The sequence below is a fragment of the Apodemus sylvaticus genome, chromosome 2 (assembly GCF_947179515.1).
Source record: "Apodemus sylvaticus chromosome 2, mApoSyl1.1, whole genome shotgun sequence".
Taxonomy (NCBI): domain Eukaryota; kingdom Metazoa; phylum Chordata; class Mammalia; order Rodentia; family Muridae; genus Apodemus; species Apodemus sylvaticus.
This window is the reverse complement of record NC_067473.1, coordinates 75,024,189-75,267,981: the sequence shown is the minus strand read 5'-3', so window position 1 is coordinate 75,267,981 and position 243,793 is coordinate 75,024,189. Positions and strand designations below refer to the sequence as shown.

General features: G+C 42.0%; 3 protein-coding genes and 1 pseudogene across 11 annotated transcripts; 2 read left to right on the top strand and 2 right to left on the bottom strand.

Annotated features, from left to right (window-relative positions):
- Positions 1-1,839: 1,839 nt before the first annotated feature.
- Positions 1,840-59,962, top strand: Gsdme (gasdermin E). Its single transcript, XM_052173706.1, has 10 exons — positions 1,840-2,192; positions 13,188-13,417; positions 21,395-21,587; positions 37,579-37,750; positions 39,628-39,748; positions 42,183-42,347; positions 43,908-44,035; positions 45,567-45,768; positions 48,498-48,571; positions 56,692-59,962. Exons 2-10 carry the CDS (start codon positions 13,207-13,209, stop codon positions 56,968-56,970), a joined length of 1,545 nt encoding a protein of 514 aa, XP_052029666.1. The 5' UTR covers positions 1,840-2,192; positions 13,188-13,206; the 3' UTR covers positions 56,971-59,962.
- LOC127678606 (SUMO-conjugating enzyme UBC9-like) lies at positions 27,065-27,617 on the top strand (annotated as a pseudogene).
- Positions 56,831-156,084, bottom strand: Pals2 (protein associated with LIN7 2, MAGUK p55 family member). 9 transcript variants are annotated; one of them, XM_052173700.1, is made up of 15 exons: positions 155,819-156,084; positions 144,092-144,260; positions 142,366-142,411; positions 114,520-114,638; positions 102,120-102,272; positions 98,003-98,155; positions 97,108-97,335; positions 85,947-85,988; positions 84,343-84,474; positions 82,575-82,674; positions 81,988-82,056; positions 79,366-79,527; positions 68,800-69,002; positions 67,066-67,194; positions 64,837-65,829 (listed from the first exon to the last, which is right to left on the bottom strand). In XM_052173700.1, exons 4-15 carry the CDS (start codon positions 114,634-114,636, stop codon positions 65,653-65,655), a joined length of 1,665 nt encoding a protein of 554 aa, XP_052029660.1. In that variant the 5' UTR covers positions 114,637-114,638; positions 142,366-142,411; positions 144,092-144,260; positions 155,819-156,084; the 3' UTR covers positions 64,837-65,652. The 9 variants fall into 9 exon arrangements, with proteins under 9 accessions (XP_052029659.1, XP_052029660.1, XP_052029658.1 ...); XM_052173699.1 differs by lacking the exons at positions 142,366-142,411; positions 144,092-144,260 and adding an exon at positions 56,831-56,904 and having other exon boundaries at positions 65,646-65,829; XM_052173698.1 differs by lacking the exon at positions 142,366-142,411.
- An 86,821-nt stretch (positions 156,085-242,905) lies between these two features.
- Positions 242,906-243,376, bottom strand: LOC127677448 (translationally-controlled tumor protein-like). Its single transcript, XM_052172528.1, is given in 2 exon segments — positions 242,906-243,166; positions 243,168-243,376. Coding segments are annotated over 2 exon segments (420 nt in total). The 5' UTR covers positions 243,327-243,376.
- Positions 243,377-243,793: the final 417 nt, after the last annotated feature.

Genomic DNA, 243,793 nt, shown 5'->3' with positions numbered 1-243,793 from the left:
CCAACCCACTCTCTTGTCAACAATGTCCCCGAGGGCGCGGCCTTCGTGGAATAACCCTCTTTTATCATTGCCCCTCTCAGCACGCTGATGGACTTGGACTCTGGGGAGCCATTTAACCAGCGCACCAGCCAAAAAACAGACTAGATAGATCTTAAAACTCTCGACCAGGTTAAAACACTGATTTTTCTTTTCTGCTGGCTTGGGTCTGCTTCTGCCAGGCAGCTGGGTGGGTAGGTTTATCCAGAGATGGTTTTCAGTGAAACATGGCTCCTTTATTGGGGGTAAAAAGGGCCACACTCCTTGGGGAGTGCGTAGGGGATTTCAATGAGTGTATGTCATTGGCTGGGGCTGAGGTGCTGGGAATGCCTCATTTGCATGAAGAAGAATTCCAGGTGCTGGCTGGACATGTCCTTATAGGGATTGAGGAAGTTAAGCCTGTAATTTGGCCCCCAGGCTTCCTCAAGGGCAGTGGAGGTGGGGATCAGAAGCCCTACATGCAGCATTGGGACATGCAGACCCAGGGCAAGGAGAAAGCAGGAAACTCCTGCTGGTCTCAGAATGAGATTCTAGAGGCTTGGATGAGCCTTGGCCTCACTCAAGCACACAGGCAAAGCAGGGGACAGAGGAGCAACTTTGCAATTTCTATTTACTCCCCCATCCAGTATTCCCTCCTGTGCCTTCCTCGTGCATATCAATTACAAGTGAAGAGTGGCAGAACAGAACTGGGGTCTTCAGGATGGGCATCACTTGGACCAGCTTTGAGGGTGATCTCAAGCTAACTGCAGGTCAGAAGACAATGGACTCCAAAACCAGCCTTCACCCCTTACACAGGTTAAGTTGCTAGAAAAGAGATCTTGAAACGGGATAACTTATGAAGACCACCAACAATCCCCATCTGCCCTGTTTGAGGAACAAAAAAGACAGTTCATTTCTTTAAAAGGAATATTTTTTTTATTATATACATATGTAGGCCCATGTGCACTGGTAAGGGAGGATAACTCGGGATAACCGTGAGTCAGTTCTTCCACTGGGTGGGTTCTGGGACCCAGCTCAGCTGGCCAGACTTGAAGGCAGGCACCTTTACATGCTGGCCATCTCAGTTAATCCAAGCAGAATTTACTGAAAATCTACTATGGAGTAAATTTCAAGTTTGGAGCTGGATACAGTCAACAACCAAGCAGACAGACTGTTACTGTCCTCTGTGAGACGGAGATCTAGGGAAGAAGTTTGTATTATACATATAGTACAGTGATGGCTGTTGAGCACAGGAGAATCATAAAGTATGGAAGGGACTGCAGAGGGTCCCTGTGGGCCCTAGTAAAGTGAATACTTAGGAGAGGTTTGGGGTGAGGTGACGGAAAGAGACTCCACCCCTGTAGCAGCCTGCCAGGCTCCTCCCTATGGGAGCAGCCACAAAATGCTCTATTCTCTGTAAATGTAAGTTGGGGAACTGGGGGGCAGAATCCTATAAAAATGTATAGGCAGAACCCTATAAAGATTGACTCAAAGGGTGCAACGTTCCGCTTCAATTTACCCTCAATTTACCTCGCCGCGATCATTTCCCTCTCCCTCAATTTACCAAGCGCCTGCAGGTGATAGGCTTGGTTCTGCCTTCAGAGAGAGCTTACCCCTCCCATTTAGGTACTCAACCCCAAGCTCCAAGCCCTAAGCAAGTGCAAGGGTTTCCAAGGCCAAGGCGGGAAAGCCACCCCAACAGCTCACACCGTATTAGTGGCTGGAAGCCTCTGGAGAACCAGGGGTGTGGAGAAGGGGAGGTGGGTGGGATGAGGGATCTGTGGCCAGTAGGCCACGAACTCATCCCCATCTTCCTCCTCTGAAGGAGATGGAGAGCCAGAGTCCGACCCGGGCGGTTGGCAACTTCCCGGGTGGTTGGCAACCTCCCTGGTGTCCCCGGAAGGAAGACAGGCAGTGTCCGGTCAGAAGTAGCCTCTGGTGCTGCCTGGATCTCCTAGACCAGCTCCCTTGATTCTGCTACCAGGCTCCCTGGCTCCCGGGTTCAGCCCCGCCTCCGGGGCCATCCCGCAGTTTGTGGAGCGGCTGAAGCTTCCAGGGGCAGGACGGAGCAAAGGTCCAGACCCTCCCTCCTCTTCTCCCTGGGTGTCCCGGGAGCGCGCGCGCGTGCCCGCGCGTTAAGGAACGAAGCGTGCAGGAGCGGGAGCGGCAACACGCGGGTAAGTGGCGGCAGGCGCGAGCTGCAGGCTCCGATTGTGCTCCTCTCCCCTCCGCCCGCTTGGGGTCCTGGCCTGGGGCAAATTCTCAGCTCCTTTTTTGCCCCGGGAGATCCCCTTATATCCCCCAGCGGCCGGCGATTGGGGGTAATAATCTCCTTTTTCTCCTCACCGTCCAATTGGGCAGCTGCTTCGTCCTACCCATAGTCCCATTCTCGCCCGTCTCCATTTCATCCTTGTCCTCCCCCCCCCCACCCCCCCAGCGTGATCACGGCCATTCCCGTGGTCCTGGGTTGTGGCAAGTGCAGCTGGTGCTCTCTGGCACGCCCTCTCACCGTGCCTCCACCATATCCCATGCATCCTTCCTTTGTCTTTTAATCTCTCCGGTGTCTGGTGTCTGGAAGGATCCAGTCCTGTGCTTGTGCAGGAAGAAAGGTCAGAGACAGACACGGGCTGACGTGGGTCCAGCCTGACCTGGAGTAACTGACTGAACCTCCTCAAGGTGAGGCCTTTTGCCTCAACCTGGAATGGCCGTTCGGGGAGGGGCCTTCCCCCTACACCCCTCAGGGAAAGACAACAGGCAGCTCCCAGGTTTTGCTGAAGCCAGCCAGCCAATCACCTACTCACTGGAAGTCTGAATGGGACTTGGAGAGAGGAGTTGGGAAGGATGCTTCAGGACAGCTGGGCCCAGGGGACTGTCAACCCCCCGGGAGGACTGGGAGTGGAAGGAAAACCCTAGCAGTTGGAGGAACAACATCAAGATACGCAATACAAATGAACCCTCTTAACGTGCATCGCCTAGGCGTGCTTCTTACAAGGAAGCCCGGACCCCTGACTAGATCTGAGGCCGCCTGCCCACATCCCTAGCCTCCGGGATGGCCTGCTTCCTGAGGAAGCTGTACATTGACCGCAGGGTGTTCTTCTTTTTGAACTCTGGGGACGTTGGAGAGGTCTCCTCTTTAGGTGTATGACTCTTCTTGTTTATTTCTGAGGTAGAGTCCTGGGGGCCTGGCCTGCCCTTGAACAGTCTGATCCTGGGGCTTCTCCCACAGCCAAGTGGTGGGATTACAGGAAAGCCAATCCCCATAACTGTGTTTACCTTTGAAAATTAATAAATTAAAACATTTAAAAAAGATATTATCTCCCTGTGAGGGCCAGTCTGGTCTTGGATTTGTAATTCTCCTGCCTCTGCCTTTCTAGCCCTGAGTACCCAGATTACAAGCTGTGCCACCATACCTGCCTCCCTCTGATCCTAACCTCTGTTCCACACTCCTCCTCTCCACTCCTCCTCCTAGAGGCCTTGGCTGCCTGCTTAGGCCTGCCTGCTTCGGCCTCCTATCCTCTGACCACCTTTTGCTCCTTTCCCTCACTATTGGTGGAAAGATAAGTTTTCCAAGGCAATGGCTTTGTCTCCACCATAACTGAAATTGGCCTGTCCAGACACATTGTCATCACCAAATGAATCATATGGAGGTAAGCTAAAGAAGAAAACATTGACCAGGCGTCAGCAGAGCAGGGTGGTCAGAGGCACCAGCTCTGGAGTCCAGGCGGTCTTCTGGGCTCAGTACGAAGTCTGTTAGTGGACATTCAAGGTCCCCAAATCAAAACTGCTGGAATATGGACCTCCTGGGTTTTCTAGCTCCTTGCAGCAAGGGGGTTGTGGCTTGTGGGTGATTTCAGAGGGAGGCCTTTGCTCTGGAGTAGAGGCTGGCTGTAAGTGGGAAACAATTCTGATTGCAACTCTTCACCATTCATGGAAAGCCTGGCCGAGTGAGTCTGGAGCTGGGGTTGGCCAAGAGCTGTCAGTCACCGGCCAGGACGTGCCGGCCCTGCATGGCCTGGAGAGCATTAGTCTGTAGTTGAGCATGGTGACAGAGTGGTCTTGTTTTTTGCCATTGTTTGTGACCACAGTGCCCTTACTTCATGTGGATGTCCTATGTCCCTGCTCATGTTCCGGAGGGGAATTTGAGTCCAGCTCAAAGCAATACCAGGCTGGCCTCTGAGGTGTCTGTTTCTCAAGATCTTGGGAACATTACTTAATGGTTTTGAACTTCAGTTTCCACATCTGCAACATGTTGAAAATGTTTGCTTCAGAGAGTTGTTCTGGAGAGTAACTGAGGGAACACATACAAGTGCCCCACTCATCGCCTGGCAGAGAGCAGGAACCCGATATGTGTTGCTCCTGCTCTTTATTTGGTGTGTTTGGTGTTTGGCGGGCTCTCCCCTAGAGTCTGGGGCTGGTCGTGGCAAGGCCAGAGCTCTGAAGAAGTCTTTCCTACCTTTGGGAAGCGGAGATGGGAGGTTATAGAGTTCAGGGCTGGTCTCAAACTGTCAATGAAAAAAGAGAAATGAGGAAGAGGAGGAGGAGGAATCTTAAGTAGAAAGAGAGAAAGAATAGGGTGCCTCAAAACTCAAAGTCAAATGAGTCGCTGAGCGGATTATACCCACCCACGTGCGAGTGACGGCAGTCTCTCATGCGGCCATCACTGTAGCCTCTCTCTCCCTTTAAGATTCCCTGCTCTCAGTGGCCCCAGGTGTTCTCCACTAACTCTGGATGCTTCCTTGCTTTCTTTTCCAAGGACTCTCTGCCCCTGCCCTTAACCACATCCACACAGACTGTTTATGCTCGAGTCTGCTTGGTCTGGGGAGCCAGCCAACCAGGCAGGTGAATAAAAGCTTGCCAGGATAGCTCTTAAGCTCTGGGCGAGCACACAGGAGCTGCCCTGCCCCAGCCACGAAGCTCAGCGACTTCTTCAGTGCATAACCCTAAGTCTACTGTCATGTGTTTCCAAGCTGGAACACTATGGAGACTTGAATTTAAAATCTGTTTAGTTGAGACTTACCTGTGTTTCTGTGCATTGGTCAATGTGGGTTCTAGATCCTTGTATCGAGATCCTTCTAGAACAATTGTTCTCCACCTTCCTAATGCTGTGGTCCTTTAATACAGTTCCTCATGTTGTGGTAAATTTCAACTATAAAATTATTTAACTGCTACTTCATAACTGTAATCTTGCTACTGTGAAGAATTGTAATACAAATATCTGATATGCAGAACATCTGATATTCAGCCCCCAGGTTGAGAACCCCAGTTTTAGTGCCTTTACTCGTGTACAACTGGGTGTGCTGGGTCATTGTTGACTTGTCTGTTACCTGGGGTGATTGACATGATGGTGGCAATGTGGTGCCTCCTCATGGCACAAGGTAAACTTGATTGTGTTAAGTTTCTAGCCTGGGCTTTGACTGATCCCTCTGTTTATAGCAAGAGTTTCCAGGCTAGGCATAATAACACACACATCTGCAACGTCAACATTTGGGAGGCCTAGGCAGGAGGATGAGGCCAGTTTGAATATATGGAGACCCTGTCTCAAACCCATTAAGAATAAAAACAAAACTTCCATGGCTAGGTGTGGTAGCTGATGCCGGTAATGTCAGCCCTGGAGAGGCAAAGACAAGAGTATTGCTGTGAGTTTGAGACATGTTCCGAGCTGCCTTGGACTCAGTGTGAGACCCTGTTTCACAAAACAAGCAGGCAGTGGTTAAAAGTGCGCAGTGCTCTTCCAGAGGGGTTTGCTCCCCAGGCCCACATCTGGTGACTCAGCTGCCTGAGGCTGCAGCTCCAGGGGAGTCAAAGGCCTATGTAGCCTCCAAGGACTCCTGTACTCACATGGTACACACACACACACACACACACACACACACACACACCATTAAAAATAGAATAATATTTAAAAAACAAGCAAAAAATTCCAGACATATACAAAACATCAGGGGCTGGAAAGATAACTTAGCAGAAAAAAAGCATTGGCTGTTCTTCTGAAGGCCTTGGGTTCAACTCCCAGTATCCACATAGCTACTCACAGCCTTCTGTAACTACAGTTCTAGGGGACACAATGTCCTCTCCTGGCCTTCCTGGGTACACAAGGTGCACAGTCAGGCATGCAGGCAAGACACCCATATGGATAAACTAACAGCAACAGCAACAGCAACATCAACAACACAATAGAAAAGCCAAGAACTTTTTTTTAAGACAGAGAAATGTCCCCCAGCCTCCCCCAAGGCTTGTAACAAATAACAAATGTTTGTTTTTATTTGTATTGAGATAATACAACCTATATCTTTTACTGTGATTCAGTTTCTCACCCATGAGACTGGCAAAGATTGTAAAAGTTGAGGCCTATCATTGCTAATCCAGATACTGTACATTTTAAGAGATACCTGTAAGAGCAGATACATTGTTACTTGGACTGAAGAAGACAAGATGCTTTGGAGTAACAAATGTACCTACCCATTTATCAGGAATCTTTTCTAGGGCTCTGGCATCTAAATTCAATTGCCCATCTATGAAAGAATATTTAGTGTTATTTTGTGTGTTTGTTTGCTTGTTCAATGTAGTTTTTTTACAGTCTAGACTGGCCTGGAACTCACTGTTAGCCCAGGCTAGCCTCAAACTCATGACGGTCCTCCAGTTTTAGCCTTCATAATTCTGGGATTACAGGATTTAGCCACCACATCTGAATGATGGTATTTTTAAAATAGCATGAATTAAAGGATTAAATCAAGTGATGCGCTATATACGACATGGTCCTTAGGCAGAAATACATCCAGGGAAGGAATAGTATGCAACTGTAAATAAGAAAGTACTCATATGGCATAATCTATGGGTTATATTACTATATAAGAAAAACAAGGCTGAAGGGGTGTGCAGACTTTGTATTTATATAAGAAAACATAAAGATAATTATAGTAAAAGAGGCATAAAGGGCAAATAGGATGAGAGCATGGCCAGGGATGAGTTTCATGTTTTTGGAGTATAGATTTTGGTGCCATGTAAATTATACCCACACATGGGAGAAAAGAAAGTGATGGCCTTAATTTCTCCAGGAGACCATCTTCTTAAAGTCCTGTGATGGTCTAACAGGATCCTAAGAGCAGTAGGTGCCCAGTAACTCCCTAAAGCAACTTACTCTGTCAAGAGGCAATTGGCTAGGTTTGATGCTAGATGAAATGAAAAAAGGATTGGTACGATATCAGGCAAGTGGATCAATGGAATAGGATTGAAGACCCAGAAATGAACCAACACACCTATGGTCACTTGGTCTTCGACAAAGGGGCTGAAAGCATCCAGTGGAAAAAAGATAGTCTTTTCAACAAATGGTGCTGGTTCAATTGGAGGTCAGCATGCAGAAGAATGTGCATCGATCCATTCTTATCTCCTTGTACCAAGCTCAACTCCAATGGATCAAGGACCTCCACATAAAACCTGACACACTGAAACTAATTGAAAAAAAAAACTGGGGAAGACCCTGGAGGACATGAGCACAGGGGAAAAGTTCCTGAATAGAACACCAATAGCTTATGCTCTAAGATCAAGAATTGACAAATGGGACCTCATAAAACTACAAAGTTTCTATAAGGCAAAGGACACCGTCAAAAGGACAAAACGTCAACCAACAGACTGGGAAAGAATCTTCACCAGCCCTAAATCTGACAGAGGGCAAATATCTAATATATACAAAGAACTCAAGAAAGTAGAACCCAGAGATCCAAATAACCCCATTAAAAAGTGGGGTACAGAGCTAAACAAAGAATTTTCACATGAAGAACTTCGGAGAGCTGAGAAACACCTTAAGAAATGTTCAACATCATTAATCATTAGGGAAATGCAAATCAAAACAACCCTGAGATTTCACCTCACACCAGTCAGAATGTCTAAGGTCAAAAACTCAGGAGACAGCAGGTGTTGGCGAGGATGTGGAGAAAGAGGAACACTCCTCCACTGCTGGTGGGATTGCAAGATGGTACAACCACTTTGGAAATTAGTCTGGCAGTTCCTCAGAAAACTGGGAATGTCACTTCCTGAGGACCCTGTTATACCACTACTGGGCATATATCCAGAGGATTCTTCAGCATGCAATAAGGACACATGCTCCACTATGTTCATCGCAGCCCTATTTGTAGTAGCCAGAAGCTGGAAAGAACCTAGATGTCCTTCAACGGAGGAATGGATAAAAAAAAAATGTGGTATATTTACACAATGGAGTACTATTCAGCCATTAGAAACAATGAATTCATGAAATTCTTAGACAAATGGATGGAGCTGGAGAACATCATACTAAGTGAGGTAACCCAGTCTCAAAAGATCAATTATGGTATGCACTCACTGATAAGTGGATATTAGCCTAGAAACTTTGAATACCCAGGACATAATCCACAAATTAAATGATGTCCAAAAAGAATGGAGGAGTGGGCTCTGGTTCTGGAAAGACTCAGTGCAAGAGTATAGGGGAATTCCAGAACAGGGAAGTGGGAAGGGATGGATGGAAGAATAGGGGGACGGAAGAGGGCTTATGGGACTTGCGGGGAGTGGGGACCCAGAAAAGGGGAAATCATTTGCAATGTAAATAAAAAAAAGTGAAATTGAGGGGCTGGAGAGATGGCTTAGCAGTTAAGAGCGCTGACTGCTCTTCCAAAGGTCCTGAGTTCAATTTCCCAGCAACCACATGGTGGCTCACAACCATCTGTAATGGGATCCCCAATGCCCTTTTCTGCTGTGTTTAACAATATATATACAACAACAATGTACTAACAACATATATAAAATAAATGAATCTTAAACAAAAAAAAAAAGTGAAATTGAAGCGGCCCCTTTTAAGCTGCTGATCTCCCTGGGAGAACTGGTGCTGTTACCAGGGCTGCCTTCACAGCAGCTGGGTTCCCTTGGTTTTTAACAACAAGTCTGCCAATCACCTCTGTAGAAACACTTTGGGTGTAAAGATGGGTTTGTGAACTCCCAAACATTTAGCTTGTTTCAGGAAAGAATCTAGAAACTATAAAATAGTGATTGAAGCATCCAGGGCAGACTGAATCAGACCAGTCTGTTAGCCACATGATTTCACATGCCAAAGGGGAAACTCAGTTTTGTTCAAAGTTCTTTGGTTTAACACAACAAATCCTGCACCTTGTCCCTCAGATAGCTGCGGCAGTCACCAACCACCCCAGTCTCCTGAGCCCATCTCTTGGTAACTGGCCAAGCTATTTTGTTACAGGCCACCTGCCTGGACTGTCTACAAGACGTCCTAGAGTCTCCTACCATGATCACTGGCCACCCAACCAGCGTTCTAGTGAATCCACAAAGCATGCATCTTCGCCCCTGAGGATACTGACACCGTTCAGAGCATCACAGGTTGCCAGCCATTTCTTGTCTGTTTCTCTCCTACCCACTCTGCTTACATTTAGACATTTATATATTTGTTTATGTGCATGTGTGTGCACAGCTGTGGAGGTGAGAGAAAAACTCAAAGGTGTCAGTTTCCTTCTCCTTTCTCTGTGTAGGTCTTGGGATCGAACTCGGGTCACTGGACTTAGCATCAGGAACCTTTACCGGTGCCCACATCACTTTGCTTTTCTGAAGACCTAAGTGACTGTGCTTAATCGCCTTTGTTCTCTGGTCAGACCCTTCCATAGATTTAGTTCATCTGACTTTCCCACAGGGGTGCACGGCCTTCAGGCTCTGGTTCAAACCTCCCAGCCTGTTCCTGTCATCTGCTCCTTCTGGAGTCCACCCCAGAGCTTGCTAAGCATCCCGAGTCTGCCAGTGAAGTGGCAGCAGAGCACCAGCATAGACACCGGAAAGCCTTGCTGTCCTGGGCTCCCTTACACCCTGGCCCCCTGCTTCTGTAAATGTTCCTTTGCCACAAAAGCCCTAGTGGATTCTTCTTCCCATTGGCTACAAAGTGCAGCCTGGACACCGTGGACTCTGCTGCACACAGGGGCCCATGGCTTCTCTCCAAGGGGAGGATGACATTTACTGCCATCCATGCTACATCATGATCCGCCAATAGCTACCATAAAGCTGTGTGTGTGTGATGTGTGTGTGTGTGTGTGTGTGTGAGAGAGAGAGAGAGAGAGAGAGAGAGAGAGAGAGAGCCCTTACTCTCTAACTTAAAACTCTCAACTCTCTTCCTGGCTTGAGTGTTTAGATTACAAGCATGAGCAACCAAGCCCTGCATAAACCCAGTGTTGTTGTTGTGTTTTTGAAGTGCTTCAACTCAGAACCTAGCGTGTACGCAAGAGTTCTTAATGATGACTCAGTTGACAGTTGGCCAGTGACTCAGTGAGTGCTCACTGAAGGGAAAATCCTTAGTCACAGGGTTGGCAGCCTGTTGCTTCTGAGAGGAACTTCGCTTCTCCTCAAGTGCTTATTTTTACTCGGAATATGTAAGAAGAGGCTGAAGCAGCTACTGCTTTGCAGGACCCGAGGAAAAGGTACTTTGGGGAAATAGGGAAGGCAGATGTTTCTGAAACCCCAGAGAAGATGAAGACTGTGAACTAAACCAAGTCCAAGACTCCTCCTAGCTCCTAAGCTCTGGCGTGCTGTGTGATCACGTGTTTGGCCAGCTTCCAGAGCAAGAATGCAAACACTCGCTCTTGGCCATTCAACAGTTTTTTACTTGATCATAGATAATCTTAAAATGCCATTTCAGCCAGGCATGGTGTCACACAATTATAATCTCAATACTGAGGAGGCTGAGGCAGGAGGATTATGAGTTTGAGGCTAGCCTAGGCTGTTGCATACCCAGCTTAAAAATAAAGCCTAAACAAAAGCAAAGAAACAAAACAAAATCCCCAAGCCAATAAAAGTGTTATTTCAACATGATTTTTGTGTAATATTAAGTATGTGACTTGAAATCTGTGTGTACATGTATATATTTGACTTTGTTTAATAATCTGTTGTAAACGTTTAAGATCTTTGTGTTTATATTCAAGAATCTGATTTATAAAAGTTTGGTTTTAGTAATTTTTTTAATTTTATATAAGGGGCTATCCGATCCCCTCAATCTGGAGTTTTGGACAGGTGTAAGCCTTCATGTGGGTGATAAAAATGTAACAAGTGCTTTTAACCGGGAGCCATCTCTTCAGCCTCTAAAAGTTGTTTTAAAAATAATTCTCTTGTCATAAATATTGCAAATACTTACTTAGGTTGCCATCTGTCTGTCTGAATAAAGGTCCTTTTATCCTATGATTGCAAAAATATTTCTCTGTGCATTTCCTACCATTTTTATGGTTTTATTTTCTTCAAAGAAATTCTGATTTATTGCTAATTTTCTCCTGTGTTGGTGTGAGGAAGGAGTACCACTTCCCTTGGGACCGTTAACCCACTCACTAGCCCTTGCTTCGCCTACTAAATGTTTCTGTTTTCTCTTTATGTCTTCATGGACTTTCTTTCTCCTTCTAGCTGCAGTGCCACTATTATTTCTGGGTTAAAAATTCACAGCTAGCTACCATTCATTTCCGAGTAGGAAAGATCATACAATGTAGAAGAAGTCTGTCTTTGACCTGTCACAGATCTGCGGTGGTCCCGAGGTACCACCGAAGGGTTGGATAGTGTGGGAAGTGGAGGGAGTCCTGGGCGTGTAGATGAGGTCCTGAGTGTATTTGTTGGCTTGTATTGTATTTGGATTGTTGGCTTGGCACAACCATGCCAAGGACCCTGATGCCTCCAACGTATGGGCGGGCTCAGAGGGAGATGGCAAAGCCCTCCTCTGCCAAGTGCAAATGCTGACACTGTGTGCAAAAGCTATCAACCACAGCTTCCTCCTCCCAGATGACAATAGCCAGAGATTGCGTCTCCACAGAACCCTCCTGTCACAATTGGCCAAAACCGTTTTCTTATACAGCTGTGTACTATAAGCCTGCCTCCGTACTCAGCTGCACACAATAAACCAGCCTCCTCAATTCAGAGTTCACATGTATAAAATAAATACTCTGAGTTTCCAAGTTGCTGCCACCAGAGAGGGCATAGCCCACCTGATGCCAGATTCCCTGTACACATGACTGTCTGTCTGTCCTCCTACACGCCCTTGTTGATCAAGGCAGGTCTCCAGGACCAAGCAGTGTTGGGCTTGACAACATGGGCCACCTACCTTAGCCAACCCTCCTCCCACAAAATGGTGTGACGTTTTCATTCATTCTACACATAGCACCTGGTACATTTAAATCACTTGCACATTGTTTATACAATTAGCCTTCTGCTTATTACAGCATTGTTTTAAGGGGAGTCTGCACATGTTCAATCCAGATGCAATTGTTTTTTAATATTTCCAAATACCCCAAGGTCTCTGCCTTCAGGTTCTTAGGAGGATTGTATTTTTGACTCTCATGGTTGGTTAAATCAAGGTCTTGACAAGTCCTAAGTAATATGCCATCAATATATCTTGTGCCAGGATGTTTAATTACTAATGTAAGGCCTTCTAGAATTCTCTTTTATGTTGTATAATGATTGATACTATTCAAGATGGTGGTTTCTACTTTGGTCTTTTGAATGGCCACAATAAATAAAGCTCTCAGCTGGGTGCCAGTTGACTTACTCCTGTAACACGAATGTTTGGGAGGCTGAGGCATGAAGATTGTTTAGAGTTTGATGCCAGCCTGAACTATATAACAATGAGTTCCTAGCCAGCATGGGCTAAAGAATAAGATCCTGTCTAAAAAGAAAACAGAAAAAAAATAAAAAGAAAATACTTCCAAAAATAAAAATTAAAAACCGGACCATTCCTGTTACATCTGTATTGACATGCAGTGTAAGCAACAAACAGGGTTCTTTTGAGACAGGGTCTAGTTGACCTAGAATCTACTCTATAGACCAGGGTGGCCTTGGCTAACTCTCACCTCTGCTTTATGGGGTCACAGAGGTGCACATCAAACCAACTCAACAAATACACTTTTATTGCTGTAAGCCACTGGCCTCTCAGGGCTGCTTGTTTCTGAAGTACAACTTAGCCCACCCCACCTGAAACCTATCCTCTTTCAAAGTCTCAGTTTGATCTTTCCCTTTCTTCAATCTTATTTCACTGTCGTCAAGTGGCCTCACACTCCTTGGTTGTTTGGAGTGGACACTGTCTTTCACACCAACTGTAGTAACAACAGGAAAATATAATTTTTGAAAAAAAGATGAAAAGTGACTCCATGTTTACTCTATGGTAACCTTATTTTTTTCAGGTAATCTCAACCCGACAAAATGTTTGCCAAAGCAACTCGGAATTTTCTTAAAGAAGTTGATGCTGGAGGAGACCTGATTTCTGTCTCACACTTGAACGACTCTGACAAGCTGCAACTTCTAAGTCTGGTGACCAAAAAGAAGAGATACTGGTGCTGGCAGAGACCCAAGTACCAGATTTTATCTGCCACCCTGGGAGATGTTCTCACAGAAGGGCACCCTCTCAGTCCAGGTACGTTTCCTTATGGAGTTCAGTGGCTAGTCCAAGACCGAACATGACTCTTCTAGGCATCTGGAATGGAAGGGTGCCTTATACGGATTCTTCTCTGGTAAAGGGGGTATCCTTCCTTAACGAGCACAGACGTGCACACCTGAATGGCAAATGACTGAAATGCCATGCCTTAGTGTATTAAAGGTGATAGTCAGTTCAGGTATCAAAGATCATTGTGCTGCTCTTAAATGTTAGTGCCGCCCGGCAGAAGTGGGGTGGGTGATTCCCCTATACAAAATTTGGGTTTGTATTAAGACTAAAACTGCTGCACACTGATCATAATGCCATGCAGTGTTGATGCTTTCTGAGGGGAACAGGGCAAGCTCCCAAGTCCAAAAGTAGCTGTAGAGGGCTTGCTAAAAAGATTGGTTTGGTGTTTATTTGTAGTGAGCATTCTGAAATTTTGGTTTCTTTAAAAAACACTGAGATATTATAAGAATATGTTTCCATTTTAATCCCTGGTGTGAGGGATATGGGGCTGTTTTGCAGCAGCTGACTTTGATTTACCTCATGCTCTAGCAGAGGCAAGGTTTTGACAGCTGAAGATCTTTTCTGTTATTGCGTGATGTTTGGAATTCTGGGAACTTTGCAGAGAACATATAAATGGCCCACGAAGCAGGGTTGGTGGTTGATGGTCATTCAGGAGGGTTGGTTGCAATTTGTTAGTAGTTGTGCTCAAAGAAGAAACAAGATGAAAGAAATTAGATTCAAGGATCTCTCTCTCTCTCTCTCTCTCTCTCTCTCTCTCTCTCTCTCTCTCTCTTCCTTTCTCTACTATCTAGTGATAGGGAGCAAAATGGGCAGGGGGGAAATAAATCATAAAAAAAAGAACCCACCTGGGCTGCTACTCTCTGTCTTTCCTCTCTCTCTCTCTCTCTCTCTCTCTCTCTCTCTCTCTGTGTGTGTGTGTGTGTGTGTGTATGAGAGAGAGAGAGAGCGCACATGCACCAGGCCATAGCACCAGTGAAGGTCGGAGGACAACCTTAGGTGTTAGCCTTCACTACATTGTATGAGTCCAGGTTTCTAGCTGTTCTCCCACTGTGTTGCCAGTGTGATGTAGTGTATGGACCAAGAACTTCTGGGGATTCATCCTCCTGTTCCATCTCACTGCAAGCGCACTATATCTAGCTCTGTAGGTTCTGTTGATTGGATCTCAGGTCCTCCTGTTTATGTGGTGAGTCCCTTTACCCACTGAGCCTTGTTTTCAGCCACATCTGGGTTTCTAATCAGTTTGTACAGATATGCAATAGAGAAATAGCACATCCAATGATGTGCTGGACGGCCGTGGCTTGTCCTTAGAGAGCTCATAGATTGTCTATGCGATCCTCATCCAGTCTGTGCCACAGAACTTTTGGTCAATGACAGGCTTCGTGTAGTTTGGGATTCCTTAAGATTACATTGGCTAGTTACTGATGTCTGAACCATCTTGGCTTGTATAAGAGCACCCTACAATGTCTTAGCAATGATGAAGTCACTTAAGAATGCATTTTTGACACCTTGATCCTATTGCTAAGTAGCACATGGCTGTTATTGTAAAGCATACAAAAAAGATGGAAGAAAAAAAACCTTCATAACCAACAAAAAATACCATCATGTGTAAATATCCATTAATACATAATGTGGTCATTTTTAGCTGCATCTAATAAAAAACATTGTGTATATATATATATATATATATATATATATATGTGTGTGTGTGTGTGTGTGTGTGTGTGTGTGTGTATGCACATACATTCACATGTGACAGCTAGTAAACATTAGGTGTCTTATCATTCACCATATTGTTTTGAGACGGGGTCTCACTGAACCTGGGCTATACCACCAAACCATGTCTATGTGTGTGCTGCACCCCATGGTCCTGTAGCAAGTACTTGACACCCATCTCCCCAGCCCGACAGCTAAGTATTTAAAAAAAAAAAACAGGAGTAGAAACATTCTGTATACAATTTTAATATACTCTGCATTTATTGTTTATTTAATATTTGTATGTATTTTTAATTCTAGTTAAAACGTAGATATTTTTAATTCTAGTTCAGCAACACACACTATCCCTTTGTGCATAATTTGATTAACCATTTTAATTAACCCTAATTTGATTAACTATTACAATTTTGGGCTTAATAAGTAAGGCTGGGATGAACATTTTTGTCTGTGATTTTTAACTTTATTTTTTAAAATGGTTGCATGAGCATGCTTTCCCAGGCTTCCTGGGCTCGAGGTTGGAAACTTTCTGAAACCCGATACTCCTTGCTCTTTGTGGAACACGGTGGTGTGTGACGGTGGTGTGTGACGGTATCGACAGCTCATAATTATTGGATGAAACCATGTCTAATTCCTTCTTCTGCAGTAAACGTTCAGTGTTTTTTTAATTTTTTTTATTCGATATAATTTATTTACATTTCAAATGATTTCCCCTTTTCTAGCCCCCCACTCCCCGAAAGTCCCGTAAGCCCCCTTCTCTTCCCCTGTCCTCCCACCCACCCTTCCCACTTCCCCCGTTCTGGTTTTGCCGAATACTGCTTCACTGAGTCTTTCCAGAATTAGGGGCCACTCCTCCTTTCTTCTTGTACCTCATTTGATGTGTGGATTATGTTTTGGGTATTCCAGTTTTCTAGGTTAATATCCACTTATTAGTGAGTGCATACCATGATTCACCTTTTGAGTCTGGGTTACCTCACTTAGTATGATGTTCTCTAGCTCCATCCATTTGCCTAAGAATTTCATGAATTCATTGTTTCTAATGGCTGAATAGTACTCCATTGTGCAGATATACCACATTTTTTGCATCCACTCTTCTGTTGAGGGATACCTGGGTTCTTTCCAACATCTGGCAATTATAAATAGGGCTGCTATGAACATAGTAGAGCATGTATCCTTATTACATGGTGGGGAATCCTCTGGGTATATGCCCAGGAGTGGTATAGCAGGATCTTCTGGAAGTGAGGTGCCCATTTTCGGAGGAACCGCCAGACTGATTTCCAGAGTGGTTGTACCAATTTGCAACCCCACCAGCAGTGGAGGAGTGTTCCTCTTTCTCCACACCCTCTCCAACACCTGCTGTCTCCTGAATTTTTAATCTTAGCCATTCTGACTGGTGTAAGATGAAATCTCAGGGTTGTTTTGATTTGCATTTTCCTAATGACTAATGAAGTTGAGCATTTTTTAAGATGCTTCTCCGCCATCCGAAGTTCTTCAGGTGAGAATTCTTTGTTTAACTCTGTACCCCATTTTTTAATAGGGTTGTTCGGTTTTCTGGAGTCTAACTTCTTGAGTTCTTTATATATATTGGATATTAGCCCTCTATCTGATGAAGATCTTTTCCCAATTTGTTGGTTGCTGATTTGTCCTCTTGATGGTGTCCTTTGCCTTACAGAAACTTTGTAATTTTATGAGGTCCCATTTGTCAATTCTTGCTCTTAGAGCATATGCTATTGGTGTTCTGTTCAGAAACTTTCTCCCTGTACCGATGTTCTCAAGGGTCTTCCCCAGTTTCTTTTCTATTAGCTTCAGAGTGTCTGGCTTTATGTGGAGGTCCTTGATCCATTTGGATTTGAGCTTAGTACAAGGAGACAAGGATGGATCAATTCACATTCTTCTGCATGTTGACCTCCAGAGACTGTACTCAACACAACTGGAGAATCTGGAGGAAATGGACAATTTCCTTGACAGATACCAAATACCAAAATTAAATCAGGACCAACTAGACCATCTAAACAGTCCCATAATGCCTAAGGAAATAGAAGGAGTCATAGAAAGTCTTCCAACCAAAAAAAGCACAGGACCAGATGGTTTCAGTGCAGAATTCTATCAGACCTTCAAAGAAGAGTTAGCACTAATACTCTTCAAACTATTCCACAAAATAGAAACAGAAGGAACACTATCCAGTTCCTTCTACGAAGCCACAATTATGCTGATACCAAAGCCACACAAAGATCCAACAAAGAAAGAGAACTTCAGACCAATTTCCCTTATGAACATCAATGCAAAAATACTCAATAAAATTCTTGCCAACCGAATCCAAGAACACATCAAAACGATCATCCACCATGATCAAGTAGGCTTTATCCCGGGAATGCAGGGTTGGTTCAATATATGGAAATCCATCAATGCAATCCACTACATAAACAAACTCAAAGAACAAAACCACATGGTCATTTCATTGGATGCTGAAAAAGCATTTGACAAAATTCAGCATCCTTTCATGCTTAAAGTCTTGGAGAGAACAGGAATTCAAGGCCCATACCTAAACATAGTAAAAGCAATATACAGCAAACCGGTAGCCAGCATCAAACTAAATGGAGAGAAACTTGAAGCACTCCCACTGAAATCAGGGACCAGACAAGGCTGCCCCCTTTCTCCTTATCTTTTCAATATTGTACTTGAGGTACTAGCTCGGGCAATTCGACAACATAAGGAGGTCAAAGGGATACAAATTGGAAAGGAAGAAGTCAAACTATCATTATTTGCAGACGACATGATAGTCTACCTAAGTGACCCAAAAAACTCCACTAGAGAGCTCCTACAGCTGATAACAACTTCAGCAAAGTGGCAGGTTATAAAATCAACACAAGCAAATCAGTGGCCTTCCTATACTCAAAGGATAAGCAGGCTGAGAAAGAAATTAGGGAAATGACACACTTCACAATAGCCACAAACAGTATAAAGTATCTTGGGGTGACTCTTACCAAACATGTGAAAGATCTGTATGACAAGAACTTCAAGACTCTGAAGAAGGAAATGGAAGAAGACCTCAAAAAATGGGAAAACCTCCCATGCTCATGGATCGGTAGAATCAATATAGTTAAAATGGCCATTTTGCCAAAAGCAATATACAGATTCAATGCAATACCCATCAAAATCCCAACTCAATTCTTCACAGAGTTAGAAAGAGCAATTATCAAATTCATCTGGAACAACAAAAAACCCAGGATAGCTAAAACTATTCTCAGCAACAAAAGAAAGTCTGGGGGAATCAGTATCCCTGACCTCAAGCAATACTACAGAGCAATAGTGTTAAAAACTGCATGGTATTGGTACAGTGACAGGCAGGATGATCAATGGAACAGGATTGAAGATCCAGAAATGAACCCACACACCTATGGTCACTTGATCCTCGACAAAGAGGCTGAAAACATCCAATGGAAAAAAGATAGCCTTTTCAACAAATGGTGCTGGTTCAACTGGAGGGCAGCATGCAGAAGAATGCGAATTGATCCATCCTTGTCTCCTTGTACGTTCAGTGTTTTTGATTGTGTATCTACTAAAGGGAAAGGGAGCTAGAGTAGGTCACTTGGGTCTGTAGCCTCCACACTTGCTTTTGGATGAAACTCTGCCCCCTCTGCCACGCCACCTATAAACACTGCCTTCAGCCAATGAAGCTGCCACGGAATGGTTGAGTTGATCTGAATTTCACATCATCCCTGTTCATTCGCTGCTTTTCACATTTCTGTGACAAACTACCTGACAGGAAGCAACTTAGGAAAGAAATGATTTATTTAGCTCACAGCTGTATGAAACACTAGGTGCGGAGGTCACAGTTGCAGGAGCTTGAGATACTGCTGGCCGCACTGCAGTCACAGCCAGGAACCAGGGAGCCGCAGATTCCAGTGTTTGGCCGGCTTTCTCCCTAGTTTTCAGTCCAGACCCTGTCCCTTAGAATGTGCCACCACATTTAGGGTGGGCCTTTCCACTTCATTTGGCCTAACCTTGACCACAGCTTTCGGGCTTGCTTGAAGGCTTGTCTTCTAGGTGATTCTAGAGCCTGTCAAGTGGACAGTATCCACCATCACACCCCCTCTACCCATAGGCTTATGTACTTGAGGGCAAAGCCCCCTTTTGAGGAGTAAAATAACTAAGTATAATTTGGAACAAGGGGAAGAATATAAAATACACCAAGGGCTGACTAGTAATTGGAGTTTCTCTCTGTGGTGTTAAAATGATAACTTGGTGGTACCCAGAAAGATCACACAGAGTTAAGTTAGGCTTGCAGTGTCACTGGACACCATAGGGATTCCCAAATAAGACCATCATTTGAGGTCAGAGCTCAGGCCGGGAGGAACAGATTCAAAAGGTTTCATCCTTGGTGCTTTTTACCCCCTGCTTGCCCCAACTCTAGTGTGAGTATTGCCAAGGACAAGGAGGAGGGAGGGGAAGATTGGATTGTTGGTGGATTACTGATAGTCCAGGGCTCCCCTTTCAGCAGGCGGTGACTTGATAAAGAATCATGTAGAAGTGAGATCATTTCTGGCAGGTGTGGGGGTGACATTTCATGTATATACTCTTGATTTCTTCATATCTGCTGTGTGACCAGTTTTGGGAACTGTTATATTTTGAATCTCAACATGTTACCCCATAGTCTAATGTTTTGTATGATTGGTCCCAGCTTATGGTGTTTTTCTGAGGGCAGTGAACCCATGGGAGAAGGGACTGGCTGACTGATGTAGTCACTAGGCAGGGGCCTCTGAAGGTTGCACCTGGCCTCTGCTTCCTGCCACACATCCCCTGCTTCTGGTAGTGAGTGAGCAGAAGGAAGTCTGCCAGGCTCAGTGGTTTAGAGTCCCTTCCGAAGGTTAGTCAGGAGCCTCGGGAGAGACTTGGGTGGAGCACATGAGAAAGAGTACGATGCCCACACGGGCTCTTAACACATCCTTACCAATGATGGCTGAGGCCATATTTTTATAGTTGTATCTTGACAGATTAAAATGGGGACAGTGGCTTGGGGCATATATTTGTAGTAGAATATTTGACTATGTGTGAAACCTTGGATTCAATACTGAGTGCCAAAGAAAGAAAAGAGACAGTGAAGGAAAGAAAAGAAAAGGAAGGAAGGAAGGAAGGAAGGAAGGAAGGAAGGAAGGAAGGAAGGAAGGAAGGAAGACCACCAAGGCTGGTAGTTCACATGTGAGCTCATCAGGTATTGTTCTTAAGGGTTCAGAGCAGAGAATGGACCCAAAGGCACCCTGGTAGTCCTCACCTGCATGTGCTCAGCTGGAGAATGAGGGGATAGCTTGGCAGCAGAACATTTGAGTGTCGGTGAGGAGCCAGGCCATTCCCAGATGACTTGATTGACACTGGAACACCTGGCAGCACTGCTGTGTTCCTTAGAGTCTGGAAATCCAGATGGAAAGTGATAGAGTCTGGGGGGTTGTGTGCTTTGGGAAGGGGCTGAGGGGGCTGGGCATATCTACTGATATCTGGCTAGGGGTCAGATATAATGTAAGCATTATATTTGCTTGGAGATGTTAAGGGAAACCAGAGAATTGTTCTTCATGACTGGTGGTGGGAAGGAAGGATGTCCAAGGACTGTCCTGGAGATTCTGCCATGCTAAGTGTCTCCCCTGGGTTTTGTAGCAGCAGTGTGGGCACAGGTGTCACTGCTGTCCTCCATGAGTCCCCTCCCAGCCTTCGCCTCAGATAGTGGCCATCTTGGTTACCTTTGATTCTTGCTGTGATAAAATACCTGACCAAAACAACTTAAGTAGGGGTTAGTTTGGCTCACACTTTGGGTAGGAAAGGCCGGGAAGAGGAAACTGGTCACATCATGTCCCCGTCAGCTCACTGTGTCCTGTTCTAGGACAGCCCACAGAATGGTGCCTCTCATACTAAGTGGGGCTTTCCCACCTCATTCAGTCCAGTGGAGAAACTCCCTTCTAGGCAAGGCAGAGGTCTGTCTCCTAGGTGATTCTAGACCCTTTCAGGTTGACAGTCAATATTAACCATAACAGTGGCTAAAGAGGGGCTAAGCACTAGACTCTGGCCAGTCCAGGACTGCACTCTGTCAGCATATAGGGGTGCACACTGCATTTTACTAACCCCAGCTGTCCACTTTCCAGTTGGATGCTGGTATGGGTTTCCCAAGAGGCTTCTGGGAAGCTGGGCTGCCCACAACAGATGAGGTGGCCCATCTGCCTTCAGATTCGTCTGCTGTCTTCTTCCCAGTGGTTGTGGAATCAGACTTCGTGAAATACGAAAGCAAGTGTGAGAACCATAAGAGTGGGACGCTCGGGACCGTCGTGGGGAAGGTCAAGCTGAACATTGGCGGCAGGGGTATGGTGGAGAGCCACTCTTCGTTTGGAACCCTGAGGAAGCAGGAGGTGGACGTGCACCAGCTCATCCAGGATGCCATCGGGAGGTAAGGGAAATTCTGTTCTGCATGCTTGGCCTTTACACGTCTTATGGCTAAAGGTCATTTGATTGGACCTCTCCCAAAAGGCTAGTGGATGTGTGGATGTAGACTTTACCCAAAAATCATGTACTGAAGCCAGGAGTCCCAGATGTCCCATCTCTATTTTCCACCTAAGCCATAGGCCATAGGCTTTTTAATTGATTGGCGATATATCCATACAATACATAAAATATTCTTTCTCTAGTGGCCAGTTTTAGTCCAAGCTGGACAACATTAGACTTCAGAGCTAGGCCCCTGTAACTGCCCTGCTTAATGGTTGTGTGTTTGACCCTCCCCGGGCCTTCCCAGGACTCCCCCAGGACCTCGCTATTGTGAGTCTCGTTGGTGGTACTGGGTGGGAGGCTCAGACACTCTGTGGCTGATCTTAGTTTCTTTCCTCTGTTGCTCTTTGCCACAGGGACACCCTTTTTCTCCCTGCAATGAACACTGGGGGTGAGGGGCTATGTGTTTATCAGCAATCAAAATGTAACTGGGCAATGTTCATTTTCTTTGCTAAATCATGGATGCTGTTCATGGAGGCCAGAGGACAGGAAGCTGGGGAGGCCCTGGGCCTCTTACTTTTGACCATCGGGAATCCTCTTTGCTCTCTTACTCTTCCTTCCCCTTCTTAGCTTCGATGTGCAGTTTTGTCATTTCTATTTCAGGAACCAAGAGTTAGGCAATGCTCTGCAGTCACATCTCCTGCGAGAGGATTTTAAAGAAGTCTTCAGGATTCAGGTGTAAAAGCTACTCTGAACAGGAAACGCAGTGTGGGTGGTGGAGTGGGGAGGGATACCCGTGACTAGCTGTTTGAGAAAAAGCTGTAAGTGGGAACAGAGAGGGAGAAGGGGAGGACCATCAGGCACCTACTATGTGTCAGGCAGTGGGTATTTATCACCTCGTTTTCTCTGCACAGTTGACTGCTCTAGTGATGAGGGAATCTCGGCCCAGGAAAGTGGAATCATTTGTTCCCAGTGAGCTCAAGCTGGGCGCTGCAGCTGGCATTCAGTTTCCTGGTTCCAAGCCTCCTTTTCTTTCCTGGAAATCTTGCTTGAATTGGTTGAAATAAAAGTGGTTTAGGTGTGATGCGGCTTACCCTGAGGGTGTTGCTAGTCAAAGCATGGGATCAGGCCCTGTCTTCAGCAGGAAGAGTCAGGCCTGCTGCCTTGGGCAAGCCTGGACAGGCTGAGATCGCCAGGGCAGACAGTTCACCCATCAACTGCAGGTGTCATGGAGACAGGATGGTCTGGGCAGTAGTAGCCGAGACATGAGGAGCATGCTAAGGAATAGATGTCAGGATACAGCCAGAGTGGACTGCATAATCAGCATGTGAGGGCCCTCCTTCCACCCCCAATACTGCAAAACTGAAAAAGAGCTACAGTACCTGGAACCCCAGGAGGTGCCTTATCCTGAGTCCCCCCTACAGTGCTGCTCTTTGCTGAGAGCTAATGGTGAGCTACATGGGAAGGATGGAAAGGTACAGATACCGTTCAAGCTACCATTCCCGTGACTTCATATTAGGGTAATAAATCCTTATTGTGTGGTCTGCCTGGCTGTCCTTGGACTCCTGGAACATCATCAGGATAGATAAGTTTCTGTGGATGCAGCTGTGGCCTTGGGCGCAGTAAGGAGTGAAGCCTCATACTGCACGTTCTCAAGCGCAGATTTGCAGCCACCCACTTTTATTTCAGTTGTATAGATAAGCTATCATCTGTATACAAGTCTTGTAGGCTCTAAATACCCTAAGTATGGTATGGAGTTTGTGATGAAGTTCACTTGCTGAGTTTGCTTGAGGCCCCCGGGGTTGATCTAGGCAGCACCAGAAGAAAAAGACCTCTAAGTATTCATTGTGTTGTCTGCCAGATACATCCAGATCTCAAACTCCATTCTCTCGTTAAAACTATACCCATATATTTAAAAGATTCATTTGGAATTTGGGCAATCATGCTTATAGTCACTGGGAGCTGAGTGCTTTTAATGAGCCCTGGGTTTAGCTTTAAAATTCTTGATGGATGCTCTCCTGACCTATATGACCTTGCCTCCAATGTCTTTAAATGGAGCCTAACAAATGCATCGAGAATTCTCCTAACAACTCAGACATGTGTTTTAGTCTTGGTATCTAGTGTTATTCCAGAACAGCTCTCTATACAGGCTTCGCAGTGTCTTCTGTCAGCCAGCTGCCCCTTGTCACCGTCTCAGCACAACAGCTTTACCTCACACCCCCTCCGCCAGCAAGCTCATTACTGCCTCAAGCCCCCCAGAATCTGGAGAGCCTCATTCTTGATAAATAACTTGGACGGACTCGGTAAGCCATGCCACCCTCCAGCCTCAGTCTTCCCAGGCTCCGTGGTCTTTGGGAGTCCCTCTTAACCGTCTGGATGCGAGCGGACACACTCCAGATCTTTTCTTTTGAGGTTGTGCCTTCCTCTCTCCTGGGCTCACTTCCCTGCAGCTCGCAGAGCATGTGCTAGCCATGCCTTTGTCTCGCGCACTCTTCAGCTCACACACGCACACACCCTTCATTCTCCTTTGTCTCTGCTCCTCCTTCAGGGATAGCAGGGTGGCCATGATGAGCTAGGGAAGGAGGATTCTGAGGTCTGGGGTGGGTGTGGTCAGCAGAGACACCTTATGCCTGTTTCTTAGGGTTAGCAGCTATTTTTAGACCCATGATTGGGTGATAAACTAGGTTCAGTGTGTGTGTGTGTGTGTGTGTGTGTGTGTGAGTGAGAGAGAGAGAGAGAGAGAGAGAGTGAGAGAGAGAGAGAGAGAGCAAGCGAGTGCTAAGGTTTTACTCTGTAGCCCCACTGCCTGCCTCCTACATGCTCACGTTAGAGATGCGCACCTTCAGGTTTATTTTTTTAAATGAAAAAAATCATGGAAATTAAGGAATAATGTAATAAATAGATGCCAGTTGTGGGTCTTCTGAGACCAAGTCAAATCTCAGGAGCCAGCCAGTATGGAGTAACATCTTCTACAGCCATTGGCCAGACATTTTGATTGTCTCCTAGACTGGTGGTTACTCTCTACAACCCAGCTGTAAGGCCCGTTGCTAAATGCTAAATACTTGCTTTATTCCATTTAACATAGTGAAGTGACCTCGTTCCCAAGTAGTTGCTTCATCGTTCCTTACTAATGCCATTGTGGTAGAAGACACTCAATAAAACATCCCTCCCCTCCTCTCCCTTCCCCTTCCTCTCTCCCCCCCTCCCCGTTCCTCTTCCCCTCCCATCTGGTGTGGTGACAATGCCCACCTTTGTACTTCCTGTGTCTTCTCCAGTCCCTCCACAGAGCTTCATGGAGAGCAGCGTCCAGATGCTTCCACCAGAAGCTGGGATGGGGTGCGGCCCCCTCCTCACTTACTCTTTCCCACCGTCTCTCAGTTGCCTCACACTCTTAGTATCCGTTTTGTGTGTTCTCACCGTCCCAGCTTCCTGACCCTTTCTTTCAAGCTCTTGCCGGCCACCTCTACCCCTTTCCATCTTGGGCTCTCCATGGACAGCCCATCAGATCTTCTCACTGGTCTTGCCAGCTCATACTCCTGTGTGGGCTCCCTCCCCAGGGAGTGCTCTACATTTCCTCTGGGCCACACAGTTCCACATTTTCTCTGTAGCACCATGTCTCCATGTCCCCTCAGCCTTTGGGCCTGTCGCCTGACTTCCAGTCCTCCTTGTCAAACTCTAGGCAGTCTCCCACCTGGAGGCTCCTTCACTCCTCCTCCCACACAGCCTCCTCGTCCTGTCACACCCTGCCAGTTCCTACTATTCCTCACATCCTAGCCTAGACCCAATGTCTCCCTTAAAGGCTTCATGCTCACCCTCCTGTTGGGGTGCTGGACATGCTGAGAGCTCATCTGCCCTGAGCTCCTCAGTCTCCCTGTGTCCACCCTGCCATGCACCTGCTGTTCATGCGGGCTCTGGCAGCATGATGAGCATTGCTCAGTTGAAAGAATCATTGGTTTATCTTCATTTTACATAGGAGGACTTGAATTCAGAAATTAATTAGTTTGCCTGGACTCAGGTTTTAAGGCCAGATTCACAAACCATATGATTTTTCCAATCCAGCTGCTATGTGCAGAGCTGGAAAGGGAAGAAATTGCCCAGGGATGATTGGGGCGCTCACCTCTGCTTAGCATCTTTCTCCTCTTCTTGGCGCGCTGTTCTGCAGCACCTGGTGGCAGTTAATTAATTACACAGCCTGAAAGCTTGAGCATCTGTAATTGCTTGGTCATTTTGCCCCTTCAGTCTCTCTGGGTTGCTCTGTGTGCCGGAGATAAGATGCCAGAGATGGATGCGTTAGAGCAGGCACGGAGAATCATGTCCAGTTAGCATCATGCCACAACTCTTATTCTAATTGCAATTTACAAACATGGAGCCATCTTCATCTTCACAAATGAGAGAGAGAGACAGAGACAGAGAGACAGAGAGAGACAGAGACAGAGACAGGTTTTCACCACAGTCATCGTCTTTTCACTTCAGGGGCTATGATCTAAGGTTTCTAATATATGATAAAGCAGCATAGCATCAACCCCCTGTTGACCATTCTTTTGTCATGCACACATGTGTGTACGTATGCACAAACAGTAAAGCTTGATCTATAGACCAGGCTTAGTAAAAGATAAAGGACTAATAGAACAATATGCTGCAATCATATAACAGTCTGTTAGGAAGCACTGTAATTAAATTGTGACTCACTGCAAAGTTATGCGAATGGCTCCCCTGTGTGCTGCACCCATCCTTCTTAGGGTGATGTCCTTGATAGCAGCCTGTGTCATCGGAGGAAGTGAGATAACAGCCGAGGACTTATCCTTACCATGAACACAACTTGGTAGTTCCATTCTGACAAAGAGTAGCACTGTTTCTCCTTCACCGTTTCCAGGTGGATTTACCTTCCTATTGGTCTTAGCACATGCTCTATGCTTTCCTTATTGAGAGCTCCCACTTCCCCACCAAAGGAAGCATGTTAGAGCATCTTTTTGGTAGATCCAACGTGTCATCATCAGCCTCCTTGGGAGGTCACTGTTAATTAAAATGGAAGTTACTTGAACACAACCACTGGGGCATCAAGCGTTGATTTGGTAACTGAGGTTGTGTCTTGGAGCAAGAAGCTTCTACAAGGTGGCAACATTGTGCAAAGGATGATTCATAGCCCAGCTATGTTTGCACACACAGCTGGATAGCGCGCATTCCTCAGAACAGTGTCAATTTCGTATTTTTGGGCTGTGGTTGACTTCAGGTAACTGAAACCATGGAAAGCAGGGAGGAGATGACTGTATGTTGGAAATGAGTGTCCCAGGTCACAGTAGCTGAGGTTTCTAGAATTTTCTGTCCCTTGCTCCAGGTTGCTGTAGCTTGGGTCTAAGTTGATGCATTAAAGGTAGTTTCCGAGACAAAGGAGCACCGTGGCCTCTGCCACTGCCTCTGCCACTGTTGCAAAGGTCAGTCTGGGCCGCGGTAGCCCAGGGACTTTGAATATGTCGGGGATTGCCCTCAGCCGACCTGACCTACACAGGAAAGGAGAGCGTGGAGGAAGGACCACCCTTTTGGCTTTATCGCTGTCCCAACAAAGAACCCTGATGGCGCTATGAACCTGATGAACTGGGAGTGCACGATTCCTGGGAAGAAGGGGAATCCGTGGGTAGGAGGCTTGTTCAAGCTACGGATGCTTTACAAAGATGACGAGCCGTCCTCACCACCAAAATGTAAATTTGAGCCGCCACATGTATCCTTCCAGCACAGTGTGCCTGTCCATCCTGGAGGAGGACAAGGACTGGAGGTCAGCTATCACGATCAAACAGATCTTATTAGAAATACAAGAACTTCTAAATGAACCAAATATTCAAGCCCCAGCTCAAGCAGAGGCCTACACAATTTACCGCCAAAACAGAGTGGAATATGAGAAAAGGGTTCGAGCACAAGCGAAGAAGTTTGCCCCCTCATAAGCAGCGGCCCTGGGCTCCATGACAAGGAGGGGATTGACTTGGCAAGAACTTGTTTACAACCTTTTCCAGATCTAAGTCACTCATACAGTTACTAGTCTCCTGGGAGGATTGACCGGGCACCATTTTCCATTTCTGCCACTAGCATATTCAGTCTTTTTGTACTTTTGATTATTAAGTAAAACTTGCTTTTATTGAAAAAAAGAAAAAAAGATAGTTTCCAGACTGATGCCGCTAAGGATGATGGGAGTTAGGTTGTTGGAAACATGTCCTCAGGGGCACTTTTGGGGACCTCTGTTCCTCCCTTTCTCACCTAACTTTCTGGATCCCAGGAGAGGACAGCATTCATCTACCACATATGGACAATCACCCACGGAGGGAAGGGGAAGAAGTCCTGAGCTGAAGTTCTACCCTCGTCAGAATGTCCCTCCCTTTCCTCTTGCATGGCCGCTGATCTATTGCAGCTGTCTGTCATGGCTGACTGGAGGAAGGCTAACTGATGCCAGGTTCCAATGGCGACCATCCGTGTGTCTGTCCTCAGTGTCCAGTGGGTAGCTGCCTCAGGAGGGGCCACTGCCGGTGGTCAGGAGCTCTCACAGGGAGCGGAGCAGAAAGATGATTGGTTAAGGAGCAAAGCTGTACGTAGTCCAGCTCGGGAGGGAGAGGGAAGGGGAGGGCAGAGTTTCAAATTGGGCAACGCTAAGTTGTTGAGCTGAGATCTTATCTATCCCAGTGACTTGGGTCCCTTGGGTCCTTGACCTGTGAGTTCGCTGCCCTGTACCTCTCTGAGAAATAAGGATGACAGTAACTTCATGAATAGTTAGGGTGTCTTGTTGCAAAGAACATTTACTACCCCAGATAAGGAACCATTCTGAGGAAGGAGTCCTGGTTATCTGAATGGTTAGCTCAGTGTTTGAACCTGGTGGCATCTCCACCTGATGTTGTCTCAATAGCCCGAGTTTTCTCAGTTGTAAATGTCAGCTTACATTATAGACAACAAGGCTGAGGCATAGACAAATGACCTGATACTTGTGACTCTTTTTGAGAGGGAGGAAAAGTCTCCCAGATATAGTGTTTCCTGGGTTTCAATACCCAGAATTGGTATTGAAAACAAAGCTCATGGCAGGACTGGACCTAGGCTACCTCTCTGCATCCCACATCTCTTCAGCACCTATACAAAGCTGGGGTATCCTAAGGGGGTAGAGGGTCCTAGTTTGCCATGCATAGTTGGGAATAGAGGCCTAGGACCTCCTCCCTCCCTGGACATCCTGGAGCTCACAGACTTTAGGAAGTAGAAAGCAAGGTCCCCAGGGAGGGGTAGGCAGGCAGATGAAAGGCAGCAGCAGGGCATTATGGGACTGAGGGAGGAAGTTTCTGAAATAAAAGCTTGGTCATGAGCTTGGCGAGCCCAGAAGAGATTGGGTATCAGAAAATCAGCAGGCTCCCCGCTTGTAAAGTGTCAGGAGGCAGCCCCGGGGAGCTTAGAAGCGCTGTTCACGGAGTTAACTTCCCACCTGGTGTGCACCCACATATTGGCCTCTCTTTAACTGTAGCTGTAGCTAATAAATCAGAGCCCGTCAGGAGGAACACCCCAACCACCATAGCTTAGATCATCAGTACGAGTCTGCATTTCTCTTTGTTTTGTTGAATAACTTTTTTCCTTCAGTTTGTTTTTTTAATTTAAATTAATTTTGAGAATTTGCTACGTGTAACTGTGTTTACATAGTTTCTTCTCCCCTTCCCCAACTCCTCCCAAGACCTCTGTAATTATTGTTGCTACATATGTACGTGTGTGTATACATAAATCCAGGCCATTGAATCCATTCAGTGTTGTTCATGTGTATATATGTTCAAAGCTGACCACTTAGTAGACTCATTTGAATGTCCCCACCTTATTTCTGGGACAATGTCAAACATTAATTCAGTCCCTTAGCATTTCTACACAATGAATTTGCCCCGTTGTCGCTTTCTGGTTTTTAGAATTCTGTCAACTCAGTGGCCTTTAAAACTGTGTCAGAAGATTGGTGACTGATAGTATTGCTGTTACTGCTGTCCCAGACAATCGGGGGTCTGTTAGCCTGCCTGGGTACGTTCTATGAACAGATATCACATTGCATCTGGCTGCTCATGATTGTACCCATTCGTGCCCATGCAGACATTACCAGTTGATCTCAGCCGTCCCTTCACTGCCCCTAGCCTACAATCAGTTTTAGAATCTTTACTCCTATGCCTAGGCACTAGTAGATGCTGGATTAACTAGGGTAGGTTGTCAACCTTACCTAGGGTTTCATGTATATATGTGCTCAAACTCACAAGGATACATGTGTGTGTGTGTGTCCTGGATTTTATAAGAAAACAAGCTAAGGAAGTCCGTAAATAACACCCCTCCATGGCCTCTGCATCAGCTCCTGCTTCCTGACCCGCTTGAGTTCCTTTGGTGATGAACAGCTGTGTGGAAGTGTAAGCGGAATAAACCCTTTCCTCCCCAACTTGCTTCTTGGTCATGATGTTTGTGCAGGAATAGAAACCCTGACTAAGACACAGTGTTTCAATAGTCAACCACACGCTGAAGAAGGTCTAGAAGTAATTCCTCTTAGTGTGTGTGTCACATGTATGTACACTATGGTGGGTGTCCCCGGATGCCAGGAGAGGTTGTCAGAACCCCTGGAGCTTGAACTGCAGGAAGCTGTGAGGGCCCAGCGTGGATGCTAGGAACAGAATTCAAATCCTCCACAAGGGCAATATGCTGAGCCAGCTCTCCGGCCCTTGGATTTCTTTCTATCCCCACCTCCCTTCCCAGCCCCCAGTGACTATGACTATTTTATTCTGATGAGGGTGACTTAGATTCACCAAATGAATGAGAATGTGTAGCATTAGTCTTTCTGGGTCGGGCTAATAATTAATGAATTATCCTCTAGCTAACATCTATGCTGGTACAAACGACATGGTTTCATTTTTATAACCAAATACTATTCCATGTCTTCCATTCATGGATAGATCTCGGGTGCTGTTAATAGTGATCTGGGCTGGTTTGCTTTAGTTGCCATATATACTATATACTACGGTAATAAGCAAGGGGATACAAGCACCTTCCCTTCCTTGGATACCAGCAGAGCTGTTGGATACTCTAACAGTTTTATTTTTAGTTTTCCTTAGTGTCTGTGATAACTCATATCCCCTCAGCTGTGCATGAGTCCCTTCTCCATCTCAACTGTATTGCTATTTTTTGCCTGATAATGGCCATTTCACTAGGGATAATGACATCCCCTGGTGGCTTCACTTGTGTTTCCCTGGATGAGGGAGACTGCACATTTGTTCATAGGTTTGTTGTCTTTCTCTCAGGTTGGCTCTACAGACCATTTTAAAATTACACTGTTTTGTGGAATCAGCTTTCTGAGCTCTACATATTCTGGAGGTGGCTCCCATTAGAAGAACAGCTGACAGACTCTTCGCTGTAGGCTGCTTGTCTCCTTGGCCTTAGAGATGCTTCTTAGCCTGATAGAGACCTGAATGTCTCCTTTTCCATTTGTCTGGGCTTTTGGAGTCTTGTTTAAAACCAGCCACTGTCTTTACTGGCTAATGTCTTGACGGGTTTCCCTGTCTTCTTGCTGTCATAGTTTCAGGCTTACTACTATCAGGACTTGGTCCATTTTTAGTTGACTTAAAAGGGAAAGAAGAGGATTGAATTTCTTTTCTTTTCTTTCTTTTTTTTTATTATTTTTTTCCGAGAGAGCGTTTCTCTGTGTAGCCCTGGCTGTCCTGGAACTCACTCTGTAGACCAGGCTGGCCTCGAACTCAGAAATCCGCCTGCCTCTGCCTCCCAGAGTGCTGGGATTACAGGCATGCGCCACCACCGCCCGGCGAGGATTGAATTTCTTTTGCACATGTATAACTAACTTTACCAGCAGGTTATCAAAGACACTGTCTTCTCTCTATTACATATATTCTTGGCACCTTTGTTGAAAATCAGGTGGCTGTTTGATCATAAATTAATTTCTGCACTCTCTGGTCTATTCCATGGGTCTTTATATTGGGTTTTCAGCAAACACGATGCTGTTAAAATCACTATAGCTTTACAGTCAGTGCATTAGACGCTAGTTCATGCATCTGCCCATCCTGGGTCTCAGAGGCCAGGCTAGATGAAATGTATTATGAAGCTCAGGTGGGACTCGAACTCACAGTCCGCCTGCCTCAGCTTCCCAAGTGATGGGGTTTTCAGGTGTGCACACCCTCAGCTTTGTAGTGTGGTTTGGATGGAGGTATTCAAGATTGCTCTGATTACTCTTAGACTTATACAAATATTAGTCTTTTTTCCTCTTTCTGTGAAGAAGGGTCCTATGTATTCTGGTGTTTTGACATGCTGACTTAGAACTCACTCTGTAGCTCAGGCTGACCTTGAATTTGTGACTTTTTTTCTGTCCTGACTTCCCATGAGTTGGTGCAAGCCTTGGCTATATGGGACTGCCTTCTTAATTTCTGGGCTAGAACGCTCATTACTGTAGTATAAAGATGGTGCTAGCTTGTGTATCTTGACTTTTATGTCTTGTCACTTTACTGGATTTGTTTGTAAGTTCTAACTGTTTTTTTAAATTGATATTTCAGTTCAGTATACAAAGTGATGGCTTCATCTGGTGGCTGCTTGGCAGCTCGGTTTATCTCCACATAAAATCGCACCATCTGCACAAGTGCCTAATTTCTTCTCTTCCTCTTGCTCAGTTGCTCCTGTCAAGACTTCAATACCACGTTAGACAGGAGTGAAGCACGGGCTTCCCTACCTTGCTCCTTATCTCAGAGAAAATGCAGGGAGCTTCTCCCTACCCAGTGTGACATGGCCGTGGGCTTGGCACCTAGCACTTTTACTGTCTTGAGGTGTGCTCCATCTTTTCCAGTCTGTAGAGTTTCTCTTTGCATAAGGGATGTTGAAGAAGCTTTCGTAGGGACAGTTTTATTTTTTTAAGGCATGGGAAATGACAAGTTCCACTGGCTTGGTGTTTTTGCATTGGCTGGAGTGAGAGCCTTTGCGATTTTGCTGGTTTTGACTGATGTCAGCATGCCTATGGGGCTCTAGTAGTAGAGCCTGTAGGGCTCATGAAGGCCCTTCTATGTGTCTGTGGGGGACACGAGGTCTCATAAACACACAAGGACACAGATCTGTATCTTCAGGCTCCACAGAGTCAAGTCCCAGTGGCACCAGGACTGTGATGGTGGCTGCCAGGGTGGAGGTATATGATTCAATTCTCTCCAGATCCTTCAGAGTAAGTGCATGTGGATGACACCGATGGCAGTGATACCTGTAGCCATGACCCCTGCAGGTGACATGGGAGTCTCAGGACAGACATGGGAAATGCCTCCGTCTGCGGCACTAGCAGTCACATGGTAGTGTGGGAACACTTTCAGCTCTGTAAGGTGGGCACTGGTGCTGCTGTATATATGTGGTATATATCGGTGAGTCTGCTATATTGGAAACTATGGTTTGAGGTTTTGGAACATAAAGGGGGCCTTCCTAAGGTCCAGTGGGGTGACTGCAGTTGGGGCTCATGCTTGTGGCACTGGTAGCCATGTTCATGGAGTTTAGGGGCTAGACCCCAGCAGCGGCAATGGCCTTGGCAATGGCCTTGGCAATGGCATTGTCCCAGTTCTTTTTTGTGAGAAGGCCAGGGATTACGGTGAGCTGTCCTGAGCTGTTGGTCCCTGTGCAGGTTACATATGTGCAAAGACCTTCCCTGGGCTCCTTGGATTGAGCAGGCATGGTCCTGGAACTCATGATTTTAGTATTCGAAACTCATTTGGTATTTGAAGGCTATTTAGCATATCTATAGGCCACACAGAGCAAGCTCTGGTCGACACACAGCTTACCACACTGGTAGAGGCTATGGACGACAAGGAATGATGATGGGCTGTCCCCCAGTTCCAGGAGAGAAGCTGGCTAACGCCAGAGCTTTTTGCACCAGCAGGTCCTGCCCTGTGATGAGCACCTTCCTAGTTCCCACCAGGCAGGTACAGTGTGGCCAGGTAGTGGCAGGGCCTAGGGTCACTAGAACTCATGTTTTAGAACCACAGGAAAAAGCTGGGACCCTTTTCAGCTCCCAGTGCAGTCCCAAAGTTGTACCATGTGGTGAAGGCACCAGGTATAGTTCCTGTGTAGAAAGTAGAAGTGGATGTCAACTTGTTGCTATGACAGCTGCTCTCCCAAGGACTGGACTTCTAAGAGGCTGGACTCCAAGCTGTCTACACATCTAGCATGACAGTTGCAACTTGGATTCTGGAGGCTTTAGGAACACACAGTAGGCTCTTTTACTCTTAGACGCCCAGATCCTCACACTAGATACAAAGCTCCTGAAGTACTGTGAGGGGGTCCGCCGCAGTGGGAGGCTACTGTACTCACTGTCGACCAGCACTATTACTCCTCTCCCTCCCGTCCCCTATCCTCCTCAGTCTCCTTCCCATTCTCTTTAGCTTTCTTCCGTTTGTCTTACTCTATAACTAAGGCTATCCTAAAACTCACTATGAGCACAGGCTGGCCTTAAACTTATAATAATCCTTCTGCCTCAGCTTCCTGGGTGCTGGGATTACAGGCATTTGCGAGTCGGTGTGCGTTCATGTGCACTGTGTGTGGGGTTGCTTGCAGGGGCCAATGGTGGCATTGCATGCTCCAGACCTGGAGTTCCAGGTGTTGTGAGCTGCCATGTGGATGCTTCTGGGACTGAAGCGAGGTCGTCTGTGGGAGAAGCCAGTGCTCCTTTGTACTGAGCCATCTCTCTAGCCCGTTCTTTTTAAGTTATATGAGTTGACTTCATTTCTACATCTTCTCTGGTGTTTATCTCCTTTTTTTCCCTACTTGACAGAATTTGGCTTTCGTTTATGCATCTTTTTGCTGACATTGTCCAGTCCTTGTGCACTGATAGTGAATGTCCACAGAGACAGCTATCCCACTGGCCTTTCCCATGCACTCGGTCAGTAGAGTTGATGTACTTCTTCCTTTAAGTTTGTACTGCTGTGCCAATTTGCTGACCTTGGTAGGATCCTAAAGCACCTGGACTTGGTCATCTCTCTGGTGGGCATGGCCAGAACATTGAACTTCCCTCAGCTCTTGGGAAAGTAGGCATCATCTTCCTGAAAATGTGGGAAGGGACTGGAAAATGTCTTTACCAGCCCTTGTTTCAGTCAGAAGTCACAAAGAGACCTGACTTCATGTTAACCACCCAGTATCTGCAAAAGGGGAGAGTCAACTGTCCACCCTCCACCAAACCAAACACCGTATTCCATTCCCTTTTTGTTTTCAATATGTTCTCTTTCCTCTCTCCCCCTTCTTCCTACTCTTTTTCCCTCTCTATCCTCCCTCCCTCTGTCCTTCTTTTTTTCTGACACACATACACACACACACACACACACACACACACACACACACACACACACACACATCCCTGGGCACTCATATATTAAAGCAAATAGACAAGGAAGAAACAGACTGAATTTACATATTCATTTATGTAAATGAACGTTCAAGTGCTGATCCAGCCCTGAGATCAGCAGAACATGGTAGCCTGGTCCTCAACACCATGGAGCGTGGAGTTTCTGTTCTACACTGCTGGTGCTGGCAATGGACGGAGAAAAGAAAGAGCCAGAGGAACTGTAGAAGTAAGCTCTCCGGCTCAGCTGTGCTGTGGGGACAGAGAACTGCTCTCAAAGAGTATGGAGCTCAGCTCCCTGAGGAGGTGACGAAGATGTCTAAGACATGGCAGGCAGGAATGAAGTGCCAGGGCTTTGACTGGGCATATCATGGCTTCTTGAAGGCATAGAGAAAAGGCTTGAGGGTGAAGTTGGTAGAATAGGAGGCAAGGATATGGTCATGGGGTTGTAGAACCTGGGTGAGCAGTTGAGGAAGAGCCCTTGAAGGCTTTTAAGCAAGTGAGTAACGTAGCTACCCTGACCCAGTTAAATGGTCCACAGGTTCCAGGAACTGCACATATAGAGGCTTTGTTCTGTAGATCTTATTGGGAAATTGGTTGGAATGTCTTATGGCACACCCTTGGTGTAGCATAAGCTGACTGCTCACTATCCCTTCAAACAACCCATGCTAAGGGCATCATTACCAACAGCTATTCATAAGAAAGCCACCACGTGAATTCAGGTGACCTAATTCCCTGCAGATCAGTCAGGAGTGGGAGGGCAGCGCCCAGCTCCCTGTCCATACTTCTCCCTGGAATTAGCCCAACAGTTAATTCGTCAGTCAATCAATCTAGCCACTTCTGTAACTATGTGATGTGTACACATGCACACATTTGTATATGCATACGTGTGCACAGATACTCAGACAAAGTGGGTGTGCGTGCATATAGATGGAGAGCGGAGGTCCACATCGGGTGTCTTCCATGATCACCTCACGCTGTTTTTGGACGCAGTCTCTCAGTGAACTTGCAGCTCACTGATTTGGCTAAACCGGCTAGCCAGCTCGCTGCGAGGTTCTCCTGTCTCTGCTTCTTCAGACCTGAGGTCACAGACATGCACCACCGGGGACATTTCACATTGGTACTGGGGCTCCGACTCAGTCATGCTTGCCCAGTACAGCCATTCCCTAGTGCCCTGGCCAGCATTTTTGTTCATGGTCCACTTTGCCTCCACGTGGATATTACAGTGCTTTTGCACTGCCCTGCCTAGTGGAGGACTTACCAGTGTTCTGAATGTTTCTTTTTACTGTGGAAAACTACAAAATTTGCAAGTCTGCCATTTAAGTGTATGATCCGTTGGCATTAAATACACTCTCTCTGTTGTGTAACCATCAGCTCTATCCGTCTCTGGAATTTTCCACCTCCTCCAAGTGGAACTCTGAGCCATTGAGTAATTAATATTTCCCGATTCTCCCACCTCCCAGCCTCAGTACTCCAGCCTTCAGTATCATTGTGAATTTGTCTATTCTAGATCATCCCTAAATATGGACTCTAATAGCGTTTGTCCCTTTTTGGTGGCTGATTTTGAGGGCTAAAGTTTTTTTCATGTTGTAGAATGTGTTAGCGCTGACTCCTTCCACGGTGACCAGTCCCATGTTATGGATAAGTCACTATGCACATGTGTTTCATGGGCTGGTTAGTGCCCTGGCCAGTTATGTTGTGCACTTCGGTGTTGCTTCCAAAACCCTGGGCACCCTACGCATACTTGGGATGCACCCTGCCCCCTTGTGGCTAGGGATGGAGGCTGAGCCTGCAGGTGACTAACCTCAGATGCCTTGGAAGCACGGGATGAGCCTTTTCTTCCCATGCCGACTGCAGCTGGGATCTGCTGCTTTTCCTGCCCTCCCGTAGCCACTGGAGGTTATGTTCTGTTAACTGCGGTCTCTAGGGAGCTTATCTCAGCATTGGATTAAGCATCCATGCATAGCTGGAACTGTGGCTTGACCTTGAAACTATACAGAATTTTAAGTGGCTCAGGATCAGTTTTTCACATGGGGACCCATGTGGTCTCAGGTGGGTGGCCGAGGGCAGCCTAGACCAAATGGCTTCTGTCTCTGTGATAGGAACCCCGCAGAGGTTGTATATTCTTCCTGTAGTCCCATCAGGTTTCCAGTCTGATCTTCTGCCACAGCCTATACATTAACCTGTGCCTCTCCCCTGTGTGAAGCTGCCTGCCTCTCATCAGAATGACCCTGTGCTTCAGAAGAGGTCAGACATCCGCCATGATGTCCGCCACCCTTTTCCTCACCCCAGCCTCACCCGGAAGACTGGGTGGCAGCTGTCCTGCAGCGTAGCTTCCCACTGTTCTTCCCTGAAGCCAGCGAGAATGTCAGGGACTTCATGATTAGAGTATAATTCCTTGGCACTTCTTCCAGTGTCCATCCTGTCCCTCAGCTGGTCTGAGTGGCCTCAGGAGAACTTGGCAGAAGCCATTTTAAGAAACCTGCCTCTGCTCTCCTCACCAGGAAATTAGTGAAATCTTCTGTTCCCTCTTCTAGCTGCAAGAGGATGTTCTGGTCCCTGCCTTGGTCTCCCTGGAGGCACAGGGTTACTCATGACCAATTTTCTTTTTCAGAACAGTTAATATGGACAATCTGGTGCTCCAGCAGGTGCTAGAGAGCAGGAATGAGGTCCTGTGTGTGCTGACACAGAAGATCGTGACCACGCAGAAGTGTGTGATTTCTGAGCATGTGCAGTCGGAGGAGACGTGCGGAGGCATGGTGGGGATCCAGACCAAGACTATACAGGTGCCACACCTCAGCATGGAGAACTTTCCCCACGGGCCCCTTTTCTGACTGTCTTCTTCAGTCAGAACTCTTTCTGTAGAGGGTTAGGAATGAGACAGACTCAGGCTGCTCTAGTAAACAAGACATTCCGGGATCACATAACTAAGCTCTCTGAGGCACCTGGCCTCAGGCACTGTGGGGCTTGAAGATATTGTGAGCCGCCCTCCTTCCTAGAAAGTCGAGGCGGCTTCCTCTTGGAGCTGAGGGCTCCGGGCATTCTTCAGGCTTATTAGAACGCAGGGAGAGAGTGCTCCTGGTCTGGAGCTCACCAGATCATGTGGGTTGTGTCTGTTTCTCGATCTGTGGCAACAGAATTCTAGTGGCTAGCTAGGCATAGGCCTAACACTGCTCTGCTTATGGAAAGTAGAATGCTTCCTTTAAGGAAGTTTAGCCAGGCCAGGAACACGTGAATTTGTCTGTCTGTCTGTCTGTCTGTCTGTCTGTCTGTCTGTCAGTCATTTACCATTTCTTCCAGATCTAAGCTGATCCTGGGGTGTTCTAAAATGAGAGAGGTAGGCAGCCATCTGCTTAAACTGCTCCCTTAGCTGGCCACGGGGCTTATAATCTTCTTGGTAGTTTCCTTCTTGGTGGCACTGGCTTTTTCTAGAAGGCGCAGAAGGGCTATATTTGGCAGTGGGCTGGGTGAGGCATGGCTGTAAGTCTATAGCTGGGACTGCTGGGTAGACAGGTGAGCAGGCTCGGCAGCAGAGGGGAAAAGGGGACCTGATGGAGGTGACTTCAGCTGGCCCTGCTGACACTCCTGCCCATGGTCACCACCTGCTGAAGGTCTGATCCTGTGAGCTGGAGCCCAGCTGCTGCTGCTTCTTGATTCAAAGAAAATGCTTGGTCCAGGCGCAGATGGCTAAGCTGTGTTGTCTGTCTCCAGTGTTTGGCCAACAAAGATCTCCAGCTTCCTGTCCCTGGGGTACTGCAGGAAGGGCTCTTTCCTGCTTGACAGCCCAGCCCTGCCCATCCATCTTCCTCCTGTCTGTTTCCCAGAGCCTTTCCTATGGCCTTGTTATCCTGGCTTTGGCTGTGCCCAGAGCACCATTCACGATTGTGTGAACGGCTCAGTGAGGGCTTCCCAGACCAGCTTTATCCTGTTGGCATTTTCACTGAGATTTCAAAGTTGTTACTTGAACCCAGAGAAGGAATTAGAAACAGATCTTACTTATCACTTAGCTGTGCTCTGAGTTACATAGCACTTGGTGATGTTGGTGGTGGTCATGTGATGCTGGAGAATCAATCACCTGATGCCTACCCAGGCCTGGATGTCTGCAGAGATTCACGGTGCACCTGAGGGATGCAGTGAACCTGAGGTGCACGAGGCTGCTGCCAGCCTAACTCAGAGCAGTTTCCTTCCTTCCTTCTTATAAAAACTATAATTTAAAAACTGTAAAATGTAATACTAAAGATGTAGTCTAGTGTGCATGAGACGATGGCATTGTCATTTATAATGATCTGGTATTCCATGCGGACAGTGACTGTCGGTGCACAGGGGCCTGCTAACAGTGTCACCACAGGTGTGACTGATGCCTTCTGCAGTGATGGCAGACTGCTCACAATGGCACTAGGAGATAGGAATATTAATCACAGTGTTGTGGGACCACAGTGGTGTAATGTGGAATGCTGTCGCCGAAGCATCAATCTGGTATGTAGCTTCCGAGCTCATGCTCTGGCATCTGACCCATGCCACCCGATGCCAGTGCCAGGTGTCTCCTCCTCCTCCTTTAGCTCTGTGGATATTTCCCAGCATTCCTAGGAGGCTGGATATAGGTGTGACAGGAAGAAGCTAGGGGTGCCTGAGTATATAAGCAGGAACATGCTCTTGCCCACAGGTGTCAGCAATGGAGGATGGGACGGTCACCACGGACACCAATGTAGTGCTGGAGATCCCCGCTGCTACCACCATTGCCTACGGCATCATGGAGCTGTTTGTGAAACAGGACGGCCAGTTTGGTGAGTCCTCATGAGGCATGCCCTGGTAGAGAGGGGACAGGGGAGCAGAGTGTCTAGGATCTGACTCTGGGCAGTAGGAGGCACTGGGGAATTGGGGGAGGGGAGCCAGGGGCTTCATGTACCTCTCACTCCTCAGGGTCACTGAGCCAGGGAGGAACATTGGCTCTGCAGCCATCCAGACCTCCTGTAAAGCTGTTGAGTCCTGGGTAGTTCCTAGTCTCAGCTGGCTTAACCCCACACAGGACCCATCAGGGATTCTCATTCATCTTCTGAGCAGGTGTCCTGTGGTGCTTTATATGAAAAATGTCCTCCATAGTTTTGAACATTTGTTCCGCAATTGGTGATGTTGTGGGGGAAGGTTTAAAGGGTGTGGCCTGTGTGGAAGTATATGCAGTACCTGTGTGCCTGGTATCTGAGGACTGCAGAGGAGAGCGCATCACAGCCCTGCAACTAGAGTTAAGGATGGTTGAGAGCAATCCATGTAGGTACTGGGGAGCCAACCCAGGTTCTGCGGAAGAACAGCACTGTTCCTAAATGCCGAGCCAGCTCTCCAGTCCCATCAGTGTTGTCTTGAAGGAGTGAATTCAGTCAAGAAGCAGACTGAGCAGATGCTCACTTAAAGCAATAGACAAGCAGAGCAAAGCAAACCCTGCAGGGGTAGGGGTTGGTGCCCCTGGGCAGGGAGCCTGTCCAGGGCGTTGCGGGTGGGCTTTACACAAGGTTTTATGAATATTTATTGAGTGGTGTATTTATGAGGTCCCAAATCACAGTGGAACAAACCTTTCTCCCAAGGTATTTCTTCCCATTATTCCTACAAAAGGGGGGGGGGCTGCTGTCAAAACCCTAATACCAGTGATGTTGTTGTGACCTTGAGTCTTGAGGATGCTGAGCCTGACAGAGATGAATGTCCTCTTACCTCCCTTCTGATGACAAAGGAAGGACCTACTGACCTACTTCAGCTTCAAGGATGTTTATGAACAAAGGGCCTTCCAGCTGTGGGGGTGGGGTGGGGGACATGGCTACTGAGATATGGGCACATTCTCCTAGGTGACCTCACATCTAAGTCCTTCTCTCCGGTGATCTGGGGTGGTCGCCATCCAGGACTAGGTGATAGCTCTTTAGAAGCTGTCTTTTTCTCAGTTTAGTCTGTTGCAGTTAGACACAGACTATGCCAAAGGACTGCAGCGCCTTGCGTGCAGTTCAGGAGGGACAGGGCTGCTTGTTAGGATCTATGCAGAGCCTGCTAAGACCTGCTTTGTGGTTCCTCTCCGAGCCCCGTCCTTTCTCTCCCTGGCCAGGCTGTATCTGGTGCTCAGCTGCAGTCCTTTTCCTTCTCATCACCAGGACTCCCATCCCCATGGTTTGATCCTTGCATCCATGTTTAACCCTGGCTGCCTCTGACCCCAGGAGCTTTGCCCTGCAGGCGTCCCCAGCTTGCTCTCTCATCACCTATACCACTGTCACCTGGTTCCCAAAGTTAATCCACTGGGAAACACCTGCCATGCCTGAGCCCTGTGCCCCACTGCCCCTCTACTCTAGGATGTCTCGCTCCTGGCCCAGAGAACTGCTGTAAGGTGGCTGTTTGAGCTTCAGTCAGGAATCAGTCTTTGGTTCTTCTTTTTCACCGTAGTAATGACATTAGCACATGAAACCCAACATGTTTTACAGGGATTTGAGGAAATGGAAGACAAAATCTAGGGTTTCCTGGCCCACCTCTGAAGGGGTAGCAACCCCTAGGGGGAGGTGTTTTCCCTGTGCTCAACAAAAGGTGCCTTCTCCTCTCAGAAGACAAGGACACAGAGGGAACCGACAGGCGCTCCTAAGCTTGCTATAGTACAGGACAAGTCTGTCTGCCACTCTATGCCTGATCAGACCTAGTGTAAAAGCCCTCAAGTGAGCAGACATGGTGGCACATGTCTGTAATCCTAGCACTTGTGAGGCTGAGGCAGGGGGATCTAGAGATCAGCCTGGGCGACATAGTAAGACTCTTTATTTTTCTGTCGCTGTGCCAAAGCACTGTGACCAAAGGCAACTCAAGGAAGAGTGTAATTTGGCTTATGGTTTCAAGGAGAGAAGAGTCCAGCATGGAGGGGTAGAAGCATGTCAGCAAGCGGCAGGCGTGTGACCAGGAACAGGGAGCTGAGATCACAGAGGTGACAGTAGCTCAAAGGCTGTAACTCAGAGCCCTTGCCCGGTGACCTACTTCCTCTAGCAGGACTGCACCTTCTTCCAAACAGTGCCACCAAACACTTAAATGCCGAGTTCCACAGAAGATATCTCTCATTCAAACCACCAGACTTGGTCTCAAACACAGATGCAAAGAAGCAAAAGCCTTTTTGTGTCTTCTGCCGCAGTCTGAGTAGGTGACGGTGAGTCTGAGGAGCCAATGAGCTGTGCTGACCCTGCCTGGCTTGGGCTTTTCTCCCCACTACAGAATTCTGCCTCCTCCAAGGGAAACATGGTGGCTTCGAGCATGAGAGGAAAGCAGACTCCATCTACTTGGACCCCCTGGCCTACAGAGAGTTTGCCTTCCTGGACATGCCGGATGGGGGTCAAGGGATCTCTTCCCAGGATGGGCCACTGCGTGTTTTAAAACAAGGTATTGCCTGTGGTTGTGCCAGATGGAGAAGTGGACTTTCTCTCCCAAGCGGTGATTCCCCTTGAGCCTTCAAGATCCCCTTGGATCTTTGGGTGGGCCCAGTCTTGGGTGCTGTGTTTTGGAGAATGGAGACCCTAGGAGTCAAGGTGGGAGGCCAAGGAGTGCAGTGGTCAGGAACCTGACTACCGAGAATGGCCAGTAATGAGCAGGGCTGGAGAGCCCAGGATGTTATCAGCTTTGATACAGTCCAGGCTCCACGGCACGGCAGGCTGCTGTGCATCAGCGTGGTGACAGCCACTGAGGCTCCCCACCTACGTGGCAGAGGGCTGCACCTCTAAACTGCCAAAGGAAATTCGCTTTGCTCATCATAGCTTGTTACTTTAGGGTTGGTTTGCTTTGCTGTGCAGGAGAGCAGTGTGCAGGAGGGGAACCGGGCTAGAAAAGGGGAGGAGCTCAGGAGAACCCAGGGCTGGCTCAAAATACACTGTGCCATGTAAAGCAATTGCTCCCTGGGAGTCTAACTCTCTAACCAGAGGATGCTAGCCCTGGCACAGTGTTAGAGGGCAGGGTGATGGAGACCCAGGACTAGGGTAGATCCCTCCTGGGATAAGAGTTAACTAAACGTGGGGCCTCCACTTGCAGCTGGAGTTGTGCTGCAGAAATGTGAGGCTGCAGGTCCTTTTCTCACTGCCCCAAGCTGAGTCAGCCATCCTCATTGGCTAGAGTTCCCTGGGCAGCTGAGGTGGCTGCAGGTGGAGTGGGCCGACTGGGCAGGTCTCTGAGCCCTCAGGTTCTAGGCTAACCAGCACAGCTTCTCTCTCAGGCAAGGACTGATGGAGATTGAACTGCATTCCACAGGCGGTTTTGAAGATGTGGCCCAGAAGTTTTGTGTCCACCCTGTAGGGTGTTCAGCAGTTGTTTCCTAGACCTCCATCAGCAAGGCTGTGCATTTAGTGTCAGTGCACGGCCTTCACTGGGGAAGCACCATTTCAGCCCATCTTTTTTGGCTTAATTTACTAGGAACTTTTGACTGTCCTCAGCAAAGAGAAGATTAGAGGGGACAGGCTCCCAGGGCCCCTGCAGAGGATGTGAGTGGCATAGCAAAGTGCACCCTGAGCTCATCTTGTACAGGAGTTAAAGGCACAGGGAGGGAAGTGGAAGCCATGTTTGCCATGACTGTAGAGTGCTGGCCCTTTGAACATGCATTGAAAACAAAAGCATGCTAAATTGCAGTGCATGGCTGGATAGTGCTGGCAAGGCTGAGTTTGGAGATTAGTATGGCTTATGCTTAGTGATTCAGCCTTGAGCACGCACATTTATAGACAGTGTGCCAAAGAAGAACCCAAGTGGCTTCCCGGTCAAGTCTAGCACTGCACAGGCAGAAAGAAGGGTGAGGTCTGGGATGTCAGAGTGGCCTTCCCTGTCCTTTCCTTCCCTGTAGATTCCCTGGTTGTTGAATATCACTCAGGGTGCCGTGTATCTCCAAGACCCTTTGGAAGGAACTGGTTGTGAGAGGCAGGTTGTGTGTGTGTCCTGACTACATCTGCTCTGCTTTCACAGCAACCCTGCACCTAGACAGGAGCTTCCATCCCTTTGCGGTGTTACCTGCCCAGCAGCAGATGGCGCTGTTCTGCATCCTGCAGAAAATCCTGTTTGATGAAGAACTCCTTAGGGCCTTGGAGCAAGTGGTAGGTGGGTGGGGGGAGTTATGGATTTGGGTTTGTACGTGGTTGCTCTAAAATATGCACAGGCTAGACCTCTCAGGACAGCTTTGGGATAATTTGGAATTAAGTTTCACCACTACCCTTTAACCCTAAAACTTGAAGCTTGTCATCAGGCGGGAAGGGCTGAGTGACTTTCTTAGAGCTATAAAGATGTCCACAGGCGTGGTGCTTCAGAATATCAAAAAATAACCTCTTACAGATCTAGAGGGAAGAGTCCAGAGTTCCAGTGGCAGCAGGGATATACCCCTCTGAGAGCTCTAGAGGAGAATCCTTGTTGCCTACAGTTTCTGGTGGCTCCTGGCATTCCGTGCCTGGTGGCATATCTCTGTCCTGTGTGCCGTGTCTTGTGTGTTGGGGTCTTTCCTAGACACAGAACTCATTACAGATCACCATTACTGGATATAGAGTTCTCTTCCTTGAGACTCTCACCTTAATTACACCTGCAAAGACTCATTGCAAATAAGGCTTCATTCTGAGACTGCAGGTGGGCATGCATCATCTCACGGAGAAGGGGCTGTGTGGCAGAGCCTGTCAACCTGTCCCACAAGGTGTTTATCGCTTTGTTTTGCAACAGCCATACTTTGAGGGACACGCCAGCTGCTCACCCTTCATCAGCTCAGATTTTTTTTTTTTTGTACTTAATGAGGCTGATACTTTGACAATTTTCTTTTCATTGTGACTTTGTTTTTAGTTTTCCTTCTTTCTATACTGCTCAAATGCTTTAGGTGTCCAGAAAACTACTCATTTCATGTTCCCACTTGAAATGAAATTGTGCTGGAGAGCCTAGCAACCAGGGACAGAATTGCAGTTGCCCTCTGGAGGATGCAGGGCTTAACCCTAGGAAGAACACAAATGTTTCAGAATCCCATGACTTTTACTTCCTAAATTAGCTCTTTCCTAAAGAGAAATGGCAGATTAGTCCCCTATGGAGAGAGTAGCAGCTGCCCTGTCAGATGTTGGCAAAGCATCTGCCTGCTGGTGAGTGTCAGGGAGGACATAGGGTACCTAGGGTGTGGAACTAGTCCAGGGGCTCAGAACTAGCTCATGGGCAGTGCCGTGCCACCCCTGAGCTAACTTGTGATGGATAAAGCTTCCTCGGGAAGGCTGGGGACATATTAGGCTAAGTGCTGCTTTTAGAGTACGGGAACCAGGAAGGAACGCTGCTCTTATGACCCCTTTGACAATCTGATATGTAGCCAATTGTTCCTGGTGTCTGATAAAACTCAATATCCTGGCATAGCTGACACTTCTTGCATGACTCTTCCCCTTTCCCTGTGGGAAGGACAGTACTTGGGCACGGCTCATCTGTGTCCTTAGGAGGAAGGTTAGGTTCACAGATAGTATCAAAGTTTAGAAAATGGCTCAGTGCTTGCTTTACCTGGAGAGGGTAGAGTACATGGAGAGTGCTGGGAAGGCGGGTGGGGCAGAGGCTCAGTTGGTTTGCACTTCAGTGAGTTCTGGCTTCATCAGTCTTTCTTCTCTTTCTACACTGTAGTGTGATGACATGGCTGGCGGCCTCTGGTCCTCACAGGCTATATTGGCAATGGAGGAGCTGACAGGCAGTCAGCAGCAGGACCTCACAGCCTTCCTGCAGCTGGTGGGATACAGGGTTCACGGAGAGCTCCCTGGCCCACGAGATGAGGTCATCAACCAGAAGCTCTTTGCAACAGCCCACTTCCTGGTCAGTGCACTAGCAGGTATGGAAACCAAATTGGAGCAGAGCAATGTTTGCCAGGGCTGGGAAATGGTGTCGCTTTCTATCTGCTTCTGGACAGAGCAACAGTGATGACTGAGGATGGTTTGGGACAGTTCTCTCCTTTTCAGTCCCGGGGGTAAGATGTGGAAGGCTAATAAAGAATCCTGTCACACACTGCGCCTCCACTTTAAGGGTATGTCAGTCTTAACTCTGGGAGGACTACCTTCTGATCCTTCACTGGAAGTCACGTTCAAAGTACAGCCAGTAATCCACAGCAGGGTCCAGACGGTGCCGTGTGGGGGACACTGTCCTCTGGCAGCTGTTTGTCCTGATCCTCTCCTCCCTCCTTGCACTCATGGCCCACTCCATGGTCCTCTCGGGGCTTCATGTGCTGTGTGATGCACATGTCCAGGGGGCAGGCTATGGCTGGGCTTCTGCATGGGTCTTGAATGGCTTCCAAGCGGGAGTGGACTTCAGTTACTGTCACGAGGAGCCTGCCATGCAGAGGCCTGGTGGTGTCCCATGGGAGGCAGTGGTAGCTACAGCTTATCTCTGTAGACCCAGCTTCCCTCCAACACAAGCTACTAGGCACTGGGTTCCTGATACAGTGGCTTTCTCTCAACTACAGAGATAAAGGGCCAGGGAGTCTTCAGTGTTTAAAGACTATTTCAGCTTGAGATTCTGATGGATATACCTGTGTCTTGCTCTAAATCACAGATAAAGGCTTTGAATAGTTGAACAGAACCAGATACAAGACATAGACTGTGAAATTCTACCTAGGTACTAGGACCAACATTAACAGAGAGCATGCTTGAGTATAGACTTTCTGTCGGGCTGTAGGCTGGCAAGAAGTCTTCTCATATAGTCTATACTACTCAAACATTTCTATGTAGAATAGGGCATGGCTGACACTGACTACACCACAGTCCCATTCTTCCTGACCTAGACACAGCTCTGCAGCTGAGCATAGGTGGCCCCACAAGGCGCTCTAACATAAAACTTATTCTGTTTGGAAGCTGGATGCAGGGGAAGCTTTAGGTGTAGGCAGTGTCTACGTCAACCTAGCCCTTTCCTTCTAAGCTTTGGTCTCATTACGGCAGCTGCAGCAGATGGTGGCTCATTTAAAGCTCTTTGGGTAGTATCTTGGTGAATCCTAGGGAAAGTGCTGGAATAGAAAGTGGTCCTCTTGGGCCTCGACAGTGGCTTTATCCTGGTTAGCTGCTTTCAGCCCTGCAGTCTGATCTCCTGGGACGCGTCCTCTGCCTGTGTGATGGCAAGCAAACCCAGCTCTCACCATAGAAGCTTACTTGTAATTGAACAGACTCACTGGGCAGACTTACACCATCTTCAGGCAGTTAGCAGAGGGCACAGCATGTCTGGCCTGTGACAAACACCAGGGTGAGAGCTACCTTTGTGCTATGCTCACAGTTTTGGGCAAGCATCTCTAGGGATAAGGGATGCGGGAGTAATTGCATGAGGCAAGAGGCACTCTGAAAGGCGAAGGGGTGGAACTGTGGGTGTGACATTGCTTGGCTGACACGATGTAACCTTCTCAGCCCTGTGCTTTATGTTCTCATCTTCTTGGAGTAGGGTGAGGGCCTTCTTCGGAACACAGGAAACTCAAAGTTTTGGAAGAGGCAGGTGCATGACTGCACTGGAGTCTGTGTTGGTGTTCTCTGGTGGGATTACCTACAGGCCTGCCTCTTCCCTCATGTCCTTTTGTCTTCTCTGGGTCACAGCCTCAGTGACATGTCATTTATAAGACAACTAGTAGATGCAGGTGGTCATGAGTTCCTGAATGGCCACTATGCTGTGTGACTTAGCTCTGAGGGGAATTGTGTCTTACACTGGGAGATATTTAACAGAGGCTTGCAGGCATGGATGCCCATTTCCTCTGACAGGGCCCTCTTGTGTAGCTCTAGCCTCGCACGATGCTGCCCCAGCTTTGTTGTGTCACCGACTACTCCTCTCAGAGCTTTCTCTTCCAATGGGACTGGTGGCATGAAGGGACCCATCATGTTTGCGCAGTGGCCTGACATGTACTCCTAAGTATTCTGTAGTGGGCCAAATGAACAGAACAAACAGGATCCAGGGGTACACCTAGAGTATTTTGTGTGTTAGCACACATGCCTATAAATCCAAATACAGGGGAGAAGCAGAATAATTGCACATTGAAGGTTATTCTGGCTTTCATAGCAAGAATAGGCCCTAGAAAATCAGAAACAAAACATTCCAGCCTGGTTACCTAGAAGGGTTCTAACCACTCCATCAGAGATTTTTTGAGCCAATTATCCTTTCCCAGAATCCATGCCCTTCTTTCTGACTAGCAAATTCAATGTCAACGAACATCCTCTAGTGACTGGATTCCCAGGAGATCCCACAGAGAACCAGCACTGCCTTCCAATGTGACTACACTCTTGTTTTTGAGACAGTCTTGTGTAGCTCTGGCCTCCCAAGTGCTGGGACTAAGGGGTGCCGCCACACCTGGCCTGACTACACATTTACTTCTAACTGCTGGTCGCAAGCTACTGAAATAGAAACTAGGCTTCACCTAGGTAGGGCTGGCTGCAATGCTTTCCTTGTAACACTAGGGTTCACTGCATAGCTAGCTCGGCCTGGTCCTTTTGCCTAACCTCTCAAATGATGAGATTACAAGCATGCATCACTGTGTCTGGCTTCTGCAAGCTTGTTTTTGACAGCGAAAATGACCAGAATGCATGTCTTCTACAGAAATGCCTGATAATGCCACAGTTTTCCTGGGGACTTGCTGCAAACTCCATGTTGTTTCTTCACTGTGCCATCTGGTAAGGAACCTTCAGGTGGGACAGTGGGGTGGAAAGGAATGGGGATGAGGGCGAGGTGCTATCCAGCTGGTCTCTCAGCGTGAGACAGTGTGAGCAGGTGTCATCACTAACATGGGTGCTGTGGAGGTCTGAGGTCCAAAGCAGGGTTTGGTCAAGGAACTGATTAGCAAAGAGGCCTGGTCTACAGATTCCAAATGATGGGCTTTTCCCGGTTTGGACTTTGGGCATAGCTTGGCACGGCCAGGCCCAGCAACTTATTGTTAATCACTGTAGTTCTGTGGAATGATTTGGAGCTGCTTTGTGTCACATGTGCCAGAACTCAGGGCTGCTTCGTCTGGAGGAGACATAGTTTCTTCCATTCTCTCAGAATATCAGGATAGCTTGGTGCTCTCTGGAAATGTCACTGCAAGAGCAAGTGATCAGTAATCTGTTTAGCCCCAGAGTGGAGCTAAGTTCTCAATTAGAGAGAGGGAAGTTAGTAAAGGAACCGGCAACAGGCTATCCCACCACCCAGCTACTCTCACACAACCTGTGTCTGGGGAAAGGAAAACCTGGGTCACTTAATTTAAGTTCTGGTATAGGGCCAGGGCCCACTGCTATCCCATAGAACTAAGCTGGCCGTGCACGGACCGCCTAGACAGCACCTACTTATGTTCTGTATTCCTCTGGGAAAACCAAACCATAGAGGTTGTCTTGGATGTTGTTCTATATGGAGGACATATCAGAAGCTGAGACTACTAGGTACTGACCACACAGCTGGCCAGATGCCAGATGAACTGACCACAGACTCTGTCCTAAGGGACACTAAACTATTTGGAAGCATGCCAGCCTATCTGAGAGCAGCTGAGGCCGATGGCTGCTAGTGTGACTACAGAAATGATGTAATTGTCCCAATTGTATGCAGTGATGAGCAAAACAGCTCTGTTCTCTCAAGCAGCAGTGAGTGCTCCGCACTTCCAGTCTGTTTCTTAAGTATTTAGGGAACAATTAAAGCTATTCAGGAAGTATATAAAGAAGAAACTTGTGCTAAAGGAACCAGGCCCTAATGAGCTCACACTACAGTCAGCTCTGGTTCCGACCTTGGCGGCTGTACTGTGACCAGTCGGGAGCCAGACTTGGAGTTCCAAAATGGATAGACATAGCCTCCAAAATGGATGTGCCTTTGCACTGTCTGCCTCCAGATGCACAGCCTGTCTTTGGAGGCTGCGCAACAAAGACAAATCACGTTCTCTCAAAGCTCTTCCTAGGTGCCCTTAGACAGTCCAGGCAATGCCTGCTGTTCTTTTAAGAGCCAGGCTCCTGCAGGCATGGAGTGTTATATACTTCTTCGAGTGACGGACTTAAAAGAGGATATCCAATCTATCTGCACTTCTGTTTGAAAGCCCAGGGTCAGATATGCTAACCATTTACTGTGAACTGGTAGAAAAATCAGTAGAAAAATTTAGAAAATATTCCAAGTCAGGAACTGCAATGGTAAAGGTTTTTGGAGCTGGAAACACAATTAACAAATGGCAGTATCTACACTTGAGTTCCTTCAAATATTCAAGAAATTCTAATATTGCTGTTCACATTAAAAAGCAAAAACCAGAGGATGTATGTGTGCCTGGCCGCCACAGAGAGAAGGAAAAAAACCCTTATATTTTGCAGAAATCTTGAAATTAGAAAAATAAAAAAGTGACTGGAACTCTAAACAATGAGGGAAGCACCTATTATATGTACCGTCACCAAGCCTGACACTCCCTGGGAAAAAGAAGAGAAGACGGCAGCATGTGTCCTCATCTTGTAAGCCTGCAACTGTAACTGCAGAAGCCAGAGTACTCATATGTTATGACTACTCTAAAGAACTAGCTTGTGTAAACAGGACTCTAAAGAGAGTGGAGACCTGAGGTGGGCCTCCCATAATCAGCAGGATTATATGGCCTATGCCCACATTAGGGGGAAGCAGTGCCGTCAGAATTCTGCCGCTTCCGGCTCAGAAGTACCACAGCCATATGCATGGGAGCACATCTCCTGCTCACCTTACAATCTTCTGGCTGTGGGATTGTAGCTGCACTCTAAAACCACAGCCTCACTTGCACCTGCCTTCCAGGAGCTCACCAAGCTCCCAGCCAGGTCTTACAATTTAGGATCAGGGACCCTACTGCCAGTGTCTTCTGTACCCGCCCACAGTGGGAACTAGAGAACTTTTCCTGTCTACATTCTCAGCCCCACTCAGGCTTGTAGTTCAGATCACAGCCTCAGACCACAGTGTTCTTTCATGTTTCAGTTCCTTAACATGTTTGAACCAACTTCCTATGGTTGTCAGAAGTGTTTATCTGGCAAGACCTGGGGAATGGGTCTGGTTTTATCCCGTGGCTCAAGAATTGTGGGTATTAGCTGGGCAGTGGTGGCACATGTCTTTAGTCCCAGCCCTTGGGAGGCAAAGGCAGGCGGATTTCTGAGTTCGAGACCAGCCTGGTCTACAGAGTGAGTTCCAGGACAGCCAGGGCTACACAGAGAAACCCTGTCTCAAAAACAAAACAAACAAACAAACAAACAAACAAACAAAAAACCAACAAGAAAAAAAGAATTGTGGGTATTGGTGCTATAGACCCAAGCATCTCCCACAACTCTGAGTATGATCTATGCTTAACCTGCACAGACCTAGGGATAACTCTTTCTGCACCTCATACCAACGACTCCATAGCAGCTGAATACACCCTCGGAAGCCACTGCTTACTGCAAAGCCCTAACTCAAGGAAACCACTGTAGACAGGATAATTGATGTTCTTGTAGACCCTCAAGATAGGATCCAAATAAGGTACCTCAGAGGGCTACTCCTTTGAGCTCACGTGTAACTTAAACCTAAACATCTTTCCTAATTGACATTCAAACAAACAAAAATTCCTACAGAAAATGCCTCAAAATATTGGATGTTCCAAAGATGCACAGGACACACAGAACAAGCCAGCTCCAAAGAGAATAGCTGTTCTCTAAAAATAATCTCTGAGAAGGAAATTTGAAGAGCTCAGAGTAACGATCCCAAGGAAATGTAATGGGTCCAAGAGAATAGAAACAAAATAATACAAAGAGGCAAGAAAAACAATTCAGGATATGAGAAATTCAGAGTTAGAAATCTTAGTTAAAAAAATCAAAAACTCAAATTCTGGAGCTCACATATCCAGTCAAGGAAATAACATATACAAGGCTCTGACATATGGCTACAAGCAGCCCAAGGACAGCAGAACTTAAGGATAACGTGTCCTGTTACCCCAGGAAGACAAGGGGGCTGGTTAGTTTCACGAAATAATAGCTGAAAAATTCACAAATCTTTAAAGACCCACAGACCTCTACACACAAGAAACTTAAACCCCTAACTAAACTAATAAGTGGAGTGTGCCCTTACCAGACATATTATAGTCAATACATACAATTACAAAGAATCGGAGAAAAGGAAAAGCAAAACAAGTCCCTCAGGAATCCATAGACTCGAGGAGACAGCATGGTACACTCTAAATACTGAAGAAGTAACTGTCAACCAGGACACCTCAACCTTTAAAAGTGAAGAGGACAAAGATGATCTCATACAAGCAGAAACCCAGGGACTTCACGACCACTGGTCCAGCCCTTTAAGAAATACTAACGGGAGCAGACACCACTCTAGAAAGATTAGTTGCCATTACCAAAGTATGTGACTATATAAAACCCACTAGCAATACAGAAACACAAAAGGAAGGAGTAATTCTCAAATCTCTGCATGACAGGGCATTACCAAACCATGAAAATAAGTGACGGGTGAACAAAACCTGTACAAAACAAGGAAAATACAATGACCTGGAATGAATTAAACCAATACACAGACTGGCTGAATAAATTAAAAAGAAAAAGAAAAACCAGTAAAAAAGAGCTTGGCATGGTGAAATCCTAGAAACTGGGAAGAGGAGGCATCTTGAACCACACAGAATGCTTCAAAGGCAAGCTGGGCTGCATGAGATTCTACCTTAAAAAACAACCGACCAACCTACCTCCTATACTTCCTATACTCAATATGCTGCCCACGGACCCACGGTATCTGTTACTAATGTATGTGTATTAAAAGAAGGGCTGTAAAAAAAACCCACACTCAAATGGAAACCAAAAGCAAGCTGAAAAGTGGACTTTAAATAAACACAAACTCCAGAGAGAATATAGCCACTATTGATTCACAAATAGATCAGTTCAGCGGCAGACACAGAAGGGAGAATATATACAGATCCAACATTGCCATTTCAACAGCTAAAACAACTATAGACATGAAAGTAGAGGGTGAAGACAGTTACAGTTTGGGACTCCCTGCGTCCACTACGACCAGCAACAGCTGGACACAATAAAGAAATACCCGAGTCTCAATACCTGCATGTATCAGTCCCAGGCAGCTTCACCACCACCAGCAGCAGCAAACTCATTCTTACTAGAGCATGTTAGGCCATAAGGAAGTCTCAGTGCTTTTTCTTTTTTTCTTTTCCTTTCTTTTCTTTCTGTCTGTCTTTCTTCCTTTCTTTTTCTTTTTGAACTCTAATGATTATAAGGGTTTAGTATAAAAAGAAATCAATAAAAACCACTTTTCCACATTTCATCCACTCTAGCCAAGACACATTAAATCCTATTACATCAAGAATAAGAGAGGGCATACGACAGACTACACAGAGGCTGTGAATTAAAGTCAGTATAAGGTGCTTAGGTTTCTTACTGTGGTGCAAAGGATCTGATGAAGACAAGGCTGTCAGGCTCCACAGGGCTGCCAGATATTGAGGCATAACTAAAGAAGCAATTCTGAGGCACAAATAAGATGTTCCTATTCTGTGGGTGAGGTTTTAGCAACGACTGACTTGAAGAGAAGGAAGTTTGAGGAAGTCTTTCTATCAAGGCCCCACTAGGTCGTCTTCATAACCTGTCCCATCCTCCTCTAAGGTAAAAGTAGTCTGCTCACAGGCAGCACACAATCTTCACAGGTGACGTGCAGGCGCTCTTCAGGAGCCTCACTGTCTGTGCACTAACCTCGTGCTGCACCACCCGTCTGCTCATTTTTAATTCCAGTAGGCCTTCATTATTTTTCTAAATTCTGTATTACCCAATTCAAGGGTGAAAATTTCTGCTAGTTTTTCTTTCCTTTTTTTCTTTTTTATGTGACTGAGTGTGCTGTCTGTCTGTCTGTCTGTCTTGCATATACCTGACTTCCTTGGCAGTCATATCCTTTGGATGTGTATACTGGGAACCACATCTGGTCCTCTTCAAAAACAAAGTGTGCTTAACTGCAGAGCTATTTTTCCAGCCCCATGGGCTAATTTCTGAAAAAAGCTCTTAAAGTCAATGACGTCACTGTATATAAGACACTAATAACTGGATCTTTTTGAGTACCTATGTTCTAAATAGAGCCTTTGTAATTCCACTTTTAGCCCTACATTAAATCAAAGGGCCAAAATACTTAATTTCTAACTGAAAGAAGAAATTGATGTTCCTACACTGAAAATCTTATTTTTACAGCAGTTTGGCCTGGAAGAGATTGTTCTGTCTGTCATAAAAACTTGAAAATGGCCGGGCGGTGGTGGCGCACGCCTGTAATCCCAGCACTCTGGGAGGCAGAGGCAGGCAGATCTCTGAGTTCGAGGCCAGCCTGGTCTACAGAGTGAGTTCCAGGACAGCCAGGGGTACACAGAGAAACCTTGTCTCGAAAAAGCCAAATCCAAAAAACAAAAAAACCAAAAACAAAAACTTGAAAATGATGGAGGTGTTGGCCACTGCCACAATAACTCATGGCTATTACTTTATTGGTTCTACTGAAGAGTTAATTCATGCATATTTTGTTCCTTTAAAAATTACTCATTGGAAATCATTATTACTCCTGAAGACAGACACTCTAGCACTCTCTCTTGTAAAAACTGAAGCAATGGCCATGCTCATCTTCCCTTCTTTGCTAACCCACCTATCCACACGCTCACCCATCACTTCACCAGCTAGCCCATGACCTCACAGTACTTCCACACACTACCACAAAGTCAATTTTAGAACAGAAAGAATGAATACTATGTATTCATTCTGGGAATATCTTTTTAGCTCACAAGGAGTAAAACTTCACAAAGAACCCAGAAATTATAAAAATCCATGTTCCTAGTGATTAAGAGGTAACTGGAGAAACCCTAGAAACAAAGGAAAGAAACACAACAAAGCACAATACAGCAAAAGGAAGCTCAGAACAGTGAACACACACCAGACAAGAGGATGAGCCAACTGCCTGCTGTACCTCAAGGACGTAGATTTAAAAAGCAAGGATCACGGCAGAAAACCATGTGCCTTTAATCATGGCACTTGGGAAGCAGAAGTAGCTCTGTGCTCTCCAGGCTAGCCTAGTCTGTATACTGACTTCCACTACAGTCAGTGCTATATAATGAGAGGTCTTTTCTCAGCAAAACAAAATTGTCAAGAAAATTATCCTCAGGGTAGACTGTGTGTGTGTGTGGGTGGTGGTGGTTAGGTAAAGACTTAGAACCAGAGAGGAAAGACGACATTACCTACACCACAGAAACTGGATCACAAGGAATGTCTGCAATAACCACAGTGCTACCAAAGTAGAAAACCTACAACAGAAGAGACACATTTACCTCAGCTGACTGAACCAAGAGAAATAAGAAATACAAATAGGCCAATAATGAGTTGGGAATAATGATAAAGAAAATTCCCATCTAAAGATATTTCAGGACTATAGAGGCTTTACTACAAAAACAATGAACAAAGAACTAATTCCAATGCTGCTTCCACTGTTTAGAAGTTAAAATGGAAGGAACACCACCAAATGCATTATCTGGATACCCAGAGGAGAAACAAAAGACAACAGCAGAGTCACATACAAAATTCTCAATAAAATAGTACCAATTGGACTCAGTAACATATCAAAATATATAATATACCACGAGTGTTTCCAAGTAACCTTCAGACAAGGGGTTTATCTGGAAAATGGTAAACTCAAAGGCTATATACCATAAAAACAATGTAAAAACGAGCTAAATCTAAATGGATACTTCTACGGCAGGCAAGGACATGACAAGTCTCCTTCCCTCACCACCCCCTCTCGGATCAACATGGAAACTCAAAGTTGCAGTGAAGTAGCAAGTCACCCTCATTAAAATAACTATCATCAAGATGATGTAAGAAATGCTAAGAGGGTGTAGAAAAAGGAAAGTCTCACACACTACTGGAGAGCATGTAATGACTGCAGCCATTAGAGAAAGCAGAATGGAGGGGTCCTCCAGGCACTAAAAACTGGTGAAACTGCTGAAGGTTACTACATCAGAGGAAGTCACTACATCAAGAATAGATGCACACTCCGCTGTTTGTTGAGCCTATTCGCAAAGCTAAAATGTGACAGTTACCCAGATGCGCCACAGTGGATGAGCGGCAAACAGCTTGCAAATAAATGCACAGTATATACTTGTGAGGAATGAAACCCTGTTATTTATTGGCAGCAACATGGCCAGAGCTAGAGTTCATTATTAAATGTAACAGGCCAGAAACAGGACAAATGCTCTCCTGCCGCTATGGAGATATTAAGTCAGTGTCTTGGAAAAGCAGAGTAGAATCATGACCCACCAAACTCGACAAGCAGCGGGAGGGAGATGGTGCTCACTAATGTGCTTCGACACAGGGGGAGGGACACGCTGGGTCTCCTTAACACAGTGGTGCCAGTTAAACCACCTGCATTTCAAAATAACTAAAGGCGTATAGAAAGCTCAACACAAAATGGTATGTGAAGACAAAAATCCTCATTGCCATGATTTATTATTATAGATTCTATACATGTACTGAATTACCATAGTGTATCCCATAAAAGTATACACATTATCAGTGGAGTCAGATCAACCCTTACATGTGGTAAAGTCACATGCTGATCTTTCTAACTTACTGGGCTAATGGATCTGGGCATACGTGTATGGATTCAGGACTACAGGTAAGGAAGAGAAAAACAGGCCTAAAAACTTGACACGATGGAACATGTATCTTCAAGTTCCATCTAATGGTTTTCCTGTTCCATTTCGGATTTTCTTTAGATGATACTTAACTTCGGGTTTTCTGGGTCATTTTTGAAGGGAATTTGTTTGTCATTTCAGCTCCATGCTCTTTCTGATGACAGTGTGTGTGATTTTCAAGACCCCACCTTGGCTCCTCTGAGAGACGCAGAGAGGTTTGGCATCGTGCAGCGTTTGTTTGCCTCTGCCGACATTGCCCTGGAGAGGATGCAGTTTTCTGCGAAAGCCACCATCCTGAAGGACTCTTGCGTCTTCCCGCTAATTCTTCTTATCACTCTAAGTGGGCTCTGCACTCTAAGCAAAGAGCACGGGGAACAACATCTCTGTCAGTCAGAAGGACATGCTACTGGCCAAGACTAGCTGATTTCAGGATTAAGAGAATACTTTGGGGTTTTGGGTCCAAGCAGGTTAAGTCTGTCAGTGAATCCCAGTGCACATCAGGGGTGGAGTCCTTCCTTACTGTGAATGGCTGCAAGCACTGTAAATGGGTTATTTTCAATCAGAGGCCTACTGTGCCGACACCTGAGTTATTGAAGGAAAAATTACTTGTCACTTTATTTTCTACTCATGTCTTATATACAACACCAGATGAGTCTCAGATTTTACTGCAAAGTTCATCTTAAGCTGTGACTGCTACAGGGAAGCAATTTCCTTCCCATCCTTCAGACATGGTGTACCCTGCTGGGTGACTGGGAAACTAGAAATGCTACTTGAGTATATAAAATAATTACAGTAAGAACATCTAATTTGATCCACCTCAACATGAGAATTTAAATATATTTCTCTTATTTGACTTTGTTATGCTTGGATGAACATACTATGTCTGGGGCAATTCCAGTGCATTCTGGGAATTTGTCACATGTTGCAATTTCTATCATAAGCAATTCTGAACTATGTGTAGTTGGCCGTTCATTAAGTTTTTGATGTCCTTCTGCTTTAGTAGCTTGGACAGTGTCCTCAAGCCTCCTGATTCCCGAGAGCATCTGTTACTACTGATCAAACCCAATGTCCCTGGGCAGCAGCAGCAGTGGGATGCATGTTAGCATATAGTTTTCACCTCCACTTCAATAGTGTGGCATCTTCAGATTATAAGGAAGAGTAATAATGATAAAGTAAATCATCTCTATTAAAAATGAGATTCATCCTTATGCACCTGCCGATTACAGGCTTACAAAGTTACAAACCAGCAACACTGCTCATGAACCATGAATTAGGAAGGAAACACAACACATATACTGTGCTGTGTTGGTGGTGCCTTATCCTTTGCCTATTTTTAACATCAGGCATGAAGAGCAAGCTATGAACAGAACATGTAATATGAATCTAGAGGTGGAAAAACATGTGTATGGGGATACATGCCAAGATTCAGAAGGAACCCAGCAGTGGCTCAACACAATGCCCAGACCTGGAGACTGGTACGAAAGACAGAGAGCGCATGTTCTGTCTCCAGCTTTGCATTCTAGCTAGAATTTTGTATTACCTTCTCATTAAGGAAGAAAAGAACCCTGAAAATGGATCATGAGATAGAAAACGAATAGAAAAGGGACTGGGGAGCCTGTTTAGTGGATGTGCTTGTTGTGCAAGCATGAAAACCTACGCTGGGTCTCCAGCATCCATGGAGAGAGCGAAGTGTCAGGATCACATCTGCACGACCAGCAAACACAGGGCAATGTGTGGGTTTGCTGGTTTACTAGAGAGCTTCAGCTGTAGTCAGAAAACCTGTCTGGAAAAATAAAAAACCTGGAAAGCACAGAGGAAGATACCTCTAGCCTCTATGTGCGTATGTGGACACACACAAATAATAAAAATAAACCATGCTCCTGGAAACATCAGAAAGATTCTAAAGTCTTTCTTTAGTAGCATGTTCTTGAATGTGAGGTATGGAATCCTAAAAACCAGCATGGGAGAATTACAAAGGGCTTCCAGAAAGGTTTTCGGCACACAAGGCCACATTTTAATGAGTCCCTGCCTTCTTCCTGCAGGCCCAGTGTCAAATGCAAGCAACAGGTATGCCTGATGAAACACATGGTTTCTCTTTCCGGGACACATGGGAAGTGGCTACAGTGACTCATGCTGTCTAAACAGTCTCTGTTTCTTGACTCTGTATTTTAATCTTCCCAATTCTGAGAACCTTTGGCAGGACAGAAACAAAAGCAGAGGGAAGCCCTGCTGAAAAGCAGAGACTGGTGAAAATTTATTTAGGTGGAATAAAACTACATCAGGGACTTAAAAAAAATCATTTAAACCAAAGTTACTGTGATATCCTGCAGTTTTATCTCTCTTAGCTCTACCTATAAACAAAACACTTCAAATTTCTCAACAGCAAATAAATATTTCTTTATATACACAAAAGTATTTTGCCAGGAATGTGCAATTTTACAAATTGAACACTGCAATAATTTTAAGCTATATCTGGAAATATGGTCTAAGATTTATATGAATTTCTGAAAAACCAGCCCCTACTGTATTATAGGAAATTAAGAGACACAAGGACAGCATTGACAGGTCAGTCTCTTTGCAGACACTAGGAATACTGATACTTTGAAAGCAGGGATGGTTAATTTTTTACTTTGAAACCTTTTCATCAAAAAGTTACTTGGCCAATAAAGCAGCTTGGCCAATTTTGACTTCTGTAAGCACATGTCTTCTATTGAAAACTCCTTACAGTCACTTCAGAGGGTGCTGTTTAAAGCTGAAGTATGTGTTTCTGTTAGATCCTAACAGGAGAGAAGATGCGCAACAATGAACTGGGTGGGTGGTGACATTTCCCACAGCAAGTCATTCACATCAAATGCTACTGTGGACAGTTTAAAGTAACTTGCAGAAATTTTCACTTGATGCTGAACATTGTACTGACTAGCATTATGTCAACTTGACATAGGCATCTGAGGAGGTAACTCCAATTAAGAAAATGCCTCCATAACCGTAAGCCTGTAGAGCATTATCTTACTGACTGACTGATGGCGGAGGATCCAGCCCTTTATGGGCAGTTATCCCCAGGCCTGTGGTCCAGGTTTCTAAAAGAAGGTAGGTTGAGCAAGTCATGTAATCAAGTTAGTGAGCAGCAGTCCTCCTCGGCCTCTGCATCAGTTCCCGCCTCCAGGTTCCTGCCCTGTGTGAGTTCTTACCCTAACTAATGATGAACTGTGACATGGCAATGTAAGTCAAACTCTTCAGTACCAAGTTGCTTTGGTCATGGTTGTTTCATCACAGAAATAGCAACTATTGCTCATTCTTTTGTAAATCAGTGTTATGGAAGAAACAGGAACCAGCATCAGTTCTTTTAAGATGATATACAGTGAAATTTGCATTTCATGTTCAGATGTGTATGAAGTAATGAACCATGAAATAACAACATTAATGTTATAAAGGATTTAGTAATGAACTTGCTTAGAAGATATTAAGTTACACAAAGCAGCACTTAGCTAAGGGAGCAATGCCTCCACAGAACTCAAAAATGAGCAGTGTGCTAACAAGGCTTGTCAGGAACAACAGGGAAAAGTTTGTTCCTCAAACAGTACTTAAGTTTAAAACTGTTGAGTCTGTTTACCAAGACTGAGTAGCCTGTTAAGCCTATTCCCATATCAGAACACTTGTCTCTAAGGTGGCTCAAGGTCGTGGAGTGATTTCTCACTGGAAAGTCATGTCTGCTCTCTAACAGGACAGCACCAAAGTCTAGGGCCTTGTGTACAGCAGGTTTAAGTGCTCCACCTCTAGGTCCTGCCCTCCTCAGTTGAACAGTTTCTTTCCTCTCACTAGTTTTAAGTTTCCTCCAAGTTCTCAGCCCCATTGACTAGTACTGGATGAAAGCCAGATGTGAGGTATGGTCTAGCACATTTATATATTGCCTATCTGTGGTTTGCCTTGGGCTCAATTACAATAAGGACAAGTACTTGTGGCTTGAAATGAAAGCTGGGACTACTGCTCAGTAATGGGGCGTGCTCAGCATATACAGAGCCCTGGGTTTAAGCCCAGGAACATCTTTGCTCCATGGTAGTAAGAATATTTATTTCAGGAGACTTAAAAAGCAATAGTTTTATATATAAGAAATAAAGCTTCCAAGTTATAAGTGGCATTTACCTTAACTACTGATGTGTTAATTCAGTTTATGTGATTAAAAACACAAGGTATGGAAACAATGGCCATGCTGACCTGTGTCCCAAGGCTGCTTGTTATCCCAGAACAAATTACTAGCCACAAGCCAGTAAGCAATCAAAAAGAGAAAGAGGTATTTTCTAGATTTTAGGATGCACTAATTGGATCTAACTGTAGTTTTTTTCTAATGAAGATACAGGTGCTTATTAAGTTTCACATTATGGGGAAAATCCAGATTGTAGTGTCAATTTTAGGTACAAGGATAAAAAAGGAAGCTTCAGAGTGCTAAGATCAGTCTACTCTGATGTAAGTATGCCAGGGGATTTCAATTGCCTTTGATTAGTGAATGGCCTGATTAGCAAGGGACTTGGAACAGGGTTCTAATAGGGCTCCTAGATCAGGCCCCTGAAAGGCAGACCAGACTGCCTTCCAGAGTGCAGCTATATCACAGAGCTCTTCACCCTGGGGATGGATTCCTGAACAGTTCACCATCTGCTAATTCACCTCAGCATGAGGTGACTTTACAGGGACTTAAGGAGAAACAACCTTAGGTAGAGAACACATTTAATAGTCTCAAAGCCTTATTACCCACAGCACAGTTACTCCTCAGAGTTTAAGATGAAGACAAGTATTGCCTTAGCCCTACTTAACATGTGGAAGGAAGAGGGCGAGTAAATGTTATCAAAATCACAGTCAGCAGTAGGACCCTACAGTCATCAGAAGCAGGGCAACTACTTTTACTTTTATCACAAAAGATGACTTTTAAGACATTCTTGTAGTGTTTCCCCAAGTGGTACAAACCAATTATGCTATCTCAGAAAACAGATCATCAAGCTCTCACTTTTTTCTCCAAAGAGAGTTTCACTGTGTAGACCTCTGTAGACCAGGATGGCCTTGAATTCAGAGCTCCACCTTCTCTGCCTATCATGTGTTGGGACTAAAGGCGTGCATCACTTGCACCTGGCCATTCTCTCATTTTTTAGTCCACTAAGGATGTGTGATTCTTTGAGATTTTCAAAAGTCACTCCAGGATTCAAAGTAATGAGTTGGAAATATGATAAGTATTTTTAAAAGAATATAACTTTGAAAGCTAAAACAAAAATACAATTTAAAAATAACCTTACCTTAAAAAACTATCATCTTTAGGTATATCACATATACTTACAAAAAGATCAATATGATGCTGAATTTTTCATCAAATGTATTCTTAAAAAATCTGTGTATATTCAGTTATTTACAATAATCTCATTATTTAAAATACTAAATTTCTCCCAAGAACTCCAAATACATTACAGATGTTATAAGATTTCTCACGGCAAATCCCTTGGAACAAGAAGAGGGCAGGTACTGTAATCTTTAAGTCTAAATCATGCCCAAATTTTTCACTGGAAAGATTAAGGAAATAGTTCCCAAGAGGCCTCCATGCAAAAATCTGTTTTTTAAAATTAAATTAAATTCTAATAGTAAGTGACAATTTTCTGAGCTTAGTTTCTCTAATCATTACAATATTAAGAAAGGGGATTAGGGTCAGCTCCAAGGTGGAACCAAAGCTTCTAAGAGAAGCTCAGATAGGGCCAGAATGTCTACGAATCTGAAAGTAAGTCAAGATCTTAGAACACTATTTGCAATACGTGGGCAAATATATTTAGCTTTTTTATTCATGAATTTTGGAAGAATATTATATATTAAACACATAGCTTTGTGTGTGTACATATATATGAAAATATATACACACACACATTTTTACAAAATGAACTATTTATGTACACAAACTTCAGAACTGCCTTTTCCTTATTTAGTATAAAGATTGGTTACTATGGAGGTAGGCCCCTCAACCCTGTAATTCTGTATAATGGAGAACTGTTTCAAACTTTTTATATTTTCAATTTACCCATTTAAAATAATTGTAACTAATATATATAAAAATAAGGACTGTTTTGGAGTTAGGTTCCATTCTTATGCTGCTGGGATCTCATATGTGTCAGGCACACACTCTGCCCGGGTCTGGTTATGTTACCCAGGCTGGATTCCAGTCTGCACTCCCCTACTTCAGCCTCCTAGGTGCTTGTACTACTAGGCCTGGCATGACCACTGCTTTGGCCAGAGTAGTACCTGGGCAAAATCAATGTCCTGCTACTGGATTTACTGCTATCTTGAGCTATTTTCTAAATAACTTTTAATAATCAATCTGTCACTTTGTTTTACAACTTACTATAAATTGCCAGACTCTAGAATCTAGGGTTTAGTCGTATTTGGTTTATGATTTCTATTTCAGAAAGCTATGGTCAGCAATTGTATCAAGTCAGACAAAACAAACCCTTTTGCTGTATTTGACATTGGATATTAACTAAAAATCAGAAAAGGAGACTGTACAGTAAAAGCACTATAATATTTAAGGTGAAAATTCTACTGTAGGGCATTAAATATACTCCACTGGCTAAGGTTAAATGACTTGTTCAGAGACATCATTTCTACAGGCATTTGCACATTTAAAAATGAAATAGTACATGTAACTGTTAGTTATGAGGAGACAACCACACCCTGAAAGCTGAACACGGACACTCATCTTTAGTACACTCATGGGTACACATCTTCGCAAAGCTCATGCATATGTGTGCGTATTTTTTTTTACATATTACCAATTATTGGACACAACTGCATGTCCTTTCATCTTCAGTAAAGCTATTATAAATAAGTCTGTTATGTTAGACCTCTCCCATGAGAGAAGTATAAATTTCCTTGATCACATTACCTAGGAAGAACCTTTGTGTGAGGCCTGATAGTTTCTATAGACCCAGATGGGAACTTGAGTTTCAAATCTGGTGATTTCTCACTGAGAAACAGTTGTATTTCTTTAATATTGACATCTATATTATAGTGAACAAAACCATCATTTCATTAGGAGAAATCTAATGTGGCTATGTTGATGAATCATGAGTACCATTTATAAAAAAATGTTAAGTACAGATGATACTCCAGACATTATACATTTTTATATTTAACATGAGAAAGATATGTAACTATTGTCTCTATTGGACCCAGATGGTAGAAATATTGTGTAGATAGACTGTTCTACTGATATATGAGAAAGCATGAAGGTACACTGGGGAATATGGCACATTTCCTGTGAGTACAGAACTGAACTTTCTTTCCAAACTTATATTACAGTGTGTTGAAACACTAAGTTACAAGGTGTCATGCAAATATTGTGCTCTGACTCATGTTGCTATGGGAATCTATTTAGCAAATACATGTAGTTTATAAAGTTATTAAGTGTATGACCCATTCTGTTAACAATTTCCTGCCCCTCTCCAAAAAAAAAAAAAAAAAAAAGGGGAAAGAATTTTGGCTATGAAATTCTAGAATTAAAATTGAAAAGCCCGCAAATTACCATTATTAACAATATGGTAACTTAGGTGTTTTATTATGAAAGCAATTTAAAACAATGTATATTGCTTCTTACCATATGTAAGTACCTTTGTATGCATGTCTGTATATAGCTACATCAATCTTTATATAGATGGATATATAATTCTGATGAGAGAAAAGCCAAAATCAGAAGTCAGGTATCCAAAGCCTGTCACCAAAGACACTCATCAGTATTTAAGCACCAAACCCTTTAAAGTGTGACTCTTGTGACTGGGAGAAGCTAGCAGCAATATAAACTAAGGTTAACTAATTTCAGTGATGAGCTGCATCACTAAGGGTCAGTTTATGGAAGAACACGTACCGGTCAGGAATCCTAGAGGAGGGTATCAACCATGGTGAAAGTGGAAATCAGTATGCTGTGCCAATGCAACTAAAGGACTTGGTTCCTAATCTTAACAACAACAAAAAAGTGTACTTAACAGAAATCTTAAGAGTATAGAACATTATTTAGTATATATCACATGATGAATGCTAGGTATGTATATATGACTCTCTGGCAATTATTTCCAAATCTTGTAAACTGTTCAATGGATTTGGTTTTTGACAAAACAGAGAACAAATACCCTAACAAATCACTTCCTGTTTCAGAAATCACATGGGATGATTAACAAACAGCTTGCAGCTTAGAGACATCTTTAAATACCACAACATTTGCACAGGCATATTTTTGCTGACTATTCTTAAAAAACCAAACTGCAGTAATAGGTTTGAAATTTTATATTTGAAAATAAGTAAGTGCTCTCTGAGTTAGGTCCTGCAGGACAAGGCACGCTCTGGGTGCGTGACCGTGCTTCCACCCCAGCTCCCATAGCTAATGTGCAACATCAGTCGGCATCAGCACAGCACGGCGACAAATCAAAGAATAATCCCATAGAGAGTGCACGCTACTGCTCTTCACTGTATTCACTAGAGAGATGGGGAAGGGGGGGTGCTGACTGTACAAACAAGAATCAACAGCCATACTCTGGAATAAGAGGTGGCACTGAACAGATTAAGATAGTAATGGACTAGCTGTAGCACTGATATTTAAATTCTGCTTCTGTAAGGAGTTTGATGAAGGTCAATAACTACATTTTTTTTTCTAGTAAGAGAATAATTGATCCTTCACTAACTACTTACGAGAATGACAGCATTACAAAACTATTTCAAGTATTCATTATCACAGTGAAAATGCAAGATCAATGTTGGAGAGAATGATCTGAAAACTCCTTTGATGAAAAAGGTAAGGGTACTAAATTAAAACTTACAAAATGCTTAAACGCATTTCTTTATGTGGTATGAATAGAAAGGTTTTATCCATAAAAAGTTAGAAAAATTAAGAGAAATTATATATTAGTACACCTTCCCAACCACAAATATATAAAAATTCCACCTAGTGCACTGTTATTTCAATCTACACAATAAAAATGCCTAGATGCGGCGGGTGCCTTCCACCTGTGCATGTGCTCTCTCGGCACAAGGTCGACTTGCTGAGTCACTGTTTTAAAGTTTTATTTAACTGATAACCTTACTGAATCATCAGTACACCCAGCTGATTGGGACCCACTGTGGCTCCATCCTCAGTTTCTCAATGGCAGTTTGTAGTTTCTCAAAGGCTTTGTCTAGATTGTCATTTACGATGATCAAATCAAAGTAGTGGTTGTATGCTCTTTGAATTCGGGCACTTTCATCCACCGTTTTCTTCAAGTCAGAGTCCTGTGAAGGTTTTAAAAGAAGAAGTTTTCATGGTAATAAATACTGATTTGTTCAGCTCTAAAGTGAGTTAAGAAATAAGGGGGTTGAATATTTGTTGGAATTCAGATACTAGTTCTTAAAATCTATCCTATACGGTGCTGACGGAGGCATCACCAGATACCTGCTCCTGCTGCAATCTTTCCATCTACTTCCATGGCTTATGAGTATTTTGCACATTGTTTTGCTGGCAGTAGAGTGAAATTCCTAACACTATTAAGGTGAGTCTAAGACAAGACAGGTACTTGATGTCCAGCTCATTTCTATACAATCCTTCCAAAAGAGTGTTATCTTATATGGCTTGTTTAAATCCCGGATCCCCCCTTGTATTGGCTGTCCAACTCAAAGCCAATTTGCCCCCTGTCACTTAGAAAGACAGAGAATCTTAACAGTGTGATTTGAAACTCTAAGTTGTGGCAAACACACCCAGTGTCTTTAGCTTTATTTCTGAGACACTGTTGTTTGCATCCCGTCAAGTTCTACTAAATGGTTTGAACAGGACAGATCCCAAGTGATGGATTCTGCACGAGCAAGGAGAGCTTTCCACACACTCCCACTAGACCTTCGCATGCAATTCTACAAGCATGAATTAGGATCCTATTGATGTTTGCAAAGGTTCAGAATCAGTAGAAAACAATAAAACAGAAAGGGATCCTGCTTTTTGGTAGAAAAGACAGATGAATAACAAATAGAACATTTGCAACTTATAGGTAGGTACTTTAGAAGAGAACATATGTAGGTACAAAAACTTTTAAAAAATCTACTTCAGACAGAGTGATTAGAAGACTGAGCAAATGACCGTTAAATTAAGAAACAAGGAAGCAAGAAAGTCCCAGGAATACATACGGATGTATGTAGACGGAAAGACTACAATGTACATATTCCAGCACTGAATCTTTTCATTTATATACTCATATACATATACTCATATATACATATACTCATATATACATATACTCATATATATATATATATATATATATATATATATATATATATATGTGTTCTGTTTTAAATTAGGGAAATAAGGATTACAAAAAACAATATTGTTTAAAATCCTAAACTTACATCTAGTAAGTTAATTTTCATTCTGTAGTACTTTTACATAGAGCAGTGACTTCCTAAATATAATTAGATGGGAGTAAGCACTCTCAAAAGAAAAGGGAAAATAAAAGGTGGTAACATGGAAAGAGCCCCTACCGTCAAAAGCTTGGTGGTGATTCCTGCATCCACCACAGCCTTGTGCATGGCACGCAAGGTTTCTAGCTCTGGAGCAGCAATAAATACCACATAAGGCATGAATTCAGATGTCCTCAATACTTTCAATGCCTGTGCAAAGAGTAATTATAAACCAGTTTATATAATGTTAGAATGTAGAGTGTGCGGCTCATTAGTATAAACTGAAGTCTATCTGTCTCTTCCTAAGGTTACAGACATAATTTACAGCCTGAACTCCCTGTCTTAATTCCACACAGTACTTCTCTAAAACGCCAACCCATTTATTTTGTTGTAAATTCAAGTGTTATTGCTCTTTTTTCCTCTTAAAGGAAGGTAGAAAATTTAGTGAGCTAAATAGATAATTTGAGCCAAATACATAATTGGTTAATTGTAGAATTCTCTTAGTACTGAATACTCATTCATACTACAAAATTCATATTGTGCAACACCTACAAATAAAAAAATAACTCCACAGAAAAAAGATTTTAAGAAACATAAATATAAAAGAAAAACTGACACAGTATAAAATTGCCTTTTGAATACGTATGTTTCTACCAATAGATAAATGCTGTTCTTGGCCTTAATCGAGAAGCATCTTTTCTAGTGAACAGTGGGGAATACGGATGGACGCATGGCTGTACCAGGTGCTGAGTGTGACGGATGAATGGGTGAATGCTCAGGCTTAAACAGGAGATTTATAAACTGTCCTCTCTGAGAATCAGGGGACATTGCCGAAGAAAGGAACAGAATGTAAGGGCCAGAGGATAGCAGAAAGGGCTTTGAGATGCCATCTTCTGAGCAGGACACGGAGACTGCAGTCACAAAAACAATGGCTGTAGATAGCCCGACTGGGTCTGCACAAGAGTGAGCTCACCTATGGTCAGGGTGGTGGGAGGGCTCACTACTATATTATTTTCTACTGATAGAGTCAAGGAGTAGGGGAGTCATTGCTTTTAGTTGTGATCCCACAGAGCTCTAGTGAATAGTTCTACTCCAATGTTCACACAGATGGCTCTAGTTAAACTAAAGGAGTCGTAAAACTAAGCCACAGGTCAGGAGTCTGGGAATGCTACTACTGGTAGGAGGTGGGAAAGCTGATGGCTATGGGAGAGAGATAGAGAGGGTATAGGAGAGAGGCAGTCAGAATACTTTATTCACATGTAAGAAATTGTCAAAGAACAAAATTAATAGAAGTTCAAGAATCTACCTAACTGTTCCATCTATGTAAAAAACAACAAAAATAGAAACTTATGTTATACATACTTAAGGTGTACCGAAATGACTAAAAGGCTATGTACCTATCTCTGAGTAGGAAAGTGCAGCCGGGCTGGGTGTACAGACGGGAACCTGAGTAGGGCAGCCATGAGTGAGGTAAAATGGACGCTCTGTTGTGTGTGTCTGGGAAGTAAAGGGAATGGCTTGTGCTCTAATCCTGAACCCCTGAGTTAAGTTTAACATTTCCCAACATAACACTTCCATGCTACTTGATGAGGTAAATACTGCACTTCTGCAGGTTCCAGCACATGGTTTCACCCGAGCCTCGGTTGTCTGACTGACATTTATTTATATATCTAGCTATGCACTCATAATGAAGCTGAGAAAGAGCCACATTTCTTCCTTGATAAAGCACACTTCCCACAGTCAACACACACAACACAGACAAAACTCCCTGGGATACTAAAAAGTAATAACAGCTTTGAAATCCATGCAACTCACTTGTGGATTGACGTCCAAAATGCAAGTCCTTCCGGTTTGGACAACTTCAAGAATAGAGTCGATCTTGGTTCCATACAGGTTTCCTTCGTATTCCCCATGTTCTAAATATTTTCCAGCTTTAATATCTGCTTCCATCTCTGATCGAGACACAAATTTATACGCTTGTCCATCCTTTTCGTCTTCTCTTGGCTTTCGTGAAGTAACTAGAATGAAATAAGGTTGAGAACTTGCATATGACAATTGTAAATAGTAAAATATAGTCTGAATATACAGGGATAGCTTGGCGCATTTCACTTAGTTCATGGCCTGCCTCCTGGTTTTGAAAATGAAGTTTTGGGCCACAGCCATGCATGTTTGTTTATCCATTGTCCAAGTTTTCTTTTCCATTAAGATAGTAGCTACATTACAAATTGTATAGCCCTTGAATAGGAATGCTTGTTGATTTCTAATTTAAAACAATGTTTTAAGAGATGGTTTTCAACATAAACTTTATATCAAAAATGTGATTTTTAATTCACCTTGGGTCTTTAAGCATCTTCATCTAGACGTCTTCATGCTGTCTTTTCCCTTGCATGGCAGTCTCCTTTTTCTTGAAGATTCTATTATATCCCTCCTTTCTGGTTAAGCATCTCTTTCTTTTCTGTTTTGACATTTTGAGATGGGTTTCTCTGTATAGCCCTGGCTGTCATGGAACTCACTCTGTAGACCAGGCTGGCTCGAACTCAGGAATCTGCCTGCCTCTGTTTCCCAAGTGCTGGGATTACATAGAGGCGTGTGCTATCACTCTCTGGGATTACATAAAGGCTTGTGCTATCACTCTCTGGGATTACATAAAGGCGTGTGCTATCACTCTCTGGGATTACATAAAGGCGTGTGCTATCACTCTCTGGGATTACATAAAGGCGTGTGCTACCACTCTCTGGGATTACATAAAGGCGTGTGCTATCACTCTCTGGGATTACATAAAGGCTTGTGCTATCACTCTCTGGGATTACATAAAGGTGTGTGCTATCACTCTCTGGGATTACATAAAGGTGTGTGCTATCACTCTCTGGGATTACATAAAGGTGTGTGCTATCACTCTCTGGCCAGTTAAGCAGTTCTTCATTGATTACCCAGAGCTGCGCCAAGTTCACCCATTCTTAGTCGGATAAGAACTGTTCTCTGAAGTGCAATTCTACCCACAAATGAGGACATCTAGTCTTTTTTACTTCTCCTCAAGCCCTAAACCTCCTGTAGGTCTCCTGCTTTCTGATGGTCCCAAATGTGAAATATCTGATTTTATAAGCATCATTTATTACCTTCTCTACTCTGATCTATGGTTTCTAAATTAGAGTGAATCCTCAAATTCCAAATCCAGTGGTAGGTAATCCTTTTATGTGGTAGTTAAAACTATGAATGCTTTCAGGCATGTCACACCGACAATTTGGTCCATGCTAGGAATGAATTATTCCTACCCGTTACATCTTTGTAAAGATGTAGTCTGCCAAATTTAACAGTAGCTTTGAGGAAGAAAAATAATTTTTGTACTATTTTAGGGTTATAGCCTGAATCTAAGTTGACTGAACTCTACTTTTTTTAAGTAAATAGAAAAAAATCTGAGTAATCATTAAGCATGTGAAGTTTAAATAAGTGATATAAATAAAAAAATCAGCAGACTTTTAAATTATTATAAGATACCAAGACAACTTTTGGACAAAAAGAACTTTAAACTCAAGGTAAAAGTAAAAGTCTAATTTGTAATGAGACCATTATGTACAACATGGTGTCCTCTGCTAATCTAATTTCAAGAATCCTCAAGACAATCTGATGGGTTTTTACACTCAAAAAAAAAAAAAAAAAAAAAGTCCTGAAACTTGCCTGTTTGTGGAATTTCAAAGGTCATACAACAAAATGTCCGTGAGAGTTCTAAGTCTTCCAAGAAAATACACATAAGGACTTGGGTCACTATCTGCAACTTAATTTAAAAGTCCTATCTTCTGGTGAAGCCCTGATTTGAAACCATCAATGTAGTACTTGAAATGAACATGTAAATGCACACATCACTTCCAGTACATTTATAGAATCCTAGTTCAAGCAAAATGTATACAAGTGATTTTTAACTCTAACTCCACTCTCTACTGGATACATCATAAAGGAGGGAGAGAGTGAAGGAGGGAGACAGACAGACAGAGAACAGAAAGCCACTGCTACATACGTTTCTGTTCATTTTCAGAAGAGAGCAGAATGGCTTATTGCAGAACAATTTCACTTCCTACAAGTGAAATTTTAAAACTGGCAAGATTCTAAATTTCAGTAGTAAAGAGTCAACAAAGAAACACTTCATGTGTTAACCAAGCCCAAGGTCTGGACACTAAAAGCAAAACAAAACAAACAAAACAGGGTTTACAGCTTATTTTCCTGAGACAACACTTTCTCTTTCTTTTCTTTAATATACTTGAAAAGGCTCATGATGGTAATTCATTTATCATCAAATACTTATAGGCATCCTGTTACTACAAAAACCTGTTTTAGGTAGCAGGTCAAAGAGAAACATACAGATCTGTTTTCTTGTAACTTGTACTCTAGTAAGCAGACAGTAAGAGCTGAAGAATCTTACTCCAAATGAGAAGCAGAACTGAGGTGCTGCCCCACGACCTCTAGGTAACTGAAGCCACTGCAGTAGGTTCAGTGGTTATATGGGGCTTCTGAGAAGGTTCTCCTTGAATAGAAAGTACACCCCAAGCATGGGAAAGTACAAGAGGTGAGTATTTCAGGCAGCCAGCAAAGCTGAGTAATGACCCACAGGGAAGACTAGAATGTCAAGTGGGGAGTAGTATGCAGAGTTGATCTTAACAAGACGACTGTGATTCTTTAAGCACAAGATCAGCATTAGAAACTTTTGAATGTTTTCCTTAAGTGTGTTAACAAAATATTTAACTGAATTTTAACTTTATTCTCTGACTTTACTTGAATCCTAAACAGAGGCTAGCATATAAAGAAGTAGTCTATCTTTTGCAGTTTACCAGAACAGAGTCCTCCTGGTCCTGGGTCATCTCCTAAACACTACTGCCTTATATATATCTAAAAATGAACCAAATGAGTTGTGAAACATAGGTCAGGGAGGAATGAACTGTTTTCCTTTCCCACATAGTAAATTTATTTTCCCAGAAGAATGCTTAAGTGAAGTGTCAGCTTCTAGTTCTTTGGAAAGTTAATTATGTCAAATCATGTTTTGCTGGTGCACACAGGTGAGAAGATGTCTTGCTAAAGCAGACACGTGAAAGACTGTTTTCCTGAAGCAGACACAGGTGAAAGGATGTTTGGATATAGCAAACATGTGAAAGGAAGCTTGATGAAGGAGTATAAATATGAGCCCACAGGCAGTGGGAGACGAGCACTGAGCCTTGGTTTGCTCTGTCCTGCTATTCTTCGCTCTATGACAAACATGTATTGGTTCACCTTACACAGCATTGTTGAGCTTAACTTCTTATAACTGACACTGAGAGAAAGTTGCCAAAGAACTGCTCAGTGAGGTTCCTGTGGCAGCTTGCTGCTTCTGCGGCTTTGCTGCAGACTGGTTGAATTACAGCTGCCTGGTGTCTGCTAGCTGAAAGGACTGGACTGGAGCTGTTGGTTTGTGCCTGGTGTCTACCTGCCTAGAGGACTGGTCTGCAGCTGCTGAGTCATAGTTGGTATTTGCTATGGGACTGAACTGCTGCCCAAAAAGATCAAGCTCAGCCCCAAAGAACTACTGCTGAACAGGTCCATTTCCCCATATCCTAATAACTTTCTCTTCTACTACCTCTGCTGGATGGTGGGCTAGAGGAGAGGTTGAACCCTCATTAAAAGTAGGTTGCAAAAATGGTATGCCTATACTTAAGGCCTATAGTGACATGACATAGCAGTGGTTTGTACCCCCAGTGCGGGTAAAACAAATGACGCCTTTCTTCTAGGCTAATGCATGTGCGTATACTCATGTTGAAAAGCCAGCATGACTCCCAGGACTAAGGCACTTTGCACAGAAAGACAGTAGGAGGAAATTCATTATCTTCCCCTCTGCATCTATGAGTTCTATATCTCTTGTCAGCTAACTATGGATGGGAAAATTCAGGGAAAACAAAATCTATCTGCACTGACTATGAACAGATTTTTATCCCTTCTTACTGTTCCTTAGCTTAACAGCTATTTATAAATCAGTTAACATTATATATAGGCAACATAAATAATTCACATGACTTAAACTTCCACAGAAGGCTTTGCATGGGTTATATGCAAAATTCTATGGAACTTTAAGTATTCCTGGATTTTAGTATTTTGGGGAGTAGATGGGTATGTGAGTGTGGGTTCCTGGAACCAGTTAAGGAATGCTTAGAGAAGCTATGGTATAAAAGCTTGGGGTACCATTCCAAGAGAATAATTAGAAATTCTAATGTCCTTGGCCAGAAAAATTTGTAGTATGGAAATCTCCAATGATTCTTTAAAAAGAAAAAAGAAAGAAAGGCATTGAAGAGATACTATTTGGACATTCAAGACAAAGAACTTCAGCAAGCAAGATCTTATGCAACACCCCTCTTTCCTTTTGGCACTCACTTCTTACAGCACAGCTTATAAGAAATTAAAGCAGCAGCGAAGGACATAAACTAGGTAGTAAAATAAGCTATACCCCACCCGTCCCAATGCCACTACTCTGCTGTAGATCAAGACGAGCTGGGGGGAAGGTGGAAATTGTGAACTAGAATAAAGGCTTCAGTTTTGATAGGGACTAGCCTATTTTTGTTTTTAATGCCTAAAAATGAGATTTGCTTAACAAAGGAAAAATTATAAAAATGAAAGTAACTAGAAAGTTACTCTTCTAGATGCCTGAAAGCAAGGAAGGAAAAGGAGCACAAAGAACCAGTAGCTGATAGAGACCTAGTTCTTCCCTTCCTGAGCTGCCAGAAATAGCATGGGTCAGAACACTAGGAGATGAATCTCATCTGTGTACTCAAGTAAAGTGAGAGTAGACAGATACATTCCTCCAAAACTTTTATATTGTCCAGTTAATGTCAGAAGCATAAATCACTGGATCAAAAGTTTGCTGAAAACAGCTGCATGTTTGAAAGTATCTCTGAACAGCTTGCTTAAGTGTAAACTACAGATTTGTAGGGGAAGAAAAACCTACCAAATGCCATAGTCAATGACCAACATTAGTATCAATAATAGGACACGAAGACAAGATGTAATTCTCCTGATACATATTTGAAGTATAAGAAACTGATTTATATATTTGCAATAATGCAGAGCTGAATTTAAAGAGGAAACAGTCAGGCAAATTCAAAGTGAATGGCACAATAGATTGGAAAAACTGATCAACTCCATGCTGTTTATGACAGAAATCTTACACTTAAAGATGTGGGAAGTGAAGACGGAAAGACATACATGTAAGCCGTGACCAGAGACAGCTGCATGCTCACATTGACCAGACAAACAGGGAGATGGAAGCTATTGCTAGAGGCAATGACGAATAATCACAATGACAAAAGGGTCAATTCATCCTGAAGTAAGATGCTCACAAACATATAAGCACCTAAGAGAAGAATCTCCAAACACATGAAACAAAATAGAAATGAAGCAAAAGAGCAGAAGACCTCAAGGCTTGTGGCGATGGAGAGAACAGAGGTTACAGAGGAATTGAAGACCTGAGCAGCTACACAGAACCTATCAATGCAGCAGTCCAGGCAATAAGAAGAGAATACATCTTCCCCAAGTGTACAAGGAAAACAAACATTTTACAGCTGAGGCTATAAAAAATTCCTAAGCAGTTAATGTGGCATATGTTCTCTGGACATAGTTAATGGAATTATCATGAGTAACAGGAAAATCTGGAAAAATAAAACATGTGTGAAACGAAATAATATACTATAAAATGGGCCAAGTAAAAAATAAAATCAAAAGTAAGATTAGTAAATACTTTTGAGAGTGACCATTACTGACGGAGCTGCCAAGAGTCCTCCTGGGTGCTGAGTGCCGGGTACTGGGTGCTAGGTGCTGGGTACTGGGCAGCATAGTCTTTGTCTCTATTTTGACAGAGTACAGTTCAGCCATCACACTTGTGAAGGGCTCTGAAGCTTTAGAAAAGTGTCTTAGCATAGAAAAATTATCAGCACTGTGGTAAGCTTCAAGACGAAACTAGATAGCTAACTGAAGCCTACTGATCGCATACATGGAAAGACTTAACAAAACTGCACAGGAGTATGTGCAGAGAGGACAGCAAAACTGGAGGACTGCTAGTTTTCCTTTCACTTTTACTTCTGACTAAAGGATCCGTTTGTAGCTCACCTCAGAAACTATTTTCTTATATATGGTTAGGAAGGAAGAAAGCAGCAACCAGTCCGCCTGGAAGAAGCCAGATTTAGCTCCAGCTAACTGACGCGTGTTGGACAACTGTCTTATTCTCAGATTACATTTTAAACCTCTGTGGCATCGCTGTGAAGAAAATGTGTTTCATTACATTTATCTATTTCTAGAATTAAAAATGACTCTGAGATGAATGCAAACAAAAACATAAAACGCAACAAAATTACAAGATGTAAAAAAGCAATATCTACTGAGAAATTTGTAACATAAATGTATCTGTCTGTTAAAGGAACTCTCTGGTGGATAGCCTAACTTTCTATTAGTATAGCTGGAGAGAGAAGGTCATCCTAATCCCAAGGAGCAAACAAACAAAAGATAATCAGATTAAATTGAAATTAGTAAAATGTATGCTATGAAGAAGCAGAAAAATCAATAAAATTACAAAAAGAAAACATGAAAAGAGCAAAATTGACAAATATTACAGAAGACTAAGAAAAAATTTACTAAATTCAGGAATGAGAGGGGGCTGTTGCTAATGACCTTGTAGAAATCCTGCAACAATAGAAATACTTGCACAACTATGTGAACATGCTAAAAACAATTCAAAGTAGGCAAATTGTATGAAGAAAATACTATGTGGATTTCATCTGAATGAAGATTTTAAGGAAAAAATAAACATAAATTTATAATTAAGTAAAAAGAGATAGAGATATGGAGTAGACAGAGGAAGAAATGTTGACTACCTCTGGATAGTTGTGCAAATGAAATCATATTAATGCTATCCTGTTTTCTGAGAATATATTTATTACTGTTACTGTTGAACCAGCTTTCTTAATATGACATATATGAACTTTGAAAAGAGTAAATAGTTCAAAGGAGAAAAAATCCATTAAAACCAAAATGAACGAAAGAATTGAAGGCGCTAGACTGCTCCTGGGCAGTGAAGCAGCCCTGTGAAAATGGTTACAAACCGGAAGGAATACACAGTCAGTGCAACCCCAGAAGAGTCTGATGACATTCTTCATAGAACTAGAAAACTCAGTTCACAGAGACGCAGAAGACTCTACAGATGTCCAGAACAATTCTAAGTAGAAAGAACCCAGCAGGAGGAAACATGGATTGCTTGACTTTAAACTATAATAGACAATTCTATGAAGACACTATGGTACTGGCATAACAGGCTTTAAAAGAGTATATTCCACTGTCCCAGAAATAAGCCCCCTAGAGCTGTGAACACCTAACTTTTGATAAAGGTGGTAAAATATACACTGAAAAAGAGACAATAGATGGTGCTTGTAAAAGAGTATTTAGCTGCAGAAGAATGAACAATAATTCAAAGTAGACCAAAGACCTTAACTTCAAACATGAAATGGTGAAATTGCTAGGGAACACATAATGAGCACAGTTTGAGATATAGGCATATTCTAGAATGTTCAGAAGGAAAAATTCTACAGTATAGTAAATAGGTCCAAAAATTTAAAAGTGGTTGAAAATTATCTTTTTTTTTAAAAAAAACTTCATAACAAAGGAAACTGTCAGAAAAAAAATGGGATAGAAATCATTGCCAGATAAACTTAAATTAAATATATAAAGAACTGTGAATTTAAATACCAAAAACCCAACCCAAACTGCCAACCAATAAATATAATAATGAGGTAGACAATTCTCAAAAGAAATACAAGTGACCAATAAATATTTTCACAAGTGTTCAATATTCTCAGTCATCAGAATAATGCAAAATAGAACTATTTTGAGATTCTATCTCAGACAAGTTTGAGTGACTGCCATCAAGAGCAACGGCAGCAAACGCTGGTGAGGATGTGGAGGAGGAGGAAACCTTATTCACTGTTATGGGAATGCAAACTGGTGTAATCATATGGCCATCAGTGCAAGAAACATAAAATGGGCAGGGAGATGCTTCAGCTCACAAGGTGCTTGTCAGATGAGTCTGACTACTCAGCATCCACCAAAGCTGGGCACAGTGCATGGAGAGATGGCTCTGTGATTCAGGGTGTTAGCCTCTCTTATAGAATTCAATTCCCAGTACCATATCATGGCTCAAAACCACCCAGTTCTAGGGAATCTGATACCCTCTTCTGGCTTCTGTGGACATCAGGCAAGCATGTGGTACACAGTCATAGATGAAGGAAAATATCCATAAACAAACAAACAAAAAGGTGGGGCTTGTCTAGGAGGTGTGGTGGGGACAGTCTGCTAACCAGCTGGATCCTGAGCGCTCCCTGGCCTTCAGCCTATTCCAAACAACGAGCTCCAGGTGCAAAGAACAACTGTCTCAGAAGACGGGGGACGGAGGCAGTGGAGATCTGCACGTGAACCTCTGGCCTCTGCATGCACATACACTACACAAGGAATATGCTTACCCACACAGCACCACTCTAAAAGCACAATTAGCATTCATAGGTGTGTACCCAAAGGACTCTATCATCAATCCTTATTGTTGTTCTATTCACAATGACAAGGGGATGAAACCAAACTAGATGTCTAGCAACTGATGAATGGGTAATGAAAACATACACACACTAGAATTTTATTTGGTTCTAATGAAATTGTGAAATTTCCAAGAAAATGGACAGAGTTGAAAAAGATAATAAATGGAGTAGCTCAAGCTAAGAAAGCTAAATATGGCAAGTTCCTCATTTGCAGACCCTAGTTGTGGTGTGTGTGTATGTGTGTGTGTGTGTTTTGTGGGTGTGAAGACAGAGGCCATGAAACTAGAAAAGGGACATAGAACCTCCATAAAGAAGGATGTGGAGAAGGGAACAGAACACACGGCGAGAGTGTGGCAACAGAACACTGGGGCAGAGGGTATGGGCACCGGGCAGGGAGAAGAGATGGACCAGTGGCAACCCAAACCAGACAAAACATGGAAACACCAAAGGAAGTCGCCTACTGAGTAAAAAATAAAATATTTTAAAAATTAAAGATGGCTTGGCAGTTAGTAGCACTTGCTGATCTTCTGCAGGGTCAGGGTTCAGCTCCCAGCACTCAGGCCAGGCAGCTCACAACTGTCTATCAAGTTCAAATGGGGCTGTTAGGGGGTGACCTATGCCTCTGGTCTCTATGGCAACTACACTCACATGCACATACACAATATACAACACACAGTTATACCTAGTTAAAAATAACAGGAAAAAAAATCTCTTAAAAAACAGAGCCAAAATAAAACTAATATAAACAAGAACAAATACTAAGACATTCTATGTCATAGTACATTGAAATTAGCTTTGGGCAGTTTTGTAGGACGAAGGAGTCTATAAGTGTAAGCTGTATGGTCTGAATGTGAACTGCCCCAACATGGTGCTATACTGAAGGCTGGAACAGGGCGATGCCTAGGAAGGCAATTTCTTACCCTGGGTCTCTTGTTCTCTTCTTCCTGTCTACCATGAGTGAAGAGCCTCCTGTTCCACAAGCTTCTGCTACCATACTGCTCCATCCTACCATGAGTTCAAATACAAATGAGTGGATACTAGTTACAGAAGAAAATAGCAGAAGAGCCAAGGAAAACCATGAATGAAAACAAATCCTTCTCTGAAGAGAGAGGCCTGTGAGGCCATTTCCTCAGGCTTCTTCAAGAGGTCAAATGTATAGCAGGTATCACAACATAACCTGAATGCTCCACTTACTCCGATTCTGCCATCACTAAGTTTTGTATTTGAACATGCAAAAGCAAGGGGAAACAAAGATTACAAAGTGAAAAGTTGGAGTCGGAGTCTACCCAGGTCTCCTCCTCCTCAGCATTATTTTATACAGTCTTAAGTAAGTCTGATAAACGCTGTCTCCTGAAGAACCTGCTTGCAGACAATCAGGCTTAGAATCCTTCCAGGCTGAGGACTGGAATTTAAACCAGATCACCTAAATTCACATAGCTACTGTTGTACTGAGTATTTGAGCATCTAGTAGGCTTTCTTCTTTTAAGTATACTACACTGGATGAAAAATACAAATACAAATGAATGGATAATAATTACATAAAAACAAAACAAAACAAATGAGTATAAATTGCCACAACTCTTAAATGTCTGCACTGCCTCTAGCACTGTTGCCACGGCCAAGCATCAGTCGGGCAGCACTACCTAAGATGGAGACGACCCTGTGGACTCAGAACCATCTACTCTTCCATGCTCATTAGCATAACCAAATCTCATCTGGAATTAGCATAATTAATAATAATCCTTTTCTCCATATACCCATTCTCTTTCTGAGCAGCAAATGGAACCTGAAGACTTACATGGCACTGTTGTTCCAAATCTAGCAGGATTCAGTACTATGAACCTGTTTTTCAAGCTCCTTCTGCCCACACCTTGAGCTCCAATCAACACTAATGTTTTCCGTTGGAAGGGTGGCATTTTTGCTACTTCCTCATAGATCTGAATTTCATGACGATCAAACTCTAAATGTGAAAGTAAAAGGACATTATATTCAGTTATACTTTGTATATATAAAAACATTCCTTGGTATTCTGTATGCTAATGGTCTTCTTGCCTTGATATTAATTAATCACTGCAATGGTGCATGTCTGACATAGGCTTGTTTTTACAAATTTTGTAAGAACAGAAATTATTTTATATCTTGATTTAATGCTTGCCCCCACTTGTTTACTCTCATTTACTGTGCTACAAAATCCCAGAGTTTTATGCACATTTATCAATACTCTCTACATTAAAGCAGTGGTACTCAACCTTCCTAATTCTGTGAACCCTTTAATACAGTTCCTCATGTTGTGGTGACCCTCAACCATAAAGGTATTTTCATTACTATTTCATAACTGTGTTTTTGCTACTGATGTAACTCTTAATGTAAATATCTGTGTTTTCCAATGTTCTTGGTAATCTCTTTGTACTGGCTTGTTTTGTGTGTCAACTTGACACAGGCTGGAGTTATCACAGAGAAAGGAGCTTCAGGAGCTCATGAGAAGCTTCAGGAGCTTCACAGAGAAAGTGGCTTCATGAGACCCAGCTGGGGGGCATTTTCTCAATTAGTGATCAAGAGTAGGAGGGCCCTTGTGGGTGGTGCCATCCTGGGCTGGTAGTCTTGGGTTCGATAAGAAAGCAGGCTGAGCAAGCCAGGGGAAGCAAACACCCCTCCATGGCCTCTGCATCAGCTCCTGCGCTTCCTGACTTGCTTGAGTTCCAGTCCTGACTTTCTTTAGTGATGAACAGAAGTGTGGAAGTATAAGCTGAATAAACCCTTTCCTCTTCAAGAAAGTCAAGAAAAATAAACCTGATAGTTTCCACATTTAGCTTCCTTTTTAAATGTTTTTATTACACCAGGTCACACAAGGCCGCTTTCCTGCAGATAAACATCGTGCTGGCTACCCTTCCCCTTTCATCTCTTGCCTTCCTCTTCTTTCTTCCCTACACGATTTCCCTTCTCCTTTAATGTAAACTGTATATATATAATTTTGTCTATCTCTAAAAAATCTAGGGTCCACAAGTGGGCAAAACATGTTTGTGTCTCAAAGATTGGTTTAGTTTGTTAAACATGATTATCCCTTTTTCTGCAAAAGATATAACTTCATTCTGTGGTGCACATATACCATATTTTATTTCTCCTGTTGATAGTCAGAGTAATTACAGAACTTTGCTCTCCTGAACTGTGGTGCAGTGATAAAGACATGTAGTATTCCTGTGGTATGCTCCAGGAGTGGGGATAGTGGTGTAATGTGGGTAACTTAGGCTGACTTGTGCAATGGCAAGACTAGTTTACTACCTACTGTCAAGGCAAAAGAATTCTTTTTTGTTCAGGATTCTGACAGAATATTATTTTTCTTAATGAAGGCCATTCTGTATGGGGGTAAGATAGCATCTCAATGTAGCTTTAATCTACATTTCTCTCATAGCTAGTTAGGCTAAAGGTTTTGTTTATTTATTTATTTGTTTGTTTATTTAAAAGTGTTATTTATTTATTTGGTTTAAATTTGTAATGCACTCAATTAGTCTGATGGTGTTTTAATTGCATTTTCCTTTCTAGTTCTGGGGATTGAACCCAGCACCTTATTCATATTAGGCAATGGCTACACCCCCAGGCCTTTGACTTGATTTTTATTTTTAATTTTTTTCAGCTTTTAAAACATAAATGATGAATAAGAATTGTATGTTCTTAAAGTATACATCTTGATGATTTAATGTGTTTAACTGTAAAACGAGACTCTAATGAAGCTAATAAACACATCTATGACTTCTCCTGATTACTATTACTTTTTCTTTAAAAGATATTCCTTTCTTTAAGATGAAAGATTTTGGGAGAGGCAGAAGATTTAGAGTTTGAGGAAAGGCTGGGCTACTAAGGAAAGAATAGCATAAGATAATGAAGTGTCTGAGGCCAACCTGTATTAACTGGTGAATTCCAGGTCAACTTAAACATATGATAAGAATTTCAATACCTCTCTCTCTTCTTCTCTCTGTCCCCCTCTCTCCCTTCTTTACCCCCACCCCAAAGTCAACCCCTAAAAGAGTTGAGAAAGACTCTTAATTCAGGGAGCTACCTGGCTCAGCGTCATTTCCTCACAACGAACCTGCCATTATGGCAGCATCTAGCTCTCCGTCATCCTCACGCTGACATCTCCACAAAGGCACTCTGCCCTAGAACCATGGTACTATGTCAGGGTCCTCTAAGTAAGGACTGTCCACACATTCCTCCTGCATTAGTACAAGCACAATTCCTAACAACTTCTTCCTGCTGTAAATTACATTGACAAACTGCAACTTATATTTTATCATGTGTCCACATGAGATCTAGTAATTGGCACTAATATAAATTAAATGTACTTTAAATTTCATGTTCAGAGATTAAAACATGTTAACTAATGATAAAGCTATTTATTTAGATCTTCCAAAGGGATTAAACGTACCTGCATTCCTGGTTGTGAGGTACATCATCTTTTTCTTTTTTTTGTTGCTTATAGTTCCACAAAAGGGTCCTGGAGGACGACAAGACTTAATTTGGGTGATACATTGAGACAAGACCTTAAAATGCCCAGTTATGTTTTATGAGGAGGTAAGAGAATTACCCTTCCTAGGAAGGGATGAATTTGTCATTGAATTTTTTTTTTTGTTTTGTTTTGTTTTTTTTTTTTTTTTTGGTTTTTTGGATTTAGTTTTTTTTCGAGACAGGGTTTCTCTGTGTAGCCCTGGCTGTCCTGGAACTCACTCTGTAGACCAGGCTGTCCTCAAACTCAGAGATCCGCCTGCCTCTGCCTCCCAGAGTGCTTGGATTACAGGCGTGCGCCACCACCGCCCGGCTGTCATTGAATTTTGATACACTACCAGTAGGTGGTAGAAAAGAATAAAAATTTACTTTAGAGAGGAAAAAGGAGGTGAGCAGGAAAAATTGATTCTCCATGTATTTCAAATAAATTCATTTGTGATTTTAGAAAAACAGAGGGAAAAGAAGGTGAGCCCAGCCCCTCCCTGCCTATTTCTGTGAGAAGCACTTCACCTGAACTGTCCCAGTCTCTGCGAACAAATGCTTTTCTCTTCTCTTCCAGGAACTGGCTTGGAATCAGGCCAGCACTTCCTCCCTCTTTCACATGGCTAGCCTAGAATCAAATTAATATATCAGTGACCAGTGATCAAAATTTTAGACAATATTTTAGTAAGTACAAGTGCTGGTCAGTTAAAGTTAGTTTCCTATGGAAAACACTCTTTCAATCTATGGAATTGTGTTAAAGGATTTAGACAAAGAAAGCCATTTGTATCTAAGACTCATGTATGTCAACTGGTAATGACATGTTGAAACTCCCATAAACAACAATGTACAGGCTCCTCAAATACTACAATGTTTTATTTAGGGGGTGGAAGGGGCATAAAATGTGTGTGTGATAAAGTCAAAGAAAGGAAAGAAGAATACTATTTTATATAAAGAAGTATTAAGGAACGACTTATCCAGTATCCTTTATAAGCCATTTCTACTGACCTCAATTCTAGAATGTTATTTCCTGAGTCTAAATCAATAGAAAGAATTTCCAATACTGGGAATACAAAGCATAAATTTGAATTTATGCAAACAAGAATCTGAATATCCAAAGGTGATAAGTTTAAAATAGGTGAAACTTTATCTAGTATAAAGAAATAGAAACCTTAAAATTAAAGTAAGTAGTTAAAAAAATATTTTATTCAAATGTTTTTGGGTCTGTGTATGTGTGTGCATGTGGGTGAAGGTGCCCAGGGCCAGAAGAGGAGCTGGAGTCCCAGAGAGTGGGAGCAGCCCAACAGGAGTGCTGGTCATGTGGGTCCACAGGAGCAGCGAGGGCTCCTAGCCAGCTGAGCCATCTCTAGCCCCAGAACGAGGGGTGATGTTAAATGATAATGATTGATACCACAATTAGTTTCTTTCTTCTTTTAACTAGAATAAAGAAATCCTGTTTATCAGTTTTTCATAATCCTAAAAACTGGAATTAAATAAGATTATCAAAATGAAGAAAGAGACTCAAATGACAGTGAGAGTATTAAAGAACTGAGAGAGAACATTTATAGAAAATACAACAGAAAACCTGGAAGGTCTGTGTTCAACCATGGGAAGGGATCAGACATGTTTAGAGCCTCCAAGTGTTTCACTGAAGACCTCTTGCGATCATGAACTGTTTACTGAACTCATTTCCTAGTTATCTCACCATGGTTTACTTATTGATAAAAATGTCTTCATTTACAGTCAGGCACTGTGCCATGGCTGTTCTTAGCCTCTAGACCATCTCTCTGTAGAAGTCATTTAATTCATCACTGTTAACACCAGTCACCAATAACAGCTAAGTTTATGCTTGGTATTGGGTCCAGGAGGCTTTCTTCTTCTACCCTGTTCTCTCATGAGGCCAGAATCAGCTTTAAGAGTTGAAAAGTGTCTAGGTTTCTTGTCATTTTCTTCAACTCTGAATACTGTATCAACTCATGTAAAGGTCAAGAAACATTGACAATGATTACAAAGTTCTTCTTGCCCTACAACATATGTGAAGGTGACTACCTACGAGAAAGTACTGTTTCACCTAATCCTTACACCAGGTGCCAGACAGCCATAGGCAGGTTATGCCTGCTTCACACTCACAATTCTCTCTCAGTCTGGTCTTCTGTCTACAAGCTGGCAGACACAAAGCAGGACCTGTTCATGCAAGAAAGATCATGGGAACAAATGCTTCCTGCACTTTTAGATACTGAGCAGATCAAAGATTGAAAACAGAAAAGCATTTGAGGAATTTTTTGAGAATCATACTAACCTGCCACCAATTTGGGTCTTCTCTGTTTACAATCTGAAGAATTTCTCCTTTGGAAAATTTCAGTCCTGCTTCTTTGCAGGGTATCAGGTTATCATTGAATGGATTATAATCAAAATGACACTTGACAAATACCTAAAAACATAGCACAATGAAAAAGACTGTATGTATACACTAAGCACTAGATGTTGAAACCAAACCACTGTGATTTAATTGTAAATGACACTAAGCATTTCAGATAAGAAACTTATTCTTCTAAATAAAAACCAATTTATTAGAATATTAATATAATGATTTGGTATAGCAGAAAAATAAACATTTTGCTTCATTAAAATTTTGTTCATTTTTAAAACTCTATTTCTTTCTTTTGTTGGTGTGAGGGTTTATATCCAAGGCTTTGGATGCGAATAGGTTGCATGCACTGAGCTGTATTATCCACTCCCCTTAATAGCTAATCTTAAGTCAGGAAGTGTATCATAATCACTGCATTCTACCCTTCTCCTCTCTCAAGCTTTTCACTTGATTTTCCAACAAACCCTGCATAATTTTTAATTTAAATAAATGTCATTTTGCAGTTAAAATCCTGAAATAATGTATGCAGTTAGTTTGAGGCATATATTTTCAATATATCAGAACTGACATTGTTCAGACACCTTGAAAGCAAAATTAAACAATGGTCTTCTTGAAGTAAGACCTAAAATATATCTGGCAACCTTAAAACATTAAGAACTTAACCTCTAGTAGAATATTTTAATCAGAGAGTTACATTGGCTAAAACAAATAAGGAAAATACTTTCTTGATAATCTTACCTTGATTTATATGTTTAAGTTTAAATTAGCATTAAATTATGTATGAGACAAAACACTAGAAAGTTCCTGTTCTCCAATTAAATTCAAACATACAGATTTGTCTTAAATTTGCTTTCCTAATAAAAGTATGCCAGTTAGGCTTTTAAGATCTCCAGTGCTTGCAACATATTGTTTATTTACTTTAATTTGAATTCTAATTAATCATTTTTAATATTTGATGGCAAGTTTAGATCAACTGTTTTCTTAAAATAGACATACTTCATACATATTTATAGAAATTCAAATTTATCTTCTACAGAAAAGCCTTAGTATTAATCAGCAGATAAACTTTAATAAGCAGAAAAGCACACAATTAGTCAAATTAACAATGTTATTTTTCTATGTGTATCACACTTCAACTAGAAACAAATAAAACTTTCAAACAGTATAAGTACATACACTATATTATTAGCATGCTTAAAAAACTACCCAGTGTGAATGACGCATAGGAAGATATTTTTAAACACTGGGTGCATGTGATCTTGATAGAAAGCTGTAGACCATTTGCAATAACTTTGCAAAGTCTGAGAATCAATGCTAAACAAACCAGGAAGCCACTTTTTCATGATATACAAATGTAGAAGCATGTAAACAGCAAGCATGCACACAGTATTGAGACTGCTACGCTGTGGCAGGCGACTGTCTTAAGTTTGGCACGCAGCTTAAGGCTCGGGCAATGCACAATTCAAGGTAAATTTAGTTGACTGCTAAGACAGAACAACAGGAATACCAGAGAATGCTTTCACAGGATATCATACCTGACGGACGTGGGCTGGATGCCTCTCCATATTGACGTAACTCTAAAAATATATTTTTTAATTGCATAAATAAAGCCAGAGTTTAAACTAATAACTTAACAAAATATAAGTAAGCTACTGGCTCATTTTATTACTTCACTCATTGGTAAAGCAACTTAACTTCCTCCCTAATTAATTGTTCACAGGTTATAATACCTGTAAACTATAAATAATACAAGCAAAAAGTTGCAGGCATCTGAGAGACTGTGAGTAGTTATAAAACTAGCAGTATATTCCCTACTTCTGGAGAAAGGCCCACTGAACAAAAAGCCTCATGCCACCTATGCAAGGGTGTTTGTCATTCTTGATTGTGGAAGAATACTTTGTGAAGTTACAAGTGTTTTCCAAATTTCAAACTTTAGTTACCCTGTTTGGAGATACCAACATCTAATGCAGATGTAAAAGGATTACTAAAAGGAATAATTCTTTGTCTCATTAAACTACTTTTGGAACATTACCCTCATGCTCAAAAACTCGGATTAAACTTTGGTAAAATTTGTCTGAAAAATCAACTAGTCTAGTCTTTGACCTAGGAGTTTTATAAAATCTTTAAAATCATGGAAGAGTTGACTTGCTGTATTTTATGAACTGCACTACAAAATAGTTTATGAATGCCAATTTATCAATCTTAAATTACTAAACAACACTTAAAACTATATTCTCACCATTAGAGAAATACTGATTGACCAATGGTTTAAAATAGACAGTAGACAAAGTGAAGTGCAAATAGCTTTTAAATAGGGGTTCAACGTATTCTGAGTAGAAATGAAAATTAAAACACTACTAGGATAACACCTTCATATGAACTAAGTAACTAATTAACTAACTAACCAACTAACAGAAACACAAATATTTGACATTCTGCAAACAGGATATTGGCTAATAGGGATTTTCCTAATAGGCTTGTGGAAGACAATTTGTCTTCCCAACCTCTTGGGAGAACACTTTGGCAATAATTACCAATATCACAAACACATAAACCTTCTGACCTAGTAATCCTCTTCTCAGAATGGATTCAGCAGTTATATTACTCAAGTACATGTAAAGTGATTCATATACAATACTACTAACTACTGAACTACTAGTAACTAAAAAGATTAGGAGCAGTCTGTTTACCAATGATGAGTCGCCTAAACAAGACCTGCATAATGATGACATACAGTCCATAGGTCAATGACAAGAAGGGAATTTCGAGGACCCACCCTTATATAAAAAACTACAGAAAATGAATGAAAGTAAGACAAGCAAGCAGTCATCTCCAGGGTAGGGTCAAGAGCCCTGATGTGTTACTGAATCCCAAATGGTCAGCTCTAAACATATGTACATAAAAGCTATACTACACGGGCTCAGTAAGCCATGTGTGTTGTTTAATAGTAATGATCACAGACAAGGAAATCATATATTTGAGTGTCTATATAGGGAAGAACATAGGAGGTTGTGGAATGATAAGGGCAAAAATAATACAAAATATATTTTCATAAATTCTCAAAAAAACCCAGACAAAACAAAAAACAACAAATCATGAGCAGGTATGCAAATAAGTAAAACAGATAACCTGGAACAGGAAGAAAATCAATTAAGAAGAGTCCAGAACACCCAGATGTATTGATATGCACTGTAATCCCAGCATTTTAGAAACAGTTCAAAGTTATTCTTCACTACATAGTGAATAGTAAATGGGAGGCCAGTTTGGACTACAGGATGATGTGGCTCAAAAATGAAACCAACTAACCAAGTCAAAGGCTATAAAAGTGTGTGTGTGTGTGAGAGAGAAATAGAAAATATGAAACAACTTAGTAAATAAGACATAGTACAACCAATTGTGGTAACCTGCACCTATAATCCTAACACTTAAGAGATTAAGGTAGGAGGATTACCCATGACTTCAAGGCCAGCCTGGGCTACACAGTGAGAACCTGTATCAGCAATACCAATAAAATATTTAAATTTTACATTTTATATTTTTTATTGAATATTTTTATTTTCTATATTATTTGTTTACATTCCAAATGATTTCCCCTTTCCCAGATCCCCCCTCCCCATATGTACATTTTATATTCTTATTTTCAATTTCTTATTTCTTTCTTATAGGAAGAATTGAAATTGTTAAGTAGACCACAGAACATATAAAAAGGACTCAATTCCATAGCTGGGCACAGATATACAAGACTGTAACCCCAACACTCAGGAGACTAAGAAAGGATAATCACAAATTTGAAAACTGGATGAAAATCTTTGCAATTCACAGTTTTGATGAAACACTTGTATCCAGGTGTCTTGGGTTAACATTGCTGTGAGGAAACTGCATAACCAAGCATCTTGCGGAGGACAAATGGCCTTCAGAGACTCCACTGAGGGAAGCCACGCTCTGGGCAGAAGCCACAGAGGAGTGAGTGTGGCTTACTGGCTGGCTCCACCTACTTCGAGAACCCAGGGAGGCACCAGCTCAGGAGTAACTCCACTTACAATGGGCTTCCTTTTAACCCTAGTCAATCACTAATTAAGGAAATGCCCTACAGGCTTGCATGCCTACAGCCTGATCTATTTCTCAACTGGGGTTCCCTCCTCTTAGATGATTTTAGCTTGTATCAAGTTGACATAAAACTAACCAGCATACCAGAATGCTAAAACCAAGTAAGAAAACAGCACAAAGTAGACAAAGACATGTGAACTTCACTGAGTGGGTAAAATCATGGGAAATAAGCACATGAAAATGTCTATTATTATCATATAATATATTATATAATTCTAATATTATTAGTGATATGCAAATTAAATTGCAATAAGCTATTATCATATACTATTATATTGACAGAAACTAAAGACTGGTCATACAAAATATAGCAAGGACACTGAATAAAATGAACTCAGGCAATGCTGGTGGGACTGTAAACTGCTACAATCACTTCTGAAAAGCTTTTTCTCTAAAATTTCAACATATACCTGCCACATGATCAACTCTCAATACATAGGTATTTATATCCCTAGCTGTTTTAATCTGTAATAGCCCAAATTGGTAATAACAAAAATGTTTACCAGCCAGCTTATACATATACAAATTGGTATGCTCATACAATGAAATTCGAGATCAATAAAAAGGTATGGACTTAATCAACACAAGTAAGCAAAATGGATAAATCATGCATATTTGTGCTGAAAGAGGCCAGGTAAAAACTGAAATTCATCTAGTTTCCTAAATTCTAGAGGACCTTCAATTTAGACACACAAATGAAAAATCTGACTATAGGGTTCATATATAAATGAGAACATGAAACCTCTGTTATTCTGGGTCTGCGTTAACTCTGAGATAACTCAAATTTAGTATATGGCTGGGGAACACATCTAAATGAATATAGTATCAAAATGGCTAATAACGTCAAATTTCTATCACTACAAGTTAGTACAGCTCTCAGACTCAATCAGAGAAGTTTGTGTGGGGGCACAGTGGTTAAAGGAGACACTCATAATAGGTCAAAATATAAAAATTAAGTGTTTATAGAGTGTTCAGCAACAGATGGGACAGCTGTATTATATCCCTTCCCTGTAAGTCTCAGGGACCACCAAGGATGAGAGGCAGAAGACTAAGAGCTAGAGGTTAGGGAGGAGCAGAACTTATCAGTGTCTTCTGGACGTGGCAGAACTGCTGTACTCATAGCAGCTGGGCTAGCCTGCACAAGCCCTGCACACGATCAAGCCAGTCAGCATTGCAGCATGGAGGGAAGGCCTCAGGAACCTCTCTGAGCCTCTGACAGCTGAAGCTTTCTGAGAGAGGCAGAGGCCAGGCCCAACACTATGAGTAAATGTACTCAGAGAACACAAAATCAGGAGAGAGTGAGGCAGATCTGGGAGAAGTTAGGAGTAGTATGGGGTGCACATAATAAAACTACACTATATGCACATATGAAATCCTCAAAGAATAAAAATGTATTAAAAATCTGAAATCCAAATAAGTATAATTCTGCTTATATGACAATATGGGAACACAGACTGTGACAGAATGCAGATGGGCAGTTGCCTGGAGTGAGGGAGAAAACCGTAGAGACAGGAGGGAGGGACCAATAGTCTCACAGAAGTCAGGAGTGACAGCTAAGTTTATCTTAACTGTGTTAATACCCACGTCTACAAAATTGTAAACTTAAAAATTACAACTTGAAAATTTTCAATTTAAACCACATTTGAGTTTGAGTTACTCACACACACACACACACACACACACACACACTACATTTATTAAGCTACATACAAAAACCATGGGCTTGCCACCCAGTACATAAGCTCAAAACCTGGTCCTCCTGCTCTCATTTCATCCTATCCCTAACCCTGCCTTCCCCAACAAGATGGCCTTTACGTTAGATCTTGTATTCAACCCCCTGCTTTGCCTTCTGGGTATAGATTTAATTCTATGTAAATTAAAACATTTTAAATCATTTAAAAATAAAAATAGTACCATAAAATGTGCACTAATGCTTTAGGATTTACATGCTTGTTAATGAATTTCTGACTGCATATATGTAAGAATTTTTCTAGGAAACAACTGAGTTTTAGACCACATGAAGATTCGACTCTAAGAGACATTACTAAACTTCCTTCCCATCTATCCATTCCTATGCAGACACCATAATATGTAAATCTGCACATTAATAGTTGTGATGGTTATGGTCAGGGTGTATTTTATGAGAGAAAAAAAAATAACTGTGATCCCAACTTTCAATTTAATGAAATCTTGAATCACCTAAGAGATAGGACCCTGGTTTTGCAATTGGGGGATTATCTTAGTTTAATTGAGATATGAAGACCCACCTACCGTGGGTGGCACCATTTTCTGGGCTGGAGTCCTGGATTGTAAAAATAGAAGGAAGCTGGAAACAAGGTGTTATTGCTCTCTGCTTCCTGACTGGATTCAAGATGGCCGACCAGCTGCTTCAGGCTCCTGTTCCTTTACAACCTCTGTACTATGGTGTACCCTTGAACAGGGAACCAGAATAACATCTCCCCCCTTAAAGCTGTACAACAAAAGGGAAAGGAACTAAGATGCCACCACTCCTGCTTCCTGCTTTTGTGCCTTGAGTGTTCTGGCCTGTCTTCTCATCAAGATGGAGAAAAATCTTGCTGGAATTTTCACTGACAAACCTCTGAGTCTGAAAGTTAATGTGAAGAAAATGGACATTTCCATAATACTCTATTAATTGAGAACATCTTCATAATTCTTTTGTGTGGAGGACTTGAACTAGTTTGTTAGATTTATTCACAGGCATTAAGGCAACTCTATTGTAAATGATGTCTTATTTACATTTTTAGTTGCTTGATATGAAAAAAACTGAATCTGATTAAGTACTCTATTATTTCTATATTTGTAGTTTCCTGGGGTGGGATCCAAGGATAAAAATTATATTAATTGTAAATTTATAGTTTTACTTCTTCCTCTGCAGCAATTTTGTCTCTATATTTTTGTCACATTGAATCTTCAAGAAGACACTGGTGGGGGGTAATGCTAGTCAGCACCTTTCTCTCCTTCCATTTTTTTTTGTTTAACTTCAATGAGGCAAAAACTTTATTTATCTTTATTTTAGACTTTACTTCTTGGCTTCTTTGGATTAATCAATAGCAAACAAATAACTGAACATAGACAATAATTAACTGAAAGTTTCAGTCCGAGAATCTTGAAATTTAAAATATTAAGAACTGATGTTTCATTCTACCCCAAATGAGTTTTTAAAGCAATCAAATCATTGTTCTTTTGTTCCTGAAGTTGAGTCAGTTCAGTCTGCTTTATTGTTTGCAGCTTCATCAAAATTCTGAACAAGCTCCCCCTGTTCCTCCAGCAACAAGCTGCTTTTCCATTGCATTTGCCAGGGTCCTGTAGTTTGTCAGTGCCAAGCTGGGTTAAGATCCTGGGTGGCATTTCTGTCAGCGGCTGTCCCACAGTGGCTGGGAATGCTAAGTGTGTGTGTTGCCAGAAATGTCTGAATGTTAGCAGATTTCTATTCCCCAGTTTGCAAACATATGAAACATTAACACCAGATACTGCTTACTCGTCTTTAAGGAGAACTAGAACTTGAAAGTATTTGCTCTAACAGGGCCATGTGAAAGCACTTCTTTCACCAGTGCACGGCTGTGTATGATGTGGTTAGTCTCTTGGGTTTACCATGGGCTCTTTTACTTTGATGGAAATGACACCTCTTAAGGGACTAGAGTTGGTTGTGGTGAGGTGTCAGGTAGACTAGCTCAGAGTCCAGCTTCTGCTGTTGAAGTTAGTAGCTCCAAAAGAAACTCAGGACAGCTATCTGTCCCTGGTGCCTCTCCCCATACCAAACCCATGCTGGACTCCAGGAGCGCTCAGTACCTGGAGTTCCTCTGGGCTCTTCGCATCCTGCCTCCCTACCCTACACTTCTCCGGCTCTTAGACTTTCTTCCCCCAGCTTTTCATTTCCATATAACCCTGCCATTTCAGCCATATGTTCTCTTGGTCCCTGCTCTCCTGGTCCTCTCTTTTGTCTTCCCATCATGATGTTTCCCGCACTCTGGTCCACTGTACTGGGCATGTTCTGTCTACTACGTTCTCTCCCTCTCTGGACTCTTCCAGATGCCTCTGGCTGTACTATATCCCCCATCCCTACAATAAAAAACCTTCATCCCAACCATACTTCAGAGCAGCCATGCTCTTGCTTTATACAGCAGTCAGACTTTCAACTTCCTCTTCCTACTTTATAAAAAGACACGTGGAAAAGAAAAGAAACTATCAACTGTCTTCCAAAAGGGCCTTTCATTTCATGTTTGTGCAAGCAAGCGATCTGTCTGTTCCTGTTGCTCTGGGTCCTCACTTGGGCGTTTCCCTGCTGGTTTTGGCCACTGAATATAGATGCAGCACACTACATCTTTTCAGTTTACCTAGTAGTACATCACCTTGAGTATCTCTTCAGTCACTTGTTTGCTAGGTTTGTTTTCCTTAATCAGTTCCCGCCCATCTCTCCACATTTTAAGTAGAATCTCTTCTTATCCTACAGCCGAGTTAAACTAGCCACGTTTAGCGGCACTCATTGCTCAGACATGGTTGTTTTGTAGAGATTTCCTTGAAGTATGTAGCTTTCCTCAGTCTCTTAACATCGTCTTTCACAAGTAGGAACTTTTATTCATAATGGTATCAGTTATAGCTTTCATGGATTATGTCTTTGGTTTGTATTTAAAAACAATACCATGCCTAAAATTATTTAGCTGTTATTTATTGTGGTTTTTTTTTTTTTGTAAATCCCTAATCTCTACACTTTGATAAAAACCTACTACAATGTCATTCTTTATTTTATTTAAATCATTATATAGTGTACATGTGTCCACTTTCACACAAATAACAATAAATTATAATAAATGGATGTTTCTTTAAGATGAATTCAAGTGGAAGTCTCCTCCATTGGTAGAAGTTATTTGTCGTGGTTTGAGAGTTACCCCCACAGGCTCTTGTATTTATTTCCACGCTGAGTTCCCAATTGACCTGTTTGAAAGGGGGTGTGTCCTTGTTGAAAGAGGCATGTTACTGAGGGTAGGCTTTGAACCTTCAAATGTCCATCTGTCTGTCTGTCTGTCTACTTATCTATATTTCTATCTCTTTTTTTCTCCCTCATTCCTCCCTCTCTCCCTGTCTGTCTACTTGCCTATGCCTGCCTGTAGATCAGGGATATAAAGTGCTCAGCTCCACTCCTCCTCATTATCATCCGTGGAGCTATGCCTTCTTTCCTGATAATGGACAAACCCTTTGCAACTATAAGCAAGGTCTCAATGCTTTCTTTGTTAAAAAAAAAAAAGACACATGAATCTGAGCAAAATTTAATCACACCTCTATTGATATTATTCTCTTAATTTGTTAATATGATCAGTTATATGGATTTTCTTATAAGAAACTATACTAGCACTTTGTTAACTTTATTTTTATGGTATAGAATAGAGTTTATTCAGGGCAGAGGATGGGAGTTAGAGAGGCAGAGAGAGAGAGAGGAGAGAGGAGAGAAGAGAGAAGAGAGAAGAGGAGAGGAGAGGAGAGGAGGAGAGGAAGAGAGGAGAGGAGGAGAGGAAGGGAGGAGGAAGAGAGGAGAGGAGGAGAGGAAGAGAAGAGAGGAAGAGAGGAGAGGAGAGGAGAGGAGAGGAGAGGAGAGGAGAGGGGAGAGAAGTGGAGGCCGACCATGACCACACGGAGAGAAGGGGTAGGGGAGGAGAACCCAAGAGGGGCAGAGAGGTGAGAGTGCCAAGAGGCGAGAGTCATAAGAGGATCAACTTTATTTTTTACAGAAAATTAACTTTGATTTGCTATTATTTTGTTGAATGAAGTAAAGTTATTATTTATTTCCCTATAGAATTCTTGGTGTCCAGGTCATATGGGTCTTAAAGATTAAGCAAAGGAGAACTGCTATCAGCTTGTCCATGTTAAGATGTATATATAGTCTCCTTAGCATCTCATGTGTTGAGTTCTTAGACCCCAGATGGTGGATCATTGAGGCAGGTTCACTACAGAGGTACTAGCTTCATTAATGGGTCTTTACAACCTACTATTAACTATACACTTAACACACACTGTGGCAAAAATTTGCTGCCCCAGACCACTCAGTCAACTAGCGTTATTTCTTTTCTTTTACAGTTTTGTGGGGAGATCTGTTGTTAGTCTTTTTTTTCTTTACAGAAGTCCCCCATGGCTTCTGAGTCGGCATCTGAGTTGGCAGTGCATATGTTTTACGGTTGTGAAGCATGGCAGGAGCTACTTGAATACAAGCTGATACTCCAGCATAGGTGCTCTGCTAACTGAGAAAGCTTCCGGGGAGTGGGTACTACATACAGTACTCTGAACAAGGGGATGACTCAGGTTCTGGGAGGAACTAAAGCATGAAGAACAAGTTCCTCACCATGCACAGAATAATGCACATTTAAAGTATGAGTCATCTCAGGAATTCTCTCAGTATTTTTAGACTTTCCTTGATCATGGGTAACAGACTACAGAAAGACCACAGTAGTTGGGGATGAGGTAGGGTGGAGCTGGTGCATTAGATGATGTTGCTCCTCAGTGAGAAAGTCAGCTGTAAGGGCAAATGCCCTTCCTCATTCACAGCAGCTCTCAGATGCCCAAGATTTGGCCACAACATTCTTGGGCTATGCTTACTATTTCAAAATAATCATTTTATGTTCATAAAAAAAAAATCCCAGTCTGAATACAGTTAAGAGGCTTCCCACAATGTCGCCTCTACTTTTTCATAGTTAGATGTGCCAGAGACCACTGTGCAAGCCCATATGACTTCTTTCCACTTCACATTTGAATACTCTTCTCTAGTAAAGGCTAGATAAAACCCAGGAACCCCATTAGAGAATGGGGAAAATTTATTCTTGAACCAAAGTTAAATATCCATATACTGAATTAAGCTTTTCGGTTCACCAAATTTACACAGGAATCAAAGAGGGTTTTCCCTGCAAAGTCCACTATACACACATACACAGTATGATTATCGTCAATGAGACAGGATTAAAATCACCATGGAAATACACCTGTGGGAATATCTAGGAGGATATTTCTAGAAAGGTTTAACTGAGTAGAGAAGACCTAAATGTGAATGGCATTATCCCACTGGCTGGGGTCCTGGATTGAAACAAAAAGGAAACCAGCATCTGCCTCTACCTGCTTCCTGACTGTGGACACACTGTGACCAGCTGCCCGAAGCTCTTGCTGCCAAGATCTTCCCAGCACCATGAACTGTTCTGACAAACTGTGAGCCAAAGTAACTAGTACACATTGGTGACTTAATTATAAGACCTCTGGTTGGGACATCAGGAATATTTCCATTCCTAATTAATAGTTAATAAAATAACAAATATTCTTCCAACACAATCAGGTTCAAACAGGTTTCATTTTGTCACAAATGGAAATACACAAGTGAGGTGATGGCAGCCCCAGAAGAACAAGGATAGTCTAAATTCTGTCTGTTTTTGTATTAATAATTGTTGTCTTTGTAAAGTAAGATAATATGGTTAGTTTTAATAGTCATAGCAATAGGGATGGAACTAAAACAGGTATCTACCTTTACTTCAAACAACATTCATTATTTTCATAAATCTAATTTATCTGTAGAAGAGGATCATGATTAAGTAGTATGTCTTATTTTCTAAGGAACAGCTCAAAACCAGAATACTACCCATGTCCATCTTTTCTTTTTGGGGGGAGGGGTCTCAGTATGCATCCCAGGCTAAGGTTCAATGAGGGGGGAGGGGGATCTCAATATGCATCCCAGACTAAGGTTCAATGAAGGGGAGGGGTCTCAGTATGTATCCCAGGCTAGGTTCAATGAGGGGGGAGAGGTCTCAGTCTATATCCCAGGCTAAGGTTCAATGAGGGGGGAGAGGGGAGTCTCAGTCTATATCCCAGGCTAAGGTTCAATGAGGGGGGAGGAGTCACAGTATGCATCCCAGGCTAAGGTTCAATGAGGGGGGAGGGGTCACAGTATGCATCCCAGGCTAAGGTTCAATGAGGGGGGAGGAGTCACAGTATGCATCCCAGGCTAAGGTTCAATGAGGGGGGAGGGGGGTCTCAGTATATATCCCAGGCTAAGGTTCAAACTTGGGTCCTTCTGTTTCAATCTCCCAAGAACTAGGATTATGTCATGATCATTACATGAAATCAAAAATTCTCTATCATTAGCTCACTCTCTTGTTCACTTATTCATTTTATCTAAAATATAAGTGAAACGGGTGAAAACATCCAAGCTCATCTTTAATCTACCGTATAGGACACTGTCATTTAACATATTTCAAAGCATTAACCTGGAGATAATCTAGACGACACCATCTCCAAGGCCCTATCATAATGTTCGAAAAACAAGGGATGTCAAAAAATATTTTCAACAACAGTAAGTTTTTAAAAGGGCATTATTATTCTGACACCTGCCTGTAGACTGCCCAAATACCAGGGTTCATAATGTTCAAAAATAAACATCTTATTGTTTCCTTTATAGTATTAAGATAGTATTATATAAAAATTCAAAACTTTACCAAGATAAACTCTCTTCAGCAAAACAGTAACAATTATGCACCTATCTAATAGAGCGACTAAAAAAAATAAAGTATTCTTAATATTATCTAGGAAATTATCACTTACCTGTTGAGGAGTAATAGTATCTCTATAACTTGGTAAAATTTTTAGGGTGACACTTCCACTAATATTTTTCAATAATTCTTGTAATTCCTTTGGATTGTTTCCAACCTCGTGGCCATTGACTTCCTTGATGATATCTCCCACATGAAGCAGACCTTGTCGATCGATCATTCCTCCATGAAGGATTCGGGCGATTACCAGATCATTATTTTCGACCCTAAATGTTACACCCTATAAAAAATACCAAGTAAACATCAATGAGTACAAACAAAATAATTCTAAAACAAGGTTGGTGAATTCTGTTCTCATGTTTTTTCCCGTCCAATCCCAATAAAGTACAATTGTGATATCAGAGACTGGCCATGCAATTGGGTTTCCCCTTAAACTCTAGTTGTATTCCACAGACAAAGGAAGCAAGTGATTGCTGACTTGTTCTGTTCACCACACCACTCTTTAGGAACCACAAGTAAAAAGTTTAAGAGGAAGTGATTACCTTCACTACTTATACTTTTTAATACTTCAGTATAATTTACTTAAATATATACTTCATATTTTATAATTTAAATACTTAAGTTTATTAAATTTATATACTTTAAACTTTAAAAACAAATTTCTTGTTCTGGTGTTATCATTACTAAGCAAACAATTTCTAAAGGGCTAGGAAGAAACGAAACCGTTTTCCTGCTTCCCACTGGGCTATTTATAGCTTCTAAGTCAGTTTAAGGTTTCATTTTGATTAAGTCTCATAGGCTACATGACTGACAGATCGTCTGCTGTGTATTTCTATGAAGGCCAAGGAGACTGACAAAATGAGCATGGGTGGTTCCCCCTGTGCGTCCGGAGCAGCCTGGGCAGCACTAGAATTCAGACTTAACACAGCAGTGGCGGGTCTACTCACCAACGGCTCTCTAGCTCTTTTGTGAATACCAAGAATACGGATGGCATCGACTGGCAGTAACTGATTATTGAGAGAAGGAATGTTCATTTCTGGGCTTGAAGGAGGCGAGTCATAACACTTAGATGCCACAATATCATGGGCCTCCAGGAGCGACTGTGAGGAGTCAAAACAGCCTGTGGTTATTAGTTACTGATGGAACAAGTTGCTAAAAATAATTTATTAGTTCATTATCACCATGGAGTACTAAAAGTTTCTAAGGACACATTATTAAATTCCCAACATGAATTATGTCAAATACATATATAATCTTTTTTAAAAATGTAAAACAAGATAATTTTATTATCATAAGCAATATCACATTCAGATTTTCAGATTTGAAGAGACTGGTAGGATTTAGTCATATATTTTTATTTTAAACTGTCATGTTCACTGGAAACCAAGCCTGGGTTTCCAAGCCTGACAAATTTCCTATCAGCAGGGTCAGCATCCTCCTCAGTCTTTACCACTAATCCCTATCTATAAGGTACAAAAGAAGTTGAGTAATAAAAACTCTAATTTTTATTATGCTGATATATTAGTGCTTTGATATACTTTGGACATGTACAAAAGGTATGCTAAAAATACCTACGAGAAAATAAATATCAGTAAGTTCCATCACTAGGAGGAATTGGCATATTACCAATTAAGGTTTTAGTCTATAAAAGATAGACTAAAGGAAGGAAAAAAGAATCAGAAATGGTTCTGGATATAATGTCCACTTTGCATTCTGTGTTTATTATGTGTATGCTATTATAGACGACTTTGAATCCTAGCATGCACATAAGAAGTTGGGCAGAGTGGTGCACATCTGGGTCCCAGCTCTGAGAAGTGGCACAAGAGAATATCCCTGGGCCTTGCTGGCCAACCGGTGATAAACTGTCTCAAAAAAGAAACAAAGAGAAGAAGGGAAGATAGGAGGGAGAGAGGGAGGAAGGGAGGGGGCGAGGGAGGGAGGGGAGTAACTGAGGAAAACATACATCACTCTTTGCCCATTAGACTTTGCATATATGAACACAGTGAAACACACATGGAAGCATACATACACACATCAAAAAATTAAAAAAGGAAAAGAACTTAGAAATCTCTATGAGAGGCTTTCCTAAAAATGTGGGAAGCTAGTCAAAGCTCTAACCTGGGCTTCTATTTTGAGGCAGGCTTTTTGCTCCTGTGACTACATGAAACACTATTAATATAATTTTATCTCTCTGGTCAAAAATTTTCAGGGGATCCATATCAGTATACAAAAAAGGCTGCTTACCCCTGGCAAAAGTCAGGATAATTTGAATGCCAAAAGGAATAACTATCATAGAGAACTGAAACTCCACACTTAGAAGAAAAATAAGCCAACCAACTAACCCAGGTGCAAAGAGCTCTTTAGCAAAGGAAAGGACTAAAATGTTCATTTGTTACCAATTGAGATGATGTTTTAAACAACTCTTACTTTAACAATTGGTAAAGACTAGTTTTCATCATTTTGCTTCCTTTTCCAGTAGGAAATATTACAGGTAGAAGGCCAGCTGAAGATAAATTCTGGGTTCACAGAGCAATGCCAGCTCACGTATACAAAATGAGACAATTTGGAAAATGCTACTTTGCAATCTCTAATGAAAATAGTGATTTAGGCAAGGATTATTATTTTGTGTTTATGTACAGCAGTAGTTCTCAACTTTCCTAATGCTGTGAGCCTTTAATACAGTTTCTCATGCTGTGGTGACTCCAACCATAGAATTATTTTTGTTGATACTTCATAACTGTAACTTTGTTAGTGTTATGAATCATATCATAAATACATTTTTTTTCTGGTGGTCATAGGAGAACCCTGAAAAGTCACTAAACCTCTAAGCGGTTGAGACCCAAAGGTTGAGAACCATTGATCTAGAGGTAACTGGTTGTAAGAAAGTTAACACGAGTATAATGTTGGCCTGCTATGGTGACACATGCTTATAATGCTTGCATTCTGGAGGCTGAGGTAGGAGAAAAGAATGGTGAAAGAGGCTTGCACTATGCAACCATACCTGTCCCAACAAAAAAGACAAGTACCACCCCCCCATAAGAAAGCAACAAAACAAAACAATACACTAGAATACCTCCCAGTGGAGAGGATTTCAAAGAAAGGATAGGATGTCACAGCCTGTAATCAAGGTACCAACTTCAGCACCAACACTGTAGAGAATCAGGTATTCTACATCTTCTGATACTCATTTTGCATCATCATTTAAGATACATTAAAGTTCAAAGTAAGCTGGGCGGTGGCGGCACATACCTGTAATCCCAGCACTTGGGAGGCAGAGGCAGGTAGATTTTCGGGGGTGGGGGGGGGGAGTTCACAGTAGTGTGTTTGAGAACCTGGTCGTTAACCGTTTAATAAGAACTTGTAAAAGTAAACAACACATCAGAAAATGGAAAATGGACCGGACAGAGCCAGGAAGCGGGGCACTGAACTTAGTCTCCTCAACTAAGCACTACACTCAGGCGGCAATGAAAACCCCACATGGACTGTTAATTCGGATGTACAGTATTCTGGCCCCAAGGTTTCCCAGTGCACTCAAAAGTCAAATACTTTACACTGCCTTACATAAACTCAATTACTTAGGCTCTCATAAAGTGATTTAAAAAAGCAAAGGAGTGATACTATCTGATTTTGAGGACAAAGACTGAAGGAAAAACAGTGTCACATCTATGATGGCAGATCTTTTTCTGCTAAGATGCAATATCTCTGTCATACAGTGAGCGAGCACACACGGTTGGATGTATTTCTGAGGATTCTATTCTCTTGTTACTTCCCTTCTCTTCTCTACTACCACATACTCTTATTACAGGCTTAAAATAAAAACTCCCCATTTTCTGTTCTGAAGTGAATTTTTCTTTGTGAAACTGCTTAACTTACACTCAGGACAGTTGTTTTTTTTTAATCTATAGAATGACGTACACTATGTAACAGTCCCTATCCCTTTCCTGTCATCTTTTCATCATGGGTATCATTAAATTCACCCTGATCCTGAAAGAATTTTAAAAATGTTCCATACTAGGCCACAGGAGAAATGAGAAACTGTTGTATATGGGTCTGGTGCTGTTTGTATGTTGATGCTAATTCTGCTCTCCTGGAGGGGTAGGGAGGCTGCAGACAAGGAGTGAGTCATACTCAAGTGACTTCTTGGAACCAATCACTGGGCAAGTAGGCGGGACTTCTGGGTTGGAAAGGAGAGAGAGGAAGCAGGAGGGAGTTAGGTCCTTTTGGACAGGGATAGTGCAAGGACAAGATGTAGCTACAAGTGTCTCCTGGTTTCAATAGCAGATCTGTCAGGATTGGCCACTGGAGGATTTAGATTTAATAAGGTTTACAAGATTAGGATTAGTTGCTACACCCAACAACTGAGTTACCGATTGAGTTACCATCGATTCTGAAAAGTTTGTGTTGTGTTTTTCTTCAAACGAGAGCACCTAGTGAGCTGGGTGAAGATGTTTAGGGAGCTCCTGGCCAGAGAGTCTCCATGAAATAAGAACAGGCCAGCCAGACCTCCAGGACTGAGAGTAGCAGGATCAAACACAGGAACATACCAGTTCTCATTTTTATTATTCCCCCCTACACAACAAGAAACAGTGATATTAATGAAAAATAGTCATCAAGATGATTCAGAGGGTAAAGGCTCCTGCCACAAATTCTGATGACCTGAGTTCAGTCTCAGGGTCCACATCGTAAAAGGAGAGAACAGACTCCCAAGTGTCTTTGACTTCCATACATCTGCCATGTTGTATGTCACTCATCCGGTAATTTTTTTAAAAAAAGCTAAACAAACGCAGGCAGTGGCAGTGACACTCCAGGGTGAGGAGAACTTCCCTAGGATATGGTCTGAGGGGGAGTCAGTTAGGCACAAAGGAAAAGTCAAGGTTATTTCTTTCAGATGCAAATACTATATATTTTGTGCTGTATATAGCCATGTGTGTGTGTTTACATTCCTTTCACCTCAAGATATCAGAATACCTAAGCTAGAACTTCTGGATTTCTAAAACAGGGACTTTAGTGTAGAAATTAGCTCCTCAAGGAGAATGCTGTGGGAAGAGGGCATGGACAGGTTACCTGGAAGTGAGGCTCCTTGAGTATCCCAACTAGTTCTGCCACATTTTCATCCACACTTATCAGAGGACTGATATCTTCAAGAATTTCATTCACTAATTCCAAGTTATTGTCACTGACAGCTTCTAATTTTGAATCTTCAAGTCTCTCGTGAGCCTGAAAAGACAAGAGAGGATTAAAATGATATTGCCGAAGTGTTTTGTTCTAGCTGATATTACACTGGTTTATAATTTCTTAGTTTTAAAAGATATTTCTTAGAGGGTAGGAAAGGGAGTTAATTGGGGTAAAAGTACTGATTGACAAGCCTGACAACCTAAGGTTTATCACTGAGACCAACATAGCAGGAGAGAACTGACTCCTGAAAGGTATCCTCTGACTTCCACACAACACTAGGGCATGTCTACATGTACACACAAATATAAGAAAAAATTAGAGGTTTAATATACTAAAGCCATATTTAATATTCTGATCACAGGCAATAGATGGATTTTATAAATAAACCATAAAATATGACAATTTTGGTCTCTAAACATTGTGAAATACTCATCTTTATAATTACTGCTTAAAAAATGAAAAGACAGATGCTATATAAAGATCATGTGATATCCTCTATTCACCAACTAGGTGTCTAATAAAGGCTTGAACTCTGCATATTGTTATGTTTTATTAAAGCAAATGATTAAGTATAAAAAAATAAAAATATAATCATTATGCATGTAAATATGATTTAAAGGAGGAAGTAAATCAGATATATGTCTTTGATCCCAGCCCTGGGCAATCTGGGAAGCAGGTTGGTAGTTTGAAGCCAGTGCCTGCGCTACAAAGGGGTTCCATCATGAAAACAAAATCTAGACATACAGATGGACACACACACACACCCATACACACGCACCAAACAAAAACAAAAACCATGATCTGGAAATTATAGAGCCCTGAAGCTACTATTTTTCATGTTTAAGAATCTAGGCTAGGGATATAGCACAGTGGTAATATCCTTTCTTAATGCATATTGGGTTTAATACCTAGCAATGAAAAATTAAACATCAATTCAGAGGAGGTAGCTCTTGAGCAGGTCTGAAATCTCATACTTTGATTAGGAGGATAGCTCCCTCAATGTATATACCTTAACAAAATAAAACAAAGGAAAACCAAGTCCATAGTCTTTCCTGTCTCTGGTGCCCACACTATTTCTGACTAGAACATTTTAGAATACTGGGCATTTTAGGACTAAGGCAGAATTCTAATTCAAACCCAGGAGTGTTACACAGCCTCCATCCTTTACATTTTCCTTTGACAAATAGTTGCTCACTAATTCTAAAGGCTAATTACTAAGACTTAATTCATAAAACCATGTAGGATGACTGTTCACACTGATATTTTATAAACCATTTCTGTAACTGCTGAATAGAAAGGCCCATGTCCAGTGTCATGCTACCGTTATGTTTTTCATGTTGTATGTATGTCAAGCAGTACAGATCCCTGAGAATCCAAATATAACATCTGTAACTTGTAAATGATGGTCATTTTGTTTACATTATGCTTTTTTTTTATCAAGGTAATTTACCAGAGTGTTTTTTTTTTCTCCAAGAGAGACAAGTAAACTCCCCTTTCCCCTCTTTATGTTGCCCAGACTGACCTTGAACTCTGGGCTCAAGAAATCTTTCTGCCTCGGGATCTTGAGTAGTGGGGACACCAGTGTGAACCACCACACCCAGCAAAGTAAGCTCTTAAATGGAAGAGATTTTAAGAAAGACTTCGGAAGAAAACATTTTGAAAGTTATCAAACACTGATAAAGCAGCAGATTTGACTAAACATAAGGAGGAACGTCAAAAGACCTAATGTGATTTAAGTAGACAATTCTATTTGAATCTGGTTAAGAAAAAAATTTACAAAGACTAGAAAACTGCAACAATGTGTGGCGGTGGCGACTGGGGACCTCATGAGTGTTCTGGAGCTTAGGAGCATCTGCTGACTGCTGCGTTAAGGAGCCTGCTCGGGTAGGACGGCCACGCCATTTGTTCAGGCCATCCCTTCCCATGGTGTCTGCTACTCCAGGGTTTCAGAACTCCACCTTGGCCCTGAGACTTAAATGTTTGTTCCTTCTTAGAACAGCTGTAAAGATCCCATTTCTCGAGGACACAGGTGCCTGTGGTACTACATTCACGCATCAAGTCAACAGGTTTTAAGTGTTCACCTGTGTATGTCACACGATTAACACATCTAAGGCTGTGTGTAGGCTGCTTCAATTCAGGCCTCTAGTACAGAAAAGATTGCTTACTTGACTATTCATAATATATTTCCCTTCCTCTTCCGCTTTACCACAACTTAGGTGACGCTAAGTGGGAATGTGATAAAATCTAAAGGCAGACAAGGGATTGTCTCCAGGGTCGGGTGGAACTAGAAGACAGCCCAAACATACCAAAAGCTCCTTCCTATCACAGACTGGGCTTGTGGAAATAAAGACTCTCAGTACGTAAATTCTCAAAGGTTTTAGTGAAATTATGGCTAATCACTTTAATATGATCTTCTAAAATATATTCAAGATCAATTTCACAGCCAGGCATGGTGGCACATCTGTAATAGAAACACTTGTGAGGCAGAAGCAAGAGGACAGGAGTCCAAGCCTTTCTTAGTTATACAGTGAGTGATAAGAGAGTCCATCAAACATTTTTAAAAGATTAATTTTATTTCTCCTAGAACAGAAACAGAGGCCCATTGTTATAACAGAGATATTGAAGTTCTGAGGCACTGTAAGAAACATGAGACCTCTAAATTACTTTAACATCAAAATTTATTCAGTAATTTTCAGAAGCTATGTGCCAAGTTGAACTTAATTCATCAAACTAACATGGTCACAGGAAACCTGAAAACCAGGTGGTAAAAGCAGGTGACAGTGGAGCACATCCCCATGGATCTCTGAGTTGAGGCCAGCCTTGTCTGCCCAGCAAATTCCAGGTAAGCAACAAGGGCCATAATAGTGTGTAGGCCCTGTATTAAGAAAAGAAAAAAAATTAAAGGGGCAAATGAGACACATGTTTTTTCAAATGACTCTTTTCCTTTCAGAAAAGGTAGTACTGAAAGCCGGGATAACTTAGTAAAAATGTATCTCACCTGTCACAAGCAGGAAGCACGTGCACGGCCGATGCTGGAGAGGTCTGGGATCTGACACAACTGTGGCCCAGCATTCTTAAAATGACTAGCCATAGTGTCACCAGAACCCTTCCTTAAGAATTTCTGTATTTATACTGAGAGTCTTTATTTTCATAAACCCAGTCTGTGATAGGAAGGACCTTTTGGGCATGACTGGGTTGGTCTATGGATCCTAGTCACCATGTGCACCTTAGAAAAATGAGCTGAGATTTTTGTCTACAATTTGTGGCTCTTTTACTCAAGTACTGTCCTTGCATACTTGCAGACAGAAATTTCTTTAAAAAATATAGTTATTACAAATAATAGCATCAGTAAGGTACCAGCATTAGTGTCTGTGACCTTGCCTTTGCCATTAAAAAGCAAGGTTCATACATAAACTTTGATTTTATTTTCTTACAACAGGGCTTGTAAAAGTATGTAGCGATTCCTTATTAAATATTTTGCAGAAAAGGTACATAAATGGGAAATGAATTTAGCTGGGGTAAAACTGTTTTTCTCTTATCCAAGGATCTAAACTCCCAAATACCAGACAAGTCTACCAAGACCCCAGAGTACGACTCTGACTGGGAGCGGAGGCGAGGCAGGCCAGCTCTGTTGTTCCTGTCCTGCTCTCCATGTGTGACAGCAAACAAGAGCCTGGGTCTGAACAAAAGAGGAGCAATGTGAGCTGGAATGGAAATCCCTAAGGAAAAAGAGACTTTACAGCCGTCACCTCACTGTCCAGATGGGGCTCACACTGTAGTAGGTAAGTTAGATCATGGAGCATCCAGAGCCACTGCTAGGGGAGCTGCAGAATGAGGGCCACACGGATGCCAGTCACCACAAAAGCCTATTTGCCATTTTTCTTTTCTTTTTAAGAGAAGCAAGTTTGCTTTAAAAACTTTAGTATTCAGGAAAAAACACATAGGTATCTTATTATATTAGAATTGGAAATAACTTTCTACTTATGACACAAGATCAAGGAGCTTAAGGTCACATGCAAAAATGTCTAATTTTATGTAACTAAATACGAAAGCACTTCTGATTAAGAATCAGCAACATCAAAATACAAGCCTTTTCTGCTAAAAGGCTAATTTCTCTTTATATAAAGGCCTTTTACAAACTAACTGATGAACTAATTAAAAATATGAACAAAATAATTTACAGGAAGGGAAATTAAAACTTCTAAAGAAATGAAAAGATATACAATTACATGCAAAAGAGAAGTACGAGCTAAAACTATACAAAAATATTCCTTCTCAGCATTCCTGGTACTAAACCAAGCTAGTGAGCACATGGGAAAACGTTACACTCATACATTTTTCTAGTCAAAACACACATGTGAGCAAATTTTAGGATTTAGTCAACTCCTATAAAATTAAAGGATTTTTCAAAAATTTGTCCTAAAGATATATAAATATGTATGAGATACAGAAGGATTATACATAATAGCATAGTTTACAATAGAAAGGCTATATAAAAAAATCAATCAGAAACCTGACCTAGAAAAATACTATGGTATAGTCACACAGAGGAATAAGACATTAACTTTATACAGAATGATACAGAATCATATACAACACAGGCCCACAATTCCGTTATGTCTGTTAGTGAGACTAGATGCTGCCCACTGAGATTCAGCAAGCAGTAGCACTCTTCCATTCAGGGTACTGCATTGCATTGTTCTAGCCAGTCCAGTAAATCAAGGAATACAAGATATTTAGAATGGAGGGGGAAAAGAGACAGGCTATTTTTATTCACATATGTCATGGTCTCATATTTAGAAAATTCCAAGGGGGTAAAGTAAAAACTATTAAACCAACAACAAGTTTACTAAGGCTGCAGATTGGATCACTGTTTCTACATGCTAGGAAGGAAATCTGAAAATGAAATTTATGAAAGCATTCATAAAAGAACCCAAAACTAGGTATCTGAATAAACTTCAAAAAGCACCAAAAACTTATAAATCTATAAAACATTGTTAAAACTAGAGGATTAAAATAAATTCAAATCATATTACAAGTTTTAACATCATCAGATGGTGTATTAGTTAAGGTTAACATTGCTGTGATGAAACACCATGACCAAAAGCAACTTGTAGAGGAATGGCGTTGCTTTGAACATACACCCTGAGTCATGGTTTGCTCCCCAAATGAAATGGGAGGCAGAGTCTAGGTGTTCGGCTGAATTATGGAGGCAGGGCTAGCTAATCTCTGTAGGAGCAGGGAGCAGTCTTTAGCTGATGCACATCTTGAGATAAAGGCATAGAGGGCATTTTCTTCACACACTATCAACAACACCTCACTTGGATGTTGCCACATTTATACTCCCAGCACTCTGTACGGATATGGGAAATGGAAACTAGAAGTCTCTGTGCACTCATGCACCAGTTAGTCTGGCGTGTAAGAAAAGAAAACTGGATTTTAAAGGAGAATGTGTATATGCCACAAGCACAGTTCTATTCCCAGAACCCCAATAATCCTTTGTTCAGGAACCACCTGTCCTGGTGTGGTGGTCTGCATCAGAACGCACAAATATATGCATTCATATATTTAAATGTTTGGTCCGCAGTTGGAGGAATTGTTTTGGAAGGATTAGAAGTATGGCCTTGTTGGAAAAGGTGCATCACTGTGGGTGAACTTTGAGGTTTTAAAAGTCCATCCCATTCTCAGTTCTCTGTCTCTGTCTCTGTCTCTCTCTCTGTCTCTCTGTCTCTGTCTCTCTCTGTCTCTGTCTCTGCCTCCTGTTTGTGGATCAGATGGAAGCTCTCAGGCTGCTGCTTCAGTACTACATCTGCTTGCCTGCTGCCATGCTCTCTGCCATGATGGCCACGGATTCACCCTCTGTAACTATAAATCCCAATTTACTGTCTTCTGGAAATTGCCTCGGTCATGGTGTCTTCAAGACAACTAAAAGACATGGGTAAGTTCCTCCTTCCCTTTCTCTGCCCTTCCCCCAACCTACCCCCATCTGGCACCCCACAAGCCCCATTCAAGACTACTGCCCAGGAACCTTTCTGTTCCTGAGACACCTCTGCTGGGGAACTCTCTTCTTCCCTTTCTCATCTCCTTCCTACCCCCCACCTATAGCCATCACTAGATCCAGAGTCTTACTTCTAAACCTGTGGCCTTCAAGCCTGCTTTCTTCGAGAGCCACCTCTGACTGGAGAAAGGCTTCTTTGCTCTCCAATCTTTCCTTCTGCCTGCTGCCATCTCTGCAGTCACAGGCCTAGCTACAATCCTGTGCTTTGGGAGCCATCTTTCCCTGGTCCAAATAAAGAGCTTATCTAACAGCTGAACTCGGCATCTCCAGCACTGATCCAATTTAAGGACAGTGAGATTATCATACCAAACACATAACCAGAGAGTCCACATTCCCAGGTCAAATAAAAAAATAAACAAACAAACAACAACAAAAAACTAAGACAGAGTGTCTCTCATCAAATTTCTTAGTCCTTTAACATCAAAACAAACACATGAACAAACAAACCAGCAACATGATGAGCACAATTAATAAATACATTTAAAAATAACTTTACATATTATTTATAGGAAACTTAGCTTTAAAGCCAAGGCACCACCTTAATGTGAATGGGCAGAAAAAGTTATTCCAAACAAATGGAAACAAGAAGCAAGTAAGCACCGACATCCTCACTACATGGCACTGGCACACAATATCCACATAGAACCCTGGATAACAGAAAACCACCATGAGTTCTCATCACTACAGTCATCTGATATTTGACAATAAGGGCAAAAACCACACAACATAAATCATCCTCTTCACCAAATGCTGCTGGGGAAGCAAAAGAAAGAAAGAAGAACCCCATCTATCACCTCATAAAAAATTAGATCCAAGACCTCAATTTGAAACCTGAAACACAAAATCCTAGAGAAAAGAGACAGTACCCTATAAAATATAGGTGTAGGAAAGAACTTTCTGAACAGGTTTCCATTTGCCCAGGAGTAGAGGCCAACAATTAGCATCTCATTAAACTTAAGAGTGCTAAGGAAACAATCAACTGAATGAACAAGAAATTCACAGAATGGGAGAAAATATTTTTCCAGCTATATGTAGAAGAGAGAATTAATATTCAGGATATACAAATAACAACAGCAACAACCACCACCACCACCACCACCACCACCACCACCACCACCACCACCACCACCACCACCGAAGAATCAAGGAAACAAACAGCCCAATATAAACAGGCTAGCAATCTAAATAGAGTTCTCAACAGAAAAAAACAAAAGTGCCTAAGAAATATTTGTGTTCGTCATCCTTAGTAACAATTAGGGAAATGCAAAGTAAAACAACTTTGAGATTTCATCTCACTGCACTCGGAATGGTGAGAACCATAAGAGAGCTGACAACAAATCCTGAAAAGATGGTAGGAGTGACCCTTGTTCACTCCTGGTAGAATTGTCAACTGGTGCAGCCACTCTGGAAATCAGTATGGAGAAACCTCAAAAGACTACAGGAATCTACCATATTAGCCAAATCTAATACCTTGGCATCTGCCCAAAGGACTCACCATCCTACTCCCGATACTTGCTTAGCCATGTTTATTGCTACCCTATATATAACATCTGGAAAAGGAAAACAACCTAAATGGCCCTCAACAGAGGAATGGATAATGAAAATTTGGTAAACACATATAATATAATACTATTCAACCCAAAGAAAAATAAAATCATAAATTTTGCTAGAAAAGATTACACTGAGTAAATTAACCTGTTGGGTGTTGGTCTTGTGCACTGTATATTCCATGGTTCTCGTTTCTGTGTCCAGAGACCTGGTTACAGTCTGGGCACTACCACTGTCTTGATTATGGAAGCATCTCCTGTGTCAATGTTGTATAAAGAATGCACCGCAATTATCTCTGACCAGTTAATAAAGAGCTGATTAGCCTATGACTGGTCAGAGAAGGCAGGACTTCCAATTCCAGGGCCAGGGGTCCCAGGCAAAGAGAAGTAGAAGGACCACTAGAAAAGAGGTAGAGAGACCACATGGAGCAAGAGAGATCATGAGGCAGAGAGCCCAGGAAGATCATGATGAGCAGATGACCAAGACATTTCACAACAAGATTGTGATGAGACAGCAGACATGGAGACACAAGGAGCAGAGCCAGCCAAGGAAAGACTCAGTTGAAGGTAAAGGACCTGCTGCTACGAAGTAGATGGCCTAGAGGGTTAGAGTGGACGGGTATCTGCCCAGCCACAGTGCTTAAAAACTGTTAGTAAACTTAATTGGTCTTGAGTCAATTACTTGAGATCTACATCCTTAAATTACTGCCTAAAATAACCCAGACCCAGTAAGGCAAATGCTGCATGCTTTTTCCTATTTGTGGATCCTAGCTCCAAACCCGGAGAAGTGAATGCAACCACAGGAATCAGGAAAATATAAAGGGAATAATCTTGACTTTAAAAACTAAACTTGACTGTTGGATGATGAGTTATTACTGTTTTGGACTGTTATAACCACTAATATATTCTTAAGAATTTTAAAAGTAGGACAGAAGAGATGGCTCAGCTGTTAAGGTCACTGTCTGCTTCCTCAGAAGACCTAGGTTCTAGCACTCACATATCAACTCACAAATGTCTATAACTCCACTTCCAAGAGATCCAAATCCTTCTTCTGGTCTCCTTGGGCATGAGGTATGCATGTGATGCACAGACATACATGCAGAAAAAGCACTCATGTACATAAAATAAAATGTATTTTAAAACAAAAGGAATTCTAAACCTATATTTGGCAGGAATACAACTCTGAAGTTTTATCAAAATAACATAACACCAGTGTTTTTCTTCCTTTCACTTTTTCTGGACGAAATTATGTAAAATTAGTATTTTTATTAAGTGTTTGGTAGAATTTATGGTCAAGAGATCTGGAGCTTCTTTTGTACTATAGTTGTAATTTGGAAACTAGATAGAGCTACTGAAGTTCTATCTTATATTATCTCTTAAGAAGTTTCGCTTGTCATAGTCATTGTCACCAAATTGTTCACAATTTAAAAAAAATGTTTACTTATGTGTATGGGTATTTTTGCCTGCATGCATTTTGTCCATGCCCCATACGCATGCCTCATGACCAGGGGGGCAGAGAGAACATGAGATCCCCAGGACCTGGATTTACAGATGTTTCAAACCACCATCTATATGCCCAGAATCAATCCCAGGTCTAGAAGAGCAGTTAGTACTCTTAACAGTTGAATCATCTTTCCAGCCTTATATTATATTTTTATTATCCTTGCAACAGTGTCTGTGGCTTTGATGTGATGTCCTCCCCCTCCACTCAGGCAGTAATTTGCATTAAGGTGGAGGTATGCTGACTTTATCAATATATCATCATACACTGTATTATTTTTCTTCATCTTCTTACACCACATTTTTATCGCCACTTCTGTATATTCTGTGTTACACTTGCTCACGGGGTCATTGTTATTCTCTAACACAGGCATGCCTTTAAGTTATGCTTTGTGACACATTTTCGTCTTGCATTTTCATTTCTTCACTCAGTTCAAAATACTTTGTGATTCCTTCCTTTACTCACAGCTCGTTACCAGCTGTCCTTATTAGTTTATTGTCAATTTGACACAAACTAGAGTCATCTTGGACTCTATGAACCTCAATGAAAAAAATGCCTCCACAAGAGTGGCCAGAGGCAAGCTTGTGGGGCGTGTCCTCGATTGATGATTGACAGGGGAAGGCCCAGCCCACACTGCATGGTACTACCCCTTGGCAAGTGGTCCTGGGTTAAGAAAGCAGGCTGAGAGAGCCAGGAGGAACAAACCAGTAATGGAGTCCTCCACGGCTTCTGCTTCAGTTCTTGTCTCCAGGTTCCTATCCTGATTTCCTTCAGGGATGGACTGTTGCCTGAAGTAGAAGATGAAATAAATAAACCCTTTCCTCCCCAATCACTTTTGGGTAGTGTTTTATTATAGCAATAGAAACCCCAACTAAGGCATGGTATTTAATTTCTAACTATTTGGGGATTTTCTGAACATTACTTTGACTCTGGTTTCCAGGTGTGGGTCAGTCCACCTATGTCTGTCCCGACTTTGGAGCCCATTACACACACACACACACACACACACACACACACAGAGTATGGTATATATCATCTTAAAAGCACATTTTATGCTTATTCACAAACAGTCCCTTTCTTTTATCATTTTGTCAGAAGAACTTTTTCTCTTAAACATTTTAGATTAAAAGAAGATTCATTTTTTTGGTCTGGAAAAAAGTATCTTATTTAGTACTTGCAGGTTGTTTTTCCTGGAAAGGAATGCAAGGTTGCTGATGTTTTCCTTTTGTAACCTGAAAAGGTAATCTCAAATCTTCATTAGAAATGTCAGAATTCTTGTTTTATTATTACCCATTTTTTTCTTGCTGTCTTTCTTCCCTCCTCTGTTTGCTTTAAAGATTTTACTTTGCAAGTAAGTTTTAAGACTTAGATAAGTATTCTTATTTCTCACCTCTTGAACTGGTCAGTTTATGTCACTCAATATATAAAAAAACAAGGACATGACTGCTTCCAGGTATGGTTGAGGAGAACGTGTATTGTAGATATGAGGGAGAAAGCAGCCACAGGCACCTGCAAGGGTCCAGACTGAACTGGGCCAGAAGACTGGAGCGGGCATGAGAGGAGGGGCTGGGGTGGGAGAGTGAGAGAGGAAGAGAAGACAGAGCAAGGACAAGAGAGGGGCCCAGCAGTCAGGAGAGGTAGGAGACCAGGAGACAGAGACCACGAACCCATGTAGCCAGTGGCTGAGTTATACAGAAGAGAAGGGAGGCTCAGGGGCTGCAGAGGCTTGGGGTAGGTGGCAAGGTAAGGCAGCCGGAATGGTTCTATAACATACTTGCGCTGCGGACAGACGCTGGGAGAACCTGGTAGCCAGAATACACTTTGCTGTATTAAATAGGCACCTCAGTAACCCATGTATCCGGGGTTTAACCTAACCCTCATCTATTTTCAAGTACTTATTAGCACATTTAAAACCATCTCTATTACTCTGTGTCCTTGACAGGGATAAAAAGTACACACATATTAGATCTGGTGCTCACCTCACATCACTGTTTTTTTGTATTTTGATTTGACTTTCTGTGAGTTTCACCTAGGACTTTTCTGTTCATCTATTTTCAAAATTGGCAATTCTATCCTTCTGTATTTAGTCTCCTATACAGAAGTACTAGCACCCTGCATTAACATAAATAGAGCAGAGAAGTTAAAAGACAAGGTTACAATACCTATTCTAACCCTTATCTCTGTCATTGACTCGAGTGTAAGCTAACTACCAGCATGCTGTAAACTGTCTTAGATGTTATTAAAAATTCTAAATCTACCTAAAAGCCTTAAACATGAGATCAAGGACAATAAAAAGTAGCAATCAACAGTGTAAGATCAAAGAAAGAGTACAAGGACTGCTGTCAGTCAGGAGCCCAAGGCAAACGCTTTATAGATGGGCTTAACTCACCCCTCCTTACTTCAACAAGACCTAAGCTGTACCTCAGCACAGTAAGCCATAGGGCAAGTTGAAATGCTGAAGTACATACTCTCCTGTATATCATCAAAACACAGCAATATTAAGTATATACATTATGAAAATAACTTTTTACCACATGACCTCATCATGTGAAGAATGAGCCACATTAATTCATTTTTACCAGTAGAACAGGTGTGGTTTTAGAAGCCTTAAAACACAAAAAGAGATGAAGAAGCAAGCAAGACCAAACAAACCCACCTAGGTAAGAGCAGCTTTCTAGCTCAAAGCAACAAGGAGGAGAAAGGTGGGTCCACCCAGCAGAGTGGCTGGGGGACCGTCAGCATGCTTTCTGAAAGCAAAAACACCCCGAGCAACTCTGAGCACAGGCCAGCAGGTGTGAAACAGGCCATGAATACACTGAGCTTCCTCTATGTTCAAAGCAAATATTATCAAGAAATTGTAAGTAAAATAAAACAAAACCACAAATATGGTTGTAAAAGTGAGGAAGTTTGCTCCAGAATTGATTAAGAAAATGCATCGAAAATATCAAGGTTATACAAGAAAAAACTACACTTTAAGGTAATGGGACAAAAACTAAGAGTCATTTGTCTCCATAGGTAGAATAAAAAAGCAGTAACCTTATCTTTGCATATCATGTGACAAGTGTCATTTGCTAATTTTGCAGAAAGGTGTATTAACTAAATTCCAAAACGGTGACCACTAAAAAGATTTCCATAAAAGCAATTTTCAAAGTCATTCAATAATTTATGAATAAACTAGTATACCTTAGCAAGTGACTTCACAATAGGATTCTCCATAATCCCCTTGAGGAAAATTAGGTCTATTTCTTCTGCTCCTGTAGATGAGGGCAGCTCTGTAAGGTTTTCCAAAACTTGCTGCATTTCTGATGAGATAAAAACCAGATAAGAAATTAGTGAATACACAAATAAAGGAAAACTCAAATAGAAATCAGGCAATTACACTGCAATTAAAATATGCCAATAAACAGCTACTTCATTATGAGAATTTCCAGAGTGGCCACACATCAGAGCAATAGAGAAAATTCAATACTTTTCCTAAATAGTAGTAATAGCCACTTAAAGGTAAAATAAGATGTTCAGATATGAGGAAAGCATACAATTATACTATACAAGTCATTTCAAATATATTGAGGAAAAATTTTGAACTAAGAATCACTAAAAAAGATGACAATACTTTTCAAATTATTAAGAAAGGAAAATTAGATATTCCAATTAGGATTTAAGTTATAAAATGTACTAAAATAGAAAATGTAGAAAACTAAAAGGTACATTTTTAAAATATGTGGGATTGAGCTGTCAACCACAAAACACTAGGAAGTATGTAGAATCATTATAGCAACATAAAAATATTTAAAACTAAATTCCTAAATGAAATTCAATACACAAAAAGATGACAGAGCAGAGTAGATTGATAACTTTATTACTGTTCTTATTCCTTTCAAGATTCCTATTAGAATACCAGCAAAGTATCTGAGTTAAAAAGGGCGATGAGGAGGATGAGGAAGAAGAGGAAGAGAAAACACACAGCTAGGGAGACAGCACGAGACTAACAAACACACACAAGCTTGGAAAAGGTAGACACAGAAACTCAGACGAAAGAACGAGCCAATTCCATCCCTCAGTTATTTCAGTAATCTATCCACTTGTTCCCTTCTACCCGGCAATAAGTCCTAGCTATAGTCACATCTTGGCTAGACTATCAGTGCAGCCTATCTACAACTCTCAGCCTCCTTTCACACTCACGAATACTTGAGATAAGCCCCTTAAAAGAGAAAATGGTTCTTTGACTCATGGTTTTGAAGTTTTCCTATCAGACTGACTGACTCATTGCTTTGAGCCAGTAATGGCATACCATAGCAGAAGCCCATGACAGGGCAGAGCTGTTCTTAACACATATATACATACATACTTCATAACTTCATAGTCAGGGCAAGAGAGAAAGAGTCCAAGGTACCTACCAGAACTTTTGAGCAAGGCCTCAATAAAAACTTCCTATGTGGCCCTACTTCTTAAAGGTTTTGCCACCTCCCAACAGCATCATGTGTTGGGAACTTTTAGGAGGGGCATTCCAGATCCAAACTATGGCAATGACCCATAAGGAAGTAATTTAAATAAAAATTTTAAGGCTTTTAAGCCTTTTAATACATTGTTAGATTCAATCTACAGGCACTTTTGTAGCTTTAACCACCTAATCCTTCCTTAAATTGAAACAAATCCTCTCCTCTTTACCACCATTTGTATAAAACCACTTTGACTACCCTTGCACAGCTAATTCATATTCATCTTTCAGAAGCAAATTTTCAATCTCACTTGTTGCTTCAATTAGAATTAGTCTCTCTCTATGTATACTTATATGTATACATAAAACATACATATACATACATGCATACATATATACATAGTATTTTATAATTCAACCAAACACATATAATACTGTGATTTTATTCAAAACAGTTTCTTGTCAAATTCTGAAGAGTGCAGAAATCATACCTGTCTTGTTCCTAGCTGAATCCCAAAGAATTAGGATGCAGTTTGGTATATTAAAGATTCTCTCATTAATGTATTTTCAGTCAAAAAATGAATATAGCATTTCAATGTATCTTAACAGCCATAGATTTCAAACTATATATTTACTCCAATGAATTATTTTACAAGGTTATGACAGAAGTGGTGTGTCTATCTGTTTAGAGTACTGAAGTAGAATAGTTTTTACAGTAATATTTTCTACTGTTATACTTCTAAGTGTTCTAGAACACCATGTAAAACAACTTTAATAAAATGAATGGCACTAAACCGCCTATATTCTTTTCTAAAAGTTTTACAATAGAATGGTCTTATAGAAGTGTTTCTACTCTGTTTTAGAACTATAAGTAATCCAGTGAACTATACTAAGTATTCAATTAGGACTTGATTCCAACTTAATATTTAAATTTCTTTTTTCTTTTTTTAACACATTTGATGCAATGTTCACACCCATTTAATTCAACAAACTGAATTTCCCAAATGAAAATGGGAAATGATGCATTAAATCAAGATGTTAAAAGTATTTATTTATACTTTAAGTATTAAATAACCACATACTTGTTATTTGTTACCTAATTTATAAAATCTATGAAATGCCATAAAAATCTCAGTACTTATTTGGAAAAAGCATCCAAAAGTCATTTAGATCATTTTCATGTACCTGTAATAGAGCAGCAAAATTCTTTTATGAAGTACAATCCCAAGAATAACAAAAAGAACCCAATTAGGACATTTCCTTAAGATCAAAATTTGAAAGAATGTAGGTAGGGCCAAAGGTTCTGCATGTGTAACAAAAGAATGCTGTGCTCTTGTCCCTGCCAGGGTCATGCTTGGCAAAGCTAGCAATGATCTACCAGCAGGGCTGCAGGGGGCCTGAGGCCAGGACCTTGGGCTCCACAGTTTCCAGGTAAAGTTGTGGTCAAATGTCCCAGATGCTGAGGTGTGAAGTAAGTGCTTTGTTAGTAGAGGGACTCCTGAGCTCCCTTAAACTCTCCCTGATGCTCTTTTCTCCCACCTTGTTTTCTGCTTTCCCCTCTGAGGAACAGAAAAAGAGCTGACATACTGATGAACTCGCTGTCTTGGATCATCAGCCTTTGTGGCCCCTGTCCTCCCACTCCGAGTCCCAACATAAAACCAGAAAGAACTGCTGGTCTAGTTCAGATCTTGACAGCTATGGTCACAAAATATTGGTTAAGTCAACGCAAAGAAAAACAATATTTTATAAAATAACAATATACATGATAGCTCTCTCAGTGAGATTCTCATTTGATTATATTGAACCAAAGGAAGAAAAGTAGACATTTAAATATGCACAATATATTTTCACCATCTATCTACTCAAACCTTTATAGATGTCTATCATATGGTTAAAAGAAACAGAGACATTCCACTTAGTAAAAAGTATGTGTGTGATATGCAGGAATTTAAGTGAACAGTATTTTGAAATAGCTACAAGCCTCTACTCAGCAATTTCACCAGTTCTGAAAACCTGGGTACATGCCTTAGCCTTCCCAAGCCTGTTTCTTCTGTCTGTTAAATATGGAGTGCCAGAAGGTTGCCATTATTAAATGACACATGAAAACATTACCTTATGGTACTTGTAATCCCAATGCCAAGGAGGCAGAGACAGTAGGCTCTCTGGGGCTTACTACCCAATCATCCCAGGCTATTACACAAACTGTTATTGAGCCCACTAAAGATTCTATCACAGAAACAGGCAGATGGTTCTTCAAAAAAGACTCCTAAAATTGAACTCTGACATCTAGATATGCACACATGTGTGTTCCACATCCATAGGAAAAATTAAGAGGAAAAAGAAATAGATAATCTGAAGCATAGCAATTTACTTCCAAGGTTTCAACAACTTTAAAGAATTATACTTTCTAAAAAAACTTCAGCAGTGGGGTTCCCCTCTGCTGAAGAAAAGTTTAGAAAGAACACACTCCATTTTTTTAGGGGACCTAAAAAATAGTCAATAGTCTCATTATAGACCAACCACCTTTTCAAAGAGACTAGTAGTATAACTGTCTGGCACTTCTTTTTAAAGACAGTTTCATGGAATCTAGACTCACCTTGAATTTCTGATTTTCCTGCCTCCCCCTCAAGTTCTGGGATTACATACAAATGCCACCACCCCAACTTCAATCTTGTTTTTAGATACAATTCCAGGATATACCATGTATTTAGAAATCTGTCCTCTCAAACAGAAAGAAACAGGTTTTATACAAGAAAAATTTTAAGTTAGTATATTGCAATCTGTAAAATTTCCCATGAAACAGTCAATTTTAATGTTTTTCTATATATTTCTTGAATTTTATCAGAAATATTTCCATGTAAATCTTTAATTTTATCTAAAATTGAAATGTTTATAATTCTACTTTCAATCAACTTAGACTTATTTTTATGCCTACCATTTTATCTGTATAATTTCCATGATAATCTCCAATTTTACATGTTTTTCTATATATTTCTTCAATTTTATCAGAAATATTTTCCATGTAAATCTTCAACTTTATCAGAAAATGTTTATAATTCCATTTTCTCTTTTTTTTAAATGAAAGATTTACATGGAAAATATTTCAGATAAACACATTAAAATTGACAATTTTCATGGAAAATTAAGGAGTAAAGTGGTAGACATGTAAAACATTACTAAATTAATTGAAATATGGGATAGAAACATTTTATGATAGAACTGAAAATTTACATGGAAAATCTTTCTGATAAAATTGTAGAAAATTTAGAAAAACATGTTAGAATTAAAGATTATCATGGAAAATTTTATACAGATATAATAATGGTAGGCATAAAAGTATTCCTAAGTTGATTAAATGTGGAATTATAAACATTTTCTGATAAACTTGAAGATTCACATGGAAAATATTTCTGATAAAATTGAAGAGATAAATAGAAAAACATGTTAAAATTAAAGATTATCATGGAAATTATATAGATAAAATGAGAGGCATAAAGATATTTCTAAGTTGATTGAAGGTGGAATTATAAATGTTTTCAGATAACATTGAAGATTTACATAGAAAATATTTCTGGTAAAATTCAAGAAATATATAGACAAACATGTTAAAATTGACTATTTCATGGAAAATTTTACATATAAAATGGCAGATATAAAAACTTTCTAAATTAATTAAAGGTGGAATTAGAAACATTTGTGATAAAAATCAAAGATTTACATTGAAAAAATTTCTGTTAAAATAGAGGAAGTATATAGAAAGACATATTAAAATTGAAGATTATCATGAAAAATAATGCAGATAAAATGGTAGACATAAAAGACATTACTAAACTAATTAAAAGGAGAATTACATTTTCTGAAAAATTGAAGATTTACATGAGAAAGATTTCGTTAGTCTATGTCTTTTTATTGGGGAGTTGAGTCCATTGTTGTTAAGAGATATTAAGGAATAGTGATTGTTGCTTCCTGCTATTTTTGATGTCATTTTTATGTTTGTGTGGATATCTTCTTTTGGGTTTTTTGGAAGATTACTTTCTTGCTTTTTCTAGGGTGTAGTTTCCCTCCTTGTATTGGCATTTTCCATCTATTATCCTTTGTAGGGCTGGATTTGTGGAAAGATACTGTATAAATTTGCTTTTATCATGGAATATCTTGGTTTCTCCATCCATGGGTGGGTATAGTAATCTGGGCTGGCATTTGTGTTCTCTTAGGGTCTGTCTGACATCTGCCCAGAATCTTCTAGCTTTCATTGTCTCTGGTGAGAAGTCTGGTGTAATTGTGATAGGTCTGTCTTTATAAGTTACTTGCCCTTTTTCCCTTACTACTTTTAATATTCTTTCTTTGTTTAGTGAATTTGGTGTTTTGATTATTATGTGCCGGGAGGACTGTCTGGTCCAGTCTGTTTAGAGTTCTGAAGGCTTCCTCTCTGATGAGAAGTCTGGTGTAATTCTGATAGGTTGGCCTTTATATGTTACTTGCCCTTTTTCCCTTGCTGCTTTTAATATTCTTTCTTTGTTTAGTGAATTTGGTGTTTTGATTATTATGTGACGGGACGACTTTCTGTTCTGGTCCAGTCTGTTTGGAGTTCTGAAGGCTTCTTGTATGTTCATGGCATCTCTCTCTCTCTAGGTTAGGGAAGTTTTCTTCTACAATTTTGTTGAAGATATTTACTGGGCCTTTAAGATGCAAATCCTCACTCTTGTCTATATCTATAATCCTTAGGTTTGGTCTTCTCATTGTGTCCTGGAGTTCCTGGATGTTTTGGGTTACCAGCTTTATGCATTTTGCATTTTCTTTGACTGTTGAGTCAATGTTTTCTATGGTATCTTCAGCACCTGAGGTTCTTTCTTCTATCTCTTGTATTCTGTTGCTGATGCTTGCATCTATGACTCCTGAATTCTTTAGAAGGTTTTCTATCTCCAGAGATCTCTCACTTTGTGATTTCTTCATTGTTTCTACTTCTACTTTTAGATCCTGGATGGTTTTGTTCAGTTCCTTCACTTGATTGTGTTTTCCTGTAATTCTTTAAGGGATTTTTGTGTTTCTTCTTTAAGGACTTCTCCCTGTTGACCCATGATCTCCTATATTTCTTTAAGGGATTTTTGTGTTTCCTCTTTAAGGGCTTTTACCTGTTGACTGATGTTCTCCTCTATTTCTTTAAGGGAATTATTTAAGTCTTTCTTGAAACCCTCTATCAGCATCATGAGATACGATTTTAAATCCAACTCTTGCTTTTCCGGTGTGTTGGGAGCACTGGGTTCTGATGTTGCCACATGGCCTTGGTTTCTGTTGGTAGGGTTCTTGTGCTTGCCTTTCGACATCTGGTTATCTCTGCTACTAGTTGGTATTGTTGTCTTTGGCTGGAGTTTGTTTCTCTTGTGGGCCTGTAAGACTGTATCCTTACTCCTCTGAGCTCAAAAGTGAAAGCGGTACTGGGAGAGCTCTCTCTCCTGGTGGGCTATGCACAGAAAGCTGTGGAGTTTCCGGGCTCCCTGGTGCAAATGGCAGCAGAAAGACTTCAGTCCCAGCTGCTCCGCTGATCTTAGGCCTTGTGTGCTCCTAGCTGGATCCCCTCCAGAAAGAAAGTGGAGATCTCGCCTCTGTGCTCAGAAGTGAAAGCACTGCTGGGAGATCACTCTCTCCTGGCGGGCTGTGCAGAGAAGGCTGTGGAGTCTCCTGGCTCCTTGGTGCAAATGGCAGCGGGAAGACTTCCGTCCCAGCTGCCCCACTGACCACAGAAGGCTGTCCTTGTTGTTCTAACTTGTTACTCTGCTGCTGTGATTGAATCCGCTCAGCAAAAGCATCTTAGGGAATAAATGGTTGTTGTGCATGGTTCAGTGAGATCTCAGTCCATCACTCTGGGAGCTTAGAAAAGAAACATGTCTTGATTTCAGAGCTTCTCTGAAGTCCCCTCACAACTTCAAGCTGCAGAACTCAGAGCAGGAAACAAAACCGATCAAGCCTGCACAACCACAGCAAACTTAGAGCCAAAGTGGTGGGATTATGAGTGTGCATCACCACACTCAGCTGAGACTAGATTTATCATAAAGGCTTTGAAGAAGGAGCTTTGGAAGCAGGATGAGATGCAAAGTAGAGATACAGAGGAGAGTATGATTCCATTTTCAATCAATTTAGGAATAATTTTATGCCTACCATTATTATATCTATATAAAATTTTCAATGATAATCTTCAATTTTAACACGTTTTTCTATATTTTTCTACAATTTTATCAGAAGTACTTTCCACGTAAAATTTCTATCCTATCATAAAATGTTTCTACTTCCTTTTTCAATTAATTTAGTAATGTTTTAATGTCTACCATTTTACTCTTTAATTTTCCATGTAAACTGTCAATTTTGACATGTTTTTCTATATGTCTCTTCTATTTTATTAGAAATATTTTCCATGTAAATCTTCAATTTTATCATAAAATTTTTTTACTTCCTTTTTCAATAAAAAATGATGCAAAAAAAGAAACATCAGAAGCCCAAAATGTAAAGACTGAATTTAAATTCACTTCAAATACCTTCAGCCCTTCTACTATCTTCTATAGATATTTTGTTATTAAAGAAAAATTTACATTTTTCCCTAAAGAGAGTCAAAGATAAGGCAGCTACACACAATTTTCCACAGAACAAATCTCAAGACAGTCACATTTCCCAGTTCTACAGAACCGCAAGCTGTTATGATTAATCTCTCACTAGCTTAGTGGTTTTTGTGTGAAGGTTTGAGATCTTTTCATAGACTTCTTCCTGAATATTTATGTGCCTTGTGTTACTGTGAAAAAGATGTCTTAAATTTTAGTTTTGACTGATTTTGTGAGCAACAATCTTAATTCTTTTACTGACATTTTGCCTTAAGATTCAGTTGGATCAACTATGTGTACCAGAACATAATGGCTATCTTCTCCCAGTGATGCCAACTAATAACTTTATGGAACAATTTTGAATTGAAGATTTACTTTCTCTTTAAGACACAGGAATCATTTTCTTCCTTGTAATAGATTAACAACTTTGTGCTCATTTAGGGAACTTAAAAAATTGTATTGGCATAAAATTATTTTTATTCTATAAATAAAATCTTGCATATCAACTGAGTCTGGAAACATCTACATATCACCATCTCTAATTTTCATCATTTAACTGTTTTAGTAAGATTTACCAATATGTTTAGTTTAGTGATAATTTTTCCTTGTAGATATAGTCAATCATTAATTATTCTTTATATAAGAGAACATGATAGTACATTAAATTAACTGTAGCAAAAGTAAGACTATTCACAATTGGATAGATTAAAAAACAAAAACCAAGCCTGGTCTACAGGGTGAGTTCCAGGACAGCCAGGGGCTACACAGAGAAACCCTGTCTCAAAAAACCAAACCAAACCAACCAAACAAACAAACACAAACAAAAAATCTTCATGTCAATTCAAGTAAGATTTTCCAGCGGTAAGTAATAAAAGCAGCTTTGTGTGGCTATTTGAGATTGTGGACTGATACTCCCTTTCAGGTACTTCTCTCTCTCCTAAGAACACAAAAGCCAATCTATCTACCACAGCATCTATGCGTCTCTATGGACATCATATGTGCTTGAGGCACAGCATCACTGTCTACTTCCCTAATCATCGTGTGTCCTGCAGGTCTTAATTAGCAACACATACACTTCATTTTGTTAAAAGATTTATTTATTGTGTATGTATGAACGTCTTCCTATGTGGATATATGTGAACCACATAAATCTGAGGTCAGAAGGCAGCACTGGATCCTTGGAATTGAGAGTTATGGATAATTGTAAACCACCATATAGGTAGGAGCTGGAAACTCACTCCTCTGCCAGAGCAACTGGGGCTCTGAAACAACAGGATACCTCTTCAGCCCCCTATACTTCAGTTGTATAGAGCCGCTGGAGATTTTTGCATGCATGAAGAAATAGTACCTTAACAGATTATCTAAACATACTATTTAACCAATTTCTATGAAACATTTATATTATTTCCAACTATTTATGTTATTGTGATTGTTGTATGGTTTTATGAGTATTCTATAGGTAAAATTTATGGTCATGGGATTTCTATATCAGAGCCTATTTTTATCAGTATGGTTATAAATTGGTATTTTCAAGAAATAATACCAACTTACAATATGCTTTTTCAGTCATTTATCTTTTAAAGTTCTCTAAAAGTTAAGTGTACTACATATACAAAGTATTTGCTTTGATAAATTATATATATATGTGTGTGTGTGTGTGTGTGTGTGTGTGTATGTGTGTGTGTATATATACTGCAAGACTATAAGTTTATAAAGATAGTGAACAAACATATTCATCTTTCACATAAAACAGAAAGATGACCCTTTATGATGTTCCCTGCCCCGACCCCTGCATCTCTTTCCCCAGTGTACAGAAACCTCCACTGCTCTACATTATTTACAAGTTTGCTTATTCAAAGCCCCTTGCTATTACTGTACATTTGTTGTCATTTCCTTACCTCTCCTGTAACTGTTTCATACAGGTGTTGATATGTCACTTGGTACACAGTATGTTATCCTGTATGAAAAGATGTCCCTTTTCATTTTCTCTTTCTTTTGGATGGATTTGGGGCGGAGGGTGTTTGTTTTAAACAGTTGTAACCTGAAAAGCTTGTGGCCTGACACCCGGTTCCTCCTTTTTCATTCCTGATGCTCTGTGGTTTGCTTTACCCTTGGCCTCCACGTGCCTGCTTCCCTTTGGTAGTTCTTTACGTTTAACTGTCTAGGTCACTGTTTTAGATAAGCTTTATTACATACATCATACTTTATATAGAAAAAGTTTTTGTTCTTATTTGATAAATCGAAAATATTTCTTTCAAAAAAAAAATCACTAATCCCATCCAGATCTATAATTATTATTGTGTTTTGTGATATTTATTATAGTTTCTTCTGAGATATATTCCTGCTTATTTATTAAAGCTGTTTATATTTGGGAGTCTGTGACTATGTCCTGGTATTTACTTTTACAATAGATCTTCCCACATATGCCCTTATTTTTCTTTCTTTAAATGATTTACTGTATTGGTTACTAGGACCTTTAAATAACAACCATTAACACCCATCCATACAACAAGCTCTTATTTTCCCCTGACTCTTCTCTCCTTTTTGTCTCTAACTTTTCATGTGTATTTATTCTGATCACTGCCACCAACAAAGGAGCAAACTTTCAAAAACATGAGCCCAAGGGAGACAGGTCATATTCAAGCCACGGCATTCTATTCTTGACTTCATCTCATAATGCAAAATGCATTTAGTTCACCACCAAGAGTCCCTCAAAGTCTCCACAGTTCAAACAATGCTAAAATGTTAGTCTGGAGTCTCACTCTGAACTGTGAGCTCCCATTAGAAAAGGGAGACTGGAAGAAGAGCTGGGAATGATCAGACCAAAGTCTAAAGTTCAGCAGGCAGACTCTTCCTGGAATCTATGTCCAGCATTACACATGAGCTCGAAGAGGTGTGGGAGGTCCAACCGTCATGGCTATCCTTGCTTGCAGTCCACACCGACTCTCTTCTGGCTGGTGCCACTTGCTATCTGAGGCTTTTGCCAGAAGGTCCATGTTTCAGCATCTAAAACATCTTGAGAACACTATCGAAGCTTAAACACCTCTACAACTTCACATACTGCCCTCTCTGGGCTGCCTACAGCATTCAATTTACTATACACCGTCTGACCTCCCAGGTCTTCCTCTGATGTCTTGATGGAACCCCCCTGTAACTCTTGCAATCTGCACTGACCAGCACCAACAATGTCAAGGTCTGTTGCCAGCCTGCCACAGTAGCTGGCTGCCTCTGGACAAGAAATGCATCAGGGTCTGCAATGCCTGGGCAGCTGAACCCTCAAAAGCACCTTCCCAGGTGACTGTATGGGCAAGACCACTTAGAGCTTTCTCCTCGACTTTTTAAATGAGTTTGAAACCTTCACACCCTAATTGGTCAAGGATCTGGCCAATTCCTGAGAAGTCACAAGGTTTTTTTCACACATTACTTAACTTCTTTTTGAGCTGGTCGATTAAGAAATGATGACCTCCTTAGCGGTAACTTTACAGTAGTTTTTCTGCCAAACCTGTAAGTTTTTCTGATCTTTAAGCTGTGCTTCCAGCTTCAATTCTCACTATAAGGTTAGCAAAAGAAACCAGAAATCACCACACAATAGACTACTACTTTGTCCTGAAATTGCCTCCAAATTTTAATTAGTCTATTACTTTTAAATCCTACTTCAATCAAAGTCTTAGAACGTGGATAAAATATGGACAAAGTATTTGTTTCAGCAAGTAATATGAATGGGTTCTAGCCCAGTTCTTGCTAGTGTCCCCATTACTGTAATCTTAGGAGGCAGCCTTTCTTACCTGTATTTTTATCTGCACTCTGGCTTCTGGCTCTACCCAGGATTGCCCACTATGTTTAGATTATAGCATTCCAGACTGTCTCTTAACTCTGACTTTCTTCCAGGATTCTTTCTAAAGGATTACAATACTGCATGATGACACGAACAACCTAACTTCTCTAGTACTAATTTCCTGTTTAAGTTATCTTGGGAAATTTAGCTGTGAATAAAATAAATAAGGGAACAGTCCCTGAAAGGAATTGCTTATTTGGTCCTACAGTTTCAGAGTGTTCAGTTACTCTGTTGGCTTCATTACTTTGGCCTTTAAGAGTGACTACCAATGCAAAAGGAGCGTGTTTGTCTCATGGCAGAAAGAATACAGAGACACTCAAAGGATTGAAGAGCAGGCACAACCTTCAAAGACACGCCCTTCGGTGACCTAATCCTCCAACTATGCCCTACCTCCTAAAGAATCCAGCACCTCCCAAAACAGTACCACCCGATGGATGAGGCCCACTGCTTCAACACTGGGCCCGTGAGGGACAGTTCTGACTAAAATCCTATCAATCCCTTCCCTTTTTCAAGTCAGAGCTTAAGTATTTCCTTCAGGCATTCCAATGATGATTGCCTGGCTTGGTTTTGAGCCTTTCTGAATTCAGGGGAAGGAATATTCACCCTGCCTCTGCACACAGGTGAACAGCTCAAGTCAGCACTGATTTAGTGTCTTTCTAGTTATCTCTATCAGTCTGCAAACAGCTGCGCCATGGCTTCTGTACAGGTTTTACAGGTTACTCGCTATGGGAAAGACAGGGTCCACTGTGCTCCGTTTATTTTACAGGAATCTTCTGTGAGTCCCTTAACCAAAACACTGGCGCTACACTTCCTCAAACACTTTTTCTGGACCTTTTTTCCATCACTGGAATTTCTATCCCATGTCAAACTGGAATGTTAACACTGTCCTACACTTCTGAAACTCTTTCTCTTAGCTAAGTTTTCCTCTCTATAAAAATATAAAGGCATTTTGTTGATCTTCATGTTTATTCTGTCTCCTCACAGTATCTACTGAACCTAATCAATGCACCCGCCATTTAAAATCGTACTTTTCCAATCTAATCTTAACATCTGGTTCTTCTGGCCTCTCTGTGCTGACTCTTTACTTTCTTTCTGTACATTAAAGCATCCAGTTCCACACTCCCATCAGCGCTAGCCACGCCTAGTTAACTCTACTGGCTGTCACAGATCATAACTTGGGTTATTCTAGGTTCCTGTTTGTGCTGCATTCATCATGGAGGTTTGGCAGGAGCCCCAAACTCTTAACATATTGTAGTAACTCGGGTTTAGCTTATTTTTCCAGTAATTTGCCTTAATCTGCCAAAATCTAAAACCTTCAATAGGAGACAGGCAGGATGTGTCTCAGTCTAGTTTAGCCTGGCTCCCTTGGGACTCTGCAGCGGGCTCTGCGGCATGATGATCAGCCAGTGATGTGGACAAAGGTCATACCCACACACCTTGAGCCTGTCCATGTATATATAGGTTTGGAAATCCAAGTCCCTCAGCTTTCACTGTTGCCAAACCCTCTTGGGTCTCCCTGTGTAGAAAGCCTACCTCAGCTCTGCTTTCTAGGATTTATCAGTTAAATTTCTGTTCACAAAAAACAAATCTTAAGCTAACAAAGCAGTAGGTTTTCTCTATATTTCCAGCAAATTCACCACTTTCAGCAGCAAAGCAATAGGTTTTTGTGTTCCTCATAACACCTTCTTAGAATGCATTAAGCTACCCCAACTTACAGGTAGCTGTATATGACATAACTCAAAAAAGTCTATTAAAATAATTGTTTCCCCAGCTTAAATGGCTGTAACAAAGCACAGGAGCCTCCTTCATGGGGTGTACATAAAAAGATGCCCAGCATATGCTTAAAATCAGATAGTACTGAGATCTTTAAGTTCTACAAATATACATCTATGATGAAGCGTATAAATTAGGCACAGTAATGGATTGAGAGTGACTAATAAAACAACAATCATAACAATAAAATATCACCTGTCATTTGACTGCTACTGTTTTCAGATGGCAGTTGATCCCAAGTAACTGAAACCACAGAATACACAAGTGCTGATAAAGGGAGCCCCCATAGCACAGCCTTGTGTTTGTTTCCTACATTTAGGGCTGAAGTGATGGCATCAGGGTACCCGTGTGGTTTAGTGGAGGCACTGTTTTGAAGTTGCATCGTTGAGAAGTTGCTTCTGACTTCTCTTCGCTCTCACAGGATACAATGAGGCTGAGAGCTATCTTGGGTGACCTTCATAAAGGCATCGGCCATATTCAGGAAGCTCCATCCCATAGGGCTTACTTCCTTAAAATACCACGACTGGGTTAGGACTTCAACATTTGAGTTGCAGAGAGTCATATTTAGTCCAAAATAATGATTACTAAATGAAGCCATGATCCAAACTGAATCCATATACTGAAATAGATTTCCTATTTCCCCAACTGTTTTTAAATAATGGTCCCAAATGGCAGGGAAAATGACAGAAGTACCAAAGAGAAGCTGTGAAGTATTTTACATGAAAAGTGATCACTTTGGTTTCCCAAGGAAAGCACTGCATTCTGTGATAAGGTTGCTAAGATCTAAGGTAAGAACGAAGAGCCACAAAGAGGGTGAAAAAAGAAATACGTAATACTTTTCTGAAAGTAATTACCAGAGTAACAATTGCAATTCATGATAAATGCTTAGAATGCAAAGGTATTAAACTTGTACATATAGTTTGGATTTTTTAAGGTATATAAAGGGTACTTCTATAAGTTGAGGTCTGGGCATCTATCTCCCAGGGGCTTAGAATGAAAACAGATGGTAAACGGGCACTACTGTATCAGTTTCCTGAAGATTCTGTTTCCCTCCTTCATGTTACATCTCTCAAAGAATAAGAGTTCACACTCTTACAGGTTCTCATATAGTGTCTTACACAGCACAGATAATCAACAAATTATTAGTGAATAGATGCACGACACCATGAAAGATTACTAGTACTTAATATGCATTACTTTTCTTTTTATGACTAGCTATAAGCTCTACTTGAAAACAAATTATTGGATAACCAACTGACATACATCAAAGCTAGAATATAATGTCTCTTTGGGATTAGTCTGAGTTCACAATACTATCAGCATTTTCAAGAAGCTAGAGGGAATTCTTCAAAGATGCCTTTCCACAAAGTATAATTAAATTTAACAGTAAGAGTTTCCTAGTAGAAACTCCTCAATTTTGTTGTGCTTGAATTTGACAAATTGTCCTAGCCTAAAATTCAGTAAAATCTACACACTAGGTAGAAAAGCACAGAGGTAGAAACACAGAAACTTGGGGATCTGACTTGTGGACATCCAAAGAAGATGGAATTCTAGAGAGAAAGAGAGAACACAAAATGAGGAAAGGAAGCAATGAAAGCCTTGGTATTTTCTAGAACTTACAACTATGAAGTTGCTAAAAAACGCAACAGTGAGCACCTAGCAAGCCAGACTAATAAACTTGTGAAATTTCTGGGCACTGGGACAAAACAGAGAGAGAGAAGAGAACTACATGCCAAGATTTAGGAACCAGAATTGCTCATTGACCACATCTAAAAACAGGAGATGAAGAATAATCCCTTTAAAAATGTACAGCTGAAAAGGGTAAGGCAGTTATATAATTTTATGACTTGCTGATAGAAAGTTTCACAAACTCAACCTACCACAAGTGTTTCCTAAGATTATAAGAAGTCATACTGACTGCTACTCTAAGCATGAAACAAAGAACAAAAGAGAAAGATATGTAATTCAGGCCCTAAAAGGTCAGCCCAGAAGGTAAAAGTAATAATGTCCACGAAGGGACAACCAGGCCCAGAGTACGTAAGTGTGTAATGGCCAAGTAAGAGGCTCAGGAGGGACATCTTTAAGAAAATAAAGTTGACAGGTTTAAATAAGTATCTTAAAAGTTGATGGAGAAAATTAGCAAGGATTTTTATGTTGAACAGTAGTTAAGTAGTGTATTTGGAAAATGAAGCAAATAATCATTAATGCCAAGACAATCAAAACACAGGAAAGGAAAATGCTAACTATAGCTTATGAATACAGTTTATCAATATATATACTAATATATATAAAAGCATATATAGTATATATATATAAATACATCATTTAGTGTGTATATGCTAATAACTATCAATCTGAGCAAACTCTCCAGCATAGTGATGCTGGGGTGGAAATGTGTATTGAGTGTAAAGTATGATGAGGAGCACAGTGGAAAAGAGCAAAGCTGTCATCTCACATGATGAGAATTTTTAAAAAGCCAGGCATCAGTAATGTAAACCACTCCATTTACCTGATATAGAAATGAAACCCAAAACGACTCTGCTCTAAAAAATAAAGTTCAAACTCAGCAAAAATAGAAGTTGAGGAGCAGGATTATTTTTGATTTACATGTGTATTAACAGTTTTAAGTCAAAAGCTAAAACAAATAAACAAACAAACAAGTACAGCTATCACATGTAAACAACAACTAGTTTAATTATAATCAGCTCCTGGAATTAAAAAGTCAGCTGTTGATCTGATGATGTAGCCTAGTGGCAGAGGCTTATTTAGCAGGTACAGGGCCTTGGTTATATCCCAACTCTGTCTAAAACAACAATGATGACAAAAAGCAACTTTTCTTTTTTTAAAGAAAACCTAAAGACAAAGTTATCTTTATTTCCTATTCATTAAAGTACTCTTTAGGTTTATAGCATGAAGTATATTTTAGTAAAACATTCAACTAAAATGCAACATCAAATATTTTTTAAAACCCATGCCATAAAGAATATTTCCAGCTTTTAAAAGATATGAGAATTCTCAACATTTGTGTAATATAAAAAAATTAACACACACAGAAATTTTGCACTCCACTTGTTTCATTTAAGACCAATAAAACCATTTGTGCTTCTAGTCTCTTTTCTCTAGTGTTGATCTAAACCACTGACTTTAACTGACACACTAGCAGTGTCATCTAATAAGGAAATGAATCTCAGAAATCCCTGGCCTACAATCAAATGCAATTCACACCTGGGTATGACATTATGCTATACTAAAATGTCAGATTTTAACAGCAGAATAAGCCCATAAACTTACGGACATCTTACTCTGGCCGCGATGTGCAGACTGTTGCTGACTTTTGCTCATACCACTCCCTAAAAACAGCATTGCAAAAGAGTAAATATGAAGTGCTCCACTAAACACTGGGAAACAAGTTATTTTCCTCAAAGTCCCTGACTTAACCACCTCTTCTGAGTAACCTCTTACTGAGCATTACACAAATGCTCAGTAAGAACTATGGCCAGGATGCAGAGAACCCTCAAATGAATATTACAACAGTTAAATATTAAAACAAAAACCTTTTATTCTATATCTTCAGGTAAAATCTCACACATAATAGCTTTACTAAATATTTAACAAGGTTTGGAAATTTAAGGAGTCAAAGAGTTCTTATGTTGGCAAAAGCTCAGATTATATCAGATTCAAAATAACCATTCTTTTAGGTTTTAAGGTCATATTTACTTGCAAGAGTCTCTGGTTCTAAGAACTTAAGCAATTTGCAATCTGGTCAAAGCAGTGAAAGAGCACACTAACAACTCAACTCTACAGTATTTCTTTCCTTGTTGTGATTTCCCCATGCAGACATCTGCATGTCCTTGCTAGCTCTCATTTCTAGCAGTAACAATCTATACTGAGGTGTCATCCTTTCAAAAATACTTAGAACATCATAAAGTAAAAATGTCATTTGTGGCTTTCATAAATTTCAAAAGCTTACATATAGTTTTTCAGATACTCCAGATGTTTCACAAGTTTGTTTCTAAAGCAGCATTCTGTTTTAACGAAGCTTCCTCCACACACATGGGCTTATAAAACAGCAGCTTACACTGACTTGGTGACATGCCTGCCAAGAGTCTGCATGCACATATCCAATATATGACCAAATCATGAGGCAACCATCTTGCTCCCCTCTTCTCTCCTCAGCCTTCCCTCCCTTTAACTATCTCTCTTCCTATTCCTATACACAAGTTTTTCAATATTCTCAGTCTACTCTGTAGACTCTAACCGTTGCTGCCCAATTTCACATTCCTGTTGTAAAAGATTAACTTTTGTGAAGAGAAAAGGGTGAAGGGGAAGAGGCTAACTGCCGATGTTTCCCTGACATTTATCTCCACCTATGGAATGATATGCTGCAACATTTCTTACCTATTTTCCTCAAATAACACAAGAAAATACACCCTTCTTGCTTCACAAGGCTGCTTTCTGTGCAGTGATTATACCCACCTGTCCACTATGGGACCGTGTGACACCTAGGCTATTTTTCATATATAACTCCACTATTTCCTTTGTTTTATACTTCTACACGCATAAAAGCTAGCAACATCCTCTGCCATAAATAATTACTTTTTAATTTTTCTAACTTGATCTCGGTTCCCTTTTAAATATTCTTCCCCACCTTGCTCCAGCTTGCAGCAGCTTCTAGAGATGAGCCTGCACGGGCATTGTCTCTTTAGTTCTCCACTCTGCTACTGTTCTCTTTATATTTCTTAAATGAAATCAGGAACAGCCTGACAAACTAATCAAATACCCTATTGAAAGCACAGGCTATCACTGCCTGTGCTGTGTTTGTCAACCTGACATAATCCTAGACATATCTGGGAAGAAGGAACCTCAATTGAGAAAATGCCTCTGTAAGATCAGCATCTTGACAAGCCTGGAGCACATTTTCATGACGGATGGTTGCTTTCTATGGTAGGGCCCTTTGCGTGCAGGGCCACTCCTGGGCAGGTGGGCCTGAGCATAGTAGAATGCAGGATGAACAGGATAGGAAGAGCAAAGCAAGAGGAAGCTTCAGAAGCCCTGACTTCCCCTGATCATAGATGGTAACCTACATGGCAAAGAAACCCTTTCCTCAAGTTACTTGTGGTCATGGTATTTTATCATAGCAGTAGATACTATACCTAACTAAGACACTGCTGCCAGTATCCCTAACAATTTCATTCTTCTCAAGGGACCTTATTTACTTCTGGGGATTCAAGTAGCATCAATCTGATGACTTCAAAACCCCAGTTACAGGACAGAGCTCTTCAACTGCCTCTTAATTTACTCCACGGGAGTCATAAAGACTGACTTTTTAATTTATCATTTTTAAAACTATTCACCTACCTTATTAAGCTGAGTCCTCTTACTACAGAGCCAACCTTTAGTGTATATTATGATGTCACTATCTGCCCATTCTCTTTATAACTTGACTCTTGGGCTGGAGCCACGGCTCAGCTTAGTTAAGAGCACTGTCTGCACTTGCAGAGGACCCTGGTTCAATTCCTGGCATCCACATGGCTGGTTACAACAGTCTATAACTCCAGCTCCAGAGCATCTGACATCCTCTTCTGGCCTCCGTGGGCAAAGAAATCCATGCAAGAAGAACATCCATGCACACAGGGAAAATAAATAGATTATCAAAACCCTCATGTTTTCTCTTCTCTCTAAAATGCCTCTCCTGGTCTAGAAGGCCACGATCCTCCCTCCATGTTGCCCATGTCCACAATTCTATCAGAAGTATCATTTACACTGACCCATGTGAAATATAGTTCTCGGGGAGAGAGTTAAACCCACATTAAATCAATCCAAACAAACAAAACAGAGCACGACTACACATCGCTATTTCTAATGTTCTTTCACCCTGCAGTCAACCTTCTTTGAAAAAGTTTTGATCTGAATTCTGACAAAACAGGTCAAAACTTAGTATAAGAAAATATAAAGTATTACTATTAAATAAATACTGTCTGAGAGTATTTTTATAAATCTAATAAGTACTAAAAAAACAATGCCATATTTATTAATCCTAAATATTTGAGTCATTTAAAATGAGTATCTCAAAACTCTTAGACTGATGAATTTTATCAGTAGACTTTCCCAATAGCACACAGTTTACATGTTTACTTAGAAAAGTAAGTAGACTTCATAGAGGTCCTGTGACAACTTTTTGTTTTGCAGTAATGAAGATCAAACTCACAGCCTGGCATATACTAGCCAAATGCTTTACCCCTGAGCTACATTTTCCAGTTCAATTTGGTCAGAATAGAAATGACTGAAGAGAAATCACCTGCCCCCCACCCCCACCTCTGTGCCACTAACTTTAAGCCTATTCTACCACCTGTGCTGCAGTGGTCACCTGACAATTTCCCCAATTTCAACTTAGCTATCAACAATGTTCTCTACAGAGTAGCTAGAAATGTCACTTAAAATATAACACAGCTGAGCAGTGGTAGCGCATGCCTTTAATCCCAGCGCTTGGGAGGCAGAGGCAGGCGGATTTCTGAGTTCAAGGCCAGCCTGGTCTAAGAGTGAGTTCCAGGATAGCCAGGGCTACACAGAAAAACCCTGTCTCTAAACAAAACAAGACAAAACAAAACAAAAAACAAAACCATAACACAGATCCTACTGCTCTTTATTAAAACTGTTCCCCTATTGACACACCCCACTCTGGCCCACAGCCTGGGTTTCTCCGTGTGGCTGTGGCTGCCTTGCACTTTGTTTTGTAGACTAAGCTGGCCTCAACCTCACAGAGATCTGCTGGGCTCAGCCTTGAGCACTAGGATTAACGCACGCAGCACCACTGCCCAGCTATTCCAGGAATCTGTATTTTCTTCAGTCATTTAGTGTAGTTGTCACCTCCTCAGGAAATAAACCCAAACACTCCCTCTACCCCAAGAGCACCAATCTGTCCCTCTCACATCACCACACTCACCCAGACCTACCTTTGCTCATGTCTGTGTCAGCTCAGAGTTACTTGCTCATGGCCCTGTTTTCACTGACACTCAAGATACTGCCTTGATACACAACTGGCGCTCAGGTACTTCTCAGTGTCTAATGTCTCTGAAAGCTATGTCTTCTAGGCTTTGCAACCACTATTTCTCATAAAATGTTCCAAGGGCACCAAGTTTACAAACCTCACTATAGTAACACCTAAATCTGTTCTGTGCCACCTCCCTCCCCGTATTCCCTCTTACTCAATGTAGCAAGGGTAACTATTCAGACCCTCTCATATGATTTCCATCACAAAGATCTGGGAAACTCAGAATCCTGCATGTTTCTCAATCGCACCCCTTCTCAGTATTCCACTGTCACTACTTTAGCTTTTAACTTATTACCTCTCATATCAAAATTTAAACCCGGTTTACTTCACCTATCCTGCCTCTTAGTTTATTTTTGTGTTGCTGTGATAAAATACCCTGACAAAAGCAACTTACAGGAGGTTTGCTCTGGCTCACCATTCAAAGGTACAGTCTATGAAGGTGTGGTGGTAAAGGAGGAAGAACCAATGAGTGCACGCTGTTACTCAGCTCCCTTCCCCACTTACACAGGCCAAGATTCCAGCCAGGGAATGGTGCCACTCAGTGAGACCCCTTCCACTAATGAAACCAAAATACCCACAACAGGCACCCCAGAGGTCTCTCAGGTGACTCTAGATCCTGTCAAGTAGATAATTAACAGTAACCACCACATCTTGCTGTGGTCTGAGTATGGTTTCTCTCATCTGAAACTCATATTGGTACTTAATCTCTATCGAGAGATTGAGAAGGAAGTGTAACCTGACTACAGTACTGACGGGCTAGGGCTTTGGAGTGCATTAGGATTAAATTTTAGAAGAGGGAGGGAGAAAAGGGACAGACATGCTTCCTGACATCCTACCAACATGAAGGCCATCGGCAGATGTGGCCAATAAACCTTCCAGAACTATGAGCCAAATAACCTCTTTTCCTTAACTTATCCAGTCTATGAAACTTATTACTAACCTTAAAATGAATAAGACAATCTCTAATATCGCCCTTTAAATGAGGTTTCCTGAATGCAAATATGCCTCTCCCCTGGGAAGACCACTGATTGACTAGTTCACCATCAAGTACAAAATCCACTTCCTTTCTGGGGTTCTGCTCTAACATCCTACTCAAATGCCCAGTCCAAACTCCCTCTCTTATTCTTCCTTAGAAGGATTTACTCACAGTCTCCACTAGAGGATTCAAAGTTCAAACATACCCACCTGGTTCAGAAATGGAGCAAAAAGTTACAGTAAAAAGCCTTAGTAAATATCTGGAAGATATGCCCCAATCAGGCTACATGGAATTGCCTTGAATAAAAACCCAGCCAAGCAAGAGCACACAGTTCAAATGCCTAAAATGGAGGGGGGGGGGGGGAAGAAGTAACTGAAAAGACAATAGAAGGAAGGCTGCAGAAGATGAAAGCAGGGAACGGGAACACTGAGTAATCTTGCACTGACGATCTCAGAGGCTCACACGAGCTTGTCCCATGATTTTCTCTGGGCCTCCCTTGAGAATGTGTAAAGACAAATATTTTTCCTTTATAGGACAAATAGTCAATATACCTGCTGAGTAAAACTGAAAACACAGATGTTTTCTAAGACATACAGAATATTTTTAAACATAACAGTGCCATTCCTCTACTAAGAGAGCGCTTGGAAATGTGCTGGAGCATTAGGCTGTGCCAAGGACCAGTGTAGCATTAAGGGTGATTCTGCACCAAGGATCTGGCCCAAGCTACTAGTCACTGACTGATGGGAAACGTCACTAGTCTAACAACTCTGAAACTGTAGCAGCAATTAACCTTATAAAAAAAGACTAGGTAGAGAAACTTTATTTTATTTTTATATAGCTTCAGGCTGGCCTTGAACCTGCCTCTGCTTCCAGAATACTGGGATTAAAAGCGTGTATCATTTTGTTTATCATGTGTCTTAGTTGACTGCTCTATTGCTATGAAGAGACACCATAACCAAGGCAGCTTACAGAAGAAAGCATTTAATTGGAGGCATGCTTACAGTTTCAGAGGATTGATCCAGGACCATCGTGGTGGGGACCTTGTGGAAGGCAGATGCAGATGTAGTTCTGGAGAAATAGCTGAGCTGAGCTGAGCTGAGCTGAGCTTTACGTGCTGATCTGCAGGAAGCAGGCAGGGAAAGACAGACACTGGGTGTCTGGCATGGGCTTCTGAAACCTCAAAGCCCACCTCCACAGACAGATTTTTTTTTTCCAACAAGGTCATGTCTACTCCAATAAGGCCATACCTCCTAATCCTTCTCAAATAGTTCCTCTCCTTGGTGACTAAACCATTCAAATATATAAGTCTATGGGGGCCACTGTCATTCAAACCACCACTTCATGTAACAATTTTTTTAAATATTCATTTAAAGTAACTATTTTATAAGTAAGTAATGGGTCTGGGTTTAGTGACACATACCTTTAATCTCTGCACTCAGGAGGTAGAGGCTGACAAGTCTCTGTTGAGTTCAAGGCCAGTCCTGTCTACATGGTAAGTTCCCAGCAAGCCAGAACCATAAAGTAAGACTTTGTCTCAAAAAATCAAATAAATAAATAAGTAATGGGACTGAGGGTGGTTAAATCTCTCCCTCAAAATATGTTGGGTTATTCAAAGCACTAGGGTCATAGCAACATAATTGATTACCCTGGAACTCTTGGGCTCCTAAGAGCAGTGTCTTCAAATATTTTAGCTAAAATATCTCAAGCATTAAAGCAGATTTACAAATGCTCACAGTGCACTCACGAGGAAAGGTAGAGATGCTGCAGTTTTGAAGCAGTGGCTGCCACATCAATGTTCCTCACAGCTTAAGAAAGCCCTTGGGAGGTGTTAAGAATCAAACAATAGCCACCAGAGTTTGCAGTACAGACTGGGATGGTCTGAGGAATAACACTGAATAAATTAACAAAGGTTGTTTCAGTTACTGACAAACTTAGCAAAGAATCACATGATTTAGATTTGAGAGGAGGCCAAATTTGCCTGGAGGAAAATGGAAGATAAAGATATAATCAATGCATATAAGAAGCAGACCAGAAATGGCTATTGAAAAAAAAAACATCTGCTTAACTTGAGCACGTATGTGTCAGAACAACAAATTCTGCATACATGCTTGCCAAGGACCAGCCTCAGCTTGGAAAGGGGTTCTGAAGAAGGGGTGTCTGGGAACAAAGGACTTGGGGTCAAATCTTGAGTCTAAACTGCTGGCCTGACTATGTTCTACTGGAGACAGCTTTCCATCTCTTCTGCTTTCTCTGGAAATCACCAGGCATATCTATCTATCTATCTATCTATCTATCTATCTATCTATCTATCTATCATCTATTTCCTCACCCGCCCCCTCTCCAGCCTTCCATGCTATTCTCTGCTCCACACAGTTCTCCAAGCAGTTCTTTTAGCTATTCTAAAAAATTATCTGCATAGCCTAGATCTGCAGACCATAAGACCAATCTTTTATTTTACAAATCAATCCAGCCATTTACTTCAGATTTCCTTTTGATTATCCTATAAATCAGCATCCCAAGACCCCAGCCCCTTAATTCTTAGGAAACAGCAAGCACGTATTTTCTTTTAACATTGCAAAAGAATCCAGAGATCTGCCAGCCTCTGTTATGCACAGACACTGATAAACTAGCTGGGTGGGACCCCATCCTGAAATTACATTTTCTACCACACCTGGGGGCTAGCCTTGCTCTATCTCAGGCTGACTCAGAATTCAGGAATCTGCCAGTCTGCCTTTGTAAGCATAAACAAAAAAAACTTGGCTGGGTGGGCTCTCCTGTGGTCACCACTCCTAAAATTTCTTTATCTCCTTCCTTAGTGTCTGACAGTTGGCCATAGTGCAGCTTTTGTTTAGATATGTGAAACCTCTCATAACTGCATCCTTATATTTTACGTAGTTGTGCAAATATGTATTTTGAACTCATGTTTTTAAGAGTTCTCTTCCACAGCCTCAAGGGCTGTCCTGAAGGTCTCAGCATTTACCATTTTGTCACAACTTCACCTCTCAGATTTGTGCTGTCTCTGATTATCATGGAGACATTAACATTAAAAGGGAGGGCATTCCTTTAAAGAGGAAGTAAAATACATACATTCTTAGGCGAAGAAGCCTTACAACCACAGCAGTCATCTACACTCAGAGGCCCAGGCCTGCTGGCCCTGTCCTAGGGGCAGGAATGCAAACACACATTGAGCTAATAAGCATTAGTGTTTCTTTAATCTAAAAGTGAAACTTCATGTTCACTTAGTAAATACCTGACAATAATTTGGCATTAAAGACATAATATGACTGTAAAAGACATTTGCTATGTTGTTCTTTTATGTAATCAAGAAAAAGACGTCAAAGCTGATCAATGTTAAAAACCCCTTAATATCAAATACTGGAATACATGCCATTTCTATGGCTTTTAAATCTTGTTTTTTTTAGAAGTCTGTAATCAATATTATCATATCTTTACTACCATTAATATTTTTATTTTGGGGGACATTAGTAGGGAGAAAGACAGGGACTGAAGCAGGGCTTCTTTCTGTAGCACAGGCTACTCTGAAATTCTCTATTCTCAGGATACCCTAAAACTTACTCCTCCCTCCTGAGAGCCAGGATTGTAAATATAAATCAACAAGATCAGCTTGGTACCTTAATGTTCTAATTTTTGTAGTTCTTTTAGATCTTCCCTGACAAAACCCATACAGTTCATGGACCACAATTGCCATCCTCACTGAGATCAGCAGTGCCATGCAGAGGGAATGAACTCCTACTTAGCAGTTTATACTAAGTAGATGGTCTCAAAGGAATGTTTTCATTTTTTAATTAAACAGTCATATACAGTTAACAGTACTAAAACTTAAGGAATATAAGGATTTCTTTTAAAGAGGATAAGGGCAGAAGGCATAGCTCAGTGGTGGACAGTCTGTCCAGCATGTGTGAGGCCCTGCATCTGGTCCCTCAGCATATACACAACCTAAAGTAACTTTAAAACCAGATCAGGGCTTATTTGAAGAAATAGACTGCATAAAAGTTCAAAATGTGAACCCTAAGCCATTTAGTCTGTTATGTTGGGTCACAGCATCCCTCAATTTATTCCTTACCCTCGACTCTGATCACTGTCTTTCAGCCTCTTCAGTTCACCTTTAACCTGCAACTAGGCTATCACATAACTCACTTGGAAATCGTTACTGGGGGAAAACCTCTGCTTTTCTGTCTTTGGGAATGTTTACATTTCTCTTCTGATAATCTAGCCTTTCCTCTATGTAAGCAACCCAACTCTTCCTTTAACACACAAAACTGTTCTAATCTTGATCCTTTTCATTCTATCTGTACAACTGCATCTCATTCCTAAATTAACTCATGTTACTCATTCCATGGAACGCCTTTCCCCTCCATTATCAATTTCTAACCAATTTATGGCCACCTCCTAATTAGGTGCAATCAGTTTTATAATCTTCAAACCTATCTCAAAATTAATGCAACAGAGAGCAAGTTTTTACCCATCAGGAAAATTTCTTTTTAAAAAAAACATTATTTTTAAAAAATTAAAATTTTATTTATTTATTAGGGCTGGATCTGTGGGCATCAGAAGACAACTTATCAGAATCCTTCCACCTTGTGGGTCCTAGGCTTAGAAGCAGGGCCATTACTAGCTGGCCATTTAAGATTGACTTTCTGCTTTGGCGATAAAAAAAAAAAGCTGGCCAAAATCAACTTGAGGAAGAAATATTTATTTTATTTTACAACTTCCAGGTCACAATCTATCTTTAAGGGAAGCTGAGGTAAGCACTGAAGACAGGAATGAAGCAGCAGCTGAGGAGGAATGCTGATAACTTGCTAGCTTTCCAGGGCTTGCTCAGTCCCCAAGAGCAGCACCACACCCATGGGCAGGTCCCTCCCATGTCAATCACTAATCAAGACAAAGCCTCACTGACTTGACTACAGGCCTCTGACTGAGGCAGCTCTGCAACACAGGTTCCCTCTTCCCAGAGGATTCTAACTTCTGCCAGGTTGACAGAAAACAACCATACTGTCCCCCAGAATCATTTTATAACTTACACTGGTATTCCTAGTAACAATGCTACTTATTTGCTAAATATCCTAATATATGTTTTAGAAATTATAAGCATAGCCTATGTTCATGGAACAATGCTTGGCTGGAGAAAACAAAGTTTGTTTCTTCAAACTACATACCGGAATCTTGTATTATATATATTTGAAGTTTCCAGAATATTCATTTTCAGTGAAAATTTCTACTGAAAAGTAACAAAGTATAAATCACTTACTTCTTTTGGAAACATATAAGAAAGGGAAGCGCAGATAGCAGAGTAGAAACAGAAAACACCAGCGTGCACTCTCTTTGGAGATAACTGAAGCAGAGACAGCAGACAGATGAGAATAACAAAAAGAAGGCAGGAGAGCCAAGCCAGAGACACTTGCCTGCTAGGCTACAGCAGGCTCAACAAGAGAAAAGGTTGCTAAAAAGCTTTCCCTGCCTCAAACATTCCAGATGTACTATCTGTGAGATAGTAGACTGAGTCAGTAACTTTAAAGAGAAAATAAGAAAATTTCCACATAAAAGTTTCTCTCAAGTAAGCAGTGGCTAAGAGCTTAAGCAATTAACTGTATATTATCTTGACTTTCCAAGTTAAGTAGCATAAACTGTTGAAAATATTTTAATACTCTCATTGTGAGACCATTAAAATATCCTAAGGACTTTTATGAGTTCATTCACAACTTCAGTCTCCTTAACCTTGTTTACCCTTCAAAGTCAAATTTCATCATTCAAAAAAAAAATGAATCTGCTTTAAGGTTTTCAAGAACTCAAAGCTGATGATCTGTGAAAGTGTGCTAAAACCAGGTTACCCAAAAAGTCCAACCATCTTAAATGGTTTCATTGTTTTCATTCATTCTCATTCCAAAAGAGTTCATTAAAAAAGAAAATAAAAACTATTTAAATATATTAGTATAAAAATAAGGATGATTATTTATTTCCAAAATAGGTAACGTCAATGCTTTAAACTTTACTCAATTACCCTAAGATCCATAGACCAAAATGGCAGCTAGACTATTAAACAATTTATAATGAACAATTTTCTCTTTAAAAAAGTTTAAATGTCCACAAAATAATAAGTGCATGTGGTGATACATAATAAATTCATTTGAAGATGACCATACTCCTTTGAAACTCTGAAAGTATCCATTATATAATAATGAACTACTATGGATCTATTAGAAGTATATATTGTTTTATACAAAACAAGATGCCTCCTCATTGAATACTGCTTGCACTCTACAGACTTTTAGCAGAAAAATAAAAAAAAAAAAGGGAGGGGGGACTGTGTCAGTGTTATAAAACCTTCATGTTGGAAGGAACTTAACTTACCTATTCCACTTTCTCAGTCAATATTTGATTGATCTTTGTAAACACACTGAAAGGTCAGATGAAAATAGACAGTAACTAATCAACAGATCATAATTTAAAATAAAAATTATTTTCAAAGTATTTACTTAAAGCTGTTTGTAGGAAGGAAAAAAACTATGAATCAAAAGAGGGAATTTAACTAAACATCTCTCAGGTATGAGATTCTGTGTACACTACTGTGTACCACACAGTAAGAGAGAGGAGTCCCTGAATTACATTTACTGAACACCTAAAATGTTATAGTTTATTTATTTTAACCAATTAAAATCATAGCCAGTGTGGCAGTGCACACCTATAATCCAAATGCTGAGGCAGGATGGTCACAAAGTCAACACCAGTGTGGGGTTACAGAGAAAGACCCTTTCTCACAGCAAACATCCTGTTCTGACTGAATAGAGCTCCATCATCTGAACAGAACGAACTCCCTTATCCTGTTAAGGAAGAATACAGGAAAAGAAAGAAGGAGAAAATAATATTTTAAATAATAATTTTTATTAATTTTAAATTTAAATTAGAAACTTTAAAGTTTCTAATGTAAACTTAAAGCTTAAAATTTTTAAATTTAAATTAAAAATAAATTTATTTAAAAAATTTAAACAATATGTTTAATAAAAAGAAATGTTTTTAGCAAAAAAAATGAAGTATGAAGCAGATGCTAATAAATCAGAATAGATGAAAAATCATAGTAATAGTCTATAGTTTATATCATTGTAGTATTGTTATAGTTAGACACAAACTTAAAGTCACCTATGTAGAAGGTACCACAACTGAAGAACCGATTAAATTGTACTGTGGCCCTGGCTATATGTCTTTTTCTTAATTATTAATTGATGTAGGAAGGCCTGGCCCACCCATCTCTAGGCAAGTAAGTCAAGCCTAAGAAAGCTGGTCAAACAAGCCAGCCAAAGGGAACATGCTATGTCAGCTGCTCCTCTGTGGTTTCTGCTTCAAGTTCCTGCTGGACTGTGTTTGATGATGGAATATAAACTATAAGCCTAAAATGCACCTTTTCCTTCCCAAACTGCTTTTAGCCATATTGTTTATTACAGAAATAGAAAGCCAATTAGGACAAGATTAAACAAAATTTCCTGACACATCCAAGAATTTCTAAAGAAGTATGGCATCAGTCAGTCACCTCACTTGGTTAGAAGCTATGAAAATAGGTGGTATCTGAAAATAAGATCTCAAAACACACGACTTTACGTATATCCTATTTTATTTGATACGAACTATGGTACCAAAGGTACCACGTTCAATGGCTTGGAAAGATCCAAAGACACTAAGGGATGAAACAAAACAAGATTAACTACTATAATCAAGGGTGGGCAAGACAGGCAAACAACTGTGGAGTTACCACCTCAGGATCACCTCCACTACCAAGCCAACTTCTCAGTGATAATGTACCACAGGAGTAAAGAGCCAGAACTCCTTACGAAAGACACATTCCTAAAATCAACACATTAACATAAATTTATGTCTTAAGTACCAACAGTTACTTATTAGTTAAGTGGCTGTTGAATCATTTTTTGTAACTCAAATCAATGAAAACACACGTATGCACACACTTGTACACAGATTATCACTAAACAGCCCTGGCTGGACTAATTGTTATATAGCTTAGCAAGTCTCAAACCTATCATTCTCCTGCCTCTGCATCCTCAGTACTGAAATTCCAGGTATGACTCACCACATCCAGTCAATGATACCCTACGACGTGTTTATCAACCCCAGTGCTGCTGACATTGTGGGTGACTGCTGCTTTCTTTCCAGGGCTGTCCTGGGCACTCTTTCAGCATCCCTTACTTAGAATCTGGTCACCAGGAGCAACACCTCTCATCTGCGACGATGAAATACTCCTGAGGATAGAGTGTCAGCAAAATTATCCCTTGTTAAGAAAAACTACTTTATAGAATGAGAACGGGGTAGAAAGACTTTCTTAGTCATTCTCCTTTTTCTAAACCAAACTAAATACTTACCCTTCTGAGAGGCTGAACAAAGGGCTCCCGAAAGGAGTCTGTCTTAGCCTCTGGAAACTGAACACTATCTTATCAAGAAAAAATTTAAAGACTCAGATCATGTTAAATAAGGTTGTTTTTAAGATGATGAAAGTGGGGAACAGAAAAGGTACAGAGTAATGCGGCCACAAGCTAAGGAATGGACGGTGAGAAGCTGTGGAAGAAGCAGCTAACGACTCCCTAGAGCCCCCAACAGGCAGCCTTGCGATATCCTGATCTGGGCCCAGTACTACTGATTTCAGGCATCTATCTGGCTTTCAAGACTGAGAAATTTACTGATTTTTGTTAAAGTCAGTGAGTATGGCAATTTGTTGCAAAAGCCAAGAAAAACTAAGAGATTCCAGAAGGATTTTATTTAGATTTTTTTAAATCTGATGATAAATCCGCAATTAATTATTAAATGATATCATGTATAGCGACCATCTAGCATAGTTCCTAAGCCCTACTAAGCCAGTGGGGGAGAAGATTCTAGGTTCCTAAGAATGAAACACACAAGCCATCATTCGCATAATGAACGCTACACAAGTTATGTGTTTCAATTTGTCTTAAATGAAAAGAAAAAACTGTGGATGAGGTCAACCAATGACAGTTTCTTGAGGAAGGAAAGCCGGAACTCTTATTATTACAGACTGAGCAAAAGAAATGGCGTGAGCAAAGCAAGGGGGCAGGCAGGCCGGCACGCAGGCCCTGCCGCAGTGTGGATCTGCCTGATGCGGAAGAGGGTGGGACAGGCGGGTGCTAAAGTTAAGTAATCTAAACAACACAGAACCTCCAAAACTCTTAATGATTTGGTAGAAATGGAATATTCCACAGGATGTATTCATTTATACTCAACCTGTGGCTCCTAGGGGCTTATATCAATATAAACATGCTAGAGTTCAAATCCTTCACCACAGGGTAACTACAAAAGACAGGTACTTAGACAAAGAGCACACTGTACCAGTCACACTACAGCAAAAGTACCTACAAAAACCTCATAAAGCAATTACTCTTTAAACATTTAACTAAGCCAGTTGGTGGTGGCCTTTAATCCCAGCACTTGGGAGGCAGAGGCAGGCAGATTTCTGAGTTCAAGGCCAGCCTGGTCTACAGAGTTCCAGGACAGCCAGAACTTCACAGAGAAACCCTGTCTTGAAAAAAATCAAAAAAGAAAAACCCAAAACAAAAAACAAAAAAACAAAACCCTTTATCTAAATGTACTTACATTTCGCAAAGTCAACACTCCTCCCAGGATGAAGCCCCCTCTGGTCTCCCATGTCTCTAAGCCTGCCCTCCTCACTTCTTTTCTGAGGCATGTAGCCCATAGCCGGGTCTTCTTCTCACACTCAAACTTCCAGCTGTCCCTGACCTTTTGTAACATCTCTCCGACTCCGCTCCCAGCTGTGCGCTATGGAACAAAGTAAGCACACACCATCCAACTCACGCGCAATATACTGGACATAAACTCGGTTTCTTCAAACTGTTTTGTTGCTCACTTGTTTTTTGCGGTTGTTGTTGGTTTTATTTTGGGGTTGGTTTTGGTTTTTAAGACAGGGTTTCTTTGTGCAGCTCCATATGTCCTGGAACTCACTCTGTAGATCAGGCTGGCCTTACACACAGAGGTCTGCCTGCCTCTGCCTTATTAAAGGCGTGTACCATGACCACCAAAAATGTCTTAAGTACATTTTCAAGTGACACAAAGTTTGTATAAGATTTCTTCCAAAGGCACAAAATTACTTTGTTTCTTATAAAGGCAATGAGTTTAGTTCCTTCCACTCAGTCTTCCAGGCATCAGGATAAAAGATTATGATCTGACCAAGTGAGGAGGTACTCACTCGTGACCAACTGTTTTCCACAGAGTAGGAGTGAAGGCCAGTTTCTTCTACTTCATGAGTTGTGGGAAGCCATTAGAGACCCTCACTCTGGCTGACAGGGCAAAGGCCCTGAGTTAAGCAAACAAGAGCCTCTCCCGCGGGCATTGGTTTAGCCATTGTCTAGAAGATAACTGCAGAATGATCCTGCCTGCATCATCTCCCGCCGACTCCGGTAATTCCGGTGGAAGGAAGTGTGGAAGGAAGTCCTGAGATAACTGCGACAGGCTCCAGCCTGTGCAAACACCTGTTGTCTCCCTGAGGACCCTTATCTCCTCCTGCTGAAACTGCTAATTGCCCTTCCTTCCTTTGTCCCTGCCTTGGGGTACGCCCCTCCTGAAAGCCTTATAACTTGGGTACCCCAGAACAATAAACGAGGCTTTGACAAAACCCAGATTGACTCGTCTTTCTTGGTGCTTGGCCTCCCTCCTTCTCTCCCCCCTTTTGACCCTCAGGTAGCACCCCTTCGGAACCCTGGAATAACTGACCCGCTGGACGGGTTACAGTGGCGCCTGAACAGGGACCTGAAGTACGGTCAGCTACCGGACGACGGAGAAGAAATCCCGGGAAGAAGATTCAAGGACCCCTCAGACCACATCGCTCGTGCGTCGCTGGAGGGGCAGGTGAGTGGCCAAACATTGTCGTCCGATCGTCATGGGGAAGCAACTATCGAAAGAAGCTTGCTTTATAGGAGAAATCAAGCAAACACTCAGGGAGAGAGGGATAAGAGTTAAGAAAAAAGATTTAATTAAATTCTTTTGTTTTCTTGATAAAAAATGACCTTGGTTGATTTTGAGTGGACCTGACATTCACCCGCTAACGTGGAATAGGGTTGGTAAGGAAATTAATGAGCTTTTAAAAACAGGTGAATCAGTGTCTGATGCATTCCTTAGCTACTGGGGCCTTATACGGGACATAATAATAGATGCTGAAAATGGAGGAGAAAGCGCCCGTTTGTTAGCTGTTGCTGGCGACTTTCTGCAAGCCTCAAGACCGCCATCATGTAAAAGCGAAGGCGGCTCTCCATGTCCCTCGGTGATTGTAGAGATGCCTGAGGATACAAAGGACCCTCCTCCAAAGATTACACACTCACTGGAGGAGCCCAAAATTCCTAGAAGTATATACCCTTCTCTCAAGGAGATTTCAAAAGGCCAAAATGAAACTAAAAACAAGCGCAGCCCACAACGTTCCTTAGACCTGAAATTAGACCCAACCTCCGAAGATGAGTTAGAGGAGGAAGCTGCCAGGTACTTGGAAGAGAGGTATGGTGACGGACTCCGAGACCCTCGAGTCTTTTTCACACAAAGGCCCGGATTCACTCGGCCCCCACCTTACCTACCTCCGATGCCATCAGCTCCACTTATGTCCTTGCCGGCCTCGGTGGTTGATGAGATAACACAAACAAAGACTGCGCTCCAGGCGCAAATTACTGGGCTCAAGCAGGTCTTACATTTACAGCAAGAATTAGGAGACCTTTCATTAGAAATTCAGAACTTACAAGAAACCATGAGAAAAGGACAGAATCCCCCGAATAAGCGGCCGTCCGGCCCTTTAAAGAAACATCAGTCTAAACTGACCTTCCCAGTTATGACCAGGGCACGCGCCAGACAAACCAGAAATGAATCTGAGCCAGATACTACTCTAGGAAAAGACAGTGATGAGGACCAAGAAATAGAAGAACAGGACTATGATGAGGTTGCTGAGAATTCTGAGGGAGAAGAATCTGACCAAGGGGACTATGGGACCTCGCGTCCCGTGTACAAAAAACTCAAATTCAAGAGTATTAAGGAACTGCATTCGGCTGTAAAAAAACTACGGCATGAACGCACCCTTTACTCTGTCCATACTAGAAGGGCTCACAGGGTCCGGATATTTGACACCTGGAGAATGGATTAAGGTAGTGCAGTCCGTTCTGAACAGAGGACAATACTTGACTTAGAAATCAGAATTCATTGACAAAGCAGAAAACCTTGCCGCCGGAAATAGAAAGAATCCCTTAAGTAAAACTGCCTCCTAGACAGCAGATAAACTATGTGGGAGGGGTGCATTCACCTCCGAGGAAAAACAGCGAGGGCTGTCGCCTGGCATCCTTGCACAGACGGCGCAAGCCGCCTTGTCTGCTTGGAGAGCGGTCCCCGCCTCAGGGACAGTTACTACCCCTCTAACTAAAATAATTCAGGGACCCCAGGAGCCTTATGCTCAATTTGTGGAGAGATTGCAAGAAGCGGCAGAGAGGATCTTAGGTCCGAATGAGAGTGAAGGGATCCTAGTTAAGCAGCTAGCCCTTGAGAACGCCAATCCGGCATACAGAGCCGCGCTGTGGGGCAAAACCAAGGACCTAGATATCTCAGGAATGATTAAACTCTTGTGGTGATGTAGATCCCTTTTCACTTCAGATATCCAAATCCATCAACATGGCTATTGGAGCCGCCTTTCAGAAGATAGGAGACTCTAACCAACCCAAGAGCAAGACATGCTTTCGGTGCGGACAGCCTGGTCATTTTGCTAGGGAATGTGGCTCTCCCGGGCAGGCTCCCGATCCTGCCCTCGGCCAAGGGGCTATAAGACCTGCCCCGCCGGGAGTCTGTCCCCGATGCAAGAGAGGCAGGCACTGGGCTAACGAATGCCGCTCTAAGATTGATGCTCATGGACAAACCCTTACTGCGGTCCCGGGAAACGGGCCGAGGGCCCCATATTGGGGCCCTTACTTTCAGGCCACAGCACGCCCCCAGACACTAGAGCAGACACCAATGATGGCACCCTATCTAGGGCTACAGCAGGGAGCGCTGGACTGGACCTCTGTTCATCCACCACCCGGGTTATAACCCCCGAGGAAGGGACTGTTATTATAGAATCTGGAAAGTTTGGGCCCCCACCTTCTGGAATGTTTTTTCTGATCATTGGACGAGCTTCAAGCTCCCTTCAAGGCCTCATCATACTCCCTTCTATAATAGATGCTGATTATTCAGGAGAGATAAAGTTTCTCGCCACCGCCACGAGGAGTCCATTAACACTCAGGGCTGGACAACGCATTGCTCAGGCCCTACCCCTCCCCTTGATGGGACACTTCCCCCACAAGAGTAAGGGGCGTGGCTCTTCCTCCCCTGGTTCTTCTGATATCTACTGGATTCAGAAGCTATCTGATGAGAGGCCCATGATGACGCTAAGGCTAGATGGCAAACAGTTTCAGGGCCTATTGGATACTGGGGCCGATACAACAGTGCTTTCCTCCAGACACTGGCCTTCAGCTTGGCCTCTTGAGGCCATGGCCACACACTTAAAGGGAATAGGACAGTCACAAAATACGTTACAAAGTTCAAGGCTTCTAACGTAGAGAGACAAAGAGGATAATACGGAGACAGTTAGGCCATTTGTGGTACCGGGACTCCCTGTTAACCTTTGGGGGAGAGATATCCTATCCCAAATAGAGATGATGATGTGCAGTCCTAATGAAGTTATTACTAATCAAATGTTAAAAATGGGGTTCCTCCCTGGGAAAGGATTGGGTAAATATGAACAAAGAATGACAGAACCCTTGGTTCCCACCCCTAATGCAGGTAGAAAAGGCTTGGGTGCGGACCTTTTTTCATAAGGACTGCTGATCTCCCTGCACTCCAGGCTGATAAAATATCCTAGAAATCAAATGACCCAGTCTGGATTGATCAGTGGTCCATGCCTAAAGAGAAGGTTCAAGCTGCCCTAAAGTTGGTACAGGAACAATTATCATTGGGGCACCTTGAACACTCCACCTCCCCTTGGAACACTCCCATATTTGTTATAAAAAAGAAAAATGGTAACTAGAGGTTGCTACAAGACCTCCGAGAGGTTAATAAAACTATGTTTCCCATGGGGGCGCTACAGCCTGGGCTGCCCTCCCTAATAGCTATCCCCAAGGGCTTTCATAAAATAGTGATTGATATAAAAGACTGCTTTTTCTCCATTCCCCTTCATCCTGAGGATTGCGCTCGTTTTGCCTTTTCTATCCCAATTACTAACCATGCAGGTCCCAATCCCCGCTTTCAGTGGCGGGTATTGCCACAAGGGATGGCTAATAGTCCTACCCTATGCCAGCGCTATGTGGCACAGACTATAGATCCAATAAGGATACGCCATCCAGAGGCCTATATTATTCACTTTATAGATGATATATTAATTTCATCAGCTAATCTATCAGTAACCCAACAGATAGCCCAAGAATTAGTTCTTGCCTTACAACAGAGAGGTTTTGTTATAGCTCCCGAAAAGATTCAAACACAATTTCCCTTCTTGTTTCTGGGATTTCAACTAGGACCCACTACTGTCTGCTCCCAGAAGTTAACAATCAGAAAATCACAATTACAGACCTTAAATGATTTTCAAAAACTTCTAGGTGATATTAATTGGCTCAGACCATATCTTAAGCTGACCACGGGTGATCTTAAACCTCTCTTTGACATTCTAAAGGACAACGCTGATCCTCTTTCCCCTAGAATATTGACCCCAGAGGCTAAGAGCTCTCTACAGCTAGTGGAGAGGGCTATTAGCCAACAATTTATAGGATATTTTGACCCATCCAAAAATCTTTTTTTGATTATTTTCACAACAGCATTTACACCAACTGGCCTTCTGTGACAGGATGGGCAGCCGCTTATGTGGGTTCACCTACCAGCCACTCATCCTAAGATACTCTCTACTTACCCTTCGAGTAAAGCCAGAAAGTAGCATTGCAAGTTAGTGGTCAGATAAATAAGTTGTAGGTTAGCTCTTCAGGGTTTATGTCGATTTATGCATATTTCTAGCCTTTCCTTAATTTAATTTCCAGCAGTCACCTTAATGATTTTTAGAATTTCAACTGCATCTAATTTTAGTACTTTGTACTTCCATAACAATGTGAGAAAACCTGATAAGCTCATCCTCTTTAAAACCACTAGCAGAACTTCTTTGATCTGTGAATCTAACAGATGAAAATGGTACATAATAGGATCTTTTGCTTTGGTTTGGTTAGTTTTTTTTAAGCAGGGTCTCACTGTATAGTTTTGGTTGCCTCGGTTTCCTGAGTGCTAAATTTACAGACATGTGTTGCCACACCCAACACTCAGTTTTAATTTATATTTGTATTATACATGAGTTCAAAAGTCTTAACATATGCATAAAATAATTTGGATTTCCTATTTTCAGATTTTATCCATGTGCTTTGCCTACTTGGTGTTTACCTTTTGTTTGTTGTTTAGTAAATATCCTTTACATATTAAGGAAGTCTTTTGTCTTCAGTCAAAATCCCAAATATTTATTTCTTCATTATCATCATTTTTATTATTTCATGATATACTGATTCTTTCACACATATATCGTTCTTAAATAAACTGTAAATTCTTATTAAGTGTAATTCTTTTGTATATCGCTAGTAGCATTCTTTTCAGATATTTAGAACTGAAGATCAAATTAAAAGGTAAAAATGAAACTGTTTTTGGAATGACTGAGCACTGATCTTATCATGGGGTATCTACTGGGAATGTACAAGGTTACAATAAGTACAACCAAGTTCCGGTAACATAAGCTAGTCTGCCAAAGGGAAGAAAAAGGAAATCAGTATTGATTGCTGTCTCTGGTTGTCTGAGCAGGTACTGTAGAATACAGAAGCTGCTGGTACTCGGAAGAACAGAAAGTGCTCCTCTGGAGCAGAGGAGGGCAACAACAGGAGCTGCAGGGGATGGTAAGGGACCTGTCAAGCAACAGGGAGTCTAAAAGAAAAGGTGGCTATGGCAAGCTGAGTAAGTCAGGCCGCATGCAGAAGATAGCAAATAGTGGGGAAAAAATCTGAAAATAAGCTAAAAAAGTGAAACAAACAAACAAACCCACAAAACAAAACAAAGTCTGCTCGCTGTATCGTCTTCTATTTCAATTGTCATTCCACCTTAAATCTGTGATAATGTCAATGGGGTTTTAAAGTAATACTCAAGTGTCAGCGGAAGCTAGTAACAAATGAACAGTTTTCAATAAGCAGAATATGTCTCTTCCGGTATGTTACACTTAAAAAAAAAAGAGGGCTGAGCGTTAAGTGCACTCACTTCTCTTCCAGGACTGGGATGCAGTTCTCTGCACCTGTGTGGCACCTCACAACCACCTATAAACACACTTTCAATGGATCCAATGGCTGCTCCTAACCTCTGTGGGCAACATGTTTTTGTTGCACACAGGCATACACTCAGATACACCCACACATACAAAATAAATCTTTTTTTAAAGGAAAGGAAAAATTTCAGAACAAAAGCAAAATCGTCTTAAAGGAAGAAAAGAAACTATTTGGAAGTCAGAAACTACTCCGAATTGTTAGTCATTATGTGAATGAATGTACCATGAAAAAGATTTGAGAAAGGCCTCTGAGTTATTCTATCATAATTAAAAAAGGTCACAAAATTTAACTTCTCTCTGACCTATTAAAAATGTATTTTACTTTGTTTAACTAAGTCCACAGTCTGAAATGGCCATAACAAGGTTAAATATTGTCAGAAAAAAAGAATGTATAAATCTGACTTTATTATACAACACAGAATAATCATAATTTAATGGTCAAAGGGTATAGATTTTTAACAGAAGATCACCTTTTCTCTACACAAAAAATGAACACAGATTTAACTACAAGGGATGCTTTGATATCTCCTCCTCTAAAAGCTTTTAAAAGGAGACCAAACTATTTTTAAAAGGTTTGGAATTAGTACACTTCATACAAGATCTCTCCAGACCCTTCAACACAATTAATATCTGTGTACATTAAGTAGGTAATTAAACATGTATCACCTCTAAGATCAATGCCAGTAAAATCGCATCTCTGAAAGCTATGATGCACTCACAAATCCAAGGTTTCACGGTTAGTTAGCCACGTACCTAACAGTGTCCAAAGAGTACACTGTTCATAACTCTCTGAGGAGAGGTACTTTGTAAGTGGAGTGGAGTGTGAGTCAAAGGACAAGTCAGCGCACACACGGAGATAGATCAAGACTGGGCTCCCATTGCATCCTCCCCAGAACTCTCCAGCAGTTTGGCCAAGTGCCTGGGATGATTAGCAGCCAGAGCACGCAGAGCAGGGAGCCTGCGGAGATGAGCTGCGAGGGCTCCCCCAAGTGGTCACAATCAAATAGCAGCCAAGTCTGGGCTAATCACTGCTGCTGCTTTGACTCCAACCAAAAATACTCCACGTAAAGCTGATGCCTATAATTAGAGAAAAACGTAATCAAATACTAGTACCACACGCAAAAGTAAAGAGAGCTTCATGATTTAAGAGTCTATGTTTATGAACAGAGAACTAGCTGGGAAGGAAAAAACTAACAGTAAAACAAAACTACAATATTTTTTCTCTATAGATTTTTCTAGGGATGATAGTTATCTCAAAGAGTTGAGTATTTTTCAAATTTCTTTGACCATCCCTAAATATCAGCATATCTTTCGTAACTTTTGTAAATGTACATTTACTTGAACATAAGTTCTGATACAAATTTAGTTACATATCAAAAGAAATACATTGAAAATGAGAATTTATCAGTGTTACTACATACCCAACATACAATCTACAAAAGTTCCCTTTAAGTCACTAGTGACCTGCATTGGCTGTAAATAACATAAATGATACAAATGGGTCTTCCTGCCTTTCTCTGTATTTATTTTCTTAATGTTTTAATTGTCTGAGTCTTGAACTAGCTTGAGCTTTATACTGTTTGCAACTCTCTCAGCAATGATTTGCTGATGCTACCCACTTCTGACAGACCTCAGATATCCAAAATGTGCAAAGCATTTAATTAAAACATTTAATCATCCACTATTCAGTGATAAAGCCTATATAGGTATGGTAAATATTCAAACAAGCAACACAATGTAAAAACTTTATAAAACAGGTACCCAGGGCATTGTAACTTTCTCTTTTTTTCTGGCTTTCAATCTCAAGTTTAAAGGGAAAGGAGAGAGAAGCAGCCAGGGTAGCACAAGTTCAGCTTCAGGGAAAAATGAGCTTAGGGAAAAAAGGCAAACTGCTGCCTCAGATGTTTAAAAAAAAATTATAAAACCCAACAGTTTTCCTGAAGAGGAGAAAAAGGATTGTCTTACATTGATCTATCAAACTTAACTCCAACAGCTTGATATTTTTACCTCAAAACTTTGTGTGTGTGTGTGTGTGTGTATTTCAATATCCAAGGTGGAAATGAGGTTCACTGGAACAATTTACAACACACATACACACACACACACACACACACAGCCCGCCCTGCTACCTAGCCTGTAGTCTCCATAGGACAAAATAGAACTCAAAGTGTAACCATTTGTGCATTATGTAACCCTAATTTGGAATAAAAGAAACATGAGCCTTTTAGAGCAATGTATGTATTTAAACAATAATTTAATAATTTAAATATATGAAAGCTTTAAGAAACAAATGACCTCAAAATGAAACAACCCCCAAAGTTGTTTCTTTATAAGGCCTCTAGCCACAAAACTATCATCAGGCCTAGTAGTTTGTCATAACTACACAGTCTGGTGCCTTGTTTGACCAGTGTACCAAAAGTATCTCATTCTTGGTAAGGGTGAATTACCTCACCCAACACATGAGATGTATGTAAGTTTCCAAAAAAGAAATAATGACCTGAAACATATATGGGAAGAAATGGCTGCTAAATCATGTTCCAAGAGAAGACCAACTTAACGCACCCCGAATGCTGTCGGCTATATTACAAGGAACCCCATTCAGGAAGGCTAAAGTAAAATTCCAAGAATTCCCAGAGGCGTAGGAAAAAGAGTAAAAAAGCATGGCTAGCCTGACCTTAACCGGCTGCTTTTTGAGTAATGCGGAGAATTTTCTGAGCCTTGCCTACAGCCTGGAGTCTCTTCCTCACCCTCCTCCTCCCCACCTATACAAATACTCACCCCAGAAAGGGGAAGTTTAATGAATGTTATCAGGCGCTGCGATCCCAGGAACTGGTGAGAATAAACTCCCAATAAAGTGTTTAAAAAAAGAGAGAGGGAGAGAGAGAGTACCCCCGCAAGAAAAATAACCAAATACACCCCAACCAATCCACAAGCTGTCACCGCGCTGTCCGATCTTCCTTCTACTCCTCTCCAGCCAAAATAGAAGGGAAGAGAAGGCAGGCACCTTTCTGCTTTCAGACAAATGTGCTCTGGCTCCGAGAGCACGCGCTGAGCGGAGACCGCCCCCGCAGAGGCGTGTGCTCGCCTACAGCCACTTTAGCCAAACAACTGGAACCTCGTGGCTCGGAAGTGGCGGCAGGAGTTGCAGCAAGCCGCCTCCCCGGGACCTCAGAGCCCCCAAAGGTGTCAGTCCCGGCCGCCAGCCCGCTCGCTCGCCCGCCCGCCCGCTCCAGTCCACGCCGAGGCGCCCGCACCGCAGAGGGAGGCGGCCGGCCCCGCCCGGAAGGGGTGGCCCGCGGGGGGACGCATGGGGCGAGGGGCGCGCGAGGGACACACCGCGGCTCCCGCGCCCAGGTGGCAGGGGCGGGGCCCGCGTGGCGCCGCCGGTCTGGGGCGCCCGAGCCGGCCGTTACCGCACCGCGTGGGGCCGCCACTCACCGGCTCGCACCTCGGCCGCCTCCGCGCCGCCGTTCCTCTCCTCAGCCGCGGGCGCCGCGCAGCCCCATCTACCGACTCAGGGGCTCGCGGTCGGGCGGGCGGCTCCCGCCGTCCCCGCCGGCCTCGCCCTCCGCCCGACTCCGGGCGCTGCCGCTGCCTGCCCGCCCGCGCGGCCAGCCTCTCTCAGCCGCTCCGCTCCCGCCGCCGCCGCCACCGCCGCCGGGGCGCGCTCCTCCCGGCCTCGCGCGTGCGCCGGACGCGGCGGAGCGCGCGGACTCGTGCGCGCGGAGGTCTCCCCCCCCACCCCCGCCCAGCCCGGCCCCGCCCCTCGGATGTGGCCTGGCCGCCAGGTGCTGCCACCAGAGGGCCCCGCGGGCGGGTCCCTTAGGGTCGCCCTCGCCCAGCGCGCGTCCTCAACCTCTGTAGGAGAGGAGCGGGAACCGACCGAGAGCGGTTTATAGCACAAAGGAGACGGGAGAGTCCTGGAGCCCGCGCCCGCTACTCTCTGACACCCCTAACTCGGAGATGGACTTGAAGGGGGACTGAATTTTCTCCCAAAGGCCCAAGCGGAGGCTATGGTTCATACAAATGAAAGGACACTAGCTTCTTTCATAGTGCCAGGGCTTGGGCGGGATCGTGAAGCGGGCTTAGCCAGACCCTCCCAAACATCTGGCCTTCCCAGACCAGGAAGGAGATGGAGTGCGGTGCCTCCAGTCGCGACCCTGCGTGGAGTGCGATGATTGCTGATGGGTGCCCTCTCAGAAAGTGTCCTTTGGACGGGCGTGTAGCTTTAATTTTTCAGCTAAAAGGAACTGAGCATGGCAATGTAGCAAACGCTTCTGGCTAGAACTACAGCAAGGCAGTAAGAGAGCTTCCAATCCCTTCCGAGATCTCTCTGCGAGCCCTCAGACCCCTGCAATGGGCTCTCAAAGATGCTGGCATATTCTCCCTAAAATTGAAGGAAGTAGTACACGTTCTTTCAGTGGAGTAACATGTCTCCTCAGTAGATGTTGAAAGTGCAAGTAAAACTTCTGTGACCATCTATCTGGTGGCTTCCTCTGCCTAGCCTCTCCTGCCTTCTGAGTACCTTACACAGCCCCTCCACAGACTGGAGTCAAGATTCAGAGATGGACTTCGGAGATGTAATGCACTCTGTGGATGTAGCAGGCACGGAACAGAGGGGGGAAAACACTGATTCTGTGTCTTAAGAGGGCCCCAGTGAGTTTTGTCTTTAGCGTCAACCAAGCATCAAAGATTAATTTGCTCTGCCATGAGGATCATTAATTTTGCAAACCAACATGTAGGGGGACTTTATAGAGTGTTAATTTAGAACCCTCTTCCCCGGAACAGCAAACCTGAGAAAAGGAAATTGGAAGCAATTAAGAACAGTGGAATGTGCCAAGAAGCACAGAGTAACTTTGGGTAGGTACTGTGGCCCCTGTAGCCAAGCCTGCCTGGTGAAAAGGGACCCAGTGGACTCCGAGCCCAAAGGGGAGGGAAGGCGGGCAGAAGGTAGGTATCATAGCTTGACCTCTGGTGGTGTGGACTTTCGGTTTCTCTTACTTTTCTGGATACTCAGTGGATTCCTCCAGCACTCTAGCCCAGCCCTGTAAACCTTTAGTCAGTCGCCCTTCGGATTCCCACTTCACCAGAGACATCTCTAGCCAGTCCTGTAGCTGCTCTGTCAGGGGCAGGAAGTGATGCCATCTCTGGATATGCTACTCCTTATACTGTACCTTTATTTTCTCAAAGGTCTAGTGGAAACACCGTAGCCTGCCGCTCTGCTCCATCCCTTAAGGGTTTTGAGGAAGAAGTAGAGAATCTCTACCTGTCAAATCACAACACACTGGTAGACCTCTAGGGCCAGCCCTAGCCAACCTCTCGTCCCTGAGTACCAGCATGTAAGAGCAGGAATAAGTGTATTTCGTTTACAGTTCCAAATCAGTTCCCTAAACACTGACAGCAGTCATAGAGGCTGGTCACTGTTGTACGCACATCCTCAGGATCAGAGAAAAGATTTCGCTTCAATAACTGCCTTTAGTCACTTCTTCCCTGGGAATGCTTGCCAGTGAAGTTTTCTGTCAGTGTCTATGTTTTATCAAACACTCCTGTATCAGTTATACTATGAACAGTACTTCTTATTATAAATAATAGCCCACCTTGTGACATTCTGCCCTTCTTCTAATCTTTAAAAGTGGGACATGCCAAACAAAGTCCATTGAAAATGATCTGACTTGAACGTTGAAACCCCTCGCTAGCTTGCCAGCTCACCTCTCTGAGAGAAAACCGTTTCTGAAACACCACCCATCCATATCCCACACCTGTTACAAAGCTTCATTCTAGGAAGGGGAGAGTCACGATTGAAAATGACATGGCATCTTTCTCTTCAGTGGTCCATGGCCCGACTTTCCTCTTCCTTCAAGGTTAATCTCAACTTTAAAGTCTAAATGGATCATAATTTCACTACAACCTAGCTGTAACTCAACCAAAAAAAAAATCAGAATTTTTAAAAATCCCAACATCTATGGTTAGCTTTTATTTTCCCCCCTCAAATATGTTGAGATTGGAAAGAGCTCAGTCAGTGATTAAGAACAATTCTTGCTGCTGTTTCATGGGACCTGGGTTGGATTCCCAGCACCCACGGCCACTCACAATCATCTGTAACTGCAATTCCACGGGATCTGACACCCTTTTCTGGTCCCTGAGAGCACCCAGAATGCATGTGATGCCCATACATAAAATATAGATAAAATACCCATGAAATACATAGAAATCAAATAAGAATATTTAAGTGCACTAGTAAAACTTTATATGATGATGTTGTCTCCTTTGACCAAATGTTCTCTTACAGAAACAGAATTTTTCTAACAGCAAGAGCCCCCAAATGTTAACAAAAAGAAAAAAATATCATGCCTTATTTACTCCTTTTCCAAGAGATCCATCATAAGAGCTACAGTGTTCTTAGAGGATAGCTTTGTGAAAAATTGCAACTGACAAGCATCACCCAGCCTGAGCAAGGCTCCCTCCAGAATAGTTTACTTTCAATCTTTGATCTGTACACAAGGCTAGATCGGACTCTGCAGTTCCAGCCTTCTTGCTAACCTTTCTAATTCTGGCCTGTTCTATACCTGCTTACAATTTGCCCAGCACTCAGAAAAATTTATGCCATTTTGACTATCAGAATCACCCTAAGAACTTAACAACAAAGAGAAGACCAAACACACACTACCACTCAGGCCCAGGGCCCTCCCTACATGTGCTGACCTAGGTTAAGCCTGGGTAACAGGGTGTTTCGGGACTCTCCAGGTAGTTACTCTGTGCATCAGAGGTACGAACTGTGGAGATGAGTCACCTTCCGGGAAACACTTAAACATGGTCTTTTTCACAACACTGAAGTAGCTCCAAATTATCTCAAGTAATCAAATTAAAATACCTAATCCTATGCTGTAAGACTCTTTGCCAACTGACTAGAATAGTCTCCTTTCAAAACAGCTTAAATTTATCTCCTTCCTAAAGCTTCCCCAGATTAGTCTCACCTGGCAGCCTGGAGGCTCTGAGCATTCTAACAGCACTGCTTTACAAAGCCCGGGACCACTGTTGACTGTGAATAATGTTGTTTTAACCTTGCTTTCATAGATAGCTGTCAGGGCCTTTTCTTGTAATTTTAATCTCCCTCAAGTCTCACTGTCCAACAATCCAAAATAAACAAAATGTGTTCTTAGCAGAATCTCCTAAACTAGCTATCTAAAGAATGCAATAGCAGTTCATATTTTTTATTAAAAAACATTACAATTAAAGCTATCAATTTTAAGAACGGAAACACTTGTTTTTTTCTTTCTTTCAAAAGAATGTATATGTATGTATGTATGTATGTGTATATGTGTGTCATTTATGCATTTTAGGCATTGGAATTTGGTTTCTACACGTACCTCTCTACTGAAGCTACTCTTTACCTCCTCACCATTGGCAATTTCATTCATACACCTGTTTACTTATGCACACATTAATTGTTGGAAAGTGCTGGGAATAAAATATTAGTATCAGCTCCTACCTGAGGATGCAGAATACTATGCTATTAAGATACCACACAACCAGTCTATCTGACATCTTACCAGAAGGCACTGGGATTCTCTAGGCACCAGGAGCTCTTTGCTTAGACAGAGCTCCTTCATTCAGTTACGTCTCTGCAGTGTTTACGGGCTTGCTCCTACCCTAGCTTTTTGAGCCTCTCTCTTCACCTTCTCTGATACTGTAAACCCAGGAAATCCTGTTTCCGACTGTTGTGTCCCCGAGAGCTCCAGCTGCTATCCTCTTCCATTCCTTAAACACACATGTTCTACCGTGAGCAGGGAGGATTTCTGAGGGGAAACCGTAGACTGGAATGATCCGAAGACTGGGATAGTAGAGTCTGCCTCTCCCAGGCCCCCACCCATCTCCCCTCCCTTCAGGCTTGTTTTCCACTCCATACTGAGACTGTCCATCTGGATAAGCCAATCACAGTTCCAATTAACATGACTAAAATAAATTTGCTCCTTCTTGCCACCCTCCTTTATCTCCTTTCCTAGTGTCCCTGCCCTGCATTTCCTTCAAAGTCTCCTGCGCTCCCCTCTCAGGAACACATTTAAGCCACCCCAGTCCTCCTGAAGCCCACATGCACTCTCTAGGAAAGGAGTCTGTTCTCCATGTCCTCTGGCTCCTAACTCTTTCCTGCCTCGAGGGCTCCTGGCCCCAAATCACCTGTGCATTTCAACAAGGAGGTCAGTCATTTCATCCCTGTCTGTTTACTCCCTACGGGACCTCGTACCTAAAGCCAGTCACGATGGTCAAGGTTCCCATCCTCAAGTTCATCACTCCAGCCCTGCAGCACTGTTATTTATGGCCCCGTGCATTTTGAGGTATGTCTTCCCCTATCTCTCCTGGCCAAATTCCAGACTTTTATGCCCACCTCCCTCTTCTCTTCTTTGAAATCTCTTTGCATCACCACAAACAGAGGCAAAGGCCTCCTTTGAGTTTCTGCAAGAAACTTCTTTCTTCTTTCTTTTCCTCTTCTAGGCACCCCCCCTTCTAGTCTGCTTTATAAAAGCATCAAATTATGTTCCAATATTTACCTTCACTTTTCCACCTCTATTATCTAGGTCCCAACCCTACCTTGCCTAAAGATAAGAGTCCAGGATGATGTGCACAAGAAGGCCTGCAGCATTTGTCACTATGCTGTACATAGTAGGTAATCATTTATTGGAACAAAGTCGTTAGGTGGTGGACAACATACTAAGAACTTTAAGAGAAAAGAGCAGTTGCTACTTCTACTTGATGCTTATTCCTGAATATGCAAGGCGTGCTTGAAGAGCTCTTTGAGGCCAATCAGAGGGAGGTGGGGAGCTGCTGGGGCTCATGCTGCAACCACGTGGATATCTACCACTTTCGACTTCTCTTTCCAAGTTGGCTTTTAAGTCCCATTCCTCCCATTTACCTATGAACTGTATAAGGGGAACACAACTATCTGTCTTAGGGTTTCTATTCCTGCACAAACGTCATGACCAAGAAGCAAGTTGGGGAGGAAAGGGTTTATTCTGCTTACACTTCCACACAGCTGTTCATCACAAAGGAGGTGAGGACTGGAACTCAAGCAGGTCAGGATGCAGGAGCTGATGCGAAGGCCATGGAGGGGATGTTTCTTACTGGCTTGCTTCCCCTGGCTTGCTCAGCCTGCTCTCTTATCGAACCCAAGGATACCAGCCCAGAGATGGGACCACCCACAAGGGGCCCTCCCCCCCTTGAGCACTAATTGAGAAAATGCCCCACAGCTGGGTCTCATGGAGGCACTTGCCCAACTGAAGCTCCTTTCTCTGTGATAACTCCAGCTTATGTCAAGTTGTTTAAAAAAACAGCCAGTACACTATCCTACTCAGGGTATTAAACAGACTTTTAACTGACACGAAAATGGAAATTATAAAAAAGATACAAAAATGTGTAAACATCGATGGGCATGTGTGTCGTGTTCTCACTTCACAGGAGAAACCTAGAGCCATGGAGTCCTGTAGTGCAGAGGAGGTCCCAAAGAGAGTTAGACAAGGTAGACAAAGCAGCAAAGTACAAGGCCACACCATGGAGCTGACGTGCTCTTCCAGAGACTCTGGGGGTGGGGGACCAGGAGGGTGAAAGCAGGTCTTAAAGAAGCACAGTAGATATTTAAGGCATTTCTCAAATAACTGACTGATGGTCAGGATTAGGGGATATAAACAAAGATGGAAGTGCCTCTGTGTGTGTGTGTGTGTGTGTATACGTGTGTGTGTGTGTGTGTGTGTGTGTGTGTGTACAGTAGTAGTAGTAGTAGTAGTAGTAGTAGTAGTAGTAGTAGTAGTAGGAAATGGCTAAGACAAATTGTTTTGGCTGTTCAAAATCCTGAAAGTTAATGGCCCATTATAAAGAGATGCTGCTTCTGTGGCAGGATATAGGGTGCTTTGTTCCTCTTTAAAATATCAAGGCTGGTTACAAATGTGAAAGACCTGCTTTAGTAATAATACTGAATAACTCTGCCAGGGAGTTCTCACTCCCACAACAGGCACAGTCTTGTACTTCTCAGAGCATTCCTTCCGATCGGGGTGTCACAGGCCTAAATGACAAGCACTTAGGAAGCCGATGCCTCTAGTCTTTTCATGTAATATACCTCTAGATTTTTCATCCAGCCTCAGCTTCCCAGTGAGTCTTGTAAACTTGGGTTACAAAGTGAGACCTCACCTCAACAAAGACAAAAAACAAAGCAACAGGTGGAACACCCTGTTGTCCTGCTGACATCATTACACTCCCTGTTTTACAGTGAGGAGGTGAAGGAAGAGGAGTTAGGTTCACTTGCACGGGTTTGCCCAAGGCAGAGTGGAAGGTTCTGGAGAAACCCCTGCTGGATCGCACATTGCATCCACAGAATGCTTTGTAAATCTCAGGCCAACTCAACTGCAATGAATTATAGCACAAGTCACACAATGACAGGCTCTCTGTAACATGTTATTTAACTCAGATTCATCATCATGATCTGCACACTTATCCTGTGAATGTATTTTAGGGATGTGGAATCCGGGTAAAGTCACTTGGGTTTTAATGCTGCAATAGAGCTACAGGATACCAAAGTGCAAATTTTTCTAAACTACTTACTCTCTCAAAAATAAAAAGAAAATGAATAATTTAAATAATAGTAAAAATAATTTTGGGGTTTTTTTTAATTGAAGTGTTGGGGACTGAAACCAGGATCCTGAGTATATTGGGCTTTACCTCTCTCTGTGTGCTATGTACTCAAATGTGTGTTTGCAGGCACATGCCAAGGCAAGTGGTGGAGGCAGAGGACAGCTCTGTGGAGTTGGTTCTCTCCTTCCACCGTTATAGAACTCAGACCGGCTTCATAGTAAGCACTTTTGACTACTGGACCATTTTGCTGTTCCCTTAAACCAGAATTTTTCAAAGTTCCTGCTACTCAGTAGGAAGTGGCTAGTATTTAAGGGTCAACACATTGTACTAAAGATAGTCTTGTAGCACATTAACATGGCAACCACCCAGTAACAGCTGAAACTGGCCTTCAGGGCTTCTTTATCATTGACAGTTCCTTCTGCCCGTGTCTGTCCACTCCTGGCTCCTTTCTTCCGCTGGTGTCCATTCAAGGGCACTTACTAATAGACACAGCAAACTGTCTTAGAATCAGTTGCCCAGAGAACCTGGCAGGTGCAGAGAAAAGTGCCCCTTCTGATTCAACCTTTTCTCTGTCTTAGGGAGGAAACATAATTAACAGCCCAGCACAATTGTCCTAGGGAGATTTCTGGTTAACTAGATCTATGTAATTATTTGTTATATAATTTCTATGTTTTTGTTTATGCATTATTTGAACGGCTCCTATATGAATAGATGTTCACTTTACAGGTCTCTGAGGAATTCAATGAGGAACAACAATTGCTGAGTCAGAACAGGAAACCGTGTCAGCCCCTTTGCATAGCCTATCTTAGGCATTTTAGGTTAAGTCATTTATAAGCAGAATTTCTTTTTTCACATTTCTGGAAGCTGGAAAGTACAAGAGAAATCAGTCTACTCTTTGATTTGGTGTCTAGAAATGACTCTTCACTTCAGAGCTGACACCTTGTCACCTTGTCATCACATAGAAGAGAAGACCAAGGACTTCCTCCAGCCTTTTACAGGGTGACTAATCCCAATCACATGAGCTCCATTTTTGGTTCCTAGTCACTTTTTGTTATGGACACACCTTCAAGCCACTTGGGAGTAGGTTTCCACAGGAACTTTGCAGGAACACACACATTCAAATAGTAAAGAGCTTGCAGCACATAACAAACAGCTATGCTTTTATTTAGCAGATATTAAGTTCTTTATGTTGAGATAGTTGTAACCTGTCTCAGCCTTTGGAGGAATATTTCTTATCACTTGTTGCATAAGAGTTTACCTGGGATGCTAATGACTATATCCTTTTCCTTAAATCATTGGTGTGACCATTTGACCCTCGTCTGGTCAGTCAGAACACTGAATCACTGATCACCCTTCATACTAACTAACAGAGAAGTTAGTATGTTACCTAAATCAAGGACATTTTAGGTTTTTATGTCTGGTAGAGGAAAGAGAAAGAGAGGAGGGGAGGGTGGAGAGGAGTGGTCTTAGGTGTATGTTTGTGTTCTCTCTTCCTGAACACTTGGAGAAATTCACACACACAAATAAGTCTTCTTTGGGGATTTTTCTGGTTTCATAAAGTCATGGAATCCTTTTAAAATTAAACTAATTTGAGCTGAAAATTCGAGTCATTTTTCAGCAACCCAGCCTAACTTAAGAACCGTTGATTTGGTTACGTTATGCATTTATGAAATGTTGCAATATAGTCAATATATGATTGTATGATATAGTTAGGTAAATAACTCTAAGGCACTGACATTTTAAAGATTAATATTTGTTTGGTTCATTCCAATTTTTTAAATTAGGAAATAATGATTATAATTCATCTTACTCAAAGTCAATATACAACTCTAACATATTGAATAGTTACTCAAGGAGTATTAAAGTGTATAACTGCAACCGTACACTGTCTAATCAAATAGATACAATTACAGCTACCATCCTCAAACCATTGTAGCATTTATAGGCAGGTAACAGTGGAAGAAAAGAGTTCAGAATCAGCAAGTTCTGGGTTCCACTCTAGAAACACTACTTGTGACTTGAGAATGTTTCTCAATGGGAAAAAAAATCTTTCCTTTTCTCCATACCACCTTGAGTGATATTTTAAAGGTTACAGATCGATTCTGTAAGATACCTAGTACTGTTGCTTTCTACAAGAAGAAGTTAGCTGTTGACTGTGACTTTAATTTTTTTCAAACACTTATTTTAATGATGTTTCTTAATTGCTTTAAACTCCCTTGTAGCCCACCACCCACCAAAGGTAGTAGAAAATAAAGGATACAGGGTTGGGGGAGTTGACCTGTTTAGACAGGTTCTTCGGAGCAACGCCCATCTGCATTGTCTGAAAACTGGCAGTTCAGTTCACAGGTTAGCAGTGGTAGCGCCATCCACTCACAAACACTTCATGGATACGCCAGCATTGTAGCATTTATAGTCCAGTTCAGTAGAATCGGTGACATGACCTAGCAGAGACAACCAGGCCTCAGCCTCTGTACAAGTCAGCAAGAGGAACCAAGAGGAATGCCAGGAGAAGTTCTTGGCTGTGCCTTTCTCAGGGACGAGATCAGGGAAGATGAGAGACCACAGTGTTGCACAGCTAACTCTATAAGCAAGCCTATCTCAGTCTCCATCACTGTCCCTGGAGTTCTATTTACACTCTCCAAACATCACGTGTCCTCCACGGGTCTCACCTCAGCACATGTGTCTGTCTCAGCTGACATCACTCTGCCAATGAGCCTGAGTTTGAGGAAGCAGCAAGAAACTGCAACACACCACCAGAAGTTGTTTTTTGTTTTTTGGGTTTTTTTTTTTTTTTTTTTTTTGGTGTGTTTTTCCCTATAGAGTCCCAACGAATGCAACTCAACTACACAATGTAAGGTAGACCAATACATATGTGTCTTAGCAAAGAATCTTTCATCACATGTAGGGGGGCTTAAAAAGGAGAGGATGGGGGGTCAAGGGAGTGTGGCACGGCAGTGTGGGGAAGAGGGTGCCCAGGCAGGCCCCTGTCCAGGCACCTCTTCTCCCTGAGGGACTACACACACACAGGCATAGTATAGAATAGAGTTTATTCAGAGTAGGGGATGGGAGTTAGTGGTAGAGAAAGGCAGAGAGAGAGAGAGAGAGAGAGAGAGAGAGAGAGAGAGTAGAGAAGTGGAGCGGAGGCCGGCCATGACCACGTGGAGAGGGAACCCAAGGGGCAGAGAGGTGAGAGTATGTGGGAGAGCAGAGAGCAAAGAGAAAAAGGAGGGGCAAGTAGCCCTTCTTATAGTGGGCCAGATCTCTGGGGCGGGGCACACCTGGCTATTGCCAGGTAGGTGTGGGGTGGAGCTTAGACAGAACACCAACAACGTGTCCTTTCATGTAGTTGCCTTAGCAGAACATCCTCTCTCCTGTGTCTGCTTCAACTAAATGTTCCTTCCTGAGTCAGCCTTAGCCCTCCACCTGTGTCCACTTCAAGAAAACACTCCTTCACGTGTTTGCCCCAGCAAGACACTGTCCAACACACTGACCTTTTAAAGAACTCATAAGTTTACACTTCAGTTGACTATTGGTTTCACAACATCTGTAGAAAAGCAAATGCTCATTCATTAATTCTCCTTAATTTTATACTGAGAATGCTCTCAGTAAAGTTAGTTTTCCTCCCAAAGAAGACCAAGATCCATTTTATATGCTATTTTATGCTCTGATCTAGAAATGCTCACCAGTGCAATAAGACAAGAAAGACATTCATAAAACAAAAAAAGAAAGACATTTGTACGAGAAATGACATTAGCATTGAAGGGAGAGAAGGCATTTACTATTAATGATATTGTCTCTATGGATGGGTCAAGATGATCACTTAAAAAACTAGTAGAACTAAAAGGGAAGACTTGAAAGCTAGTTACATCTGACTAAAGTCCATACAATACACTTTGTTTTTCATGTATGTAATCCATACAAGTGTATGTTGTGAAAAAATATACCATTCACAATTAAAAGATTGTCCTCTATTGAACTGAAATATAAAGCTAACATGAGCATTTATGGAAGTACAGCCAGCTTATTTAAAAAAAAAAAACAACTAGAGGGTCTGGGGAGATGGTTCAGCTTTGTGAGGAACTTGTGTAGGCAGGAGGACCTGTGTCCAGACACCCAGCACCCAAGTAAAAATCCTTGCATTACAATATGTGCATATAATATGAGTGCTTGGGAAACAGAGACTGGAGTGTTTCTGGAGTATGCTGGCCAGCTAGTCAAGCCCAATCATTGAGCTCCAGGTTTAGTGACAGACCCCTTCTCAAAGAATATGATGAACAACAATTGAGGAAGACACCTCTGTTTCCAGGAGTATTCACACACACACACACACACACACACACACACACACACATGCACATACAAATATGTATACATAGACATACAAAATAGATAAGATGTAGACTGTATCTACATATGGAGATTTGAGATTGCTTGAGTAGAGACAATTTGATATACTTTATAAATGGCATGATGATAATTGGCAAAACATTTTCAAATTGCAATCCTAAATATAAATTTTAGACAGCATAAAATTTACACAGAAAATAAACCCATATTAGGAATTACAAATAGTACTGCATTGCACCAAGATGGAAGCTGAGTATTATTGTAGTTGAGGTAACAAGACTCAAAAGGACAAATACTACAGATTCTTTCTCATATGCTGAGCCTAGCATTTGATTTTTAAATGTGTGTATTTATGGGTGTGAGTGTGGGCATAGGCCATGAAGCTAGAAAGGGGATCATAAGAGGGAGGAAGCAGGCTTGAAGGACATGGGGGACAGAGAATAGCATACACGTGGCATGAAAGTGGAAAGAGGATTACGGCAAGGGTCCAAGAAGAAGTACAAGAAGGTCAGGAGAACCAAAATTGTGTGTGAAGTATTTATGAGAAACTATAAGAAAATCTGTTTCTTTGTATGCTAACAAGGCAAACATTTTTTTTTTAAGTCTGTCATGGTTTGAATATGCTTGGCCCAGAGAGTGGCACTATTTTGGAGGTGTGACCTTGTTGGAGTAGGTGTGTCACTGTGGGTGTGAGCTATAAGACCCTCATCATAGCTGCCTGAAAGTCAGTATTCTGTTAGCAGCCTTCAGATGGAAAATGTAGAACTCTCAGTGCCTCCTGCATCATAGCTGCCCAGATGCTGCCAAGCTCCTGCCTTGATGATAGTGGACTAAACCTCTGAACCTGTAAGCTAGCCCCAATTAAATGTTGTTCTTATAAGGCTTGCCTTGGTCATGGTGTCTGTTGACAGCAGTAAAACCCTACCTAAGGCAAGATCTAAAACTTGTGACTCTGTGAAGCCTTTGGTAAAAAGAAAGATATCATAGGCAATTAGAAAATCAAACCATAAATTCAGAAATAAAATGGAAATCTATGACAGTGTTGAGTCACATATCATGAATATATTGAAATCAGAATAACTAACTAAATGTAGTTAAATTTTAAAGGGGCAGATGTAAGCTTGGTGGAGTCAATCATTGTTTGTCAGGAATCACTGTTCGCCCTTGATGGCTTGTGGCGATTAGTGTCAACAAAACAGGAATGGATGCTTAAATTTAAATTTGAAATCTAAAACATCAGAAATTCTTTTATTTTAAAAAGCAGTTTATTTGAGTGAAGTGATTTACAAACTATGGGAATTGTCCTTGTTTTAATTAAGCTCCTTTGCAGGGCACCTAGCAGGGCACTGCTAGCCCCCAGATGGGTGTTTAATGGTGATGATGTACCCTACAGAACTGCTCACACAGCATGTGAAATAGTTTATGATCATGGGCTCCTTTATGACAGCAAACATGACTGATTAGATCAATATCATTTGCATAGCATTATGGGTCTGATGCTTCCTATTCTCTTTTTACATCTTAATCACATCTTAGTATGCTAAGAGAATATTAGCAAAATTATGAAAACTTTCTCACGTTCCCTCTTCCGTGGGATTCTACACATGGACAAAGTCGTAAGGTCTTGCCAGATGTTATGTAGCTAATTTGATGATACGTTGCTTATAAAATACATGACTCTTTAATTCCAACTGGTGTGTGGGCTACTTGTTGATAAAAAGTCTTTATTTCTATTCTTTTCCTGGGATAGTCAGCTATACCAGGTGGGAGCTTACTGAATTCACCAGATCAACTAATATTTCTTTTAAGCAACTAATAGATGTGCCAGTTAGTGTGCTGGGAGCTGGAGTAACTAAGATGTTTGACCTCAAGGAGTTTATAGTCTGTATGTGGAGTCAATGAAGCTACTGTGTTAGCTTTAAACAGGCACTGCTCAAAGATAAGTCAGCAGCTGTCAGAGCAGATCATCATGGGAGTAACAGGTTCACCCCTTGTTATCCCCGCCCCAGGCAAGTATTTTCAACCCCTAATAAACCACTCAAATCTTATTTTTAGAATTGACTGTGCTCCAAGTACCGAAGTAGACACTTTGTAGATCTTGGGAAATACATAATTATCTCATTTATGAGAGAGGAAGCTGCCAGGGCGTTTAATGATAACTAAGTGTTGCATAACATTTAAGATGTGGACTTAAGGTCAGACAGCCTGGTGAATCTTGGCTATACTGTAGTTTAGTGGGTGAACAATTTCCTTTGTACCCTCAAGCATTAGGGTTTTCTACCTATAAAAACTGATGTAAAAGCAGGCAGGTAGCTGCACGCATTTGCAACAGAAAAGGAGGCAAGTTCAATTATGTAAATCACTCAGAGGAAACTGCTTAGTGTCACAATGCTTAAGGCAGGAGGATGTAGGAGTGAGGGAAAAGGTGGTGCTTGTTAGATAAGATTGGGGAATGGGAAGAAGGTCTGAGATACATACAGGAAGTCAGGAAGACTTGTTACAGTGTGGTGCAGAGTGCAGGAAGCAACAGTGATAAAGGCAGACTTGTCAAATGACTTTGTCCTGTGACCAATGGAAAGATGTACATTTTGTTTTATTTTAAAGTTAGATTTCTGATGTAGAAAGGCTACTCTGGAAGTCTTGTAGATGTTTGTCTAGAGACAAGGCAACTTGTTAGACATTTTAAAACAACAACCTGTTAGAGATATTTGTCAAAGCAAAACAAAAATAAACAACCCAACAACAACAACAACAACAACAGCAAAACCAAACTTGTTCAGACAGGTTTGTCAAAGCAAAAGAGTAGGGAAACAACAGAGATGTTTGTGGAGACAGGATGTGGAAGACTTCTGTTGCCTGAGTATGCGACAGGAAGGACTCCTGCTTTAAAGAGTATTTGGGTTTGGAAATACCAGTTATTGTTTCCAAGGCTGGTTAGCTAAGCCACAAATGGAATCCATGCACAGTCTGATACTAAAGCAAATGTGCATTTCTCTCCACAGCATGCAGCATTTCCAGGACACAACCCAGGGGTGCTGGGATTGAGGCAGTGGCGACGATGATCAAAAGCCCAAAATAACTCCGTCTCCTATGTTTGATGTCTGAGTGCAGAGAATGGAGAAGAGGTCCGGATGGCTCTGACAGAGAAAAGCACGGATGATTAGACAGGGACTTATGTGGAGTAGAACAAGGGGGTTCAACATGTCCTGGGGTAGGAAAGTGGTCTTCGGGTACCCAGGGCAGTGTGCTTTTGGAGCAGTTCACACTAAGACAAAGATGAGGGCCTTAGATGTCGGCCAGACCCACAGCTGGCCACGGGCTTCAGGAGCAGGAGACTCATGGAGACCTAGATGACGCTTAGAGCCTAAACAATGATGTCCCTGTTTTAGTGAGCTTTGAGTGCTTGCTGTTAAGAAGAAGAAACAGGTATACCAGAGAATATCTGTGCAGGTTGTTAGGCATTCAAAACCAAATCAGGGGCTGGGAGTAGTGGCACACACGCCTTTAAGCCTAGCACTCAGGAGGCAGAGACAGCGAAGCCACTGAATTCCAGGCCAGCCTGGTCTTCAGAGCAAGTTCAAGGACAGTCAGGGTTACACAGAGAAACCATAAAAACAAGCCAAAATGAAACAAAAAGCAAACAACAACAACAAAACCAACCACAGCAAACACTTGCATCAAATTAGAGAAAGCCATTAAGTCAGAAAAAGATGAACTTAAGTTGACTGTCACGTTAAAGATCTCTGAAACCTTTTTTTTAAATATTTTTCTTATTCGATACATTTTTTATTTACATTTCAAATGATTTCCCCTTTTCTGGCGCCCCCACTCCCCAAAAGTCCCATAAGCCCTCTTTCTTCCCCCTGTTCTCCCATCCACCCCTTCCCACTTCCTTGTTCTGGTTTTGCCCTATACTGCTACACTGAGTCTTTCCAGAACCAGGCCACTCCTCCATTCTTCTTGTACATCATTTGATGTATGGATTATGCTTTGGGTATTCCAATTTTCTAGGCTAATGTCCACTTATTAGTGAGTGAATACCATGATTAATCTTTTGAGACTGGGTTACCTCAATTAGTATGATGTTCTCCAGCTCTATCCACTTGACTAAGAATTTCATGAATTCATTGTTTCTAATGGCTGAATAGTACTCCATTGTGTATATATACCACATTTTTTGCATCCATTCTTCCACTGAGGGATACCTGGGTTCTTTCCAGGTTCTGGCTATTATAAATAGGGCTGCCCTGAACATAGTGGAGCATGTGTCCTTATTGCATGCTGGGGAATCCTCTAGGTATATGCCCAGGAGTGGTATAGCAGGATCCGCTGGAAGTGACATGCCCAGTTTTCTGAGGAACCGCCAGACTGGATTCCAGAGTGGTTGTACCAATTTGCAACCCCACCAGCAGTGGAGGAATGTTCCTCTTTTTTCACATCCTGGCCAACACCTGCTGTCTCCTGAGTTTTTAATCTTAGCCATTCTGACTGGTGTAAGGTGAAATCTCAGGGTTGTTTTGATTTGCATTTCCCTAATGACTAATGAAGTTGAGCATTTTTTTAAGATGCTTCTCAGCCATCTGAAGTTCTTCGGGTGAAAATTCTTTGTTTAGCTCTGTACCCCATTTTTAATAGGGTTATTTGGTTTTCTGGGGTCTAACTTCTTGAGTTCTTTGTATATATTGGATATTAGCCCTCTATCTGATGTAGGGTTGGTGAAGATCTTTTCCCAATTTGTTGGTTGTCGATTTGTCCTTTTGATGGTGTCCTTTGCCTTACAGAAACTTTGTAATTTTATGAGGTCTCATTTGTCTATTCTTGATCTTAGAGCATACACTATTGGTATTCTGTTCAGGAACTTTCCCCCTGTACCGATGTCCTCAAGGGTCTTCCCCAGTTTCTTTTCTATTAGCTTCAGAGTGTCTGGCTTTATGTGGAGGTCCCTGATCCATTTGGAGTTGAGCTTAGTACAAGGAGATAAGGATGGATTAATTCGCATTCTTCTGCATGCTGACCTCCAGTTGAACCAGCACCATTTGTTGAAAAGGCTATCTTTTTTTCCACTGGATGTTTTCAGCTCCTTTGTCGAGGATCAAGTGGCCATAGGTGTGTGGGTTCATTTCTGGATCTTCAATCCTGTTCCATTTATCTGCCTGCCTGTCACAGTACCAATACCATGCAGTTTTTAACACTATTGCTCTGTAGTATTGCTTGAGGTAAGGGATACTGATTCCCCCAGAATTTCTTTTGTTGTTGAGAATAGTTTTAGCTATCCTGGGTTTTTTCTTATTCCAGATGAATTTGAGAATCACTCTTTCTAACTCTATGAAGAACTGAGTTGGGATTTCGATGGGTATTGCATTGAATCTGTATATTGCTTTTGGCAAAATGGCCATTTTAACTATATTAATCCTGCCAATCCATGAGCATGGGAGGTTTTTCCATTTTCTGAGGTCTTCTTCCATTTCCTTCTTCAGAGTTTTGAAGTTCTTGTCATACAGATCTTTCACTTGTTTGGTCAGTCACACCAAGGTACTATATACTGTTTGTGGCTATTGTGAAGGGTGTCATTTCCCTAATTTCTTTCTCAGCCTGCTTATCCTTTGAGTATAGGAAGGCTACTGACTTGCTTGAGTTGATTTTATAACCTGCCACTTTGCTGAAGTTGTTTATCAGCTGTAGTAGTTCTTTAGTGGAGTTTTTTTGGGGTCACTTAGATAGACTAGCATATCATCTGCAAATAGTGATAGTTTGACTTCTTCGTTTCCAATTTGTATCCCTTTGACCTCCTTATGTTGTCTAATTGCCCGAGCTAGTACCTCAAGTACAATATTGAAAAGATAAGGAGAGAGGGGGCAGCCTTGTCTAGTCCCTGATTTTAGTGGGATTGCTTCAAGTTTCTCTCCATTTAGTTTGATGTTGGCTACCGGTTTGCTGTATATTGCTTTTACTATGTTTAGTTATGGGCCTTGAATTCCTGTTCTTTCCAAGACTTTAAGCTTGAAAGGATGCTGAATTTTGTCAAATGCTTTTTCAGCATCCAATGAAATGACCATGTGGTTTTTTTCTTTGAGTTTGTTTATGTAGTGGATTGCATTGAACCATTGAACCCTTATATTGAACCCTTATATTGAACCATCCCTACATCCCTGGGATGAAGCCTACTTGATCATGGTGGATGATCGTTTTTTATGTGTTCTTGGATTCGGTTAGCAAGAATTTTATTGAATATTTTTGCATCGATGTTCATAAAGGAAATTGGTCTGAAGTTCTCTTTCTTTGTTGTATCTTTGTGTGGTTTTGGCATCAGTGTAATTGTGGCTTCGTAGAAGGAGTTGGGTAGTGTTCCTTCCATTTCTATTTTGTGGAATAGTTTGAAGAGTATTGGTGTTAGGTCTTCTTTGAAGGTCTGATAGAATTCTGCACTGAAACCATCTGGTCCTGTGCTTTTTTTGGTTGGAAGACTTTCTATGACCCCCTCTATTTCTTTAGGGGTTATGGGACTGTTTAGATGATCTATTTGGTCCTGATTTAAGTTTGGTATTTGGTATCTGTCTAGGAAATTGTCCATTTCCTCCAGATTCTCCAATTGTGTTGAGTATAGGCTTTTGTAGTAGGATCTGATGATTTTTTTGAATTTTCTCAGTTTCTGTTGTTATATCCCCCTTTTCATTTCTAATGTTGTTAATTTGAATACTTTCTCTGTGCCCTTTGGTCAGTCTGGCTAAGGGTTTATCTTGTTGATTTTCTCAAAGAACCAGTTCCTGGATTTGTTGATTCTTTGTATGGTTCTCTTTGTTTCCACTTGATTGATTTCAGCCCTGAGTTTGATGATTTCCTGTCTTCTATTCCTCCTGGGTGAATTGGCTTCTTTTTGTTCCAGGACTTTCAGGTGTGCCATTAAGCTGCTAGTGTATGCTCTCTCCCGTTTCTTTTTGGAGGCACTCAGGGCTATGAGTTTTCCTCTTAGCACTGCTTTCATTGTGTCCCAAAAATTTGGGTATATTGTGCCTTCATTTTCATTAAATTCTAAAAAGTCTCTGGTTTCTTTCTTTATTTCTTCTTTGGCTAAGATGTCATTGAGTAGAGTATTGTTTAGTTTCCATGTGTATGTGGGCTTTCTGTTGTTTTTGTTGCTATTGAAGACCACTCTTATTCCATAGTGGTCTGATAGGCATGGGATTATTTCGATCTTCTTATATTTGTTGAAGTCTGTCTTGTGACCAATTATATGGTCGATTTTGGAGAAGGTACCTTGAGGTGCTGAGAAAAAGCACCTTTTGCTTTTGCTTTAGGGTGAAATGTTCTAGAAATATCAGTCAAATCCAATGTAGTGGTGGCGGCAGCGGCGTTGGCGGCAGCTCATCCAGCAGAAGGGCCACCACCAGTGGAACCAAGGCGACAGGGTCCTGGCAGGCCCTGCGCCTGCTACCACTGACCATCGCTGGCAAGCTGAGCGGCAGAGTTACAGTGCTTTTCACCACACTGAAGCCACATCAGAACTCTGCCTCCCACCAGTCAGTTACAAGAAACTCTCCACCATCTTGACTCTTGGAACCGACAGCCCAAGGCATGCAGAATTAGCCCGAGGCCAACATCGAGGGGGTCTAAGCCTGACAGGTGTTGGACAGCACCCAGGCCCTGGGCTGTCCAGTGGGCCATCTGTGTGCTAACCTCTGGCCAGGAGGTTGTCAGCAGACTGTCCCGGGACTTGCAGAGGGTGCACAAAGCACTATCTTGGCTACCTGACAGAACCAGTTAGCAGGCATAGCCTGAGGCAAACATTGCTCAGGCCTAAACCTGTCAGGCTTTTGCCTGGACTCAGAGCCTGAGCAGCTAGGCTAGCCTTGTGTGCACCAACCCAGTTGGGAGATCAACTGCCCGGCAGAGTGATCAGCACTCAGAAAAGGTCCCTGCAGCATACACCAGCAGCACTCCCTAAAGGAGGCATCACCTGGTTCACAAAGACAATCTGTGGCAAGGCACACCAGAGCTCCAAGGGCACCAAAGAGGAGGGCAGCACATCAGCAATCTGTGACAGGGGAACCCAGCCATCCAGTGTTGCAAAAATGGCCTTACAGCCTCACAGGAGGCTCAAACATCAGCCAGAGGCAGGACCAACTAACACCAGAGATAACAAGATGGCAAAAGGCAAATGTAGGAACGCTACCAACAGAAATCTAGGCAATATGGCAGTGTCTGAACCAAACTCTCCAACAACAGCAAGTCCTGGATACCCCAATACAGCAGAAAAACAAGATTTGGATTTAAAATAACTGGTCATGATGCTGCTAGAGGAACACAAAAAGGACATAAATGAACCTCTTAAAGAAATACAGGGGAACATGAATAAGCTAGATATCCATATAATGGAAACACAAAAATCACTTAAAGAAATTCAGGAGAATAAAGCTCAAGAGATAGAAGCCAATAAAGAAGAAACGCAAAAAAAAAAAAACCCAAAACAAACAAACAAACAAAAAACCTTAAAGAAATGCAGGAGAACTTGATTCAACAGGCAGAAATCATGAAAGAGGAAACACAAAAATCTCTTAAAGAATTAAAGGAAAACACAAACAAACAAATGAAGGAACAGAGCAAAACCATCCTGGATCTAAAAACAAAAGTAGAAACAACTAAGAAATCACAAAGGGAGACAACTTTGGAGATAGAAAACCTTGGGAAGAAATCAGGGGCCATAGATACAAATATCAACAACAGAATAAAAGAGATGGAAGAAAGAATCTCAGATGCCGAAGATACCATAGAAACCATTGACTCAACAGTCAAAGAAAATGCAAAATGCAAAAAGCTTGTAACCCAGAACATGCAGGAAATCCAGGACACAATGAGAATACCAAACCTAAGGATTATAGGTATAGATAAGAGTGAAGATTTACAACTGAAAGGGCCAGCAAATACCTTCAACAAAATTATGGAAGAAAACTTCCCTAACATAAAGAAAGAGATGCCCATGAATATACAAGAAGCACACAGAACTCCAAACAGACTGGACCTGAGCAGAAATACTTCCCCTCACATAATAATCAAAACCCCAAATGTACTAAACAAAGAAAGAATATTAAAGGCAGTAAGAATCTTCACCAACCCTACATCAGATATTAATATCCAATATATACAAAGAACTCAAGAAGTTAGACCCCAGAAAGCCAAATACCCTTATTAAAAATGGGGTACAGAGCTAAACAAAGAATTTTCACTGAAGAACTTCAGATGGCTGAGATGCATCTTAAAAAAATGCTCAATTTCATTAGTCATTAGGGAAATGCAAATCAAAGCAACCCTAAGATTTCACCTTACACCACTCAGAATGGCTAAGATTAAACACTCAGGAGACAGCAGGTGTTGGCGAGGATGTGAAGAAAGAGGAGCATTCCTCCACTGCTGGTGGGGTGGCTAATTGGTACAACCACTCTGGAAATCAGTCTGGCAGTTCCTCAGAAAACTGGGCATGCAACTTCTGGAGGATCCTGCTATACCACTCTTGGGCATATACCCAGAGGATTCCCCAGCAGGTAATAAGGATACATGCTCCACTATGTTCATAGCAGCCCTATTTATAATAGCCAGAACCTGGAAAGAACCCAGGTATCCCTCAGTGGAAGAATGGATGCAAAAAATGTGGTATATCTACACAATGGAGTACTATTCAGCCATTAGAAACAATGAATTCATGAAATTCTTAGACAAATGGATGGAGCTGGAGAACATCATACTAATTGAGGTAACCCAGTCTCCAAAGATTAATCATGGTGTTCACTCACTAATAAGTGGATATTAGCCTAGAAAATTGGAACACCCAAAACATAGTCCATACATCAAATGATATACAAGAAGAATGGAGGAGTAGCCTGGTTCTGGAAAGACTCAGTGTAGCAGTATAGGGCAAAACCAGAACAAGGAAGTGGGAAGGGGTGGATGGGAGAACAGGGGGAAGAAAGAGGGCTTATGGGACTTTTGGGGAGTGGGGGGCCAGAAAAGGGGAAATCACTTGAAATGTAAATAAAAAATATATCGAATTAAAAAACACCCCCAAGACAAAAAAAAAAAAAAAAAAAAAAAAAAAAAAAAAAAAAAAAAAAAGAAAAGAAAAGAAAAAGGTCAAGTAACATATAAAGGAAGACCTATTAGAATCACACCAGACTTCTCACCAGAGACCATGAAAGCTAGAACATCCTGGGCAGATGTCATGCAGACTCTAAGCAAACACAAATGTCAGCCATGATTACTGTACCCAGCAAAACTCTCAATCACCATAGATGGAGAAACCAAGATACTCCATAACAAAACCAAATTTACACAATATCTTTCCACAAACCCAGCCCTACAAAGAATATTAGGAGGAAAACTCCAATACAAGGAGGGAAACTACACCCTGAAAAAAGCAAGGTAGTAAGTAACCTTCTTTCATCAAACCCAAAAGAAGATAACCACCCAAATATAAAAATAACATCAAAAATGACAAGAAGTAATAATCTCTATTCCTTAATATCTCTTAACATCAATGGACTCAATTCCCCAATAAAAAGGCATAGACTAACAGACTGGTTACATAAACAGGACCCTACATTTTGCTGCATACAGGAAACACACCTCAGTGGCAAGGACAAAAACTACCTTAGAGTAAAAGGCTGGAAGACAATTTTACAAATCAATGGTCTCAGGAAATGAGCTGGAGTAGCCATTCTAATATCAGATAGAATTGACTTTCAACCTAAAGTCATCAAAAGAGACACGGAAGGACACTTCTTGCTGGTCAAAGGAAAAATCCACCAAGAAGAACTCAATTCTGAACATCTACGCACCAAATGCAAGGGCACCCTCGTTTGTAAAAGAAACTTTACTAAAGCTCAAAGCACACATTGCACCTAACACAATAATTGTGGGGGACTTCAACACTCCACTATCCTCGATCTCTGGCACCTTTATCTACTGTCAAAATGAACTGGAGTAGCCTTGAGCCTCACCTTGAAACTCGTTAGAAGGAAAAATTCTTGGACTCTACCAGTGACAACTGGCTAGTAACCTGTCCCTGTCTGGGAAGAAAATCTGGTAGCATCTACAAATCAAATTGCTGTCTACCTGCAGTCCCTGCTTCTGTCTATCTCTGCCCTGCTCCACCCCTGCATACCACCTCAACCGCCTCAATTCTTTCTGAAAACCGAAGGGACACACTGCTTCTCTCAAACCTAGAGACACTCAAGACAGTGTCTGACAATTTTTTTGTGATGTGTGCCTTCAGAGTTAGAATCAAACGTCAGGAATAAATGGTAGAGGACTTTCAAAGCTCCAAACCAGAACAGGAATTATAGAATGAAATTATTGATAAGTGTGGCTGGAGAAAATACAATCCTCAAGAAATAAAGTAACAAGTTATGGGCTATGAAAAATCACTGACTCAGACACAGGAGATTAAAAAGTCACTCTGCAGTTTATCTTTTAACCTGTTCAAATAGGGGAAGGAAAGATAAGCACAGCAAAGGAAAAATGGCCAAGGCACAGACATGAGAAGACAACACAAGAAATGAACTCCAGACACCAGTGATCATCTCCCCCCACAGGAGACCACAAAGGCATATTAAAACAAGAAATCAATTTGCACCTACAAATTGTTTTAAAATATCTAATAATAAGTGCCTAGGTCTGTTGGGTTATGGAAAAATAAACATTATCATGTGCATTTGAAAATATTAGCTGGTATAAATACTTCTGGGATGCAATTCAACAATACTTCAAAAGTCTTAGAATATGCATGTCCTGTGACCCAAAAAGAGGAATATATTGACTTCAAAATATTTCACCTGAAGGCAGTAACTAGAGATACTCATAAATGTCTGACTGTAAAAGTATTCATCATAGAACCCTTATAAGAATGAAAAATTAAAACAACCTAAATCTCCAGGTTTATTAGATAATATATGTCACATCTCTCCAATAAATTATTATTCAGGTTTTAACATTTATGATGTAGATAAAATATAATAAAAATGCTTATAATGTCCTATTACTATAAAAGTAACCTAATTAAAACTAGGTACAAAGATATCAAAATCTTACAAAAATGTACATGTATAGTGTGTGTGTGTTTATGTATGTATGTAAAATCTGGAATGTCTGTGCATGCAAAGATTTTTGCTATCTAGTTCATGGGTCATCCCCAAAGTTTTGACACATGTGGCAAAATAATAATTGTATATGTGATTGACAAGTTTAGTGAAATTAAGTTTTTCTTTGTTTCTCTATTTTAAAAAAAGTTCTATATAAGTTTCAATTCTTCCTTTTTAGTCAGAGTAAGAAATTAATTCTAGTTTTGAAAATAATGTTAATGAATGAAATTGACTACTATAACTAGAACCTAAGGGTGCATGGCCAGTATGGGGCTTAGGAACTTGAACTACCAACTCAATCAAAGGCGAAAAGGAAGCATTTCAGGAAGTTCAGCAAGGACACATAGTATTCCAGAAACTTAGGTCTCACCCTCACAGCTAGTTTGTGTCATTCTATGTGACAGCACAATGACTTTAAAGCTTTCTACCTAAAAGTGAGCTCTCAAGGTGTCATTTCAAGTATGCCATTTTTTTCAGGTTTATCCTTTAATGTCTGTTGGAATTTTGCATTTGTGCTTCATCATAAGATTATTTAATTTCATGTGGAATCCCTTGAGTTGTTTACTATTAAGTTACATTGATTCTTTGGAAAGTGTTCCATTGTGTGCTTGCTGTCACTTACTGAGGACCTTTTGGAGCATGCTTAGTCACAGATGAGACCAAGCAGGAATAGTGCAGCCTGGGAAACGTGAGTCCAACTGAGAATTTCCAGTGAGTTCAGGAAGGGGAATGGGCTGACTAATCGTCATCAATTGGCAGGTAGAGCGTTGTAAGAGGACAGAGCTCAAGGGCAAGGATCAGATTAGATAGGATGCGTCGAGCATTGCTGGGTGTGCAGGATGCTCTCAGTAAATGTTAGCTGCTATTATTGTCAGCACACCTAGTGTTCACACTCAGATGTCACCACCACTTACATTATCAGGTAATTACTGTTCCTCTGATTCAATGTAAATTAAGCCATATTCACATGTGACTTGACTTGTGCTCATTCACTTTTATGAGAAAATTTTATTGAGGACTGGCCATCTCTTTGTGAGCTGCATAATCAAGTTTCATTACTTACAAAATGGTAGTGATTTATATTAAAATAATGTGGCTGCCTGAAAAATACCTGCACTGTGATTACTTTAAAAATATACTTACTTTCAAATTATTATTAATAACTATTATTATATGTGTATGCATATGGGTGTTTTGTTCTGCGTGTATGTTTATATACCACATGTATCTCTGGTCCCTGGTGAGGAAAGAGAAGGATGTCAGATCTCGTCTTAAAGATGTTTCTCAGCTGCCAAGTGTGTGCTAGGCATTGAACCTGAAATTCTGAACAAGCACCCAGTGCTCTTAACCTGGAAAGTATGTCCCCAGTGCTCTGTCCTTTTTAAATGTGTGTGTGTGTGTGTGTGTGTGTGTGTGCATACATGCATGCCACATGTGCGCGTGGGTGCCTGCAGAGGCCAGAAGAAGGCATCCGATCTCCTGGAGCTGGAGTTACAGGTGATTTATGAGCCACCTGTCACAGATGCTGAGGACCAAACTTGTGTCCTCTGGAAGGGAAACAAGTGTTCTTAACCACTGAACCACCTCTCCAGCTCCATGGTTCTTTCTGAAAAATAACACCTGTTCATTTCCATAGTCACCATTGACAAGGCCATAATTTCCTTATGGGTCCCATTGTCTCTAAACGAGAAGATTTTAGAATGTTTGGTTATATCATATAGTAAAAAATGAACTTACAGTTGGGTTCAGAGCACACACTAGAACTCCAAAGAGCGATACTTACTCTTTGCATATTTCTTATCTAACATCAGAAAAGGTAAACAAAGGTTACTGCCATGGAAGCCACGAGTGGCAGCTGCTTGGGCTCCCACGCGTTGTGCCCCCCCTTTCCTTTCTGTCTATTCCACTGACCCACCTGGCTTGCACGGGTCCAGGCCTTATACACACTCTTCTCCACATGTGCCATCATGTTTTAGATCATGACATCAGTGCCAGTCACCCTGAGTTATATCTTTGGCAGCTATTCATCTTTCCTGGAGTTATTTTTATTTTTGTCTTTTTATTGAGTATATTCTTCATTTACAGTGCCGATGGTAAAACCTTTCCCAAATTCCCCCCTCCCAAAAACCTCCCTTCCCAAAGATTCCCAACCCCTCCTCCCACTCCCTGCCTCTACATATATGCCCCTCTACCCGACACACTCCCACCTCCCCCCTACACGCCCCCCCCATCAGTTTCCCTTTGTTGGGGCATCTATTGAGCGTTTACCTGACCAAGGACCACTCCTCCCACTGATGCCCAACAAGGCATTCCTCTGCCACATATTTGGCTGGAACCATGTGTACCCCTTGGTTGATGGTTCAGTCCCTGGGAGTCTTGGGGTGTCTGGGTGGCCAAAGCCATTGTTCTTCCCATGGAGCTGTAAACCCCTTTAGCTCCTCCACACCACCCTCCAGATCCTCCATTGGGGACCACATGCCCAATCCAATGGTTGGTTGCTAGTTTTTGCCTCTGTATTTGTAGGGCTCTGGCAAAAATGTAATATATGTTCCTCTAGCCTAAGCTCTCAGTGCCTGCTACGTTCTGACTTCAGAGAGACCCAGAAACTTAGAGTGAAGGAGATACTCTTTTGTTCTAAGAAATATCTCGTCCATCCAGCAGATATTTGTGTGTCAGGTACTGTTCTCTAGGCGGCCGATGCCAACTCACCCACACTTGCCCGTTCTAGCCCGCCTCCGAGTCTGAACAGGAGCGAGGGACTAAGTCCTCGCACTTAGTTCTTAGGATGTGTGTGAGCTAACAGGTGAAGGACTAATAAATGCCTTCTTGTCGGTCACAGGTGAACACCCTAATATCATTTTGTTTTCAGGCTTAATTTTTTTTTGTAAATGAGAAAAAATTTTGGGGATTCATAATGTTCTGGGTTAGTTAGGGTTAGGGTTGGGTTATAGTTGGGCCTTGGATTGGAATAGGGTAATACCTTTCTTCTGCTCCTTCATTGCCTTATGATAAGCATTGCTTCTTCATTTGTGACCTCATAATAAGAATTATGTAAAGACTGAATGGAACAAAAAATGTGAGTTTTTAAGAATGTTTTATGATGCAGCTGATAATACCTCCTTATGATGCAGCGCGCCCCTCAGTAGATGGTGAGCTGTTCTTTATGTCATTTACTCGATTTTTTTTCCTAGTCAGTCACACGTGACGATGTGACACAATGGCATTTAGCTCAGCACCTCACAGGTTGGCACAGCATAGGACAGTGTCATGCCAAGTGCTCCACGGACCTTATGATATAAATTTTAAGGAGACTCTAAGTGTTTCTTTCCATCTTATCATCGAGGAAGCCAAAATGCGGTGAAATTAAGGAACCTAGCCAAACTCACATTTAATTTGCAGAGCTAGATTTGAACCCTCTAGTTAGAAGAATGCTCAAAGCTCTGACCCTGTGGGGAGGTGGTGTAGGATACATTGAGAGTTAAAATTTCCCACATATAAACCCCAAACTTCCGTGTAACCTGTGACAGTATGCTTCTTCCAAGAACCAAAGACAAAAATTCTAGAAGTCTCATTATCTTTTACCTTCTACCAGTTTAGAGCCATCTGGGAGACACTGGGACATTAAATAGTTGGAAGAGGAAACAGTGCTTTAGAATAAAAACCTTTGTGAATTATTTGCTTGTCCTTTCTACCCCCACGTTGCATTGCTCTGCCATGGTCAATGAGAAACATACTAAATAACTGACTAAGCTTAGGGCCAAGCCGGTCGGTCGGGACTCCATCTGAGCCTTTAGTCACTGCTTGGCTCAAAAAGCTGCCTGCACGGATGTAACAGCTTCCCAGACAGTGTTGTGGATTCCAGCAAGGCTTTTAGGTTAGTACACGCCTAACCATGCTACATCTGTTTGCTTCGGATAGTAATGAGTGCTTTTCCAGCTGTGCAGTTTTCTACCTTCCTCTTTTGTCTCCCTGGGGCCTGAGCATTAACTTTCCCCACTTTTTTCTAAGCTGTTAAAACTGAATCCAGAAATATAATAATTGTAGCATTTCAGGGAATCTGGCCTTGTTCGCATTCAGACTGTATATTAAGTCCTGAAAACATATATGCACTTATGCATACATATGATTACACACACACACACACACACACACACACACACGCGCGCGCGCGCGTACACACACACACATACACACACATCTTTCTTGGAATTTAACACCTGGGAAAACAGCTAAGATTATTTCTATCTGATGTACTCATACATGTTTTTTCTTTTTATTGTGTTTATGTTTTTTCATCCATAAAAAATGCACTTGATTGCAAACCTGAACCTATATAGCAACCAAGATTCAGGGAAACCTTGCTTTCCAGACCAGTCTCTTCCCTCAGCTCCCTCCTGCTTTGAGATGTAGTAATTTGAAGGTTTTCTAAACAGTTTTAAAAATCCCAATATATACTCAGTGAAGCATTCACCTCATAAGCATGCTGCATGGTGATTTCTCATAGGCTAAACATTCCATGAGCCCACCACCAGGTGCACAAATGGAATCCCACCAGCACTCAAGAGATTGACCCTGTGCCCTTTTGGTATCTGCAACCCCAGAGGCAGCCGCTCTCCTGTGGACTGGCTTTGCCAGATGTTGGACCAGGAGTGGGATAGCACAGCGTGTCGTCCTTCTTAGTCAACAATATTTTGACAAGCTCCCCCCAGGCTTTGTGTAGTGGAATATTGTTTCTTCTCCATCTGTTAGCATATTGGATCATACTGCCTATACACTGGACTGTGATTACGAAATGTAACCATTTTGTTGGTGGTAGATATCAGTGTCAAGTCTAGAGTTTCAATCCAAACTAGCTCTTTTTCTTTAATATATTAAATTACCGTCTATTTTAAAAATATTTTTTAAGTTAACACACAAAGGGATGCCATTTTCAAACAAATGCGTCATTATACTTTGTTGTAATGCATTCCCCACCCCCACTAAGCTCTGTCATGCCATGCTGGTCCCGTTGTCATCCTTCCTTCTGCTTTTACGCCCCCTGTATTCTATTGCTCCTACTTTCCCCCACGTGCCCCTCCTTTAATCACTATTTCTCATAGTTACTTTTTTACTTTCATCACAGACACACATGTGCATGAGGATACACACATGTACACACACATGCAAGACACACATAGTGCACAAACATACATGTGCATGAGCACATGCACATGTGCACAAGGAATCACACACATGTGCATGAGTGCATGCACACATGTGCACACACACATATATTTCACATACATAGTAAACATGCAGTTTACTACATTTGTCTTAGTGAGTTTGGCTTTTTACACTTGACATCTCTTTTAAGAATATGATTATGTTTTGTGCAAAGAGAAATAATTGATGTCTTTCTTTCTCATTTGTATCTCCTTATTTTATGTCTCACTATGATTTGAGTACTTCATTGAGGAAGAATGTAAAAAGTGGGTGCCCTAGTCTTTATCTAGAACTTAGAGGAAGTGAATTCAGATTTCCGTGTTTTTATTGACTCATTATGTGATCTATATAATGCTTACAGACTTGCTATATGCAACCTTCATTTTGTTGAGGTGTGCTCCTTCTATTCCTAGGTCCTTCTGAGTTTGTACTAGAAAGGGAAGCTGAGCTTTTCAAAGCCTTCTCTGTCAGTTACACAGCTCACAGGAGTCTGTTGTTGAGTCTATTCATGTGCTTTTGTGTGTCTTTTAACACGTGTGTCTAGTGGCTATACTGTGAAGACTAGAATTGCTGTGTCTGCAGGCTTTCATAGACAGACATTTCATGTCCAGAAATGGTTGTTCCAGTTAATACCATCAGCAGTGGTACTTGTTCTGTTAGCTCCTCATATTTACCAACACGTGATAATTCTATCCTGTTACTCAGTTCCTATTATAAGTATCTCCATATATTTGCCTTCCTTTTCTCTTGTTTGTATCAGTTTTGGCCTAACATTTCCACTATTTATTCATGCAAAGTAAACACACACAGACACATATCCTCTTGTATCACATAAAAGACAACCTTTTCTATATTGTTCTCTGCCTTGCACATTAGCAATGTATCCTAAGACTTCTGTATAATTCTGCACAGCTCATTTCTCTTCATAGCTGCATAGTATCTGACCATGTGGATGTGCATGTGCCCTTTCCATCAGTTTCCTACCAATGGGCACTTAGATTATTTCCCAACACTTCCTATCATAAATATGCTGTAATCAATAGAATTATACACAGATCCTTCCATATCTTTGCTACTGTGTCTTTGTATTCTTAGAACTGGTATTGATAGGACCAAGATAAGTGTATTTTTTTGAGTTGTGCATTGATAAATTTCCCTTTTCTTTCATTGAGATTATTTTATATTCCTACAAGTGATCTGTGATGCATATGCATATATACTTCATGCAATAAAAAGATATTTTAAAATATTATATAGCCAGGTAATTAAGACATAACACTCTTTTTAAATAAAAAATTTTTAAAAGTTGAATGTTATTTTCTATAATATAGCTATAATATGCTACTTTAATATTCATTATACATATATAAAAGTTTAAAAATATAATATATATTCATATAGAATATGCCTTTAAAATTTTCTGGTCATGGGAGATTAAGGAAAAAGTAAAGTATTCATAGATTCATGTAATTGAGAAACCAAAGGTAAAGACTGTTTTGCTAACTTCAGGTACAATTGGATCCAGGCTTGGTCTCTCTCTCTCTCTCTCTCTCTCTCTCTCTCTCTCTCTCTCTCTCTCTCTCCCTCTCTCTTCCTCCTTCCTCTGCCCCTCCCTCTGTCTCTCCTTCCCTACCTCCTTCCTTCCCTCTCTCCCTCCCTTCCTTCTCAGGGGACCGTACTTGGTGTTCCACTTATGCTAGGCAAATGCTCTTCCACGGGCTATACCCCAACCCCAAAGTGGCTTCTATACTGTCAGGCTTGGGCTTGATGCCTGGTTTCATTGCTTTTGTAAGCTGCAGCAGCAGCAGGAGGCAGGAGGCTGCCCTTGGTTGTGGATATGTAGCTCTCCCCACAGACACAGGGTTCCTGCCCTGAATAAGGTACTTAGAGAGGGAGCTTTGGATCAGCCCTAAATACATATTTTCTTTCTAACTGAAAACTGTCTTGTTTGGTGCACTGGAATCAATTTAGCTCCTAACTGGTCTCCGTTTGCACATGGAGAGTATTTCCAGGTTTTTTTGCATACTAACAGAATTATTAATATTATTATTTACTGTCACACATCTTTTTTATTTTCTATATTCTTTGTTTACATTCCAAATGATTTCCCATTTCCTGGTTTCCCCCTCCCCATATGTCCATAAGCTCTCTTTCCTCCTCCTGTTCCCCAATCAACCCCCTCCCACTTCTCTGTCCTGGTAATCCCCTACATTGCTGCATCAAGCCTTTCCAGGACCAGGGCCTTCTCCTTCCTTCTTCTTAGGAATCATTTGATATGTGTCACACACCTTTTTATATTCTACATTTTAATGTATTTACTTTATGCTTATATATGCATGATTACGAGGTGAAAGAATATGGATGTTTTATAGATGGAGTAAAAATCTTCCATGTATTTTGACTGATAGATACATAGTCTTAGCAGCCATTGTCAATACTGCTAATCTATCATACCATAAGCAGTATTATGAATTTTAATTTGATAAAGGTTAACCACATTGTTTCATGATTATTTTACACAAAAGAGTATCTGTTCTGCTTATAGTAAATATTCAGCATATATCTTGGCACGTGATATTTTTCTATATTCTTTTTCTAAATATTTATACTTTCCCCTGTTTTTTTTTGTTTTTGTTTTTTGTTGTTGTTGTTGTTTGTTTTTTTTCAAGACAGGGTTTCTCTGTGTAGCCCTGGCTGTCCTGGAGCTCACTTTGTAGACCAGGCTGGCCTCGAACTCAGAATTCTGCCTGTCTCTGCCGCGCAAGTGCGGGGATTAAAGGTGTGCGCCACCACTGCCTGGCTCCCCTGTTTTAAAAAGAAAAATTATACAATAAAAGAATAATGCTGAGGGCAAAGGTGTCATCTTAGTGTTTTCCCACTTATGCTCAGGATTTACCCAGTAACCTGAGCAGTAAGTAGGGGTTGAGAGGTTAATCAGTTCTTCTATTTCCCAGGTCAGCTGGCAAAGGCAGATCCTGTGTGCCTCTTCCGACCTGAGAGCTGGGTGGAAGTTCAAGTTCTCAGGCCCAGACTGAGATCTACTGCATCAGCAGTTCTGGGCACCTGACCAGGCAATCTCTGTGTGTGTCTGCTTCATTGTTACAAAATGTGGAAAGCATAAATGTTACTGTCATAAATGTTTGTAAGTCTGTAATTCACCTTAGAAAACCTACCTTGGAATTTTTTGTCCTCAAAATGTATCTATCTATGTTGTAACATGAATCAGTATCGCCTTCCTCTAACTGCGTGATATCCCACACATAGGTATACCATTTTTAGTTTATTCAGCCATCCCAAGAATGTTGGGCACTGGACTGCTTCCGCTAACAGTTTGCATTTCCCTCACCTATCAGGTGACTCACATGAATGTTTAGCTTCAGAAGTTCTGGGTCAAACAAGGGATCAAGTGTGGTGACAGATTTCATCTGGGGAGATCTGGCATTGTTTTTTTTTTTTAAAGAATGCTTTGAACTGTACTTGACACAGCAAGTTGATCTCAATGCTTCATATGATAGGGGAAAGTGTAACACCTGCTTCCAGGCATCCCACACGGATGCAGTGTGGAGTCCCGCAATGCCAGGTCAGAGGCAGTTGGTCATGTCTGAAATAAAAGCCGTTCAACTAAACAAGAACACGAGTGCTGATAGAGTGCCTTCCACTGAGACACCACAGGCTAATCCAATCTTCTAAACTGGACTGGCACTAAAACCTTCTAAGCCAAAAGATGAAGAGGATAAAAGAAAAAGTAGAGGCAGCAAAGGGTGGATGCCTTAAAATAATGTCAAGCTAAACAGAGCAGCCTGCATGCCGCTCACCACAGGCTCAGCGAGCTGCCCCTGGAGCTGACAGGTAGAGCTATTTCCAATGAGCTGGTTTCTCTTTCAGTTCCCAGGGAACATTTGAGGTTATGTAAACTGCCAAAACAAGGGCACTGGAGTCTCACAGAACCAAGCTTTAACTGACAGCCCGAGGTGTGGGCCACTGAGGACCTGAGGTGATGTGCGGCTTTGTGAAAGGGGCTTTGAGTTGGGGAGACTCAATTTTCCCAAAGATCCCAAGCCATAGCATTCTGCTGGAGGCAAAAGGCAATAGTGACAGGCAATGATATGACATGACTAGATATAAGGTTATTAATTCTAAAGAAACAAATGCACATATTTGACTTGAATGCATTTTATTTGGAAAGAGCAAATCATCCAAATGATGGTATCCTTGAAGCCTGGCATGGGTATGTATTTAGAATAGTAAATCTGAGTGAATAAATGTCATAACAAATGAGTCAATTTCAATCCTATTTATTTAGCACATATCCTATTCGGGCCAAAGAGAAAGTACATAACAACATCTCTATCACAGACCTGCCCTGTTGTACGTGAAGGTGATTATGAGATGGTAATGGAAACGAAAAAGTCCTCATCTTAATGACAGCATAGCAGTTACCATATCCTAGCACAACATGTGACTCATACCTGTCTGTGGTGATGCTACAAGGGCAGAGCCCACTGTGCTGCCAGTTGCATATGTGTATAGGTCATAGAATCACATGTAACATGTAATACTTGGTAGGGATCACGAGTGATTAAGCTACTGCTTTTTTGTTATACTATAATCAACTTTAAAACCATTACTGTGTTCTGCTTGTGAGAACAGCTTACTGTGAAAGAGTGTGTTGGCTACTGCCTGCTGCAGGCTCACACATCTGGTCCTTACTGCTTCTCTTCTTTGAATTATTTGCTTTAGTGTTTCAATTAATCTGTTTTTTGGTCTGCTGCGGCACCAGGAGCAGTAAACAGGCTGTGCCACAGTATCTAAGTGTGGAGTAGTAGTCAGCTCCAGCCAGGTGTGTGTAAGTCTGCTTTACAACGTCCACACCATGAGCTGCCCTAACACAATGTGTCCTGTAGCTACATGACCCGAGGCTATATAAGTGGGTCGTCATCCTCTGCAGAGAGCAAATAAATAAATGAACGATGTTGTGACCATTCATGTAGCATCTCTAGTTCTCACACTAGGCTAGTACATAACCGTGAGTACCTTATTTAACCTCCCTGGTCCTCAGCTTACAAATCTCTACAGTGGGGTGGGCATGAGACTCTATTTTAATTAGGGTTTTACTGCTGTGAACAGATACCATGACCAAGGCAACTCTTATAAAGACAACATTTAATTGGGGCTGGCTGACAGGTTCAGAGGTTCAGTCCATTATCATCAAGGCAGGAACATGGCAGCATCCAGGCAGGCACTGTGCAGGAGGAGCTGAGAGATCTACATCTTCTTCTAAGGCTGCTAGCAGAATACTGGCTTCCAGGCAGCTAGGATAAGGATCTTAAAGCCCACACCCACAGTGACACACCTACTCCAACAAGGCTACACTTCCTAGTAAGTGCCACTCCCTGGGCCTAGCATATACATAAACATCGCAGACTCCAAGATAAACAACCCTTCAGTTTTCTAATTCTGTTTCTTATGTTTTATTGGGAGAGGGGGCAGAACTCTCCTTCATTCATTCATTCAGCAATATTTGGGAGAGCATGTAAGGCATTGTGTTGCAATTTTCCCATAACTTATTAATCACTTTCCTTTATCAATCCTATAAAACTGCTCTGCTAAATATCAAGAATATCAACAAAAATCTCCATAAATGGATCACTATAAAACTTATCCTTCCCAGCACAGCTCCCACCAGGAGTTAGCATCTCTCCTGCCCTCCTGGAGCTCCCAAGGCCCCAGAGGTGGTAGTGTAGCATCTGTCCTGGCTGCTACCCCATCCTGCTGTCTCACAGGGATCTCAAGGCCAGTGCACAAATCAGCAGTACCATGCAACAATTTTGCTTTAAGAAAGCCCTTTCAGAGGCATTAGTTATTTAAAGATTCGAGTCCGTCACAAACACATCCATCCCATGTGACAGAGACTAACAGATGTTGCCTGGGTTTTTTTGTTTTTTGTTTTTGTTTTGTTTTACCTTGGGATTTCATGGTGTCTGTTTTTAAATTTCTAACTAAGTATTGAAATGCTTGTAGAATTCAAGCTTGTTTAATTAAGCTTTAACATGTATTTAAACTTTAGATCAGCCTAGATAATTCAAAAATAGGAGCAATCGGAGCAGACCTGCAGGGCCGGCTTTGAACTGGAGTGTACTCTGTCCTGAGCAATCGGAGTGACAGTAGGTACAGGTCTGGTGGTCTCCACATAAGCAATTTCAAACCCCTGACTTTTTCAGGGCTGTATTTACCCAAGTGAGACCATTGAATTCTATTTCTGCTTCCTATCATTTTAAAATTAGCCCATTTCCTGGGTCTGAAGTAGAGAAAAGAGGGCTTAAAAACTACAGATGGATGCCCACCCGGTGGCCACACCCTGCCACACTTTATTACAGCAGCCGAATACCCTGACAGCCACAATAAACACATGCTGAAAATTTACCTTTAAGTACCTTGCTGGAGAATCCTGCTATCATCTGGGTTTAGGGGTTATTGCTCTGCAGCCTGAGATATTATTGAACCCAGCAGTTTTGACTCAGCCCGATGAGTAAAATTGACCATGTATTGTTTGTGGTACCAAGGTAGAGACTAGAATTAGGGGAGTAGAAGGAAATGCAGCTATATGACTGTCTCCATCACTGGTCTTCCTCTGAGATAATGGGAATGGTGTTTATGATAGCAGGTGGATTGACTATGCAAAGTGCAGCAATTCCTTTTAATGAACAAGTGTTCCAAACAACTTTTTTTTTTAAATTTTTAATGTGGGAAGTAATTTTATATTCTATGAATAAAGGTAACTATATCAGACATTCAGGAATGCATTCTGGAGCTGTATTCCTTCCCTCTGGAGTCCAATTTGATGCAATCTTTCTGCAATTCTTACCTCAGGGCCTAGTCCATATCTGATTTTTTCTTTATATGGGAGCAGAGTCCTGCTGGTGTCCACCAGCTGAGCCAACTTTCTGAAAACATGTCGTCTGCTTTTCTCTATCACTCCCACTCCTTTGTCCTCTCCTCTCCACTCACCGTGAGGAGTGCCTTCCCCATGCTCATCCCTTAATCAGCTAATGCCTCCCCTGCCCCAGGAGCTGTCCAGGTCTGATCCATGCTCCATGCACCAACTTTTCCAGACCTGCAAAATCTGACCAAACCACAAGTCCACCTGAAATCCGGAGTAGTTCCTGCCCCATTAGGACACATCCTAAAGGACCTTTTCCTTTTCTTCTTCCTCTTCCTCCTCTTTCTCCTTGTCTTCCTCTTCCTCCTCTTCCTCACTGCCATCACCTGACCTCTGCTGCCCACCTAGCTTCATCTGCTACATTCGGAGGCTCCTCTTCTCTCCTTGGGTCTTCCTAGAGCCACAGTTTGCCTTTTCTGGAGCACAATTCTCTATAGAGAGATTGAATCTCTTGTACAGGTGATGGAGGAATCACCTGTCAATAAAAGTGCTGTTGACCTATAGCTTAGGCAGGAAATAGGGAGGTGGAAGTTTTGGTGTAGAGAGGGGATTCTCGGGAAGAGACAGGATGGCAGGGGGTAGAAAGGGGAGAGAGAATTCTGCCCCAGACACAGAGAAAGATGGCCACATGTAACTGAGGATCAGGTAACTAACCATCTGGCAGAACTTAGAATAGGATAACAGGATGATTAAGTTATGAGCTAGTCAGGGAATGCTCCGAAGCATTTGGTCAAGGCATTTGACCAAATGGCATATTTAAGTCTCAGAGTCTTTATTCTAGGAGCTTGGGGTCAGGAGGGAAAACAGGAGCTTACAGAAAGCTCCACACTTCTCCAGCTTCTTCCCCTGACTGACACAAACAAATCCTTCCCTTCTGATGGGTGGGAGACAACACCATGGCTCACTAGGTACCCTTTCTCCCAGTGACCTGAGTTTAGTACAATGTGCACCACACCTACGTATTCATATTCTCTTTGTCTCTCCATGAGAGGGTAAGCCTGTCACACCTGTAACACTATCCATTAAAAATCCCCCCCCCCATAAATAGTACTCCTTGATGTGCAGTGGTTTCTCAATAAAGCTGGCATGCCAGAATGACCCCTCTACTCATTCCCATTCTGGTTAACGTTATTTGCCTTGAAGCTTGTTACCATGTGATTGTTTATGTTAGCACTCTAATGCATACTGAAGGCATCTTTTGCCATAATCGTTATATATCTTTTGGTATTAACCTGCAATACTATCTGCAGATAATACACAACAAAGCAGTGTATTCCAGCATACCATGATGAGAACAGTATGGACCCTTCAGCAAACAGTTCAGAAAGGCCTTCCATGCACTTAGCTTTGTACGGAGGCTCTCATGTTCTGCTTGTGGATTATCAGGCAAAGGAAAAGCCATATGAATTTGACTTAACACAGACTGTGCTATGTAATGGCTACATCAGGGCTGGCAATATGGCTAAGTGGGCAAAGGCACTTGCTGCAGGAGTCTGGAAACCTGAGTTTGTTTGATCTCCAGGATCTAAAAAGCAGATGGAGAGAACCAACTCCACAAAATTGTCCTCTGACCTCTACAGGTGCACTGTGGCGTATGTCCCTAAACAATAAACAGTTTGACAAACAATTCCATCAAGTATTTATTCTTGTATTTACAGAAATAAAAGTACTTTTTCTTTCTTGGCAAATCGTACTACACTGTAGTCACATGAGCATGTTCATGATCATGTGTTGGTGTGCAGAGAGGAGTAAGTCACTGGATCCAGGACTGTAAATGTCAGCTTTGTATCTGGGGGCCTGTGCAATTAGAAAACAGATCTGCTAGTGTGCAGATCAGCTATGGCCAAGGTTTTTGTTTTTTAATTTCGCATTGGCTACACAGTGACTCATAGCTCTTATAGCAGAATAGTGGCTCCCTGCTAGAGCATTTTTTAATATGTGGCCATGCCTAGAGGCATATTTGGTTGCTTTGGGAGAAAGTTGCATGTGACCACAGCATTTAACAGTTCATAGGAATTGACCACAGATGCTGCTGCTACTCCTACAGTGCACACAGGTCAGCCTCCACCACAATGATCTGGCCCCAAAGTGTAACTGGAAATGGGAAGTGAGAATTTGTGATGCCCATGTGAAGTGGAAACTTAAGGGTTCTTTTGAAAGTCGGTTGGATGGTATTTTGCTGGGCAAACACGTGAAGGAACGTCTCGTTAAAGTGGACACGGGGGTGAAAGGCTAAGGCAGACTCGTGAAGGAACATTTCACTGAAGCAAACACAGGAGAGAGGATGTTCTGCTAAAGCAAGCATGTGAAAGGACACGTGATGAAGGATTTTTGATAACAACTCACATGTACTGGTCCGTGAATATTTTAATTAGAAATAGCAGAGATTACTTTACATAGATAGTTTTCAAAAACATCAGAAATCTACAGAATGTGACATTTAATGTTGTTTATTCATATTTGTTAAGACAAATCTGCTCCTGACAGCTCCCCATTCATGGACTCAAAGAAGCAGCTGAGCATCTTTACCTTGAGGTGAGGTGGAACATTGTGGCTAGGTGGCCACTGGGTGGAAATTGCCTGCCTCTCCTGCAGTCATGTACTGTTCTTGAGAGGACACAAGTTACAGATTAGGACAGCTTAGTTTTGCCGAGACAAAATAAGCCAATCCTTAATAATTCCTGTTTTTCAAGGTCTGTCAGAATATCCTGGGCCAGAAGGCTGAAGACGGATGCTCCAACTTCCTGACATACTGGAGCCGAATAGGTAGGCAGCTGCCTCTACTATTGGTCTCAGTTCTGAAAGCTGTGTTAAGCTTCCTATGTCGTCAGATAATGTTGGTTGTTCTTAGATTTTTGTTGGGGTTGAAAGACTACTTATAGTCTTATAGCCAACCCAGGCTATTTAGCATTGAAAGAATATATTTAAGAAGATAGTTTTCAGATAGTATACAAGCTAAACCAGATTGTAGCATGGAGTTGTAAGCCTTTTTAAAGTTAGGCTAGATAACAGTGTTCTATTTAATTGACAAAAAAGATAGACTGTTTTTTTGTAATTTATAAATTACAGAATGGTAATAGTTGTGCTCAATTTATATCTGAGATAAGAGTCTTTTAATTGGATAGAAAGAGGGAAGTGTGGATAGCCCTGGTGCTGTTTGTATTTTGATGCTAATTCTGCCTCCCCAAGAAGGGCTGCCTGGGATGAGGGAGTGAATCCTACTCAGGTGACCTCCTGTGAACCTTTCCCTAGTGAATAAAGATTTCTAGGAACCAGTCACTGGGCAAGGAGTAGGTTGTACTTGTAGAGGGGAAGAGGAGAGGCAGAAAAAGATGTCTTGCTTTTGGACTGAGAGAGCTTGGAGGACAATATGTAGCTAATCAGAGGCTCCCAGATTAGATGGTGGATCTGCCAGACTTCGCCACCAGAAGGGTTGAGTTTAGTATACCTTACACAATTAGGATGCTAGCTGTCACGCCCAGTGATTGAGCTACTTGTCAATTCTGAACTTAGTTTCTGTTGTGTTTTCTTTCTCGAAGCGACTCCACTGGGTTCCAGAGAGAAAGACACGGCAGCAAAGCATGGGTTTGCAAGAAGTGCACCCCCAAAAGTCATGGGAATTTGGAAGCATGGGGCTGGTGTGCTAGCGATTCACCAGTGGGAACTTAGCGAGCTGGGTGGAGAGATTTCAGAGCCCCTGTCAGAGAGTTTCCATGAGATGAGAACAGGCATGCGATAGCACAGATTGCTTCTTTGTATTTCACACTACAGTCAGTCTTACATTGCATTGTTGAGCTGCATTTCTCAGAACTCCATAGAGAGAAATGCACCAAAAGACTTCTGGTGATGTGCTGCAGTTTGTTGTCCCTTCCAAGGACTTGGGCTGATTGGACGTAAGTGCGGAGGCAAAACCCATGCTGAGGACACATGATGTATGGAGGGTATAAATTGGATTCCACAGAGTGACTGAGACAGAGCTTGGCTTGCTGGTACAGCTAACTGTGCAACATTTGTGGGTCTATCTTCATTTCACTGAGAGAAGTACAGTTGAGAATGTCTCCTGATGTTCCTGTTGGTCCCAAGCTTAGGCTGAGGCCTGGCTGTCTTTGCTAGGTTGTATCACCGCTGTTGCTAACCCGCCTCTACCAAAATGGAGTGCTGGTGTATCTGCGATGTATTTGTGGGTGGATCAATCTGCTGATGCTAATCTGTGAACTCACCTGCTAATTTCCAGACAACACAGATGGGAGTTGCTCCAAAGAACCTTTCTAAACAGGCCCACTTCCCCTGTGTCCTTTCTTTTCCACTACCTCGGGTGGGTGGTAGGTTACAAGGAAGGTTAAAACAGGGCTGGGGAGATGGCTCAGCAGTTGACTGTTCTTCCAGAGGTCCTGAGTTCAATTCCCAGCAACCACATGGTGGCTCACAACCATCTGTAATGGAATCTGATGCCCTCTTCTGGTGTGTCTGAAGAGAACAAGGGTGTACTCATATAATAAATAAATAAATAAATAAATAAATAAATAAATAAATCTTTTTTAAAAAAAAAGGATGGTTAAAACAATTAAGAACCATCATTAAAAATAAAGTTTGAAAAAAATTAATGTTACACCCATGCTTAAATTTTCTTCCTTGTCATATTTTTCCTTTAGCGATTATTCCAGGCATTGTGTGTGACTCTCACTAGGCAGTTCACAGGAAGGTCCTGCGGATCTTCAAGCCCATCATAGTCTTGCTTGGTTTGTCACAGCTGAGTCTCATACAATGTAATGTAGTCACGGGAAGCATGTCCACCACCTTTGCTGCATTGAGCAATTGCAGCATCAGATTCCACCTGCACTCAGGCCTTATTCAAAATGTGGACACCAGGAAGCAGGGATTAAAAGGCCTGCTCTCTAGCATTGGTCTGCACAATATATAGTTGTTCTACTTATAGGTGTGGTGTTTCATGCTGGGTCCAGCTGGTTAAGCCAAGGCATGCTCGTCCCTGTAGAAGAGACTGGGAAGCAGATGGAGTAGCTATTCTCTCTGATGGTCATTTATAGTCATCATTATGGTGATGGAAATATGCAGAGATGCCCAGCTAGCTCCAGTTTTCCATTTCTTCTTTGTTTTGTGTCCAGTTCTTTGCCTCAGCTGCATATCCATAGCTGCCTCAGGCATTTTCCAGAAGCCCACTGAAGACCTGCACAGACAGTAACTGCAAAGGCAAGAACCGCTCATCTCCTTCTAGTCATGTCTTACTGTGGCCGGCCATCTTGGCTTCTCAGATGAATCCCTTAACAATTCCAATAGCATCTCTACATTTTCTTTTCCTCTGATGTCCATGTAAGATCATTTTCTCCAAGGAGTCCCTCCATCCATAACTCTCCAACCAATACCAACAACATTCCCATGGTAATCAAAAGATTCACAGAAATCCTGCCTTGTCTCAAACCAGTGAAAACCAACTTCACAGAGAACTCACCAGAATGTGGCACCTGACTTTTGTTCACTGCTGTATTGGCTGGGAATTGTGGTTATAACCTCAACAAATATTATTTTCATAAGTGATGAATTATATGAGTCTGGTTTTGGTATTACAAACATGCATAGATGTGTGCCCATGTACATATAGGCGTGAATACATGTGCCTTATATTTTATTCTAAATATCACATTCATGTGATTTCCCCCTTATTTTTAACATTTAACTAACTTTGCTATCTAATGACACAGCCGAATGTTTTCCTCTTCAGACTGTCTTTTAGGGAAGGCAGACAACTGAGTGACGTCTGAGTACTCATGCCAGAGGAGAAGTCCCCTTTGTTTGTACTGACATTCCTCTGATGGCACTGATCTCTGATTTTGTACACCTCCTCTCAGCCCCCGCAATTCGAGCGTCTGTCTGTCTGTCCCTCTTAGCCCTTTGTCCTCTGCTCTGCCCGTGTCAGCTGTTCAGTATCTCTATCCTTAATGGACAAGAAACCACTGTACTCATTATGCCCTTTACAGTTAAAAAAAAAAGTCATGTAAATATACATTCCTTAAATCAGTTGATTTATTAGAAGTTTAAAGTAATCATTTTCTGTTCATATTTTTCAGTTTACAAGTCACTAAGAAGTATCATGCCACGGAGACTCCAGGTAATAAAAGTGACAATGAACCGCCTGCGGTCTACCCAGACTTTCCCAAAGGATGTTCTGAATAGAAGAAAATTGTCCAGGGGTAAGGTCAACATATTCTACATGCTAACAAGAGTGAGCAGGAAGAGAGCCTAACATTTGTGTTCAAATAAATTCATAGGCTTTCTAGAGACAGGAGGAGACAAGGAAGGGATAAGGCCTTGGTGCCCAGTGACAGAGTGCTCAGCCAGCCCATGCCCCGGTGGATGGCCCTACACCAGTGTGCATGTGGGCACAGTTAACTCAATAGGTTGCTAATAAACAAAAAGAAGAGGATCTGAAATTGGAAGGAGGCCATGTAGAGAAGTCCAAGAAAGCTGGAGCTGGGAAATGGAAGAAAATATATTTTATACATGTATGAAATCCTCAAAGAATAATTGTGAAAATTCTTTATTCATTTTATTAAGTAATAAAAACTACAAAAAAATCAGACCACAAAAATTATGAAGACAAGACTTTGTATGGAGATTAAATGATTCATGTTAACTAATCAATTTCTTTCCAGAAAATCTGACTTTCAGTTTTTATGAAGGGTTACATTTTTGAATATTGAAACAACATACAACACTTTATAAGACATTGTCAACACCATTCCACTTGTCTGCTACAAGACCTGGAAAGATACAGTTAAATCCTCCTTTCCATGATGATAAAGAGAAACACTTTGGAGTAATTTAACAGAGGAGTATATAACTTACTCCTAGAAACCAGTAAACACTATCAAAAGAATTGGAAGGAAACCTGGTAAGTATTGAGCGAGATCATGGTCGTAAATAGTGTGCAGAAGAGTTCTAAAATGTTCCCTGGTGATATTTACTCTGCTCTGCTAATATGAACAAAATAAAACAAACCAGAAAACCTGTGGTTGGTATGCTTTAAATAGAAGAATTTGCTAGTGTGTGAATTATATGTCAATAAAACTGTTACTTTATATAAAGATATGTATAGTTTGCTTACATAAAATATTACTACATTTTATAGTAAAAAATGACAGTATATTTAAAATGTTCCCCAAACATTTCTAGTGGGCCTACTGTGTAAAAGGAGCAAAGGTCCCACCCTTTCTGCACTCTGAGAGTTTGGAGTTCAGTGGGTAGATTTATCCCTTCTTGTGGAGCCATGAAAATTCATAACCGACATATAGACCAGTGTCTGTCTTCCCATGAGACCTCAGCCTCCTGTTAAAGGCAAATCAGCTCCAGAGTGCACACTGAAGTGTCCTACTTCCTGCCTTCTTTATTCTCCACATATTGAAATAACTTTTTAAAAAAGACTAAAAAAAGCAATGCTGAACTCTGGCTTCTCACTCGGCATGTACGAAAACGAACATTTTTTTTTTTTAAGAGAAATTTTTTGGGTTGCTTTCTTCACAGGCAAAGGCCTGTAGTCCTTTCAGACCATCTTGACTTTAGGCCTTAAGGGAATGTCAGTAGAAACCTTGTGTTTGTTCACTATTTAACTACAGATTATGAAATGGACGGTGCTCCCAAAGCCCGGCACTCTCTGCCATTGCTTGCAATGATATCGTGTGCCATTCACTGATGCAGTGTTGTTTGTTCCGTGCTGCGTTTGAGCCATAGGTACATCACTGCCAAGTTGGGTGCCGGCACCATCTTTAGAGAGACCACTAAGAGAGGAGGACAGAAACAATCACAGAGGGAAATTCTATGCAAGCAGTTATGTGTGGAAACTAAATGTGTGGGGTGAGCTTTCTTCTGAAATGTGAGATTGCGCCCTCAGTCAAGCGAGGGTATGGAAGGGCAAGAGTGGGAACTCAGGAGGAGGTGGCTGGGGAAAGAGAGATCAGGCTGGGGATGAGCCCTGGATGAGGGGGCTGAGGATGAGATGAGACCAGGAGTTAGACACATGCGGGGCAGGCAAGAGTTAAAGGCTGTGGTGTGAGGTCCAGACTTTGTTGAGGGTCAGTGGGAAAGCACTGAAGGCTTTGAGCGTGGAGAACTGTGATCAGATTATTAAAGAGGCCCTTGAGGATGCTGGGTGGAAAACTTCAAATCTGCATATTGTGAGAGAAAAAAATGCTTAGAAGAAATTAAATTACATGTCTTAAAAGTTTTCCATGATTTTTAAATCCCAGATGAAACTTAAGATTTCTTTATAAGAAACAAATTGTAAAATGTCATATTCCACTATCCTGTTTAACCACTTGGTTATTCAGGGACAAAGTATAGACAGTTTACTTTTTCAACAATGTGTTTCTTCATTCCAGACATTTGGATTTTGAATCCAATAAAAACATGAACAAAGATGCTTTTTAACTTCAGGAACAAATGCCACAAAACTAAATACATGGAGCACTGAGGTGATGTTTGAGAAGCGGTTTGTGGGGTGGACAGTGGGTGGCAATTTGTGGGTGTTGGCATGCTGGAAATGCAAGCATTCTCTTGACTTTGGTGAAACTTGAGCAGGCCTGTAGTCCAAGTCCTGGAGAGGTGGGACCATAGATATCTCCAAGAATCACAAATTCTAGGAAAAGGCAAAGTTAGAGTGTCATTAGTGAAAGAGAAAAGGGAGACCAGCTTCTCTGGGGCTTAAGGAGATCATTCTTTGTTTTTAGTCTCCAGAGCACTTCCTGACATGTGTTTTGTGTGTGGAACAGTACTAGACAGTTATAGATGGGCAGATAACAGAGCAGCAATGGCTATTCATAGACAGCCCATTTTCTATGACTAGGTCATTTTATTCTTGTCTGTTTCCTCTGCTGTAGTTCAGACATGAGAGGCAAAGGGAAGAAAGTTTGATTGACAGTAAATGTGAATGGAGCCAACTTTCTCCAAAAACAAGGCAGCGAAGCCTGGATAATGATATAAATTGTGATAAAGTGAAAACTGGTCCATTGCCACATATGATGTGTGTGCTATGACTTCACAAAAGCCAGAAGCCATTTTAAATTATAGAATATTCCCATGGTTTGCCTAGACAATGTGCTACAATAGATCCAATCTCATTCCTTTGGACAAAGTAATATTCCTCACATGTTATTCAAAAGAATTAGTCTGGCTCTCCACTAGCTATCCTTTCAAAAGTTGGGAGATACAACATTGACCTGGGAAGTGTGTTAATGAGATAATAAAACAAGACTTAAAAAAAAAATCACAGAAATCTTAGGATGCTTGTCATTTACGCTTATACTGTAACATCAGGCCTCTGTCATTAGCACTACAAAAGCACTCCATTGTGATGCTGGACAGGCAGAGGTAACTATGAGACCACATGGATTTGATCCACACAGCACCCGTCAGTCATCTGAAAGCTTCTTGCTTTTGTGAAGTCACAGTGCACACATCATATGTGACAATGGAGCAGTTTTCACTTTATCACAATTTATATCATTATCCAGGCTTCACTGTCTTGTCTTTGGAGAAAGTTGGCTCCATTCACATTTACTGTCAATCAAACTTTCTTCCCTTTGCCCCTCTTTCATGTTTGAACTACAGCAGAGGAAACAGACAAAAATAAAATGACCTTTAGCCGACATTATGACCACGTACTTCATTTTAAAAAATAAGACCTATAATTAGAACTGACAAATGCCAATAAAATCTTGACATTTGAATATTTTTCTCATACAAAGAAAATCTAGCAAGTTAATTGGAATCAAATATGATTCCTAAGTCTGAGTGCAGAAAAATTTCTTAAAATAGTGACTAAGAGTCATGTTATTAGGTCATTTTGATGCATCTATTTATACTTTGCTATATTTTAATAAATCCAAGCCCTCAATACCATCCTTTCTTTCAGGGATTTTTGTTTATCTAATTCCTAACAAGCATGTTTATTTTAAAAGAAAACTTGGATTTTCAGTGGATTAGGACACTAATGCTTATTCTGGTTTTCTTGGAGGTTAGGCTTTCAGGCTCAAAGGACAATTTTATTCTGTGACTCATTAGACACAATTAACTCAGTGGTTCTCAATTTTCCTGATGCTGTGACTCTTTAATACAATTCCTCATGTTGTGATGACTCCTAGTCATAACTTATTTTTGTTATAAATCACAAAAGTATCTGTGTTTTCCAATCATCTTTGGTGACCCTGTAAAAAGGTCTGACCCCCCAAAGTTTCCCCACAGCTTGAGAACTGGTGATATAGCGTATGTGTACTAGATATCAAGTGTAGTGTTGAAGTCTGGAGTACAAAAACATTAAATCAGAATTTCCTCTGAGGATACACATACACACATATGCTTCCATACATATACACATACTTAAATACAAGCATGCACACATATGCACAGGGGCATGCACTCGTACATGCATGCATGCACACACATGCATGTATACACATATACACACACATATACATGGGTATACATGGGTACACACACACACACACACACACACACACACGCACACACACTCATCCTGAATGTGATAACAGATGATGAGATCTAAGCATGAATATCAAAGGCAGTGGCACTGAAACTTGAAGCATGATTCTATGACAAGCATTGCTTTGGGAGATGGGGGACGGGGTGAGACAGGAGGCAGCAAGGGGCAGGTTCGTGAAAGACTCCAGTTTTTCCAAATATGAACTTTGAGGGCACACAGATGTTGAAATGATAGCAGATAACATTAGTGAGAGCATCAGAGTAGTCTGCATTTTCTTGAAAACTGCGACACAAGATTTGTGAAAGAAAAGATGTGTCAAATCATTTTCTATGTTATCAAAAAGACCAGAAACCACTAAATGTCTAACAGCCGGGAACAGTGAAGTCTCTACTGTGCAGTAAGATATTTTAAGGCCTGTAGACACTGGATATTTTATTCTTTATTTGATCATTTTGTGTGTTAGAGTGTGAATGTGTGTGTGTATATGAATGCCTTGGGTTAAATTTCTCTCTTATACTCTTTTTTGTTTGTTTGTTTTTTGTTTTTTGGATTTTTTTTTTTTTGAGACAGGGTTTCTCTGTGTAGCCCTGCCTGTCCTGGAACTCAATTTGTAGACCAAGCTGGCCTCGAACTCAGAAAACCGCCTGCCTCTGCCTCTCAGAGTGCTGGGATTACAGGTGTGTGCCACCACCACCCGGCTCTTATACTCTTAAGAAGAAAAGAGAATCTGGTTGAGAGGCCCAGAGAGAGCCCCTTTCTTACATGAGCGTGGGAGAGGGCCATTTTTGTTATTATGTCCAGTCTTTCGCCCTTGTTTTCAAATCACGCCCTGACAGGCTCTCACTGCTCACGCTTCTCAGAAGCTGGCCCCAGTGTCCCCGCCAGCATCACACCTCCCAGCACTGTGCAGTCATAGAGTCCAAATCATCTCGCCAGCAGAGCGAGGCACTCATGTTTCTGAAACGTCTAAGTTGTACAACGTGGTCAAACGCTTAGATCTGAGGGAACGCATGTTTTGTGGGTGGGGGGAAGGCACAAACCATACAATCTACTACTACTACCATGTTTAAAACAGCCTGCGAGGCATGCCATCCACTTGCCGTGCTGTGTGGTGTGCCCTATCACCGCCATCTAGACCAGGGATTTTCCTCTGCTGTGATGTTGAAGTGAGAAGCGTGGCTGGTCACGGGAGAGGGGTTTTAGGGAATCTGCAATTCTTTGCCTCTAAGATAGATTTTCTTTTCCCTTTTAAATCAATTGCAACTTTCAAGAACCACCTACCCCCCACCCCCCAACTGCAGCTGCTCTGCACCAGAAACTCAAGTCAATTAAACAAAATTATCCTAAAAGAAACTGTGAAAATATCTGGTCCAAATGTAAAGCATTAAAATAATACATCTACCAAACATTGAATTCAACCCAGCAATACATCGCACACACTCATACTTTGTTTTCTTCTGTGTTGATAGGCTGTCATTTAGATACTTTATTGAACATTTGTATTTGAAAGCAAACAGCTAAGGAAAGCTGTTGAAGCCCTATCTGGAAAAGCACCTGCTGCCTCCCAGAGCCTCACTAGCCAAGGCTGAAAATCTAGTGATCCCTCCACTTGGCCTACCGCAGTCATCAACTGAATATTTAGTAAGTGCCCTATTGTCCACATGCTGCTCAAGAGACATTTAATCAAGAATCACACACGGGAGGACTCACCTCCTCCCCCCTCCCCAATTATTTCACCCTTCGACAATTAAGGTTCAAGAGTAATCACTGTGCCCACCCAAAACTCAATGCATTCTCGACTATGTTTTACTATATTCATCCCAAGTTCAGATGAAACCTAAACCTCCCTGTCCCCAGTCATTCACTAATTGAGAGTATAAAGGTCAGGTGACACAATGAGCAGCGTCCGTGCTGGATGATGGGGGACTGTAGATGGGAGAAAGGAGTGAAGGAGCTCAATCTAGTAGGAAAGACTGCTGTTGGAGCTTAAGAAGAGGAATGGTTCAGGCTCAATAGCATGTGTGAGCATGCGCAGGGGGGAAAAGAGAGAGAGAGAGAGAGAGAGAGAGAGAGAGAGAGAGAGAGAGAGAGAGAGAGAGAGAGAGAGAAAGGAGAGAGAGAGAACTAGAACAAGAGAACTTCTTTTCAGGAGGGTGATAAAGGCTCTCATTTCTAAGAAAGTGTTGGTGGTTAGGTTTAAATGGTAATTAAAGGCATGAATGAACAATCGGGGGCTCTTTGTTCCAGAGTTACCAAGAATGAGAGCTTGGTGCCTTGGAGGAAATGAAAAACACCAGGAGTAGCATAGAGCAAGGACATAAAGGCATTATTGAAACCGGGTTTATTCTTCGGACCAGACTGAGCAAAGATTGTGAACCATTGTTTTGTAATGAAGAGAGCACGCCAAAGCAACATGCCGCCAAAGTGTTGAGGGAATGCACCAATGACAGACAGACGAAGCTGAGGTCAGGTACAGTGGGTACTGGCGTGGAGAAGTTTCAGTACCTTGGGAACTCAGAGTACTTATCACAATACAGTTCAACAGGGAGGTGGGTTTGTAGTATTCAGCTGAGCAGCGGGACAGGGTTAGTTAATCTCAGCAGACCGCGGTCTTTGTAGGGAGCAGTCTTCAGGTATAAACATCCAGAGGAGGGGAGGAGATATGCTGGTCATTTTCTGCACACATTATCTACAGCCCCACACAGACCAGAAGGGAATAGCTTTCCATTTTCCCTGAGCCTAACCCTGGGGAGTGGGCTTTGCCTTTCCTCCACTGGTCCTGAGACCAGAGAGTCCCTGACGTGGTCTTACCTGTGTCAACAACACACATTCATCCCGGGACTTCACTCAAGGCTTCCTCGGTGCCTTACCTCCAGGTGTAGCACCACCCCAGCGCTAAGGTGCCCTACCTCCAGGTGTAGCACCACCCCAGCGCTACAGGTCTTGGCTGGGGATAATCTCCTTTTCCATCTCTTCAAGACAGAAGCAGGGTTTCTCCTCAGTGTTCCCCCAGGTTCCAGCCCTTACTCTAGGGCAGTGCCTCTCCGCCCTCCCATCACCTGTGTCCATTCCCAATGTCCTGGAAGTGCCATGAGACCAAGCATTTGTCTGTGTCCGAGTCACAGGATAGAGTGCGAGATTTAAATGTAATACTGCCTGGGCGGGTGGCGAGTGAAGAATGGGGCACACCTGAGACCTAGTCCAATAGTCAGGCTTGAAATGTTTGCTTCAGCAGATCTCTTGGAAAATTTGCAAGAAGTCCAATATCGACGATTTTCAGTGAGGATATTCGGAATGGAATGTCCAACATCAGATTAAATGAACAATTGTTTTATTCATTTTGTTTTGTTTTGTTTTGTTTTGTTTGTTTGTTTGTTTGTTTTTAGCAGGGCCTTATTGTAGACCAGTTTGGGGCTATGTAGGCCAGGCTGGGTTTACATTTGTGGCCCTACTGCCTCTGCTTTCAGAATACTGGGGAAATGAATACTTGAAAAGGTTGAAAGTTTTAAATAAATATTGCCTTTATAATAAAGCAGTAAAACTGTGTAGTGATTGAGCATGTCCCCTTGTCGATAGAACCTTTCTGTTAATATGGAATTGAAACAAAAGATGGCACATGGGACATGGGACATGGGACATGGGACATGGGACAGAGAAGCTGCATAGTCTATGGCAGCCTTGGTAGTCAGTTACACACACCTCCAAGTTTAATTTTACAATTTTATTTTTTTTATCTCATTGGAAATGACACTTGGTTTCTTTGACGCAAAATGTCAGTGTATTGGATCAATGCCTTTTAGACAGACGTTGGCTGATATGTTCTCGTTCTCTGGCAGATCCCTCCCACTTCAGTGAGTTGCCATAGCAAGGGAACCGCCTGGCGCCAGAATCCAGCAGCAGGCAATGCCCACTCACTTAGGTCAGTGCTCTTTTATGGCAAATTTTACCACGCAGCCTAGTCTGGCCTCAGACTCCCAGCTCCTGCTTCTGCTTCCTCATTTTTGATCCCCGGCCCATGCTCGTCCATCAAGAATTCTGTTGGCCCAGACTGCGGGGCGTATACAGAAGACTCTAGACCCTTGTATTTTGCCACCATCATCAACATCTAAGCCTCCACAATCTCTCTTGGATAAGGACACGCTACCATCTTGCTATTCTTGTTTCCACTTTTGCCACTCACCTGCTGGGGAGGGGGGTCCTCAGCACTGCATTCAAAATGCTTTAAAACAGGACAAACCATGAGCCCATTGCTACAGACTCCTAATTGCTCATTATTTTTATGATGAGGTTCTCTAGAGGAACAGAGCTGATGGGATTTATCTTTCCTGTCTGTCTATCTATCTATTTATCTATCTATCATCTAGCTATCATCTATCTATCTATCCATCCATCTGCATCTATCAAGTCATCTTTAAGCAGTGACAGCAGCAGTCACTTCTGAGTCTAGTAGTTATTCAGTCCTTGAGGCTTACTGCTTCAGAACTCCCGGTGGCCCTTCAGTAGTTGCCTCTCAGTAGGGGAGGGGGACACTAACAACCCTTATTTACTCAGCCCACATGCTGGGGGGCCTCAACAGCTCTAATTTGGCACTGGAAGCCCAGCAGTTTTCTGGAGAACTGTTGGTCCGTAGTTTGTTTGTTTGTTTGTTTATTGGTTTTTCAAGATAGGGTTTCTCTGTGTAGCCCTGGCTGTCCTGGAACTCACTCTGTAGACCAGGCTGGTCTTGAACTCAGAAATCTGCCTGCCTCATCCTCCCAAGAGCTGGGATTAAAGGCATGTGGCACTGTCTGTAGTTTATGATGGTAGCTTGGGTTGACTCATTCTCATATCAGTGGAAGGTAAATGAACTCAATGTCAGGAAGGAAGGCCAAGTGCATAAAAGGTAGGGATGACCGTCCTTCTGCCACACCTTTTTTTTTTTGTTGTTGTTGTTGTTAAATCTAGATTGTAACTGCAAGGTGCTGTTGGAAGTTGGTGCAGGTCTTTCCCCACCAGTCAAAGCAGTGAGGAACATTCTTCATGGGAGCCTTCCTACTCAGGTGATTCTGATCTGTAGTAAGTTTACATTAAAAGCAGTCATAATATCATTTCACGTAGAAGAAAAGCTGACACCCTCATGATGGTGTGGGATGTAGTACCTGGTGCCAACATGGCTTCCGGAAACCTTCCCTTTGTGAGGTTCATAACCACATTAATGCTTTCATGCAGAATCGGGATTCAATGTGGGCTTCCAAAGTTATGTCATGAAAGCCATTGCTGGGTCTGCCTCAGTTTCTTGGACTTGCTCTCCTTGCAGATGACAGCCATAATCCTTAAAAATCTCCAGGGACAGAACCCCTGAGAAGGAACTGCTTTTCCCTTACAAGTTGCCAGCTCTATGACAGACTTCCTCCAGGGCTGCCCAGTCCTCTGGTGACTGTGGCTCAGTTTCAGCTTACATTGGACCGAACCTCACAGCAAGAACTCCAAGCCAGCACTGCCCAGTTGTCACTCCCAAGCCCTCCTGGTGGTTCCTCAGAAAACTGGGCATGTCACTTCTGGAAGATCCGGTTATACCACTCCTGGGCATATACCCAGAGGATTCCCTAGCATGTAATAAGGATACGTGCTCCACTATGTTCATAGCAGCCCTATTTATAATAGCCAAAAGCTGGAAAGAACCCAGGTATCCCTCAACAGAAGAATGGATGCAAAAATGTGGTATATTTACACAATGTAGTACTATTCAGCCATTAGAAACAATGAATTCATGAAATTCTTAGGCAAATGGATGGAGCTGGAGAACATCATACTAAGTGAGGTAACCCAGTCTCAAAAGATCAGTCATGGTATGCACTCACTAATAAGTGGATATTAGCCTAGAAAACTGGAATACCCAAAACATAATCCACACATCAAATGAGGTACAAGAAGAACAGAGGAGTGGCCCCTGGTTCTGGAAAGACTCAGTGTAGCAGCAAAGGACAAAACCAGAACAGGGAAGTGGGAAGGAGTGGATGGGAGAACAGGGGGAGGGAAGGGGGCTTATGTGACTTTCGGGGAGTAGGGGGCCAGAAAAGGGGAAGTCATTTTGAAATGTAAATAAAAAAATACATTGAATAAAAAAATGCATGAAAAAAAGGTTAAAAAAAAGCTGCAGAGAGAGGGAAAAGGAATAGGTAACATTGTTTGAAGCCACCGAGTTTGGAGCGATTTGCTCTGCAATAAACAGTGCTAGTACAAGTAGACATGGTGTGCGTGACTGTAATCCCACAACCCAAGAGGCTGAGGCAGGAGGCTGTCAGTTTAAAGCCAGCCTGGGTTACACAGCCAGGTCTTTTTTTCAGAAGCCAAAACTAACCTGAAAGCTAGTTTGGTCTTCCCTGGTTTGGCCCTGCTCCAAAGTTGGTTCAGCCACATGGGGACATGTCTGCCTCCTTGGACTGCTTCTCCTCTCCCAGACCTGTCTTCCCTGTCACCTGTTCTGGCAGCTTGTACCCAAATGTCCTCTAAGGCCTCGTTCAAATGGCCCAGCGCTCTGAGAGTTTCTTCTTTACCCCTTTGCCCTACCTGTTTTCCCAGCATCTACCATCTGACACACTGTATGCGTGCTTTTTTATGTGTGTGCATCAACTGTCTTCCAGGGGACAGGAGCTCTTTACATCTGACTCAAGGTTGAATCCCGAGTGCCTATGGTGTCTGTTATTTCAAGACCCTTAAATATTTACTTGAAATACTGAGTGAGTCAAGAAATAGGGGAAATGCCACCACCACAGACAGACACTGGAGGGCTAGCATGGATGGAGGCTGTGGGAGGATGGTCCTACGTGTGCTTCCCAGGGATAACTTTGTCACTCACCTTCTGTGTTTATATTCTGATACAGGTGTCATATAAGGAATTCTTATGGATAACAAAAATTTTTAACTTTACCTGAATCCTGACTGTATGACTTGGATATACTTAGGCCAGGAGCCTAGATTTTCAAGTTAAAAAAATAAATGACAGCATTTTAGCAGGATTGTAACAATATCCTTAAAATTATTTCAAAATATGGTTTGCATAAGAAGTTCTGTGCCTGAGTAAGCTTTAGAAACACTGTATTTCTCTTCCTCTAGAGGATTCTTAGTATGCCTGGCACACATAAAGGAGAGAAATACATCCTTATTTCTCATGGTTACCTAAAGGATGTTTTCTTCCTTGCTGGAATTCTAACTGCTGGAATCCTGTTACCCAGTGAGGTCTCCACATGGTAGGGTCAGTAGATGTCATATCACTACCACTAGTAACCATTGCTCCACTTCAAACAGGTGGAGACTGAGATGCCAAGAGAGACTAAATAAACTGCCTGAGATTGCATAGTAAGTTAAACAACAATGGCAGACTTGCTCCCAGTCAACGTCAACCCAAAACCAGCACTGTGAATGAAAAAGCCTTGGCTCCATCGTTGATACTATGACTTTGAAAGGTCACTGTTTTATTAGCACTAATAGTTACTTTTGGGAAACAAGTCTTGGTATGTGTACTCTGTAAGGAGGCATTTGAACCACTCCCTGCACTAATTACTTTTCTATTGCTGTTATAAAACTACCATGACTAAGGCAACTTATAGAAAGAGGGGTTTATTTGGTCTCACAGTTCTGGGGTAAAGTCCCTGATGGTGGAGTAGAGGTGGCAGACATGGTGGCTGGAAGCACACAGCTCGAACTGCAAACTGGGATCTGAGAAAGCAGACAGAGAATGTCAATTGTCTTTAAAAACCTCAATGCTCCCCCCTCCCCCCCTCCCTTCCTCCAACAAGGTCTCTCCTTCTAAGCCTATACAGACATCTGAGCATATGGGGGGCATTCTTATTCAAACCATTACCCTCTCCCATCAGACTGGTTCTCAAATGTTTTAGTTACTGCCAAGAGCTTAAATTATTATATTTCTAAATGTGTCTGTATTTTGTCTATGTATACATCCATGTTCAAATATATATTTGACTGCATGTGCACATGTATGCATTTGTGTGGAGAAATGTCACTAGATCTTCCTTAATTGTTCTTTGTCTTATATATTTAGACAGGGCCTCTTACTGAATCTAGAGCTTACTGATTGGCTAGATTGGCTGTACAGGGATTCTTGAATGTCTACCTCCAACACATTGGGATTGCAGATGTATTCTACCCTGTCAGAGGATTTCAGCCAGGCATGAGCTTGTGTGGCAAGCATTTTATTCACTGAGCATCTTCTTGATCCTTGTCTGTGGTTTAAGAAGAAGAAAGTCTGTGTTTGAAAGAACATTATCCAGTGGTAGAGAATCATCCAATGGCAGAGTATAGGAGATCTTTGGGGTTACATTTCTTATATAGTACTGAGTGGTTCTCAGTGAAGTCTCTGACCCCATCTGCTCATCTACCTACCACCATTGCTATAACCACCAAGGTATTTGGCAAATAGAGACTCTTGGCCTTAATCCCTGGCCTATAGAATCCAAAACCCCGTGTTTGTGGTCTAGCCATAGTGGGTTAGCAAAGATTGTGGGCAATTCCAATGGACCCTTGAATTTGAAGTAGTTCTTTAGTGCACCTGTATGCAATCCATCCCTGTTCTTAGGACTCTGCCAAAGAGGTCAGCAGGATCTCATCAAGTTCTCAGCATGTCAGAATATACTAATTGGTGAATTCAATACTATGGTGTCTTTAAAGCATATTTTAGTTGTCTATCAAGTCGACTGTCCTTAAATAATTCACTCAGGCAGCAAAGCAGAAATCTTTGGAATGTCCTTGGCTTTAAACAGAACTGATTTAAGAACATGAGGGGCCTTCTTTAGGCTGCAGCAGGAATGCATTTAATTCAGGGCCTCATTTTATTACAGCTAATAAGCTAGTTATGCTTCCCTTGTCTGGCAAGTGATAATTGCCTTTTAATATTTTGCTTTCTCGTGTTATGAAACACGCAGAAGAATCCTCACAGTATAATGCAGACTGGAGCTGATGTGCTGGCTAGCAGGTGCTGACTGTGCACAACTACCAGCTCTTTCCATGGTACTATCTTAAAATCACACAGAGTGCAGGTTATACCATGGAAATTGGCAAAATGTTAAAAATTAGAGCTACTTGTTTTATTTCAAAGACTCAACTACTGTGTTTACCAGCATGAACTAAAATTGTGCAGAAGGATCCTCACTGAAGAACTTACAGGCGAGATTATTTGTGATTATATCTAGGGAAAGGCTGAGTGCCAGAAAGAATGCAGCTATGTGGCCCCAAATTGATGGAATCTGGTTTATCACCAAAGGAGACTACTTTTCAGTGAGAAAAATTTCCAGGATGAGCATGATTCTATTTTTGTAAAATGTACTATGTAAAGCACATGTGCTTATACATACATGTGCACAAACACACATACTCATATATAAGGGTATACTGCATATCTCATGCATGACAAGATAGCTCATATTCTGTTAATGATTGCTGTGAAGGTACAGCAAAGCAGAAAAGCAAGGGTCTTTAAGTTTCTCCCCCCCCCCACCGTGTGTGTGTGTGTGTGTGTGTGTGTGTGTGTGTGTGTATGTGTGTGTGTGTGTGTGTGTGTACATATGAAACATTTAGTTTTTTTAAAAAAATATTTATTTATTGTGGGAACACCCATGTGTACTCATGTTGAGGTCATAGAATAACTTGTGAGAAATGGTTCTCTCTTCTTACTAGTTTGGTCCTGGAGATCAAACTCAGGTTATTAGACTAGGTATCTTTGCCAAATGAGTGATTTTGCCAACCCTAGCGTCTGGATTTTTAAAGAATATGCATGCATTGTGATAAGAACTTATGTTTGTGTGCTTGATTCTTAGATTCCCTCCTTTCTAGTGGAGTCATCATTGTTTATAAATACTTTCCTTCTGATTTCTTACTGAAGGATACATTAAAGACAGGATTTTAGTTTCATTTCTACCTGCTTCCTATAGCAGGTGAATATACTGAAGGAATCCCATAGATACAAACACTTAGTGGAAAAATAAACAGATCTTCTATGGCTGCAATAGCTGGTTTGGTTGTCCCTGACACAGCAGAAGGAACAGTCAGGGTCTGTGCAGCTCAGTAACACCTGGGGTATGATTGAGAAGGATGCCTCCCTCTGAAGAGGGAAACCATGCAGGCATACTGCCATGGAGGTCCCTAGCACACCATGGACTTGCTATGCTAGGCAAGCAAGGACTGCAGGATGTTCCTGAATAGTATAGAGGATTATATCTCCTCTGAATCTCCTCTGAATGACAGAGGAGATTGGTAAATTGTGAAATTCCAAGGGCTGGGATGTCTGGAGGTCAGAGGATGGGCTGAGGAATAACACTTATGCCAATATTGATGATTGATTATGCCAATACCAAGATTGGCTTGTCAGCCTCCTTTTCCTCTGCATGTGTAAAGGCAAAGGGCATGATTTTGTGAATTTTTGAAGGGAAAAAAGGCCATAAAAACTAAGGAAGGAAAAGGAGGAGGAGAAGGAGGAGGATGACAAAGAAGAGAAGAAGAAGAAGAAGAAGAAGAAGAAGAAGAAGAAGAAGAAGAAGAAGAAGAAGACAATGATGGGGGCCTGGGAATCTGAGCAATGCTAAGAAATACAGAAGATGAAATGGGAATCCATCTCAAAAGATGATAACACAAAAACGATGCTCAGAGGCAGTGAAATGGAGATGAGTTATGGCTTACAGGAAGACCAGTACTGGACAACACTGAAAATCAAGGTTGTAGATTAGGTTAGGGACCACACATAGCTTCACATTTCTAACTAAACAATGGACATAATTCTCCAAGGAAGGAGTGAAACTACCTTGGAAGGAAGACTGGGGAGGATAGAAACTGGGCCTGCCAAGAGAGTTGCCCAGTGACAGGACTGGGAAACACCTCAAGAAACCACAGTCACAGAAAATCCAACTTCAGAGAATGAGTGGACTGTCACGTCAGACTCTGCAGAGGGGTGGAGGAAGACAAGCACTTCAGAAAGAGGCCAGTTTCAACTGCTTTGAGAATCTTTTTATGTAGGTGTGTTAGTGATGGGGTAGAGTAGAAGAAGGCTTAAAGCATGTCAGTTATGTGCAGATAAACACAGGGATGGATAGACTGCGTGTGGGAGGAAGTTAGAAGAGGGAACTAGCAAGCTTCAGGAGATCCTGAGCTATACTGTGAGCTCTCATGCATGAGGAGATAGAAAGTACTTAAAGGTATAAAGGAAAGGACCAAGTGAATGAAAGTTAGAACTGGTAGACAAATAGGGGATAGTTACTGGTAGCAGAATAGGCAAGAGCATTCTAGTAGATGATTCACTTCCTCTGGTGACATAGAGAAGTTAGGAAGGATGCTGCGATACACCATGATGAAGATATGAACACACATGGAGGTCTCAATACAGGAGTGTAGGTCTTTCTGTGATCCAGGAGGCCATGATCTCTCAATTCTAATGTCAGAAAGACAATAGATATGGTGTAGGCATGAGGAAGGGTCTGGAAAACAGATGGTATCACATATACATTAGGACTATAGATCCTCGACTAGGACCAAGTACAACCTGGACCACAGACTGCATCACAGACTAAGGACTATAATTTTGTATAGTGCAGTGAGAAGAATGCAGGCTAACAAAAAAAATGAACCAGGGACTAAAGACTCTCTGGTAGCACAGACCTGGTCAAATTTTTGAATCCTGTGGGTCACACTTTCCTCATTTGTGATGTACAGATTGGTTCTTAAGGTGATTACGAGACTTAAATTAGAAGCTTATCTGATTCTGAGGATTATAATGGATGAATATTAGTGATTTGTTCTACTCATAGTGGCAAGGGACACATGCAATAGCTATAGTCTTGGATGGATGAGCTGTGCATGGACATGACAGGACAAGGGTCAGGGTTCAAGGAGAAGGAGATGTCATGTGTTGGTCATTTATATAGTCTAGAGTTCAGAGGGCAAAAATGAAGAATACATTATGGGCGCAGGGAGTTTTAAGGTTTGGAGAGACAAAGGGAGAGTGGGTAGGATGTATAGGCTAGAGAAACAGGGTTTCACAGAGTGACATAGCCTAAGGACTTATGATTTAAGGACTGATATTTTACCCTGCTAGCCTAGAAATTTGATTTCATTAAGGATTTCAGAGCCCACTGGATCCTGAGGATGGGGTCACTGGCTATGTCAAAAGTTAAGGTACTTAGGTTATTGTTATCACTAATAATCCAGTTCAGAATTGTTTGAAAAGGCAATTTGTAATGAAAATAGTCTGGCTGATAGAAAGCATCATTTTGCCTGCCTGGTATCCTTTCTTGTCCTCTTCAGCATGTAGCTGCCCTGCGGGTAGAAGATGTAGGCAGGCTTAGAGGGCACATTCTCATAGTTAAAGCAACCATGCACCCTTCTCTGCTACCCTTAATAAGGACGGTTCAGGGGTGGACAAACTTACATTATGCAAAGATTCAGCATTGCTTTTCAGAGATAGAACCAGTGAAAACCAGTCTCCTCTACTAAATCTGAAAGAAGTGGGTAGCTCTGGTAGTGGTGTTAACCAGCCTGACTTGATGCTGTTATTGGGTTCTTTTTCCTGCCACCTTTCTCTACTCTTCTAACCCCCTAACACTACATAGGATAGAAAGAAGATTAAGGGGGCATTGATATCATTACTGCCTGCTGATTAGGGGTGTCAAGTTCCTTGGAGCAAGTCTGATCTTTGTCATCAGAGTATCTCCAACCAGCAACCAGCAGCAGTATCAGCAGCAGCAGCAGCAGCCACAGCAGCAGCAGCCGCCGCCGCCGCCGCCGCAGCAGCAGCTGCCACCACAGCAGCAGCAGCAAGAGGTGGTGGAGGAGGAGGAAAAGAAGGAGGAGCAGTAAATAGCAGCAGCAGCAGCAGCAACAACAACAACAACAACAACAACAGCTGCTGTTGCTGCCACCTCTCTCAGGGCTCTGACATTTATGTGCTCTCTGAAGAGTCCCCAGAATTCCAAGCATACATTATCTTAAGCTGGCAAAATCACACCCCTGCCAGATCATGAGACAAATCATAGTCAGCTGCTGTGGGTGATCTGTTTGGCATGAGGCACCACAGGCAGCGATACAGAAAGGACAGAACTCCCCTTCTGGTGAGGTCACTAAACTCAGGCCAGGCTCAACTAACCCTGGAGTCTCTTCTCCCACTGGGGTTTGTACTCTCTGAGGCATAGGTTTCCTTGGGGATTAAGGCAGTAGACTTTCTGTTGCTAGGTACTAAACTTAGCTTGATCAGTAAGGACAGGTTTCAGGCTGCTTTGATCCAGGCTCTTGTTCATGTCCTCTTGTTGTCCCGGGCCTGCTCCTCCTGTGTGTCTCTTGTTCTCAGAGTAACTTATCTGATTATAGCTATGCTAGTCAGAGCTCTCCAGGGGGAGAGAACAGATTGGGATGGGGCATTGAGATTGAAAGAATCCATCTCCACAGTCTCTTAGGAGAGCCCTGAAGGAGCAGCTGCTGCAGCCCGGCATGGAGGCAGTCTGCAGAAAACATCGTGTCTCTAGGCAGCCTCCCTTTCTCTCCATATGCAGAGTAATTTGCATTGCTCTAACTCTTCCAATTCAAAAATTATGTAGATAGTTAAAACCCCCCACAGCAACATTTCTACCTGAGCATGATATAGTCTAGTCAGACTAATGCATAGAATTAACCATCCATCTGGTAGCAAACTGGCTTCCTTTATGCCCAGGAGCTATATGCTTCCTTCTTCATTGTCAAGAGTGGGAGTTACCTCCGTTCTAGTGTTCTAAATGCTATTATTCTTGGATTTGACTGAAATTAGAGCTGATAGATCCTGGTGAAGTGTAATGATTGACTTAAAGCAGTCAGGACCCAGCAGAAGCTGAAAGTAGGACCAGTCAGGCAAAAGCACACGGGATTAATGGTAAGGGGAGAGGTAAGAGACTGAAAATTTGTACTGATGGGAAGCAGAGGAGAAGGATGCTGGGTAAACAACCACAAGTGTCAAGAGATCAATATGACAATCCCGGAGACAACTACATAACTTATAGGAGAAACGGAAGTGCCAATTAGAGTCAGACTAATGTTAATCAAAACAGGTATGCTCATATTAAAAAAAAACCTTAAAGGCTGGAGAAATAAATGGCTTGGTGGAAAAAGAGCTTGCCGTGTAAGCATGAGCGCCCAGACACAGATCTTCACAGAAAGCCAAGCGCGGCAGCTTGCATGTGTGGTCCAGGAACCGGGAGGTGGAGAGAGCAGAAGTCCAGGGTTTCTCTGGTCAGAAGCCCTCTCTGAATTGATGAGTAAGGTCCAGGGTGAGTGAGAGACCCTGTCTCAGAAAGCAGGGGTGGAGAGAAGCAGAGCAGAGTTGTCTGTTGCTGTGATAAACACCATGACCAAAGTTTATTACATCTTACGAGACGCAGTCCCTCCATGAAGGACATCGGGCAGGAGCTCAAGGAAGGCACTGAGGCAGGGACCATGGAGGCTTGATGTTTGCCACTTGCTTTCTCAGCTCGCTTTGTGATATAGCCCTCTATCCAGTGGACTGGGGTTCCGGCATTAATCCTTGATCAAAAAAGAAAAAATTGTTGCCAAAGACATGCTACAGTTCAATCTATTTGAGGCAATTTCTCGGCTGAGTTTCTCTCTTCCCAGGTATGTTTGTTTAGGTTTGTGACAAATTGACAAAAGCTACCCAGCACGAGGAAGGCATGTGATGTTGACTTTGGGGTTGCACAATGTGCCTGTGGGCATTTGCACCTGCACAAACACACACACACACACACACACACACACACACACACACCACATCAAAAAACCAGAACTCACCCTTATAATCAGAAAGTTGTTTGGTTGAGCTTGGAATCAAATGTAATCCAATTCACTGTAAGCAAATGTTTACTCAAAGTTCACCCAATGAAGTCAAGTGCTGGTATTAAGTTATAGTGGACAAACTCACAGACTCCACGAGTCTGTACCAAGACGGTTTGTCGGTTATGAGGACTCAACTAAATGTTCTTTCCAGCTACTCCTGTTCAGCTCCAGGCAGACATGCTCTTGTAATGCGGTTTTACTTCAGACTCGCTGCAACAAGATTGAACTGATTTGCAATCACCTTTTCAAGCAGTGCTTTTCGAGACTCAACCTTTCTCTGAAATACAGAGAGAGGTATTTCATCCTGGCCTCTCCCCATGTGTGACCCAAGCTGGCCTTAAGTTCCTGCTCTTCCTGCCTCTGTTTCCCAGTGACAAGCGTGTGCCACCATGCCTGGATTGCAATCCCTTTTCTTGATCCAGATTTTGAGAACCCAGCATCCCTCACACATTTCAAAACCTTTATATCTATTGCTGTGCTGGGGTAATTTGTTCCTGTGAAGAAGTTCTTCCTTGTGACTATCACAGACCTCTAGCTCCCAACCCATCCTGTGTACAACATGCAGAGAGACTGTCTCCCCCTCCCCATAAAACTATCAGGTGATTGTTACCTTAAAAACGAATCTCAAACACAATCAAGCTTGGGCCTTGAGCCACTGGCACAGTCGAAACAGTGAAGCATCCACCCACCTCCCAGTTTCCCATTGCTTTTCTCCCCCACAAACTGTCTGTCATATGGAGTGAATGTTAGCGGGAGTCTCCCCTCTACACATGTTTAAAGGTGCTGCTTACGGCATGCTGAAGTGAGGTACAGATGCTGCATCTCAAAAAGTCATTCCAGCTCCTGCTGCCCTTCCTCCCTGGCCCCTGGCCCCAGTCTTCCAACCTCTGCATCTATATTTGGATATCTTAACTATGTCATTGGGGAGCCCCATGTGGTATCTGGCTCATTACACTTAGTGCAGTGGCTTTCAAGTTAATACATGGTATTAAATATGGTAGAATTTCAGTTTTCATTCTTTTTTTTTGTTTTTTCTTTTTTTAAATTTTATTCGATATATTTTTATTTACATTTCAAATGATTTCCCCTTTTCTGGTCCCACACTCCCCCTTCCCTCTCCCTGTTCTCCCACCCATCCCTTCCCACTTCCCTGTTCTGGTTTTGTCTTATACTGCTACACTGAGTCTTTCCAGAACCAGGGGCCACTCCTCCGTTCTTCTTGTACCTCATTTGATGTGTGGATTATGTATTGGGTATTCCAGTTTTCTAGGCTAATATCCACTTATTAGTGAGTGCATACCATGACTGATCTTTTGAGACTGGGTTACTTCACTTAGTATGATGTTCTCCAGCTCCATCCATTTGCCTAAGAATTTCATGAATTCATTGTTTCTAATGGCTGAATAGTACTCCATTATGTATATATACCACATTTTTTGCATCCATTCTTCTGTTGAGGGATACCTGGGTTCTTTCCAGCTTTTGGCTATTATAAATAGGGCTGCTGTGAACATATTAGAGCATATATCCTTATTGCATGCTGGGGAATCCTCTGGGTATATGCCTAGGAGTGGTATAGCAGGATCTTTTGGAAGTGACATGCCCAGTTTTCTGAGGAACCGCTAGACTGATTTCCAGAGTGGTTGTACTAATTTGCAACCCCACCAACAGTGGAGGAGTGTTCCTCTTTCTCCACATCATCGCCAACACCTGCTATCTCCAGAGTTTTTAATCTTAGCCATTCTGACTGGTGTAAGGTGAAATCTCAGGGTTGTTTTGATTTGCATTTCCCTAATGACTAGTGAAGTTGAGCATTTTTTAAAATGTTTCTCTGCCATCCAAAGTTCTTCAGGTGAGAATTCTTTGTTTAACTCTGTACCCCATTTTTAATAGAGGTATTTAGTTTTCTGGGGTCTAACTTCTTGAGTTCTTTGTATATATTGAATATTAGCCCTCTATCTGATGTAGGGTTGGTGAAGATCTTTTCCCAATTTGTTGGTTGCTGATTTGTCCTTTTGATGGTGTCCTTTGCCTTACAGAAAGTTTGTAATTTTATGAGGTCCCATTTGTCAATTCTTGATCTTAGAGCATACGCTATTGGTGTTCTGTTCAGGAACTTTCCCCCTGTACCGATGTCCTCAAGGGTCTTCTACAGTTTCTTTTCTATTAGCTTCAGAGTGTCTGGCTTTATGTGGAGGTCCTTGATTCATTTGGAGTTGAGCTTAGTACAAGGAGACAAGGATGGATCAATTCGCATTCTTCTGCATGCTGACCTCCAGTTAAACCAGCACCATTTGTTGAAAAGGCTATCTTTTATCCATTGGATGCTTTCAGCCCCTTTGTCGAGGATCAAGTGGCCATAGGTGTGTGGGTTCATTTCTGGATCTTCAATCCTGTTCCATTGATCCACCTGCCTGTCACTGTACCAATACCATGCAGTTTTTAACACTATTGCTCGGTAATATTGCTTGAGGTCAGGGATACTGATTCCCCCAGAATTTCTTTTGTTGTTGAGAATAGTTTTTAGCTATCCTGGGTTTTTTGTTATTCCAGATGAATTTGAGAATTGCTCTAACTCTATGAAGAACTGAGTTGGGATTTTGATGGGTATTGCGTTGAATCTGTATATTGCTTTTGGCAAAATGGCCATTTTAACTAGATTAATCCTGCCGATCCATGAGCATGGGAGGTTTTTCCATTTTTTGAGGTCTTCCTCTATTTCCTTCTTCAGAGTCTTGAAGTTCTTGTCATACAGATCTTTCACATGTTTGGTAGCCCAAGGTACTTTATACTGTTTGTGGCTATTGTGAAGGGTGTCATTTCCCTAATTTCTTTCTCAGCTGTAGGAGTTCTCTAGTGGAGTTTTTTGGGTCACTTAGGTAGACTATCATATCATCTGCAAATAATGATAGTCAATAAATATCTATGAGACCACAATAGAGAGTGTGACTATACGGACAAATGACTCTCTCACTAAGGTTATAACTTATTAAGCACCTGTTTGGGGGAGGGTGTTGTGCTTGGTTACCAAGATTCAGAAGTATTGAATTTGCTTGGTTTAGATAACTGAGTTAGCAGAGCAGGGTGTCAAGAACAATAGGTCAGCAGTGGTAAACCCTGTATGGTGTACATCAGAAACTCTTGGTCACAGGACTGTGGGCACTTGGGGCATCTAATTAGCCTTCTGGCAAGGGGTAGCCACTGAACTGCATTGACCTTCATCAGCATCCCTGTCCCTTCCCTTCTAGATGTCATTAGCACCACCCCACCTTTAGCTGTGACTTTAGATGTCTCCGGACATTCCCAATGCACTCCCCTGACCCCGCACCCACATGCACTGGCAGCAGACTTGCCCCTGGTTGAGAAGCACTGATGTATACATTGATAGAGTCTGGATTGGAGTGAGAATGGAGACCCTAGAGTTAGGGCTGGGATTTGAGACTTGTGTCCAGGGAATGGTGCTGTAGGCTGGCTCGCGCCTTGCTAAGAATTTAAAGCAAGCAAATAAAAACTGAAGAGATGGCTCTGTCAGTGAAGCACCTGCCTTGCAAGCCTGAAGACTTGAGTTTGATATCCATATCCCATGTATGACAAGCCAGATGTGCTGGCATGTGCTTGTTGTAATCCCAGCACTTGGAGGAGACAGATGGGCACAAGGACCCTGCTGGACACAGTCTAGCTGAATCTTCAAGCCTCAGGTCCCAGGGAGTCCTAACAGTCTTCCAAGGGTCACAGAGGCCAGGAGGGAGGAAGCTGTGCAGAGATACTTCCTGTTGCTAGTCCTTGGTATCTGGGGGGGATAGCTGGGCTCTCAGGTCTCACAAAGGCTCCAAAGCCATCAGCACACACAGCACCTCCCAGAAGGCAGCACTGTAAATGTTTGCTGAATTGAATTGAATTGCCTTAATGAACTTCAAACAAGGTTTCAGGTGACTTTGAATTAAACCAAGCCTGTTCCCTCAACCTCTTGTGGCCCATCACCAATGGAAGAGAACACATTTCACATCTGCTCGAAAACAAAAAGCCTGCTGGCTCAGATGCAAGTCCTGTTTTGTGCCTCAGTAACAAGTTAAAAACCCATCTCTCAACAGTCCTGTGATTCATGCGTCTGGCTGTGTTTGGCGAATGGATTTTGCTGTTGTGGTGTGTATTGCTGTCTGTGTTATTTCAAGGTAGAACAAAGAATGTTGCCAGATGACTAAGTATGGGAAGAAACCTAGAATTTTATATACATATATATATATACATATATATATGTGTATATATATATATATATATATACACATATATATAAAACAAATAAACCCTCAGCAACTCTGAAATGATGAGCCAAGTTTTGGGGTGGATCATAAAGGCCTGCTGAAGGCCACTCCTGAATAAGAAGACCCTAAACCTCCAGCTGAGATTTTCTTCACAACATTTTCTAAGTCAATTGGGGATCTATCATGAGTCATCAAGTTTCTATTATGGGCTTCATAAAAATGTAAGACAGTGGGAAGGGGTGGGTGGGAGGACAGGGGGAGAGAAGGGGGCTTACAGGACTTTCGGGGAGTGGGGGGCTAGAAAAGGGGAAATCATTTGAAATGTAAATAAAAAATATATCGAATAAAAACAATCTAGGAAAAAAAAGAATGTCAGATGTGTTAAAAAAAACTGCAAAAAAAATGTAAGACAGTCATGTAAACAATGAGGCTTTAAAATTTTTTCTTTCTTTTCATTATAAAAAGTAAATAACCCCACTTGATTGACAGCTAACTGCCTTACAGAGGTTGGAGAAGTTCCTGTCTGTGGAATTCCCCAAGGTCTCTCATCTGTAAAAAGCTGTTATTTTCCAGCAGAAAAGGACATCATATACTTTTTTTTTCTAAATGAGGGAGAGAGAGAGAGAGAGAGAGAGAGAGAGAGAGAGAGAGAGAGAGAGAGAGGGAGGGAGGAGAGAGAGAGAGAGAGAGAGAGAGAGAGAGAGAGAGAGAGAGAGGGAGAGAGGGAGAGAGACGGGAGAGACCCTGACCACCTCAAGACATTTAGGGGCATTTGAAATAGTCATGATAGAACTACTGTAGGGTAATGTTTTCCCTTGGTTTTCTACCTTGATTCTGACTTTTTTGTAGCAAACCAAGAGAGTAAATGGCCATTAAAAAAAAAAACACTTTGTCTTGAATTAAAAGTTTTCTCTGTGTCTTTAATTTAAAAAAAATCTATTATGGAATTTTCTGTTTGAAAGTAACAATTGTAAGGCTATAAGGTTGAAAGACTTTGAGAAGTCCAAGAGTGGGATAGATTTTATTTTTATTTATTTATTTATTTATTTATTTATTTATTTATTTATTTATTTATTTATTTATTTATTTTGTCTCTAGTAGCTGGGCATGGCCTTGATCTTATGATCTTCCTGACTCTGTCAAGTACTGGGACTAACACACCTGGCATTAGGACCATTTCTATAAGGAGTTGGCCTCACACCAGGTGTGAGGGTTAATGCTGATCATCAACCCGACCGACAGGATCTAGAGTCACTGAGGAGACACACCTTTGAGCATGTCCATCAAAAAATGATCTAGATTAGGTTAATGAGGCAGGAAGACCCACCCTAATTGTGAGTGGTGCCTTTCCATTGGTTAGACTCCTGCCCTGAGTCATAAGAAGGAAGCAAGCAAAGCCTAAGTCTTCCTCTCTCTCTGCTCCCTGACTGTAGACGAAATGTGACCGGCAGCCTCAGGCTCCTGCCGCTGTGCCTTCCCTACCATGATGGACTGTACCCTTGACCTGTGAACCAGATAAGCACCCTCTCCCTTAGCTTGGTTCTGTCAGTATTCTGTCACAGCATCAAGGACAGTAGTTCAGTAGGGATGCTGATTCCTTTGCCCTATGGCCATCCAAGGACATTTGCTCTGTCCAACTCTCAACAGAAATAGAAGTAATAAGGGGCTTTTAGGCACATGTAGGACAAACAGCCAGGACAGGTGACAAATGTGCAGCTGTTGGTTGCTTTGCCACTGAGATCTGTACATGATTAGGCTCTAATGTACTAAGAAAGGCTAGTAACTCCACACTTTGGATAAAATGTAAGGCCCAAGTCTTCTGTGTCCTAGAGAAGGAAGACTCTCATTAGGATATGCCAGGCTGCCAGGAAAAAAAAAATCTGAAAGCTAGAAGGCAGGCGGCCTTGATGTAGTTAGTAAAACGATGTCATTGGCTACAGTAAGCATTCCTGTGGGACAGGTCTAGAGAACATACACAGAAGCACTCCATATCTGTTGAGCAAATGAACGAGCGAAGGAGATTAGTGAACGAGTGTCTTCCACTGCTGTGAAGAGACAGCACGGCCAAGGCCAATCTTATAAAGGGCAATATTTAATTAGGACTGGTTACACTTTCAGAGGTTCAGTCTATTACCATCATGGTGGGAAGCAAGGCAGCATCCAGGCAGACAAGTTGCTGGAGGAGCTGAGAGTTCACACCTTGTTCTGGACTGCAGCCTGGGGAGACTGTCTCCCAGGGGTCTAGGAGGAGGGTCTCAACGCCCACTCCCACAGTGACACACTTCATCCAACAAGGCCACACCTACTCCAACAAGGCCACACCTCCTAACAGTACCATTCCCTGGGCCACACATATTCAAACCACCATAATGAGTGAGTACTAAATTGGGCTCTGGCAAAATTCATCCCATTTGACTGTTTTTAACTGCAATATCAAGGCCTTGTGGTGAGATGAGTTATGAAATGCAGAACTAGGTCATAATTATAAAAATATCAGGACTGAATTTTGTCTTTTCTTTTCCCTTTAAAGAAACATGGGGCAGATTCCAGACAGGTCTATAATGATGTTGCTTCTCCCCTTAGCATTCTGCTGTGATTTATTTTGATGGTTACTGATGTGCTGTAATAGATGTGATTGCAGATGACTGTGCAACTTATGATGATAGCTATTTCAGTTTATTTTTTAATTTTACCCATGAATACATTTTTAACAAGCTAGAAGGCAAGGGTAGATGAAGGGTGTATGTAAAGTTCATCTATGTGGTATTTCAAGAGAACAAGAATGAAGCTATACACATGTCTGCCAACAATAACAGCAGTGACAGGACGGCCCAGCCAAAGCACAGCGGTCATGCCGGTAGAATTTATAACTGTGTGTATGCATCTTAAAGACATTATGATTTTATTTATTTTTAAAAGTAGAACATGATAGCTGTTTGTGTTTTATTGGTATTCACCGACTTTATTAATATCAACTTTGAGTGGACGTCTAGGAAAAAATTTGAGTATTAAAATGTTCAATTACATACTCACATTAATCATATACATTATGATAAGGCTTTAAATGATGGATTTTATTGCACTTACAAAGGGACTTTATGCTGTAAAAATAATTTTGTGGCACAATTTGCTTTATTTTTCAAAAAAATCAGAAGGAAGCGTCAGAATCGAGGGCCTATGCTTTTATCGATCTCCGTAACACATTTGCCAAAGTAAAACAACAACAACAATAACAACAACAACAAACCATGATTAAAGGTCTCTGAGAGGAAGGGAAATCCAGACATGAACATCCCAGATTGGTTTTATTGACCGACTGAATGGATTTAAATTCTGCCTTTGCCCCTTGCTGGCTCCTTGACCCCAGGAGACACTGTCCACCCCTCAGCTCCTTAGCTTCTGGTTCTTTAAAATGGGATCATATATAAATCGGCACAGACAGTGTGCCTAGGACACACACAGCTTGTAGCAGGCAACCAGCAAACTCAGTAAATACCAATCATTGCTCAATCCTCTATCTGACTGACATTCATCCCCTCGTTTCTTTCTAATCTCTTTGTTGCTTCCCTCCTCCTTCCTGGGAAGCCTTCACAAAAAACAGAAGTAAAAAATGTTTGTAATTCAAGGGTTGGTGGAGAGATGGCTCAGCAGGGGTAAAGGCTTTGTGCCAAGCCTTTGTGCCAAATCCCTGCTGGGAGAAGAGAATCCCATCAGTGTCCTCTGAGTTGTCACTTATGTGCCTCAAGATAAAAAATAAATAAATGTAAACATTAATATTTCCAATAACATTTCTAATGTAGAAACTGTTGTGTAGGACTCTTGTTGTGTAGGACACCCATATCTACACAGTCTCACAGGAGTCTCTTAATGACACAGAGCATGGTGTGGGGGTTGTGAAGAACACCGGAACACCTCACTCCATGAGTCTGTTCTGCTTTGATCTGAATCAGGGCTTCAGAATTTAAAAAAGGAACAAACAATATCCAGAGTGAACACTTTTCCCTCAGAACAGCTCCGGACATCTCCCTTTCATCCCTGCAGGAGCGTCAAATCCTGACAAATTAAGAAAAAAAGAATTATGCTCATGGCTCTTTATTATCTAGCCAAATCGGTTTTAATTTTCAGTTGGCGAGGCTAGTGATCGCAGGAGCCTTCAAAACTTGCTGAGTTTGAACCGGATCCAGAAAAGGGGGGGGGGTGTTCATTTTCATCATGAAGTTCTGAGCACTCAGGAGATCACTCTGAGAGCACAAAACAAGTCATTTGTCTTGGCACTCACTGAGTGTTCAAGTGTTGGAGGAAAGCTACCACTGGAGAAAACCCCCAAAGCCAAATGGAGATGAGTGTGGTTCACACAAATAGACCTGCTGCCCACAGGTGTCAGTCCCGCTGAGGCCGCTCCCTGCCAGGCTGAGCAGCTGGCGCTAGAAGCAACAGGACCAGGGTACAGAAGCCTCTCGCCCATCCTAAACTGCCACATTCTCCTTGAGCCTGTTTCGATGGCCATTTGCAGACTAAAACATCTTACCCAGAGGGAGATTTTTATGCTGCTTGTTTCTTTAGTTACCAGAGTTGCATGGGATAACTACCAAAAAAATCCATCTCCCTTGAGCTGAGCTGGGTAAAGCCAAAGGTGTGAAGGATGCTGCCAACACCTCCTTCCTGGCGCGGGTGTCAGGGCGGGGCTCTAACTAGTCACTCCTTAGCTCCACATCCGCATTCTGTGTTATCTCTCCCGGTGCCATCCCAAGAAGCCGAGCTCTGCACACCAGATGCCGCTGGCGTGCACACAGGTAGGCACCTCTGTAGTGCGGGCTGCTCAGTGACTACTCAGAAGTGGGGTTTCTCCTTCCAAGACCGGTGCCCATAACTGCTGGATGGAAACGGGCAGAAATGCAAAGGGAGATTTCATTTTGAAGTATATCTGATGGTCCTTTGTCAGTGGGCCCATTTTTGACCTCATTCTTTAAAAGACACAGCAGCTCCACAGCTTCAGCCTTTGTACCGGTCCTACCCCTTGAGATGGAAGAAAAACGATCTGGAACTTGTCACACGATTTCCCCAGCACACAGCCCTGGTGGGCTGTAAGCGGAATTGCTGCCTCTTCCCTGGCTAATTTACAAACATCTTGTGATTCTCTGCCTGTGGTCTTGTTTTTATTGGAACTTTCAGAGAGCTACATTGTTAGCATCCAAGGCTACAGGTTCCTGTATAGTAAGAATGTCTTCATTTTTCCCTCTGACTATGAAACCTTGTGAATCTATTTCCAAAGCAGAATAAGACCCGAAGCTGTTTCAGAACATAGTTATTTAATTTTCGAGCTTTGAAATAGAAAAGCAGGCAGGAACTTGACCTCAGAATGTCCCTGGGTAGAGAGAAGCTCTCAGCTGGGAAGCCAGGCTGCCTGCTGGGTAGAAAAGCAGACAAGGCTCCCCAGGCTTTAAAATGCTGCTCTCTTGCAGCACAATATTTAGTTTATCTGCCAACAGATTTTGGCAACTATAAAGAAGGTAGTTTCAATCAGTACATTCCAAAATCACTAAAATTTTCTCCTCTGCAAAAATGCATGCTTTAGGGGCTTGGCATCATGACTGAGACCTGCCATCCATGCCAAATTGCAGAGAAATTGTGAACTTTCAGCTTGGCCGCCAGGTAACTATCCTAGATATTTTGCAAGTCCTGGGTCTCCAGTAGGTTCCACAGAAGACGTCATAGGAAGTAATTGTGGCACAGTTTCCAACGAAGAAACACTGGTTCTGGTCTCTATGCACATCTCTGCTAACAACACAGAATTACAGCTATAAGTAGATTTGCTATGAAATGGAATGACTCCCCAAACTTTTATAACTGAAGGCATAAGAAGCCAAAACATTGCTTGCCCATTAATGTCCTTTTGAATGGTGCACTGGGCTAGACCAACTGCAGACCCATTTCTAAAGTCTAAGCAATGTCTTGTGAGCTGCCTAGTCAGAGTGCATTCAGAGGACATGAGAACTTTAGGCTTGAGTTTTGGTTTTTTTTTTTTTTAAAGACATAGCATATTTAATGAGCAGATGGTTTTACTGAAAGTTGTTTTGAATCCTGGCTGGGCTGGAGAAGCAGCTTCAGGACTGAGACATCAGACATCCAGTCTTTTAACAGAAAAACAACCTTCAAAGGGTGAGCTGTTTGTGTCACTTTAAAGCTTAGAGGAGACGTAGAAGTTGAGGGACAATTATTTGCTAGCCAGTGTGTTTGTGGGGCAAGTGGACTGACCGTGTCACCAGACAGAAGAACTTGTAAGGTTGAGCTAGCTCAAATCCCAGGGAATCTCACAATCGAGTACTGTAGGCATGGAGCCAGCTCCCTAGCAAGTTCCAATGGATCTGGGACATGCTACTGGAAGGACCGTGACATGTAGCATAAAAACCTGGGGTTCTCCATGCTAATGAGGTGTCTAGATAGGCATTCCTGCAAAGGGTATTTAATCCCTGGTTCATTCACATCAGCCGTCAAATAAAGCAGTTTGGACAAGCAAGGACTGTCTTGGTCATCAAGGATCATTGCGAGAGGTGGGGGAGGTTGGGGCTGATGGAGGGAAGGCCTTCAAAATATCCCGGGACGAGGCCTTCTCCTTTCCAGCCCCTTTGTACTCTCCGCACTTATTCGGAACCAAACCAAATTCCACCCTTATCCTGGGCTCAGTTGTCCCCTTCCTGTCTGGCACATAGGGAAAGCTGATTCCCAACTCCCTGAGATCCCGGTGGTGTCTGGATACACAGGAGGCCGGGGACCATATCATCCATCCCAGATCCAGTTGTTTCTCACCCAGGAAAACGTGGGCTGGGAACCCTATCTCGGTCTGTGTTCTGCTTCCCAAGTGGCTTGCCAGCGGAGGAGCTCATGCACCCCAGCAGCAAGGCAGACATGCAGCCCACACACATTGTTGCCTTTCCCTTTTCCTGCTTCCCCCCCTCCAGTCCCCCCCCCCCCCTCCGTCTCTCCAAGGTCTTGAACAACACAGAGGCAGGCATACACAACCAGGCAGGAGGCTGGGAAGGAGCCACTTACCTTTGTTCTCTTGCCTCAGGTGCTGTCTAAAAGATATCAAGGTGGGCTCCAAACAAGGTCAGCTGTCTTGGCTCATAGAAGTCACCCACAGGAAAGTAATACATGGTCTCCTTCTAACAATACTGCCATGAGCTGCAACCCCAGGGGACTTCCTGGACCTTGAGAGGAAGGACTGTGTCGAGGACAAAGTCCTTCAGAGAAAGGCTCCAGACCAGTGAGGCTTCAGACTCAGTCCTATGTTGTGATTCTGGCTCTGACAGTGACTTCTAGGCAGGTGTATTCTGTTACCTCTCCTTCAGAGGCAAAGGCTAAGCTGGGTCAGAGGGTCCTTCAAAGGTCATGTGAGTACAGCTGTGTGGGTGCAGCTGTGTGAGTGCAGCTGTGTGGGTGCAGCTGTGTGAGTACAGCTGTGTGGGTGCAGCTGTGTAGGTGCAGCTGTGTGAATGCAGCTGTGGGTGCAGCCATGTGGTGCAGCTGTGGGTACAGCTGTGTGGGTGCTGCTGTGTGAGTGCAGCTGTGTGGGTGCAGCTGTGGGTACAGCTGTGTGGGTGCTGCTGTGTGAGTGCAGCTGTGTGGGTGCAGTTGTGTGGAAACGGCTGTGCGAGCGCAGCTGTGTGAGTGCAGCTGTGTGGGCGCAGTTGTGTGGGCGCAGTTCTGTGGGCACAGCTGTGTGGGTGCAGCCGTGTGGGTATGGCTGTGTGAGTGCAACTGTGTGGGTGCAGTTGTGTGGGCACAGTTGTGTGGGTGCAGCTATGTGAGTACAGCTGTGTGGGTGGCAGCCGTGTGGGTATGGCTGTGTGGGCACGGCTGTGTGGGCACAGCTGTGTGGTGCAGCAGTCTGTGGTGGGACCTGCACTGAGACCATCCCATGTCCATCCAGGTTTAATGGTGAGGGGAGGAGCCTCAAGGCAAACACCCAGGAGTACTTGAGGAGAAGACAGCCTATGTGGGGGCTGCCAGTCACACACAGGCCATCCAGGTGAATCAGAATTTCATGCAATGACAGTGTGTTAAAATATAAGGTGCCATGGGGGGGCTAGAAAAGGGGAAATCATTTGAAATGTAAATAAATTATATCGAATAAAAAAATTAAAAAAAAAAAAGAAAAAAAAAAGAAAAAAAAGAAAAAGAAAAAAAAATATAAGGTGCCCAAATTTCATGGAATATACTTATTCCAGGAAAGTACTGTTTGTGTATCTGGAATTCAAATGTTACTGGGACTATTATATTTTCATTTGCTAAAGCTGTCAAGCCTGCTGTGGAACAGGGGTTTTTCAAAAGAGAAATGGGGTGTGGTGAGGTCTTAGTACTGGGGGCTGAGGTGGGGCACTCAAACCAGAGAACTGTTCTGTATTGAGGAGTCCTATGCTGGCTTGGAGATAAATTCCTGGAATAATTAGGACAGTTTATGTCTTCCACCCCCTGACCCCCACATATACCTTCTAACAGTGCTCGAGAGGCCAAGGAAGAGGCTCTTCCTCCTCATGGGGAATGGGTATTATTTTAGTCGTCATCCTAAAACCATTCCATGTGCAACTGCTGTGCACTGAACGGAATCCTGATTCTGCAGAGCAGGAAGGGGTGGGCAGAGTCTCTGCCTCCGTGAAGCTCCCACTCAGGGAGTAAGAAGCATCTGACACGAGAGCTGTCACTCTCTCCCCTGGATTCAAAAACACAATCTTCCTCCCTTTCCCCTGCAAGTTCCCCTGTAGTTTGGTACAGGTGAGGCACAGCTTCGTTTCTACCAGTACAAGAGAAATAGAAAAGTATGTGCCAGGAACTTGTGATAGAGACACTAGACCCTCTGTCACCAGCTAGAATGGAAAGCAAACTCTGTCAGGAGTAGTAAAATAGTAAAATAGTAGAGGTGGTGGCTGGGAGGATGGGGGCATTACCTGAGTTTGGTGTTCAGAGGGGCACTCTATTCCTGAATTCAAGATGGGCTTGAGGCACACAGAGACAGTCCCCAGCACTCTGAACTTAAATCTTATAATCATGTTCTCCCATAAATGGCAGCAGTGTCCCTCGGATGTCTTGGCTTTATCTGAGTTCTTCTCCACTCTTCCTAAGGCGTCTGCTCTATTGTCCTAAGGTGAACAGATGGCAGCCGCAGTTCTAAAAGCTAAGCCAGTACCCACCATGCTTCTCCTGCTCCTCACATTGGTTCTGGATCTGATACCTGCCCTGATTAGTCCTGCAACCAGACACGGTATGAAGAGACAGAATTCATACTTGTTAGTTCGTCTCCGAATGGAAGTACATAGGATGAAAAGTGGATCAATACCGTTGTGACACAATGCACCCAAAGATCACCAGCTGAGATGACATAACAATGCACATAAAAGACTGCATTTAGACGATAGAAGAGTGGGGCTCCGTGGGCATTGCTGCGGAAGCAGCTCAGGAGTTTAAATTAATCCTTAACCTTCTGTGAGGGCACAGGGTGGCAGGATTGCTGAAGCAACTTCTAAGCATGGTCACGTAGCTAGGCCAGTGCCGCGATTTGACAAGTAACTGGTGCACACAGCCTACCTCGGTTGGATTGCATTGGTATGCTAGGTTCAACTTCAAATGAGGAATGCTATCTTGTTAGGTAAGCCAGGCCGGCCTTAGCCGCACGACCCTCCCGCCTCTGCTTTCCAAGTGCCGGGATTACAGGCGCATATCGCTCCTCCTGGCTGCCTGCCACTTTCCAAAGGACGCATGCTTGGCAAAGGGGGCATCTTAGTTGCTTTTCTCTTTACTGTGCAGCTTGAGGGAGCAATGGCTTATTTTGGTTGGAAAACCATGGTGGTGGCAGTGATAAATTCGGGGTGGGTGGGTGTGCACTAAGCTGGACTGGCATGGTGGGCGGGGCTGGCGGTTTCCCTCCCTCCACTTAGCTTGTACCGACAACAGATAGGACATTACAATGCATCTAGTTTAGAGGAAGGAAAGTCCCGAGTGAGGGTGACTTAGTCTCTGCATCTCCTTTCCCATCTCTGCTTTTTAATTTGAGGAGAAACATGTAAGGCGCCTAGTACAGAGTCTGAGATGAATCATTTAACATTAGTTATTTCCCTCTAAGATTCTTTTGTCCTTATTTTCCATCAATAACTACAAATATTGGCAGGCTTCAGAAGTCTCACCCTGACCCTGATCTAAGCTTTGAAATCCTATTCAAAAAACTCACCCTGACCCTGGTCTAAGCTTTGAAACACTATTCAAAAAAGAGCTCCTGGGTTTGGCCTTGATTCTAAGCCCCTTGTTCCATTTTTTTCTCCCACATCTTTTAAAAATAAGGACTTCCTTGTTATGGCTACCCAAGGTAGTTTCTACCGAGGGTTTCCTATTCTTATTTAAGTTTGGGTGTGGGTGGGTGTGTAGTTTTATCTCCTCAAAACTTTCACCCTTTTGGAGACTATTTATTTTATTTCCTTAGAGTCCCAAGCCCTGGATTTCATTATAAAATGCACTACTAACCTTTCACATCTGTCTTTTCTTCAGCCATTTTGAAAACAGCCAAACAATCCATGCCCATCTCCAAGGAGTAGCTAGTTTTTATTTATATTTACTTTCATTATTCAAAACAGACTCTGCAGTGAGCAAACATAGTCTAGTGCAAACATAGTCATGTTGCATAGTGCACATCCTAGGCAAGCAAACATAGGATGCTTGCATGGGGTGTGGGCTGATGCTTGCAGACTTAAGTGCAAATATCCAGGCCTTAAGAAAAGCAGGCCTTAGGCTGGCTCTGGGAATTCTGTGTAAGGCTTGGACTATGAAGTGGCTCAGTCTCCACTGTCTCCCTGTGAGCCAGCCCCTGCTCAGCGTGCTGCCTGTAGGAAGTGAGACTCTTGATTGGCCATGTGATCAAGAGGAGTGCTGACCTGTGATTGGCAGCCCCGGTAGAACTAATTGGGTACGGTCAGGACAGGTCTCTAAGGAAGGAAATGCCAAGAAGAAAAACCCACACACATCCATCACATTTTCTAGGCAACCTCTGAGGTTACTGCTGAGGTCTCCCTCATTTCCATATTGTCAATCTGTTCAGACTGAAGCCTAGGAAAATGCACATCTTTCAAGACAGCCTGCTATCTTAAAAAAAAACCATCTCTGGCTGCTTAAATATTCCTTGAGGAAAGGAATAGGAGAAAAGGTAGAAAGACAGCTTTTCTGCAGGGTGGAGCTGGGAAAACTTGCGGGTTCAGTTCAGGGTCTGTTATTTGAAGTCTTTTTATGCAGACAGGAAGGGCTGTCCAACACTCAACTGGAAAGATGGATCTCGAACTCTCAAGAAGAAACAAGGGCTCAGAGCATACATCTGGAAGACTGCTAAGACTAGTCAATCCTTTAAGTGGAAGCAGTATGTCTATATGATATCATGAACAAATACATGCATGATATATGATATCATGAACAAATACATGCATGACTGCCACAGGGATCTCAAGGCAAAGGAGCCTGAGGCCCCTCCCGTTTCAGATGTTATTAACAGACCGTCTTCACGGTCCTGGCTCTGTTTTGCTATCATCAGAATTTGTCCCTATCATATACACCCCCTTCCCCACCCATAGTTCCTGCCCAGCACTGCTGCCCAGCACCTTGACTGCTCTGCAGTGGTAATTTCTTTTGTTTTCAGACAGATTCTCACTATGGAGTCCAGGCTGACCTCAAACTCATGATCTACCTGCCTCAGCTTTGTGTTGAGACTGTGAGTGTGTGAACCCCAGGCTCCACTGGGCCTTTGTGGCTCTGTAGTCCCTGATGCTGACAACAGAGTATCTCAGAGAGATTTTTGGCTACTGATGAACAATTGGTGGTAATAAAGACATTCCATTAAAACGTATCAGGACTCTGCAGACATTCCTACAAACCTCTTAGAAAGGGCCTATTGTTTTTGATACTTCTCAGTATTCCTTAGTCAACACCTTCTTTTTCATTTAATTAACTACTGTGGTACAAAGATAAGTACATCAAAAAACAACACAACAACAAAAAACACTCCCTCTAGTCAAAGAACTAAAAATGACAATTTTAGTGGCACTATTTAACTTCATTAGGGTTCTGGAACAGATGACCTGAAACAGAAGTAATTCCAAGTCCATTTTCTGTTTGCTCTGCTACCAAATCTCTTTGAGTGCAGTTGTTCATCAGTTTTAAACCCTTGTTCTGATCACCGAGCACTCTGCCTTTTCACGGAGAGCACTGACACCCTTTTTAGCTCTAATGCTTAATCTGCATTATTTTTCCTTTTAATTACATTGTATAAAATTTCCTCTTCATGAGTCTTAAAAGGTGTTGATGGGTATTTTATAATACTTTGCCATTTCCAATTACATAAAGTACCCCTTTCTTGGCCATAATACATTATTATCTTTTAGCAGAATACTTGATGTTTTGAAAAGGCATTTAAGCATTTGTGTATAAAAGCTTATTAATCAGCCTTGCAGAAAATTTTTCCATCTTAGAGCTCATGTACCATCTCCAAATTAAGATGTTAAAGTTAAGCCAGTAACTTTAAATGGAAATTTTAGCTTCCTATCTCCCTAAGTCTACTATTTCCAAGGAGTCTTGCAAGTGAGGTAGGAAATGAATCAGATGTCACATTGGCTGGGCCACTGCCAGTGCATGTCAACCTCTGCAAGTCTCTGGGAGAATGAGCTAGGCCCTTCTGCTCAGGCATGGCCACAGTGCTGCTGAGGCAGTACAGATCCTGGAGCCTGGAGCCTGGAGCCTGGAGCCCGGTACTCAGTGAAGCACTAGAGACAGAGACGGGCTGCTCTGGGGGGCGGTCACTGGTCCCTCTGTGACTCAGACGCTCTTCTCAGGACTTTCAGCGTCTGTGCACTACCCAGGTACCAACTCCATTTTGGCTTATTGCTCTGTTTCATGACCCCCAAGACTCTTCATTTATGCAACATCATCACTTCTATCATGCCTGTTCTTCTGAACTCTTTGCTGAGCTGGACTTATTCCTTTTAAGAGTTTTAATTTTTAATTAGGAAAATAAACACCGTGTAAATCCACCATTCCATTTTAAAGTACGTTGCTTAGTAAGGTTAAGTGCATCTATCATGTTATATAACCAATCCTCAATAACTTTGTTATCCTTTCATTTTTTTTAATCTTGCAAAACCGAAACCAGTATCCGTAACTTCCTGCCCCCAAACACACACACACACACACACACACACACACAAACACTTCCCTTCTGCTCCTGGCAGCCACCATTTTTTCTTTTGTTTGTTAGTTTTAGTATTCTAAGTAGCCATATAAATGGAGTCAGTGCTTGGCCCTGCTGTTTGAGTTATCTCACCAGCCTAGCATCCTCAGGGGTCACCGCAAATCTCATGACAGCATGTGTCAGAGTTTGTTGTAAGGGCCGGATGAAGCTACCCTATGAGCACTCCGGTTTGTCCATCCATTCACTGGGTGAAGGGCGTGTGTGGCTTCCATCTTTAGCTTTCTGTGAAAGACATTGCCACGAACATGGGTGTAACCAGATTCATTCTTCCTGATGACACATACTTACCTATTTTTAAAACAGCTTTTGTCATGGAAAAATTTTTCTAGCATGAAAAAGAAGAAAGAACATCTGGTGAAGTCCAGAACATTGTCACTCAGCTTCACCAGCGGCGGCTTTCACTGTGTAGCCTGTGGTCACACCTCACCTCTGTCTCTACTGAGAATTCTGATCTGGATTATTCTGAAGCAAACCCCGCACATCACACAGTTTTACCTATGGATGTCTTACAATGTATCTTTTAAAAAATAAGATTTGTTTTTTGAAAAAACGCAACTACCAATTGTCATCAGTATCCATTTGGTAATCACAGTATCCTAATTATCTTAAAATTTATTTTAAATTTCTTAGTAGATACCTATGTATATGTATATGTGTATGTGTATATGATATATATGTATATGTGTATATGATATATATGTATATATATATATATGTATATATGGTCACATATGATATTTTGGTACCTGTATACATCATGACATGCTTAAATCAAGTTGAATTTATATATCTCTTAAAATACTTATCATTTCTTAATATTGGAACCATTCAAACTCCTTGTAACTTTTTGAAGTATATGATATATGCTATTATCTATAGCCACATTACCAAGATGAGGACCCAGCACCAACATCTAGAACACCTCCCTTGCATGTGTGAAGCCCGAGTTCCATCCCCAGAAAGAAAAAACAAAACCCAAACTAAGCCATGCGCTCTTAGAGTTGTTCAACTGTGCAACAAACAGCACTTGATGGCTTCTTCTTCCTTTCCAATGTAGGGGAGACCTCCTTTTGGGGACACCCCCACTCCATTCTCAGGATAGCGTACACCCAAGGAAACACGAGAGACCGACTTGATGCAAACACATGAGGTAGTTTATTAACAGAGCTCTGGGCCAACCTATCTCACACAGGAGACAGAGGAGTCGACCCTGAGGCTCAAAAGTTAGGGGTTTATATAAGAGAAGTCAGGGGGGTTGTCAGGGGGGCTTGGTGCGGTTACACATGATTTGCTGATTCAAACATTGGCAGGGGATTCTGGTGTGCAAGGTGGGTTTTTTTGGCATATGCGCAGATCAGCAATGTAGGAGGGCGGTTTATTTTTGTTAGCAGGAAGGTTAGTAAACTGCACCCAAGGGACAGGAGACAGGAGACTCCAGTCCAGATAGTGTATGACCCATAGGAGATTGCCCAGGCATGCCCCTTATCTTTTATGGCCGGTCTGTTTGTGGAATGACTCAACCACAACCTTGCTTCAAGCTTGTCCGGCATGCCTGGGCTCTAAGTCTGCTTGCTGTTTCAACTATGGATTCTGAAAAGTCCCAACTCCTTTCACCAACAGTAAAACTACTTGCGGAGACCTTTCTGATCTGGATTATTCTGAAGCAAATCCCACAGAGCACACAATTTTATCTGCTAATATCTTTTAAAACACAAGAATTCTTTTTAAAAGGTAAAGTATAAAAGCACTTTCACATAAAAAGCAAAAACAAAACAAGCAAACCTACTTGTGGTCATCAATACCTGTTTCTCTTGTTCTATTGTTCTGTGTAACTAGTGTCCTGTTGTTTGGTAAGTTTCTCATTTAACTTCCTTCGCTTTTCCTTAAAGTTTCAATATTTTTTCTAATTCTGTAGAATTTCAGTAATGTTGGGTTTTGCTTCTGCTTCCCTGTAGTACATTGAACATTGGCCTCTTCCTGAATTTTTTATAAGCTGTTAATTGCGTTTAGGTGCTTGGTCAAATTTAGATTCTTTCTCTTTACAAGATGAACATAAAAACAGAACTGTGTCTTTATACTAAGGGGTACAGTGTAGCACACTCTCCCCTCCCCCTCTTCCCCTTCCCCTTTTCCCCCTCCCCTTCTCTCCCCCTCTTCCCCTCCTCTCTCACTCCTTTACTCTTCCTCTACCTTCCCCTCATTATTACTAGGCCATCTGACATTGCAAAGCACAGCTAATGCCTTCTGTTGTTTCCTCTCTGTTATTAACTAAAGCCCTTCTCTCTGCCCTGACAGCAGACTTCAGGATCACCTCTTGTCCCAGGCTTTTCCTGAGCAGTGGCTTTGAGGAGGAGTGTGTGAGCAGTAATTATGCCTTCTCAGCAGTCTTCAAGGGAGGCCGTCAGCTTCCTGACATCTTCTAAAGGTAGCCAATGAGATTTTTCTTATAATCAAATATGAACTTGGTGATTTTGGTTCTTTAGGGTTTACTTTTTATTTTTTCTAAATTGATGCAACTGTGAGTGTATGGCAGGTATGCACAGGTGTGGGATCCCCTGGAAGAGGAGTTTCAGGTGGCTATGAGCTGTCCAGTGTGAGTGCTGGGAACCGAACTTGAATCCTCTGAAAGAGTACAGTGCTTGTAACCACTGGGTTGTCTCTCTCCACCCAGTTCAGTGTTTTTCTGCTTTTTGTTTTTTAAATAAAAGGACTTTATTTCACACCAATTTTCCTTATTAAAGTTGGCTTCTTATGAGATGGCATTGAGTGCCATTGAAGGACACTCAGCTCTCTGCTCTGACGGAGTACTCCGGGTTCTTCTCTTGCTTTTCCATTTCAGGCTTACAACCAGCCGTTTCTTAGAGATCTTCGGCTCCCGTCTCAGAAGGCCGTCTTTAGCAGCCACTCACTGATTCCCCAGGACTTGGTGCCATGGGAATTGTGGTCAGCGAAAGCACAGGAGAGACATTTCTCATTTAAAAGGCTGTCTGTTCATGCTTGCATTTTAATTTCAAAATGATAGCTTTTATATCTGTGTCTGTTTTAATTTAATGACAGCAATGATTGCTTTCCAACATGCAGGTTGTAAACACTCATTCCCTCTCCTTGCCTTTTCTTTCTTTGTGCAGTACTGAGGTTTTAACTTAGGCTCTGTGCATGGCAGCCAAGTACCTTCCAATTGAATTATATCTCTAGGCCTTTTAGTTTTCATATTGGGATATTGCTGGCTTGGAACTCCCTCAGTAGGACCCGGAACTTGTGATCCTCCTGCCTCAGCTTTCTCAGTAGCTGGGGTTACAGACTTGAGCCATGAACAGATCAGCCTTCCCCATTTTAATGTGTGTATAACACACTTGTCTATAAAACCACCTCAGAATACACCCACCGCAACTGATCATAAAACTGGAAGCAGCCTCTAGTACTTTTTCCCGTGATAGTTTTTGACTGCATATGTTACACTAGGGACACACGCCATGAAACTACTGTGTTTAATACTGTTTGGAGAATTTCATCTGTATGTGGTTATTTTAATTTTAAATAGAGATTATTTTCAAATTGGTTTTGTAACTACATCAGATATTTATCTAGTATAAAGAACCAAACCAATACGACTAATATTGTTAAGAGCCCACTGTTCTCCTTAAGTATCCTATAGATGTTCATTTTTCAAAAACTTAGTTAAAACCTAGTCTTTATTCATTTATTGATTGAACACATTCTATTTCTACCAAGAAAATGTAAAACAAAACTGTTCTGAAATGTTGGACATTTGGTATTTGAGCCTTTGGCACTAGGAAGTCCTAGGATACAGTTCTAACAGTGTCTGTGAAAGAGAAAGAAAGGCACCGTGGATTCGAGGAGTGAGGCAGGAGGAGAGTGGTTGGAGCTGAGCTTAATGGGACAAGATTTATGAGCGATCTCAGCTGTCACCCTTTAAACTTAGATTATTGCATTCGTGGGAGCCCTGAGCCCAGGCTTGTGAGGGTAGGAAGCTCTGGCTACAGACTGGAGCTGCCGAGAGTCAAGTAAAGACAGCATTGCCTTTATTCCACACACACCATCAGCAAGCCAGGCCTATAAGGTTATCTCTGTAACAGAGCTGGTGAGAAGATGGACTCATGGGATAAACTGTCTAATCGCACCACACCTATGGGCAAAGAAGGCATGAGGACAGAGTCTCCCTCCTGGAGCCCAGGCAGCTGTCACTCATCATCAGACATGCCCGCTTTCCCCATGTCCACCAATTGATGGATTCTCACTGCTACATGGAGACAGGTGTGGAGACCATGGAACCTGCCATCTCCTAGGATGTTTGAGATTAGAGATAACCAATGCACAGAACTTTTTTCCCCCACTTAATCACTTAGAGATTAGTAACAATATTTAATTCTGACCTACAAACAACAGATTCTCCTCAACTTGTACTGGAATTGCTTAGTTCACTCCAACATGTACCAAACATTTGCCAGGAGCCAGAATCTCTTCTGGACTCAGGATGTAAAGATGCACAGAACACAGACAGGCTCTGTTCTTAAGGAGTGACTAGTGAATGGAGGCTGGCACAAAGAATCCTCTCTGAGCAATGTGGTGAGTTCTAGAGTGGGAAAGTCATTCTTTGTGAGGTGTTGAGGGCTGGATTCCAGCATGACATCTGGACGTCCAAACTTGTGGTGCTGGAGGAGTAAGAAGAAGTCTGAACAGGGACAGTGCCACAGGAGAGGGCACCCTTACATACAAACCTCTGCACAAAACTGGGAGTGGCTGCAGGCTAGACCAGCCTGTAAGTTAGTGGTTCTCAACACGTGGGTCGTGACCCCCTTGAGGTTGAATGATCCTTTTATAGGGGCTGCCTAAGACCATCAGAAAACGCAAATATGTACACTATGTGTCTTAGTCAGGGTTTCTATTCCTGCACAAACATCATGACCAAGAAGCAAGTTGGGGAGGAAAGGGTTTATTGAGCTTACACTTCCACGTTGCAGTTCATCACTAAAGGAAGTCAGGACTGGAACTCAAGCAGGTCAGGAAGCAGGAGCTGATGCAGAGGCCATGGAGGGGTGTTTCTTACTGGCTTGCTTCCCCTGGCTTGCTCAGCCTGCTCTCTTATAGATCCCAAGAGCACCAGCCCAAAGGTGGAACAAGAGGCCCACAAGGGGCCCTCCCCACTTGATCACTAATTGAGAAAATGCCCCACAGCTGGGTCTCATGGAGGCACTTCCCCAACTGAAGCTCCTTTCTCTGTGATAACTCCAGCCTGTGTCAAGTTGACACACAAAACTAGCCAGTACACTATGATTCATAACAACAGCAAAATTACCATTATGGAATAGCAACAAAAATAATTTTATGGTTGGGAGTTCAGCAGAGCAAGAGGAACTGTATTAAAGGGCTTCAGCATTCCGAGGGTTGAGAAGCACTGCTGTAAGTCAAGAGAAGCCCTCCATAGGGTGACTTTTAACCCCTTTATCAAAAATAGATATTTTTGATATTATATATCTGGATTATTGTTTCCCCTTCCTCTACTCCTAGTTCTCCCTTTTGTCCCCTCCCATTCCCCTTTGTGTCTCATTAGAAAACAAACATGCTTCTATGGGATAATAATACAATTAAATATAATAAGATAAAACACAACACACTTGAATAGGACAAAACAAAGGGAAAAGATTCAAGAAAAAGGCACAAGAAACAGACTCAGAGATCCATCCATTCACACACTCAGCAATCCCACAACACAAAACTTATGCAAAGAAACTGTAGGATTAAAAGGGAGAAGGATAGACTTGTTGAGATGTTTTTTATTTTTTTCAATGTGTATTTCTGGCTTTTTTATTAAAAAAATCAGGTGCCTATGGGTGTGTGGATTTATGTCTGGGTCTTTAACTTGATTTTATTGAATTGATTAATGTGTCTGTTTTGTACCAAGGCCATGCTGTTTTTATTACTATAGCTCTATAGTACAGTTTGAGATTGAGGATGGTGAGACCTCTCACAGTTCTTCTACTGTTCAGATTGTTTTAGATATCCTGAGTGTTTCCTATTTCCATACGAAGCTGAAAATAATTGTCCTTCCAAGATCTGTAAATAATTGTGTTGGAATTTTGATGGTTATTACACTGAATTTGTAGATTGCTTTTGGCAGTGTCCTAGTTAAGGTTTCCAATGCTGTGAAGAGACACTATGACAAAGGCAAGTCTTATAAGGGACAACATTCAGTTGGTGCTGGTTTACAATTTCAGAAGTTCAGTTCATCATCATTTTGGTAAGAAGCATGGCATCAACCAGGCAGATGTGAGGTTGGAGGAGCCAAAAGTTCTGCATTTTGATTCCAAAGGCAGCCAGGAGAAGACTGTCTTCCAGGAAGCTAGGAGGAGGGTCTTAAAGGCCACGCCTACAGTGACACTTCCTCCAAGAAGCCGACAGCTACTCCAACAAGGCTATCCTCTGAATATTGCCACTCCCTGGGCCAAGCATATTCAAACCACCACAGGTAGGATATCCATTTTTATTATATTAATACTAATGATCCATGACCATGTGAGATTTTCTATTTTCTGATGTGTTGTTCAATTTCTTTTTTCAATGTCTTAAAGGTTTTTTTAATCGTACAAAATTTTCACTTGCTTGGTTAGAATTATCCCAAGATATTTTATATTATTTGAGGCTATTGTGAAAGGTGTTGTTTCCCTGTTTCCTTTCTCAGTCCTTGCCATTTGTATATAGGAGGGCTAGTGATTTTTTGAGTTAATTTTGTATAAAACTACTTTACTGAAAGTGCTAATTAGCTATAGGAGTTTTCAGGTGGAATTTTAAGGATCGATTATATATACTATCATCCCGTCTACAAATAAAGATACTTTGACTTCTTCCTTTCCAATTTGCAGCCCCTTGATCTCCTTCACTTGTCTAAGACTTCAAGTACTGAATAGGAATGGAGAGAATGGACAGCTTTATCTTGTCCCTAACTTTAGTGAAAGTGCTTTGAGTTTCCACTTAAGTTGATGTTTGCCGTGGACTTGCTGCAAACTGATCTCATTACGTTAGGTGTGTATCCTTATCTCTCATATCCTTAGTCTCTCCAACCGTCCTAAGGAGAGGGTATTGGATTTTGTCAAAGGCCTTTTCACCATCTAATGAGATGAGATGACCATGTGGTTTTGACTTTCCATTTGAGTTTTAGTGAACTTTGACTTTGTGTGAGGTAGTCACACCATGCTAAGGGTTGATAAGACAGGCACATTAGGGCTGTAAAGTGTTCAGTATGAGAAATCTTTGTTATAACTTTGTAACAAGAAACTGATAGAACAATGTATTTTTCTTATACAAAGTGAAACAATTACTGGAATCTGTGATATAGAAAGTGAAGTTTCATCTCCTAAGTCATTATTGGTTACTCTTCCTCTAATTTCTTTCATTCTAAAACATGGCTTATTAATGTTGAGGGGGGAAGAAAATCAGATAACACCTAATTACAATGTGCTTTTCATTTTTCAATGTATTTTGGACACCTATCCATTTATCTATGTATAGTCCTTTGTTTTTTTTTTTTTTCTCTCAAACAAATGCAAAGTTTATTTTCGGACAACTATTCTCCTGTCAGGCATATAAACAAATACGTCTACAGCAGATAGTATGCCGTTCTAGGTTTTTCAAGATCCAATTCATGTAGGTTCACTGGGTTTCCTAACCTTACCCCATGAAGCGCGGGCTACCGACACTCCCCAGGAAGTTACTCTGTAGTTACTTGGGGATATACACAGGGGAAGGAATACTGAGCAAACCAGCTGGACCAAGGTTCCTCACATCCCATCCCACCAGGTACTGACTTTTCCCATATAAAAATGGCCACCACCCATGGTCTGTGTTGTTTGTACAACTCTAAGGTGGTACAGGCCAGCTTGCCAACCTCTGTTCTAGTGGCCAGGAATCTGACATTAGTCCAGGAGAAGCAGAGAGTACTTGATTCCAACTAGTTGGTCTTCTTGTGCTTGTGTTGAGCTCTTCTGCTGGAGGTGATGAAAGTTAGGGTCCACCTCTCACCTCTCCCTTCCCTGCAACCGAGAAGCTTGCGTTTACACTCCAGCCTTGGAGAGTCCCCGCTGCAGCAGGGAGCTGAAGAGGCTTAGCTTTCTGGCGATGCTCAACCCAGCTCTAGCTTCTCAGACACTACAGGAGGACTACAGGAGTCGGCTCGATCACAGTAAAGAGGAGTTCTTAAGTGAATTTAAATGCATTTTACTTTTAGACAACCCGCATGACCCTTTTTTTTTTCTTAAAAATATGATGCCTCCACTCCAAATAAATCATGGTCAAAATAAAAGCTCAAGATGACCACAGTCCCCTAAGTCCTGGTGTTGTGCGGATATAAGCAGCAGTCAATTATGGTGACAGGTGATAGATCTATTTTGCTAACATTTTTCCACCTCTAAGCCATCCTTAAAGAAAATCAGGAATGGAGTCATACCATCTTCACAGCAGTCCAGGAGAGCAACCATACCATCTGGATTCATGTTTTCACCAATAAAAAACTGGTAGTTATTGAAATTAGAAAGGATGCGCTTAATTTGCTCCACAGCTCCAGTCATAAAAGGCTTTACTCCTTCTGGTTTCTGTTCTTCAAGTTGGCCTTTGAGTGATTTCACGTAGTCTTAGATGAACATTTTGTACAACAGCCTCTGTTGTGAAGCTGGTTTCTTGTAAGTGATGGTTCATGACAATGTCAGCACTGTGGACTGCTGTGCTTCTGGTACCTTCGCCCTCCGGACCTTCAGCAGAAGCACTTCCACCAGTGAGCGAGTCATCGATGGCACCCTCTGTTCTACTGACCATCTTGCCCTCCGCCTCCAGGCACAACCTGTCCACAATCTCCCGGATCTTGTAGATGTTCGGAGATCAGCTCGTCATGGATGATGAGGTCCGGTAGATGATTATGGTGACAGCTGGGGACAGCGGGGCTAACCTGACAGTGAGAAGCACTGGGGGGAGGGGAGGGGCAGAAAAGCATCTATACATTTCTTAGTTTTAAAAACAGTATCCCATGCTCCACTGCACAAAAGAAATGTTTTTATTTAATCATTTACCTTTTAATAAGTACAGTTTACAAGGTTTATTATTGATGTGAAAGTGTATGTGCCTGCATGAGTTTATGGATAGTATGTTTGTGCTGGTGGCTGCAGAGGTGAGAGGGGTTCTGGATCCTCTGAACCTGGAGTTACGAGGGTTGTGAGCAGCCTAATGTGGGTACTAGGAACTGAACTTGTGTCCTATGGAAGAGCAACAAGTTCTTTTAACCCACA

Bases quoted from the DNA above. Each gene is read 5' to 3' on its own strand.
- Gsdme (XM_052173706.1), top strand. From the start codon at position 13,207: ATGTTTGCCAAAGCAACTCGGAATTTTCTTAAAGAAGTTGATGCTGGA. The intron at 13,418-21,394 runs GTACGTTTCCTT...TCTTCTTCCCAG, and splicing joins AGGGCACCCTCTCAGTCCAG to TGGTTGTGGAATCAGACTTC. The intron at 21,588-37,578 runs GTAAGGGAAATT...TTTCTTTTTCAG, and splicing joins ATCCAGGATGCCATCGGGAG to AACAGTTAATATGGACAATC.
- Pals2 (XM_052173699.1), bottom strand. From the start codon at position 114,636: ATGCAGCAAGTTTTGGAAAACCTTACAGAGCTGCCCTCATCTACAGGA. The intron at 98,156-102,119 runs GTAACCTGTCCA...GACTCCTCACAG, and splicing joins TCAAGGAGCCTCACTTCCAG to TCGCTCCTGGAGGCCCATGA. The intron at 69,003-79,365 runs GTAAGTCTTCAG...ATTTCATTCTAG, and splicing joins ATTTGGAACAACAGTGCCAT to TTACTTCACGAAAGCCAAGA.